Source organism: Bubalus kerabau, chromosome 3 (genome assembly GCF_029407905.1).
Source record: "Bubalus kerabau isolate K-KA32 ecotype Philippines breed swamp buffalo chromosome 3, PCC_UOA_SB_1v2, whole genome shotgun sequence".
Classification (NCBI taxonomy): domain Eukaryota; kingdom Metazoa; phylum Chordata; class Mammalia; order Artiodactyla; family Bovidae; genus Bubalus; species Bubalus kerabau.
In genome coordinates this window covers 31,814,340-32,058,132 of record NC_073626.1, presented here as the reverse complement: position 1 = coordinate 32,058,132, position 243,793 = coordinate 31,814,340, and the positions used below count along the sequence as shown (strand labels likewise).

The following is a 243,793-nucleotide window of genomic DNA, read 5'->3' as shown; positions in this document are numbered from 1 at the left end:
GCTGAAGACATAAGCTCCCACCCAGAGGTTCTGCTGAGCAAAGAGGATGCCTGTCCTTTGCCAGGAGGTGTGTACATGGATAAAAGTGTTATAGTTTTCTGAGTGCTTCCTATGTTCCTGGTACTTGTGGTTTACATAGGTGGTCTCTGAATCTCAACATTAGACCCATGAAATAGGTGCCCCTCTTTTTTTTGACACATGGAAAGCAAATGCTCAAAATGCCACACCTGCCCAGTGGTAGATGTAGGATTCAATTTTTCTATTCATCTGATTTCAAGTTCACCACTTGAGTAAGTTGTGCAAATAAGTCTAAGAAGACAGGGAAAGATAAAATCTCATTCGGCTGATAGCAACCTAAATATCCATCAACAGAGGAACAGACAAAGAAGATGTGGTACAAATATACAATGGAATATCACTCAGCGATAACAAAGAATGAAATAATACTGTTTGGGGCCACATGGATGGACACAGATATTATCATACTAAGTGAAATAAAGCAAACAGAGAAAGACAAATATCATATGATATCACTTATGTGTGGAATAAAAAAAAAAGATATATTTAGCTTATTTACAAAACAGAAAGAGCCTCACAGACATAGGAAACAAACTATGGCTACCAAAGGGGAAAGGGGCAAGGAGGGAAAATTAGGAGGTTGAGACGAACATATCCACGTTACTATATATGGAATATATAAAATGGATAACCAACAAGGACCTACTGTATAGCACAGGAAACTCTACTCAGTATTTTGTAATACACTATATAGGAAAAGAATCTAAAATATATGCATATATACATATGTATAACTGAATCACTGTACACCCCAAACGAATACAACATTGCAAATCAACTATACTTCAGTTAAAAATTAAAAAAAAGATTTTTATTGAAATAACATTGAGTTTATAGACTAATATCAAATTAATGGCCATCTTTATTATACTGAGTCTTCCTGTCCATGAATATTTCATATATTAAATAAATATATATATGTGTGTATGGGAGAAGGTGATGGCACCCCACTCCAGTACTCTTGTCTGGAAAATCCCATGGATGGAGGAGCCTGGTAGGCTGCAGTCCATGGGGTCGCGAAGAGTCAGACACGACTGAGCGACTTCACTTTCACTTTTCACTTTCATGCATTGGAGAAGGAAATGGCAACCCACTCCAGAGTTCTTCCCTGGAGAATCCCAGGGACGGGGGAGCCTGGTGGGCTGCCGTCCATGGGGTCGCACAGAGTCTGACACGACTGAAGTGACTTAGCAGCCGTGTGTATAGATAGCTCTTTATGTTCTTCAATAATTACTTTATATTTACATACAACTCTAATTCATTTTTATTTAAGTAATTTGCTATCATTTTATAGATAGCTTTTATTTCTATTATGAAATGGACTTTTTACCTGTTATATTATGCTATGTATATGAATGGTTATTGCTGGTATGTAGGAATGTTACTTATTTTTATATGCTCATCTCAGTATTAACTTTTTCAAACTTCTCTAGTCTCTGGAACTTGAGCTTTTCTGTGAAACTTTGTATCTGTCCTCAAATCAGCAAAGATATTTTCTCTTGTGACTTCAATGCTACAGAACATATGTAAGGGTCAAAGTTTCTAATATGACAGCCAGAGCAAGGTCCAAGGTGTCTTTGCTTATTACAAGGTGTCTGCTAAAATCTGTTCACTTGCCACAATGATTTGGATGAGATTGGCTTGCATTATTCCTTTCATCTTGTTTTTTGCCCACATAGCAGCTGTATCGGTAAGTAGAGTTCTGCTCTTCAGGGTATTTAGAAATATTAATTCTAGTATATGTTATCCTTTTTCTGCATATTTATTTCTTTTCAGATTAACCATCTTTCTAAAGGAAATGGTAAGAACTAATTGAAATACATAGAGAGTTTTCTGAACTTTCATTTGCTTAGCAAGACTGATAACAATTTTCTCCCCACTTTTAACAGTATATGATGGAGAATTTGACGAACAGAAGGATATTTCAGAAATCAACTTAGGTGGGTATAATTTCTGCTATTATTAATGTCTTTAAATAATTTAAAACCCTGCGATAGAATTGCTGAAAATCTCTTAACTTTCAGAGTATGATATTGAGTAACTTTAGGAGAGAACTATACATTGGTGCCTCATTAGAATTTGCAGCATTTCTGAAAAATGGAAACATGAGAAGAGAATAATGGTTAGACTGAATTTTCTAGAACTAGTGAGTATTCAGTGGCTCTAGAAATAAATAACAAGATTTTTGTTTATAAAAAAATTCATTTTTCCAGTTTGCAGTTTGACATGATCACCCAGTACCTCACTTCCTATTTCAGAAGTCCCATTTCGATCCCTCGAGTGCAAGAGTTTTGATACCAATGACCAAAAAGTTTCCTTCTAATTCACCTCTCACTTTTTAAGATTCTTGGACAAGGTTTCTTTTTTTTCATTGAAGTGTAGTTGATTTACACTATTATATTCCTTTCAGATGTACAACATCGTGATCAAATATTTTTATAGGTAATACTCCATTCATAGTTACTATAAGATATTGGATCTATTTCTTATGCTGTACACCATGTCTTTGTGACATTTATTTTATAAACAGTAGTCTGTACTTCTTTATCCCCTACCCCTCTCTTGCCCTTCCCAACCTCCTTTTCAATCTTCACTGGTAAACAGTTTGTTCTCGGTGTCTATGTTTGTGCTTTATTATTCACTAGTTTGTTTTATTTTTTAGATTTCACATGTAAGTGATAACACAGAATACTTGTCTTTCTCTGTCTGACTTATTTTACTAAGCAGAATACCCTCTAAGTTTTCATGTTCCAAAAAATGGCAACAGTGGATGTGACAATATATGATATTTATTAGCTATTTACATTTGTTCAATTAAAATGAATTTTTGTATCATTTTAAAAGGAGTTTAACCACATAAAGATGAAAAACTAAAGACAACAATGGAAAAGACTCATTTTATCAGAGATGCATTTTAGCACTTCTTGTTCAAATATTTCTCTTTTTAAATCCACATCTAGCTGCAGGCTTGGACCTCTTTGAAGGGGACATCCTCCTGCAGGTGAGTACCTTCTGTGACACCAGAACATTCCCACAGGACTGGATGTGACAGTACAGTGGGCCTCTGCTCTGTGTCCAGCCCTGAGATGACCGTTATGAAAATGAAAGAATCTCAGCCATAATTTGTATGCACAAAGACTTCCGCTGTGGTTGCTGGTTAAAAAAAAAAAAAGATGAAAACATTAGTGACCAGAAAAAAGAGTCTATAATTATTAAATTGCTTGTCCACCCAATTTTCCTAAGAAGTGAAAAATGAGAGAGAAGGAAATCCACCACCATACTGAAAGTGACTATTTCAGTTTTGAAGAAATGTAGGTCTTTCTCGTTGTTGTTCAATTGCTGAGTCACGTCCGACTTTGCAGTCCCATGGACTGCAGCATGCCAGGCTTCCCTGTCCTTCACCAGCTCCCAGAGTGTGCTCAAACTCATGTCCATTGAGTCGGTGATGCCATCCAACCATCTCATCCTCTGTCACCCCCTTCTCCTCTTGCCTTCAATCTTTCCCTGTATCAGCGTCTTTTCCAATGAGTAGGCTCTTCTTCAGGTGACCAAAGTATTGGAGCTTCAGCTTCAGCATCAGTCCTTCCAATGACTATTCAGGGTTGGTTTTCATTAGGATTGACTGGTTTGATCCACTTGCAGTCCAAGCGACTGTCAGGAATCTTCACCACCACAGTTAGGAAGCATCAATTCTTTGGCCCTCAGTCTTCTTCATGGTCCAACTCTCACATCCGTACGTGACTACTGGAAAAAACATAACTTTGACTATATGGATCTTTGTCAGCAAAGTAATATCTCTGCTTTTTAATATGCTGTCTAGGTTAGTCATAGCTTTTCTTTCAAGGAACAAGCATTCTTTATTTGGTCTTAAAAATTTCTCTGGAAATTTCTATATTGTCTATAATGAACATTTATTGTTTTTATAATTGGAAGACAACTTGACTATTTGAATAGTGTGACAGATTGTTTGTGATGTGAGAGTTTACAGAAGGGGAAAGGAAGCCAAAGAGACCAGCCATCCAGTCAGCTTTGCCTTTTGTTTCTGCAGAATTCCAGAAATGGCCTGAGAGACCCGAGCTCCAGGTGGAAGTTCCCCATTCCTTACATCCTGGCCGACAATCTGGGTAACATTAATTGTTTTTCATTAGAAGCCTTGAGTTGAACTCTTCTCTCTCCCCTCTCTTCCTGGTCATCAGCTTCAAAGTTGAGTAACTGCCAACATCTAAGGGAGTCTCTAAGCTCTGAGGATTCTTTATCTCATGGAAACCCATGCTGCTTAACCAGTCTAAGATACAGAATGTCAAATAGTACTTTTTGAAATGCAGAACACACTAACATGTTAATTAGACCAAGAGAGCAACACAAAGGACAAAAATGAAATACAGTTTGACATCATAGCAATGAAAAATGTGCACTTGAAATAAGAGTTGTTTAAGTGACTCTAAATATGGAGAAGGCAATGGCACCCCACTCCAGTACTCTTGCCTGGAAAATCCCATGGAGGGAGGAGCCTGGTGTGCTACAGTCCATGGGGTCACACAGAGTCGGACATGACTGAGTGACTTCACTTTCACTTTCATGCACTGGAGAAGGAAATGGCAACCCACTCCAGTGTTCTTGCCTGGAGAATCCCAGGGACGGGGGAGCCTGGTGGGCTGCCGTCTATGGGGTCACACAGAGTCGGACATGATTGAAGCAACTTAGCAGCAGCAGCAGCAAATATGGTACCAGGATACCAATTTCAGCATAATGATTTCTTCCCTTTCTGTTGCAAAACAAACATGTCACACTTTTGAGAAATAGAAAAGGCTATATTTCATATGTTCATCATTCTCGACCCTTGGTATTAAAATTTTCTACTCTTCTCTGTCTCAAGAGAAAGGACAATATAAGTTAGATTTTGCTCATTGTTGGAAATAATAGCTGGTGGAAGTAAAATAAATATTAGAAGCCATGTGTGGACACTGGCTGACCTCAAGCAGCTGACTGACAGCTCAACAGCCACGATGACGCGATGCCTGTCTGGGAGGCCCGTCCTCTGTGGATGGGAAGACTCCAGAGCAGAGGGGAAGCTAGGACAGTGTTGCTCAATCTTGATGAGCTGCTGGGCTGCTCCTGCTCTCAGGAGACGTAGATTGTGTTTCAAGATTTTCCATCACTTTTATCAGTGTTGCTTCCAGCGTCTTTTCTGGTGAAGAGTTACATAGAAACAAATGTTATTGTTCTCAGTTATGTTCTTCATTGGAGTATAATTGCTTTACAATGTTGTGTTAATTTCTGCTGTACAGCAAAGTGAATCTGCTGTGTGACTACGTATATCTCCTCCCTCTTGAACTTCCCTTCCTCCTCCCCTCCCAATCCCACCATTCCAGGTCATCACAGAGCACCGAGCTGAGCTCCCTGTGCTATATACCGTTGGTTTTCACTAGCTGTCTATTTTATACATGGTAGTGTATGTATGTCAGTCCTAATCTCCCAGTTTGTCCAACCCTTTCCTCACTGAGTCCACATGTCCACTCTCTACGTCTGCATCTCTATTTCTACCCTGCAAACAGATGAGATAGGATTTTTAAATCCACCACTCTCAGTGTTTCCACCATTTGGGTTGAAGATAACAAAAGCAACACAATCTTACAGACAGCATGACTTTAGTTATAATCAAACTTTTTTCTTATATTTTGTGGCAACCAAGCTGTCTGGGGTACATATCTTCAATTTAAAGATGTTACTCAGTGAGAATACATAAAAGTTCATGAAAACCTTCAAACAGGTTTAATGCATGCTCTTGCTGTTGTTGTGTGTGATGTTTCCATAATTTATTTACTGATTATTCCAACGACTTCCTTTAATGACCTTAATATGATTTTATGACATCTGAGTCAGGAGTTCCTTAAATAAAGACCATAAAAATGTGAGATAAATACATGGTAAAGTGCCAAGAATGATAAACTCTTTGGGAGAATCCCCAAAAATCAAGGATGCAAGAATACAATTTAATTTTATAGAACTTAGCTTAATTTTTAACTTAGAGACCTACAACCAATGAGTTGTTGGGGTTAAAATCCACACACACACAAAGTGAGAAACAGTTGCCTTTCCTCTGGTGTATCTTTCTCCTCCACCTCGTGCTTGTCTTCTGCAATACCAACGTAGGCACACGTGCAGGTTAAGCAAGAGGACTGACATTTGATCTTTGGTCATCAAGCCACAAAAGTTACTAACAGCCATCTATTATTCTTGCTGACTCTGGTACATAGGTTTTTGCTGCTTTGGTTCCAAACTTGGGTTACAGAAATCTTTTCTAAGGCTGTCTGCAGAACTCCCTGTCTAGCCTTGTCATTGCATGGGGATCCTATAGGGAAGCCACATAAATATTACACTTAACTTCTTATGCTTTTAGAACTCTCAAACCTCTCTCAGCTGTCTTTCTCCTGCAAGAGGGAGAATCTCTTTAGATTGGGGGAAGGAACCCCACTCTCACTGCTTCTCTCCAAGGTAATTTATCTGTTTTTCCAGAAGACAGAAGTGACGTCACTTCTGTCTTCTGCTTGGCCATATTGGTCTCTTGAGGCAATGCGCTCAGAATTTTTGCTTAAATGAGGGAAAACGAAAGGGAGAAAGTGGGGAAATTATTTTATGATTTTGTTCAGCCACACATACCATAAGTGTATTCCTATTTTGTAGATAAATATATATATATACACATTATGTATTTAACATTTAGCGTGTTTATATACACAAATGGTTTGTCAGTTTTAGTTTCCAAGGGCTACATTTACTATCAAAAAATTTATCATGGACTTCAGTGGATTTCATACAGCAGCATGAGTTTCTATGTTTCTAGGTTATATATATTATCCAAGATCTAACTAAGGCTCATTGATAGTTTTATTGATTTCTACAGCACTGAATGCCAAAGGAGCCATTCTCTATGCCTTTGAAATGTTCCGCCTCAAGTCCTGTGTGGATTTCAAGCCCTATGAAGGCGAGAGCTCATACATCATCTTTCAGGAATTTAGTGGGTGAGTATGAAATGTTACAGAGTGTGAAATCCATCCTCTGATTTATAAAAAGTGACACATCCCTTTCAAAGACTAAACAAAGAAATTGGAAAGAAACTAAAAGCAAAATCAAATATTTCACTGTGAATTTTTTAGAGTGGCATCACATTTTTATTATGCTCTATAAAGAATGCATTGTTTGGATACCAGGAACCAGGGAGACTCATCTCAGTTCTTTTCTGGGTTGAGGTCATGTTTTAAATTACCGCCTTTTAAAAAAAAATCAAGTTTATTAAAGCTGCATTCTTTTGATGGTATTTTTTTTGATTATTAGTACTCCATTGGCTAGACTTTTCTGAAAAGTTCTATCAATGTAAGTGATATTATATATTTGCTTTTCTCTGATTTACTTCACTATGTATGAAAGTCTCTAGGTCCATCTACACCTCTGCAAATGGCACAATTTCATTCTTTTTAGTGGCAGAGTAATATTTCATTACATTTCACACATTATATATGTACCTCAGGTGTAGAGAACAAACATAGGGATACCAAGGAGGGGAAAAGGGTATGGGATGAATGGGAAGATTGGGATTGACATATATACACTATTGATACTATGTATAAAATACATAACTAATGAGAACCTACTGTAGAGCACAGGAAACTTACTCAGTGCTCTGTGGTGACCTAAATGGGAAGGAAATCAAAAAAAGAGAGGGGATATATGTATACATATAGCCGATTCATGGACTTTCCTGGTGGTTCAGACGGTAAAGTATCTGCCTACAATGCAGGAGACCAGGGTTCAATCCCTGGGTAGGGAAGATCTCCTGGAGAAGGAATGGCAACCCACTCCAATATTCTTGCCTGGAAACTCCCATGGATGGTGGAACCTGGTAGGCTACAGTCCATGGGGTCGCAAAGAGTCGGACAGGACTGAGCTACTTCACTTTCACTATAGCCGATTCACTTTGCTGTACAGCAGAAACTAACAGAACATTGTAAAACAACTATAGTCCAAAAAAAAAACCTAAAAACAAAAAGACCTGCTGCTGCTACTGCTGCTAAGTCGCTTCAGTCGTGTCCGACTCTGTGCGACCCCACAGACGGCAGCCCACCAGGCTTCTCCGTCCCTGGGATTCTCCAGGCAAGAACACTGGAGTGGGTTGCCATTTCCTTCTCCAATGCTGAAAGTGAATAGTGAAAGTGAAATCGCTCAGTCGTGTCCGACTCTAGCGACCCCATGGACTGCAGCCTACCAGTCTCCTCCGTCCATGGGATTTTCCAGCAAGAGTACTGGAGTGGGTTGCCATTGCCTTCTCCGAAAAGACCTACCTGGAGGTTTCTCTTCATATTGCAGTTCCCATCACGGCCTCCAGGTGTTGCCTGGACTTGATGGTCTAGTTGTGAAGGTGGGGATTTTGTTTATCGTGGATGACTAACAAAGGTAAGGAAGGAAGTTAGCATTCGTTTTAGCTTCTAAAGAAAAGAGTCTTAGACCTCAGAAGGTGCGCTCTTGGCAGGAGGGGCCGTGGGGTAAAAGCAAGTGAAAAGCTCTAATAGGCTAGGGTGAGTGCAGACGCAGGATCTCTAACACAGTGGGAATCGAAGGGTCAGGGGGAGCAGCACAGAGTGTCAGAGAGATGCAGGAGGGAGAAGACTGGAGAGGCAGAGGAGAAGGAAGAACAAATAGAGAGTGGGAAGAGAGGTAAAATCCTGTATAACACAGGAAGCTCAGCTCCGTGCTCTGTGGTGACCAAGATGGGTGGAATTGGGGGAGGGTGAGAGGGAGGTCCAAGGGGGAGGGGATATATATACATATAGCTGATTTGTGGTGTTGTACAGCAGAAACTAACATTATAACAGAAACAACATTATGATGTAAATGAACATTAACATTATAAAGACATTATACTTCAATAAAAGATAAGCAAATAGTAAATTTTAAAGTTTTTTGAAAATAAAATTCTTTCGTAGGAAAAAAAAAAATCAATCTAGGGACTCTTATTGCCTGTGGTTGGGATGTCTCTTACATTTAAGTTAGAGGGAGAGGAAAAGGGAGGAAGTAGCTCCAAGGAATGACCGGCCCAAAGCACCCCAAACCCTTGGAGATCCTGATGCTCTGAAGCTGGAGGTTAACGGGGCTCTTCCAGAAAGATAGGGTCAAAATTTCAGAGTGGTAATGCTATGGTATTTTACAACTTATACCTTCCTTTGGGGGAGGGTTTTTAAAAATGATAAATAATATATGCTTCCTCTGGATTGTGGATATTTTACAGAGTAAATTCTGACTTGGTAATGAAATGCTCCTCTCTAAGAGGCAAGATGAACATGGTGATATTTGCACAGCTCAATACATTTACTAAAGATCGTTGAATTGTACCCCTAAAATTGGTGAATTTTACACCTTAATTACACCTTAATAAAGTTGTTAGAAAATAACGAAGATTCATTTTTGAGTAGAATTCAAGTCTATTAGCATTTGAACATATAGGATGTTCGCAATTTGGGGAAAGCAATAGCAGGTAATTTAATGTGATTGTCACCAAGGAACTCACACTTCATTGGTAGCATTTAAAATAATTGGTAAATCTCTCATTCTGTTGAGCCCTGGTCAGTGTATAGAGCCTTGTTCCTCAACTCAAAGGGGGCAAGGAGACAATTTGTGTACAGCTCCTGGTTTGCTAAAAGAGATGGAAAATGAGATTTCTGAGCAAAACCAAAAATAATTGGGAAAAAGAGGGAAAGAGCCTGAGTATGAGGGATTTACAGTATCTGACAGCAGTTCCTGAGTCCACTATTTTCTGAGGGAATTTATGGGTCCTTTTTGCCTGGAGCCTTTTAGACATAAGTTAGGCAGCCTGCTGTGTGTTGTCATAATGCTGCAGATTGGGAAAAATCCCAAGATATGAACTTGATGAACTTGCACTTTTAATAAGGGTCTTTTTCATAATCATAAAGCATATACCTTCTCATTACAGGAAATTTGAAAAGTCATTAAAATGTAAAGGAGAAAGTATACATCAACCACAGCCACCACTCAGAGACATCTTTGTGGTATAAACGCAATAGCATTATTTTTTGGAATGCCCCATGGGTTTGTGAAGGTGAAGAAAATAGCCAATTTTTCCTTCTTTTTACCTGATGCATTATTAGGTTTGATTTGCTTCTAAGTAGATACCACTTTTATAATGGTCTGTCACTTGTAAAGCCTACATAATAATCCTTCCAGGAAATGTTGCTTTTTTAACCAGTCACGTAGGTTGAACCATTAGCTTATGAAAAGGCTAATAATAACTTCTTCTTAAAATCAAACCTAACCTTCAAATTTGTATTCTGGAAACTTAGGAATTACAGCCACTTGAAAATTCTCTAGAAGAAAATTTCTCTCCTTTCTAAAGGTGCTGGTCTGAGGTTGGCGACCAACACGTGGGACAGAACCTCTCCATTGGCCAGGGATGTGACTATAAGGCCATCGTGGAACATGAGATTTTGCACGCTCTGGGGTTTTACCATGAGCAGTCAAGGCCAGACCGAGATGATTATGTGAATATCTGGTGGGATGAAATTCTTCCAGGTGTGTATGAATCCAAGGTGGTTGGATGGGATTTGCTATTACCTTTATCATTTGCTGGGATCAACCCTGGGATGACCAGGCCAAACCTATGTGTGAACAGGAGCTTCAGTTTCTCCAGGAGGAACGCAGACTACGACCTCTCCTCTGGGCTGAGTTGATCTGATCATAATTGATCCCAGATAAGGGTCTCAGGAAATGAGGAATGTTGTTCATCTCAATGTGGGGTTGAAAAGTTAATCAGATGCTTTGGTTTTGCTTCAGTGTTATTGTTGAAACTCTATCTAAAATTCTACTTCCTGTCTTAGTGTGTAAAATGAACTAGATCCTTGAGGATGTCAGGGTCCTTTTTTTCTGGATGTCAAATCTCCTGTAACTTTAGGAAAGTAGAAAGTGTATAATAACCTTGAGACACCTGAGGATTTTTGTGCTCTACCAAATCAACGATAGATGTTTAAAAACAGAACAACAACTACATCAGAAATAAAAAAGCTCTTTTAGTTGAAATTATACTCCCAATTTTGTTAACTGTGGCTAATAGTTTGGAGTTTTGATTAACCAAAACATATAAATCTTTTCTTTCTCCTTTCTAAGTGCCTCTTTTTTTTTTTTTTTTGCCCCCAGCCCATACTTTGTAAAGGATAACACAGTTTTATTTCACATATTATTATGCAGTTATTCTAACAATTCTGATGTTCTTTAGTTTTGTTGGATTTCCTTCAACCCTAACCTACCTTCTTTGTTTGAGACAACTCAGCTGAATGCTTTTGAGTACATGAAAATATTATTATCAAAGAGTTGCCCAATGGGTGGGGGGAAATTCCATGTTGTGTTTCTGAAAACACCTAGTTTTTAAATAGGAATTAGTCCAGGAGGTGGAAAAGCATTATTTTTGGCAGTGATAGCTTAGTGAAACCTCAATGGATTGGAAATGCCTTAGCAATGACCACACATGGTTTTCATGAAGCAAATCATGGCCTTGTAATTATCTGTTTCATTTAGATCTCAGTTTCACATATGAGTTCATGGATGGTAGTGCATCTCTAATAATTTTATGGACTTGGAAGAACTGGCCATACTTTAAAATAAAGTGTGAATCCCCAGAAGACTTCTGCCAGAACTAGCTCCTTGGGAAGCCGCATCACTGGTTCTCACAGGAGGAGGGGGTACTGATGGCTAATTCTATCAAAAGCACCTATGGGGTTTACAGTACGTCCCTCTCGACACCTCCTATTCTGATATTTTATGAATGTGGAGTGCTGGTGGGAGGAGGAGAAAGCATGTGGTTTGTAAAATCCTAATCCAAGGACTTCCCTGGCAGTCCAGGGGTTGGAACTTCACCTTCCAATACAGGGAGTGCGGGTCTGACCCCTGGTTAGGGAGCTGAGATCCCACACGCCTGTGGCCAAAAAACTGAAACATAAAAAAGAAGCAATATTGTAACAATGTCAATAAAAACTTAACAAAAATCCCTAATCCATTACCAGGTACGAAATAATAGATCAAAAACATATGCTTGTCTCACAGGCCTAATTGCTTTATATCTGGGTCTGTGTAGAGAGGACAGAGAGCGCAGGTCAAAAGTCAAAGAACCAAATCTCTGACTATGAAGCTCAGGGGGTTTTTAGACTTTGTGTTTGCTAGAGGCCTGAATTTCTCACTTTCTCCTCTGTATACTTAACTCTGCTGAAAAGGACACAAGGAAGCATAAAATATGTGCATTTTTAAGTCTTGAAGAACATGATGCTCAGAGCTTTTAAGATGGTTTTAGGCTATATGAGGGCTTCCCTGGTAGCTCAGTGGTAAAGAATCCACCTGCAATGCAGGAGTCGTGGATTTGATCCCTGGATGGGAAGATCCCCGGGAGGAGGGCATGGCAACCCACTCCAGTATTCTTGCCTGGAGAATCCCATGGACAGAGGAGCCTGGTAGGCTACAGTCCATAGGGTTGCAAAGAGTCGGACACAGCTGAAGTGAGTTAGCAGGCATGCAGGCTATATAAAGGATCTTCCCTGGTGGCTCAGTGGTAAAGGAACTGCCTACAATGCGGGAGACACTGGTTTCATCCCTGGCTTGGGAAGATCCCCTAGAGTAGGAAATGGCAACCCACTCCAGTATTCTTGCCTAGAAAATCCAATGGATAGAAGCACCTGGTGGGCTACAGTCCATGGGGTCGCAAAGTGAGACATGACTTAGTGAGTAAGCAACAACAACAAAGGCTATAGGAAACCCCCTTTCCTGAGGGATTGCCAGGAGAATTTGCAGATGTGCTCAGCTCTGGGTTGAGCATGGACGACTCACCATGTTTGCTCATCTCTGGTCTACGTTTTCATCAGGTGTAATTCCTTATGCCTAAATTGCCGACCATCACTGGAGGAATTTTCTCAAGCGAGACATTCAGTCCAATTAAGATCATAAGCAATGGCAGTATTATCACTCAGGGTAATTTATGACTTCGGCTGCATCTTGTCTTCAGTTGACAGCAGTCTCATTATTTAACCTAAGAAGAGACTTCCCTGGTGGCTCAGATGGTAAAGCCTCTGCCTACAATGTGGGAGACCTGGGTTCGATCCCTGGGTCGGGAAGATCCTCTGGAGAAGGAAATGGCAACCCACTCCAGTACTCGTGCCTGGAAAATCCCATGGACGGAGGAGCCTGGTAAGCTACAGTCAGTGGGGTTGCAAAGAGCTGGACACGACTGAGCCACTTCACCTTAACTTACCTTACCTTAGAGACTATTGGCAATACAATTCTCTCCCTAAATCCATCTCTGTTTCTGAAGTCAGAATTGTGTTTTCTGAATCTGTTTTTTTTCCATTAAGGAGAACACTTCTGAGGTTTAGCAGGGATCTGCAAACTACAGAACTACAGCCCATGGGCCATATCTGCTTTTGTAAATAAAGCTTTATGAAAACACAGCCACGCCCATTTGTTTATATATTACCTATGGTTGGTTTTCAGCTATCTCAGCAGAGTTTAGTAGTTGTGACAGATACCATACAGCTTGCAAAGCCAAAAGTATTTTCTACCTGACCTTTTACATAAAAGGCTTGCCCATGATCTCTGCTTTACAAGGTCACTTCCTCTTCAAGCCCTCGGTTATGAGTTCCCTGAAGGCAGGACCATGCCTGTCGTAATCACTTCCAGGGGCCACCACCCACCTAGCACAGCTCCCAGTAAATAGTAGGCATGACAAAACTGTGTTCAATTAAATTTTAAAATGTATTAAAAACATTTATTGGGTAAAGCATTCTGATAAGTCTCCTTGAATAATGAAGAAAAAAGTCATCTGTTCTAATCCAATGATTATATTGAAAGTTAAGGAAAGCAGCCGGTGAATTGAAAGTGCCTTGCCTAAGATGCTGCTGAGAGTCACCAGGAGATCCCAGACCCTAGTCCTCACACCACTTTGATGCTTTTTATCATGTTACCCTCTTAACTGCCATCGAAGGAATGGCTTTCTATCCATTGGATTTTCTAGGCAAGAATACTGGAGTGGGTTGCCATTTCCTACTCTAGAAGGAATGACTTTCTTCCTTCCCTATTTGGGTCATTTATTGCTTGCAGTCAGTCCTACCTTTGATCCCTCTTGGGTTAAGTCCCCACAAAATCCTTGTGAATTGGAAGGATGAAACATCAGTATTCTCGTTTTATAGTTAAACCAAGTTTTGATCATGGACTTTTCCAAAAGTATTTGGAGACCACCTGCCAGAGTTCTCCAATCCTGAGTGTACCTGCATTGATATCTTTGAAAAGTGATCACATTTTCTTCTAATTATTAAATACAGTTGGATGGGAAGCTAAAAAGGGAGAAGGAGATGAAAGTGGAAAGCTATGATTGGGAGAGTTGAGCATTCTCATTCAGTTTTCCTATCACTCCCTTCGAAGAAAGTAAAAAATCTGTAAACTTCCCATTCCTACAGCTACAACAGTAAATTACTCGTGGCTGCTGGATTGAAGGACATCTGAGTGGTATCTCATTTTGGCATTTCATTTTACAGTGCATATTCTCTTCCATGACCTAATCTCATCAAAAATATTTTCCTCTTCTGTTTTGAAAGGAAAGTCCATTTTCTTCCTATTTTATTTTTTTTCATCATGGGGAATTTTATGGAAAAGGAGAATGTGAGCCTTGATTTACAGGATGCGATGTTCTTGTTAGCTGCTAACCTTTCCCTTCGCCCCTCAGGTTTCTTTTTCCTAACTTGTTGGAGAGTTGTCCAGGTATAACTCTTGGTGGATGAGGTACTAGGCTGTTAGTGAGATGACTCAATCCTGAATATTTTTCTGAATTCAAAAATTCCTTTTTTCTGCCATAAGGAATATCTGCCTCCACTTTGATAGTTTATCTTCTCTTTCGTAAAGTCTTATGCATACACACACATATTTATTTGTATGTATAAAAATGAAACTTTGATTTAAATATATATTTAACAACATGCATTTTGTATTATATACTATTATATATGCGTATCAGTCAGTTCAGTCACTCAGTCATGTCCAAGTCTTTTCAACCCCATGGACCGTAGCACACCAGGCCTCCCTGTCCATCACCAACTCCTGAAGTTTACTCAAACTCATGTCCATTGAGTCGGTGATGCCATCCAACCATCTCATCCTCTGTTTTCCCCTTCTCCTCCTGCCTTCAATCTTTCCCAGCATCAGGGTCTTTTCAAATGAGTCAGTTCTTCGCATCAGGTGGCCAAAGTATTGGAGTTTCAGCTTCAGCATCAGTCCTTCCAATGAATATTTAGGACTGATCTCCTTTAGGATGGACTGGTTGGATCTCTTTGCAGTCCAAGGGACTTTCAAGAGTCTTCTCCAACACCACAGTTTAAAAGCATCAATTCTATGTGTATATTTGTTATTAATATAACATGTACTTTAATATTCATTATAATAATTTTATATACTATTATATAGCATGCTAATACATTATAATAGGGCTTCCCTGGTGGTTCACTGGTAAAGAATCCATCTGCCAATGTAGGAGATGTGGGTTTGATCCCTGGGTCGGGAAGATCCCCTGGAGAAGGAAATGGCTACCCACCTCAGTAGTCTTGCCTGGAAATCCCATGGACAGAGGAGCCTGGTGGACTACAGTCCATGGGGTTGCAAAGAGTCAGACGTGACTTATCGGCTAAACAACAGTACATTGCAATATTATTAGTAAATATTAATAAATACATAATAATTATATATATATATTATATAATTATAAAAGATGTTAAATGTGTATATATACTTAAAGAAATTTTATTCTGCCCCCTCCCCGTTTTGGTCTCTGTCTGAGTATCTAGTCGGAGGGTAGGACAGGGAAATGGCATGACTACTCAGGATCTGTGGGCTCCCTTCCTGACAGGTTACCAACACAACTTTAACACCTATGATGACAGCTTCATCACAGACCTCAACACACCCTACGATTACGAGTCTCTGATGCACTACCGGCCTCTGTCGTTTAACAAGAATGATAGTGTCCCTACCATCACGGCCAAGATCCCTGAGTTTAACTCCATCATTGGGCAGCGTATGGATTTCAGTGCCATTGATCTGGAGAGGCTGAACCGAATGTACAACTGCAGTGAGTACCTCTGAGTCTGAGGACTGGGTACCCCCATTGACCTTATAGGTTTCCCGTACATTTTCCTTTGTGTTAATTTTGCTGATTTCCTGTCCATTGGGAAATGGACAGACTACATAAACTTAGTTTCTCTCTCCTTAGAAAAAAATACACCACCTACCTCACAGAATGGTTACGAAAATCAATTATGTAGCTGCATTTTATGAAATGAGAGTATTGGACCAATGAAAGGAGCTGGAATTGTCCTACTTCTTTGGCTTCCTTCTGAAGGATGCATCATCATGTAAAGCTCAAGATAGTTACAGGCTTGAAAGTATTTTGCATCTTGCAAAATTCTTTGTCGGGCTTAGTGGCTCCTAGAGTCATCTAATCCTCAAGATGGGTTGTTGTCTAAAATGGCTTCACTAGTCTTCTGAGACACATTCTTTAATTCTGTTCAGTATGTACATAGAGAAGATCTACTAAAGACAAAGCTCAGCATAGTTGGCACCTCTTAATTGAAGGGAGTTGACGGTTGGCATCTACAGCAAAGCATGATGGTAAGCCTTTTTATCCTTTGACCCTGTGAGGTGTGCAGGGCCACATCTATGTTCGCAGGTTCCTTGATCTAATGGGCGACAGTAAGAGTTGTATTTGAGAAAAATCCAGGCAACAAAAGTTTCATGATCCTGCTAAACAGTGAGGCCTTAGTAGTCTAAGACTTTAGGCATTTGAAATGACATGCCTCAAGTTTTTAACCAGCTGACAAAAATATCATTTGCAGCCACAACTCATACCTTTTTGGACCACTGTGATTTTGAGAAGGCAAACATCTGTGGGATGATTCAGGGTACCAGAGATGATACTGACTGGGTCCATGAGGACAACGCTCAGCCTGGACAAGTGGATCACACCTTGGTGGGACAATGCACAGGTCAGTAAAGGCAGCGAGGAACTACACTGCGGTGGGCCACCGGATTCAAGGGGTGATGGCAGCCGCGGGTTTTGCTTCAGTAGGAATGTTTGTTATCAAACCTGACACTCTAAAAAAAACAAAAAAAACAAAAAAAACCTGACACTCTAAATGAGGACAAAAAACGTTACTCATATCTTTATTATTAACTCAATAAAAAACATCCAGGTTCTGGACATGCAAAAGAAAGATAAATTTAAGCAATAACAAAACTGATACAGACAGATGGTTGATAAGATACAACTTTGTACTTATAGATTGTCTATTTTATATACAGTAGTGTGTAGTGCAGGGTACTATACTCATTATTTTGTAGTAACTTATAAGGGAAAGTTTTATATATATATACACACACATATATATAATATACATATATATACATAAAACTGAATCACTAAATTTAGTTTATATATATATAACTGAATCATTGTGCTGCATACCTAAAACTATTATGACACTGTAAATCAACTATACTTCAATAAAAAATTTTTAATTAAAAAAAGGATGAAAGTTTATAAATAAGGGTAATGTCTCTAGAGCAGTGCCCTCCAATAGAACTACAGTGTGAACCACATATGTAATGTAAAATTTTCTAACAGTCACATAAAAAAGAAACAAAGGAGTCTCTTCAATAATATATTTTATTTAATCCAATATATCCAAAATCTTAGCATTTCAATGTGTAATCAACATAGAAGCTATTAATGAGGTACTTCACCCTTTTTTGTAGTGAGTATTTGAAATCTGGTATTGTTTTATCCTTATAGCACATTTCACTTTGGACTGACCACAGTTCAAATGATCGATCAGCATGCATGTTTGGTAGCCACCATAATGAATAGCATAACTTCAGATAGTTCCTACACATGATTTGTGCAGTGAAAAAAAAGCCACAAAGTCTGGGGAGACCGGGGTTTAAAATCTGGCTCCATCTGCCTAATTGTGACCACAAGAAGTTGTTTTTATTGCTGCTGTTAAGTCTTTTGGCTTTTGTAAGCCATCAAGCTTGGAGAAGGACGTGGCAACCCACTCCAGTATTCTTGCCTGGAGAATCCCATGGACAGAGGAGCCTGGCGGGCTACAGTCCATGGGGTCACAAAGAGCTGGACACAACTGAGCGACTAAATAACAATAACAAGCCATCAAGCTATTGATACATCATCATGAGCATGGAAGGAGATAAAGCATACAGAGCCTTAAAGGGCAGACCAGCCACTTCACTCCCTATTACCTTTTCCTCCCATCTTTCCCTTTTCTCTGGAGGTTCTATTTATTTTTAAATTTCTATCTTAACACCCTTTTATTATGTGCTTGGTATTGATATCATGTCAACCCTGTTTGCAAGCAGGTGGGGTAATAGGTTATAATTGCCCTTTAAATTCTGGGCTGTTATCAAGTCCCTTAGTCCATACCCGTGTGACTGTTGGTTAGAGTTCCTTCACGGAAGGGACCTAGCTTATCACCAAGATACCAGGCCACCAGGGGGATTGTCAGAGGTCGTAAACCGTGGCCCCTCTTCCTCCCGCCTTGATAGAGGGTGAAAGTCTCTGTCACATATCAGATTATTAAACATATAATCTCCAGTGTCCATGGGGTGGTTTATACCTGAGGTTCTCTCTCAATTCCCATTGTAGCCTCTAATCTAATCTCTCCTGTAGGCTTGCTACTAGGTTAACGTGCAAGTTCCAGCTAAACAGAAACGTGATCTCTGTGTGAGAAGAATCTGCTGACTGACTATTCTAGTACTTTATTAGGAAAGGAATGGACCACGACCCAGAAGAAGGATCTTGAAAAGCTTTATCGGGTTAACTTGATCAGCCACTATGCTTCTTCCACAGGAGGCACTTAATGGGACGGGGTTTCCTCTGCTAGAGAGCACTGCATTATTTGGGTAGATGCATAGACTCAAAGAGCTTGAAGGATAGAAGCCACTTCCCACTTGAACCCCAGAGAGATAAGTGCACACCCAGTCAGTGGCAGCATCAGGGCAAGAATTCAGGTCTCCTAACTCCCCGATCTGAGTTACTGAATTTGTACTTCACACTCCTGACTATATCTGGTGGAATTCCTGATCAAGGACCACCTAGAGACCTCCTTAGACCTGTCAGCTCTTATTTACCTTAACCCAAGCCCTTGGCAATTCACACCACCTAAGTCTCAGGCTTGTAAGATCAAGTATTGAGAAGAACATACATGAAAATATAATTTTCCCTGATGAAATAGTAAAGCCATTACTGTATTTTTCAGCTTTGTGGAAAGCTTATTTAAACATCATTGCTTGCAGTCAATGAGGAAGGCATGTGCCCCATGTATGAGGCAGGATGAAGCAGGGATTTGTAGTGTCACAGAACGCAGAACTGTACCAGATGTTCACTTCCTTTTTACTTGGTGAAATGTTTTGAGTGGAGCATTTGGTAAGAGGTTGAGTATTCAGTTCAGTTCCGTTCAGTTCAGTCGCTCAGTCATGTCCAGCTCTTCGTGACCTCATGGACTGCAGCACTCCAGGCTTTCCTGTCCATCACCAATTCCCGGAGCTTACTCAAACTCATGTCCATCAAGTCGCTGATGCCATCCAATCATCTCATCCTCTGTTGTCCCCTTCTCCTGCCTTCAATCTTTCCCACAGCAACAGGGTCTTTTCCAGTGAGTCAGTTCTTTGCATCAGGTGGCCACAGTATTGGAGTTTCAGCTTCAGCATCAGTCCTTTCAATGAATATTCAGGACTGATTTCCTTTAGGATGGACTGGTTGGATCTCCTTGCAGTCCAATGGACTCTCAAGAGTCTTCTCCAAGGCCACAGTTCAAAAGCATCAATTCTTTGGCACTCAGCTTTCTTTATAGTCCAACTCTCACGTTCATACATGACTACTGGAGTAAGTTTAAATGACTTCTTTATATGTGAGAATTGTTCATTGCCCTTGACTTTGAAGAAGTGAGCTGGTTTTCCAAGTGATGTATATGTTTAGCCACTTGCCTGTTTGAAGGGAGAGAATTTTGAGATACTTGAGTTGGGTGAACCCAACCTCTGGCACAAATATAGACCCTTTACCTCCTATTTTAAGTGTCCTTCCAAGGCTTTTTTTCCATTTAGGAGAAACCTTCAATTGGTCCCTAACATGCCTTGAATGCCTCTACTTTGGACATAGGAAAGGTGATTCTTTACTACTGATCTACACCCAGTTATTAGGCTACAAAAGGTTGAAACTGAATCCTTATCATTGTGAATATGTAAAATCCAACCCTTAAAACTTTGAATCCCACAGTTTCTGACATAACTAGGAGGCCAGCTCTTTTCCTTGGAATGAATCTTTAACAACAAAGTTAATGAAGAAGATGGAATTCATCTCATAGACACTAAATTCCATCAAACTTTGCTTAAACCCTGTATTTCCTTAAGTCAAAGGTGTACATTTCCCAACTTTGGGAACAAAGGTAATCAAAAAGAGACAGTGGAGTGCTATGGCTTCCATCAGCAATTCTGTCTATGGAGACAGAGTGCTTACTGACAAACCACCTTTCAATTTTCCCCGAAGAGTTCTAGCCTTCGTTGCCTGGATAAGGGCCGGTGCTTACTGTTGTCACCTTACCTGGGCTGAGGGAAGCCTGGGGTGTGGATGGGCAGAGATGGGACTTCGGGGTCCTCTCTCCGTAGGCGCCGGCTACTTCATGTACTTGAACACCAGCTTCGGGGCAGCGGAGGAGGCGGCCATGTTGGAGTCTCGGATTCTTTACCCAAAGAGGAAGCAGCAATGCCTGCAGTTTTTCTATAAAATGTCAGGCAGCCCTTCAGATAGACTGGTCGTCTGGATCAGGAGGGACGACAGTACTGGCAACGTGCGCAAGCTGGTCAAGCTGAAGACCTTTCAAGGTACTTGGAGGCGTCCTGCGGGGACTGATTGGGCTTCACACCCAGGACTGTGCTCTTTCCCCTCCTTCCCCTCCCCCGCCCTTTTCACCCTCCTGCCGGTCTCCATTCCTCCACATCCTCCCAACCTTCCTCTCCTCTGTCTCCTCCTCCTTTTCCTTGGCCTCCCTTCTTGTCTTCCAAATGCATAATGCCTGGCATGCTTTAACCACTCAATGGATGCTTTAATCATTCAAAAGCTGCGGTTTCAGGTGAGGCTGAAATATACGATTCTAAGAGGCCAATCAGGGAAAGAAGAAAGGAAACAATTGAAATATAAAAATCCAGTTTTCTCTGGAACTTTGGAGAAAGCCAGGACAGAGAAAACTGATGATTCAAGGGTGGAGACTGGAAGGTTAAAGGAAGCAGGAATTGATGCTGAGGGAAAGAATATGGTTAGATAGTGGACCACAACTGTTTCTGCATCTGTTTCAGCAAAGTGAAGGATACCATTATTTAATACACTGAAGTACCTTGAAACCTACTTATGAATTTGGTGGAAAGTAAGCCATTCATATACATTAACTTCATTAAAAATCATTTCTATATTCCTAAGTGATATTTTGTGTATTTCTATGAGAAGATCATGAAAATCACATTAATAAAATGCCAAGGTAGTTAGGGGGATGTGAGAGCAATCTGACCGAAAATCAGGATCCAGGGTTATAAAAGCTAAGTACTTACATTCTTTTTATTGTGGTGGTGGTTCATTCATAAACAGAGAGGGAAAAATGTGTTTTTCTATTTTTTTATTCAGCAAAGAATTTCTCAATTAAAAATGAGGAGTCCAGGTAAAGGAAGCATTCTCTGTACTTCCAGAAGAAGTGGCTACTCTTTTTTAAAAAAAAAAATTTTTTTTTGGCTGTGCCATGGGACTTGTGGGATCTTATTTCTCTGACAAGAGATCAAACTCATGCCTCCTTTATTAGAAGAGTGGAATCTTAACTGTTGGACTGCCAGGGAAGTCCCCAAAGCCAGTCAATGTTGGTTTTATTTATATATTTTTTAATATTTTGGCCATGCCTCCGAGTTTGTAGGATCTTAGTTCCTTAACCAGGGATTGAACCCATGCCCTCTGTAGTGGAAGCATGGAGTTTTAACCACTGGACCACCAGAAAAGTCCCCATAAGCTGCTGCTCTTGAAGGGAGGAGGCTTCCTTTGTAAAAGACTACTCAGAAGAACAGGGGCCCAAATCGTCTCTACTCAGGCCACTCTGTGAGTAGAAAATGCTACAAATAATGGTTTTGAGGGGTTCACTTTTCTGGCTGAAATTTACAGAGTATCTTTATTAAATGGAGGGATGACAGCTAGGTGCCCTTTGCTGCTAAGTCGCTTCAGTCGTGTCCAACTCTGTGCGACCCCAGAGACAGCAGCCCACCAGGCTCCCCCGTCCCTGGGATTCTCCAGGCAAGAACACTGGAGTGGGTCGCCATTGCCTTCTCCAATGCATGAAAGTGAAAAGTGAAAGTGAAGTCGCTCAGTCGTGTCAGACTCCTAGCGACCCCACGGACTGCAGCCCACCAGGCTCCTCTGTCCATGGGATTTACCAGGCAAGAGTACTGGAGTGGGTTGCCATTGCCTTCTAAGAGGCGAGAATTTGCTGTGTTACAAGGATTGTAAATACGGATATATGAAATTGCCATCTTTTGACTTTTGTCTTATCAAATGTCTGTTTGGAGCGTGCAGTGCTAATATTAAGGGATGTGGTGTGTTTGTACCAGGGGAAAACCCAGAACCTGCAGAATGAAATAATAATAGAAAACAAATTCATGATTAAGATTTTTATGATAAATCAGAGTGGGTCTTTTTTTTTTTTGCTTTTTTTCTTGTTTAGCTGTTTTCCCATATCAGATACGTGACTTTGGAAACGTTCCTTAACAAGTTTATAGCAGATCTCTCCTGTGTTCGTTTGTGAAGATTGCATGAGATCATTCATGTAAAGCGCTTGCCACAGCACCTGGCTCAAAAGACTGCTCCAAAAATGTTGGCCGCAGTTGTCACCAATTTTATTCTCTATCCTCAGGAGATTTTGACCACAATTGGAAAATTGCCCATGTGACCCTCAGAGAGGAAAAGAAGTTTCGCTACCTTTTCCAGGGCACAAAAGGTGACCCCCAGAACTCGAGTGGGGGAATTTACTTGGATGACATCACTCTGACGGAAACCCCATGCCCCACAGGGGTTTGGACAGTCCGGAATTTCTCCCAGGTCCTGCAGAACACGGTGAAAGGGGACAAACTCCACAGCCCTCGATTCTATAATTCAGAGGGCTATGGTCTGGGGTTGACCTTGTACCCTCAGGGCAGAACGAGCTCCGGGAGCTCTGGGTACTTGGGACTCACCTTTCACCTGTGCAGTGGAGAGAACGATGCTGTCCTTGAGTGGCCAGTGGAGAACAGACAGGTGATCATGACAATACTCGACCAAGAAGCCGATGTCAGGAAGAGAATGTCCTCCAGCATGGTGTTTACTACGTCCAAGACCCAGACATCTACAGGTAGGTGGTTGGAAGAACTGCCCCTCCACCTGGAAGGGCCAACAGATACGGTTCCCATCTGTGTAGGAGAAATTAACTTTCTTCTCACACTTCCTTCTTGGGCACATATTGGTATATCCACTGCTGCTGCTGCTGCTGCTAAGACTACCATGCCTAAAATAGATAGCTAGTGGGAAGCTGCTGTGTAGCCCAGGGAGCTCAGCCAGGGGTTCTGTGATGGCCTGGAGGGGTGGGTTTGGGGATTGGGAGAGAGGGGATATATGTATACTTACGGCTGATTCACAATGTACAGCGGAAACCAACACAACATTGTAAAGCAATTTACATTGTAAAGCAATTATCCTCCAATTTAAAATAAATTTTAAAAATACCATCATGTTGGAGCATTAAGTTAAATTTTTCTTTAATTGATGCATAGTTTATTTACAATGTTGTGTTAGTTTCTGGTGTACAGCAGAGTGATGCACTCATACGTATATATTCTTTTTCATATTCTTTTCTCTGATGGTTTATTACAGGCTGTTGAATTTAGTTCCATGTGCCATCCGGTAGGACTTTGCTGTTTATCTATTTTATATACAGTAGTTTGTAGCTGTGGATCCCAAACTCCCAATTTATCCCCCCTACTCCCTTTCCCCTTTAGTAACAACTTTGTTTTTCTATGTAAATTAAAATTTTCAATGTCATCTTCTCTTGTGTTCATAAATTCATCCATTGCGCATCTAGTCACGATTTGCAATGTGCCAAATTCTGTGCCAGTTTCTTAGAACACAAGCAAATCACACAGATTCTGCTTCACTGAGCTCAGTCCGAGAAGACGCATCCTGCTAGTCATTTATTAAATACTCAGAATTTGTGAGGCTCTGTGCTGAACTGATGCACTGACTCCTAAAATATTACTGATCGTCAGTGTGTCTAGGAAGCAAATTTGCATAACAAAGGAATGGGCAAGTTATTATTATTGTTTTTTTTTTTTTTCAAAAGAAGAGACGTAAGCCTTGAAAGGAAGATTCTATAGCTGTCTCTTCCCCTTCATTGAGGAAGTCACTCAGTAAGGGGCCATGACCCCTCAAAGCAGTGATTCTCTGCTCCTCCCTCTCCCAATTCTCAGTTTTAATTCTCCTGGAAAAAGTAAATAACCTGATTTTTTTCCAACACATTTTTTTCTGATTAACAAACCCCTTATGGATAAACAAGGTTCTGTTGTAAGTACAAAGAACTACATTCAGTATCCTATGATAAACCATAATAGAAAAGATTGTTTAAAAAATGTATATATGCATACATGTATAACTGAATCACTTTGCTGTCCAGTAGAAATTAACACACCATTATAAGTCAATTATACTTTAATTTAAAAAAATCCCACAAAACTCTCTATACTCATCAAAGACAATGGAAAGTGAAAGCTAAAGCGATAATGTGATTTTCTGTTATCTGTAACTTTGCAGCTATAAATGGCTCGGCCATCTGGGACAGGCCCTCGGTCGTGGGGTCTTTTGACAACAGTTGCGAATGTTTCAGAAGCATTGACTGGGGCTGGAGTGCTGCCATCTCCCACCAAATGCTGAAAAGGCGAAGCTTCCTTAAAAATGATGACCTTATCATTTTTGTGGACTTTGAAGGTATTTTGCTGGCTTTCCTGACTATGTAATCCTATGTTCTGGGCGTTCTACTGATTTTACATGGATTTTTAAGCATCTCATGAAAGGTGGGGATATTCTGGGGGGAAACTAGGTTAAAAAATAGATGTGCTCTAAGGGAACAACGCTTTACTCTTTTTTTCAAAGACTTCTATCTTGATTTTAACTGTCCTTGGGAGAAACTACAATTTTAGTGCCATCTTTTTGCATAATTTATCAAATGTGACAGTTTTCAGACTGACTTCAGTGTAATCTCAATCAGCCCATCCATGCTCACGTTATGCTTCTTTTTTTAAGTCAGAATAAATAAAACCATGATTGGACTACTTTTAAAAATAAACACAGCAAAATAAGAATGAGGTCTTGCCATGTGTGACAACATGGACGGACTTGGAGAGTATTATGCTTAGTGAAATCAGTCAGACAGAGAAAGCCAAATATTCTGTGTTTTCACCTATATGTGAAATCTGATAAACAAAACAAATGAACGAATATAATAAAACAAACTCACAGATATAAAGAACCAGAGTAGTAGAGGGAGGGACAAATTAGGGGGAGGGGATTAAGAGGTACAAACTACTAGAATGAAATAAATTACAAGGGTGTGACATGCAACCCAGGGACTATAGTCAATATTTATAATAACTTTATGGGGACTGTAATCTATAAAAACGTCAAATTACATGTTGAACAACTTAAAACTAATATAATATTTAAGTCAGCTATATACATCAATAAAAATAAAAAATAATAAATAGCTGACATTATAAAAATCTACTGGATTCAAAACCACTTTCCTGTGTCATTAAAGGTGTTGTCCAAGAGAGGTCGTCGCGGCCCAGGGAACTTTCTCCGGGAGTGGAAGTGCATTGTTGCCCTCATGTCTCTTTGTCTATTTCCTCAAGATATCACCCATCTTAATCAGACTGAAGTTCAAGTTCAAAACAGCAGGCTGACCCCCCAAGGCCTTGTTCTCCATGGCCAGGAGCAGCAGACCTCAGAAGAAGATTCGAGAAAGGCCCCCTTAGAGACAGCCCTCCCGAGCAGCCTGGACCAGGGGCAGAGCAGCCGACAGAAGCGGTCAGTGGACAACACGGGCCCCTTGGAGGACCACAACTGGCCACAGTACTTCAGAGACCCGTGTGACCCAAACCCTTGTCAAAATGAGGGCATCTGCGTGAACGTGAAGGGGATGGTGAGCTGCAGGTAGGCTCTGTGGTCGGGGCGGGGGTGGGGCACAGGTGAGGGGTGGCAGAGAGGAGCCCCAGGTCTTCTTACCCTGCTAGAAAGCACAGTCTCAGGTCAGGCATCCGTAGCATCAGATGGTCAACTGTGGCTGTCCTTGACTCCGTGAGGCTGTGCCCCAAATCAACGGGCAGAGCAAGGGTCCTGCCAGAGCAGAGGAGTCCTGAATCTCCTCCGGGGCATCGTCAATAACAGCTTGAATGTTGTTGGAATTTTGAACTCTACTGCAGGGCTTGAAAGTGACCCAGAGCTTTTAGCTTCCATGCTCCATCATGGTGAGACTCAGGACCAAGCTTAAATCTTCCCTGACTACAGATATTATTATGAGTTATCAATTATGATTATTTCTATTGTCCGTTAGTTCATTGTCCTATAATCATAGTTATGTTTTCAATGATAGTAATAAAAATATCTGATATTTGGGGGCTGCTTACTGTATGTCGTGTGCTTCCCCAAGCAGTATGTATGCATGATCTAAATTATTCCTCACAGCCACCCTGTGACATAAAGGCCCTTCCTTTATGGCATAAGAAATTTGAAACTTAGACACATAAGTAGGGCATAAGAAACTTAGAGACATAAGTAATTTGTCTGTGAATGTTGGAGCTGGGATCTGCATCCAGGTCTGACTGTCTGTTACATTTAATAGTTCTTTTTATAATGCTTGTTACTTGTATAAAATATTTCATAAAAGGATGTATGGGATGACAGAAGCATCACTTTCATTTGACAGAATAGTAGCAGATGTGGGGGCTGGTCTGATTGGTTCAAAATATCAACATTTCTTCTCACCTCTTTTTTTTTCTTTAAACTTTTACTTTTTTATTCATCGTGGATTTTTATATTCTTTTTCTTTTTTTTTTAATAGTAAAGGAAATTTTCTTTAATTACTGATTTTTTTTCTTGGCCACGCCTTGCGGCATGTGGGATCTTAATTCTCTGACCAGGGATCCAACCCAATGCAGAACCTATTCTGCAGTGAAAGTGCAGAATCCTAACCACTGGATTACCAGGGAAGTTCCCTTCTCAGCATTTTTTGATCTCCACTTTGTTTCTTCTTTGTTAAACTTTTATTTTGAGATAATTCCAGATGTGCAGATACGCTGACACAATACTACAGAATTCCCAGTGCCTAGAGTCCACATCTTCGGTAACCAAATTCCAATCAGCAAAGCCAAGAAATGAGCATTAACAAATGCAAATGCTATTAACAAGGCCATAGTTGCTGAGCCGGTCTCTAGGTCAGGAAGCCCTGGGGGCTTGTGTGGTTCCCACCGTCCCCTCCATCCTGTCTCCCCAGGTGCGTCTCGGGTCACGCCTTCTTCTACACGGGGGAGCGATGTCAGGCCCTGCAGGTGCACAGCAGCGTCCTGGGCCTGCTGATCGGAGGCGTGGCCAGCGTGGTCTTCTTGACCTTCACCGTCATCTCCATCCTTTACCAAAGGTCAAGGCAGTGATGCCCAAGGAAGTCAGCCAGAAGCAGAAATGCCCCCCGCCCTTGGACCCTCCCTTTCCTTCCTCTGCTAAGTGTAGTTTGGGGCTGTTTTCTTTCAGCCTTGCTTTGCCTCCAGCCTCCTGTGTGACCCTTCTGTTTTCTATACCCCTGCCCCCACATGGTTCTGTTACCCTGCTCTGTGCTCCCAATGTACCCAGGGTGTCCTGTGACAGCATTCATATCACTTGATTGTAAATTCTTTCTTTAATAGACTGTCTTTCTCATAGACAGTAAGCTCCATGTGGGCAGACCCTCCTTTACCAAGTTAGCCCAATGCTGGGAGCCTGCCTGGCCCAGCACAGGGGATCACTTAACAAAAACAAATGAATGGGCCAATAACTGAATGAATAACTAAGCTATAGAAACTCTCTGCTTTCTACTGCAGGTAAGACATGGACAATGAAATGCACACTTCTTTTTGTACCAGAATCCAATTCTCAAATACCCGTTTTTCCATTGGACACAAGAGTATTATTATTCTTTGAGGATCTTGTGTGTTAAAGAATTTTAAATAAAGATTTCTCCTAGCAACAGCATTTGCTTTCCTCCTCCGATTATAGGGGAAAATCTTTAATAAATTCAAATAGCTATTTTGTCAGTACCTTCAAAACGTCCAGAATTGTATGTGAATTTGTGTGTGTGTCCGTGTGGAGGTGGGGGGGATAATCTTTCAAAAGGTCTTCCTCAGTTCTTTATAAGTTTTAAAGTATATTTGATCTATATTCCTGTATAAAATTATCTTATTAACAAATTAAAAGTATCAGGTGAAGAAAGTATTTGTAGACATACTTTCTTTCCACAGTTCCTAAGGAGACAAAACTTCCCGGGGCGAGAAAGCTGCAAGAGACATCAAATAAGGAGAGCGAAGGTTCCCGTCTTCAGTCAACACAAGCCCCAGAAAGAGCTGGCTCCAGAAGTTTCCTAAAAGAAAATATCAGTACTTAATGGAGCCTGAGTAGTCCAGGGTATCCCTTGTGTGTGTGTGTGCTCAGCTGCTCAGTCGTGTCCGACTCTTTGTGACCCCATGGACTGTTGCCCACTAGGCTCCTCTGATCATGGGATTCTCCAGTCAAGAATACTGGAGTGGGTTGCCATGTCCTCCTCCAAGGGATCGTCCCGACCCAGGGATCAAACCTGAGTCTTCTGCATCTCCTACATCGGCAGGTGGATTCTTCACTAGTGCACCTTACTGCGCCACCTGGGAAGGCATTACATTATCAGCCTTCTAAGTATATACTTCATGGCCATTCTGGAAATAAACATAAGGGGTTAAGAAGAGTCCCTTTCATGCAAAGGTGTGAGAAGAGTCTGTAGCAGGTGCGACCTCCGCACCCAACACCGACTCTCCAGCCAGAGGTGTGTCAGCATCCGCAGGACGATTGGTTAAAACACAGATCACAGGCACTGCCCCCAGAATTTCTCATTCAGTAGCTCTGGGATGGAGTCTACGAATTTGCACATCTAGCAGATTCCCAGGTGATGCTGATGCGAGAACTGCTGCTTTAGTGGACAGAAAAGAGGCCTGAACTTGAGGCTCCCTGGCTACAGGCTTGAGTGGGCCATCTATTAATAACTGGCTCTGCAATTGCCATAAAATCACTCATACGCTTGGTCTTCCTTTACTAATCTTTCAAATGGAAGTAATAGCTGTCTACCTCCTCCCAGCTCACTTTATTTTATTTAAAAACTATTTATTTATTTGGTTGTACTGGGTCTTAGTTGTACCATATGGGATCCTTGTTGCAGCATCTTTAGCTGTGGCATGTGAGATCGACTTCCCTGACCAGGGATCAAACCCCAGCCTGCTGCATCGGGAGCATAGAATCTTAGCCACTGGACCACCAGTGATGTCTCTAAGCCCACTTTAACATCTACAGGGTTACAGAGTATTAAATGGGATGATAGACAAGAACGTAGAGTTAAAATATGTGCAGAGTACTGTCTAACTTTCAGATTGGAGAGATCTACTTCAGTAAAGCTGTCATCCTTTCATGCTCCATCAGAGACTGGAAAAAGAAGTGGTTCCATGTTTGCACAAAACACTAGCATGGGCTGCCCCAAGATGAAATTATAAAGTGGAATTAAGGTTGGAGATGTCTTAACTTCTCCCCCCTTTGTGTCACCCGGTTCTCCCTCTCTTGTTTCCTGTGTTCAAAACACTCCCCACCATGGGCATCTGCCTGCATCACAGGAAAGCAACAAGCGAGGTGGTGATGTGCTCATGTTCTAGGTCAGACACTGCATTCGGTATCATTCTTGAGCTGTGTGACTCTGGGAAAGTGATTAACCTCTCTGTGCTTAGTTCATTCATCTGTAAAATGAAGAAAAAAAGAATACTTCCTCCACCCTGTCAGGGGTTGTTGTCAGGCTTAAATTAGATTCTAGGACAGCACCAAATAAATAGCAAGAACTCAATAAATGTTGGTTAACATAGAGAGTTATCAGCTGATTTCCATGGAGGGTACATTTCCTGTCATTTGCTGTGTCCCTGTCCTGGAGGTTGGTCTGTGTTAAGCCTCATCTCTCCTTGTGATTTTGTTTGTTAAAGGGATGTCCCACACAAGGGAGAAGAGCTATCCTGAGGGCTATGAGTAATACCCCAGGCATATGACAGTCCTCTGCAGTCAGAAGTCATCTGCCTCTCATGCAAGGCCAGGTCAGCTTGTCCCCCTGCCCCAAGGGCCGGCCCTTTCGGCAGCTGTACTGTTTACTTCTGAATCTTCTTGGATCACACTTTGGCTGCAGAGTCAGCGGCCCCCTCTTCATTGTGTGTCCCAGAGACTGGACTAAAACCTTACCAGCTGGCGTGGCTGCTGGCTGATGTGTCACTAGCCCTGGGACAGCTGCAGATTCAACAGACTGAAAACGAAAGCCCAGCCCAGCAGTAGGTTTCTGTGGGTGAATGAAAAAAAAGAGGGGGGGCGGAATAAGACTGTCCTGGTTCATTCTCTAGAAGGCGTGTAGAGGGGAAAGTGGGAAGGTCCCTAGAAGCGTGGAAGGCAGTGGTTTTACTTCCTCAAGTTGCCTTCTACACTCCTGTCTGAAATGAGGGGACCAGGTGATTTCTGGGGCTGCTTTTACTTTGCTTTTAGATCCATAAATAAGATTCTGTCCATGAAGCAGGATAAAAGACAGAAGGAGGGAGTGATCCCGGCTAGTATCTCTCAGAAATGCACACCTGCCTGCAAACCCATCACACCCAGTGCGACTGCGTGCCTATACTCTGACATCCCTTTCTGCATCATTTCTTTTTCTCCTGGCGAGGATGATAATATGAACGTGTGAGGAGGAGGGCATCGACAGTCATTCTTCGTGCCTGGTTTCTGTCATTCTTTTCATACGTCCCAAGTTACTTGTCCTCTGCCCCCCGCCCTCTGGGCTCTCACCCCTCTGCCAAGAGTAAGCTGCACACCTTCGAGGTCCTGCCAAGGGGCTCAGAGGAGGCGCTTCCTCTAATAGCCAGCAGGTGGCGATCAAGCCTCAGGGAAAGCCGGCGGCCTGTTGTGGGAGAAGCCCCAGCGTGGAGGACAACTGTCACTCATCAGCCCAACCCGCCGTCCATCAGAATTGCCCTGACCAGGACGGCTGTGAACTGAGCGCCTCTGGGCATGGGAAACACTCACAGTTCCAGAAAAGCAGTAAAGGGATGTACGAATTTCCTCGATTAATCAAAATCAAACTCCTCTTGCATTTGGTGAGGTAGGGGGTCGGGGTGGGCTGTTTGGCAGGATGGAGGACCCGGGATGATACCCATCAAAAGTGGCTCCCAAAAAGGCAGGGTCCTAAGTCAACCTTGGAACATGGGAAGTGGGAGGTGGCAGCCATCTGCTCAGGACTTGCCCAATCAGTTCCTGTTTCTTTTCATGATGAGGAAAGAGCCTGGTGGGTTTTTTTTTTTTTTTTCTTGTTGTTTTTTGTTTGCTTTTTTCCTGGACTTCTGAATTTGCTGTGTAGTTTCTAATAGTCATCAGCATACTTCGTTTGGGACTTGGCTCTGCATGAAAAAATAAAAACCTTGGGATGAGAACGGGCTGGAGTAATCCCCAAAGTTGGCCCATTCGTGCAGGGGGAACACTCATGACCTTTCAGTTCGTCACCTCAAAGTTTTCAGGTGAAAAGGAAAGAATAGATGTCTAGATAATTATTTTAAAAATAGACAAGATGCTTGTATCTAGATCAAACCCACACCACATGGAAACTAGTATTTGGAGATAAATAATAAGAGTCTGGCACAGGGCTGGCTTCAGTAATTGTGCCCATCCTTCTTCTTTTTTTTCCCCTGTCTGCTCCATATTCACTTAATTGTAGAGTCATGAAAATTGTTTCCTCTCGAGAGCGTGTAAGAGGATAAACTTCAACATCTGTCCACCAGGACATAAGGAAAGATGGGGTGGTGAGGTTGGTAAATGGGAACAATCAGGGGCTTCATCCCCACCCCACTTCCTTCAGGACCCGGGATGGGAACAGAGAGACAGGGGGCTGTGTCAGGCCAGGGGGCAAGTCTGTTCTCTGCTCTTGGCCACTGCTTGACACTGGCGGAGATAAAGGATGATTTGCAATGAGCCCCCAGAGGGACAGGTGGCCTGTGAGTGATGCTGTTGCTCCTGGGAGAAGGACACCTGGGGTCCATCTGATGCTGGGGAGGCCGAATTCAAAGCAGGCCTCCCCTGGGAACCCACTCATCATGGCTTCATAGGCTTTCCTGCTTCCCCGGGCTTTCATCCCCTGGGACAGGCCCTCCAACCTGAGCTCAAAGGGCCCTGAGGTAGTCACGGCTGGAAGTCTATCTCTAGAGGTCCCCACCTGCAGGAGGGTTCTGAAGGCACCTGGGGCTGGTCTGGGCCTCTGATGGCTCTCCCTACACTGGTGGGTGACAGGGGTCCGGTATATGCCCACTGGGCTGTGTGGGCCTGGGGCAGGGTCATGCCTAGGACTCCAGGAAGACAGACTGGACCCCTGTGGGAAGCACAGAAGACCAATGTAAAGGCATGTCTTGGAGCAACATTGCCCAAAGATTGCCAACCTGCCTGTGTGCTTTGGGTCCTTGTGAGAAAAGTCATCTTGTCACCTGTAGGATGATTTCCTTGTAGGAAATCTTCAAAGTCAGTCATTTGTTGCGTGTTCCCTCATGTCCCCACAGGCATCTGATGAAGAGTACCCTACCCATCCTGATGACCCCTGTGTCTCTCCTGATGACCCTTGACACCCAGGCTTAGAACTCCCCTGGATTCTCACTAGGGTCACTAGAGTTTACTGTGCCCTCCTCAAAGTTCCCCTGTGGTCAGCCTCTCCCTGCCTTTCAAAGTGATACTGGAAATGATCTTCTGCTTTAAGCAAGTTATTTTTATTCTATTTATTTATTTCTGGCTGTGCTGGATCTTTGCTGCTTTGCACAGGCTCTCTCTATTTGTGGCGAGCAGGGGCCCTTCTTCATTGTCGTGCGCGGGTTTCTCATTGTGGTGGCTTCTCTCGCTGTGGAGCTCAGGCCCGAGGTCACACGGGCTTTAGTAGCTGCAGCTCACGAGCTCTAGAGCCAGGCTCAGTAGTTGTGGTGCATGGGCTTAGTTGCCCCGCAGCATGCAGAATCTTCCCAGACCAGGGCTCAAACCTGTGTCCCCTGCATTGGCAGGCGGATTCTTAACCTCTGGGCCACCAAGAAAGTCCTGAAAATGATCTTTTATTTGCATGATACTTGACATTTCCAAAACATATTCCTGTAAACTATGCTTTGGGGGCTTAAGAATAGACTTGAGAGGTAATTAAAATGATTCCCATTTTTCAGATGGGTAAGCCAAGGGCCAGAGAGCTTTAGTGAAGTGTCCAGAAGAATGAGGAAAGGTGTCTTCTGTTCCAGGAGCCATGTGCTTTCTGCTACATCCCGCCAATGAGACCTCAAGCTTTCCCTTCAACAAAGAAGGCGATGGAGATCTTCGGGCCCTTACTTCTTCCTGGGAAAGACATGAAGCTGCCATTTTTCAGGGCTGATACCCCATGCTTGTCAGCGATCTCCAAGGACAGGGTATAAGAGGGTGGCTTTCAAGCCAGCTTGGAGGGGCAGGAGTCGTATGGAAGAGTAGTGTTGGGGGTGGCCCAAAATTTCATTCGGGTTTTTCCATCCGCTGTTACGAATGAATGTAAATGAATACGAACACCTACGAACTTCATGGCCACCCCCAATATTTGGAGTCTTATGGATTTCTGGTCCCTCCAGCTCCCATATGTGTAGCATCTCTGCAGAGACCGGCCTGAATGATGTGGCAAGGCCTGTTTTAAATTCATTTTCCTACCCTGGTGTTCCTACAGAGAAAGGAAACAGAACAGCGGAAGCTGTCCCTGATTTATGCTCTAAGCTGTGCTCCCCGGTGCAGCAGCTTCTAGATACATGTGGGTCCTTAGCACTGGAAATCTGCTGGGCACCTGTGGTGTAAAGCACACACTAGGTTGTGAACACTTGATGTTAAAACAAGAAGGAATATAAAATAGCTAATTAAGAACTTTGCACAAATTACACCCTGAAATGCCAAGATTTGGGATCTGTTGGGTTAAATCAAATATATTACTGCAATTCAGCAATATATATATTACTGCAATTTTACCTCCTGACTTTTTGTAAAGTGGCTCCTACAAAATTTAAAATACACGTGGGACTTCCCTGGTGACCCAGTGGTTAAAACTCTGTGCTTCCAATGCAGGGGGCTCAGGTTTGATTCCTGGTTGGGGAACTAAGTTCCCACATGCTGTGAGGTTCAGCCAATTAAAAAAAAATACACTTGACTCACCTTATAGTCCAACCAGACCATTCTGCCCTCCCCGCGTTCCTCGATAGTTCAAAATGTGTTCCTTGTCACATAAAGGATTCTAGGAAGCATGCTTTTCTTCCTATTTATATGAATAAAGTATAAACGTCATAAAGTCAGGGTTGGGGAGGAAGTCTTCAAAATACAAAACTAAATGCCTTCCTTTCTGAATGATGTATACATTATTTTACAAAGAAAAACATCAGGACAGGGACTTTCCTATGGTCCAGTGGTTATGGCTCCAAGCATCCACTGCAGAGGGCACAGGTTCCATCCCTTGCTGGGGAACTAAGATCCTACCTGCCATGTAGCACAGCCAAAAATAAATAAATAAAAATATTCACACACACACACACACACACACAAACAAAGTAAAAAAAGACATCAGGGCAAACGACCAGAAAATTCCAAAGTCCTGTGACCCATGTAGTCATGTGATGGCAGCTTACCCCATGAGAGATCGATGGATCTTTTTTCAGAATATTTATCTGTTTACTTGCTTGTGCTGGGTCTTAGTTGCAGCATGCAAACTCTGTTGCAACACATGGGATCTAGTTCCCTGACCAGAGATGGAATCTGGGACCCCAGCATTGCGAATTCAGTCCCTCCGTGACTCTCTTCTCCAGTACTCTTGCCTGGAAAATTCCATGGATGGGGGAGCCTGGTAGGCTACATCCAGTTCATGGGGTTGCAGAGTCGGACATGACTGAGTGACTTCAGTTTCTTTCTTTCTATAGTTCCTTTTGGAGAAGGAAATGGCAACCTACTCCAGTGTTCTTGCCTGGAGAATCCCATAGACAGAGGGGCCTGGTGGGCTGCGGTCTATGGGGCTGCAAAGAGTCGGACACGACTAAGCAACTATCAGACAGACACACATACACGCACACGCGCGCACACACACACACACACACAGGTCTCTTAAGGTATGAAAATGTTTGCAGTCCCAAATATGACCTGCAGGTGACAGTACTTCACTGGTGGTGAGGGAATTGAAGGCGACGAGCCCAGCATTGCAGAAGCATTTTGGTTTGGTTTTTAAGGAGTGAGAGGTCAGATGAACAAAAGCTTAGAGGACAGGCCAGCACCTGTGTGTTCAGATCTCTGCCCTGTTGGCCTAAACGTCAGTGGTATATTAGCTCCTGGGCTCACTCAACCTGCCACACCAGACACACACAGTGTGGGGAAGGTTGTCAGCTGCAGAGCTGTGAGCCTCTTTTCATCTGGACAAATCAAGCTTTCCCACATGACACCCTTTCCCTGAATTTTCCACACACCTGGAAGCCATGCCTTTGGGAAAGGTGACTTTGGTTGTATTTGCGTATTCAGCAGACAGAATAGGGTGGACATATTTGCAGCACGCAAGCCGTATTACTGATACTATCCAGAGAGACCCTTCTCAGAGTGATTACTCCTAAGGATAAAGGAGAGTTTGCAGGTCACCATGTCTACAGCTCAGACCTCATACAGATTCTACAGAGCAGTGTGGGGTCCTTAACTTCTTTTTAAAAAATAATCTGAAGATAAAACTTGTGTCATCTTCTCCCCTGGACTGTGAGCAGGACCTGTGTCTCTGATGAGATATCACTCCCATGAGTAGATTACATTACAGGGAAAAGATGAAGGGACCTTGCCGGTGTAATTAAGGTCCCTAATCATCTGGCTTTGAGTTCATCTCAAGGGAGAATATCCCAGGTGGGCCTGACCTAATCAGATGAGTCCTTTAAAAGTGTGTCTGGAGATCAGAGACTGAAGAAGTACCAGAGATTCCAAGTGGCCACAGAAGCTCTTCTGTTGACTTTGAAGAAGCCAACTGCCCTGCTGGGAGAAGACCATAGTGCAGGGGATGGTAAGACACCTCCAGGAACTAAGATGACCTCAGTGCTGTAATTGAAGAGGAGAAATCTGCCAAGCAACTGCTGAGCTTGGAGGAGGATCCTAGCTTTCAGATGAGACTGCAGCCCTAGCTGACAGCTTGAGTTCAGTGTGGTAAAACTTTGAGCCAAAGGTGGCGTTAACCATGCCCAGCAACTGTGTGATAACTACCGGATATGGTTTTCAACCTCTTACTTTGTGGTAGTATGTCACACAGCCATATAAAACTAATATGGGAAATACAGGACCTGTTGCAGAAATATCTATTGCTAACAGAAGTCACAGGGCTCTGTTTTCAGCTGTCCATGAAAATGCCAACCAAGCCACATCCAAATGTCATAACAGACTTTTTTTTTTTTTGGATTCTCCGACAGTCAGGTACTGAAAACTTTACCTCCTGTTTAAAGCCTCTTAAGTTTCTGGGCTCCATATGCTGAGTGGGAATGTGAATTGTGTGAGGAAAGATGTTATCCCTCAGCTTGTGAGCTTCAGACACCCCCACCCACATCCCCACGCCTGGAGAAGAGAAGTGACCATTTGCTGGAGAAGAAGGAGTTAAATTCTGGTGGACGTGGAGAAGCCTGAAACAGCGGCAGTAGCCTATTGCAAAAGTGGAGACAATTTATATTAAAAAAAAGCTTCACACCATCTTTTTAGATATTTTATTATTATAATCAGGGGAAAGACATAGAACTATATGTTGTTGTTGAGTCGCTAAGTCATGTCCGACTCTGTGATCCCATGGACTGCGGAATGCCAGGCTTCCCTGTCCTTCACTATCTCCCAGAGTTTGCTCAGATTCATGTCCACTGAGTCAAGAACTCCATGAACAGAGCTGTATGCTGGAATGCTATTAAGACATGATTGAAAATCCCAAGTCATAACTTTAGAAACCTATAGCATCTCACTTCAAAGCTGCTGCTACTGTTGCTGCTAAGTCACTTAAGTCGTGTCCGACTCTGTGCGACCCCATAGACGGCAGCCCACCAGGCTCCCCTGTCCCTGGGATTCTCCAGGCAAGAACACTGAAGTGGGTTGCCATTTCCTTCTCCAATGCATGAAAGTGAGAAGTGAAAGTGAAGTCGCTCAGTCATGTCCGACTCTTCACGACCCCATAGACTGCAGCCTACGAGGCTCTTCAGTCCATGGGATTTTCCAGGCAAGAGTACTGGAGTGGGGTGCCATTGCCTTCTCTGCACTTCAAAGCTAATACCTCTGAAGTGATGAGTCACTCTTTTCATGGGTGTTCAAAAAATACAAAGCCCCTCCTTTATTTTGGACACTTGGGGAATCAGACTTCTGCTGGCCCGAGTCACTGACTTTCTCTAGGGGATGTAGAACCCCATTCGACAGCACCTTCGCCTGCCACAAATAAAATGTGTTCTTCCTACAGGCCACTTCTATGACCTTACTTGTTTCCTTTGTCTTCTAAAATGGTTGTGACTTGTGACTCAGAATAATGTCTTCTGCCACCTCTGTGCTTGCTGGTTGCTATAATCTTTCTCATCCCCACAAAACTTTTTTTTTTAGTCTTTCAACCTCTGTGAAGTTCCCTACACAAACCACAAAGGGCTATGTCTTCCCACGGTGTTTCTTAATTTCTGGCCTTAGCAACCTAGATCCTGAAATCCCCACGGACTTGTATTTACCTCTTTCTCCAAGTAAACAGTATGACTCGGACGGGAGGGTGGCAGATGTATGACTCATCCAGGAGAGGATGCCTTGCACTGGACTCAGAATGTTATTCTGGGCTGAGACTACCTCTGTAGTTTGTATCCACTGCTCAGTGGTGGATGCTCTGACCTCACACCCTCTGAAGTATCAGTACAGACTTCATTGCAAGACACTGACTTACCAGAAGGTCCCTTAATGCAAGAAGGTTTTGCCCGGTGGAACCAGCTTTATACACTGAGAGATTTCAGGGACGTGGGAAAGTAGTGGGCACTTGCCAGGTGAAGTAGGCACCACATCTCACTTTGTGCCAACACCAGAGTTCCCGTTCTTCCTTCCCTCAGAAATCTGCTGCCCAGAGCCCTGAAATCATTGCTGATTGAAAACCAGTGACCCCAGGGCCAAGCATGGCTCCTGCTGTAATTAACAGGTTCATAGATCACTCTTTTTTACAATGTTGAATTCTGTTGCTTATTTCAGGGTATTCTTGGCAAAGAGCAGTGACTGAACTATGCCTCTTTGAGTTGAGCAGAAAACCAGCATGTACTGTACTTCTCCAATGTTTTGTTTGTACAGCTTTTCTGGAATGTGGATCCAGCATTCTGACTTGAAAGGGGGGAGGTACAGGCACACCTTGAGTGTGTGTGTGTGCATGCGTGTGCACATGTGTGTGTGTGCACTGGGGGTGAGGGAACATGCCTCCATTAATGAATGTTGGCAAAGAACCAGATCCCCATCCTGGGGAGCCCCACAGGAGGTTCCTGTCATTACAAAGTTCAGGACAACAATTCCCAGAGGATCCCTAAGAAGTGGGTGGAAGGTCAGTGTTTCTTATAGTTCTGTGATTTCGAACAGGAGAACCACAGCCTTCTGAATGCAATGCTTTCCCTGGCTGATCACATCAATACTGCCTAACCCTGTCTCAGTTTTCATGGACAGAACCCCAGAAACCAAATCAGTAAAGCCATTCTTTTCCTGATGTCTAAATCGAATTCAGTTGATCACCCAGCCTAACCTCTGGCTCTGTCTTCTCAGTACCAACTTCTGCCCAAAGTTGATCATCCCCTGGAGAATTTTGAGCTTTATAATCATTTCCTTCAGGGATTTTAAATAATGAACTCTTCAGTTGGGATAATGATGTGACAATTTGCTGGCAAATGTGGGCATAGGTATATACGTCACTTGTGAGTATGTAGGAAAACGGGGGAAAAAAGAGTTCATTTCCTTGAAACGTGATTGTGATTTCTGTCTGTCTGATCTCTCCCTTCTCATAAAGAAAAGAGAGACAGAGGTAGAATTTAATTAAAAATAAAAGGAAGTGATTTTAAACAGTAAAACTATTAAAACTCTTTCAAATCTCAGCGAATAAATGGTAATTGAATCTCAGCCTCTCTGGTCCTTTCTTCCTGATGGTTGGACCTGTTAGATTCATTCTTATGAAGACCACACTGCCCATATTTTCAGAGAAGTCCCACATTTTTTATTCTACTTCATTATGGCCCCAGGATCAGACTGTGATTTGGAATATTTGGTTGCTGTAGCTACAGCACATGGTAAACTTTGCTATGGATGTGATTTTAATAAATATTTATATTATATTTTTATGAAATGCACACACACACACACACACACACACAGGTGAAACACACACAGCCGCATAGTTCACAAACAATCTGCACCATCTGTTCATCAAGGCAAAGTGTCATTAGGAGCACAGACTAGCCAGCTGGAGAGCTTTTCCCAGAAGATTTCTAAGTAGTTAGAATAAATACCAATTAGACAGTAGAAAACTCTGAATGTATATTGGCCTGGGAACTTAGGAACTGAAAGAATTAACACAGAGAGACCTATACAGCATATCCAGGGCCTCTCAATCCATAGTAACTACAAAAATAATAATATACAACGCTGTAAGATCATTCAAACTTTTCTAGCATGCACAGAAAAGTACCTGGTTAAAGCTGTTAAATATAATTCATGACAGTTGGGAGGGTCTGTTTTCAGTGCAATATATCACATTTGGAAATGAATGGATAGACAAATATATATATTTTTGCTTATAAAAAGTGGAACAAACCAAAACCTAAGGCTGTTCTACTAAACTATTAATAATAAAAATGTAATCAGCAGGTGGTCAGCTGGGATCTAATCATCTAATCACACTTCCTCTGTCCATTCATTCCTCTTAGCTCCAACCTTAACACACAGTAACACGTATGTATGTGTTTAGCATCAGGAGAGTCATGTCTTCTGTGAAATTCTTGTAAATATCATCATTCACTTAAAAGCATCTTGATGATATAATTTCCTCCCTATTTTTTCATTGCCTTTTTTTTCTTTTTTCCTTTTTTGATCTCTCTTAGCTAAGAAAACACCAGGAAAATATTGAACTTTCTCCATGGCTAATTTTCAGTTTTCATTTTGGAGTCATTTTTCAGTGTTGCAGTAAAAGTATTGGGTCATTAACACAGAAATCTTAACATGTCGTCCTTCCGTTATTCTCTATATTTTTTCCTTGTAGTTTCCTCCATCCCTCTTTTCTTTGTTTCTTCCTCTCTTCCATTCTTCCTTCCTAGAATTCACTGAAGAGTTTCCTAAGTCCTGGCCTTTTACTTATTATTTTAATCAAAGCTTATCTTTGGGCCCAGGGTGTGAAAAGGAAAAATGTCTCTGAAATTCTATTTTACAATATAGACAGAGAAGTTGGCTTGAGTTTCAATTAAATACTATACACATTTGGTATCCCACAAGAGACAGGGGTGGGGCAGCAACATAAATGCAACAATTTCCTTTGGTCTGTCTTTACAAAAGAAAGCCTCTTCCCTCATAAAAAAAAGTCTCTTCAGCAACTGCTCCCAGAGGCCTGCGGAAAAAACATGTTACCCATGGCTTGGAAAGGATCTCTTTTGCAGAGCACATCCACTGTTTCCCAAGAGGTCCCATGGGCTGGATTTTCCTGTCCTTAGTTGAGCAATGAATAAGCACTGGATGTGTTTTCCAGGGATGAACTGGTTGTTTCCGGGGTGGAAACATTGTATGTTCCTGAAAAACACAACAGCAGCTCAGCTGAAGGTCACCGCTTCATGATCACTGGGGTGTGAATCTCTGCTGCTCGCCCAGGGGGCACTCTACTCCAGGAGCCAGCTAAGCCATGCCTGGAAACGAACCCATGCCTGCCCTCCTCCCCAGACCCAGAAGTCCTGGAGAACAAACCAAGCTGTTCTCAAGCATGCGTGGCAGCCGATAAGACAAGCACTAACTACTTCACATCACACCAGCAGCCAGATTTCTACAGAGGACAGGGAGATCTTGACACGGGCAGCCCTCTGCATGCTGCCTCATGCAACGGCCTGGGGGACATTCATATGGAGGAACATCCCTGGTCCCCTTGGGTTGGTGTGACTTGGGGAAGCTCTCAGGAGGGGTCTGAGCCGGGGAAAGGGAGGAAAGTCAAAAAAAAGAGGAAATTGCAGGGGAAGAAGAGGCAGGACCAGGAAAGCAGCAGGAGTCAGGGGATAACAACAGGGGTAGCAGGGAGAACGGCCCAGGAGCAACGGCACAGACTGATGCCAGCGTGGGGCGGGGGGGAGGACAGAGCAGGCGAACGGTAGGGGCTGTGTGTTGGGCAGGGGAAGTGACACGGTGCCCACCCTACCATCAGATGGGCGGACTGCCACGGCTAACAGGGTTTCCATCATTGCCTGGGGGAGCCCTTGGGGCTGCTGACAACATAAACCAAAGTTATAGTGATTATGGAGCCCTCGAATAGGCCCCCTTGGATCAGCATGAATGACCCTGAAAGGCTGAGTGGCAGCGGCCCGGAGACTCGGGCCCTAGGACCTCGGGATCTGGGCCCCAGCTCTTGATCTGATGGGTTCAGAAACAGGGAACACACTTCACTGGCCTTACATAATGTGTAACTCAGATTCTGTGGAATCATTTCATAGAGTTTTCACCGTTCTCACTTTAATGCAAATGCTAAACACCATCCGGGGCTTCCCAGGTGGTACTGATGACAAAGAGCCTGCCTGCCAGCGCAGGAGACGCAAGAGATGCGGGTTTGATCCCTGGGTCAGGAAGATCCCCTGCGGGAGGAAATGGCAGCCCACCCCAGGATTCTTGCCTGGAGAATCCCATGGACAGAGGAGCCTGGTGAGCTACAGTCCATGCGGTCCCAAAGAGTTGGACACAGTGAAGCGACTTAGCACGCACAAACACGATCCAGGGGCAATGCCCGCCGAGGGGAAATGTTCTAACATACCCTGGATCTCGGATGATTTCACAACAGATCCAACAAAAAGCGAAGGTCCTCCAGTTTCATGAGTAAAACATCAAGCTGAAGCCCCAAATGCCAAGTTCTCCTGAGCTTTAATAAGTAATAGGCATTCCCCAAATTCACTCTTATCCAGAGAGCCATGGTCTGGAAGGCTTTCGACACATTTCATACATTTCTTCGTTTGTGAGATCTGTTCAGTTTGGAGGAGCTGGAAGGAATTCTAGTGCCTGTTTTCCCTGGCAGGAGGTGAGGAGTTGGGGTGACATGGGACAGGAGTTTCAGCTTGCCAGAACAGCTGAGGCCCACGGCCCAAAGTCATTCACATCCTTCATCTTATGTCTAAAGGGAGAAAATGTTCACTGCACATATCCCTAATAGAATAGCTAATTCGGGTGATCCCTCATACGTATGCAAGGTTTTAAAAATGCCCATGTGTAAAACAAGAACACTCCAAAAAAAGAAAAAAAAAAAAAAAGAAATGAAACTCACAGCGTGGGATGCTATGGTAGGATCCTCTAATTATTTTCTTCACTGTACCATAACCCAGAACTATGACCTACCTACTCTTATATAACATGAATAGGAGTTTGTGTTTGATCAGGATAGCAATTAACATACAGTTCCCATTTTTATGGTGGATATGGTTTTGATGTAGAGTTCTCTGCAGGCTGAAGGCAGTTGCCCTCTGTACCAACCTCCTGGTAGTTTGGGAAAATATAAGCAAGTATTTAACCTCTGCCCCAAGTAAGGCCACTGTGGGTCAATGTTATGAAGTGGAAAGTTGGACACGAGGGGTGAGATTTCCCCCCAGGGCAAATATGTTTAGGTCAACCCAGGAAACATCTAGAGGACGCTACGTACCTGTTTTACCAAACAAATTGTTAAATCTTCTTGATATTGGAGAACTCATAGAAAATACAGGTGTAGATGAACCTATGGATGTTGACTAGAGAAGAAAAAAAGAATTACAAAGTAAACATGTTAGTCCAAGGTCCTGTTTGAATCTGTAAGATGATTTGTTTGCTGCCCTCTCGTGGTCACTGCCTGCATCTTCTCATCTCACCTAAGGAGAGGGCCTGGATGAAACCTGAATTTCTATTTCAGACAAATTAAGCGGGAAAGCCTACTGGTGACCATTAAGAATCTCCCTGCAATGCAGGAGGCCTGGCTTCAATCCCTGGATCAGAAAGATCCCCTGGAGAAAGGAATGACAACCCCCTCCAGTGTTCTTGCCTGGAGAATTCCATGGACAGAGGGGCCTGGTGGGCTTAAGTTCTTGGGTGCCAAAGAGCTGGACATGACTGAGTGAATACCACTTTCAATTTAAGCAGGAAAGCCACCTTTCGAAACACCGGAATCTCGTCATAGGTATTAGGCAATTGACTTCCAAATACGTATTTTACTGTTTGATAAGGTTTATCATCTTCTGACATGTGAAAACAAGTAGTTATTTTCCAAGAAGAACTACACAAAATTCATCATTATTCTTCAAATTGTGTTCTCAAGGCTCATAAATGGCCTTGAGTTTCCCCAGAAGATTGCTTCTCATTGAAATTTGGTCTTAACTTCCAGTTGATACTCTCTGTGCTATTGGCCCCTATAACCTCTATTTTAAGATGTGGGGACAGCATCTAAATGCTAGTTCATTGCCATGGTTTTGATTAAAAGGCAGAATCAGGTACAAAGCAAAGATGGTGGAATAATCTGTAATTATTACACTACACTACAATTGGTAGTGGAGAGAGAGGGGTTTTTCAGAGTCTCTACAAAGAAACTATTTACCTTTGAGTGCTGTGAAGACCATTTTGACCGTGAATACTTATTCAGCAAGGCTTCCTGCACCTGCAGAGTTTAAGAGAAGCTGCTGTCAAATGCTGAGAAGGGTTTGGAGAGAAAGGAAGCCTTCTGTACTGTTGGTGGGAATGTACATTGGTAATAGCCACTGTGGGGACCAGTGTGGAGGTCCCTTAAAAAACTAAGAACAGAGCTACCATGTGACCCTGCAATCCCCCTCCTGGGCATATACCCAGAGAGCAATACGGTCCAAAAGGATGCATGCACACCAGTGTTCACCGTAGCACTGTTTACAACAGCCAAGACATGGAAGCAATGTAAATGTCCATCGATAGTGGAATGGATAAAGAAGATGTGGCACATATATACAATGGAATATTACTCAGCCATTAAAGATAATGAAATAATGCCATTTGAAGCAACGTGAATGGACCTAGAGATGGTCATACTGAGTGAAGTAAGTCAGAGAAGGAGAAATACTGTGTGCCATCTCTCACATGTGGAATCTACAAAGAAATGATCAAATGAACTTATTCACAAAACAGAAACAGACTCACAGATTTAAAGAAAGAACTTACGGTTGTTAGGAGGGGAGAGTGGGGGGAAGGGATAGTTAGGAAGTTTGGGATCAACATGTATACACTGCTGTGTTTAAAATGAAGAACCGGCAAGGTCCTACTCTATAGCACAGGGAACTCTGCTCAATGTTATGTAGCAGCCTGGATGGGAGGGGAGTTTGGGGGAGAATGGATACATGCATATGTAGGGCTGAGTCCCTTCACTGTTCACCTGAAACTATCACAACATTGTTAATCAGCTCTATTCCAATATAAAATGAAAAGGTTAAAAAAAAAGAGGCCATTGTCAACCTAATATGTCATGGTTCGTTAGACTTTTCTAGGAGCATGACTGTCATGGTTCTTACCTTCTGATCCCAGAGGCATCCAAAGAGTAAAATGAATAATCCCTGAAAAAAATTAGAAAGAAGTGCATTTTAATCATATTATTTACTAATCATATTCTTGTCTAGCAAAATAGGAAGTATTGTTCACATAGCATAGGATTTGTAAGCTCCTTCTTGCTACAGCTGCATTTACGGTCAAGTAGATGACAATGATGTAGCAATTTATGGTCAAGTAGATGACAATGATGTAGCAGGTTCACACCAAGGGACCTTCAATGTTATAATGTTATAAGGATATTTTCAATTTCCCTATTTCCACCCAATTATAAGCTGGAGGTCCTGCTGGTTATGTTATTAAACATGCCTCTTATGTCTACAGTAGCCCTCATAGTTGTAATGGGAACATAGGGCATGAGGTAGAATAATCAGTACCTCCTAGTCAAGACATCATTAGACGTGAGCCTTAGAGTTTGGAGTAGCAGAATTTGCGTGGTCTTGGCATGAGCATCTAGGGTGATGTCTCAGCATGACCTCCAGATGCCCTGCCTACTCACCAGCGCATGGGAGCCTAGGGTTACCATTCATCTATTGGTCAAATCACAATCAAGCATCCCCTCCTTGTGCTCCAAAGGCTTGTTAAAGCCCTCCCAACAATGTGACTTGTATTATAATTAGTTTTGCACTGCTGGAGAGCAAAGGGAATGTCTTTTACATTTTCGTATAATGAAAGTGAAGTTGCTCAGTCTTGTCCAACTCTTTGCGACCCCATGAACTGTAGCCTGCCAGGCTCCTCTGCCCATGGGATTGTCCCCGCAAGAATACTGGAGTGGGTTGCCATTTCCTTCTTCAGGGGATCTTCCTGACCCAGGGATCAAACCCAGGTCTGCTGCAATGCAGGCAGACTTACCATCTAAGCTACCAAGGAAGCCCATTCATATAATGAATGGAGCAGAATTCTTTCAGCCTTCAGCAAATGTTACCTGAGAACCTACTATGTGGTACCAAGCATTCACTTCATTTGTTGAGGTTACCCAACTTCTAGCCTGTTCCAAGGTCTTTGCTTGAACTAGGGATGTACTGATAAGTAAGAGAGGTGCCTCCACCTCACCAAGGCAGAGCGCATTTAATGCTTGTGAAAATTAACTGGAGAGGCTGTTTGGTTTAACGGTGGTATTTGCGTTTAGGATATAATAGATGGCATCAAGATAACATTGGATAAATAGCAGAATCCAGTGTAGGGGAGGGACTTTCCTCCCATGTGCATCATCAAGGCACTTAGCAGGAGGCACATATGCAACTAAACTATAATGCAGGTGATAAGAGGTGTGAGGTTCCATGGGAGCAGAGGAACGTGCCTTTTCTCTTGCACTGAGTTCTTGCCATTACTGTTCTTTAGGGCCAGGGCTGCCTCTGAACTCAAACCCTTCCTCATTCCTCCCCTTGTTTGTGTTTCTACCATTGCAGATCCTGGCTGAGAGCGCTGCCCTGCAGAGCATACCTGGAAGGCATTGAGGAGGGTGAACACAATGTGGAACACAGCGTTGCTCCCCTGGAACACGGTGGCCAGCCCAAAACCCCAGGTGAGCCCCAAGAGCGGCGTGAGGACCCCAATGCTCTTGGCGACCTGGAACAGGCTGCTCTTCTCCTGCTTGCTCGGCTTGTCCCCAATGGAAGGCCTCAGGATCTTGGTGATGACCACGACTGTGATGGTCATGTTCACCACCACGATGATCAGGGCCGGGATGACGAAGGCCAGCAGGGCTTTGGTGTCCTCCCAGTTGAGCCAGCAGGCGTTCTTCCTCGTGTAGACCTCCCGGGGCTGGGTGGCCCCCACTGTGATGATGGAGATGACCAGAGGGCAGCCGTACCCCAGAGAAAAGGCGATCATCTTCTGAATGGACTTGCTCGTGTCGTGCAGGATGAAAACCAGGCGGTAGAAGAGCATGAGGCCCAGGGTCAGCATCCAGAAGAAGACGCTGAGGTAGAAGAAGTGGACGAAGAAGGTGGCGGCCACACAGGCTGTCTCGTTGAGCGGGAAGTGATGGTCGTGGATGGCGGCGGCCACGATGAACCAGACATCGGCCACCAGCAGGGAAGCGGTGATATTGACAATGCAGATGTGGCGCATGGAGGAGGTCCGGTTCTTGGTCACCGATTTCCACACCACGGCCTCCACGACGAGGCAGGCTGCTAAGCTCAAGATGGAAAAGCACAGCCCGATGTAGGAAATGATATCCAGCAGGATTTTCAGGAGAGAATCGGGGTCTGGGGAGTCGGGGGACATGAGGATGGAGAAGGAGGTGAGGTGTTCACAGCTGCAGGACACGCTGTCCTCGGTCACCTCTTTCACATAGCACCCACTGCTGTCCCACCCCCCGGTGTGGTTGGCGAGGTCGAAGTTCCAGAAGACACACTGCGGTATCCTGCCCGAATGGTGGTTGTTTTTGAAAGTCATCAGAATTCTGAATGGCGTGGTTATGCTGCGGCTGACGGTGGTGGTCATCACCAAGCTGTTGGCAAAGTTCTGTCCCGGAACATCCCTGTCTAGGATGGTTTTGAGAGTTGGGAAAGCCACGGTGACGACAAATGAATCTGGCTGCAGGTGTTCCAGCTGGCATCCATTGATGGTCACGTTGCCCCAGAGGTCAGAGTCTAAGAAAACAAAGCTCTGCCTGTACGATTGGGGGTGGCCAGGTTTTATGACCATGCTTTTCATCTGCACGTTAGGTTGGGAGATGGTGCTGTCTTCTGCCCGTAAAACTCGGGAAAATCTTTCCACTGAATCCAACAGCTGTGAGCTATAATTGGTTTTTTGCTGCTGTGACGTCTTCCAGGTATTCAAGGCAGACTTGCCAAGGATGATATTGACCGTGGAGAGGACGTGCTGTAATTGACAAGGCATGGGATCAAACCAACTGAATGTTTTCAATCATAAAAGAGAGAGAGAGAGAAAGAAAAAGAACATCTCCTTGGAAACTGGTTAAGTGGGTACATGCAGGCGTGCATGCTAATTTGCTAAGTCATGTCAGACTCTTTTGCAACCCCATGGACTGAAGGCCACCAGGCTCCTCTGTCCATGGGATTTCCCAGACACGAGAACTGGAGTGGATTGCCATTTCCTCCTCCAGAGGATCTTTCTGACCTAGGAATGGAAACCAAGTCTCCAGTGTCTCCTGCACTGGCAGGTGGATTCTTTACCACTGAGCCACCTGGGAAGCTCTAAGTGGGTACAGGGAAAAAGAAAAGAGAAGGGGAAAGTGCAACATCACAGGCTGAGGGGACAATGATCCACCTTCTTACGGGAAAAATTAGCAGAGGATGGACCCCCCAACTTTAAGACTTTGTGAAATGTTTAGCAGTTGTGACGTGAGAACCACCCTTAAAACTCACTAAGGTCGACTCAGCAGGCTGGCAGAGATATTTATTAATTGCTTTGTGTTTTATTTTATTTTAAATCTCAAGCCAGTAAAGGCTTTTTGGGTGGGTGGTATTTCACCAGCAAGGGTGAGGGAGTCTTGGAAGACCCTCTCAAATGCTGAGTATCAAATAAGACACGTGAGTGTTGTTAAAGGCACCTTTCTTTTTTGCTCGACATTTTGATTCTCTCTCCCATACACTGGGAATTGTCATTTGTGGCTTATCTCCATAGAGAGAAGTAGCTTCTCTCTGCCCTTCTTCACCTGGTTCTATTCTCTGAAATGATGAGCCCTGGAGTTAGTTGAACGGTGGCCCCAAAATGACTTGTCTTAATTCCCAAACTCTGTGAATGTGACTTGATTTGGAGAAAGGGTCTTGGTAGATGTTATTAAGGATCTTGAGAGAAAAATCATCCTGGATTACTTGGCTAGGCCCTAAATCCAGTGACAAGGATCCTTAAAAGAGACAGAAGAGGAGGAGCTAAATGAAGAAAATGAGTCATGTGAGGACAAAGTTGGAGGTTGGAATGAGGCAGCCACAAGTCAAGAATGCCTGGAGCTACTAGAAGCTGGGAAGTGAACGTGAGAGTCATTCAGACTTGCCTGACTCTGTACAGCCCCACGGACTGTCGCCTGCCCGCTCCTCTCTCCATGGGATTCTCCAGACAAGAATACTGCAGTGGGTAGTCATTCCCTTCTCCAGGGATCTTCCTGACCCAGGGATTGCACCTGGGTCTCCTGCATTGGCAGGCTGATTTTTTTTACCATCTGAGCCACCAGGAAAGCTCACTAGAAGCTAGAAGAGGTGATCAAAGATTCTTCCCTAGAGCCTTCAGAGGAAACATGGTCCCCAGACACCTTGATTTCAGACTTCTAGCCTCAAGGAGTGTGAGAGAGGAAGTTTCTGTCATTGTAAGCCACCCAGTTTATGGCAATTTGTTAGAACAGCCCTCAGAGATCTGTATAAGCTCCTTGGACTCTTGTAACCCAGGCTGCTTGCCGGTTGCCTCTGGTTGGGTTTGTCCAGTGAGAAACATCAGCAGGAGGTGGGATGATGAGAGAAGAAAGAAGCTGAGATCTGTTTTTCCTGCATCCTCATTTCTACTGTCAGCATATCTTTGGTATAGTTACGTCCTTCCAGTACTACAGCTCCTGCTCAGTGATCCCTCCTCCAAGGTTATGGGTGCACTATTTCCCCCTTTTCCCTGTTAATCCTCAAGGTAGTAAAGGTTTCTAAATGTTTCTGGTCTCTGGTTGCCTCACACTTTTTAAAAAATTCCTAGTTTTACCTCTGTAAGTATCCCTTCGCTAAAGTATCTTCATTTGAACTCTGGTGGGTGAATTCTTTCCTCTTAGAACACTGGTTGCTGGAAAAAATTACATTGTTGGTGGGAATGTAGATTGATATAGACAGAATGGAAAATAGTATGGAGGTTCCTTCAAACACTAAGAATAGAACTATCATTTGATCCAGCAATTCCACTCCTGGGCATATACCCAGACAAAACCATCATTCAAAAAGATAAATACACCTCAATGTTAATTGCAACACTATTTACAATAGCCAAGACATGGAAGCAACCTAAATGTCCATCAACAGAGGAACGGATAAAGATGTAGTATATATATACAATAGAATATTACTCAGCCATAAAAAGGAAGGTAATTGTGTCATTTGAAGAGATGTGGATGGGACTCAGAGACTATCACACAAAGTGAAGTAAGTCAGAAAGAGAAAAACAAATATTGTACATTAATGCATATATGTGGAATACAGAAAAATGGTATAGATAATCTTATTTTCAAAGCAGAAACAGAGAACAAACATATGGATACCAAGGGGTAAAAGGGGAATGGGATGAATTGGGAGATTGAGATTGACATACGTACATTATTACATGTAAAATAGATGGCTAATTAGACCTATCGTACAGCCCAGGGAACCCTACTCAGTGCTCTGTGGTAACAGAAGTGGGGAAAGTGAAAGTGAAAGTCACTCAGTCGTGTCTGACTCTTTGTGACCCCATGGACTATATAGCCTATGGAATTCTCCAGGCCAGAATACTGGAGTGGGCAGCCTTTCCCTTCTCCAGGGCATCTTCCCAACCCAGGGATCGAACCCAGGTCTCCCAAATTGCAGGTGGATTCTTTCCCAGCTGAGCCACAAGGGAAGCCCCAACTGAAGTGCGAAGGAAATCCAAAAAGAGAGAGGATATATGTATATGTACAGCTGCTTTACTCTGCTGTACAGCAGAAATGAACACAACAGTGTAAAGCAACTATACTCCAGTTAAAAAAAATAAAGAACATCGATTGCTTCAAAGGTCACGTTTGGTGAGAGATTGTTGAGAATCCCACCTTGTACATATTCTGAAAACCTTTCATTCCTAGTTTCCTTAGAAAGCAGGTAAGAATTCATTCTCTTTTAATTAAGAAACTAATGAGATTCTTTAAAAAATCATCTTAAGATCCCAAGATATACACGCACATGCTAAAAGCCAGAGCTGGCAAGGTGCTGCTTAGGAAAAGAGAGAATTTGCAGTGGAGAGAAGTTATGTTTCTTGACCCCAAGTGCTGAGGGATGAAGAAATGAGAAGCCAGACTCCTGTAAGATGAACAAACTCACCATCATCATTTCTGAATTCACTTGGGTTGGAACTGTTGAGAACAGGTCCAGGATGTTAATAATAGCTCCCAGGGTCCCAGAAAATGAGTCGACTTCAAGTTTCACTTGCTTTGTGCTAATGGAAAGATTCCCTAGGTAGGACGGGAGCTTCTCATCCTGGGTGGGGCTCTTAACCAAAGCCTAAGAACAAAAAAGCCAACACAATCAGACAAGACAAAAAAAAAAATTGCAACTCATTTATTGTAACTCATGATATTTGAGGACCCTTGAATTTTCAGCAACATAAGCATGAGAGGTGAAAGTATTTATTTTGATGAAATGAAACATATGTCCTCGCCGCATGGCACTCACTTCTACTCTAGGTAAGAGAGGTCAGCTAGCCCCTTCTAGGACTATAGATGACTTGTAAAGATAAAGGAAGTCTCAGACCTGTAAAAGCATAAAGCCCAATATATTTTTTCCTATTGATGAACCTTATTTAAAAAAAATTAATTTATTTTTTTCGGCTGTGCTGGGTCTTCGTTGCAATGTATGGGCTTAGTTGCCTTGTGGCATGTGGGATCTTAGTTCCCCCGACCAGGGATTGAACCTGCGTCCCCTGCATTGGAAGGAGGATTCTTAACCACCGAACCACCAGGGAAGTCCATGAATCTTACTTTTTATTTTGGTTTCTTTATGAAAAGATTAGAACTATTAGCTTGATATAAAAATTCTTCAAAGGAGCACATTTAGAGGGGATGACTTCACCAACATGACTTTTATCATTGAGCTAACAGAAACCAAGGTGAAGGTGCACAGCTGGTCCCAGGGCATAACACACATTATGTTGCCTCTCTATTGGTATTCAAGCAAAATATTAAGCATGTCTAGGGTTGCATCTTCTTCGGAAATAAACAAGTGTAGCTTTGAGAGCAACACAAAGCAGCTCAAAGTCCATTTTCCTAAGTGCTGAGAAATAGGCTCAGCTAAACATAGCTCCCCACCAAGAGCTCAGAGTCAAGGGTTTAAGGATCACCTTGGCCAGCTGGAGCAGAGCATTTATTGGAGCAGAGATGCAGTCATTTCTTTCGATCTGCCACTGGGAGCCCACGCATCTATAAGTTATGATCCCTCCAATAGGACTCTCACGGCTTCTGGTAATGTTCGAGAACCGGCAAAGCTTCTGGATGACTTTCCCAGGCTCCCCAACACCTAGGATAGGATCCTGGCAAGTGATGCTCTCCCCTGCATTGGAAACGTGGATATAAAAGGCACAGTTGAAAAGAGGAGAAAAGATAGTTGAAACAGGACCAGGCTTAGGTGGCGTTTTGATATTTGAACTCATCTTCTTCACTTTCAGTGACCTTTCCCGAGTTTCCACACAGATCTGATTCTAATTTGCACTGGCTTTTCCTCTAAGCCTCATTCCCACCTCCGATCTCCAGGAATTTTCTCTTTGCTGCCTGTAAAATCTAAGCGATGAAAATAACAAGAGCTTAATGTGTCCTCATCCAGATAAAAGAGATGCAGGTGACCATGAGTGTTAGGGATGCATGGGATCTTCATGCATGGGATTCTCAACTCTGATGCTTAAGAATCACCAGAGGAGCCTTGGAAATACCAATGTCCAGGCTCACTCCAGTCCAAGTAGATCAGAACCTCTCAGGCTGAAATTCAAGCTTCAACAGTTTTTAAAGCATGCTTGTGATTCCTTGGTACAGCCAAGGATAAGAGGCACCATTTTAATCTAAAGCTATAATTAGCAGTAGGAATTCTAGGCACCCATGACCTGACTATTCTAGACAATATTTATAAGCATTTATTCCTTCTGGTTTCCCTTAAGGATGACTTCCCTTTTCCTCTACCTAAGACCAGACTTCATAGGAAAATGGCATTTGTTGCAGAATCTCCATCTCCAGGGAACTTGGGACTCTCTGATGAGCAGAAACACCTCCCCATCATCTTTTAGCATTTATTGAGTTCCCAGCCACAGTAGAAAAATCTTAAAATACCTAAGTAATTTTCTATTGGGAAAAGGCTGAGGAATCAGACTTTGCAAGAAGAACAAAGAGGAGAACAAAGGTAAGTGAATAAAACATGATGGCACCTGGGCTAAGACGGGAGGACAGAGAGAAGTGACCTTGGCTGCCCTCTGGAAAAGATGTGCTTGGTGGGGTCAAGGGGTAGTGACTCAGAGATACAGGGAGCTCTTCATTGCTTCCTACTTTGGTGTCTGGGCCTCAGATACCAACACCTATGAGAAGGACCAAAAATCCCTCAATAAACTCAAACAGGCTTGGTAACAGAGCCATAGATCCTTCAGACATCATGGGGTCTTTTATAGAGACGATTTATGGGGCCAGGAGATTGCTTATGATGCAGGCCCAGGAGTATCTTTTTACCTTAAAAAGTAGTATATGAGGTGGTATTGGCTCAGCGATAACAAAGGATGGGAAAGACAATTTCTGATGTTTTATTATTTTTAAGATATTTTGATGTGAAACATTTTTTAAAGTCTTTATTAAATTTGTTATGGTATTGATTTTGTCTTATATTTTGGTTTTTTGACCCCGAGGCATGTGGGATCCTAGCTTCTCAACCAGGGATGGAACCCACACCCCCTACATTGGAAGGTGAAGTCTTACCCATTGGACTGCCAGGGAAGTCCCTCTGATTCTTTTTCTGTAGCTCTGGGAAACAGTGCTGATGGGGGCATATAGTAGACTGGATATTTGAACTTTGCTGAAAGTCTGTAACTTTGCTGAAAGTTCAAAGTGGCCTCAGCCCCATACAAACACCATCCACTCTTAACTGGTGAGGGCAGGGCTTCAACTCTCAGAATCAATGGGTATATGGCTTTATCTGCCGAGCTTACTTAATTTCTTCCCACCTAATCACTACCAGAGTTAATCAGAGAGCCTCTTCTAGCCACCCACAACCGTCTCTAGAGCAGAACTTATCCCATTACATGTGATAACATTTTAAAATCACATGTATCTCTCTCCTAGATGTGAGGCCAAGAAACAGAGCTTATTTCTTTTCAATCCCCCATGCTTAGCTCAAGTCTTGCCACATGAAAGAGATTAACACACATTTATTGATGGATGAATGAGGGAGTGAATCAATAAATGAATCTCTGCCCATGACTGTAACATTTTAAAATAATTAAAAGTGCTCTCACCAGGAACCAGGTTAAGCTTCATAGACGGGCTCTGGACTGAATTATTAGCGGCATTGGTAAAGTGACAGAACACATCCACATTTTCTGGACAGGAAACCGAGTCTGCCATGAAATGGTGTTTGTAGCACACTTGCTTTTCATTAACTTCTTTTACTAAAATAAAATCAAAGAATGAAGTCACAACATAAGTATTCAAAGCACGGATTTTGTTAAAATCATCCAATGTGGATAAACTTGTTCAAACTGTTTTCAAGATTATGTGCCACATTCATCTTTTATGTGGTTCGCAAAATGCCACTAGCCTAGAAATAAGTAAGCCTGCACTGGCATGCGTGCTGGCCAAAACCCTACCTCCACCATTCATGGCTCCAAGTCTATGCACACCCAGTTTCGGACCATCAGGATGCTTTCTCAGCATCCTTCTATCTACTGAAACCCCATGATGCTCTGCACTTTTATCCTATCCTGCTTTCATCGCATTTGTTTAGAGGTCACCAAAGGAGAAGACCTGGAGAAGGAATCAGTTACCCCCTCCAGTATTCTGGCCTGAAAAATTTCACAGACTGTATAGTCCATGGGGTCACATAGAGTTGGACACGACTGAGTGACTTTCACACTTCACTAAAGGAGAAGAGGGTGTCAGAGGATGAGACGGCTGGCTGGACAGCATTTCTGATGCAATGAATATGAACTTGGGCAGATTCTAGGAGATGGTGAGGGACAGGGAGGCCTGGCATGCTGCAGCATATGGGGTCACAAAGAATTGGACACGACTGGGTGGCTGAACAACAACAACAACTCCTACCAGACCCTAAGATTTTAGCAGGTAGGTACCTGGTCATACTTATCTTTGCATCTCCTAGTACCTAGGTCAGTATTTGGCACACAAAAAACACTGAACACATGCATGTTTACCACAGAATGTTGAAATGCTTAAATATTTCAGTACCCAGATTGATTTCATATCCCCCTGCCACGCATCCTTCTCTACATTGTCTAGTCTTTATGGGATTCCCCACTTTTCTGAACTTCCATTGTTCTTTCGATCTGTTAATGCTCATTTTGGGGTATTTAATATTCTATATATTGCCTTTTAGGACATATGCTCTTCTAGATATTAATCTACATGCCCCACTTCTTTGATCTCCTTTTCATTGCCTCCTGTATTCATTGTGTTCTATATTAAGCAGGAGGTCCCCAAGAACCATTCTTGAAAGTATGAATGAGCTCCTAAATCCCTGGTGATGGTGTCAGTGAGTTAAGATTTGGGGTTGTGAAGTCATATTTGGTTGATCTTTATCTGAATGAATCCTGAGGGATCTGAGTGGAAGGTACATTCAACCAGACAGGACTTGAATTTTTTTTTTTTTTTGGTCAGGTACCATTGAGTGCTACCAATGGAGTCTCTTAAGTTAATTATTTCTCAGCTCGGAGTTCCTGGACCACATAGGTAGTATAAATTCAAGCCCCAAACCTAGGCAGGACAGTCATAATTCTCAGGTGAAATTTTTGCCTTTTATCAGCAATGAGGCCAAGCTCTTAACTCTTGCAGATGAATTTTGGTTTTTTCCTAGATTCTTCTTTTACTAAGCACGTCATCATCTGAGGGCCCTGACATTGTGCTGGTGGGTGGGGTGCCTTAGTTACTGCCTTGGGATCAAGGCCTTCTCTCTAATACACTTCAGAGCTTTCAAATTCAAATTCAAGATTCTGGGTTTCTGATTTTGGCAAATGCCTTCAGGGCATCCCATCATTAGCAAAAACATTTCCTCTAATTCTTCTTTTTTTTTAATTTTTATTTATTTTTATTTTTTAAATTATTATTATTATTTTTACTTTACAATATTGTATTGGTTTTGCCATACATCAACATGCATCTGCCACGGGTGTACACGTGTTCCCCATCCTGAACCCCCTCCCACCTCCCTCCCCATACCATCCCTCTGGGTCATCCCAGTGCACCAGCCCCAAGCTTCCTGTATCCTGCATCGAACCTGGACTGGCAATTCATTTCTTATATGATATTATACATGTTTTAATGCCATTCTCCCAAATCATCCCCCACTCCCTCTCCCACAGAGTCCAAAAGACTGTTCTATACATCTGTGTCTCTTTTGCTGTCTCGCATACAGGGTTGTCGTTACCATCTTTCTAAATTCCACATATATGCGTTAGTATACTGTATTGGTGTTTTTCTTTCTGGCTTACTTCACTCTGTGTAATAGGCTCCATTGTTTCTGTTACTCTTTGGGCTGCTCAACTGTGCATTTACAGGATTCTTGTGGTACTTTGATTGCATGCTAACTCCTGCACAGAGGGAGGGATGATCAGAATATCTAGTCTACTATATGGAACATGTAGAAGGCTCGTGACGGTAACTTAATATGGTCTTCAACAGCCATCACTAGAAACAATGGGCTCCACTCTCACAGACTCTCAAGATTTTGTCACAAACCACTTGCTCAGATGGTAAAGAATTGGCCTACAATGCAGGAGGCCCAGGTTCGATCCCTGGGTCGAGAAGATCTCCTGGAGAAGGGAATGGGTACCCACTCCAGTATTCTTATCTGGAGAATTATATGGTGGGCTACAGTCCATGGGGTCTCAAAGAGTCAGACATGACTGAGCAATTAACACTTTCACTTTTCAACGAGCCACTGGCCACATAGCAAAATAGAAGGCAGTAAAGCCTCATGGACTCCTCTGTTATATTCTGTCTGATGGAATCCTTACATCTCTTTACCCCTACTTTAAGAGTAAATATGTAGACTCCATGTATATGGAATCTTATGTCCTAACAATTCAGCAGTGGGCATCTTACCAGCAGGAAAGGACGAGGAACCCACTTGAAAAATAACCCTGTAGTCTGAATCTTCCTCAATGCAGCATCTGATGTGATGGGAGCTTTGGCATGGAATTGCAGCTTCCACAGGATCAACCATGATGTTGGACTCTAGAGGCAGCGGGTACACGATGACATCTTTGGCCATGACCCTGTACAAATTCTTGTATCGAAATATGCAGTGATAGGTTCCTGAGTGGAAGGAAGCCAAAAAGAGATGGAACAAAAGTCATCACTCCAGAAAGGCACTAGCTGAACCTCAAAAACATCATGCTGAGTGACAGAAGCCAGATGCAAAAGGCCACATATCGTATGATCCCAGTTCTATGAAACGTCTACAGTAGACAAATACACAGGAACAGAAAATAGAGTAGTGGTTGCCTAGGGCTGGGGGTTTGGTAGAAAATGAAGTGACTTGTAAAGCATATGGAATTTCTCTTGGTGGGGGTGGGGAGTGATGAAAATGTTCTCAAATCGACTACAGTAAAGTTTGCACAATTCCAGTACACTAAAAGCCACTGAACTGTATCCTTTGAATGAATCAATTCTATAGTGCATGAATTTTATTTAATAAAGCAATTGCAAAAAAAACAAAACAAAACAAAACAAAAAAAAAAACAGGAAGGCATTGGCTGAAAAAGTTAAGAAGAGGATTGGGTTTCCTTGTCAAGCTGGGACGAGTGCACAGTGACCCCTCCTGGGCCCTAGATGAGAAAACGCTTCATAGAGCCCCTTCTGGGCTCTCTATGCATTTGAACACATCCTCATGGAAATATTCACTTACTTTTGAATACAATGTAGTGGCTTATCCAGAGTCAAACAGCCCGTTGGAGTGGGATCGAGTTTCAAATCAGGTTCCCAAGACCTCCTCCAAGGCTCTTTCTTTAACCAGGAGGGAAAAAATGAGAATTTTGGTATGTGCTGGGCTGGGGAGTTCTTTGAAGAAAGTTGTCAGTGAGATGGAGCCAGAGCCCTGGGGTCTTGTGACACCCATCTCTAAGGGAGTAGATGCCTCTGGTTCTGGCACATCATGGCACCGCTAAGGAGTGCAGAGGGAAGGGGGAAGGAGGGAGAAGTGGATTGTGAACTCTTGGGAGAGCTTGACCTGTGGACTCTGGGATTAGATGTCAGACGCTTATCTAGAAAAGTCTGAAGATGAGAATGGCCAACTCAACTTTGCAGGACTGAAAAGAGAAGGCTGCAGCGGGAGTTGCCTGCACGCCCAGTGCTTGGTGAAGCAGAGTGGACTGCGGACAGGTCTTGGGTTGACCTTCATGAAAACCACCTTTCCCACTGGACTTCACACCAGAGCCCATCAGGGGATGAGCCGCTGCTGGGTCAGCTGCTGTGGGGACAGCCGGAAGTTTATCACAGCATCTACAGTTAAGTAGGACCTTTCAATGTTGCTGACATTCCTTCTCTTTGCCCTAACTTTTGGGGGAGTCAGAGCAGCTGCTGGGCAGAGAAAAAGCAAGTAGAAAAAGACCAGAGAGAAAATGCCTTCCGATTCCCATTGGGAGGGAGGGAAACTTTACATTGAATAGAAAAGTGTAGTCAATTTTGATGAGAACAGATGATTTTTAGAACCTGAGTGGGACTGTTTAATAGTTCAGTATTGTCTGATAGTCGGAAAGGGCTATTGGGCAGAGCAAGTATGAGCTCAGCATAGGAGAAATGGGAATATTCCCCATTCCTGATGGTATCCACCAAGTCCAACCAGATGAAAAGCAGTTATTTCTACAGTGTTGCCTAAACCTTCCTTACAGGAAAAAAATCAAGACAACCTGGAACTCACAGGATCTGGACTGATTAAGCCTATCATTCATGAAAAGCTTTAGAACAAAGTAGTTAATAATTGGCTTCTGGGGACTTGCCTCGTGGTCCAGTGTTTAAGACGCCACGCTTAGTTCAATCCCTGGTCTGGGGGCTAAGATCCCACAAGTGCAGCCTCCCCACCCCGCAAAAACACAGAACTCTTGGCCTTGAGCCAGTCACCTTTTCCCTTCGGCTCTGCCATTCAGCAGATGCATGCATAATCTCAGGCAGTTTCTTACCCTCTCTGGGCCCCAGTGTCCTCATCTGCGGAATGGAGATGATGACACTCTCCTCTAGGTTTATTGTTTTAAATTAATTCATGTACTTAAATACTTAGCACAATGTCTATCACACAGCAGAAGCTCAAGAAATGTCAATTATTATTGAAGGGATCCTATCAAATTTCTTTTTCTTCCAAAAATTTGCATTTTCTCTCAACTTAAACAGTATCTAGGGATAAGTATTGGAGAAGGTGATGGCACCCCACTCCAGTACTCTTGCCAGGAAAATCCCATGGACGGAGGAGCCCGGTAGGCTGCAGTCCATGGGGTCGCTCAGAGTAGGACACCACTGAGTGACTTCATTTTCACTTTTCACCTTCATGCATTGGAGAAGGAAATGGGAACCCACTCCAGTGTTCTTGCCTGGAGAATCCCAGGGACAGGGGAGCCTGGTGGGCTGCCATCTATGGGGTTGCACAGAGTCGGACACGACTGAAGCGACTTAGCAGCAGGGATAAGTAGAAAACAAAAACGTTTTTCTTTCCTCTTTTGGAACCAGGCATATAAAACCTTTAGGAAGAATTTTTATACCTCTGTTGGGTGAAACAAGAGTGTGGTAAAAATACTTGAAAAAAAAATCCTCTTAGGAGTTTGGAATTATATGCATACCACTAATGCATAAAATAGATGAATTACAATGACCTGGTGTATAGCACAGGGAACTATATGCAATATCTTATAATAACCTATAATGGGAAAGAATCTAAAAAAGAACATATATATGTATGTGTGTATATATATATATAACTGAATCATTTCATATAAAAAACTGAATCACATACATATATAAAAACTGAATTGCTTTATATTTAAAACTGAATCACATATATAAGTGATTATATGTGATTACATGGGGATTATATATATCACATATACATGACATCTTCATATATGTGTGTGTAAATATATATATATATATATATACAAATATATATATATATATAAATATACACGGAGAAGGCAATGGCACCCAACTCCAGTTGCCTGCAAAATCCCATGGATGGAGGAGCCTGGAAGGCTGCAGTCCATGGGGTCACTGAGGGTTGGACACGACTGAGCGACTTCACCTTCACTTTTCACTTTCATGCATTGGAGAAGGAAATGGCAACCCACTCCAGTGTTCTTGCCTGGAGAATCCCAGGGACAGGACAGCCTGGTAGGCTGCTGTCTATGGGGTCACACAGAGTCGGACACGACTGAAGTGACTTAGCAGCAGCAGCAGCATATAAATATACAAAACTGAATCACTTTGCCATACACTTGAAACTAAACACATCGTAAATTAACTATAGTTAAATTAAAACAAAAAATCTTCTTAACGGCAAAGCACAGGCTCTAGAATCAGAGACCAGTTTTAATTCTTTCTCTACAACTTAAGTTGTGGAAACTTAGGCACATTTATTATCCTCGCTGAACCTCATTTTCTGCATCTGTAAAATGGTAATAGTGACATCTTCCCCCAAAGGGCTGTTGCATTTAGTGATGACGTATGACATGTAGAGTGGCTGGAACAAGCATGGCTCGGGCCAGGCCCTCCATGGATGGTAATGATTCCAGTGTATTTCTAGGGGTCCCAGAACCAGGGTGCAGGGTATCTGGGCTTTCACTCACCATTCCACTCTCTGGTTGAGGTCTTCACTGTCAGCACCGACTCTGCTCTGTCAGGATACCTCCTCGTGGTATAAAACCTTTTGTATATTTTAGTTCCAGCAGAAGTGTTCCAGTACATCTCATCATAGTTATTCATATCGCTGATGCACTTTATAAAAAAGCTTTGTCCCTCAGAAACAGAAATTAGGTCCGGGGTTATGTTTAGCTTGGCTAAAAGAATGCAAATAAAACAGACAAAGAAAACCAACAACAAGTATAATATTTAGTCTTTCTGGTGACGTCCACATAGAGTGAAATTTCACATGGAGACAGAAAGCATGAGCGGTCCTGACTCTACTGGGGTCAACGCGGCATTGGTACCTTGCTGCTCCCGGGCTTTACTTGTTTCTAGGCTGTTCTTGGTGGTGCTCTGAACTGTACTCATTTCCATCACAAGCCTTTGGGATTCGCGCACTTCCCCTTTGTGGCTGGAATTATCTCCTAATGATCAGCAGGGCAAAAGGTTGCAAACTTAAGAGTGTTGACTTAACTCAACTCCCCTCCAACCTCTTCCAGGTACCTCAAGGGAAACTCAATGGCTCAGTTCCTATGACCGTATCATTTTCTACTCTTTCAAAATAACTTAAAATGCCATAGTGTATTTTAATTTCTCTCTTTTGTATCTCTTCTCCATAAAAATGTGAGCTCCTTAAGAGCAGGACCCTCTCATGCGTGTCCTCGTTCACATCGCCAGCATCAGCACTGGGTCCACTACCCAGTCGGTGCTCACCAAGCAGATGAGTGGTTTCTGGAATGACTTGTGAAGCAGAGGGATCACAGCAGTTACACTGCCCAAATAATTATATCTGGACTGAGAAGTAGAGACACCCAAATTGTTCAGAAGTGGGAACTGATGATTTATGTAAATTGTTTTTGTATGATGGGAGCAAAAACATGTCTGCCTGCCCAATTTTTGCAGAGGATGCAACAGAAAGTTTTAAGTGTCTGATATAGGGGTGAAGTTAGAATGCTTTAAGATATAAGCAGTAGAAACGATACTTTTAAGAGTCCTAGAATTAATTGAAACATTGAAAACAAGCAAACACTTGTTACAACTGTAAGATAACCAGGAAGTACCAGATTCCTAAAGCTTTCTGCTGCATTCTCTCTGAAAAAGAGAAAATGGGAGAGAAAATGGGGGAATGAAGGATGGTGGGGAGTGAGCCAAGCTATTGCAATTCAAGAGAGGGAGAATGGGATTATGAGAGAAAAAGTAGGAGATAAGGGGCATTATCATTGTGAAGTGAAAGTTGCTCCATTGTGTCCGACTCTTAGACCGTGGGATTCCTTCCTTATTCAGTGACTAATCTGAGTGTGAAACCTGCTTCAGCTTTTTGCCTTCTCAGTACAACGTAGGTGGTTCCTTCCCTGCAACCACTGCTTCCTACTCTTACCCTTCCTTGTAAGGAATTCCTGTGAATTTAAACAGCAGAGATGCAAATCCCACTGTGTGATTTACCCCAACCACCCTCTCACAACCAGGGAAGGTCCGGCTTCACTGCTCATGGATGTTCCCAGTTCACTGGCAGCCCCTGGTTTGAGGGGCAAGCCCAAAAATACTAGTGAAAGAGTCCTTACCCACAGAGATGAATGTCACTTCTATGTCCTTTCTGCCTCTGGCTCCGTGGGCACTGATGAACTCACATGTGTAGACCACTGTTGTTCCAGATGACCCGCTCGGACACTGAGTCCCATTGGCCATCAGGGTGTATCTGCTGCAGCCACTGTCTGTGTCTATTTCAGCGTTTCCTGCAACAACATAAGAGGTTCTCTTACTGTCACGGTTATCTGACTCTCTGATTTGGTAGCAAAGAAGCCAAATCGGGGGCTTCCCTGGTGGCTCAGTGGTAAAGAATCTGCCTGCCAATACAGGAGACATGGGTTTGATCCCTGATCTTGGAAGATCCCACATGCTGCAAAGCAACCAAGCCCGTGCACCACAACTATTGAGCCTGTGCTCTAGAGCCTGGGAGTCACAACTAGTGAGCCCACAGGCCACAAGTAAGGAGGCCCAAGGGCCCTAGAGCTTATGCTCTGCATCAAGAGAAACCACTGCAATGAGAAGCTTTTGCATCACAACTACAGAGTAATTGCTACTTGCCACAACTGGAGAAAAGCCCAAGCAGCAATGAAGACCACACACAGCCAAAAATAAATGAATAAAGTTATTAAAAAAAACAAGAAGCCAAATCAGCTAACATGACTCCTTATTTACATCCAGTTTTCTCTTTGAATGGAGAGGCTGCTGCTGCTATTGCTGCTAAGTTGCTTCCGTTGTGTCCGACTCTGTGCGACCCCATAGACGGCAGCCCACCAGGCTCCCCAGTCCCTGGGATTCTCCAAGCAAGGACACTGGAGTGGGTTGCCATTTCCTTCTCCAGTTCATGAAAGTGAAAAGTGAAAGTGAAGTTGCTCAGTTGTGTCCGACTCTTAGCGACCCCATGGACTGGTGGGCTCCCCATGGAGGAGCCCACCAGGCTCCTCCATCCATGGGATTTTCCAGGCAAGAGTACTGGAGTGGGGTGCCATTGCCTTCTGTTGAATGGAGAGGCAGGATTGTATAATGGTTAGTCCTGCCACTTTAGGATCCAGGTGGCCTGGCTGCAGTTTCCAAACTGTATTATTATCTTTTTAAATTTTTTTTTAATGTGGACCTTTTTTTAAAAAGTCTTTGTTGAACTGGTTACCAGAGAAGGCAATGGCACCCCACTCCAGTACTCTTGCCTGGAAAATCCCATAGATGGAGGAGCCCAGTAGGCTGCAGTCCATGGGGTCGCTAAGAGTCAGACACGACTGAGTGACTTCACTTTTACTTTTCACATTCCTGCATTGGAGAAGGAAATGGAAACCCACTCCAGTGTTCTTGCCTGGAGAATCCCAAGGACAGGAGAGCCTGGTAGGCTGCTGTCTATGGGGTCGCACAGAATCGGACACGACTGAAGTGACTTAGCAGCAGCAGCAGCAGAACTGGTTACAATATTGCTTCTGTTCTTTGTGTTTTGGTTTTTTGGGCACGAGGCATGTGGGGTTTTGGCTCCCTGATCAGGGCTCAAACTCTCACTCCCTGCATTGGAAGACAAAGTCTAAATCACTGGACCACCAGGGAAGTCCCCAACATTCTAGTACCTACCGGCAGGGTGTTGTTGGGAAAGTCACTAAGCCATGCTCTATCTCAGTTTCTCCAGATGTAAAATGGGGATATATAACAGCTATGACCTAGGATTGTAGTCAGGTAAAAGGAGTTATTATGTGAACACTTAGGATAGTGGCTGGCTGGGACCAGCCTCTAACCAAGACCATGATGACTGCTGAAGTGTGAAAAATTTAAAAAGAGAAGTCATGTTTTTGGATATGATTTCAATTGGAAGGGGAAAAGATGATAGATTATTTTGACTATTTTTATTATTAAAAGGAGGAAGAAACAGGACTCAGGCCTCTGATACTCGTCTCACTTGAGACCTGTTTTCGTAACTTATTCCTTCCTATTAGTCATATGTTTTAGTCGAAGCTTTACCTTCGTGTTTTCTTCGGTTACCAGCAGTTCACCCTTCAGAATAGCTGCTCCTTCCTGTCTTCCTCTCCGTTCCCAAGATGCTCTGCCCTCCACGCCATCTCACTTCCTGCCTGTGTCTCTATGATGCTCTCTTGGACACCTTTTTCTACTTAGGTTCCTTCATCCCTCCCCTCCATCCTTGCCTTCTGCCATGTACCCTGAAGACATTCCTCAAACACTGACAATCTTCCAAAAATTAAAGAAAAAGAAAAAACCCTTCTGATGAACTCTAACATAAATGCATCTTTTTCAGCCTTAGCTGGAGGATCAATGATATTTAAAATATTCTGATTGAAAAGGAACCAGCTTTTCTCCCCAGTCTCCAAAATGATAATTCAGAACACCAAACTGATTTCCCACCTTGGGTATATTATTAATACCTCCTGGTTCATAGGTACAAAGGTCCATTCATCTCCAAGGCTCATACCTCCACTCATTTTTGGAAAACCTGCTTCCCCCACTTCCTCCAGGACCTCTCACTCCATCCATCTCCCTTGGCTGCAGAACAATGGAAGGTACTCAATGCAGCCTGTAAGTTGGCACTCTGCTTTCCAGGGTAGAGGTGGTAGGCAGTTACAAGTTTGTTGCTCAAGATTAAATAATACCCAATGAAGAATTCCCAGGACATTGAGGATAAGTGAAGGCATGGTTTTCAAAGCTATCATCATTATCAGAAAGCAGTTATTGTGGCAGATTCAATGTATTCAACTCTGTTTTAAATGTTGACATTTATTATCTCTTTTCTCTTCTTCCAAAAGTCTCACAAAATGGGTGCCATTGTCTCTATTTAAAAGATGAAAATCTGGGAGCTCCTTAGCGATCTACTGGTTAGGATTTGGCACTTTCGCTGTCCCTGCCGAGTTCAATCTCTAAGATTCCACAAGCCCTGAAATACCCCAAAACCCCAGAAAGCCCAACCTGCTTGAAAAAGACCACCTTCATCTTCTTAAAGTTAGAAATTCTGACACTATGGATTACTTCCTTTCCATCTTATCCCTTGCTGGAAGTACTTTGAAAATCCAGTGCAACTGTTTCTGAGATGAGGCGATACATTCAGTTCCAACACACTGGGGTGAATTATTTAGCTAGATGGCTTTCTCCTGATCTAGAAAAATGGCTGCTAAGAGAACTTGTGGAATTTGGGAAAAGATGGCCCCAGCGAGGGGAGGGCAAAGGAGAAGGAAAGAGGACAGGTGTCGAGAGAGAGCAGAAGTTAAATTCATCAGAGAATCCCCTGTAAGGGTCCCCAGGCAGCCTGCTCCAGCCAGGGTGGCAGGAAATCCATTGTTCTGTTGTTGGTTGAGCCTGCCCGGGGCATTAAGAATGTCTGTAGCAGGGACGGCCACAGAGAGGTCCCTGAGCATCTGTACTGTAGACTTCCTGGTTCCTTTGCCAGAGGGCGAGGCTTTTCACCGCTCACAGTTAAAAGCCTCTAAGTCAGCACATGGGAACTGTGCAAGGTCTTTCTCCCATCTGGCAGTTCCTTTAGGATGTCTACACCTCCTCTTCCTTAAGAATCAAGGAAGTGGCTAAATGGACCATATGTCAACTTGTTCAACAGTTACCAGATGCCTTTACCATTCTGTGGAGTACTTTAAGGTGGAAACAAATGTGCTTTGCAAACTAGATGTGCTCAGAAAACGTTACATCTCAATTGATCCTTATTTTATTTATGATTTAATATTATCTGATAGGGAAGGCTTTATAAAAGTTCTACCACACTGATGATTTCATGGCTAAAGCTACAATTGCTTTAATGATTTTTTTTTAACTTGAAAGATGAGCACATAATACTGTCATTTCTTAAGAGAAGAATTGCCTATGTGAGGTTTATAGGCAGAGAACAGTCTTCTGTTTCACAGTACAATTTCTGCTGGATCAGCTCATGCCAAGGCTGACTCACCAGGCATGTGTGATATAGTTTGGCCAAGACAAAGACTGTGAAGCAAGGTGAATTATTTTCTTTTCCTATTGTGACATCCTCGGATAAGTCATTGAATTTGAACCTCAATTTCTGAAAATGAAAGGCAAAAAAAATGTCTGCTTCAAACTTGTGGTCAAATTCAAATGTCATTAAAGTGATAACAATATGTGCATACTTATAACTGGTTCATACTGTACAGCAGAAACCAACACAACATTGTAAAGCAATTATCCTCCAATTAAAACAAATAAAATTTTTTTTCAAGTGATAACATGTTTTTAAAAAAATGATCATAAATTATTACACAAAAAGAGCACTATTGCTATTTTAATTTCTTCTACTTATTATTATTCATCAGTACAAACTGAAAGGTGGGGAATTTCAAGCGTGATCTCAGATAACCAACAGGATCAGAAATTGACATTGGTTGAGAGACAAACAGGTTGATAGAGAAAGATATAGAACCAAAGACACAGAGTCAGATAATTAGTGGGAAGGACAGACACCAGGAGGAGAGACTCAGGAATTCGACTCTTCAAGTCAGACTTCAAAGCAAAACCCATGACCTCATCTTTGTCTCTTTGCTGACGAGGGAAAGGAAAGGGAAGTGGGGACAAGATTTTCTGCAGGGAAGATGCCATAAACCTATGTCACCCCATCACTCCCTCTTGAATCTTCTCTGCCAGAATCTTGTTTACATCCCAGGCATGACACTTATGGATTTCCCCAATGGCTCAGCAGGTAAAGCATCCACTTGCTATTCAAGGAGCCACAGGAGACTCGGGTTCAATCCCTGGACTGGGAAGATCCAGTAGAGGAGAAGATGGCAACCTACTCCAGTATTCCTGCTGGGCTACAGTGTGTGGGGTCACAAGGAGCTGGCCATGACTGAGCACAGAGCACATGCGACACTTATATGTACATATTTTGGGAATTTTGTTCTAGCATGGCTTAGCTGGAGCTGGCCTCAAACCTAGTACTTCTTCCACAGTCTGAGGTCTAGAAAAAACCCAGCTACCTGACATTTGCTCTTTTACCCACTGCATCTCTATTTTTACTTGGCCAAAATGCAAAAAACCTATTTGCGAAAGGGTTTAAAACAGGCTCACCTGGAACGCTTATACTCCCTTCCTGCTTCCATTCAATTTGACTCCAATTCACGTTCACCTCACTGCAGCACCGCAAAGACACAGGACTGTTGTCACACATCACCTCCGTGGCCTCACTCGCCAGTATCTGGATGGGTAGAACTTCCACTTTTCTTTTGGATGCATATTCAAAAATATCTAATGTCAGTTTGCAGATGTATTCACCTGTAGCGAATACACAAAAAGACATGGATTATTACTATTACATATATCTAGTTCCCTAGAAGAAGGATGGCCTCATCTCATGTGTCATGGTGGTACTTCATGAAACATCATTTTCAAAAGCATATGAAGACTTCTTGTAAGCAACCCTAAAGGAATATTCAGGAGGTATTGAAGGTTGAGGGAGATATTTCTAATGCCACAAGGTGAGGAGTAGAGAGATGTTCTAAGGAAAAGGCAGAAATCTGAGTCCTTGTTGGTAAGGGAAAAAAGTGTGGGGATGCTTCAGAGGTACAAAGGGAAGATGGGAAACCCATGGATCATTTTGGCATCCTATTTAACTCTGTGGCAAAGTCAGAGTCAACAAACACCCCATAGAATCCATGTGTCCGCAGTCCAGTTTCTCTTTGAGAGAAAATGAGATGCCTCTGTTGACATCTGGATTGCAGTGATGCTATTAAATTTTAGAATGTCAGGTATAAGAGTTATGCTTCTGTGGTTGCTGGGGAGGAACAGGCGGGAGGGATTACAACAGAGAAGCAGAAAACCTGGGGAGAGCAGTGATGAATATGTTCACTATCCTGATCACGGTGATAGTTGCACAGGTGTACCCACATGCCAAAACTTAACTATATGTGCAAAATTATACGTGTAAGTTATAATTTAAATTATAAATGTAAGCATACTAACTTTACATATGTACAGTTTATTCCATGTCAGTTCTACCTCAACAAAGCTCTTCTCACATTTTTTAAAAATGTTAAAAAAAAAATAAACCTGCTTTTTGTCTTAGGTTCCAGCTCATAAGCTTTGGTAAATGTAGAAAATTATATCTGTCTCCCCAGGCTAAATTTGCTTGGCTCATTCACCATGGGATTAATTTTCAGTTGTGAAAATTTGAGCTTCTTTTTGAAGAGGAAAAGGCTGTCTACACACACTAGCACAGTTTGATTCTTTCTTAGCCCTTCACTCCATGGCAACCCACCCATGGAACCCCGAGTGATGTTGCGGATGATAAGGCGCGACACGGAGGTCATGTTGTTGAGCACGGAGGTGTAGATGGAGGCTTCAGTGCTGTTCTGGATGTCGAAGCCCGTTTCCACCTGCGTCCAGGACACATTGGTGGAAAAAACTTCATTCTCACACATCAGGGTTACTGTATCTCCTTCAAAGATGATTTCTGGTGTGATGGAGAATTTCGTTTCATCTGGAAACCCAAACAAAAGCTATTAGGATCCCAAAGCAAACGAATGGAATGAATGCTACTCCCCAATGCCACCACCACAGGTTTTCCCAAGATGTCTCTGTGGCGATGAATGATGCATCGTGTTCCCCACACTCCTTCCCTGGACAGCTGGGACCTGAGGGCCCCCGGAGTGACTGAGCCAGCTATTAGGGACGCGGTTTCTAGCTTGGGATCTTTGCACACTTAAGAGTTGTCAATGATGCTAATGGGGATCCCAAATCTATTTTCAGTGTTTCAAATAGTCTGTCACAGATACGAAGAACAGATTTGTGGTTGCCAAAGGGAAGGAGAATAGGGGAGGGATGGATTGGGAGGTTGGGATTAGCAGATACAAGCTATTATATATAGGTTGGATACACGGCAAGGTTTTATCGTAGAGCACAGGGAACTATAAACCACAGTCAAGAAGAATATGAAAAAGAACATGCAAATATAAATACAGATAACTGAACCACTTTGCTGTATAGCAGAAATTAACACAGCATTGTAAATCAACTATACGTCAATAAAATTTATAAAATAAAAACGCAAAAAAAAATTCTAATAGTCTGGTAGAAAATTGTACATTTGCTTATGAAAAAGTCACACCAACTAACTTAAACATCAAGTTTATTTGCCCCTGATTTCAGAAATATCAACTGTTTGTTACTGATAATTGATACCTCAAGCTGACTGAAAGCTCTGTCTTGTGCCTTTGATAAATTAAAAGTGGGAAAACCAATTAATTTTTTACAATAAAGTGTGCTTGGGAAATAAGACATTTTTTAAAGACTTAACACCTATGGGCCTATAAAAGTGGCAGCTTTATAGACACACAGATCTGAATTTGAATTCCAGTTCTGAGCCAGGCATAGCTGTGTGGCACTGGGGAGCTTGCTGAGTATCTCTGAACCTTGGCTTCCTTGTCTGGAAAATAGGAGCAGTGAGAGCTATCTTGGGGGGTGACTTGGAGGGATAATAGCTATTCTTATTGGTTTCACAGTAAACTTCTCGAGAAAAGTGGCATTACGTCATTTCACAGACATAAATAAAAACACAGTACTCTCTATTTTGGGGCTTTTCTGGCTTATATAACATACAGGTTTTCCCTCTAAGCTGAGCTATGTTATTCATGAATTCCATGTATTGAGAAAATCTAAGGCGCTGAGGAATAAGGTTCTGGGAGGCATTTTTTGGATGGTTCTTTATGCTCAGGCCACACCCTGTTTCTTACTGGAAAGTGAAAGTGAAAGTCAGTCAGTCGTGTCCGACTGTTTGCGACCCCATGGACTATACAGTCCACGGAATTCTCCAGGGCAGAATACTGGAGTGGGTAGCCTTTCCCTTCTCCAGGGGATCTTCCCAACCCAGGGATCGAACCCAGGCCTCCTGCATTGCAGGCAGATTCTTAACCAGCTGAGCCACAAGGGAAGCCCGTTCATAGCGTAAACATGGGACTAATATACCATAGAATTAATTTGGGGTGCTATGTTCAAAATATCCAGGTATCTAAATATCTCTTGCCGCATTTTTCAGGCTCCTGAATAAAATAAGATTTCAGAGCATCACATTCAACTCTTCAGAAGCAAAGCCTCCTGTGTACATTTCACGTAGTGACCTGAGGCATGCAAAATGATGTTACTTACCATGTGGCCTTGAGCAAGTCATTTACCCTGAGGGTGATTTGCTCTCAATTTGTCCCACCCTCTCCTTCCTGAATGATAGGATGTCTAAAAATATTAGCAGTGAATGTAAAAAGGTAGAGTATGAATCCATTGTTAGGATGGTCTCATTCCTCCTGAGAAGAGGTGCCTTTCCTTCCCCTGTGCCTGCAACAGCCGGTTCGGCACTGTCCCCATGGTGGGCTGTGTTTTTCCAAAGAGTCCCCTTCAGTCGTGAACCATGGGCCTGAGTTACACATAACAGCTGCCAGTCATCGCTTGCTCATCACATCTCTGCTCAGTTGACTCCCCTTGCTTTCCACCAGACAACAGTAGATCCACCCACCTAATTACACAACAGAGCCCAACTCTATACCCCATTTGGAAAATGAGGGAGAGCAAGTAAAATGCCAGGACTCTTGCCACTGCTATATGTGATCCAAAGCAGTGGTTCTCAAATCTCCCCTGCAGCAGAATCATATGGAGGACTTGCCAAAATACAGGTTGGCCCAGGTTGGTCTGCGGTGACTTCCAGAATTCGCTTTTCTAACAAGTTCCCGGATGCTACTGGTGGGGCCACACTTTGAGAACTACTGCTCCAAAGTAACAATGGACCCCTGGTCAATATCAGTGCATCTCATAAATACCCACCGCCCCCGCCCCCCATCACAATGTTAGTTCTACTTCTGGGGAGGTTTTGGGTTTGTCAACCCTAATATTCATTGGAAGGACTGATGCTAAAGCTGAAGCTCCAATACTTTGGCCGAAGAGTCAGCTCATTGGAAAAGACCCTGATGCCGGGAAAGATTGAGGGCAGAAGGAGAAGCGGGAGACAGAGGATGTGATGGTTGGATGGTATCATTGACTCAATGGACATGAGTTTGAGCAAGCTCTGGGAGATAGTGAAGGATGGGAAAGCCTGGTGTGCTATAGTCCATGGGATCACAAAGAGTCAGACATGACTGAGTGACTGAACAGCAACAACCGTCGCAAAGTTAGTTCTCCTTTTTGAATGTTTTGAGTCTTTTAATTAAAAAAAAAAAAAAAAACTCCGTAAACCCAGATGGCTCTGTGGCCAGATGGCTCTGCGGCCTTGTAAAATCTCTCGCTGCTGGGACCCTCCATGCCTGCCACCACCCAAAGGAGGTGCCAAAGTGGCCGGTGGTGGGAAGAAGGCACAAAACCTGTATGCCAGGAACTGGAGAGTTTCTCTCCACAGAGGAAGTCGTCATGTGACTTCTCAGGCTTACGCATCATGATAAATACTGTTACCATATCTAAGTAGAATGTACACGTAGGAAGGATGCAGCAATCGTCTACTTACTGCTGTAAGTAACCTGATAGGAATTGCTCTCCATCTTGTAGGTCTGATTGAGGTTCTGTGTGACTTTCTCGTTCGCTTTATGCATTAACGCAGGTGATGCTGTTGTTGTTGTTGTGATTTCGTACGTCACAACCACACTTCCAGGCCTGGATGGAGACCACTCAGTTCAGTAAAAGCAGTAAGTGACCTGGAAGAGTCTAGATCCTTATGGTTTGTTTGCATAAGAAAGCAAAATGGCAGGAAGAGCCTGGGGACCTTTTTCTTTGAGGGTTCACTGAAATCCACTTATTTCTAAGCTCTAGTTAAAGGCAATGGCACCCCACTCCAGTACTCTTGCCTGGAAAATCCCATGGACGGAGGAGCCTGGAAGGCTGCAGTCCATGGGGTCACTGAGGGTCGGACACGACTGAGCGACTTCACTTTCACACTTCACCTTCATGCATTGGAGATGGAAATGGCAACCCACTCCAGTGTTCTTGCCTGGAGAATCCCAGGGACAGCAGAGCCTGGTGGGCTGCCGTCTGTGGGGTCGCACAGAGTCGGACACGACTGAAGCGACTTAGCAGCAGCAGCAGCAGTTAAAAGCCTGAGGCAGGGTTCAAACACTCAAATGTCTGCAGACAGGTAACATATATGGCCAGAATAGCCAGATAGGGTGGAGTGAATTGAATCCCACAAGTGGTCCAAGGGTATTAAGTACAAGGTAGAGACTGTTGTCACACAGCCATGCTGACCCAGGGTTACCAGCTATGCCGAATATCCAGTGAAGTCAAAATCCTCAATGCTTCTGGAAACATTCTTAATGTTTCAATTGGCAAGTGACTTTTTGAAACACTGGGTGAACATACTCAGGGCTGTCAGGGCACCTAACTCCACGGGGAGGCATTCCACGGTGTTGTACAACATTGTAGCCATGGCTGACTGGCTGATTTTCTAAAATAAAGGCGTATTTGGGACTTTCCTGGTGTCCAGTGGCTGAGACTCTGTGCTCCCAATGCGGCGGGGGGGGGGAGGCGGGGCCTGGATTTGCTCCCTGGTCAGGGAACTAGATTCCACATGCTGCAACTAAAGATTCCATGTGCGGCAACCAAGACCTGGCACAGCCAAATAAATAAATGTTAAAAAAAAATAAAATAAGGGCATCATGGCATGACATTATTTCATTTTTGTATTTCTGACCTTCTAGATGCCACATCTTTGTTTGCATAATTCATGCATGCATAGAATAACACAAATCTTTTTCTCACCTTCCCTCTAGATAGGTACATCTCTAAGGAGTGAACTGCTGTTCATTATTTCCTTCCCCTTTAAGCCCCGGAAATCTGGCTTTGTCTTCACCTCTTATCAAACTGTTCCCATTGGGCATCCCAGATGGTGCTCCTCTAACAGGCTTTTGCTTTTTCATTAACCTTTTGGTATCTGCCAATGGATGCGTGCATGCGTGCTAAGTCGCTTCAGTCGTGTCTGACTCTTTGCGACCCTATGAATGGTAGCCTGCCAGGCTACTTTGTCCATGGGATTCTCCAGGTGAGAGTACTGGAGTGAGTTGCGAAGCCCTCCCCCAGAGGATTTTCCCACCCAGGGATCAAACCCATGTCGCCTGCGGCTCCTGCCTTGCAGGCAGATTCTTTACCACTGAGCCCGCCATTGGATAAAATTACCCTATTATAGCATTCTTACCTGAACCCTGTCACCGTCACCAATTTGAAGCCTGGTAAAATACTGTAACCCTTCCAGAACTGGAAAATAAAGCAAGACAAGTACCATTAATCAAGGTCCACTGAAATACATGTCAAATGATTTGAAACAGAGTAAAAAGTGTGTATTTCTTATTGTGTGTGCAGCTCAGTCACTTCTGATGTGTCCAGGCAAGCATACTAGAGTGGGTTGCCACGCCCTCCTTCAGGAGATCTTCCCATCCCAGGGATTGAACACGTGTCTCCTGTGTCTAATGCATTGAAGGTGGATTTTTTACCCACTGAGCCACCAGGGAAGCCCATATTGCTTATCTCCTTGGGTAAAATGCTCTCTGTATATTTTGTTAGGTGTCCGAACAAGCACTAGCTTTGTCAGATCTTTGGAGAAGTAATTCCTATTTACCTGGGTCATTCTGGGTTCTCCAGGAAGCAAACACCAGAGTAAATGTGCAAAAATATTGACTTAGGGAGGCTCCCTGGTGGCTCAGTAGTAATCCACCTGCCGTTGCAGGAGACATGAATTCAATCCCTGGTCTGGGAAGATCCCACATGCCTCAGGGAAACCAAGCCCGAGACCCACAACTACTGAGCTCACATGCTGCAGGTACTGAAGCCCACTTGCCCTACTCTGCTCTGGAACAAGAGAAGCCATTGCAATTAGAAGCCCACGCATCACCAGGAAGAGCAGCCCCACTCACTGAAACTAGAGCAAGCTCACGCAGCAGTGAAGACCCAGCACAGCCATACACAAGTTAAATAAATAAATAAAAAAAAGACTTAGGGAAATGCCTAGAGGAAAGCAATGAGGAGGCATCAGGGAAGGCAGACAGAGCCATCAGACCCGAGTGCAACTGAGCAGGAGGGGAGGTGAGGTGAAATCATCTAGACTGAGCCTAGAAGCACAGTGCAGCCTTCAAAGGAGTCAGGCGTTTGTTACACAGATCTGCCCTGCTCATCCACTGGTGCTGGGCAGCAGTTGGGACCCACGGTCAATTTACATTTCCTGCAGGTGGAAATCTACCAGGTGTCTTCTTGTGACCAGTACAGCGCCTGATTCCTCACTAAACATATCACAGTTTTGGTTGAGCCAATGTGGTTTTTACTGATGTTTTTAACTCCACTTTGTTTCCCTGAATTCCAACTCTGCAGGAGATTCAATGTGAATCAAGTTACAGTTACAGGGTAGATTACAGCTGCAGAGTGCTGTGTTAGGGAGCTGGATGGGCGGGATCAAACAATTAATATGTTACTGTCTTTTTTCCTCAGAAGTATACAATGTCGTGTGATATGTGTAGTGTGACTTGTGTGCATGAGGAGGATTCTCACGCTGTGCAGAACTATTACATGCCTGATATGCAAATCGGATATCCAAGAACTCTCCTGTATCAGCGTTGCATCATGGCACCGATTACAAATATTAACCCTTACTTGACTAGGGTAAGCGGGAGGCTGCTCCTGATTTGAGCAGGCGGTTGGCTGCCTGGAGAGTTAAGGGGAGTCATTACATCAGTCTACCTACAGCAATTTGTACCACACCAGTTGAGAAGCTCTATTCCAAATGAGTTGATTCAACCAAAGTATTTAGGTTTAGATGAATTAATCCAATGTAAAGCACTTAGAACAGTGTTTGGCACACATTTTACATTGAGGGAATACTCTTTAATTTAACATGAGCAGATTTTCATATGCATACATACTTTTTCATATTCTTTTCTATTATAGTTGATCACAGGATACTGAATATAGTTCCCTATGCTATCCATTTATGTATAATCCATTTTATGGGATTAAAATGAAACTGAAACTAGAGACATCCCCCCAAAAAAACTATCTCATTTTTTATCCATTCTATGTATAATAGTTTACATCTGCTGACCCCAAACTCCCAGTCCTTTCCTCCACTCCCCTTTGATAGCAAGTCTGTGCTCTGGATCTGCGAGTCTGTTTTGGTATGTGGAATCTGAAGTATGACACAGATGAATCTATCTACATGAGTAAATTTAAATCTGCCTTAAGCGTGAATGCTTAAGGACCTCTAGTATCGAGTGGTGTGGAATCCTCTATGTCAGACTTAACTGTTCTGCACAAAAGATATTAGGGGTTTCATCAGTGTGGAGTGTAAAGATGAATAGAAATGCACCATCTGATACTTCTAGACCAAGGTTTTGGACCTTTGAACAGGTTTTAGTGAGTTAATGCCACCAAATTTTATCTGAATCAATTATATTCTGGGAAAAATTTCCACCTATATGTCAAGATGATGTAAAAGATGGTAGATCAAGATGATGTCAAGGTCAAGATGGTGTCAAAATGGTCAAGACGATGCCAAAAGTCAAGATGAAGCCAAAGAAGTCAAGCTGATGTCAAAGGGCAAGATAATGTCATGGGTCAAGATAATATCAGGTCAAGATGATATCAAATCAAGATGTCAAAACATCCTCTGAACACAGTATGATTTGAGCAGTTCTTAAATCATCATCCCAGAGGTATAGAAATAATTTCAACATAAGCTTCATGAATTCTGACAGATTCAAGCAAACAACCCACTGTAAATGCAATAGATTCAGCTCAGCTCAGAGTTTGTTGGTGAAGAAACTCCTGGGACCATAACCCACCGCTGTTTCCAGGTCAGTCTTGTAGGACTTATAGAGGGCAGAGGAAGAGTTCCTGAGGTCTTCTTGAAAGCCCACATTGAGTCTGACCGACATTCTCAGGATAATATCTGCTGAGAACACAGGGCCATATTTTTAAAATCCCATGTTAGCATTGAGTACACACAGGACAGAGAAACATTTTCTTGAGTTGATATCAAATGGGCACTCAACAAACAAACATTCAATGACCAGTTACTTACCTCCCTGGGGCTGGCAAAAAGGTCCCTTGGGAGGCAGTCCCTTGAGGCAACTGCAGTGATGCCCTGCAGAGGAACCATCATGTCCCTGACAAGTGAGATTGTGGAGGCAACTTTCCTGAGGCCACTCATAGCCTGTCTCACAGGAGCACCAGATTTCATTTCCAGCAGGCCTGCAGACTGTCGTCAACCAGAACAGTGAGGAGAAAAAAGGTGTAATTTATAGATTACAAGTTCTTATGCTTGTAGGAAATCCTAATGCCACTCCTTATTGCCCTTCTGGGAAGTTCAGTGGCTTTGCATGAGGTTCTCATAATTCCCATACATATTACCTTTTGTGAGGCATGGCCATCTAAAAGAAGGCAATGCTAACTATCCCAGCCACTGCCTACAATGATAAGATGGTAAACAGATTCTCAGACTTTGAGTATATGGCAGCCAACCTCTAAGATGGCCCCAGCCATCCCTGCCTCTGGGTACTCACACCCTGTTATAGATTCCTGCTGGCTCAGTGCTAAAGAATCCACCTGCCAATGCAGGAGACACAGGTTCAAGCCCTGAGTTGGGAAGATCCCCTAGAGAAGGAAAAGGTTACCCACTCTAGGATTCTTACCTGAGAAATCCCATGGGCAGAGGAGCCTGGGGGGCTATAGTCCATGGGGTTGCAGAAGAGTTGGACATGACTTAGTGACTAAACAGCAACAATAACTCATATTATACTAGGATTGCTCTGGATGACCAACAGAATACAGCAGAAGTGGTGCTATATCACTTCTGAGGTTGGGTTATAGAAGACAATGTGGATTCCCTCTTGGTTACATGTGCTCTCTCTCTCTCTCTCTCCCCCTCTGATCACTTGGTCTGGGGGAAGCCAGCTGCATTGATGAGGACATGTCACAGAGAGGCCTACATGATTAGGAACTGAGGTCTCCAGCCAATAGCTATGGAGGAGCTGAGGATCTACCAGCAACCATGCGTGTGGGCGTGGAAGCAGGTTTTCCAGCCCCAGTTGAGCCTTCAGATGACTGCAACTCAGGCTGATGGCTTGACTACAGCCTCACAAGAGACCCTGAGCCAGAGCCATCCAGCTAAACTCTTCCTGGATTTCTGGCCTTCAGAAACTGTGTAACATGATAAATGTTTGTTGCTTTTGTTTGTTTGTTTGCTTTGGCTGCACCGTGTGGCTTATGGGATCTTAGTTTCCCAACCAGGGATCAAATCCAGGCTCTTGGCAGTGAAAGCGCAGAGTCCTAACCACTGGACTGCCAGGGAATCCTGAGTTTGTTGTTTTAAGATGCTGTTTCGGGGAAGCAATGGATAACAAATATAGAATATAATTCTAAACTTGTGCCTTTTATATTCAAGCCAGATGTGAACAGCCCAAGCAGACCCTAATCCCATTGAAAACTGACATTGAAAAATGCTCTGAACACTTTGAAGTTATATCTAAAACTGGACTAACACCATATTCCTGGGAATTCTGCAGGTGGGCATCTGGGCAAAGGCCCATAGGATGACTTTCCAAAGCAAAGTCGTCAAAGAACTGTTGCTGAAATAGGAGGGACACCCAAGCCCCCCGGAATCCCTGGACACCGCTGCTGTCCTGCGCACCAGTAGTAGGAGAGGATGAAGCGGAAACAGGGAAGTCGAGGCTGCTAGTGAGTGTGGTGGGCACTGGTAATTCAAAGGAAACCAACAAGACCCTCTTGGTGAAAACTCTCTCTCTTACTGACCTGAAATCCCACTGCTAAAGCCTTTTTGGTTGTTTTGTTTTGTTGGTGCTGTTTTCATTTGCTTGTTTTTGAGATAGATGTGGGAGTGGGATTTGAATAACTTTGGACTCCCACGTGAAAATGAATGTGCCTTAAGAGGATGGCAAAAGTGACCATCCCCAGACCATCTACCACATTCCAGGTATTGTTTAGTATTTGATACACATTGTCCGGCCTTAAAAATACTCAGTTTTGTGTACCAGGATTTAAAATGCCTTTCAGATAAGCGATAACCTACTGAATAGCACAAGGAACTCTATTCAATACTCTGTCGTGATCTATATGGGAGAAGAATCTAAAAATGAATAGATACATGTGTATATATAACTGATTCACTTTGCTGTACGGTGGGAACTAACACAATATTGCAAATCAACCATGCTTCAATAAAAAATTAATTAAAAATACCTTTCTTGAAAGGATCATAACATAAGCTGTTGGAAGAGAGGAAGGGGGAGACATAGAAAAGGGGGGAGGAAATTTGGGGTGCTAAAATATGAATATTGGGTCAGTAAGTCTCCTCACCCACCCATCCATCGCCTCCTGTCTGAGGTTCACTCTTCCCAGGCTGCTCCCCTCCACACCCCGCATTCCCAAGCAGCCCAGAGTAGTTTCTTCTGATTATCTCAATCCTCCTCTTTCAAGCAATAGGCCTTTTACTTACCCGTTGACACCTCGATGCTCAAAATGTTGGTAGCTAGGTCAGTGTCATTCCCTTGAATTGGAAAACTGAGGTTCTTCAAATAAGCTTTAATAGGCTCCAGGAAGGAGGCATTTTCAAAACTGATCTCAACATCGACAGTGAACTCTTGAGCTGCAGGGCTGCTTATGGCAACTGGAAAGAAAGCAGACAAAGGCTGTGAGTACTTACCATGTGGGGAGGAGAGAGAACAGATGGACATTTTAGAACTAAAAGCCAATGAAACTTAGGAGTTTAGGATGAGCATATACACACTACTATGTATAAAGTAGGTAACCGACAAGGACTCTACCATATAGCACGGGGAACTCTACTCAATACTCTGTAATAACATATAGGGGGAAAGAGTCTGAAAAAGAATGGATATATGTATATGTATAATTGAATCACTCTGTTGTACACCTGAAATTAACACAACACTGAAGGTCAACTATACGCCAATATAAAATAAAACATTTTTAAAAAGCCAATGATGGAGACACATGGATACCTTTAAGAACTCATCACCCTTTAAGAATTTCTAATAAACATTTTTATTTTACGTTTGTTTACTGAGAAAGAGAAGTTTGTTTACTGATCACCACCAAGTCCTCCCTTCATGGGCTTCCTCTCTATGACTTTGCTATTTAGAGGAGAAATGAAATAGATCTAACTGGTATCAGCACCGTGGTCTCCAGGCATTTGAGAGCTTCACAGACCAAGATGAGAACTTGTCCGTCCTCTCCATTCTCATAACCCCCCTTTGATGTCCAAGGCTGTGTGAGAACAGACTCTAATGAGACAAGAATAGAAGCAGGGAGACCCAGCAGGGGAACTTGGCAACTGTCTAGACAATCAAAGCCAGGGTCCTGACTCACCAGAATGAGTCAGTGCATTTCTGACACCGCTCAGTGGTCATGCACGTGTTTTGAGAGCTCAAGGATGCATGGTTTGAAGACCTCTGGAAAAAGCCACTAGTTAATTCTCTTTATTCTTAGCCTGTGCACGCAGTGTGGACTCTTTGTTCTCACTCTGTATCTCCCGTGTCCAGAACATGGTAGACATTTGACAAAAGCAAAATTGGCAAATTGGAAAGTAAAATAAAAGAGACCTTCAGCAATTCATTGTTTTTCCAAATTGTCTCCAAACTGGTTGCCTGGACGGCATTCTAGATGCGTCTGCTTCCCACACCAGGCAAGCCAGACAATAGATCTACCGGAAGGTGCCTGCGTGGTTTCCACTATTACATCACATCTGGACCACTGGCTGTAAGCTTCTTAGGGGCAGAAACTGCTTCTTTCACTTTTCATGGCCTTACCCACTCCATCTGGCATGGAGCCCAGCACATAATAAATTCATGTCCAGTAGATTCTTGTTAAGCCTGTGACTTCTGAGTTGAGTCTCAGATTCACCTTTATGTCATAGACAGAATCTTTGGTTCACTCTTGGCTGAAATACATAACTGGAACAGAAGCCATGGGCTTGGTTGATAGCTAATGCAGAGCCTTTAGAGAATAGGAGAATCTTTTTATACAGATGCCTTGAGAAGACAAGTTGTGGCTTATTTTATTTTGCTGGTCAAGTAAGGAAAAGATTAATGAATACTTGTAAAATTTTTCCTTTTAAAATATAAGTAAAATCTGCAAAAATGTAAAATCTGGAAGTATGATATATCATATATATGACTATATATATTTAAAATGATATATATGATATATAAAATGATAATATATAAATATACATGATATGTTATATATAAATCTAAAACCTTAACATTAAAATTCTCTATCTGTTTTCTAAAAGGGCAAAGAATGTCTCTCATAATATTGTAAGATTTGTTTTAAATATTCCAAGGATTATTTATGTGCAAACCTAAAATGAAATACATTTACTATGGGAAACTCCAACTGATAAATGTTTATTGCAGAAAATGGTAGCATTTGTCCACTTAGAGGTGTAAACTCTTTTTTTCTAGGAGTTTGGTTTTACTTATCAGCCTTGTTGAGAATTATTTCATTTTGGCATTCATCAACTTGCTGTAATTAACTCAACCTTTTAAAAATGTCTGTGCACATTTTCTTAAAATTACGAACGCCTCTTAAGCTGTTTCCTCCATATAAACATGTATTTACAAGTAGAACACAGTGACTTTTAAAACCTAGAATGGAATCTCAGTCTGTCATGATACTACGGCATATCTTGAAGTTTTCTGTTTTCTTTCTGATTTGCAAATGATTCTATGAGGAAAAGCAAGCTTCCTGGAAGGACTGCTAGTCTTCTCCTGAGTGATCCTAACCTGTATGTTGTCTGCTAGGAACGTTTGCCATGGTGGCTGCATGATATTTACAAGGTCTGTCTAAGAGCACATTCTTTTTCCTGAAAGGTAATGCAGCCATGTTTGTTTTTTCCAGAGGATTCAGAAGCTCCAGGATCCTCTTTGCTGTGGTCAGTCTACTCCCCTCCCATGAACGAATGTAAACAGGATTTCCTGGACACTAGCTGCTTTTGTGATAAGTGAGGTCAGTAACAATCCCACATCACCCACTTCATCACCTGCATCTTTGCCTCCCAGGGTCTGCTCCCAGCATGATTTCAGTGCCTGTCTGAAGGCAGTTAGTGTTATCCATCCCTGAGCCCACCTTTCTCTACATGCTCAGAGAACAAGCATGTCCTTGAAAAGCACATGGTAATTCCTGGATGTCATCATTCCCCACTGAAACCAAGGTAGTTCTTCTGCTGAGACCCTACAAGGAGCTGAGCCAAAAGCCTGAAATACTACTAAGAGGGGAGTTTCCTGATGTTCAAGTGGTTAAGAATCCGCCTGGCAATGCAGGGGATGTGGGTTTGATTCCTGGTCTGGGAACTAAGATCCCATATGCCACAGAGTAGCCAAGCCTGTGCCACAGTTAGAGAGTCTGTGTGCTACCAAGAAAGATCCTACATGACTCAAGAAGATCCCATGTGCCACAACTAAGACTTGACACAGCCAAATAAATAAATATTTAAATACATAAATATGAAAATAAATAATAAAATAGCTCTCTGAAACTGTATTCCGATGAGGACTGTTTCTGTGACTTTAGTGAGTTATAGTCTATGGCATTTGTGTCCGTTTTCTTTTTTGCCTTGCTGAGCAGCATGTAGGATCTTAGTTCCCTGAGCAGGGATTGAACCCGTGCCCCCTGCAGTGGGAGCACGATGTTTTAACCACTGGACTGCCAGGGAAGTCCCTGTGCAAGTAATCACTAAAGCACCAGCCTCTGAGACCCTCTTCTCCTCATCCATATTTTATGTTCTTGACAACTTCTAAGGGAGTTTCAGAATAACCCTCAGCCTGAGCAGCAATTCTCCAGAGACTGATAAGGATAGGGAACATTCAATAGAGAAATGTCTTCTTGAAAATGGTCAGTTCTTCAAACAGGCTCAAGAACTCAGGCATAGTGCCTCAGAAAGCTGTGTACAGGCTGGTCCTTGAGAATCATCTATTCCAGTAGTCCCCACCCCTGGCTGATGATCACTGCAGGTAGGGAATTCTACACACAAATACTCTGGAGCCTCAACTTAGGTGAGTCAAGGTAGAATCTTTATCAGTTAAGTCCAGAAATCTGTAGCCTGGGCTGAAGAAGATGCCCTTCCTGATTTGGGTCATTTCTCCCCATCTAGAGTATCATGGTGCTATGGGAAAACAGAACACGGAAACACCACTGGGCCTCCGGTGCCTGTAATGCCCTAGGGAGAGCACCTGAATTTAAGGGACGAAGCCCACATGCTCAGGATCAGCATGACTGCAGATGGTGGGGTCAGGTGGCATGCTTTAGGGTCAAAAGACCACTCTCTGTCCTCTTTGCCTCCTCCAAACCTAAGGGCTTCTGAGCTTGGGACAGCGAAGCTGGTGGTCCTGCCAAGGCTACAAGGGACCCAGAAGGAACACGACCATGCCTCCACACTAAGTGTATATTTTAGATGCCCTTCTGTGCTCCTCGCCTGCCTCTGGGCCACCTGATTCCAGACAGTTCAGTGTGTTTTGTCTCGAGCTCCTTCACCCTGGTATTGTTTGTCTGAATTCTCACAGACTCACGGATGTCCCAGTGGAAGGTAGATCATCAATGTCACAGATGCAGGCCTCTCATCAGCCCTGGGAAGCACAAACCAGCCAGGATTTCCCCTCTCCTTTCCCATAAATCACTGCCCGCCACACAGCACTTATCTTAAAGAGACATTTCTGGAAAGCTGGCCACAAAGTGTGACACACAGTTCTGGGTCTTAATCACAGCTGTTTAAGCCAACGATGCGATTTTTGCCTGACCACTTCACTGGGAATTATGGCTCCTTCAGAAGTCAGAGACTAACTCAATGCATACATCAATCTCCCACCTGCAAGACAACGAGCCTGCTGACTTTGCCCAGGAAAAATGGGTTCGCTCTGGTTTTCTCTTGACCAACAGGGACCACGCCTTTTTATTACGGAAGATTTGGCTCTCTGGTTTCTCCCCCTTAGTCCTGTAGCAGGTAAATATTAAAAGCTACCTGTTCTGCTTGTTTCCTGACATGGTCTAGTAGGTAGCAGTCTGGCAGCATCGTCTGGCTCTACTATACCATTGTCAGTGGAGAATCAAAGATCCTGGTTCTCCCTTTAGCCTTTAGAAAGGTTTGTTCACGCAGGGGAAATCTGCCAGGGGCAGATGTGGATGGGTGCGGTGGGGAGGGTGGGCAGCACTATGGCTTAGAACATTAGGCTGTGAGGTCTAAAGAAAAGAGTTAATTCTAGTTGCTTGTTATACACCCGAATAATCAAAGTCAGCACCATATAAAGTGGTGATTGTGCCCCTTACTCAATAAAGCCCCTCTGAGAATCACAGCTGCATAACCTTCCTCTAAATATGCTAGCGAGATCTTAGTTTCCTCCTGCAATATATGCACAAGAAGAAGCCCCAGACCACCATCAGTCTCCTGGAATTCCCTCTGCCCGGAGCTCCCTCCTCCCTCCCTTCTTCCGTCCCATATCTGCTCCTTCTTCCAGGCCTCAACCTGGTCACTCTTTGAGCCCACGGGTGCTCACTGACCCGAGGACTCACAGAATCAAGGCATTGTGAAGTTTGAGTATTTTAAAGATCATCTTGGGTAACCACTCTTCAGATGCCCTCTATAAACACTCCTGTCAAATACTTATTGGATTGGCTTGAATACTTCGCATGACATCAAACTCGCCTCCGTGTAAATGGTCCAGCTCATCATTAGTCAGTTCTGTTAGTAACTTACATCTAGTTCAGACCTATTTCTCTGTAGCTGCTACTACTTCCTTGGCGGTAGCTTTGCCTTTTGCAGACTCCCATTGTGTGAGGACTCTGTTTTCCATATTACAAACTTTATACCCTATCCTCATAACCAGATTAAAAGTTGACAGCAGGCAGGCAGTGAGTTTTATGTTCTTGGTGCCCAAAAGGCATTCAATAAATACATACTAAATACATGTTGGAGAGAATTTTTTGCTAAAAAACAAAACAAGCCATGGCATGGAATCTCACAGGCAAGAGCCAGAAACACAAGTTGAAAACTATGACTTGTAACTATGAACTTGGACTTGGAGCCAGAGCTGAGATAAATGTCCTCTTACCTGGGAGGCTACTGAACTCTGTGAGCCAAGTTTTGGTTGTTTATAAACAGAGCACTATTTTCTCTGCTCAATTGTTGCTAAGGAGCTGAGGTATGAAGACCCCTAACAAACAGCCTGGCATATAGTAGCCACTTTGAAACAGCGTGTAGAAATAATAATACTGATCATAATGAGGATTATCATTTATGCCCATGTCTGCTGGCAGGTCAACAAAACCTCTGATTCTATTCTAACCAGGTCTCCCTTTTGAGCTAGGGAAGCAAACAAACAGGCAGAGCACACCAGCGCCTCTTTCTCCTTACTCTGCCACCCCCACTGCCGGCTCAGAGCCCGAAACGCCACAAGTTATCATACGGAAGATGAGTGCCAGGGGAAACTGCAAATCTCTTCCCCAGCCTGGAGAAGGCACTGCATTTCCTGAATCCAGATCAAAAACAGCCAGCACACCTGGACTGCAGATCTGCAGAAAGTTCAGGATTTCCAGGCTAGCAGCTGGCAACCCAACCTGGTAGGAACCTCGCTCTCCCTGAACAGGCACAAAGACAGAAGTGCCTCCAGTTCGGGGTCAGGACATCCTGGGGCTCCCTTTCTCCCAATGTCTTCTCCCACCAGCCGTTTCTTCTGAAGCCAAAGAAGAACCAATGTGGGCTCTTCAGTCCAGGACCCGAGACATGTTCCCAGTTAACCTCAAAAATCTGGCTTGGGGAACTTGATAGCTGATGTTGAGGACACATTTGTATTATTTCCAACCAACAAGAAACTTTTTTTTAGAAAATACTTTTAAGTCAGGCCATCCAGGCACTTTAGTTATTTGTTTGTTTTTGGCTGCATGTGTGATCTTAGTTCCCAACCGGGGATGGAACCCATGCTCCCACAGTGGAAGCATGAAGCCCTAACCACTAGTCCCCCAGGGAAGTCCCAAGAAACTTCTGCTTTCAATCCCCTGAAAAGATTGCTATAAAGACTAAGTTTCCAGCTGACTGGCATGTTTCCAAAATAAGATTTTCATTCCAGCTCTGGCTTCTGCTTATTGCCTCCACCTTCTCAGTTACCCAGGTCTGTGTATTCCCTGTTACCCCTATGCCAAGTCTGTTCCCAGGTCCTTTGGATTCATTTCTCAAAACGTCCCTTTCCTAGGTCATTCCAGAGACCTGGCCCATGATGGTCAGCACTGCTGAGCATCCTCGCTGGTCTCCCAGTGCTGACTTCACCTAATTCCTTCAGTCATAACCATCTGGCAAATTTTCACTTCCGATGGCTTCCACCAGTTCTTTCTCTGAGAGCCTCTCAGCTGGTATGGAATCCACGTCCTGGTGGAACTAAGGCAGAATTCTGAATACTCTGACCAGTGCTTTTTTTTCTCTGCTCCCCAAGAACCACTCTGCTCTAACAGGAAGTATTCTGCTATTCTTGTCTCTGGCCTCTGGGTTTTTGTTCAGGCTTCTTTTCCTTAGCAGAGTTTTGAAAGAATTTTCCTAAAATGCTAATATCATGGCACCCATCCCTTTGCCTTCAGGAGTTATATGAAATCTTCTCTGCACCAAGTATAGTTTGGGCTCTTTCAGACACAACATTTTTATTAAAAGTCAGTTAAATTTGTTTTAATTAAAGAAACATTAAAACAAACAAAACAAGTACCCTCTAGATAATGCTATTAATATTGAACAATATGTACTAAATATTATTTAATTCTCTCAACGCCTGTATAGTAATAATATATTTGGAGATTTGTATGTGGGTTTCCAAGGTAGCGCAGTTGGTAAAGAACCTGCCTGACAATGCAAGAGACACAAGAGATGCAATTTCATTCCCTGGGTTGGGAAGATCCCCTGGAGTAGGAAAAGTAACCTGCTCTAGTATTCCTGCCTGGGAAATTCCATGGACAGAGGAGCCTGGTGGGCTACAGTCCATGGGATTGCAAAGAGTTGGACACGATTGGGTGACAAAGCACACATACGCACATATTTGTATGTATGTATCTATATGTGGGTTTGGGTATGTGTGATAGATTTTTGACACATAATAGGTGATGGAGGAAGAAGAGTATTGATCCTCTCTTGAAAGGTGATTTCTATCTCAAAACTTAAAGCTCTAAATATTTGGTCCAGTGCCTCAAAAGAAAATTGCTTTTAAGAATTCTTTGTTTTGAAACCTCTGTTTGCCTCTGTTTGGTATTAAGCCTCCAGAACACAGACATTCCTGTGTGGCCTTTGTTGGATTTAACATTCCTGTTGCTTTCCTAGTTTTCCTGGGGTGCGATGCTCTTAATTGCAGCTTACATCCTGAGTATCCATGACCTAGTGCCTGGGACTTTCCATGATCAGTTCTTGCTTCAGTGATTTGTAAAAGTACCAAAGCCAAACCATCTGTTACAGGTGATGAGCTGAGTCATTAACACTTCCAAAATGACTCCAGAGGCCCAAGAGCACACAGGACCACATATTTAAAAAAACAGAAAACATGTTCTCCTGGTGATTTATCATTGCCGTGATCGTTTTTAATGAAAGAGTGTCTGGAAAAACTGTGGAATGTCAAATTCCTAGACGTGCAAGTGGTTTCCTCCCTGACAGCTGATCTCTCAGGCTGTCACCAAGGGTCACAAATAGTTGGAAGTGCAGAAAGATGTTACTTTTCCAGCTGTGGGGTCACCAACCATTCCTGAGGAAGCTGGCAGGGACTGGAGCTGGGACTTAACCCAAGTGGTTTGATTTTAGGAAGAGAAGTCTTTCAAAATATTTGACTGGGGACCTCGTTGGCCCTGTTGCTGTTCAAGGGGCTGTAGGGGATGGAGTAGAGATGATGATACTTGTTTTAAAGCACAGGAAGTACAGTCTGCGCTGTAGACCAGTGGTCCCCACCCTTTTTGGCACCAGGGATTGGTTTCTTGGAAAACAATTTTTCCATGGACTGGGGGGGGGGGGGTTGGTTTTGGAATGATTTATTGTGCACTTGACTTCCCTCATGGCTCAGATGGTAAAGAATCTGTCTGCAAAGCAGGAAACCTGGGTTCGCTCTGGGTTGGGAAGATCCTCTGGAGAAGGGAATGGCACCCTACTCCAATCTTCTTGCCTGGAGAATCCCATGGACAGAGGAGCCTGGATGTTTACAGTCCATAGGGTCGCAAAGAGTTGGACACGACTGAACAACTAACACTTTCGCTGTTTTCTTGATTTCTATTATTGCTACATCAGCTCCACCTCAGATCATCAGGCATTAGATCCTGCAGGCTGGAGACCCCTGCTGTGGATCACTTCAGGGAACGCAAGGAGAAGGGTGAGTGAGAATCCCATAGGGATATAAAAGCAGACTAAAACAGAAAAGAAAGGGAAGAAAGGGAAGGGAAGGAGAGAAGCACAACAGTATAAACTTTCAGTGAGCATTTTGATAGTTTATTAACAATGTGATCGAATTCTCATTTCAGGCACTGGGTAACAGTCGGATCTGGTTATGGCCTGTGAAGGGTCTACCAGATACCTCTATCCTGTACTCTGGGCAAGCTTGCTCTCCCTGTCAGCCTAATGTCTCTTTCCTACCACAAGACTGAAAAGACCAAGTCACGATTTCATCCCAGTGCTACAAGTTAAGAAGTTTCTAGATGTTTGGTCTAGCCCAAAGCCAGCAGACTCCTAGCGAAAAGGGACACAGCCTCTGAATTCACACAAGTGGCTATGACAGAGACACGCCTTCTCTTTATTTGTTCACTGGTCTGTTGAGACATTGGGCTACTGGCCAGGCTACAGAGAGGAAGAGGGTTCAAGGGGGCTCGTGTCCCCTGCGAGTGGCAAACAGGAAGCTAAAGAATTGCAGTGCTTTGGGATAGATGTTGGGCCATGAGGATGTGTCATGGATAATGGGAACCCAGGAAAACAGCCCCTCCCTGTCTGGGGAAATTGATGGAAGAGCTTCCAAGACATGAATCCATGTGAATTGATTTCCCAGACAAGCAAAGGGGGCATGGTGGGTGGGATGCTGACTGTGTGACTCTCTGTGACTCTCGCAGATACAGAGATATGTGAGAGGATGATCAGATTTATGCAGGGAAATGACAGCGTCTGGTTGATGCTATCGCAAGATTGTTGTGATGGAAGGAGGATCTGGTCCTTGGAAAATGCAGCCTCCAGACAGACCCACCTGCCCCAGGTCTCACATGGGGGAGGGGACACTGAGGCTCATCATGCAGGTGTTCACAGCTCTCACCTGCTGTGAGACCCTCCAAAAGGCAGAGCTGTGTTTCCCAGACCTCTTCCTTGGAATTTAGTGGGGAAATTGGAATGGGAAACAGAGAAGGACTTGGGTCTAGTGGTTAAATTGATCCATGAGACTAAGTGAGGAGTGAGAGGAGCCAAGATTAAAAGAAAAAGGAAAAAGAAAAGAGGCAAGGTTGCTGGGTTGAGAGGAGAGAAGCGGCTTTTTGGTGGTGGTACAGGGCTGCTGGGGGAAGGGCCATGGGGTAGTCTTTGGGATCTGAGGAGTGGTGATGGGACAGGACACTTGGATGGAGGGTGTTGATAAGATCCCTTTAATGTCATTTGACAGAGAATGGAGTGCCTTCGCAGTTACTTCTAGAAATTGAACCCTGAGGTGCTTGGAGATCGAATCATGTAGATACCAGTGTTTCAAAAAGTTACAACACATGCTGTTTGATGGGACTTACTAGAAAAGACGGTCAAGGAAATGTTTACATACCAGCTCGTTTTTGTCTTACTGGATCCTCCTCCATTAGTTCATGTTCATGGAGAAGCTGAAAGAACATTTTAGAAAATAGTCAGTGAGTGTTAGCAATGTCTTTTCATGATGGTTTTCTGCTCACAGGCCCAGGAATGTTCAAGCTGAGCGTAGGGCTGCTGGCTCTGGGTCAATACCTCATGCCCTGTGAATGGCGGTCCACCAGCAATGGGAGGGTAGGGAAGATGCAATGGATTGGCTTCTGGAATATGACCTTGGCATTGACTTTTTATAGACCAGTCACTAGATTCAGAAGCGGAAGAAATCAGCCTATCTGAGTCTCTCAGAGTTCCTGCAGCTTGAGGCCTGTCAAGAAGTATAAATTATGCTGTTCTCCATTGCACTGGGGCTTGAATCCTGAGTCATTCGGGCGGCACTTCAGATGAGTCTCACGACCTCTCCTCTGCACTCACTCAGCCTGTCCCCACCCCAGTATTTCTGTGGCCTTGGGACTATTTAGGCTATGCATGTTTAGAAATTATTTTCTCCTTCTCTAGCCTTTTACTCTTCGATGGTTTTATGGTTGCTTTCTGGGGCAAGGCCTTTGAGACCCAGCTCTAGAGCCAGACTTCTAGGGTACAGAGCTGTGCCCCTTACTCGCCTACAACTTTGAGGAAGTTACTTAGTCTCTTTGAGCCTCAGTTTTCTTTTCTGTATAATGGAATAATAGTGTCGACCTCATAGAATTGCTATGAGAATTAAGCCAACTGCAATGTGGACTATACTAAGCTCTTAAAAACATTAGTTACATCATATAGTATGATAGTTAAGAGTTAAGTACTCTGCAGACATTGATTCAAATCCTAGCTCTTCCATAAAATGGCTGTGTGACCGTGAGCAAGTTACTTAACCTTTCTGTGCCTCAGCATTCACCTGTAGTATACAGATACAAATAGCTTGCCTCATGAGGTTGTTGTGAGGAGCAAATGATTAATCAGTGTAGAACACTAGAATAGCTTTAGTGACACAGTAAGTGCTATTCTGGGGCACGGCATCACACTGTTCTGGGGGCACCATTCACACAGAACACCCCCTGCCCCCCGACTGCATAAACCACTTGCTTCATCTCCATAAAGCTCATCTACTGTCAACACGTGGCTTCTTTAAGAACTGACATTGATTGGCTTTGCTGCTGGGCTCACTGCCAGCTCCGAAGCTTATAACCTCACCTTGACCTGATATATCAATAACCTCAGATATGCAGATGACACCACCCTTATGGCAGAAAGTGAAGAGGAACTCAAAAGCCTCTTGATGAAAGTGAAAGAGGAGAGTGAAAAAGTTGGCTTAAAGCTCAACATTCAGAAAACGAAGATCATGGCATCCGGTCCCATCACTTCATGGGAAATAGATGGGGAAACAGTGGAAACAGTGTCAGACTTTATTTTTCTGGGCTCCAAAATCACTACAGATGGTGACTGCAGCCATGAAATGAAAAGACGCTTACTCCTTGGAAGGAAAGTTATGACCAACCTAGATAGCATATTCAAAAGCAGAGACATTACTTTGCCAACAAAGGTCCATCTAGTCAAGGCTATGGTTTTTCCAGTGGTCATGTATGGATGTGAGAGTTGGGCTGTAAAGAAAGCTGAATGCCAAAGAATTGATGCTTTTGAACTGTGGTGTTGGAGAAGACTCTTGAGAGTCCCTTGGACTGCAAGGAGATCCAACCAGTCCATTCTGAAGGAGATCAGCCCTGGGATTTCTTTGGAGGGACTGATGCTAAAGCTGAAACTCCAGTACTTTGACCACCTCATGCGAAGAGTTGACTCACTGGAAAAGACTCTGATGCTGGGAGGGATTGGGGGCAGGAGGAGAAGGGGACAACAGAGGATGAGATGGCTGGATGGCATCACTGACTTGATGGACATGAGTCTGAGTGAACTCTGGGAGTTGGTGATGGACAGGGAGGCCTGGCGTGCTGTGATTCTTGGGGTCGCAAAGAGTCGGACATGACTGAGTGACTGATCTGATCTGATCTGACCTGATATGTGGCTCCTAGCTCATCCCTGCCTTCAAGTGAGTTTTCCTACGATGAGTTTCCCATCCCAAACTTCTTTTAAGTCTCAGTAGAGGAGCCAGATAACCCCCTCCCTCCAGGGTGTGTAGTTTACCTTGAACTCCCTCCCCCCGCCCCCGCCGCCCCCTTACCAGAGAGCACCACCTGAGACAGAGCTTGTTTTGCCCTCTGTGGTCTCTGCCATTTTTTCATAGTTATCTCCCACCTTAACGATATCAAGAAGAATAGTTCCTAAGACGTCTTCAACACCTGGTGCCAGGCACTGCTAAGTGCTTGGTGTGTGCTTGTTTATTTTATCCTCATGACAATCTAAGGTGTAGATACTGTCATCATCTGCATTTCACAGATGAGAAAACACAGGCGCGGAGAGGTCAAATAACTTGCCTAAGGTCACACGGCCTTGAAATGGCAGAATCGGGACTCAAACCCAGCTAACCTTCCTCCTAAGTCTGCACTTATCCACACAGGCACAGCATCATCTTGCCAGGCGATATCCTGGGAAAGCATGGGGAAACTGGGTTCCTCTCGGTGACCCCGTCTCTCTTAACCAGTACTTTGTCTCTTTCTCTATTGCCTCTTCCACCCCTGCCTTCTTTTCAGCGACTAGTATTAATGTCCACAGGAAATGTGAAGGGACCTGAGAGTCCGCAAATGTTCTTGAAGAAGTGAACAGAGGAATGATGACTGATGTTTGGAATGTGCAAGCTCAGGTGCTGCCTCCTTTTCCGTGAGGTTATCTCAGCTCTACCGAGATGTGAACGGACCAAGAAATAACAAAGTCGATATATAGGGCTGGTTCCTGCCCAACTTCCCCGGGAGTCTGCTCTGGCGCTGAGCCTGGGCAGAAAGAAAGGTTCTTTGGCTGTCTTCCTGCCTCCATCCTCCCTGGGATTCGGGGGAGGTAGGGGGAGCCACCAGGAAGCTTTCTCTGTTCACTCTTTGTGGGCTTGCTGCAGGGGGACTCAGCCCAGGAGAAGGTGACTACCAGAGGTCACCTTTGGGAAGCAGGCCAAGGTTTCATTTCCTCCATTTTCCAGGGGTCGCTAGAGAATTAATGACTTGCCACTGGCAACTGTGGGTTAAAATCAAGGTACATTTCAGTCCTCTCTTGTAGCGCACTTCTAATCTTCATGAGCATGAGACTCCTCTCCCTTCCCTCCCCCAATCAGATTTAGCAGGTCTCAAATAGGGTAAAGAAAACTGCTTTTTTAACCGGCACATCCCTGGACAGGAGGCCAGTTATTGAGAACCTCTGCTCTTTAACTATGTCTTGAATCTTCATGGTGATTATCTGAAACTTTCATGGAACACCTCTATTAAGTGTGGCTTCCATATAGCTGTTGCCTACTGGCTCCGTTATTCAGTGAGGAATAACTCTTTATTTCTCACAACTTTTTATGAGAATAACTGACTTTTGATTTTAAACCCTGTAATCATTGAGTTGCTTGCTTTTTGGAAGGAAAGCTGTGACAAACCTAGACAGTGTATTAAAAAGCAAAGATATCACTTTGCTGACAAAGGTCCGTACAGTCAAAGCTATGGTCTTTCCAGTAGTCATGTATAGATGTGAGAGTTGAACAATAAAGAAGGCTGAGTGCCAAAAAATTGATGCTTTTGAATTGTGGTACTGGAGAAGATTCTTGAGAGTCCCTTGGACAGCAATGAGATCAAACCAGTCAATCCTAAAGGAAATCAATCCTGAATATTCATTGGAAGGACTGATGCTGAAGCTGAAACTCCAATACTTTGGCCACCTGCTGGCCAAAGAGCCAACTCACTGGAAAAGACCCTGAGGCTGGGAAAGTTTGAAGGCAAAAGGAGAAGAGGGCAGCAGAGGATGAGATGGTTGGATAGCATCATCGATTCAATGGACAAACTCCAGGAGACAGTGGGGGACAGGGAGGCCTGACGTGCTGCAGTCCATGGGGTTGCAAAAAGTCAAACACGACTTAGTGACTGAACAACAATCATTGGGAAAAGACGGAGGGAAAACATCTAAAAGCACTGAAGCCTCTGAGCTGTTCACTGGTGATGCTGGTGGGGGCAAAGACCCTCGGCCACCCAGATTTGACTAAGCACCGAGAGTTAGACTGCCAGGTCATGGGGCCTGGATTTCAAGAAGGCAGGTGTTGGAGTCACACCAAGAACTGATCCCTCTGCCTTTTATTCTCTCTAACTGGAAAAGTCATTCATTCATTCATTCCAAGCCTCGGTCTCTCACATTTTGAAAAACAAGGAACGTGAAAAACGTGATGCATCTCTGGCAGTGCTGACAGCCCATGTGCCCATCTGGCCTGGGCTCACTGGGGGACAGTCTTGCCTGCCTGAGTCTCATGTCACCCCAGTTCGGGGAAATATGAGGCTGCACACAGATCCTGCCAGGGTCTCTTAATGCTGAGTACGATTTCAGACAAAAACCAGAGCCTCTGCCTGTCCATGGAAAGGTACCCAGATGGGTATCAGAGGACAATGACCAGCTCTGCCCAGAAGGGATTTCCTGTTTGCCAAGCTTCAGTCAGAAGATACAAGGTCACCGATTCCAGGAAATGCCCCACTTGTTGAACTTTACAAGTAATGGGAGTGTGGGGAGTGGCCTGAAGAGGGAGCAGACAGTCAGAAATGAGAGATGGCATTTTTAGAAGTGCAAAAACAAACAAACAAACAAACAAACCAGGGAGCCAGATGACAAATATATAGTCACAGATCTCACCCAGTTTTGCATCTTTGCCTCAATTGTCTCAGCAGGGATCCCGTTAAAATATCTTCTTCCTGGGCATGCGAACCCAGGTTTATTTGTACCAGAATAGTAAAAATAACCACCAAATCTTATGCATTTGCTGTGTGCCAATCATGATGCTAAGCCATGTATATCTGAGAACAGGTAATCCTAAAGAAGCTGAAGAATGAGACACTATTTATTTCTCATATTATGTGAGAAAACAGGTTCAGGGAGATGAAAAAAAGGAGATGAAATTTCCGAAGTTAGTGAGAGTTATAGCCGGGCTTTGGACTCAGGGTTGATCCCAGCGTTGAGAATCTGCAGCCTTGCTGCTCCCAGTGTGATCACTGGGACGGGAACAAGAGTAACTAGTCAGAAGGCAACACCCAGAGCCCAACCCTCAGACTTCCTGAGCTGAAATTTGCACTTTAAGAAGGTTCCCAGCTGGATTCATGCACACATTGAAGTTTGAGAAGCTACATCATCAATCACACTTCAAAAGGCTGTCACACTGTATTTGCACCCCCATGTTCAGAGCAGCATTGTTCACAGCAGCCAGGAGGTGAGAGGAACCCAAATGTGCATTAATGGATAAACAGATTAACAAAACGTAGGATATACATACAATGGATACTTATTCAGACTTAAGAAAGGAAGGAAATTCTGATGCATACTATTAATACAACAGATACATTTTTAGCACTTTACCCTAAGTGAATAAGCCAAAAAGACAAATACTGTATGATTCCACTTGCATGACGTACTCAAGAGTCATCAAAATCATGGAGTCAGAAAGTAGAACAGTGAGTTCTAGGAGCTGGGATCATGTCGGGGGGCTGAGGGGGGTTTGTTTAATGGATACAGAGTTTCAGTTTTGCAAGATGGTTTTGCAGATGGATTGTGTGACAGTGTGAATGTATTTAACACTACTGAAATGCACACTTAAAAATGGTGACAATGGTCATTTTTTTTAACAGGGCATCACTGTATGTTACACCGTGTGTACTGTTACAATGTAGAAGTGGGAGCTGAGTGGCAGCCTAGGGCCCTATAAGCTGATAAGGCAGTTTCAAGGGCATCTCTTCAATGGAGGTCTTCAGCCTCCAAACCGGATGAAAATATTATATCTTGAAGGCATATCTAAAGGGGGAAAGTGGGGCCCTTTAGGATGGTGGTGGGAATATCCAGGAAGATATCCTGGTCCACCAGGCTGATGGAGGAGCTTTGTTATGGATGCTCGGGAAGGTAGAGCTGGCACAGTGGAAGGGTATCGCTGTAGCCAGGAATGCTGGGAATCTCCGGAACAGAGGCAAGGCTGACCCCATTGATCAGGTCAGTCTCTGGCTTTCTCCCCATATGCATGGGGTAAGTAGACTTCTGTACTGACCATGCACATCCTCGGGAAAAGTAATGTTTCCATCTTCTATTTATAAGAGCAAGCTGCTGCATAGAATCACAAGGGTTGTATCCGGCATATTGCAATTTGGAAGAAGAGACACAAAGTATACTTCCCAAATTATGAGAGAAATAAATAAAAAGACAAGACCTAGGTCAAACTAAGAAAGACACAAAAATGAAAAAGAGGAAAGAAATGCATAAACCCATAAAAAATCCTGAAAGTAAGAGCAAGAATTTTAAATGACGTCAAATGTGAATAAATTACACTCCCCAATCACAGTCAGATTAAAAGAAAGAAAGAAAGTGAAGTCGCTCAGTTGTGTCCGACTCTTTGCGACCCCAAGGACTGTAGCCTACCAAGTTCCTCCGTCCATGGGATTTTCCAAGCAAGAGTACTGGAGTGGGGTGCCATTGCCTTCTCCACAGGTTAAAAGAAAAGAATCTCAAACATGCATTGTTTATAAAAGAACCAGTAAAGCAAAGAAATATACTAAAAGCTACACAAAAAATAAAGAATAAAGATCAAGCAAACACAAACACAAAAACAGAACCAACAACTGGAATGAATAGAGGACAGAGAATTAAAATTGAAAATCTCCAACCAGGAAAAGAGGAGACATTTTCTGATGCTAATATCTATCAATGAAAAACTCTTAACAGTTGTGACAGATGGAATGAAGTAGCACTGAAATATCTTTTTGAAAAGCCAGTAGAAAAAAATACAAGAAGAGAAATGATAATAGCAAACACTGATAAGGCCTTTTTACATGTGTCAGGCACTAGTCTAAAGCATTTTGTAAATATTAACTAATTTAATTCTCATAGCAAGCAGTAAATCAATACTATTATTTTCATTATTTTACAGATGAAAAAGCTGACACAGAGAGAATCACATCTGTCCCATAAGATTTCATAACCAGTAATATGCCCCGCTTTGGTGCATGGAGTAGCCTAAGGAAAGAAGATCCCAGTGATTCCCACAAGGAACAAGGGGGTGAGCTAAACTCCCATTAACTTCCCAAGGACCAAACAACCTGGCTAATTTGTTTTACAAAAGCTTGGGTGATCACCCATGGCCCTTTCAAGTATATAGATCTGTGATTATAACACGACACAAATTAACACCTCTTGAAATGTGTTTTAGTCTGATGCTCCTGGTTAAAAAAAAAAAAAAAAATTCCTTTGAGGACGCATGTCCTGCTCAGCCCTCAAAATCTGCTTTATCGATGGGCTGTCAGTTTCATAGGGTGGAGCTCCAAGCCTAGAAGCGGTAAATTCATTAAGGAGGGAAGCCCTTGACATCACCACTGATTCCAGAGTATGACGTGTTGTACCCAGGGTGTTATTATCAGATGAATACCATTTATGGCCCACCACTCCCTCCCCCCATTTGCAACATGTTCTCAAAGGCCCTGAACATTTGTGTAAAGCAGTTTCTGCCTATGATTTTCCCAGGAAACCAGAAAAAAATGTGACAGGGAAATATAGCAGACATGGATTTACTCACCGAATGATAAACAATAGACTCTAAATTCAAACTCAGTGTAGCTTGGGAAGAATAAATGGCAATAATCACAAAGCACAAAGTGGTTCTCCTTGGGGACTTCATGTCTTCAAGTTTGAGTTGCCTTGCCTGAAATGGAAATAAGATGATTTAGAGATAGAGTTGTTGATCAAACTTAGAAAAGGACTAGGAAATGCTGACTCCAAGGTCACACGGCAAATGGGCATTTTCAGTGGAGGGGAGAAAGGAAAGAGCTTAAAGGCAACAACTGTAGAGAACAGTGTCCACTCCAGACCCTGGGGTGATGAAAGGATAATGTCAGGAGAGATGGTGGCTGGGGAAGACCGGGGATGGTACCTGCGAATGGATCAAAGATAGCAGATCTTTAGGTAGGTTTCCTAGAGACAGAGAGAAGGAGAGAGAAGAGGAAAGAGAAAGGAGAAAGAGGAAAGACTACTCAGTATGAAATACTTTTAACCTTATGGTTCAGTACATATGAACAAAAGGATTCAGAGAACAGTCCTTTCCTTGGCTACATGCAACACACTCTTACGTTTTCAGTGCTGTTCTATTCTCTTACCCTATGTCTTCTTTTAAGCCTGGCAGCAATCTATTAAACTGACTTTTGTGTGTGCGTTTCATTGCTAAGTCCTGTCTGACTCTTCTGCAACTCCATGGACTAAAGCCTGCCACGCTTCTCTGTCCACGGGATTTCTCAGGCAAGAATACTAGAATGGGTTGCCATTCCCTTCTCCAGGGGACATTCTTGACCCAGGGATCGAACTCACATCTCCTGTATTGCCCATGGATTCTTTACTACTGACTCACCAGGGAGGCCCCTAAATTGACTTTAAGACCCATGTCAATGGGCTATGCCTATTGGTCACAAAAATACAAGATATATTTTAGAGATTTTTAGAGTATATAACATAGAATATTAATAGAGAATATATCATATATTGATTCTTGATTGCTATCGCTTTACAACGCTGGTGATGATAACAAGGTTTTTTTGATGACCAGATTAATCACGGTTGCATTTGAAAAGTAGAGAATCACATGGAATAATCCCAGATCCTATGGGTTTAGGGACCAGGACAAACTACTTTTCTCTTCTTAGTGACTTTCTAAAATTCATATTTTTGTGAAAAGAATACTTGACAAAGAGGCAGGAGATAGGAACCAAACTAATTGCATCAGGGGCTTCCCTGGTGGCTCAGTGGTAAAGAATCCGCCTGCCAACTGCAGGAGACGCAGGTTTGATCCCTGGTCCAGGAAGATCCCACGTGGCACAGAGCAACTAAGCCTGTGGGCCACAGCTGTTGAGCCGGTGCTCTGGAGCCTGGGAGCCACGACTACTGAGCCCATGTGCCGCAACTACCGAAGCCCGTGGTCTGCAACAAGGGAAGCAACACAATGAGAAGCCTGTGAGCTGCAACTAAAGAGTAGCCCCACTCACTACAGCTGGAGAAAACCCGTACAGCAGTGAAGACCCAACAGAGCCATAAATAAATAAACAAAATTATAGAAGAAAAAATCTAATTGTATCCTTGAATAAGTCATTTATCTTCCCTGAATCCAGTTTGTCCATCTATGAAATGGGGATACTTAGACCTCCTCTAACTCTCTCACGGACTTTTCTGAGGCTCAAATGTAATTAAAAGTCATGCAGAGCTTCAGTGATGCCAGCTGCAGTGGAACCACCCTGACAGCGGAATCCAGAGGGCAGCCATCAGGAAGGGCAGGCATTGGTCCAGGCATTGCCATGAGCATCAGAGGACTTGGCCAGGATGGCACATGGAGAGACAGCCAAGACTTACACGCCAGCAAGGATCATGTTTCAATCACCAGTTGTTGGCTGCCTCCTTTTCCTCTTCCCCAAGGGGAAAGAAGGAAGCATAAGGCCCTGGAAAACTGACCCAATTTGCAGATCTGGCAATGAAATACATTTTTTTAATTCTGCAACTCAATGGCTTCTGGAAAACGCTTCGCAATTTAGGTTACAGGAATAGATATTTAAGGCCAGATGCATCTACCATAGGGAAAGCATAGCAACTCATTCCTTATTGAAAAGCAGTAGGCTTTGGTGGGTATGAAGCAGGCTGATTTAGCCTGGGGGTAATAACTGTCTAGGGGATGAATCAGGTATTTCAGAGGCAATTTAATCTTTTTAGGCATCCACTTTCTGCCTGTATTAACTGGTTCCGTTTTGAAGCAGTTAATCAAGGAAAGAAAATTTAGTAGCTGAATAGTTAATGCTGCTGCTGCTGCTAAGTCGCTTCAGTCATGTCCGACTCTGTGCGACCCCATAGATGGCGGCCCACCAGGCTCCCCCGTCCCTGGGATTCTCCAGGCAAGAACACTGGAGTGGGTTGCCATTTCCTTCTCCAATGCATGAAAGGGAAAAGTGAAAGTGAAGTCACTCTGTCGTGTCCAACTCTTCACGACCCCATGGTCTGCAGCCTACCAGGCTCCTCCACCCATGGGATTTTCCAGGCAAGAGTACTGGAGTGGGGTGCCATGAATAGTTAATGAGTCTCCCTTAATACTTGAGAGCCAGGAAGGGACTGAGGTATTAAAGGGATTGGAGATGACTGCACATCTTTTCATCACTTTGTAATATTGGCCTTTGACAGCTAGCAAGGATTACCTTGATCATGATAATGACCAAAGGTCACACCTCCCCCCCTCCCAAATGGTCATGTCTGGTCCCTTTGTATAATAGCCACTGGCCAATGCTTTCTGACGTTCCCAACTTCCCCCACCATCCTTGGACATAGTTCCTTGATTAAATTGACATCTTTTTCTCTGTTGACCTATTTTGTAGCCACAGAATCACAATTCAACAGAAATACAATTATAGAAAGGACCACACTGTGGGGAAGGGGGTATTCTCCGGATGCAGAAAAAAAGATAATCAGTTCAGTTCAGTTCAGTCTTTCAGTCATGTCTGACTCTTTGCGACCCCATGAATCGCAGCATGCCAGGCCTCCCTGTCCGTCACCAACTCCCAGAGTTCACTCAAACTCACGTCCATCAAGTCAGTGATGCCATCCAGCCATCTCATCCTTTGTCGTCCCCTTCTCCTCCTGCCCCCAATCCCTCCCAGCATCAGAGTCTTTTCCAATGAGTCAACTCTTCACATGAGGTGGCCACAGTATTGGAGTTTCAGCTTTAGCATCAGTCCTTCCAAAGAACACCCAGGACTGATCTCCTTTAGAATGGACTGGTTGGATCTCTTTGCAGTCCAAGGGACTGTCAAGAGTCTTCTCCACACCACAGTTCAAAAGCATCAATTCTTTGGCACTCAGCTTTCTTCACAGTCCAACTCTCATATCCATACATGACCACTGGAAAAAACCATAGCCTTGACTAGACGGACCTTTGTTGGCAAAGTAATGTCTCTGCTTTTGAATATGCTGTCTAGGTTGGTCATAACTTTCCTTCCAATGAGTAAGCATCTTTTAATTTCACGGCTGCAATCACCATCTGCAGTGATTTTGGAGCCCCCAAAAATAAGTCATCAGTTATATAATAAGGGTAAAGGGAAGGTCTTCCACTTAAAGGAAGAAGGCCATTGTTTTGAGAGAGAGGTAATATTAAAAATATTTGACAACCAATATGGCATGAGCCTGACCCATATGAACAAGGATACCAGCTGAAGCTCAGTCCCGCTTTCAGGGTTCCTGCTATGTTTGGGAGGAGTTCTGAAAGTGAACTTTTCTCACCTACATCAATAATGTCTCAGTAACCCTCCAGCTGTTTTTATCAGTGAGGAAGCTAGTGGAGGCTGTTTAACTTGGCTAACGGGAAAAAATTTCCGATCTATCCAACGAAAAGCCCAGAGTAAAATTCCACCGTCAAGGTGATATATCTTGAGTAGGGCTCCCCCTTTTTTTGTAAATCCCCAAGACGTTCATATTTATTCCAAATTCCTAAAATAAATGTGCTCAGTTATGTCAGACTCTTTAAGACACCATGGACTGAAGCCCACCAGGCTCCTCTCTCCATAGGATTTTCCAGGCAAGAGTACTGGAGTGGGTTGGCATTTCCTTCTCCAGCATAAATGGCAGACAACAACTAAAAGACTCAGCGATGAGCAGAGACAGAAAAAGAGAATTATCTTATGTCATTCCCAATTTCTTTATCCTTTGAAATTATAAATTCTGGACACAGTCTACTAAAACTCACCAACCTATATGAGCCTGCTGTGTCTTAGAAAAAGCTGAGAGATATGACCTCATGCTCAGCAGTAACCTTGTGATGGATGAGCCACTTCCTGGTTCCTCAGACTCTATTTTCCTGTCTGTGAAGTTAGAAGATTGGGGAGGGAAACCAAGCACCCTGACATCATATGCCGGGAAGAAGTGGCGTGATTCTCAGCATTACTGCTCTTGGAGGACAAAGGTCTAGATTACTTGAAGCAGTCTTAAACCACATTCTCTCTCAGAGGGATTATGCACCAGGAACATTCATTGTGAAACTGACCTGAAACACATCAGGGAACTGCTCTCCTAAATCTTCTAAACAACCAGGGCTTCAAATGAACTGGTCTCTATCCCTTCATCAGCCCTGAGCAGCCCAATTTTGATTGAAGGGGTGGGAGGAGGTCAAGGAGGTTGTACACCTTGCAAGTTAAGAAGACTGTTCATGAAATGGCCAGATCTATGAGGTCTGATCAAGTTGTGATTCCAAGCTTGGTATATAGAGGGAAATAGTGAGGCTTGTTCTGGAAATGATTTCCTAAGCTCTACACAGCTCTGCCCTACTGTGCTCTCAGGTGTCCTCAGCCCCTCTTCCCTGGGGACCCCAGCCTTAATACTTTCCTTGGTTCCTCCTGGGGAGAAAGAAGGCAGGAGGTAAAAGAAAGCCCACATTTGATTACCCTCTGCCCAGGTGCCTCCTCCTTCCTCCAGTTCAGGTCTCTGCTCCTGGCTTGGGTCCAAGCACAACTCCTACCCTTAACATCACCCTGGGTAGTACCACCCTAGAAGGAAGCTCCCTGGAGTATTTGAGCATTATCTGCTTAAATGGTTCTTATCCTTGCCTTCGCATCAGAATAAGCTCCTGGGGAACTTCTTTGTTTCCTCTCTTCATTTGTTTGTTGTTTTAACATCATGTCAGATCAACTGAATTAGCATTTCTGGTGGGGGCAGGAGTGAGGGGGTGTGTCTGTATCCGCCCCAGCTGTTTCTGATGCAGAGGGAGGTTTGAGGTCTGCAGGTCAAAGCTTTCAGCTTCCCATTGCCCTAGCCACACTCCTGGCACTTTCTATCACAACCCTATGGTCCTCTCTCCACTAAAGAAATTACGTAGAAACAGAATCTTAGGGGGGATGCATTTAGGAGGCAATCAATCAATGGTGGATGAATGAATGGACTCATGGGAGTATAGACTCAGAGGTGATCTACCCAATAGTTGATGCAATTCAGCAGCCAAGGCTGTTATTTGAGGTTGTGTCATATATTTCATGTAGTATCAAATGTGGTGCGCAGTTACAACACAACAGAGAACGTTCCATAGGCCTAAAATCGTGCTAAGTTATGCTTAACTTGCATGCACGAAATGAACTAAGTTATGGTCCTTGTCTTGAAAAAGCTCTCAATCATATCAGGAAGGCATGAAACAGAGACTGAAAGAAAAATGTGAGCTTAAAAGATGCTATTTACTAAATGTCTACTAGGGACCAAACACTGCCCTAAATGTAATTATAAGTATGTTCATTCACTTAATTTGCCTCACAATAAGACTAGGAGGTAGGTGTTTTCTCCTAATTCATGCATGAGAAAATGAAGGCTTTCAGAGAGGTTATTAGACTTATTCAGGTTGCCCAGCTAGTAAATACCAGTAAGAACTGCCCCCATTTTGGCCTGTCTCCGGGGCTTCACTGGTGGCTTAATCAGTAAAGAAACCACGTGCAATGCAGGAGACCTGGCTTCAATCCCCGGATCAGGAAGATCCCCTGGGAAAGGGAATGGCAACCCACTCTAGTATTCTTGCCTGGAGAATTCCATGGACAGATGAGCGTGGTGGGGAAAGTGAGCTGCAGTGTGAAGTAATAAGATGACTAGAAAAAGTTGGCCTGGGGGAGTTGGGTGGATTTTGGAGTGACCAGGGTCACTGATCAGACCCTGAAGGATTGGCAATGCTTAAACATGTGATGGGGAAAGAAAAGAGAATTTCAGGCAAAGGAGAAGACCATAGGTGGAGAGCCTTATCCCTGTTTAAAGGGAACAAAACATCCCAAAGGGTGATGTTTAGCTGTCCGTTGAGCCCTTAGTGGAGGTTGCCAAGGGTAGCTTGTCCAACCACTGTGATGAAGGCTTGGCCACCATCCCTGAGAGCACATTGTTCTCCTGAACAGTCACCATCAACAAGGGAAGGCAGAGCTATTTTCTACTCTGCCTCGGAAAAAAAAAATGAATGCAATGGCTTTAGGGCCCCAGTGATTCCCTGTTTCCTGTAATAGACTATAGTGGAAAGAATACCAGCTTTGATGCAAAACAGGCCTGTGTTCTGATTGCCACTTCACCACTTATTAACTGTGGGTGAGACACTTAACCCCACCGAGGCTCAGTTTCCTGATGTGAGTAATGGGGATCGCAGTACTGACCTTGCAGCATTGTTGTGGAGACTAGAGACTTCTGCCCATGAAGCTCGAAAAAGCCTGGTCATGGTTGCATTTGTTAAGGTCTGATTAGTGCCCTCTAAAATTAATATGTTGAATTCCAGCCCCCAGCAGCTCAGAATGTGACCTTATTTGGAGACCAGGTCTTTAACGAGGTCATTAAATTAAAACGAGGTCATATGGGTGGGGCCCTGATCCAATATGACCAGTGACCTTATAAGAACAGATACTATACTCTGTCTTAGCCCAAAGGCTGAGAAGCGATGAACAGTGATCTTATAAGAGGAAGAGACCTACACAGAGGGAGAACCACGTGAAGACACAGGAGGAAGACAGCATCTCCAAGCCTCTGAAAAAACCAACTCTGCTGACACCTTGATTTCTGACCTCCAAGCTCCAGAATTGCGAGAAAATAAATTTCTGTTATTTTAGTCACCCAGTCTGCAGGTCTTTATTATGGCCCTCTGAGAAAACTAATACAGAATTCAATAAAAATGATACTTCTTTTTATTTTTTATCACCCAAAAAGTGTGAGTCTGACCCTCTGGTCTGCTACCCAATATTTATTATTTATACTGTGAATGTTTTTATGAAAATCAAAAAATGGGTTATCTGACTATAGCACAGAACATACACAGTTAAAACTGAAAGACAGATTAGAATTAATCTTTATGCAGAGGTAGCGAACAGACTTGTGGGCACAGTGGGGGAAGGAAGGGGTGGGATGAATTGAGACAGTAGCATTGACATATATACACGACCATGTGTAGAACAGATAGCTAGTGGGACGTGCTGTGTAACACAGGGAGCTCAGCCTGGTGCTCGTGATGACCTAGAGGGGTGGGATGGGGTGTTGGTAGGGGGAGCTCAAGAAGGAGGGGATCTACGTTTACATACAGCTGATTCACATTGCTGCATGGCAGAAACCAGCACAACATTGTAAAGTAATTATCCTCCAATTAAAAAGAAATCTAAAGAAAATGATCTGCTAAGGAAAAAAGAAAAAGAATTTGCCTTTCGTTCAAACACTACCCCCAGCCCTCTATACACACACACACACACACACACACACGTCCAATTTTTTTAGATGACAAAACTAAGACCTGGCAATGGCTGTGTGTCTCAAAGGCAGCTGGGAGCTGAATTAGTCAGGACTGAAGAGATTAATTAAGGAGTTCAAAAATTCTAGATAATGATATTGACCTATAGTAGACAAGTCATTTGTCCTATAATGGTGGAGAATAATTGTCAGCAAAGCTGACGATGGTGATGGTGATGGCGGTGATGGTGGTGGTTAGAGATCACTGATATTAGGTCTGTTTCAGGCATAGAGCTATTTCAGTATTCATAGTGCTGTTACACCTGTCTCAGGCCTAATGCTATAAGAGGCATAGAAGCTCTCTTCAAGAAATATGTCATTTAACCCTCTCAATTAATCCTATAATATCACTAAATTATCCTTAATTATTCCATATTCATATATGGAAATGGAAGGTTAGAAGGATGAGTAACTCACCAAGGTCAATCAGCTGATACGTAGTAGTGACAAAATTATAAACTTAGCCATCTATTCCTTTGGGAAAATGGTACCATTTGGGTTAGGGATCTTTTTGGGGGTTATCAACAAGAATAAATGAAAAGCTTTCTCTATGTGAACCCTAGTCCAGCCAACTGAGTTCCAGCCTCACCTTGCTACTGATTCATTCATGATCTGGGGCAAGTCACTTCACCTCTCTGCATCTCAATTTTCTTTTTGGCAAAGCCAAGGAGTTGATGGCCCTTGGCAATTTCAAAATTGAGGTGAAAGACATGGACTCTGATGGTCCCATTGCTGTTCAAAGAGTCTAAAATTTCTCACAGTTATTTCAAATCCATTGTAACCTCACTTAGGTTTCCAAGCCTAATCATAACTCTCTCTTGCATTTGTCTACTCCACCTCTGATTGACTATGCTAGCTAAGCCTTCACTGCCCCACACAGGCACCACTGCGATGGCTTCCCTTCTTTTCCTCTCTCCCCTACCATCTTCATAGATACAAGATTGACCTTCTGCAAGCGCTCGTCACACCTGTTACCTCTGTTCAGCTCTCCACTGCTTCCAGAACAAAAGCAATGGTGTTTGCTGATGCTGGAGGCCCTCCATGACCTGGATCTTATTTTTCAGATCTGGCATATTTAATAAGCATCTATCACATTTACACAACTAAAGCTGGTAACTTTTTCATCATTTAAAATAGTGCAAGACAGATCTTGAGCTAGGAGTAGTTTTGCTTTTAAAATTAAGACTATGGTCTGGGACTTCCCTGGCAGTCCAGTGGTTAAGACTCTGAGCTCCTGAAGCAGGGGGAAGGGGTTCGATAGCTGGCTGAGGAACTAAGATTTCACATGCCACACAGCATGTCCTAAAGATAAATAAATAAATAAAAATAAAACAACAACAAAAAAACTATGAAAAAAAGGGAGGGGGACAGAAAATGCAAGCAGATAATTAAATAAACATTAAAAGAAAAACACCGTGGTCAAACCTTCGCAGTTGATGTTTTATTCACTGACTCCACCAGCCCCACAGGCAATAATGAATAGAGAAGCAGGGACTTTGCCTTCAGATATGAACCTGAATTGAAAGTTTCTTTTTTAGCCTTTCTGAAACTTGGTTTACTCGTTTGCAAAATGGATTGTTGAGAATTAAATAATAAATAAAATAAATAAATAAAATAGTGCAAGAGATTTTCCATTGTCCATTCAAAGGTAAAAACATGAAAATTAATCTTTGAGATGTAAGAGTAATTATTTGCTCAAACTATTTTTCACTCTTTGGCAAAACCAAAGTAATCCTGTGATTTACTTGGTTTCTTAATCTCCGTTTTTTTCCTGCCCCTTTGCCTCAACATTATTGCTGCATATTCAGTTCTACCCACCCTTCAGTGCTCAGGAAAATGACTACATCCTGGTTGGAGATTCTCTGCTTTGTTCAGCTATAAATGGGAGGTCAGGTATATAGAACACAAGAAATCTCATTAAAAAGTAGAAGAGAAAGAGTGGCAATTCTTCCCATAGGTAAACTTCTTGGTTTTAGATCATGCACAGAAGGTGATGCTATATACATGGCTTTCTTTTTAATAAAAGAAGAATTGCATTGTATGCTAGGACACTAACAAGGTAAGCCATGCATCTTGGCCTGCGTCTGACTAACTGAACAGGTTATTGTATTCTTTGAAAGAATCCAAAGATATATCTTATGTTTTGTTCTATATATACACATATATATATATGCCTGAGTCATGTACTTCTGATCAAAATAGAGACCAGATGAGAGACTAAAAATAAATATGCATATATATTATTCTACTATTAGAGAATAATTCAAAGCAGAGTTCTTCTTAATGCAGATGATGGATGGTAGTAGCAAATTTCAGGACTTTCATTGAAAATTTGACTGACATTATTATTCTTTATGGGCTTTCCAGGCGGTGCTAGTGATAAAAAACATGCCTGCCAATGCATGATACACAAGACACTTGGGTTTAATCCCTGGGTTGGAAAGATACCCTGGAGGAGGGCATGGCAATCCATTCCAGTATTCTTGCCTATAGAATCCCAGGGACATAGGAGCCTGGTAGACTACAGTCCATGGGGTTGCAAAGAGCCAGACATGACTGAAGCAACTTAGCACGCACACATGGGCTTCCCAGGTGACTCAGTTGGTAAAGAATCCACCTGTAGATGTAGGAGATTCAGGAGATGCGAGTGTGATCCCTGGGTCAGGAAGATCCCCTGGAGAAGAAAATGGCTACCCACTCCAATGTTCTGGCCTGGAAAATCCCACAGAGGAGCATGGTGAGTTACAGTCCATGGGGTCACAAAGAGTCAGACACGATTAGTGACTGACCAAAGAGCATATTATTCTTTGCTCAAGACTGCAATAAAGACAGGATGGCATCAATAATCTCCCTCCTGGAGTGCAGAAGTACAGATTAAAAACCCTCAAGGGCTCCTCTAACAGCCCGCCTTCACAAATCTGTGTTTTCAACAGCAAAAGGTGATGACTTGCCTTTACTGACCTTATCTAATGAGATGAATCTCCCTTGCACATGCAGAACTATAAACTAAATATTTATTTAACACAAACACAAAACACAATACCAATAAAAGAACTGCCTTGAAAAATTTTTTTGTTTGTTTCATTTTCCTTTGCCTTAAAATAAGGTTCAGGAGAAGCATTGTGTCAGGGTAACTCAGTCCTATCAGATTAGAGAGGAACATTTGTTTGTACACAATGGGGTCAAGTTTTCCAAAACACACGCACATGTGTGCGGCGTTGATAACCTTTCATCCTTCTTGTTGTAAATCACTGGAGGATTTTACAGCAGGAGATTGCCATCTCCATGAAACCAGTAAGTTCCTAACTCTGTTCTTGTCTCAACCATCTTGGTACTTTCATTTACCACGTGGAGGGGTTTTCCTAAGCCCTGGCAAGACAATGCCTGAGGTGTTTTTCAGCTGCCATGGAGGGTGGCCCTGGGGTTGGCTGTGAGACTCCAAGGGCTTGGGCATGGGTCCAAGCCTTACAGTTTTGTGGTCTTACTCTTTATGAGGTAAGATCTGAAATAATACTGAGTCTTCCAATAGCAACAATAATGGGCCAATCAGAGCAGTCTCTGATCACTGCAAGAACAGAGGTCCTGGGCCCAAGGGCCCAGGCAAGCGACTGAGTGATGGAGGCAGAGACTGGAGGCGACACTCCAGACCCTCCAGGGGCCCCAGGGTAGCACTTATTTCTTTACCATGTGGTTTAAATTATTCCAACATTTTAGTAATTGGCAGGATCCTCTTAGATCTTTGTAGTCCCTCGCTTCCTACCTCCCAGTTCCTCCATCTCCCTGACATCAGGCATGGGGTCCTTGGCCAATGACTTCACTTCTCTTAAATTTCTATTTTCCTCCCTAGGCATTTTGTTAGAATTTAAGAATAGTGGATGACAGGGAACTATATTCAATAATTTGTAATAACTTATAATGGAAAAGAATATATATGTATAACAATCATTTTGCTGTACAACAAAAACTAACAGAACATGGTAAGTCAACTATACTTCAATAAAAATAATTATTTGCCTATTTTGAAGAAAAGATGTGTGTGCTACTTAAAATGAAAAAAAAATACAGATTAAAACTTACAGATTAAATATTATGTATTAATTAAATATTACAGATTAAAACTCCCTCCCCCCAAATATAGCACACTGGGAAGTCATGGCCATTCCAAGATTTTCTTAATCTGGATAGTCTGACTTTTGTCCTCATCTCATCATGAAAGGGCTTCCCTGGTAGCTCAGACAGTAAAGTGTCTGCCTACAGTGCAGGAGACCCAGGTTTGATCCCTGGGTCAGGAAGATCCCCTGGAGAAGGAAATGGCAACGCACTCCAGTATTCATGCCTGGAAAATCCCATGGAACGAGGAGCCTGGTGGGCTACAATCCATGGGGTCGCAGAGTTGGACACGACTGAGCGACTTCACTTCACTTCACTTTATCATGAAAAGCATTTTCTAAAGTGTGATATTCTTCACTAATCCTCGTCCTTCCTGATTTCTTGTTGGTTTCTGACAACACTTAGCTGCTCCTCCTTCATGCCTTCCCCTTTTTCTCCTTCACTTCACTTTGGGGTCTCTCTTCACTTCAGTCTTTTCTCCTTTCCCTCCTCCTATGATTCCGTCCTCCTCATCCTACACTGTCTGAGTGTAGGCTTGCAAACCTCCCCTGGGTCCTTGGCTGATTTCTCTTGACACTCTTAGGGAGCTTGTCCATGTATACAGCTTTAACTATCCACTTATATGAGAATCCCCCAAACTTTATTTCCACCTTAGTCACTTCTCTAACATCTTCCCAAATGCACTATTTCCACCTGGGTCTAAATTCAGCTCATCCGGAACTAATGCGTCTCTTCTCTCCTAACCCATCTCTTCCCAGATTGACAAACTGCTGGCTTCTTTCTCCAGGTTCCCAGGCTCACAACCCCACAGGTATTCTGGGTCACAAGCCTTGAGGGCAGGAATGAGAGGAGCAATTCAGCCATTCGCTCAGTCTTGTGAATACCTCCAGCGCCCGCATTTTCTTTCCCTCGGCCGCCATATTGGTGTGGATGGTATCATCTCCTCAGAACCATTATCACCAGAATGACTGCAGCAACCTTCCTCTTTCCCTCCCTGTCCAATATCCAATACCATCTGCCAATTCATTTGCCTAGAACACTATTTGTCATATATTGCTACTATGCCGTAGTCAGATACCCTAAACATTCTCAAATGCTCAGAGGAAATCTGGGCTAATTCACCTGGCAAGCATGGTTACCACAACTGAATGTAAACCCAGATTCAACACAATTTTCTTCTGTAACACTTGGAGACAGAACTGGCTGGCTGACCTACTCGCAAGCATTTATTGTACCTTCTTTTGCAAAATGTGTCATAAATATTAACACTAAGTATTGGTTGAAGTGATTGCTACCTCTTAACTTCTTCTCACACTATTCTTGGCAACCTGAAATGCCCCATTTCTCCCTTCTGAGATTTACTCATTATTTCAGGTCTTTTGTACTCCCTTAGTAGCAACAAGAATTGCTATCATTTATCAAGCTTTAGCTATATTCCAGGCTTCCCTCAGTCAGAAAAGAATCTGCCTGCAATGCAGGAGACCTGGGTTCAATTCCAGGATCAGGAAGATCCCTTGGAGAAGGAAATGGCAATCCACTCCAGTATTCTTTCCTGGAGGATCCCATGGACAGAGGAGCCTGGCGGGCTACAGTCCACGGGGTCGCAAGAGTCGGACACGACTTAGCGACTAAACCACCACCACCAGCTATATGCCGGTCATTAGACTGATCGGTGTACCTGATGTGCTAGGCTCATTTTAATCCTTAAACCCTATATTGTTAGAACTATCAGTTATCCCCATTTTACCAACTAAGAAACTGAAACGGGTAAATTAAATCATACACCCAAAGTCACACAATAATAACCAATTCTGTTGTTAAATCTGAACTCTTACCCTTTGTGTGGAATAGACTGCATCTCCCTCCCTGGCTACTTCTCTGGCCGTGCTGCTGCTGCTGCCAAGTCGCTTCAGTCGTGTCCGACTCTGTGCGACCCCATGGACTGCAGCCTACCAGGCTTCTCCATCCATGGGATTCTCCAGGCAAGAACACTGGAGTGGGTTGCCATTTCCTTCTCCAATACTTCTCTGGCCGTAGCATGCATATTTTTCTGTAGCTCTATTGTGGTTTTTGGAGCACAGCATAGTTATTAGGCATATGGACTGGTCAGACTGCCTACTTGCCAGCTTTCTGTGCCTCGGGCAACTTAGTTAAAATTGTGTGTCCTTTTGTCTATAAATTAGGTATTATAATAGAAACTGAGACATGGGATTATTGAAATAACTACATGACTTAACCACCTTTGTAAAGTACTGAACACAGTGCCTAGCACAAACTAAGTACTCAGTAAACATTACCTGTTATTATTAAAATCCCCAGGGCCAGTGCTTTGCCTCCTGTTATGAGTGGAGAGCGCAATGGCACCCCACTCCAGTACTCCTGCCTGGAAAATCCCATGGATGGAGGAGCCTGGTGGGCTGCAGTCCATGGGGTCACTAAGAGTCGGACACGACTGAGCGACTTCATTTTCACTTTTCACTTTCCACTTTCATGCATTGGAGAAGGAAATGGCAACCCACTCCAGTGTTCTTGCCTGGAGAATCCCAAGGACGGGGGAGCCTGGTGGGCTGCCGTCTGTGGGGTCACACAGAGTCGGACACGACTGAAGTGACTTAGCAGCAGCAGGAGTATTAACTGATTAAAGGAAAGGATTCTTTGTCTTTGTAATTCCACAGCTCTTTGCACATCTATCAGTATAGATGCTTCTACTAAGCTGTGACTTTAAAGGTTTCACTTTTGTGATTATCTTTTAGGAAACGGGCAAGACTCCAATTATTTTAACCATCATCACCACAATCAGGCAATGTGAGTTGAAATGCTGAGTTGTGTGAATTCATAGCGTCCCCATAGTGAACACAGATACTTAACTCAACAAGCCTTCCTAAAGCACCTACTCTGGGTTGAAACTCCTGGGGAAACTGAGCCTGAGAGGGATCCCACTTAGAGACAAAGATTACAGCGATGAGCGATACTAATTTGGACTCTATGAGGAATGTTGGCAGGGAAGTTTTCTAGGGGCACATTTTCTGATTTTTTTTTAAAAAAAAAGCTCTGAAAAACAACAACAACAAAAACCCAACTCTGATTTATTTTCTACCCATCTATATAGATCAGTCCAGAAAGTGGCAGATCAGGCAAAAGATAACTAGTATTTCTTTTTCTGGGAATTGAGACACATGTTAAAGTGACATTGAATAAAAGGATGACCCCCTCCCACCATAGTCATTTGGCAGCAGAAGAACACATCCTGTTTACCTAGAACATTTCATCAGATTCTGTAAACTCTGCAAGTAACAGGGAGCCAGTGACTCTGCATGGAAGCCAGTGGGGTTGTTTCAGTTGAAACTCGAAAGGTAGGACCATGTCTGGGGAGCTGGAGTTGCCTCCTCATTCTCACCTGCAGGTGTGTGTGGGGGGGCGGTGGGGGGGGCGTTCCACTCATAAACAGCCACAGCCAGGATCCTAAAACAGGATGCTCACCCCTGCTGGCGCTTCTGACCCCAACTTCTGGGCGACCTGAAGCAGTATTACTTCTGCTTCACTATTTAGACTTTGTCTCTTACGGTTTGGACTCAGTGGTTCTCAACCTTCGCTGCATAAAAGAATCACTTTGGAGATTTACAAACAAAACCAACCAAGCAAAACAGCATGAGATTTCCCTAGAGATTCTCACTCAGTTGTTCCAGGGAAGTGTCTGGGCACCGTTTTCTTTTGCTAAGTTGCTGAGGATGATGCCAATAAATGGCAGGTGTTAGAATGTGCTCAGATCTGGACCAGGCAATAGCTGAATCTACCTACAGACTTCCAGCACAACTGGGAACCCGTGTTGCTCCAAAACTGATAGAATCCAGCCAATCACATTCATTCTCTACTCTATATAATTTTCACCCTCATGATGTTATCAACCTCTTGGTTGGAAAGGCAGAGATCTGGGCTTCTTCTCATTCCAGTGCCCCTGGAATTCTGAGCTCCTCAGTTTCATATTTCATAAAATGGGAGCAAGCTACCTGCTTTACCTGTGATGAGTGAGTTGAAAGAGAAGGAGGTCTCTGTCAGGGGCTAGCACTGTGTGGTAGGGTGAAATGATTCATCAAAATACCCAGAGAAAGAATCAGCGTGGGCAAATTTAACAAGATGGTCAAGAAAGCACCAGAGAATGTCCAAAATCAGAGCCAACTGGCCCTCTAGTTTGGAGTAGAGAAATCTTGGGAAGGGCAAGAAAATGCCTAATAGCAGTTGAAAAGTACTTTGTGATTATTCTTAGACTTGGCATTCCTCATGTAATTTCATTGCAAATCCTATCCCCATGACCCGTACTCATTTGTTCATAGTATGTTATTTCTTATTCACTTGTCTCATAATAATGAATAGAAGGAAAAAACTTAAAGGCCACCTTTTTACAGAAAGCTAAAAGAAACAGAAAGTGAACCCACATTTTAAATACATCTATTATTCATTAAGAAAGGAAATCTCTCCCATTGTCCCCCCATTTCCCTAGAGCCAACTACTTAATCTAGCTGGCTAGCTGTCATTTATATATGTACAAATCCATCCATCTATTCAGTTACTCTTCTTTTATTTTCCAGAACAGAATACCTTTGATGGACTTCAAGAGAGAAGCCCAAACTACTAGTTGAAAATTCTAGAATTTAATCCATGGGAGGTTGTTACAAATACTATGCATTGTCCAAGCCAAAACCAACACATAAATAACAATGGTAAAAAAAAAAAAAAAACTATTTAAAGCTTTTCTAAATATTAAAACAACTGCTCACATTCCCCATGTATTATTTTTTTCTTTACAGTGAGGAGAAGGTATTGTTAAAGACCAATACATGGATCTGACAATGAGAATTTCTTGTACTCCTAGGTGCCCTGGCTTGCCCTAAGAACTGGGAAGACAGAAAAATCAGTCACTTACCACCATCTAATCACCATCTAACTGGTAAGATAGATGGCAAACAATTGAGTGGATAACATTGGGGAGGGAAGGAAGCTAATACATATGGGGCATGTGGGGTTTGAAAAATTGTGAGACATATTCTGTTATAGTAAGAATATAACCATGCATTACGTGCATCATTCAAAAATGAAAGTCCAGAAACATTAGCTCTTTATGAAGGGAAAAACTGAGCCGCTGTGAAGTGGTATGACCCCACTTTCTGCAAAGTATTAGAAAACACAGTTGAAGCAAACCATACACCACAGGGCAACTCTTCCTTTCTAGAACACTTGGGGCAAGCCTGCCTGCTCTTGATCCCAGTGCTTTATCTGACCTCCTTCCCAGAGCTGACTTGCAAACCCTGTTCCATTCAGTAGCTGGGGGAGGAAGTGGGTAGCTTACATTTACGTTTCCAGACTGCCTAGGACCCAAGAATACCTGCACACCTCCTGCTACATGCAGGGTAGCCTCCCCGGCTGCCTGGCGTGGAAATCCACAGCAAGCAATTCACGAACCTTCTGGTCTCTATGGTATTTTCTGGCTCAGGGATGGGAAAACTCATTAAAAAGATAGAAAATGGAAAGCTCTTTATATTATAGAGGAAATCCTAAAAGCACCCCAGCTCACTGCTGGACACTCCATCTTCCTAAACACAGTCTCATCAACTTGACCAACAGCCGCACGCCCGATGCCCTGGCCAGCCATGCTTTGTGCTTGCAACATGCAAGTCACAGCTACAGAAAAGAGGATTGTAACTGAAAAGTGCCGTAATAGGAGCCTCAGAGTGACCTAGGTGCCCCTGAGTTCTTACTACCAAGAGAGACAAACGCTAGTAGGAGAAATGCCTGTTACCTGCCCAGCACCGTCGTTCCCAGGCCGGCTCTGGCTCCGATCAGACGTCTAACAAAGTTCCAGCTCTCTGCTATGAGGCCACTCGCCCCGCAGCCTCATGCTCGACGAAGGGTGAGCCAAGCTGGGCTCATGAGGAGGGCTCAGGCAGGACTGGGAGCTCCGAGCCAAGCTCAGCCTCCTCTCGGACCAGCACCTCCCTGCCGTGGTCCTCCCAGCCTCACACAGCCATCCCCAACGGCTCGCCGCTGTTTGAAAACAAGAAGTGATTTCCTGGTCCTCTTCCCCAGATGGTGTGTGCTATTTCCCTCACGCCCATGGGAAGTCCTTCAGATCCTTCTTATCTGGAAACCTATTCACTGAGTAGCCAGACTTGTTTGGCCAAAGCCCCTAATCCTCGCTTTCCTTTCTTCAGAGAAAAAACTTCAGAAAACGAAACCAAAGAGAGTCCGCAAATGGGGTTGAGATTATGGCCAGTGTAGGATGCCTGGTTTAAACCTTTGAAAGATGCCCACTAAATGAGATTGTGCTTTCAGAGTGAAAAGAAAATTAAAATTATCAATGAGTGTCATTTCTAGCAGCACCAAGAAATCAGAGATTTTAGAAGTCCTGAACATGGAAAAACCTAGTGAAATCATTTGGTCCTAACCCTGGGTTTTTGGGAGGGTTGCCCTTCAAATTCACCACATTCAGAGGTATGTAGTTCTTCCAGATTTTCCAGGGAAAGTCTGAAATATTTGTGAATATTTGTGCATCAAATTACAAATTCTGTAACATTTAACCTATTGTCTCAGTTAACACTAATGTTTAAAGATAAGGAGATACATGGAAAAAGGCAGGCTGCGGTTGATTTGTTGGGTTTAAAGATGAATTAGATGAAGCAATTATACTGCAGTAAAAAAAAAAAAAAAGATGAATTAGAATTAGAGTTCTTGAGATGAAAGTGACCTATCTATCCTCATTTTACAAGCAAGGAAACCAAGATCCAGGGAGAAAGAGTGACTTTCCCAAGGTCAGAACACAGATGGGAAGTGACAAATGGTCACCTCGTTGCTCTTAAACATCTCTCTGTGTGGAATACTCTTCACCTTCCTACTCTGAAGCCCTTCCCACAGAAAGCCTGATGAATGGGCCCTCGCCTAGGGCCCAGGAATCTGCATTGTAAGTGCCCCAGTAAAAAGGGCATCCCCAGACTGCACTGAGAGATACCCTCCTAATGTCAGGACAGTGCAAGGGACCCAGAGTCAGACTGCAGGGATTCAAACCATAGGGCCACTGATTCCTATTTATGCGGCCTTGGAGATGTTATGAGACCTCACTGAGACTCAGTTTTATTATGTGTGAAAGTGGAATAATAATACTGCTGAGGCTGTGAAGGCTCTGATAAAAGCCTGGCATGGAGGATGAACTCCAGAACTGGAGACCTGGGCTCCAATCCTCCAAGCTCTTGGATCGTCCCTCTCCCACATCGTCTCCCTTCCTCCTGGCCAGCCTTCCCTTCCAGCCAGAGCTCCCATCCTGTAGGCATGTCAGTAACTACTTGTCATATTCAGGCTGGGGACAAGGGTGAAGTGTTTGGCGAAATGAGGATGAACCTTCAAAATATTGGGTTGGCAAACATTTTGTTCGAGTTTTTCTGCAACCTCTTATGGAAGAACCCAAATGAATTTTTGGCCAAGTCAACATTATTATTCCACTTCTTGGTACTGATTCTCAATTGTATTCTCCAGCCCATTCCACACCAGCATGGGAGATGGTGGTGGTTGCCCCAACAGCTGACCCTCACCTCTTCTCTGCTGCCAGCCTGGGCCTGGTTATGCGCTCAGGGGTGCACTGTGATAGGTTTAAAGTGCAGTGACATCATTCTCCTTGCTGGACCCTGGGATATGCTTAGACATATGGCCAGATATGGATGTATGTCACCTCTGGATTTACTATCAACGGCAAAATGTGTGTGCATGCTCATGTCCGACTCTTTTGTGACCCCATGGACTGTAGCCCTCCAGGCTCCTCTACCCACGGAATTTCCCAGGCAAGAATATTAGAGTAGGTTTCCATTTTCTCCTCCAGGGGATCTTCCCAACTCAGGGATCATTGACAGGCAGATTCTTTACCCTTGAGCCACCTGGCACAATAAATGGCCTTATTATTTAATCCAGTACTAATTGCCCTACCTGTAGTAAAGTGGTGAATCATTATGAAAAATAAATCTTTTCTTTCTATAGAAAACACTCATGACACAGTAAGTCAAATATACTTCAATTAAAAAATAATTCTATAAAAAATAAATAAAATGCCACCCTTGGCCAGTAAATAAATAAAATATAAGACACATAGACACAGAATCAAAAAGCTTAAATCATATTTTAGAATATAGTCGATCCTTGGACAATGTGTGTGGGTCTACTTGCACGCCGATTTTTTTTTTCCCTTAAATGCATATAACTGTGTGACATGATCCACAGTTGCTTGGTTGACTCCTTGTATCTGGAACCAGGATACAGAGTAACAGTTGTAAAGCTAGGTGCAGATTTTCAGCTGTGCAGAAGTGATTATCCTTAAACCTATGTTGTTCAAGGGTCTACTGTATTCTAAATTTCTTGTGCTAAATATTTGCAGTATTGACTTATCCTATACAAAATTGACAAAGATATTCCAGATTCATTTTTACACTAAAAACCTATAATATTAAATACAGGTAGTAGAAAACACCTGGGTCCTGAAAACCCAGAGTAACCTGGGGTGAATCGTGTGGACACCAGATCTGCCCACTCATAGCTCCTCAGAAACTTACTTGGTTATTTCATCTTTCTGGGCCTCGGTTTTCTCATCTGCAAAATCAGAGTAATAATAAGAACTACCTCGGGGTTGTAGGGAAGATTGCATGAGTTCCACACCTGTAAAAATGCTTATGAAAGTGCCTGGCACTTAGTAAGCGTGTGTTAAGTGTTGGCTATTGTTATTGTTATTATAGCATCACCATTTTCATGGACATGAATTTGAGCAAGCTCTGGAAGTTAGTGGAGGACAGAGGAGCCTCCAGTCCATGGGGTCACAAGTAGTCGAACATGACTTAGTGACTGAACAACAATAAAAATGTTATTTCTGCAGGAAAGAGATTTTTGTTGTAATAACATGGAGGGATTTGGTACTGCCTTTGCCTTTTGCTTTCTGCTGGCTTTGCCTCTGGTTCCACACAGACTGGCACTTTGAAAATGCCTCCAAAATATATCTTCTTGTCTCTGTCATGAGATTTGGTTCCTTTGGGGGTAGCTTGAAAAGTTGGCTTAAAGCTCAACGTTCAGAAAACGAAGATCATGGCATCCGGTCCCATCACTTCATGGGAAATAGACGGGGAAACAGTGGAAACAGTGTCAGACTTTATTTTGGGGGCTCCAAAATCACTGCAGATGTTGACTGTAGCCATGAAATTAAAAGACGCTTACTCCTTGGAAGGAAAGTTATGACCAACCTAGATAGCATATTCAAAAGCAGAGACATTACTTTGCCAACAAAGGTCCGTCTAGTCAAGGCTATGGTTTTTCCTGTGGTCATGTATGGATGTGAGAGTTGGACTGTGAAGAAGGCTGAGTGCCAAAGAATTGATGCCTTTGAACTGTGGTGTTGGAGAAGACTCTTGAGAGTCCCTTGGACTGCAAGGAGATCCAACCAGTCCATTCTGAAGGAGATCAGCCCTGGGATTTCTTTGGAAGGAATGATGCTAAAGCTGAAACTTTAGTACTTTGGCTACCTCATGCGAAGAGTTGACTCATTGGAAAAGACTCTGATGCTGGGAGGGATTGGGGGCAGGAGGAGAAGAGGACCACAAAGGATAAGATGGCTGGATGGCATCACTGACTCGATGGACATGAGTCTGAGTGAACTCCAGGAGTTGGTGATGGACAGGGAGGCCTGGCGTGCTGGGATTCATGGGGTCGCAAAGAGTTGGACACAACTGAGCGACTGAACTGACTGAACTGAACTGAGTGGATTAGTATAAGTGTAGATGAATGACACCAGCTGTGCTGGAAGGAATGAAGAAAACATAGGAGGAAAACCAGTTGTATAGCACAGCGAGCTCAGCCCAGTGCTCTGTGATGACCTAGATGGATGGAATTGGAGGTGGCGGTGAAAGGGAGGTTCAGGAAAAAGCGGATGTATGTATACATATAGCTGATCCACTTAGTTGTTCAGCAGAAACTAACACAACATTGTAAAGCAATTATACTCCAAAAAAAGAGGGGCGGTCACTAAAAGAATGTTGCAGGCTCAGAGCTTTGGAAAGTAATTGCAAGGGAGGATTGAATGTCTGATAGCGGAGTTTACCCAGTCCGGGAGAGGAAAGCTTGAAGACCTTCAGAAAAGAGGGTCATTCGTAGAGATGTGGATGAACCTTGAGTCTGTCATACAGAATGAAGTAAATCAGAAAGAGACAAATACTTTATATTAACACATGTATGTGGAATCTAAAAAAAAAAATGATAACGATAAAGCTTATTTGCAGGGCAGGAATAGAGACACAGAGTAATGGACATGTGGACACAGGGTGGGAAAGGGAGAGTGTGATGAACTGGGAGATTGGGAATGACATGTATACACTGCTGCCTAGTCGCTTCAATCGGGTTGGACTCTGTGCAACCATATGGGCTTCAGCCCGCCAGGCTGCTCTGTCCATGGGGATTCTCCAGGCAACAATACTGGAGTGGGTTGCCATGCCCTCCTCCAGGGATCGAACCCAGGTCTCCTGCATTGCAGGCAGATCCTTTACTGTCTGAGCCACCAGGGAAGCCCAAGGATACTGGAGGGGGTAGCCTGTCCATTCTCTAGGGGATCTTCCCGAGCCAGGAATAGAACCTGGGTCTCCTGCATTGCAGGAGGATTCTTTACCTACTGAGCTATCAGAGAAGCTCCATGTATACAAGTGTAAAACAGACAGCTAGTGGGAAGCTGCTGTACAACACAGGGAGCTCAACTCAGTGCTCTGTGACGACCTACAGGGGTGATGGGGAGGGGGGGAGGTGGGAGGGAGGTCCAAGAGGGAGGGGATATATGTATATATATAACTGATCCTCTTCGTTGTACAGCAAACACTAACACAACAAGTAAAGCAACTGTCCTTCAATAAAGTAAGAGTAACAATGTGGGGGACCTTGACTTGGATACGTCTTGCCTTAAAAAACACCCTGCTGTCAGAGTCAGATCCTGGGTTCACACTTTGGAAATGCTGTCTTTTTCCTGTTTGCCTCGGGTTGTGGGGCGCCGTGGACTCCGACATCAGACTGGGTGTCGTCAAGGTGGCTGCCCGTTTGCCTCCCTGAGGAGCAATTCCTCTCTCACCCACCGTCCTGTTTGTTGCTAGGAACACTCCGTGCTTGTGGCACTCTCTTCACAATGAAAACAAAGACCAATAAAAAATGGAACCACCATATGGTCTCGGCTGCAACCCAGAGGCCAGTGCTGATGGGAAGACTTTGCCCTGTCGCAGCTAAAGCTGCTGTTCGCTGGGAAAGAGCCCTTGTCTGAGTTCTAAGATGTTGGAGTTGGTGGCAAGTTGAAACTAGACTTCTGCCTGACTGCGATGGTGCAGCTTGAGTAACTAATTCAACTGGTCACGTTATCGACATTTGTGTTAATATGAGGTATCATTTATGACTGAGGGGTTAGCCTCATTGGAGACAGAGCTATTTGCTCAGGCAGAAATGTAAGCACCGAGTAAATGTGTCTTTCCTGGAACATTCCAGGCTGTGTCATGCTTTTGCCCTTCCCCCTTCTTCATCTGGCTAACTTTTAATCTTCAATTAAGTAGCAGATGTTATTTCTTCCAAAGACTTTCCCACCCTTCCCAGGCTGAGTCAAGTATTTTTTCTCCCTGACCTCAAATGAGGAGGTATGTGTCTTTCTGCAGGTACCACACTACACTCAAACGATCATTTTAATGCATTGACTGTAAGTGCCTTGAGGGCTGGGCCTTGTCTTGTGTATTCTATGCCCAGATCCTTGTTCAGTGTTGGCACGTCCTAGGTGATCCAGAAAAGCAAACAAAAGGACTACCCCATGATCCAGCAATCCGACTCCTGGATATACATCCAAAGAAAACCATAATTTGAAAAGATACATGCACCCCACTGTTCTTAGCAGCACTATTTACAAGTAGCCAAGACAGGGAAGCAACCTAAATGTCCATCAACAGATGAATGGATAAAGAAGATATAGTACATATAGACAGTAGAATACAACTCAGCCATAAAAAACAATGAAATAATGCCACCTGCAGCAACTTGGATGGACCTATAGATTATCATAGTAAGTGAAGTAAGCCAGACAATAGCAAATACATGATATCACTCATGTGTGGAATCTAATTTTAAGAATGATATAAATTAACTTATTTACAGAACAGAAACAAACTCTCTTATTTCGAAAACCAAAAATTTCGTTGCCAAAGGGGAAATGTGGGGGGAGGGATAAATTAGGAGTCATTAATATACACACACTGCTATATATAAAATAGATAACCAGCAAGCACTTCCTGTATAGCACAGGGACCTCTACTCAATAGTCTATTATAACCTATTTGAGAAAAGAGTCTGAAAAAGAATCACTATGTATATGTGTGTGCCTGCTCAGTCTCTCAGTTGTGTCTGACTCTTTGTAACCCTTTGGACTGTAGCCCACCAGGCTCCTCAGTCCATGGGATTCTCCAGGCAAGAATACTGGAGTGGGTTGCCATGTCCTTCTTCTAGGGGATCTTCCTGATCCAGGGATTGAACCTGTATCTCCTGTGTCTCCTGCATCGCAGGTGAATTCTTTACCTGCTGAGCCATCAGGGAAGCCCCGAATATGTGTATCAGTTCAGTTCAGTGGCTCAGTTGTGTCCGACTCTTTGCAACGCCATGAATTGCAGCACGCCAGGCCTCCCTGTCCGTCACCAACTCCCGGAGTTCACCGAAACTCATGTCCATCGAGTCAGTGATGCCATCCAGCCATCTCATCCTCTGTGGTCCCCTTCTCCTCCTGCCCTCAATCCCTCCCAGCAGCAGAGTCTTTTCCAATGAGTCAACTCTTCGAATGAGGTGGCCAAAGTATTGGAGTTTTAGCTCCAGCATCAGTCCTTTCAATGAACACCCAGAACTGTGATCTCCTTTAGAATGGACTGGTTGGATCTCCTTGCAGCCCAAGGGACTGTCAAGAGTCTTCTCCAACACCACAGTTCAAAAGCATCAATTCTTCGGCGCTCAGCTTTCCTCACAGTCCAACTCTCACACCTGTACATGACCACAGGAAAAACCATAGCCTTGACTAGATGGACCTTTGTTGGCAAGTAATGTCTCTGCTTTTTAATATGCTGTCAAGGCTGGTCATAACTTTCCTTCCAAGGAGTAAGCGTCTTTTAATTTCACGGCTGCAGTCACCATCTGCAGTGATTTTGGAGCCCCCAAAAATAAAGTCTGACACTGTTTCCACTGATTCCCCATCTATTTCCCATGAAGTGATGGGACCAGATGCCATGATCTTAGTTTTCTGAATGTTGAGTTTTAAGCCAACGTTTTCACTCTCCTCTTTCACTTTCATCAAGAGGCTTTTTAGTTCCTCTTCACTTTCTGCCATAAGGGTGGTGTCATCTGCATAGCTGAGGTTATTGATATTTCTCCCGGAAATCTTGATTCCAGCTTGTGCTTCTTCCAGCCCAGCGTTTCTCGTGATGTATTCTGCATATAAGTTAAATAAGCATGGTGACAGTGTATAGCCTAGATGTACTCCTTTTCCTATTTGGAACCAGTCTGTTGTTCCATATCCAGTTCAACTGTTGCTTCCTGACCTGCATATAGGTTTCTCAGGAGGCAGGTCAGGTGGTCTGGTATTCCCATCTCTTTCAGAATTTTCCACAGTTTATTGTGACCCACACAGTCAAAGGCTTTGGCATAGTCAATAAAGCAGAAATAGATGTTTTTCTGGAACTCTATTGCTTTTTTGATGATCCAGCAGATGTTGGCAATTTGATCTCTGGTTCCTCTGCCTTTTCTAAAACCAGCTTGAACATTTGGAAGTTCACAGTTCATGTATTGCTGAAGCCTGGCTTGGAGAATTTTGAGCATTACTTTACTAGCATGTGAGATGAGTGCAATTGTGAGGTAGTTTGAGCATTCTTTGGCATTGCCTTTCTTTGGGATTGGAATGAAAACTGACCTTTTCCAGTCCTGTGGCCACTGCTGAGTTTTCCAAATTTGCTGGCATATTGAGTGCAGCACTTTCAAAGCATCATCTTTCAGGATTTGAAATAGCTCAGCTGGAGTTCCATCACCTCTGCTAGCTTTGTTCGTAGTGATGCTTTCTAAGGCCCACTTGACTTCACATTCCAGGATGTCTGGTTCTAGGTCAGTGATCATGCCATCATGATTATCTGGGTCATGAAGATCTTTTTTGTACAGTTCTTCTGTGTATTCTTGCCACCTCTTCTTAATATCTTCTGCTTCTGTTATGTCCATACCATTTCTGTCCTTTATCAAGCCCATCTTTGCATGAAATGTCCCCTTGGTATCTCTAATTTTCTTGAAGAGATCTCTAGTCTTTCCCATTCTGTTGTTTTCCTCTATTTCTTTGCATTGATCGCTGAGGAAGGCTTTCTTATCTCTCCTTGCTATTCTTTGGAACTCTGCATTCAGATGCTTATATCTTTCCTTTTCTCCTTTGCTTTTTGCTTCTCTTCTTTTCACAGCTATTTGTAAGGCCTCCTCAGACAGCCATTTTGCTTTTTTGCATTTCTTTTCCATGAGAGTGGTCTTGATCCCTGTCTCCTGTACAATGTCACGAACCTCCGTCCATAATTCCTCAGGCACTCTATCAGATCTAGGCCCTTAAATCTATTTCTCACTTCCACTGTATAATCATAAGGGATTTGATTTAGGTCCTACCTGAATGGTCTATTGGTTTTCCCTACTTTCTTCAATTTAAGTCTGAATTTGGCAATAAGGAGTTCATGATCTCAGCCACAGTCAGCTCCTGGTCTTGTTTTTGCTGACTATATAGAGCTTCTCCATCTTTGTCTGCAAAGAATATAATCAATTTGATTTCAGTGCTGACCATCTTCTGATGTCCATGTGTAGAGTCTTCTCTTGTGTTGTTGGAATAGGGTGTTTGCTATGACCAGTGCTTTCTCTTGGCAAAACTCTCTTAGTCTTAACCCTGCTTCATTCCATATTCCAAGGCCAAATTTGCCTGTTACTCCAGGTGTTTCTTGACTTCCTACTTTTGCATTCCAGTCCTCTATAATGAAAAGGACATCTTTTTTGGGTGTTAATTCTAAAAGGTCTTGTAGGTCTTCATAGAACCATTCAACTTCAGCTTCTTCAGCTTTACTGGTTGGGGCGTAGGCTTGGATTACCATGATATTGAATGGTTTGCCTTGGAAATGAACAGACTATACCTCACTTAATTCCTCTTCTTCTTTCCACGTTGGTCCAGCTGTGCTGGCCTCCCTGTGAGCCACCTTGTTCCATCCCAGAGTCTTGGCACTGGCTGTCCCCTCTGCCTGGATGCTCTTAGCTCAGATATCCTCCTGTCTCACTCCTCACCTCATTCCTACCTTGCTCCAAACACTGTTTCCTTAGTGAGGGCTTCCCTGACCACCATATGTCACATTTTAGCCTTCCCAACCCCCTTCCCTGATGAATTTTTTCCATATCATATATCACTTCTAAAACACTGTGTGTGTGTGCCAAGTCACATGAGTCATGTCCCACTCTTCTCGACCCCATGGACTGTATCCCACCAGGCTCCTCCATGGGGATTCTCCAGGCAAGAATACTGGAGTAGGTTTCTATGCCCTCCTCCAGGGGATCTTCCCAACCCAGGGATCAAACCAAGGTCTCTTATTTCTTCTGCATTGGCAGGTGGGTTCTTTACCACTAGCGTCACCTGGGAAGCCCTCCAATACACTATAATGTACTTATTTATTAATATTTTACTGGTTGTCTCCACCTTCCAATCCTCCACTACTGTGGGAACTCCCTGAGGGCAGAGATGTCTATCTGTTCATTAAAGAAGTGTATTTGAAAGTTTAACATGCAAGCAAAGTTAAGAAAGCCACAATATTAGTATATACCCAGCAGAAGGGTATACAAAAGTCCACAAAGCCTCCACTTGCAAAATATACTTCCACATTTTGACAGAGGAGCCTTTTTTTTTTTCCTTTTAATTCACAACCAGATGTTGGTAACCCTTTTGACCCAATGTGGCCCAGGGTCCTCTCTCTTTTGGTATTTACTATAGTGAGGCCAGGAAAATTCCCTTCTGGCACTGACTTGTCCTTACACAAGGAAGGAACCGACAAATAATTGGGCAGTTTTATAGTATACAAATGGGCTCATTCTTATCTTTTGTGTGTATATCTTGGCAGAGTCTCTGCTAATTGGACTTGTTCATATTTGTGCTCAGCTGTGGCTTTTAGGTTTTATTTGCACTTGCTGTTACTGGACCCATTCCACTAATGGACAGATTCATTACGCATTCTTGGTGTGCATATCTTTCAGAGACTTATTTTGCTGTAGGAGCTTTCCTGTAGAAGCTTTGCTGTAAAGCTTTCCATCTTTTGGACCAATTGGATACAGTTGACAGCCATATTCTACCCACCTTATGTCTCCAGTGATGGCATCAACTTTGGCTAGAAATCCAAAGTACCCTCCAAGCGAAGCCCTGTTTTGGATCACTGCCAAGACTACCTTTCCTGCCTTTTCTTGAAAGAGGGAGAGACAGCATAGAGTGGAAATGGAGGCAGATTCAGGACACAGCTCCATAGAGGTGCCATCAACAGCCTTCTCTTGAACTTTGTTGACCTTCTCTCTCGACCTTTTCTTATGGAGGGTTTACCAGCGATGGCCTGGAACCATGTCTATCCCTCAGATTCCACCTTTAGCTCTTAGAGGTGACATACCGCATAGCAAAATGTGCTCACTGATGCCCATGACATGACATATATCACCCACATGCTCCAGTCGTGATGTGGATGATGTCAGACTTACGGACTGACCACACGTGTCATTGACTCCTTCTCCCCCTGCCATGTGAGTATCATGGAGAAAAGCTGAGTACTGGGGGACATGGGTATGCCCTTCTGTCTTGGTCTGGGAAGGAAGCGATTTTGAAGGAAGTTGCATTTGGTCTCAAGTGTGCAAATTCCTTTGCTCATGAACACTGGGCGGTCACTCCTCTTATAACTTCTGCTCTTCTATTGTGTGTCCGGGGTGCAGAAACCTGTGTCAGCAGGTTTCATGTACCTGCAGCAGCAGTGAGGGCACCTGCTAACATTTAGCAGACCATAGTTTGGGGCTGCAAGTCTCCGTTCCCCATAAGGTGCCTCCCATGCAGACACCAGGGCTCTTTCCTGTTTTCAGGGCCTCGGCACTTCCTCTGACACCAAAACAGAGGTTCCCCCGTTTTTGCCTTTGACTGGAGAAATAACTACCTCCAAATTTATCAAGTTGATGAGTGAACAGCCATGATGCCAAAACCACCAGACAAATATGGACTGAAGAGTCATCCATGATAGGAGAGAAATCAGAATCAAAGGATTTTAGAGCCAAGGCGGCCTAGTGATCATTCTTCCCAGGGACCATGCTAGAGGGAATTAAGAGGCTTCACCAAGGTCATAGAACCCATTAGTGTCAGAGACAGATTTAGAATTGAGATCTTCCATCTTCCCAGGTGGGACTCTTAACATTGTGCCCTGGAGCCTGCCCCGATCCTCTCCAGATACTCAGATACATTTTCTTCTTACCTAAATCATGACAATTCTCCAGGTACAGGTAAGGGATTGATCCCTAAGCCTAATGCCCAAAATAGAGTGATGATTTCTGAGTAGACAGAGACAGTGTTAACCTTGTGTTAATCTTTTAGTCTTTTCTTTATGATGCTTGGTCCACAATTTAACTAGTACCAGAAATAAAGCTCTAAATAAATCACCCCAATTTTTTCAGTGCCTATATTTTTTCAAGAAAGAATGTTAAATGGTTCTTCCTATCATATTAGGATACAGCTGAATCGGAAGTGTAGTGAAGGGCACCATGGTGGTCTGAAAAAAGATGGTGCCAGGTGACATTAGCAGTATAGACTATCACCTCTGCGGGAGGATTTGAAAAGCAACAGAAAAATCTATGTCTTCTGCCCCTAATTCCTGAACTTATACTTTCAGAGACAAATTGCTTTAAGCAAAGGAACAACCTCTGCTCTGACTCAAATGCCTTTGAAAGGTGGACATGTCCATTTCCAATGAGCTGCATATAAGCTTGAATTAGTTTAAGTCATCAATGAGGCTTTAATATGGAAATGACCTGGTGGCTCAGCTGGTAAAGAATCCTCCTGCAATGCGGGAGACCTGGGTTTGATCCCTGGGCTGGGAAGATCCCCTGGAGAAGGGAAAGACTACCCACTCCAGTATTCTGGCCTGGAGAATTCCATGGACTATATAGTCCATGAGGTCACCAAGAGTTGGACTCAACTGAGCGACTTTCATTCACAGAGATAGCAAGAGGGCAATGGGATAAGGGAGGAGGGATAAACTAGGAGACTGGGATTGACATATGCATACTGCTATATATTAAATAGATAACTAATAGGAACCTACTGCACAGCACAGGGAACTTTGAACTTTACTCAATACTCCGTAATAATCTACATGGAAAAAGAGTCTTAAAAGAGTGGATATACATACAACTGATTCCCTTTGCAGTATGCCCGAAACAAGCCGAACACTGTAAATTAACTATACCTTAATAAAAAAAATTTTTTAAAGAGAGTAGTGGGGTTAGAGAGAAGTGGAGAACCATGTAATCAGAGAGCAGTTCTTAACTGTGCCTGAGGGCTGACAAACAGCTTATTCAATAAAATCATCCCTCTGTCTGGTGTAAGAGGATGACTCAGCCCTGCTCTTCCCAAAGACCTGCCTCTTTCTTCTCTTGGCTCTGAGGCCCATTTCCTCTTTCATCCTCAGCACTGATCAGTCCCAGAAGCACACAAACATGCTCTAGAATCTCTCTTGAAAAGCCTTGCTGTGACATCTCTTTCCTCACTGACTGCAATATTTTTAGGCTCCTTTCACAGCAACTCTTGACCAAAGAGTTGAAAACATCAGCGTTTCTCTCCACTTCATGTCTCTTCTCTGACCTCTACGTCAGTCAAATCCATCTTCCCTCCCTAGTGCTTCGCTAGTGGTTCCCATGACAGTCACCATCACTTCCACGTCTCCACGGCCAGTGGTGCATTTGCTGTTTTTATTGTCCTTGATCCAGCATGTCACAGAGCTGGCTGTTCCCTCCTCCTTGAAACCCCATTTTGTTCAGGCTTCTGCAGCATCCAGTCTTCAGATCTTCCTCCTACCCAAGGGTCTTTTCTCCTTCTCCATCTCCTTGGTGGCCTTTCTTCCTCTATTTACCCTCTAAATTTAGCCTGGTCCCTGGTCCCAGCATTCTTTTCCACCTATGTTTTCTTACAGGGTAGCCTCACCTGGCTCTACACTTGAAAAAACATTCATAAGTGAGGGAAAAATAAAGATATATCTAGGTGGTCCAGTGTTTAAGACTTGCCCTTCCAATGCAGGGGGTGCGGGTTCAATCCCTGGTCAGGGAGCTTAGGTCCCACATGCCTCATGGCAAAAAACCAAAATATAAAACATAAGCATTATTGTAACAAGTTCACTAAATACTTTTTAAATGGTTCATGTCAAAAAAAAAAAAAAATCTTAAGAAAAAGGTATCTCTAGACATAGACTAAAAAAGCTTGTGTCTCCCTGGCCCTGGCTGAAAGGACTATTAAGATAAGATTCAAAATCAGAATATGTGCCCCGGACCCTTTTGGCTATCTGGTGAAGTCTACGATTCCTTCTCAGAATAATGCTTTTAAATGCATAAAACAAATACATAGTATTACAAGGCAAAATAATAATACTGAAATATAGTTATCAAAATATTAAAATAATGTGACTCAGTAATATATTTGCTTCTTTCTTAATCTATTCAATTAAAAGTTTTAATGAGACAGGTTTAATAACTATCACACACTTTTTGAAGAGATGGGAATAAACTAGAGTTTTGAGGGTCTGCAACATAGTAACGATATCTCTTGGTGACAAAGTCATATGTACTGTTAATATGGCTGTAGGTTGTCACTTAGGTTCCTAATTAAAGGAAATCCTATATAGTAATTAGGGGTTAATAAAAAATAAAGATTTTTTTCTCTTTCAATTTTGTGGACACCACCCCTGAATTTCATTCAAGTGGTATCCATGAAACAATGTATTTAAGAAAGAAAATTGAATTCTTGAGAACTGATCCTTTAAAATCTGTGTTTTAACTATTAGATTTTAAAAAAATTGTTAGTTAAAAATGATTAATTTGAAGGTGGGCTTATAAAAGCAAATATGTACCAAAATAATAAGTAACTGTGACAAGGAAAATAGTATATATTCAATGAATACTTTTCTGATCACTAAATGAATCAAGAGGAGATGTTATTTTATTGGTTCATCCCTTTCCAAGGACTAGGATTATACACTGTCAGGAGAATCCAGAATTTTCAAGGGCGTAGACACGGAGTGGTTTTGACTGCTAACACACTGCACCCACCAAGCTCCCCCACTCATTTATAAGGCTACAGGAGTCCCCCTATGTGGACCAGGGTAGGCGGGGAGCAGGGGACAGTTGGTGGTGGGCAGGAGATAGTCCACCATCTTAGCCAAAGAGAGAAAATAACTTTTAAGGTAGAGTTAGAAATCCTCAGCACATAGGAGACACTCAATAAATTTCCCAAGACCTACAGTACAAGGGTAACATCACTAGGTCAGCATCACCTTCTGGTCAACCAGCGAGGGCCATCCCTGTGGTAAGCTGGCTGCCCCCCAGGGATACCTCTTGCCTTCCATCTGAGTCCCTGCTCCAAGGTTGCTTCACATTTGACAGTCAGGTCTCTCCACCTCCACTTCCCTCAGTTCTTTGGAGCCATAATATATTCTTTTTAAAATGCTCTTTCAAGAATACATATTATGTCAGGCACAATGACAACATTTGTTTCTGAAAGAAATCGGAAAAGGTTGGGCTGATGCTTGTGTCTGTGACCAACAATGGCTCTCAAATCCAGCCCCAAGAAGGGGCCTAAAATAACCTCCAGGAGGAGAAGCATAAAATGGGGGGAAGAGTGATGAAGATGGAAAATGAAGCACAAATGGTAATCCATCAACATTTCTGAAGTTCAGCTCCTTAGGGAGCAGGAAGAATGTGCTTTTAAAAGCCCAGAGATGTGGAGTGCAGATGGCTCATGACTGAGCCTTGGGGAAACAAGCTAGTCTATCATTAGCGCAATTAGTCCATCATTAGACCGAGAACACCACTTGTTATTTTACCGGAAGTGAATTGCTTCTGAAGAAAATGGAAGGGCACATACCAGATATTACGCATATTACTCAATAAACTAGCTCCTGTTCAAAGCAACTTACTTGTTTTAATATTGGGAAAAGCATTAGTTTTTCAAGTGCCCTATCCAGAGGTTGAGGGAATTCTCTGACTCCTGAAGTCTAAGTCATGCATAAGCCATCTCTTTGGAAACTCCTCTGTTCCATTTCATGCCATGATGGCAAGCTCTGAGAGTCTGTCTGAACTACCAGTGTGTTTGGTGATCGGGTTGGCAAACCCAAAGTTTAGTTGTCCTGGGTTCTAGCCTGTACTTTTTGAGTGTTTCAGGCACAGATGGAGTTAGGAGATGGTGTTCATGGTGGCTGCTATGGCCCTTGGCAATGATCCAGCATGGAGCAAGGGGTTGCTGCACTGCATGGAGGTTGTCCAGCCCCCTCCAACTCCACGACCTAGGTCAGAACAATGAGTCCAAGTTTCCAAGTTCAAGACCTTTCCTAACTACATCACCCTCTATAATTCAAAGCCAGCCTCTTGGGACCACTGAACTATTTTTAGAGTTGATGCATAGTACACAAAACACAGCTACCTTTGAACAATTATATGATTACTCCAGGACCCACCCCTTCCATTTGCCTTGTCTAACGTGGAACTTTAACTGGGGGAAAACCACATATATTTTTAGTGTTTTCTTGAATTCCTCAAGTGTTGTTCCCTTTTCCATCTTATTTATGGCCAGAAGGATCTGGTCTTTGTGTTTTATCCAGTGGGAGTTTCACATACATAACTTCTCCTGGGGTTCTTTATTTGAACCTGCTAGACCCTCACTAAGGGCTTCCTTGGTAGCTCAGCTGTTCTGCCTGCAATGCAGGAGACCCCGATTTGATTCCTGAGTCAGGAAGATCCCCTGGAGATGGGATAGACTACCCACTCCAGTATTCTTGCCTGAAGAATCACCATGGACAGAGAAGCCTGGCAGGCTACATACAGTCCATGGGATTGCAAAGAGTTGGACATGACTGAGTGACTAAGGGAACTCTTATCAGTGACCTCCGGCCCTTGGGTGGGTGACCTCCATCAGTAATTCTCCCATATTGTCCCTTCCTAAGTGCCAAAATCACCTTATATATCAAATGCCTGTCTAGGGATATTTATATGTACTAAGAGCAATATTTAAGTATCCTTTTATGTTTGACATCATAAAATCTCCCAAGAATTATGTAATGACAAAGAAAATACATGTGTGTATTCCCTAAACCCATGAATACACACATACACACATGTACAGACACGCATATGTACACCTTTATCACACACACATACACACACTCCTCTGCATTGTAAATTCTGATCGAATAAGGCAGCAACCAGCACTCATAATTCTGGACCATGGAAGCCTCTAGTATATTTGACATCTGGACCAGATCTTTTATTAACTTTCCCCTCTTTTATATGAGAACATTATTTTCAGTAATAATCCTTATTTTCTTGGTTAATTCTTTAGATTTAGAACAACTAAAAAAGAAAAAAAATTTCACTGAAATATTAATTCTCAGTTAAACATTTCAGTGTGAGCTAATACCTGTATTTGTCAAACAAAATGAGTACACTGTGCAAGTAGTACTCTCCTTCACTGTTTTAAATTTTAAACACAAATAAAAATTCTGTGAAGTCCCACAGAATGACAGAATTGAAGTAACTGTTGTCCAGTTTATTTGTGTATACAATTACCATGCTAATTTGGCTTATTTTTAGGCTGCTGTTCAAATGTAGGGGCAGATCGTGCATGGCAGTATACAGGGCAGTGTACTGTACAAATGCAGGGGGATAGAAACACTTGCGGGGGGGGGGCTTCTCTGGTGGCTCAGATGATAAAGAATCTGCCTGCAATGCAGGAGATGCAAAGGTGCTCTGGAGAAGGAAATGGCAACCCACTCCAGTATTCTTGTCTGGGAAATCCCATAGACAGGGGAGCCTGGTGGTCTACCATCCACGGGGTCACAAGGAGTCGGACATGACTGAGTGACTAACACACACGCAGAAACATTTGGGGCAACCTCAGACAGTTCCAAACCATCAGGAACTTATTCTTGGAACCAGCATGTATAGCGAAATCCCTGTGTGCCAGGAGCCAGTATATGACAGAGTTTTCTGAATTAACTTCTAGGCAGAACACAATCTTCATCAAAAGATAAGTAATACAAATGTGGTAACTAGGAGCTTAGATTCTATTACTGAAACTTGCCTGTGATAACAGTAATTATATAGAACTTAGACCAACAAAAGATTTGTTTAGGAAGAGCATTTTGTCAGACATTGTTTGGAATTGCCACTGAACAGTGATCATTTTTGCTTTTTAAAGGCATTTAGTTTGTTTCATTATTGATCTTAAATTCTCCCCAGACATGTACCACTTATTGCCTGAAACCCAGAGGAACCTCTGACCAACAACCACCTTTGTGCCCTGGATTCCAGAGCGTCTTGTAAACTTGTCTCGCCCAACTACAGGAGACTGGTGTTAGAGGGTCACCTATCCTGTCTTTATTAGCCTCTTCTGTTTTAGCCTGGAGTGGTGCTATTAGAAATACAGACCCAAAGGGCTGGAGGAAGGACTTGGCACCAGCAAACAGAAGTGGAGGAGACCCTCTGGCAAAGGAAGACTACTTGAGTCCCCAGACTCTAAGGCAATGCCCATCTTCTCCCAGGGAAGCTCATCTTCCAGGAGTCCCCCACCTGCTTCTCACCTCGGCTCCATCTGGAAACATCTCCCTGACCCTGAGGAAGGAAGAATGGCACAGTCTCTTTCTCAGTACTCTTCTAAGCATCCCCAGGCCACCTGGAGGAAAAAAAGTGTGCGTGTAGCGCTGACTGAAGTCAGAAGGGTAACCAGTTTCGCTCCACTTAACTCTGAAGGAAGGAAGCAGGAAGCTCTGCATGGGGATGGGGCGGAGTCTCCTCTGGGACGGGCTGTCCTGTTCTTCTCCCTGACCCTCTGCCTGATCAAGGATCCAGTGCAGAAAACAGAGCCTCTGCCGCAGGTCCCACGCCTCTCTCAGGAGCAGAGACAGGAAACAATCCTTACAGCTACTGCTAAGTGTTTACACCATGCCAGACAGTGGGTCAGCGCCCAGCCAAGCCTCATGTTTCTGGGAGGGATGAATGATTTTCATCCCCATTTTACTGCCAGTCTAGAATGCTTGGTCTCAGAGCTTCTGACTCTGTGAGAATGAAAGAACAAGAGCAGCCCATGCCCAAAAGCCTTTCTGTCCTGTCTGGGGGTAGTTAGCTGGGGGTGAGCCCCTCCTGTGCCGTTAGCATCTGTAGACTCTGGAGCGTGAACCTTGAGACCTCTGCGGTTGTGCTGCTGGATGTATAGCATTGGGACCCATGGGGTACTGTGAGTCATGTCTGTCTGCTCACAGAGCAAGACTTAGAAGTGGGCAAAGTGGGCTTCTGGATAACTTACTAGTATAATATGTGTATAATCAGATGCCAGGCCTCTTCTTCCAAGCCATGCATCATTCATTCCTTCACCAGATGTTGTTAAAAACCTGCACACCAGACACTAACGGAGACCCTAGAGATAAGCGGTAATGAACACAACTGTCCCTGAGGAGCTTCATTCCAGCTGAAAGAGCATGCTGACTGGACTCCTGGTCCATCCCCACCCTTCTCTGCCTGGCTTTGTGCGCCGAGGGATCCACCCCACACCCTGTAGCACCTTGTCATCTGGGAGAGCAGGAGATCCCAGCAGGAGATGGTAGGATGGGAGGAAAGCGGAGCCGGGGATCTGCTGCCCTCCCTCCTCGCTGGGCTACAGTTTGGCAGTGGCTGCATTGCTCCATCCTCAGCCACAGATTCTGGGGAACCCCCTCTTTCACATCCACAGATCTTGCCGGGCTTCTCTGACACCCCACCCCAACCTCTGACCCTTTCCTGCCCTACAGGAGGTGATCAAGGGCTTCCTGGTGCTGCAAGTCCCATATTGACTAAAAGCCTACACCTTTCCAATGAATGAACCTTTGAGAGTGTGGTTTCTTTCCTGGTGTGGCCTTGACAGACACAGTAATATTGACAATAAACAAATAAGTTATCTATCAGATGGGCAAACATGCTATGTAGAAACATAAAAGTAATAAAGAGTATGTGCGTGGCATCACACTACTTTTTCTAACATGTTTCCCAAAATCCCCTTTCCAACCCTTGTGCCATCGCTCCCCAGCCTCACTGGTTCAAATCTCTTATTATTGGGTTTTCCACTGGATCCTCAATTTTTTTCTTATCTGTATTAATCAAAGCAGGTCAGTCTATCATACCTGCACCATTCAAATGTGTATCCCAACTTCCCAAGTGAAATGCACTCCTCCAGTTACCATCCTAGTTCCAAGGTGATCCTCCATTATCAACAACCAGACATGTTTTCTATGTCATGTAGTTTGTGAGTCAATGTGATTTGTAATTAAATTTTGTGTGTTTGGGAAGCCCAGCCACTTTGTTCCCTGCAGAACTAATTCCAATGCTTGTTCTTGAAACTTCTTACTAGAAAGACTATACTCAGCATGTCTTCAAAGCATCTTCCTCTCTTGCCTTGCATTCTGCTGGCCTTAGACCCTACCATCTGTTGACTGGTGCTTGTATATTTTTGTAATTTCTGTTCTATCAGGCATCTAGGTGGCCAGTGACAATGAGCCACTTTGGCGGCTGCCATCAAAAAGGGAAGTGGTGGGATGAGGCCACGGGAGGTGGGTTGCTCTCTGATGGAGTTCAGGACACCGTCCCCCCAAATATGGCATCTTGGGGTTTGGAGTTTCAGAGTTTGGGAAAATGGCAGAAGCAGGAGAGTCTCTCTCATCTTCCCTTGCCCATCCACTCTGAAGCAGATCATAAGACCTTCATGTGAGAGGTGCCCAGTCTCTGCCCCAGGGATGCTGAGAAGAATCTGAGCAAAGAGGACTTGCTAAGCTTTCGCCAGTTCCCTACACTTCCTCACACTCTGTCCTTCCTTAGCCTTCCTCCACTCGCCACTCTTCACCAGCTGTACCACAGAAGAAGCATTCAGGTTTAACTGTCTCTTTAGGTCTTCATTTCTTCATAAAGGAGTCATCGTCATGGGAAATGTATTAAATAAATGTGTATACTTTCCTCCTGTTCACCTGCCTTTGTCAGTCCAAGTTTCAGATGGAGCCAGTGACTCTAAGAGGTCGAGGAAAGCTTTCTCCTCTACTTCACCTCAAAGCCAGTGGTGAGACCTTGGGGCCCACTGCTCTTCACAACGTATGAGGGAACATCCTGGTGGGTACCAGTCAGCACCTGCACTGCATGATCCTCATGGGGAGAATGCTTAATAAGCTCATGAGGTTCAATGATGGGGACTCTCAAGCCTTCTCACCAGAATCTCAGGGTGGAGTCCAGAATCATTAAAAAAAAAACTCTCTAGGTGAGTCTTGTGCAAATTACACTCTGAGAAGTACCGTCCTAGAGACCAGCTGCCATGTTCCACCACAAAGGTCTTCACAGGGGCCCTTATCTTCCCCCCTGTGATTCACCTTTTTTTTCAGACATCATCAAAGCAAAAGAGACTCACTGTTTCCTCCTTTAACTAGTGATTCTTTCCTATGGATAGGAATCATGAGTAAACAGGGTCAGCTATATGGCCAAGCTCAAGGCATCTGGATTGAACAAAAGCAGGGCTGAATTAAATTAAAAGATGCTTACTCTTGGAAGAAAACTTATGACCAATCTAGACAGCATATTAAAAAGCAGACATTACTTTGCCAACAAAGGTCCATCCAGTCAAAGCTATGGTTTTTCCAATAGTCATGTATGGATGTGAGAGTTGGACTATAAAGCTGAGTACCAAAGAATTGATGCTTTTGAACTGTGGTGTTGGAGAAGACTCTTGAGAGTCTCTTGGACAGCAAGAAGATCCAACCAGTCCATCCTAAAGGAAATCGGTCCTGAATATTCATTGGGAGGACTGATGCTGAAGCTGAAACTCCAATACTTTGGCCACCTGATATGAAGAATTAACTGATTTGAAAAGACCCTGATGCTGGGAAAGATTGAAGGCAGGAGGAGAAGGGGATGACAGAGAATGAGATGGTTGGATGGCATCACCAACTCAGTGGACATGAGTTTGAGTAAACTCAGGGAGTTGGTGAAGGACAGGGAGGCCTGGCATGCTGCAGTCCATGGGGTCGCAAAGAGTTGGACACAACTGAACAACTGAACTGAACTAACTGAACTTGAGGGCTGAGCTGGGACTGGAACCCAGATGGGTTCAAAAGTGTTGGGGCGGAACATCAGGAAGTGTGAAGGTACCCCACTGCCTGTGAGCTCACAGAGGCACAAAGTAACTAGGCAACCAAATTGGTGTACCTGGGGATTTCTACTAAAATCCCTATGTGCAAATTAAACAAATGAGGGGAAACAGCGAGTCAATAATTTATTGTTTCTCGGACTCAATGAAAGTAGTTTTCTGTTTATTTCCTTTTCATACAATCATAGTCCACTTCAGTTATTTTTAGTAACTTCCCTTTGAACTCATTGTTTTAAAACTCCTAAGTAACTTGCATCAGAGGTTGAATATATTGTGAGGATAAGAAATGGGTGCTGTGCTTACTAGCTCTGTCATGTCTGACTCTTTGTGACCCCATGGACTGTAGCCTGCCATGCTCCTCTATCCATGGGGATTCTCCATGCAAGAATACTGGAGTGGGTTGCCATGCCCCCCTTCAGAGGATCTTCCTAACCCAGGGGTCAAACCCAGGTCTCACACATTGCAGGTGGATTCTTTACCATCTGAGCCACCAAAGAAGCCCAAGAATACTGGAGTGGGTAGCATGTCCCTTCTCCAGGGGATCTTCTGGACCCAGGAATCAAACCAGGGTCTCCTGCATTGCAGGCAGATTCTTTACCAGCTGAGCTACAAGGGAAGCCCCCAAGGAATGGGGGAACTCCATTAATTCATTTTCCTGGTAAACAAAGGTCAAAATTTGGAAAATTGCATTGTTGGAAAATCTTAAAGTATACAGTTAGTCCATTTGTTCTTTATGAAATAGAGATAGTTAATGGAGCTGAATCTTCTTTGGATGAATGAAGATTTCCAGATGCTTCCAGATATTGAGAAAAGTGTTTGCATTTCAATACTCCAGAGAGAGGAACTTAAGACACCAGATTGGTAATAAAACCCTTTTTTATGATTTGTAATTATTTCTGTTCCTGGGAGCCTCATTTTGATTCATTACTCACTGGTATTAAAGATTTTTAATTTGGCCACTAGCTATTTTGCACACGAATATTTTTCTTCAAATCTTTGGTGTGAGAAATTAATTTGTGACCATGACATTTAAAAAAGGTAGTTTGGGTAGGGTTTGGTTTTTAAAAGTAAAGTGTTAGTCACTCAGTCATGTCCGACTCTTTGTGATTCCACAGACCATAGCCCGCCAGGCTCCTCTGTCCATGGAATTCTCCAGACAAGAATACTGGAGTAGGTTGCCATTCCCTTCTCTGGGGGATCTTCCTGACCCAGGGATCAAATCTGAGTCTCCTGCATTAGCAGCAGATTCTTTACCATCTGAGTCACCAGGGAAGCCCTCACTTTTCTTGTTCTCATTGCCTTTGGATTTCCCAGCCTCTTCCTGCCTTAGCTGGTTGACCACATACGAAGACACCCATCTCTCATTTCCACATTCACAGCCCTTTCCATGGAGACTCAGATTCAAGCTGTTCTAAAAATGGAGAGAAACTTGCTCAAAAGTCGCACGTCTAAAGCCTCCGAGCGGGCATGCCCTCCACCTGAGTGTTTGCTCTGCGCAGCAAGTGACTTCCTGCTTTGCAAACAAACTTCCTGCTTGGCAAACAAACGTTTCAAATTTTGGATTTTTAAAATTCCAAAGAACCCTCCAAGTCACCATATTTTGACCACTTACAGAGCATAAACGAGGGCTTCTTAGGTGGCTCAGTAGTAAAGAACCTGCCTGCAATGCAGGAGACATAGGTTTGATCCCTGGAGAGGGAAGATCCGCTGAAGAATGGAACAGCAACCCACTCCAATATTCTTCGCCTAGAGAATCCAATGGACAGAGGAGCCTGGTGGCCTATGGTCCATGGAGTCACAAAGAGTCAGGCACAACTGAGCACAGCACAGCAGCATAGGGCAAAATGACCCAGAATATCAGGAATACTTGGCTTTGATTTTCTTACACTATGGAAATATTTAAAAGTTAAAGAAGCATTAGAGCAAAGAAGACAAGAGATTTCAATCATTCCTCCTCCCAGGAATTTTCAAATCAGCAGATTAAGAATCGCCTAAGTACTGTTGCCTACGTTCCTGGCTTCACACCCCGAGATTCCCCTCTGTAAAGTGCTGAAGATTGGCAGCTTTAACACTCCCTAGGTACTTGCTTGAAATGCAAACTCTTTTTTGTGCAGAGTCCTAACCACTGGACTGCCAGGGAATTTCCTAAAAATGGAAATTTTTGAGCCCACTCCAGACCTGCAGAATCTAAAACTCAGGGAGTAGACCCAGATATCAGTGCTTAAACAAATATTCAGGGGGTGATTCTGAGGCACAAGAAAGCTTCATAATCACTGAGATATAAAATGATTATTCTACCATGGTGCTTCTCAGTTTGCGAAAATACTGGTATCTGGTCTCCAGGTCCAGGCCAGTAGAATCAGAAGCTGTGCCTAAATTTAGAGAAATACTGGCAGATAGACAGCTGCTGGGTTAGTTGACAGAAAGTCTCTCCTCTCTCTAAAGTGACATACAATTTGTTGTTGCTGTTTAATTGTTTCAGTTGTGTTCGACTCTTTTGTGATCCCACGAACAGTAGCCCATCAGGCCCCTCTGTCCATGAGATCTCCCAGGTAAGAATACTGGAGAGCACTGTCATTTCCTTCTCCGGGGATCTTCCTGACCCAGGGTTGACCCACATCTCCTGCATTGGCAGGCAGATTCTTTACCATTGAGCCACCGGGGAAGTTTGACATACAAGTGTCTTCAGCTAAAACACTGAATCATTAGGGCTTCTGCCTACCCTCCCAGCTTCACTTTTCTCCATCACATTCTTCTCTTCTTACTCTCCCCTCTCTGACCCTCCTCTGTGCCCTGCCAGCAGTGTGTTCTCCAGCCTCTGCCTAGAACTGCCTTCTTCCCCTATTTTCACTGGTCTAATGCCCATTGTCTTTCAAGGCCCAAGTCAAGGTCATTCCAGGCAAGAAGCTGCTTTAACTCCTTCTAGTTGTGTGTACACCTCTGCCTCTCACTTGCCTCCATCAAGGCATGTCCTGAACTGCATTAAAAAGATCTGTGAGCTCTTCATCTAGCCTTTGATTTTCCTGGTCCCCACCCTCATGTCCAAGGAAGGGCCTTGTTTGTCTACTGCTATGTCCGGAGCACATAATACACTGGAGTCTGGTGCTCAATTCCTGTTTGTTAATAATGACTCCCCAGGTTGCACATTATTAGAATTGCTATAAAATGTTGAGAACATGGGCTGTGGCATTTGACAACCTTGGTTTACGTCCTTGTTCTATCACTTACTGGCTGAGTAAATTTGGACAAATTACTTAATCTCTTTTCCTCAGTGATTGGTGTTGATGAAACTTTTGTTGTTATTTTTTTACTGAAATATAGTTGATTTATAACTTTATGTTAATTTCTGTTGTACAGCAAAGCGATTCAGTTATACATATATTTACATATATACATATACATTCTTTTTTAAAATATGCTTTTCCATTATAGTTTATCATAGGATATTTAATATAGTCTTCTGTGCTATGCAGTGGGAGCTTGTTTATTTGTTGTTATTTTTAGTTGCTCTCTCTTGCTGAGAATCCACTCTGTCACAGGGTCTGTGCTGAGTGCCTTTAAAAAAAAGCTGTGTGCATGATGTTTAATTTTCACAATAAGCTAGGAGCTGGTTAGCTATTCCCGCTCGAGAAAGGGAAGCTTGGAAAGGTTAATCAACTTGCCAAGTCTCATTTAAAAATGACATAGATTGGTGATCAAAGAAATTGAAGAAGCTGGGGTAGATCCAAATCCTAAACCCAGCTCTTGCTTCTATAATATATCGTGCTGAGATAAGCTGCCAAGACATAAACACACAAATTGTTAAAACTGACGGTGTGAGGGATGCTACAAAACAGTACAGGATTCTCTTCCAAACCTGGAGCCCACGAAAGGGCTACAAATTCAGCAGGAAGGATATTGCATCAAAGATGAGCCCAGATGGCAAAATCATTAAGCTCCCCAGTGGGGTGCACAGAAGGTAGGGGTGCCCAGTGTAACATGCATGCATATGTGCCCTCAGACGCGTCTGACTCTTTCTGGCCCCGTGGACTGTAGCCCGCCAGGCTTCTCTGTCCGTGGGATTCTCCAGGCAAGAATACTGGAGTAGGTTGCCATGCCCTCCTCCAGGGGATCTTCCTGACCCAAGGATGGAACAAGCATCTCTTGCATCTCCTGAATTGGCAGGCAGATTCTTTACCACTGCACCACCTGCCCAGTGTAGACACTTTTCTAAACACAGGTTGCCAGGTGTTTCCTATATATTGTTATTGATGCATAATAAAATGTCCATCAGACTTTAGAGGAACCATCTAAAGTGCTGGTTAAAAAAATGTGGATTCCCCAGCTCAGCTCTCCTTCCTGCTTCCTGCCCCACTTTCCTCCTTGATTTCATAGATCTAGGTAGAGCCTGGCAATCTGCATATTGACCAGTGCTCCAGCCATCTCTCAATCATACTTGGACAAACCATGCTACCTATGGCTCATATTTTACATACCATTTCCTGCTCTTTTGTACTAATATTTTACATGCATTATTACAAAAACCTAATGCAGAGATTTAAAGGAATGACGTTTTTCAACATAAATAGCAGTTCCTATGTTTTCTCTTCATAGCCCCAGGGAGGAGGTAGAATACTATCACCAGCCAGTTGGGTGAGCCTCTGGCCCCACCTTCTGGGACCCACCCCTGCCATTTGAGCTCCTGGGAGACAGGACCTTGAGTGGATTTGGTACTGACTCAGTGATTAGGCTGATTCTCCTGGGCTGCCCCTGGTTCTCCTTCAAACAATTCAGCAAATCCATCTCCGTGGCTTCAAAAGACCTGCAGGTGCAGCTGGGGAAATTTTACGTAATGCCAGCTGCATAGTGAAGTGGCAAAACCTTGGCAAAATATTAGCCCTGTTCCACCATGGCAACCCCACTTCATGTGCATGAAAATTCAGCATCATTCATGACACATTCAGACATTCTCCCTGAGGGAAAATTTAATTCGACATGAAATCCAAGTTGTCATTCCTTTCTGCTTTTAAACAGAGACTGAACACTCAAATAGGAAGTGCTCAGGACTCTAACTCCCATCTTGAAGAAAAGTGAAATATTGTTAGCAGTGTAAATGTGAGTTAACTTTAAAAAGTATATTCAGATATAATTTTTGCATTTTAAAAATTTAAATATATATCTACATAAAAATTTACTAATACCATTTATCCCCAAACAGTAAAGCCATTTATTGTTTACTGTTATTTAAGCTTAGGGACAAGTTCACTAAAGTGTCTGTTAAATGACACTTTGACATTCTCAACTCTTTATAATTTAGTGAAAAACCCCATGTGCCAGGAACTGTGCTGGGGGTGAGGAATACAAAGATGAATGAGGAAGCATCTCTATGTTCCAGGAAATAAGTGTATGGGAACAATTACTGAGAATACAAATACGAAAGGCCATATAAGGAAGGGTTGCAAGGATGCCTGGAAGACAAGTCAGCTCATGGATGGAGAGACATGTAAAAAGGAAGTAATCTGGTGGCATTTCAGACAGACTTTGGATGATCAGTGGGGGCTTCCCAGGTGGCGCTAGTGGTACAGAATCTGCCTGCTAAGGCAGGAAACACAAGAGACGCAGGTTTGACTCCTGGGTCGGGAAGACCACCTGGAGTAGGAAATGGGAACCCACTCCAGTATTCTTGCCTAGAGAATTCCATGGACTGAGAAGCCTGGCAGGCTACAGTCCATGGTGTCACAAAGAGTCGAAAGTGACTGAGTGCCTGAGCACTTGGATGATCAATAGTTTACTTAACAGAGAAGGGAGAAAAGAGAACTCTGGACAGAGAGGTGAATTTCAGCAGGGAGGTGATAGAGATGGAGAAGGGAAGGTGATCCAGATCGTGGCCATTGGGAAGTGGCAGGAACAGTAGGTGAAAGGAACCTGCAAAGAAAACTGAGTAGTTAGAAAACTAGGAGACTCTGGAACCCCAGAAGGAAGGAGGAGAGCACAGAAGGTGGTAGTCCACAAGGGCACATGCTGTAGACAAGGAAGTGAGGTGGGCTTGGGGTCATGGAGGTCACAGAGAGTCTTGGAAGTCAGGGAGATGAGGAGACAGAACAGAGTCATTTGCTGGATGAGTAGTTACTTATGACACAGGACGTGAACATCAACAATTCTTTCTTGCATTTCACGGTGAGGAGGAAAGGAAGATGAAGAGTAGCTGCGTGGTCAGTAAAGGTTCTGCCACGAGATGGTCCTACGCAGGTTTAAATGACAGTGGGAAGAGCCAATCAGAGGAGAGTGTGGTGAAGTAGTGACGCCACTGAGAGGGTGAGTGTGTGTGTGTGTTCTCAGTCGTGTCCGACTCTTTGTGACCCCATGGACTATAGCTCACCAGGCTCCTCTGTCCATGGGGTTCTTCATGCAAGAGTACTAGAGTGGGTTGCCATTTCCTTCTCCAGGGGATCTTCTCAATTCAGGGATCAAACCCTTATCTCCTGTGTTCCCTGCCTTGGCAGGCAGGTTCTTTACCACTGTGCCATCTGAGAAGACTCTGGATGTAGCAAAGGCCTGTCTCTTCCTTGGAGGCAGGAAAAGAATGAGAAGAGATGGGTGTGGAAGAAGGAACTTTTGTGGAGCTGGGGTCGAGAGTCAATTTCCCCTGAGATGGCAGAGCTGTCTCTTGAGAGTGAATTGTGTGTCCCCCTGTGTGTGTGTGTGTGTGTGTGTGTGTACTTGGCTTTGTTGATGCTTGGAGAGCTGAGGACACTGGAGTCATGAGAAAAATGTGTCTGGGTATCATAATAGCATCTCTGGCTGCACAAGGGCTCAGGTTCCTCTTCTGATCTTCCTGGACTTGGATCACACAGTTCCCTGACTGCTTTGTACTCTCACCTCAAGGCATGAGTGTATGTGTCGGCATACAGGTATAAATACATCAGATGGGCTTGAACTTTCTCACAGACAGAACTTCTGCTTTCCCTTGGTTCCTAGTGGAGTTCAGGCAGGTGGCCTATGCTCAATAAAGAACTTGGTTCATGAAAGATCCTTCCACTCATTTTACCCACTCCAAAGGGGAATAACAACTATCATCCTAGGAAGGGCCTACTCTGGGAACAGGGAATGGGGACAGGGAGCTAAAATTGGGTGAGCATTTTTACTATGAAAGTATGTTTTGGTAAATAAAGTAGAAATTTTTTCTGGTCTGAACAATGACTGGGTGTATGTAGTAATACTGAAAGAGAACTTTTAAAAAGAAGCAAGTTTTATTATGGGTGGAAGGGGGAGGTTGGGGGAAGAGGTAATTAGGGAGTTTGGGATGGACAGTACACAGTGCTATATGTAAAATGGATAACCAGCAAGGACCTAGTGTACAGCATAGGGAACTCTCCTCAGTGTTATGTGGCAGCCTGAATGGGAGAGGGGTTTGTGGGAGAATAGATACATGTATATGATGGCTGAGTCCCTTTGCTGTCCACCTGAAACTATCACAACACTGTTGATCGGCTATACTCCAATATAAAAGAAAAAGTTTAAAAAAAAAGAAGTTTTATGCTTTATTATCTATCTCCTCTCCACTAACACACACACATATATATACACATACATATGCATACACACATATACACACATATATACAAACACACACACATATATACAAACATATACACGTATACACACATGTACATATACACTTACATACACATATACACACATATATACACACAAATACATATACATATATACACACATATACATACACATATATACAAGCCTGTCTGCATATGCACCTGTGGGTGTCCCCACACAACCCAAGTCTGCAATCTTTCTGCTTCTTCAAAGGCTGATAGATGGATTTGTCTGCGATGGGGCAGGCGGACAGAAGAAAGGGTTAAGTAAGGCTCTCGAGCAATGCTTCCACTTGTCCTTTGAGGAGTAACAAAGAGAGGAAGCACAGCCTTGGTGGAAGGAAATTCCCAGGCCCTACTTCGGACATTCGCGACCTGCCCTGTGAACCCCTGAGGAGTGTCTGATAATAAACACTTGCAAACAAAACAATCCATAAAGGTGTTTTTACTAACATTTGCACATTTTTCACCAAAGGACTAGAACACCTTTTCCTGCATCTGTGGGCCCAGCGGAGGCCTGGCCATCCACCTGCTGACAGAGCCCAGCCGTCTCATCCAGGCTCAGGGCTTGTGTTTCTCTGTGCAGGTCCCCTGGGGTGTCTGATCATGCCAGACCCCATCCTCACAGGCGGCTGCTGGGGTGCAGACAGTCGACCCCACAGGTCAGGTATGGACCCCTGCTTGCAGATCTGAGACCCACTCTTTCTCTTCCCTGTTAATCCCTGACACAGCCCTGAGCTTGGCAGCCTTGACCTTCCCCAGGGTGGAGAGAGATTGACAAAGGCCTGAAAACTCTCCTAGCACAGTGTGTTCATTTAGTAACAAATGAGGACTCTTCCTCTGCAAGGACAAAAAGCCAAACCAAAACAAAGGCAAAAAACACAAACCCTCCAAACAACAAACACCCCCGGAGACTTGATGGCAAATATTCTTACAAGAGGGCTACCCAGGTGGCACGGTGGTAAAGAATCTGCTTGCCAATGCGGGAGATGTGTATTCCATCCCTGGGTAGGGAAGATCCCCTGGAGGAGGAAATGGGAACTCGCCTGGAGAATTCCATGCACAGAGGAGCCTGGTGGGCTACAGTCCATGGGGTGGCAAAAGAGTTGGACATAGCAACTAAACACAAAAAATTGTATGTCACTTTAGAGAGAGGAAAGACTTTCCACCGACTAACCCAGCACTAACCGACATTCTTACAATAGTTTCTTAGAGTCAGCTTAAAGTATATTAGGGCCAAAATACAAAACTTTAAGCAGAAGTCTAGTTTGGGTCAGTGTATTTGTAATACTGCATGTTATTTCTCCTCAAACTAATAGGATGTGAGGTTTGTTGCATCCATTTCGCAGATAAATCAAGAATCAGAAACTAGGATAATATGAAAGACCTAGGGTGGGTCAGGTGTCAGATTCCTTTTCGTGTGTGTGTGTGTGTGTGTGTGTGTGTGTGTATTGGGGCTGTGTGTATAGGCATCTATGCTTTAAAAAAAATATGTATATATAAAATATGCTTTAAAACCACTTTATTAATTGTAATCTAACCCAGAGTTAGCCCCATTTCTGGCCTAGACCAGAGTCCACTTCACAACAAGGGTGAGGATTGAGGAGATCCACAGCCACAAATAGAAAGCTGAACCTTTGTTTCTGAAACGCCATCAGTTGTCTCTGAGATATTTTTAGATGAAATAATTGTACACACCTACTCATTTGAATGTGCCCAGAGCTGCCGGGGTGACCTGCACAGTGACCCCAGCCCTGAGGACCATGTAGACTTAAGGACTTACAGGTTCCGGATTTCACGGTGGGCGGGGTCACCCGGAGCCCTGCCCTCGGGCCCTGCACAGCCCTTTGTAATGTAACAATGCGCGGAAGCGCAGGCTTGTTAGAGGAAATTCCCAGGGCCTTAGCTTGGACATTAGACAGTTGCTTTGCTATGCTGTGCTGCTGATGTGCATCTAAAAATAAACATGCTGCTCTGCATGGATTTCTCTGATTTTTGTCCTGCATAGTTGATTATATTTCAAAAGGATTTTTTTTATTATTGTTTTCAAGAAACCTAGGTAAACCTGGAAAATAAAATATACTGTAGTTTTGTTTTGATTTGACAAAACACCTCACCTGTTGATGTCCGCTTCTGTTGAAAGAACAACAGTTTCTTTTCCCTGAGATTTCAAAACAAAGACTGCGAAAACGAAAAGCATGCGAAGATGCTGCCCAAGCGACTGCGGAAAGATGTGGGGTTAAAAATGACAAGACCAGAAAGTTCTTCTGTGTCCTGGAAGGATGAAGTATGAGCAAAACATCCTAGGGAGCAGTGGATGCTGAGTACAGGCCCTCTCTGCCTAAGCTAAAGTCTCCTTTTTATAAAAGCCTCCAGGTCCTTAGCTGGCAGAAAGGCTGTTATCATACGGCTCACTTAGCAGAAAAGGAAAGGTGGGTGGAAAACAACGGTTGGTGAGCTTAGAGCAGGCAGCCAGCTACAGCCAGCTCTCCTCATCCCCCCAAAGGGAAACACTTCACTCACAATCCCTGCAATTTAGAAGATGGCATTACTTTATTTTGCACTTCTTAAAATTGGATTTCTGGCATAGAAAACGGACTTGTGGACCCAGCAGGGGGAAAGAGAGAGTGGGATGAATGGAAAGAGTAGCACTACCTTGTGTAAAATAGATAGCTAGTGGGAAGTTGCTGTGTAGCGCATGGAGCTCAGCCGGTGCTCCGTGATGACTTAGAGCGGTGGGAGGGAGGTTCAAACGGGAGGGGATACATTAATATTCATACTTCCAGCGGGTTCACCTTGTTGTATGGCAGAAACCAACCCAATGTTGTAAGGCAATTATCCTCCAATTAAAAATGAAAAATTTTTGAAAAATTAGATTTCTGGATGACAAAGAATACATAGTCATATTGTGGTGCTTTTGTTTTATAGATAGAGCAGAAATCGAGGACAAAGATTAGAGTCTTGCTATTACTTGCCTGACCCCAGTGCAGTTGAAAATATCCCAAAATGTGGCAATTTTCCATCAAATAGGAACCTGTTTGAAACACAAGGAGTAACCCACAATCTAGTTGAAGAGTAACCCAAGAAGAGCGGTTTGGAGTGAACTTTTCCCATCTCATTGTTCTCGTTTCTTTTTTTCTTTTTCCTGGAAGTCCAACCTTTTGATTGTTGCTGCAAAGACCCTATTTAAAAAAGCATCACAGATGATGGGTAGGGCTAGCTAGTCAAAAGGCAGCCTCAGGCACTCTGTAGCCTGATAATTTTTTTTTTTTTTTTGGTATACCTTTATTTGGTGGCTTGGACTTGAACCCTGACATCACAAGGCTCTTAGTAGATTTGAGCGGGAAAGACCTTGAGGTCATCACCCACACTCCACCCAGTGCAGGCATCCCTTTGGGAACATCCCGGCCATGCTTCCAGGGTCCTGGAATACTGCCCAGAACAGGGCGTTCACCCTGCCACAAGGCAGCTCACCCAGCTTAAACAATTCTGATGGTGGGTAAGTCGTTCTGTACATTGAGCTAAGACTTTTTACCTTATAATTTCCACTCATGTTGACCTCTTTTCCCACACACAACCATCTTTAAATATTTGAAGGCAGCATTCATGGGCTACGGGGCTTCCCCGGTGACTAAGCTGGTAAAGAATCTACCTGCAATGCAGAAGACCTGGGTTTGATCCCTGGGTCAAGATGATCCCTTGGTGAAGGGAATGGCAACCCACTCCAGTGTTCTTGCCTGGAGAATTCCATGGACAGAGGAGCCTGGCGGGCTACAGTCAGTGGGGTCACAAAGAGATGGACACAACTAAGTGGCTAACACTTTAACTTTCGTGGACTACAAGAGTTACTTCTTACTTCAAATATCCCCTGGTTCCTTCAACTATTCTGCACATGACTTTTTTTTTTTTTATCATTTTCACCATCTTGGTTAGCTTCCTCTTTTGAGATCTGATGTATTTTTTGAGGCAACATATTCGGTACTTTATAAATAACTAATCTTATTTACAACCTTGCTTGGTAAATATTATCTGAAGTTTCAGAAAGAAATCTAAGACTCGATATATAACCACTTATTAAAGGAAGTGGCAGATGGAGGATTCAGAGTGGTTCTACCTCTTTCTAAGCCCACTCTATGACTTTGATGAAAAAAAAATTGTTCTCCGGTATAGGCAAGCTTGATCTCAGTCACATCCCGAGACCCACGACAGACCCACGACAGACCCACGACACCTCACACGGGTGAACCTCTTTTTTCTGTTGCTATAAGGTGTGCTTACTGATAGAAATTAATGCTAACTTGAGAGGCTACGAAACGACCGGCAGAAAATGCTTTGCCTGCTAGGTGGCAAGGTGGTTGTGCAGGAAATGTTGGGCAAAGAGATGCTCAAGGAATAGGAATCAAGAAGGAACTCAGGATGTCTGGAAGGCATTTCATTTGGAAGCTTCACACAATGATGGAGCAGGAAGGGAAGACTCAGACAGGGGAAGGGTGGTCCCTTGAAAAAGCCTAAAGAGTCTGCTGCAGCCTAAGCCTAGTTGTTGTGTCTGGAGAACAAATAGAAAGTATTTGTTTCCTCCCAGCTGTGTATGCACTGCATGCAGGTACAAAGCTTGGGGACAAAGGATACTGTGGCTGGCTCCCAACCTCTGATTCTAAGTGAAATGAACACAAATTAGAAAAAACCCAATGTAATCAGGAAGGGAGTCCTTGCAGCCGTGCCGCACACAGTCGGGGTCCGGGATGTCTTCTTTGTTCTGTGTCTTATAGGTTCCTGGATTCTTTGCGCACTACTTGGTGGAGCTACTTCCTTCCCTTCTCCTGGCTGCTTTCCAAAAGCAGAGATTGCCTGAGGATGAGCCCTGCTTCCCTCCTCAGCTGCCCTACTTCAAACCAGCTCTCCACTCAACAGCGAATGCCAAGTGGACTCCTCAAAGCTGCACGGCGCTGCTCCCTGGAAGCCACTGCCTCATTGTATTCCATGGAAGGTGACAAGGAAAATGTAATGGCTAAGCCACGGGCATATAAAATGACTCCCTTAAGATCTCCTCTTTGCCAGTCTGACCCAGGGAACAACCGAGCCCTGCCTTTCAAGTCCTCTGGTGACATGACGGACCGGAGTACATAGGGTCCCTGGATAGTCTCTCCTCTGTTCTCTCATGAAGACAGGGGCTTCTTTTCCTTATCGCTCTCTGTCTTGTTCACCAGTTAAGAAAATCCAGGTCTACAAGATGGATGTGGCCCCACCCAAGTTCACTTGGCAAGGGAGTTGCAGGTACTGGACTAAATCAGATGCTGAAACACAGCCCAACTTTCTTCCTACTAAATCACTCTGCCTTCGAACTCCTGCTGTCTTTACTTGGATGTGCCAGCTTTGGTTAGAGATAAGGCTTTCAGTTTTCCTTCAGGCTTTTTAAGAAGCAGCAGGATCAAGCAGAATAAAAAACCACACCCTCTCTATGGGCAACTGCATGGAGGCAGGACTCACATCTCTGTCTTCGGCCATCATATTCCTTGAGAGTAACACTGGAGCTGGTGTAGGAAAGGTGTTCGATACATATTTGCTGAAAAATGAGTGAGTCTCTGTCTCGGAGTGGTGGAGAATAGGGGCCATTGATAGAGAAACACCTCCCGGGAGAAGCTATTCATAGTAAAAAAAAAAAAAGATTCAAAAAGGTATGGCACATGGGAGGTACTCAAAATATGTGGTGAAGAAAAGAAACCAGCAAATTTCATAAAGTAGAGTGTGGGAAAATGTTATAGAGATTGGCAATCTCCTTGGAAAACTCCAATCTCAAGATCTCAGTCTGAAGATGTGGGGTTCTTGGGACAATGTATCCATTCATGGGTCCATCCATTCATTCATTCATGAATTCAAAAACACTGAGTACAAGCTATGTACCTGGCATTGGTTCAACGACTATGCATTCAGAAATCAATGACCAGGAACTCCTCAAGGATGAAAATAAACCTAGCAACCATCATTTAATGTACTAAAGGCTATGGCAGCAGCATTCTGCTAAGTGCCATAAAATTGCAGACTTGAGGCACACTTAGTGTAAGGTGGACTGGATGAGGCGGGTGGAGAAACAATCAGCTTGCAGTGGGCAGTTGGGTGGCAAAGATGAATGAAGTTATTGGGGACAGAGAGAACAGCACAGCTGGACACTGGCAGGCAGCAGAGATCTCATGTATTTGGAAGGTACTGGATACAACTGGAAAGTCAGGAGTGAGACGTGAGGCTGGCAGGATGATAACGATCAGAGTTTAAGCTGGGGCTTCACAAACTTTAGTGCATGTGAACTACACAGGGACCTGGTTAAAATGCAGATTCTGTCAATCCGGGAAGGGATGGAAAACTGAGGCAGCCGGTCCCTGGACAACCTTATAGGAAGCAAGGCTATAAGCAGTGGGTGCAATGGAAGTATTTCACTGAAAAGTGATATTATCAAAATTGCATTTTCCCAAGAACCCTATAGCAGAGTATGGAGAACAGAATGGAGGGAGTCTGTGGCTGCGGTGAAATACAGAAGTGGCAAGAAATTTTCAGCATCTGAAAGAAATAAAGTTCAGGGAAGAAAAGAGCAGTAAAGGAAAGAACTGTCAACATTCAGATAAACAGGTGTAAGTTGACTGATATTTTATGGACTTACTATAAAATATTTCTCCTAGAGAAAGAGTTGCTTATGAAGACAAAAATGAAACAATAAAAACATAAGAGGCAAAAAAAAATCATAGAAACATGCTGTGTGTAGTGTTATTTGAATAAACCTTGACCAACCGCCCCCAACCCAACGACCCCTGCTTTGGGTCTCAGTAGACACATCATCTCAAGCCCCAGTAAGGACTGAAAAAGCAACCAGCTAAAGGGAGCAAGGCTTCCCTGGTGGCTCAGTGGTAAAGAATCTGCCTGCCAATGCAGGAGACAAGAGTTCAATCCCTGGGTCGGGAAGATCCTCTAGAGAGGGAAATGGCAACCCACTCCAGTATTCTTTCCTGGGAAATCCCATGGACAGAGGAGCCCGGCAGGCTACTGTCCATGGGGTGGCAAAGAGTTGGACACAACTTAGTGACTAAACAACAAGGGAAGCAAAATCCTGTAGATGATAATCACAAGAGAGCAAACAAAATTAGCTTTCTCAGCCATCACTTGAGAGGCACTTGCATCTAGCTTCAGGAAGCTTCAGGAAGAACAATTGATTCACAGCAAGTTCTGGAAAATAACACGGCAGTCCACCAGATCCTGAACACAGTGCTTGTTCATTTCTTATAACTCAACAGCACCCAAAATTAGAAACACCTATTTATATTTGTGTCAGAAAATCCCCTAGGACATCTTTAACTGAAAGGAACAAAACTCAGAAAGGACTAAAAAAAAAAAAAAAAAAACTAAGGAGGGGCCTATATTGCTGAAAAGGAAAGGCAGGTGGTAAACTTTTTACTTTATACTGAAGCCTCCAAATGCAACTTCTCATGAGATTTCCCTCCAAAGGGAAGAAGACTCAACTTCATGTTCTAGGTACTCTGCTGGGCAGCATTCTTTATCCAAAGATGCACAAATTCAAAATCCCCAAAGGTCTTTTCCCCTCTCACTCTTTTCCTTCCACATTCCTATAAATGAATAAGCCTCAACCAGATACACAGGTTGAAAACACACAGCCTACAAGAAAAGCCATGTGGACACGCAATTCAGAACAACCTGGTTCACAGTCAACAAGACAAAAGAAAATCCTTACAGGAACCCACCTTTCTCTTCTGTGCTTTGCAGGCTTCTGAAATTTAATCCTGTATTGGAAAGCCCCCAGAGAATCACTTTGGGAAGGTGGAACTGAAGTGCCTCCAGTTCAATATCAGCCGTGGGAGGGTGGGGTTTTCCCAAGACCAGACTCCAGCTCCTCGGACTCACAGGGACCTCAGAGAGCAGAGGTGAACTGCGTCTAGTCTGTGCTGCAGGAAGAAGCCGACAGACTCAGTGTGGCTGGAGGTGGGGGTGGAGGCTGGGGGGAGGGAAGTTATACAGGAGCCTGTGTTAAATCTCTTCACGATTTCCTGTATTAGGTGCTGGTTGCTTCTCTCCAGGCTCCCTAGAGGAAATAAGACATTTAAACGTGTCCTTTGGCCACTGGCAAGAAGAGAATAAACATGCTAAAAATCGTGCAAATGAGAATTTGCAGGACTGGTGGGCCAGCTAGCTTAACCTTGCACCAAGTGCTTTCTTCCTGAAGTTTCTCCAAGTGTTTAACTCTGCAAAAGTCAAGAACGTCCTCATCCTCTTGTAGGGAGCTGAAGAATTTTCTGGCCGCGCTCCAGATGCCGTGATGTGGAGCCATTGGTCAGAGGCAGGCGGAAACAGGCCTGGGAAGGGTTGGCTTGCCAGTGAGGGACAGACCCCCTTAGCTCTGACCCTGGAAACACTGATGACAGTCTGTGTCTAATTCTGGAACACTTCCTCAAACTCTCTGGCCATGTTCCCCTAGGGTTTAAAGAATTCTCTGAGGGCTAATATCTACAGATTGCTAGCAACAGGACTCCTCTCTACATAGCTGGTGGGGTTCAGTGCAAAATGAAAATGTGAGGCCACTCCTTCAAAAATTAAAGATTTTGAAATGGAGAAACTTCCCTGGTGGTTCAGTGGTTAAAACTCTGATTTCACTGCAGGGGATACGGGTTCAATCTGGTTAGGGAACTAAGATGTTATGTGGCAGGTCCAAAATAATAAAAAAAAATCGAGGGAAAAAAAGAATTTTGAGAAGATAACAGCAGAACTTTAAACCAAGTACGAGACCCTTCTGAGGAGGGGAGTCGTTTGTGGCTTGAGTAGGTAGTATCTCCATGAAGCCCATCGACCTTAGAGTCACCAATCACAAGTTCGTGTGCTTGAAAGACACTAAGGCCAACCAAACTGAAACACTGGACTTGAGAGCAGATAAAGGTTTTATTGTAGGGCTGTGCAAGGAGAACAAGGGGCGTACACCCCGCCAAATCCCACATTCCCCAAAGGGTTTCAGCAAAGCATTTCTAAAGGCCAGATGAGGAGTGAGGTTGAAGGATGTGTGATGACTGGAGAACAGTTCTCTGGCTGGTGATGAGGTAACAGGACAGGGTCACAGGGGTTAACATTATCCTTAGGAGCCGGAAGGTCCCAGGGCTAGTGCTCATGATCAACATGTAGTTCATTTCCTCTATTTGGTGGTGTTTTTTAACATCTGAAAAACTCAGGAAATATGCATGAAATACAATTATCTGGGCACTGTGGAGAGGAAATAAAGCAGAGGATGTAGGGGAGGGGTTCTCCTTGGAAAGATCCCATAATGTCCAGCTGGAAGGTTGGAACCATGGGCATGTTGGGTCTAATAAGCTCTGTCATCAAAAGGCTGGACTCTGGCTATTTCATCCTGAGGAGTGACAGCCAGACTTTGAAGGGCAGGGCACTCAGAAGCTGGTGCAAAGCAGCAGAGGCTGGGTTGCGGGTGTGAGCAGGCACAGACCGCAAACACATCCCTGAGTTAAAATCCCACCAGTGGTTTCCTGGGTGTTCTTTGGTCCACCACTTTGCCCTCATCCATTCTCTTCCCTGAAGTCAGTGCGTGCATGTTAAGTCGCTTCAGGGGAAGCGCTCCCGAAGTCAGAGCAACCTCTCAACTGCTGTTTCGTGAAATGATGTGAAGCTTAAAATCTTTCAGCAGGCTAAGGAGAAAGGTCAAATGCTTGAACAAGGCTCACAGTGCCTTCAGGACCAGCACTGGCTGTCCTCTCCCACTTGACCTTGGAGCCCCAAATCCTCTTCTCTCTCCTCACACCCTTCTCCTTCCCTCTCTCTCCACCCCTCTCGTCTCCTAGAAATCTCCTTATGAAGGATGCCCTCTACACACCCCTAAACCTTCGAATCTCAAATCCTCTAGAAAGTCCTTTTCAGATTGCTGGGCCCCTTCGGTGTTTGTCCTTAGGTGACCATGCTTCTCTCTCTCCCAAGAGAGCTTAAGGCACTGAAGTTCTGTCACTTGTCCCATCTCCCACTTGTAATCTTGATATACTCATGAAGGTGTCTGTTTCAGCATCTACCCTAGGCCTAGGACCCGGAAAGACATGATTTGTGTAAGATGAGATTTAGCAGGAGGAGCATTATTCATTACAGATCTCCACTTTTTGAAAAGGGGAAAACATATGACTCAGAGGAAAACATAAGATCGTTGTTATGGTTTTACCGTTTAAATTCGGGCAGACAGAGTGGAGCAGTTTCACGGGCACTATGGCAGGGCTGTTGCTGAACAGTTACTGAAATGCCACAGTTTGCCATGGGCTGTCCATCCCCATTCCCACAGGGACTGTGTTAGGAGTAGGAAATGATCCCTATTCAGAAAATGAAGTTTTGGACATGCCAAGAAGAGAGGGGACTGAAGTTAGTAAGAAAGGGTGAAGGGAAATGGGAAGAGGTTGGAGGTGAGAAGTCACGAGGTGATGCCAAATGGGAGAGAGGAAAGGAAAGAGGGAAGAAGCAGGAGGATGGTGGAAGGAAGGAAGGGAAGACAGGTAAAGATGGAGAGGCAGGAAGAAACAGGAGAGTCCAATGAAGGCTGCAAAACAATGGGGACGGAGGGATGGGGAATGGGGGGTGGGGGAGGGGTGACTGTCCAGGTTGTCGTCTCCTCTAGAAGTATCTAGAACTCCTTGTTCCCTGCATGACTCCCCGGTGCCTTTCCTGTGCTCGCAAATAAGTCAAACCCATGATTTCTAAAACCCAAAGGGCAGAAGAGAGTCCGGAATGTGCCACTGAGTAGCTGTTAGGACACAGAAATTAGCTTCTGTTTTTTGCTTGGGTCTGGGAACTTTTTGAAAGTCATAGAATTATTTTTCTTTTCACGATTGTGAATACTTTGTGACAATGTTCCTGCTAGAATTTCTGAGCCTGTATTCGTGTATTCTGGTTACTTCTCATGGTTTCTCTGAACCAAAAGGTCACTTCATGTAAATATAAGGGCCGTGTTTAAGAAGCCTCGGCTGAGGCTGTTGGATTGGAGAACAAAGCTGTAGTAGCAGAGATGTATAACATAATACTTATAAAGATAAGGTAAAGGTGTATTATTCTGAATATCTAGTTTTGTGCAGTTAACTGTAATTTAGTATATGTAGAGACCTATAAGGGGCTTCCCAGGTGGCTCAGTGGTAAAGAACCCATCTGTCAATGCAGGAGACACATGAGTCGCGGGTTTGATCCCTGGGTTGGGAAGATTCCCTGGAGGGGGAAGTGGCAACCCATTCCAGTATTCTTGCCTGAAAAATCCCATGGACAGAGGAGTCCGCCATGCTACAGTCCATGCGGTTACAAAATATTCAGACGTGACTTAGTGACTAAACAAAAGCAACAGAGATCTATAATAAAGCAAAGATATTCCTTAAACCAACAGGTTGAATTTTCTTCACTGATTCTCAATTTTGTTTCTAATTAATGGGTGTTACTTTCACTGAAAGTGGAATAGTTGAGAAACATAGTAAAAGATGTGAAAAGGTTAAAAGATGACTGAGGGTCCTGTCAACAGAACGCGAAGTATTGTTGCAGACCCTATGTGAGGTCTCAAATCTATAGGGGGTCTGTACCTTTGATTATTTTGGCTGTTTTATAATTCTGAAAGGTGCAGAAACTGATAGTAACACAGATGATTTTTTTTTATTTTATTTTATTTTTAAACTTTACATAATTGTATTAGTTTTGCCAAATATCAAAATGAATCCGCCACAGGTATACATGTTGCCCCTAGAAATACAAATGTTCTATAGGATACGAGTCCATTTTGCATCTATGACCCAATTCAGTTTAGTGTTCCTGATTTGCCTGCACTAATAGGCTTACTCTTGAGATCTGTTTTTGAAAGAGCTTTAAGGTCTTACTATCCCTTCATTAATAGATGAGCTAAATAAAACCTTTGTCATGTGCTTTATATTTGTATGAGACTGACGAGTTCACCTTTTGAAAATGATCTTTTAACAAAAGTCAGGTGATAATCAGGGAAGTAAGTCATGTTAGGAATTTACAGGGGCAGAACTCTGTTTTCTTCAATATTTTGCTTAATTTTGTATGTTCCCTGAGTATGTAAAATAAAAACAGAGGAAGAATGAAGCAAGAAGTTGAGTATGAATGAAGCATGAATGAAGTTGACTATGATAGTAAATGACAAAACTGCTTCAGTGGAACCATTAGGAGGGTACAGAGCTCCAGGAAGGGCAGAATTTTGGAAAGCTCAAAGTGAGATATTGCAAAACATAACTGGATGCGGGTTTTCTGGGCAAGGGAAAAGCACTGATGCCTGGACCTAATGAAACTAGTTACTTGGAGGCAAGATGACCTTGAAAAGCAAAGGCCATATATTTCAGGTATTTGACAATTTTTAACACACTATTTTCAGAGACTGCAATCATACATACAACCATTCAGAAATATCTTGCTATCAGTATATTTGTGTGGTTTGTTTTTTCTTTAATTTTGATACCTGTTGTGTTTTTAGTTTAGGTTTTTTAATATTAAAGACATAACATGATTTATCTTTAAGGAATGTTCTAGGCAATCAATCTAGTCTGCTCCCTGAAGCTCTTGGTGCCAGATAAGCAGGTCTACATAAAGGCTTTTATGTTTTATTTTGTTTTTCACTTTTGAGTTAATTTGTCATTGATTCCATTTTTTGAAGGAAAAGAATAACACACCTAAGAGCTCAATGTGGAAGTTTGGATGTTTTCCTGGGAAGAATGGTTCCTGATTTGGGAGACACAAACAATCATGGCAAGTAACAGAACAGGTGTGATCTGCTGGATACTCAGAGATCACTTCCTGGAAACACAGGGCTCCTTCTGCACGAGCTCAAAAAAGTCTCCTGAATAGAAAGTCAGTCCAACCAGCTTTGGCTTCTACCTACACTGGAGGTGAGATTAGTCATGTTCCATTAGCCTTTTTTAAGTCATTGTCAAATACTAATATCACATTTGTCATTGAAGATGGAACGCTGAGAGGGGACTACTTAGGAGTTCTATGACTTTCATTGTGTCACTGAGGGGTAAAGAGGAAGTGTGTGTTCCATAATATCAACACTGTCAAGGAGAGAACACATATAAGAAAGATCAGTAGGGTTGTTCTTGGAAAGTGAATGTTTGCCTTAAATAAGACCACAGTCATATGCTCCCATGGAAAATAAAGGTGTTAGGAAAAATTAAGACAGAAAGATAAAGAGATAGGGAGGGACAGAAGAAGGAAGGAGGGAGGGAAGATAAAGAGAGGGGAGAGAAAGACAGAAAGAGCTGGAGGGAGGGAGGGAGAGAGAGAGAGAAAGGAAGAAAGAAAGAAAAGAGAAAGGGGAGGAAAGAAGAGAGAAAGAAAAAATAAAAGAAAGAGGTGGGGGATAGGGGAAGGAAGGGAAGAAGGAAGACATAAATCCAGGTGTTTTGGAAAACTAGGAATTCTCATATACTTCTGAGCATTTTGAGGGGAATTAGAAATTCATACCAGTAAGTGTTAAATCACTTGTGAGGGCAATCTGGTGTGTCTAGGAGAGTTCAAAATTCCACTGACTACTGTATATCTGAGAGAAATGCTTGCCTGTATATACAAGGAGAAAATACGGGTGTTCAGTTTCATTACTATTATTAATAGTTAAAATCTGAAGAAACATATATGTCTATCAGTAGGGAAATGAATAAAAATATTTTAATATTATTACAGGAATAGTAAACCAGATCTCTAAATGTCAACATGGATGGATAATTTTTTTAACTGAAAAAAAAAAGGCCAGGTGAAAAAAAGCCAGTTTCAAAAATTATACACAATGATATATACTGAAAAAATGCACAATACAATCCAGGCAAAGGAAAATATGGAACAGGACTAAGCAGACAATATAAAATTTTACATTTTGTTCTATGTCTTTGGTGTAAAAAAGAAAAATGGCAAAATATTAATACTTTAAATTTGTCTGACATGTCATAGAGATGCTGGTTTTTCTCTATAGTTTATCTTTTTAAAAAGAAAAGATCAAAGTCACTAAAATATTATTTTAAAAAATAGAGATATGTTGAGTCATAGATTAGACACATTCTTTTCATATCCTTCACCTGCAACTGTGATAGAAAAAAAAAATCAGGAAAAGAACTCTGGGAAAATGATCATTGTCTTCAGTCCTTGATGGAATGGCATTACTATCTGTGGCTGGATCTCAGATTCACTCACTCTTTCCATGTGAAATGAAACCTTGCGTCCTCAGGGGCCCGTCAGGTACACAGCGACCCGCATGTTTACTGACAGCTCAGCATCATCTACTCCACCTACTCTTTGGTACACTTCACCAGAGAACCAGCAAAACCCCCATGAACACATCTAAAAACTTCCCAAAGACTAAAAATATACGTACCTTAGGAAGTTTAAGAAGAAATAATTTATTTGAATGATGTAAGGAGAACCTTGTTTTTAAAAACTAAACTTAAGTATTCTGCCTCTGAGCATAAATCCTGTTTTGTTTGGTTGGTTTGATTGATGGAATTTTAGCAGCAAACTAGTGTGGGTTGAAGAATTTTTCTTATTGTAGTGATAGAGGAAGAAACTGCGGCTTTGTAAAGTGTGTCCTAAATTTCTCTGAACTCTGACTTTCCTAGTGGATAACGGATGAGAGGTAGGTGAGTCTCAGACTCACATCCAGCCTTGCGAGTCAACATCTCAGATGTAAAAGTAAATAAACAAAGACCATATCTCTTTACAGATGTGAGAGGGAAGCCACTCAGTCCAGGAGAAGGTACTGTGATGCTGTTACAGCCCCTGGTGATGCAGGGCTTCCTCGGTCTCTGCATCCTAGATTGTCACCCTGAGACATCTCTGCACTCCACCAGCGTACACAATGTGGCTCTGGGTTTAAAGCCTTCTCCCTTCTCAGAAGATGGGTGTCCTATTCTGGTCACCACACCTGCCCCGCCCCGTACGTTCAGGCACAAGTCCTTCCCCTTCCCTCCCCACTCCATCCTCCTTGTACTTAGCCATCACGCCCTTGCTCTTCCGCTGTTCCTTGATCACTGGCATCTGGCTCATGCTTTCACTCCTTCCTCTGCAATGTTCTCTAGGATTTCTGCAACCCTACACTCAAGACCCTGATCTCTATCCTCCTTGAGCTTTTCCCTGCCAATGGAGCATCAGGTGGGGTCATCCTTCAGTCTCATATAAGTCCATTCATACAGCAAGAAATCTAGCTCTTCCAGAAGCCTTTCTCTGATAAATGATCCCAGAGGTAAGCTCTCCCATGAATAAAATTCTAGAATACATATTGTTTGTACTCTAATGGTTTATAACTCTTTTTGGTCTTGTATATTATCTATTTATGATTTCATAATCCAGATATTCAAATAATAATAAAAATAATGACACCCAAAACCCACTGAGAGTTTACTATATGCTAAGTCCTTGACATATTAGCCTATTTGATTCTTTCAACACACAATCTTCTGGGATGATTTCAGCCTTTCCTATACGATAACCAAAGGAATGGCAGGAGTTTCCGTCCAATGTATTGTGGGAAATCCTTCACCAGGCTTCCCACCCTCTGTTCCTCTGGGATCCTCAAAGAAGGAGGTGGGGGAAGGAATTGAGTTCCTGTGAGCTGTCTTCACTGGAGGCTACACTGGAAGCAGCATAAAATGGCTTGTTGCCAGGATATAGCACTTGGTTCCTGCCTTTGAACCCTAAAGACTTCATTTCCCCAAAGCCTCATTAGCTTTGAGGCTACTGGGGAACAGATTTCTTTGCTGACAGTCTGCAAAAAGGAAGAGGGTAATTACATCAAAATCGAGAAAACAACTTGCACTGATCATTGGAATTACTGTCGTAAACTCCGTCTGTACCACCCCACAGGGAATTTTCCTGGATGGTGTTCTCCTAAAGTCTTTATCTCATATGCCTGGGCTCTCCTTCCTTTCCAGAGCCTCTGACATCTGCCTCCTCCCATGCTCTCACTGCCACGTCAATTTCTAATTCTTCTCACCCGCATGATGCAAAGCAACTCATCTCTCTTCTTGTTTTGCACTCTCACATCCAAACGCCCAGCAAGTTTCAGCTTCAACCTCCAAAATGACCCAAATGAAGTACCTTCTGAAATAAGCTTCCCTGTTTATGCTACTCCCTTAGAAGGATGCTGTACTTTTCTCAATTTAAACAGTAACATTTTCTTTTTTTTCCTCACGAGTGTATATGGTAGCATCCTGGCATATTGCTGGCTTATCTTTTATTCTATATTGTAAGCATCTTGGCTGTATCTTTTTTTTTTCCTATTAGTAAATTTATTGATGGATTGACCATTTAAAAAGTCGGAATATTTTGACAGTCTTTGTGTTTTTTTTTTTTTTTTTTTTTGGAGGCTGATTACTTTACTATATTGTATTGGTTTTGCCATACATTGACATGAATCCGTTGGCTGCATCTTTTAAACAGCTTTGTATCTTCCTGTATGTCACATACTTGTTTGAATAAATAAATGAATAAGAGAAAGAAAAAGCATGAGGACATATGGCTTTTAGGATGGATAAAGAGAAGGGACAATGGTTTCTATCAAAGACTAGGAAAACTTAGAAAACCTCATTTTCACGGTTGCAGATAATCCAAAGCTGTGAGATAGAAAGTACACAAAAAAATTCACTAGGTCTTAAGAGTTCTGTACGATTTCCACAATACACTGCCTCTTACTAGGGCCAAGATTACAAGGAAAAAATGTATTCTGTAAAGACAGAATACTGAGGTCTCAGTACCCTCATGTCCTTTGAGTTCTGGAATGAGAAAGGGAGGAAAACTAAGTAGCCCTCAGGGATTCCCTGCACTGAACCCTCACACCAGGGCGTGGGCAGCCCTGAATTGAAAGCACTTCCTCTGGTTTATCATTGTTGAAATGGCCCCAAAGCTAGTGATTCAGTGCATTCCCAGGGGATAACTTCCATCTGTCTGCCTCAATAAGCTGTCATTTCTTCTCACAGAAATGGCAATGTTCTCAGCTCTTAATTCTTCACATCAGCTGGAATTTATAGAAACATGTTCCTGATTCCTCACTGAGAATCACAAAGAATCTTCTTCATTTAACAAGCTTTGTCCCTAATCATCCCCAGCTACCTTAGGGAGAAAAATCTGCCAACACCACCCAAGATGTGACAATTCCAACCCAGGGTCTCTCCAAGTCAGGTTTTGTTCCTAAGGATAAAGAACCAAGAAGCTCACAGTCTGAGCAATTAAGTAATTTCATAACTATTTAAGTTTAGAAACACTTTAACCTCAGAATGTTAACCTCACTGCAAGTTTGAATATAAATTTAATGTCATTTGGAAAAAAATTATTCAGCTCAGTTCAGTCACTCAGTCGTGTCCAACTCTTTGCGACTTCATGAACTGCAGCACACCAGGCCTCCCTGTCCATCACCAACTCCCGGATACCACCCACACCCATGTCCATTGAGTCAGTGATGCCATCCAACCATCTCATCCTCTGTCGTCCCTTTCTTCTCCTGCCCTCAATCTTTCCCAGCATCGGGGTCTTTTCAAATGAGTCAGCTCTTTGTATCAGGTGGCCAAAGTATTGGAATTTCAGCTTCAACATCAGTCCTTCCACTGAGTATTCAGGACTAATTTCCCTTAGGACGGACTGGTTGGATCTCCTTGCAGTCCAAGGGACTCTCAAGAGTCTTCTCCAACACGACAGTTCAAAAACATCAATTCTTCAGCCCTCAGCTTTCTTTATAGTCCAACTCTTACATCCAAAAATATATATATATTATTTCAATTGTTCCCCTCATATTTCCATATCTGATGGAAATAGGGTAGAAATGAGGATAAGGTAGTTTAGAAGTCACCAAAAATGTTCTACTCCAAAAATAAATAGTTATTTATTTGGGAAGGCAGAATGTACATTTAACAAAGACAAAATTTCTAAAATTAACAACAATAAAAATTTTTACCATTTACTGAATACTTGGGCTTCCCAGGTGGTTCTAGTGGTAAAGAATCTGTCTACCAGTGCAGGAGACATTAGAGACATTGGTTCTATCCCTGGATTGGGAAGATCCCCCGGAAGAGGACATGGAACCTACTCCAGTATTCTTGCCTGGAGAAGCCCATGGACAGAGGGGCGGGTGAGCTACAGTCCATAGGGTCACAAAGAGTCAGACATGGCTTTTTAAGCAACTTAGCACATACGCACTGAGTACTTATAATGTACCAGATACCATACTAGTTTGAAAGACATTTCATTCAATTCTAATAATAATTCTGAAAGGTGGATATGAGGCCTTTCATCTTTGCTAGAAAATTAAAGCTCAGAGAGATTGTGTAACTTACTCATGGACACTTAGCTCTACTTTATAAATACAGAGTTACTTTTTGATTCTCATAGTAAATACTGCATAAATAAATTAAGAAAAGAAATAAATGAACCAGTGGCTTCCTGAAACCAACCATGCAAGCTATGTAATTGTCCTTATGCAAAGAAAAATAAGCACAAAAAATAAGTACAATTTTAGTAATAAAATTATGCAGAAATTTAAATATTTTGGATAAAAAAGATTTAAATATTGAACACTGAAGTTTGAAAGAAACTGGTCTAAACAGAGGAGGGAGATGAACATTTTGGGGAGATAATTCCAGTCATCATGATAATATTAAAAATATATACTAAGCAGTGGTTTTTAAATGAGTGATAAACCAGCAAAGTATCAAAGATGGCTCAAAGTTATTATTATCCACTTCTGGGTGTTCTCTTGACCACTCAATAAAGTTTGGATGCTTCATAAAATAAAGATATATGCAGCTTTCCAATTATGTATTTATTTCATAAAAACTATTTTTCTTGTCTTAACTGCAACAAAATCGCAAGTTATGTTGTTATCAAGATTTTGTTACATTAATAATAATTCCACTCAGACAATCTTTCTTGGGTCATTATCATTTCTAGATAGCTTTATTTTTCTAATTTATTTATTTATTTTAATTGGAAGATAATCACTTTACAATATTGTTATGGATTTTGCCATACATCAACATGAATCAGCCAGCCACAGGTGTACAAGTGTCCCCCTATCCTGAATCCCCCTCCCATATCCTCCCCAGCGTATCCCTCTGGGTTGTCCCAGAGCACTGGCTTTGGGTGCCCTGCTTCATGCATCAAACTTGCACTTGTCGTCTATCTCACATATGGTAATATACGTGTTTCAGTGCTATTCTCTCAAATCATCCCATTCTCGCCTTCTCCCACAGAGTCCAAAAGTCTGTTCTTTACGTCTGGTTCTCTTTTGCTGTCTTGCATATAGGGTCGTTGTTACCATCTCTCTAAATTCCATATATTTATATTTATATGCGTTAATATACAGTATTTGTCTTTCTCTTTCTGACTTACTTCCCTCTGTATAATAGGCTGCAGATTCATCCACCTCATTAGGACTGACTTAAATGCATTCCTTTTTATAGCTGAATAATATTCCATCGTGTATATGCCCCACAACTTCCTTATCCATTCATCTGCCGATGGACATCTAGGTTGCTTCCAAGTCCCAGCTATTGTAAATAGTGCTGCAATGAACATTGGGGTACATGTGTCTCTTTCAATTATGGTTTCCTCAGGGTGTATGCCCAGGAGTGGGATTGCTGGGTCATATAGCAGTTCTATTTCCAGTTTTTTAAGGAATTTCCACACTGCTCTCCATAGTGGCTGTACCAGTTTGCATTCCCATCTAGGTAGTTTTATATATTGATTTAAATTTGGAAAATTTATGGGGAAGGGACAACTAGAATTCCCAATAAATGTCTTACATATTTAGATTGAGAAATAACCAAGAATTTATATGTTTTGTTCAAATAATAAAATCACATATGATAAATTAACATTATCATAGAAATTCTGTGAGATGTTTTATCATATAAATTGCTGTCACATATTGTGATTTTAACCATTTCTTAAAGCAAAATTTAGACATGTATGATGTTTTAAAATTTCCTCTTTTTTTTTGAAGTTTTTAATGCAGCATTAGTAACAAGAAAGTTGAAAATAGCACTGTGTTGTTGCATTTGCCCAAATCTCTAATAGAGAACACACCGATCCATAAAAAACTGAAAATCATCCTTACCAATTGTGTTTGGGGATTATTTGTACATGAATCTTCTTTACATTCATGTACACATTTTTGTTTCCTTGTTTTAATACTTTATTGGAATATCACTTTACTGTGCAGATTATATGCAGTTTCGTTTGATTCATAAAAATATATTTTCCTTAAAAAAAATCCTTAACCCTTTTAAAATGAAATGGTTGAACTCTAATCTTTTCTTTCTACAAGGTTTTGCTTAAATGTTCATACCAAATAAAGTTCATTCCAACTAACAAAATAGCATGGGAAACTCACATTCAAAATGAATTTTAATTTTCTGCTGAAGACCATAGTTGGTGTATATTTGAACCTCTGTTGTTGTTTGACTTAAATCTGCTATACATTGACATCTTGTCTAAATTAAATTTTACTGCTTTACTAGTGTTCAGTTAACATTGCCATGACATGTTTAATGATGGTTGCAAGCTTGAATTTTACATTGGTTTATTCAATGTTTCAGATAGAGTAATCTTTACATTTGTCCATAGGATGCCATTACTATCTTCAAGTTGAAATCTTGTCTCTTGGTAACAAATTTAAAGTATGTTGAGTTCATTTCTGGTTTATGTGTTTTTCCTTCATCTGAGCAAAATTCTTAGCAAACTTTAAATCAATGCCTAAAATGAAAAGTTTTGTTTTTGCCAGCTTTTCATATAAGCCAAAACTCTTAGCTTTACAAAGAATGCAAAAGCCTACAAAACGTTTGTAAATGTTCACCTCTTTATTTCTTCATCTAGCAGTTTTTAATAATTTGTATAATAAATGTAGGCATACAAGTAGACTTTTATTGCTAATACAATTCAGTTGACTTGATATATGCATACTTAAAACTTTTATGTATTAAGTATTCTTATCTTGAGAAGGCAATGGCACCCCACTCCAGTACTCTTGCCTGGCAAATCCCATGGACGGAGGAGCCTGGTGGGCTGCAGTCCATGGGGTCGCAAAGAGTCAGACATGACTGAGCGACTTCACTTTCACTTTTCACTTTCATGCACTGGAGAAGGAAATGGCAACCCACTCCAGTGTTCTTGCCTGGAGAATCCCAGGGATGGAGGAGCCTGGTGGGCTGCCATCTATGGGGTCGCACAGAGTCAGACATGATGGAAGTGACTTAGCAGTGGCAGTATTCTTATCTTAGGACTCTTGATTTAAAATCCCTTTAAAATTTTTCCATTCTAGATACTGATCACGTGTTTCATTATTTTTTAATCTGTGATTTTATCTGTGTTTGGCCACTTTAGCATCAAATTTCGAAATCATTCCTGCTTAACCTAGAAATTTGCCAATGTTTTCTGTAAATACTATTCTGTTATTGCCACAAAAGCATCATTATGCTTGGATAAACATTGAACATAATATTATTCCTTTAATAATATCACCCAGTGCCCAATGGGCTATTTTAGTGATTAAATACTGTGAATTGTTTTCCATTTATTCAGCCTTTATTTTCCAGTTCTAATAAATGCTATTTTTTCTGTGTATATCATTTTGGTTCCTTTACTGAGAGTCTAGGAAAGTCTCATGAATGGAGGAGCCTGGTAGGCTGTAGTCCATGGGGTCATGAGGAGTCGGACATGACTGAGTGACTTCACTTTCACTTTTCACTCTCATGCATTGGAGAAGGAAATGGCAACCCACTCCATTGTTCTTGCCTGGAGAATCCCAGGGACGGGGGAGCCTGGTGGGCTATCATCTATGGGGTCGTACAGAGTTGGACATGACTGAAGCAACTTAGCAGCAGCAGTAGCAGCAGGGGTTTACAGTCACAAATAATTTCATTGGCCAAAGCTGATCTTGAAGGTGGATTATGAAACTTGGACCAATAGTGTCAAAATACTCTGAATTTAAAATAAAAATCAGTTGCCTAGTTAGAAGGCATAGGCTCTGTTTTTATTAAAATGCCCAGAACTTTCATACAAAGATGCCCATGAATTTAAAAAGGAAAATAATTTAAAGGACATCTCTAATTGGGTGCTTTTAGGACCCAGTCTACTATTTATATCTGTAAATAAATATGTTGGAAGACAAGGCTATTTTATCATACCATTCAAATTATTAAGAAGGACTAAGGCAAAAGTTACAAGCTTTTCAGGGGTAGTTTATTCATTCACAAAGACAAAATGCTCTCCTTTAAAACTATTCTGCCTGCCATATTGGAATTTCAGCCTATTTCGAATGTGTTAATGAAGCCATTTTCTCCACATTTAGCCTTCTGAAGTCGTTCCTTCAGTCCCTCGGGCTGGACACTCATTCCCCTCCTTTACCCCATGATTAATGTCATCTGTCAGTCCCACGGTCTTATCTTAGCAATGTCTCTTCTATTGGTCCTCCATTTTTGGGCTCTACTAATACTTCCTTCGGAGAAGGCGATGGCATCCCACTCCAGTACTCTTGCCTGGAAAATCCCATGGACGGAGGAGCCTGGTGGGCTGCAGTCCATGAGGTCGCGAAGAGTTGGACACGACTGAGCAACTTCACTTTCACTTTTCACTTTTCACTTTCATGCACTGGAGAAGGAAATGGCAACCCACTCCAGTGTTCTTGCCTGGAGAATCCCAGGGACGGGGGAGCCTGATGGGCTGCCGTCTATGGGGTTGCACAGAGTCGGACATGACTGAATCGACTTAGCAGCAGCAGCAGCAGCAGCAGCAACACTTCCTCAGTTTGGGCCATCATTACAGCATGTCCAGACTTTTAAATAGGCTTCTAAGTTGGATGCCCTTCTCCCATGAGAGAGCATGGCTCTCTCATGCTCAAGTCAAGCCGCTTGCTGTACACATTCATTCTCCCGGATTTTCCTTTGCAGATATCTTATCCATCCTTCAAAATCAATATCAGTTTTTTTCCTCTTTCATGAAGCTTTAGCTGGTCCTCCCAACCAAAGGATACCTCCCTCTCAGAATATCCTGGTCTCCTCTGGGAAGAACGTTCTTCTTGTTTTGCTGTTGGTTGATTCCTTGTCTCTTTCCCCTTATAAACTATGAGCTTCTTGTAGTCAAAGTCTTGATCTCTCTATTCTTATCTCCTCCATATTCCTAATATGATCCCCTATATACAGACAACATCACTAAAAATTTGCTGAATACACTTAAACAGGGATTGATGGAAGCCTGCTCTTCTAAATGAGCCAATTTTAACATCTTTTCAGGCTGAATTTTTCATTAAATATTTTTTCTTTGTCTTGAACATTGAGAAATGTATGGCTCTAATAGAACGTCCTTTGAGGAGTTAAGTATAATTTTTATTAACAGCTTCCCATTGTGTGAGTAATGATTCAGATTTCAGATGTGTAGACAAACTCTTTTTAGTCTATTGTGTTAGGGTCGCTGAAAGGGCTAGGAAGCATCAGAAAGCAGAAATAAATGACATGGAGTTGCCTTTCCTTTGGCATTACAAAAAGAGAGGGGAGGGGAGAAACAAATTACATATTACTGATTTACTCTAACAGGATTCCTTGGTTCTTTAGATCTGTATAGATATTGCAAGAGCATGCATCTTTTCAAATTAGAGTTTTCTCTGGACATATGCCCAAGAGTGTAGTTGCGGGATCATATGGCAACTCTATTTGTACTTTTTAAAGGAGCTTTCATACTATTTCCGTAGTGGCAGACCAGTTTACATTCCCACCAACAGTGTACAAGGGTTCCATTTTCTCCACACCTTTTCCAGCATTTGTTATTTGTAGACATTTTTTTATTTTTCTGGTAGACTTTTTTTAAATTAATTTTTTTGGAGTTGATTTACAATGTTGTGTTAGTTTCTGCTGTACAACAAAGTGAATCAGTTATACATATATCCACTCTTTTAGATTCTATTCTATTCTAAATTCTATTAGATTCTATTCTCATATAGGTCATTATAGAACATTAAGTTGAGATCAAAACATAGGTTCTTGTTTGTTATCTATTTTATGTACACTACTGAGTATATTTCAGTTTCAATCTCCCAATTCATCTTGCCCTCCCCCTTTCCCCCTGATAACCATAAACTTGTTTTCTACATCTGTTGTTTGTAGACTTTTAAATAATGGCCACTTTGACCCATGTCAGTTGGCTCCTCACTGTAGTTTCGATACAAGGATAACCAATCTAGTTGCTGATTCAGAAAAAGATCTCAGTTTTTATGGGAATAAAAACACCTGTACGAAAAGGAATAAATAACTGCTTCTCAGAGGTGGGAGACTGTGGAACACACTTGTTTTCAAAACTTCTGGTTTGAAAAATCTCAGCCGGAACCATAACATCAAACAAGAGAAACTCTCCAAGCACGTTTGTTCCTGTTTGTTTCAACCAGAATCTGCCAAGATATCTTGGCTACCTGGTCTGCTTGCTTCCATGCTGAGGGACATTCTGTCCTCTGGAAGGAGAAAGGAAGGAACAAAACTTGAGCCTGGGAAAAGTGGAAGTAATTGCTTTCCCTGAAGCTAATCGTTTTGCAAAGCCGTAAATATGACATGTTATTAATGGAGGGTAATTAATTCATTCTTCATAGATATCATTCTTGTTTCACTAATGTAGCTATTTTCTCCAGTGCTCTTATTTGACCCAAAAGTACAGACAACTCCTGATAAGATGTGGGTTGCCTGACGAAACTGACAAGTCCCTCCCTCAAGAAAGCAAACATTTTGAGATTTACTAGGGCAATTCACATTGAAGACAAATGATACCTTTATTTCAACACTTTGCTCCTATCTTTCTGAAACTTTAAGGCAAATATTTACCCAAGCCATCAGGAAATATGGCTTCAATCAACACTAAATTAATTTTTCACATACATGTCAGTCTCAGAAAGGTTAAAATATAAAAGAATAGATTCACAGGTCTACTGGGAACTTTGTAAAAATTTGGAAAGAAAAGCTATTTTTTCTTTACACAAACATTCCTAGTTTGAGGGGAAAGGAATTTTAAACAGCATGGTATATAATTTTAAATATAAAGTGAAAAATCTTAAATGCCTACAGTCAATTATTAGCTTGTGTGATTTATACATGACTTCATCACACAGTCCTGATATAATACAAAATATTTGCAGAAACAACAGTATAGCATGCCTGAAAAGGGCAATGAAGCAAAGTGAGAACATTACAACCTTGAATGCTTCTTCAGTCCTTGACCACTGTGGGGACTTCCAGTGATCCCCAGACGTGGCCTTGAAAGCCTGGGGCTTAAACTATGCCAGGCTTGGTACTTTTGTTTCCAGGGTTCTTCTCTGAATTAGTGGGTGCTGTGAGGAGAAAGACGAGGCAGAAATACTTAAGAGGCAGAAAGGATTTTCTAGTAGACTGGTTGATAGAGGGCACGGTGAGAAGTTGAAGGAACCAAGACAATGCCAAGGGTGGCGAAAGACCGAGAAGATCAGTGATGGGGACATTTTCTGAGACAGGGAATATAAGAGGAGGATCCTGTTTGGTGTTGAAGATCGGAAAAAGTCATGACTTGCTTGTACTCACTACCAAAGTCTTCCACCCTAGGTGGAGGCATTAGCATAGTTTCTGGAAATAAGAAGAGTCTGGCAATCTCCCAGTTAGATTAGAGAAGGCCCCCTATGCCTCACATTCCATCTGCATCTCTGCTTGTGCCCTTAGCCTAGCCAGATAGGTGTTCATAGAACATTTAACAATTAAACTGATTCAGCTATGTGCCATTGGCATAGTTGGTGTGAATAGGTACATTTTAATGGAGGTTTGAAGAGGTTAAGTATTTGGCCAAAGTCAGCCACAGAGTAAGTGATAGAGCCAGTATTTGAATCAAGCTGTCACTCCTCTGCAAATGGGGAACTACAGGGCTAAGTCACTCTCTTACACAATGCTCTTGCAGTCTGCACACAGCTGTCACATAGCTATCACTTCTCAATCCCTTTGAAATATAGCAAAAAAGCAAGTTAGAGCTAAGCATGAAAACTGGAGAGGAGACAGCCTTCTGATGAGACTTGGTTAAGCAACTCAAATGCTTAAGAAGAGAATGAATTTCTCCCTGGATACTCAGGAGCACAAAGTAGGCATACTTTAAACCTGACCTTGGTTCCAAATGTAATTCCAACTGTCTCTTTTTGGAACTCAGGGTTGCAACTTCCAAGAAGAATACAGTCTGCTGATGACATTTTTATTCTTTTCCCATTAAGTAGGGAAATATAAGTCATTTCAATGGAAAATTCATTTGAATAAGCTTTTTCTCTTTCATAATGTTAGTGCAAAAAAAAAAGGTCTAATTATCCAAATGGAAGAGTGTGATGAAATACATTTTCTCCTGGCCTCCTTGCCTCCGTTCATTGGCCTCCTCTCATTGACCCACCTGGAAGGCTTTTCCCCTCCTTCCCCATCTTGTGCTACACTTTCAAAGCTCCACATCCTTCAAGCTTGATGTCCAGGTCTTTCAACCCATTACTTCTACTTTTACAAACCCAATATGAGGAAATGATCAAAGATCCATACCCATTGGCATTCTATATATTACTATTTTATTATATATTACAAAAAGCCAAAACATCTTGCTTTATTTTCTTAATTCTAAGAGCCATACCTTAACACATTTATCCTTTCTAATGCATATTACAAATGATGTATACTTAAGGTAATCTTTTTTAGTCTACAAAATGTTAAACTCACGTTTCACTTAAAAATCTTTGACAACTTAGTACAAAGGGAAATAGTAAAGCTCTGGTGAAGTTAGGGAGTTGTGGTTGTTGTTCAGTCACTAAGACATGTTTGACTCTTTGTGACCCCAAGAATTGCAGCACATCAGGCTTCCCTGTCCTCCACTGTCTGCTGGAGGGAGTACAATTAGGAAGTATAGTCCACAAAACCACCCTCACGTCTGATGCCAACTGCAGAGTTGAGGTTGGTTGTCAAGGTCACCCTCTGACTTGATTATCCAGCAGAAGGGTTCATGGAACTCAATGTAAGTTATTATACTCATAGTTATGGTCTATTACAAAGAATGACTACAGGTTAAAATCAGCCAAGGACAGATGTGATAGGGTAGAGTCCCAGGAAAATTCTAGAGGCGGAGCTTCCATTTGGCCTCTCTCCGTAGAGTCATGGACAGTGTGAAGTCCCCTCAAAACAGTGTGTGACATTATACCTAGAGTATTGCCACCCAAAGAAGGCCTCCTGGTCCTTGGCTGTCCCAGTGTCTACCGGGTTCAATCTTGTAGACTTGAGTGACTCCCTGTATCACCGTGTTGTGTATCCTGCTTAATCTCCAGCTCCTCTGCAGATGGAACAGGTGCTGTGTAGCCAAAGGACCCCATCATAAATTACACTGTTAGACTGTCCGGTTTGGCACAAGACCCCAAGGTAAACAAAGACTCTCTTATCAGGCAGGACATTTCAATGGCCAAAAGAATACTTCCCCGCAGCCAAGGTCAGAGACCAGACCTCTCTTTGGGTGAGATTAATTCTTTACTACAAAGGCCCCCAAGTTGGGGGTGGTGGTGCTGGTTAAATTAAATCTAGTACAACATGATGGAGGAGTGTGAAGCTCACTAAAAATGTTTTGAAACTTACTTAGGACTTGCGGAAATTTGTAGAGCATTGTCCTTGTATAGAAGACTGGGTAGTGCTAGAGGTAAAGAACACGCCTGCCAATACAGGAGACATAAGAAAGGCAGGTTCAAACCTTGGGTTGGGAAGATCCCTGGAGGAGGGCATGGCAACCTGATTCAGTATTCTTGCCCATGGACAGAATCCCCACAGACAGAGGAGTCTTTGCGGATAGGGTCGCAAAGAGTCAGACATAACCGAAATGACTTAGCGCACATATGTACACACACAGTCCTTGAACATCTTTTAAACTCTGTGGATATGTGTGTGTGTGAGAGAGAGAGAAAGATCTTTCAGCTAACCAGTGATATATTTACATCCTTATGCTTTAATGATTTTTTCCAATTGTCCATAAATTTAGTTTCCATGAAATGTATTTTTTATTCCCCAATCTAAGTTCTGATTTTCTTATAGAATAATAGAAGTTTCTCCATTTTTCTGATCACCTTTAGCCCCAAACCAGGTCTTGGGGCCATGTTTACAAAGTCGACGAATAGAAAGTCACTTCACAAAGTCAGTTGTAGAGAGAAGAGAATTTCTCAGTAAGAAGTTTCTCTGCCTATTCAATCTATTCTTCATTCCTTCTTTCATTGAACAAAGCTCATAGAATATGTGCAAGGCTGGGGCTATAGAGATGCATGAGCCGTGTGTTCGTACACTCAAAGCACTAGGAATCTGGTCACAGAAGGAGCCATATAAAGACTAAACTACCATGTGTGACAAGGGTATCCTCTGCCTCCTGAAAACTCAAAGTGCCCCAGCATGTTCCAGTCTAGAAACTTATAAAATAAATGGGAGTTTAATCTAGCTGGAGCCGTAGAAGTAGGGCAACCACAAGGAATTCATCTCTTTCCATAGATCCTGTACCTTTCAGGCCATAAACAGATCTCAGAATGCAGTATTAAGATAGAGACACAGGCATCTGCCACCTTATGGACCCAGAGTCACAATTATCTTTCTTTTCTTCTATTTACTTTGTAGCTTGACCACTTGCTTCCCATCCAACTCTCATACTCAAAAGGCACATTGCATTGCTATTCAAGTCATTAGAATAGCAGGATCGATACCTAAAGGAGGCACCTCCAGTGACATCAAGGTTCCCAGGCCTAATCTTCATTGATTCTGTTAGGTAGTTAGAATAGGAAAAAGGAGCCCAGAATGGCAGAGGCTAAAAGATAAGGAAGGGAAAAGCCCATGAAAATAGAACAAAGGAAGGTCTGAGGACCAGAGAGAGGACCTCAGGTAAAACAAAGAGCACTCCTGGCTAGCCCAATTTACATAGGGCAGGCCCAGGGGGAGGAGAAAAAACATATAAAAAGAGAAGCCAAAATTGGGCCACCCACATGGAAGGGCCCCTACCCTGTAATACTTTCTACCCCCACAGCAGCCAAGGTACCAGGACATGACTCCTGGATTCATTACTCACGAGTCAAGCTGTGGAAGAGAACAGAAAAGGGTATTCAATACACCAGTGAGCCCCTGGGAAATCTCAGATACCTATTCAGAACTACAAATGAGTGTCATTCTAATGAACAACCCCAAAATTAAATTTCTGGGGATAAGATTTCTCAGGACAGCTCTAAAGAACCAGCACAGCTTGGCAGGGGTTGTTCTCCAAAACAGACAGGAGATAGATCTCTTGATCCCTGAACAAGGAGTGACTTGAGCCATCTTGAATGAGACGTGTTGTTTCTGTGTAAATACCTCTAGCAAAGTTAAAGAAAGTCTCACAGTCCTCAAGAAAAACATTCAGACCCTATAGGATCTCAAAGAATGAACTGGAGAGTTCTTGGGGTGGCTATAATCTCTCTTTGGGGGATTCTCCTGGCAATGGGAAATTTGGAGTTGGCTAATGCCCCTACCAGTCCTTGTTATCACCATATTGATGCTGCTTATGATTGCCCTGTATTATCAATTGTCTAACCCATTTTGTCGCTGCCCAGGTCAACAAGCTACAACATGCAGTGCCAATTCAACAAGGATATACAAAACTAAGACTGACCACAGAAAATATCGCTCACCCTTAGGTGGACACCGCTATAAGGACTCTGAGGCTTGAGACTAGCAAGAGGGGGAGGCCCAATGCCCCTTGCCGTCCCAGTTCAGCAGGAAGTAGCCAGAAAGACTTCGATGCCCCTATTCCCAAAGAACTGAGCCTCCCATCTCTTGAGGGGAGAATGTTAGGTAGTTAGAATAGGAAAAAGGAGTCCAGAATGGCGGTGGCTAAATGATAAGGAAGGGAAAAGCCCTCAAAAATAGAACAAAGAAAGGTCTGAGGGCCCCGAGAGAGGACCTCGGGTAAAACAAACAGCACTCCTGGCTAGCCCAATTTACACAGGGCAGGCCCAGGGGGAGGAAAAAAAAAACATATAAAAAGAAAAACCAAAATTGGGCGAGGGGCCTCTCTTCTCTTTGCATCTTTTGGGTTGGCATGCCCTCATGCCTCAAGGATGTATTTTCTTTTACTTTCTAAATAAAATTGAGCTGTAACATGGAGCTATAACACTGGTCCATCCAAAGGCTGTAACACCGGTCCATCCATCGCTCCAAATTTTTCTTGCAATGAGACAGAACAGAGGAAGTTACACACTCCCCCGACAGTTTCACGGTCATTCACCTGGAACTATTTCTGGTTTTGCCATTTGTTGCAGAGGAAAACAAATAGATAAAATGAAACAAAATAAAATATAAAACACAAGTTTATTTTCCTTCAAAATAATGATTGATTGAAAGGATAAGTCACAGCATTTTAAAATAAATACAGGTATACATACATGTACACCAAGCGGAAAATATCATAGCATCTGAAAAAAAGACTGTAAAAATACAGAAATAGACCTGGGATATCCTACTTGGGGAAATAAGATATCACTTCCCACTTTCCCTTATACACAAAATCTGCCTCAATGATTTTTGGTCTGAGGACCTAAAAGAATTGTCTTCGGCCTTGTCTTTAATGACAGTCACAGCTGCTATGTGTCATATCTACATTAGTTGTTTTTGATGTTGCCTTAGGTATTGTCTCAATTATTTTCATAACATCATTGTTATTGCTAAGTTAAAAAACAATCTCCACCTTTCTGCTCCATTCAAAGCCCAAGGGTGTGGGGGAAATCTGTCTACCTACCAGCTGGGCAGTGCACACACACACACACACACACAGGTCTGCAGACCAAACAATCAGCAAGAAGGAAATACGTTTCATTTTGCCTAGTCCAGAAGGGCTTGGCGAACAATGGAGAGAACTGAGATGGGAAAATACCAAAATGCAGCTTGAAGTGTTGATGTGTGTGCTTAAAGGAAAAAAAAAAAAAATAAACAGGGAGATGTGAGTGGCTCTGGATCCTGGTGGGTTGAGGTGAATAAACAGTCACATTCAATGGATGAGCTTTACTTTCCTCATCTCCTCCAGCCATATTTTTTTCCCTGCATTCAGAGCTACTTTCTTCTTACTCCAGATTTACACATGGATAATACAGAAGACAAAATTCTTTTGGCCAGTGACTTCTTTGGTGGTCCAGTGATTGAGAATCCACCTGCCAAGGCAGGGGACACAGGATCAGTCCCTGGTCCAGGAAGATCTCACATGCTGTGGGGCAACTAAGCCTATGAGCCACAGCCACTGAAGTCCGTGTGCCTAGAGCCCGGGCTCCACAGCAAGAGAAGCCACCGCAACAAGCAGATTGCTGGCCGAAACTAAAGAAAGCCCTTGCGCAGAAACCAAGACCCAACGCAGCCATAAATAAACAAATAAAATTTGAAAACAAACAAACAACTGTTTGGGCCAGAGTGAGGCCCATTATTCAAATTGCATGAAGAATGAGACGTCTGTGTACAAACAATGGCTTAAGGCTAGTTTATGAATTAGTAGGTTAGTACCAAGAAAATGCTCAGATGGTAAAGAATCTGCGTGCAATGCAGGAGACTTGGCTTCCATTCCTGGGTCAAAAAGATCCCCTGCAGAAGAAAATTGCAAACCACACCAGTATTCTCACCTGGAGAATTCCATGGACAGAGGAGTCTGGCGGTCTACAGTCCATGAGGTCCCAAAGAGTCAGGCACAACTGAGCAATTAACACACACACACTGAGAAAATATAGGTCAGTCTTCTGGTGGTTTCTTCTCTGTGTTTTTGACATCTGCGTAATCAATTAAATATTTGTTTAGCTTTTATCTGATCACCTGGTTTTCCTGTAGGAAATTTTAACATAGCATAAAAGTTCTCTAAAAAAAAAAAGGCAAAGCTGATCTTTCTTCTTATCAGCCAAATGTAATACACACCACACACACTCATGAATGCACACTCACACCCATATGTATACACAACCAATTTCTGGTAACCGAAACCAGGAATTACAGCATGGGTTTATTTTTAATTTTACGATTGTTTAATCTTTTTTTTAGCATTTCTTGGCTCATTTAGGAAAATGTAAACCCTTAAGGGTATATGTTGTGTGTTCAACTTCCTTTCCATCCTTCTCAGCACATCATTGCTGGGGCATAATAGGAATTCAGAATATGTTAAATAAATTTATAAATGTATGAGTAACTCAGAACATAACTCAATTATTAAATGCTTAAAAACAATGTATTTTATTAAGCAGAGTTGATTTACAATGTTGTGAAAAGCTTTTAAATTAGCAAATAAAAAGATGAATTCGCTGGCAGGAAGATGGGAGAGAAAAGGTGTGTGTGTACACAGAATTATCATTCCAGCCCCCTTCAGGGCCACCAGTACAATCTTCTGAATATTTGCTGTCATGACAATATCAGCAGCTTTGAGAAAGGTACGAATTTTTTGAGAAAATAACATTCATCCAGACCCTTTTTTGTGGATATAAGCAGCCATGTAGAACAAGGCAATTTTTAATCCATTCACTCTGTATTTCATGCCTGGTCAGTCTCATAGAAATTTTCCAAATTTCTTCTGTGAATTCTTGAAATAAACATAAGCTGACAAGAGAGAATACATACATATATCAAGTGGATCCCTTTGGGGTGGAAGACTAAAGCTTGAAAGATGTATTCCAAAAGCAATGGTAATATCTTATAGGTGAGGGGCCAGAGGGGTGCAAGGGCCCAGGGTACTGGGGAGTCAAAAATAAAATATAGAAAGGAATTTTTATATTCTATCTTATGAACATTTATATTTGTATTAAATAAGAGCTAACAGCAATTGCCGTTAGCAACTAAGAGTTGTGTTTGACTCTTTTGTGACCCCATTGACTGTAGCCCTCCAGGTTCCTCTGTCTATGCGATTTCCCAGGCAAGAATACTGGAGTGGGTTGCCATTTTCTTCTCCAGGAGATTTTCCTGATGTAAGGATCAAACTTGTGCCTCCTGCTTGGCAGGCAGATTCTTTACCACTGAATCACCTGCCACATGGGAGGCTGGAGTTAGATTCCAGGCCCATGCAGCCGTAGCGTCCCCTTTGGGCTTTCTGGGTAGCTCAACTGGTAAAGAATCCACCTGTTATTCAGGAGACCCTGGTTCAATTCCTAGATTGGGAAGTTCCCCAGCTACCCATTCCAGTGTTCTTGGGCTTCCTTGGTGGCTCAATCTGGGTTCGATCCCTGGGTTGGGAAGATCCCTTGGAGGAGGGTATGGGAACCCACTCCAGTATTCTTGCCTGGGGAATCCCCATGGACAGAGGAGCCTGGCAGGTTACAGTCCATGAGGTCACAAAGAGTTGGACACGACTGAGAAACTAAGCATAACTGGGAAGCCCTGAAAGTAATTATAGCTAATATTTATGGAGTATATACTATGTTCCAGGAATTTTGCTTCATGTGTTATTTCATTGAATTCCCATAACAACCCTGTAGGCAGATACTATCACTGCTTCAATTTTACCATTGAGCACACCGAGGCCTTAAAGGAATGAAAATCACTTGCCAGAGGACACAGAGCTAAGTGCAAGAGCTGCAGTACTGGGACTTCCCTGGTGGTCCAGTGGTTAAGATTCTGTGCTTCCAATGCAGGGGGCCCAGGTTCAGTTCCTGGTCAGGGAACTAGATCCCACATGCCTCAACTAAGACCTCGTGTGACCAAATAAGTTTGTTTTTGTTTTTGTTTTTGTTTTTAAAAAGAAGCATAGTGTAAACTCAGAGACCAGATTCCATACTTCTAGTCATCATACTCAACTTCCTCAAATAAATAAAAGTTAAGATTTCATTTTTGGAATCGAAGACTCAATCTTACTGTCTTATAGCCACACCTCCTTTATTTCTTATGCTTTGTACTGGAAACGTACACTTCGGTTCCGTTAGACACGCCAAATGTCTATGACTGTATTACATAACCACTCCCAGCACCTGCAACAACAGGATGAGGAAAATGTATACGCATTGGCGGGGAGTGGGAAGCAGAAAGGAAGAGAGGCCAGAAAAAGACATCTGAGCCCGGTGGCCAGTCTTCTTTAAGTGAAAAACAAAAGGCCAAGGGAGATGCACTGGCAAGGGATTGTAATTGAGGAACCTGAGTATCCTGTTCATTTGGAGATGCCCTAAGCAGAAGTTGTGGTAATGCTTTTTATATGCTTAAAGTCTATTTTTTTTAATTAACAAGGGAAATATAATTCAACATTTCTTTTGTTTAGTGAGCCTTCAGGAGTCTTCCTTGTAAAAGCCTTCTTTGGCCTGGGCTATTTTTCTTCCTAATTGTCAGGATCCTTAAACTTTTCTACAGGATAATGAACAAGAAAAGAGAAATATACATCCAGGGTCCCTTTCTCCTTCGTAACTGGCCATAGCCTTTCTTCTCAGCTTTAAACAGGTATTTTCAAAGCTACCTCGATTGAATACTCCAATATGAATGCTCTACTTGACTAAATCTCTGGCACACTGACCTTCATACCCTTGAAAATTGGGTTTATTTTCCGAATGAAAAGGAAGAAGACAAAAGAAAATGTATTGACCTCCTTCCTATAGCATTCAGGAATTAAATAAGCTGCTTTCATTTACTTACAATAGGTGATTGTCATCTTTCCCATTTTAAACAAATAATTGGAGAAAAGCTATTGATACTGACCGCCTATCCAATGTGGTGAGTACCAGGACTGAGATATGAACCCTTGTCTCTGGTCCCTAAAGATTTTAGCTATCTCCTATGTGTACTGCTTTGGGGGCAGTGACGATTTCATATAGAATTCACGCTGCTTTATTAGCATCAGCATTATAAATGTTAGTAATAGCCAATATTTGTTGAAGGTTTACCAAACACCAGACAGCATGCTGAGAGTTTTCATGTTTCTCTCGTGAACTCCTAACAACAACTTTGCAAAGAGTGGTTATCCTTTGCTTGCAGATGAAGTAAGTGGTGTTTGGTAATGGAACCAAGTTAACACAGTAAGTGTTGGAGCCAGGCCTCAACCCCCTTTTTCTTTCTTAACAGTTATGGATTGTTGTGCGGAATATGGCCATCCAGCACTAACACCTGTTCACACCAGTACCAATACTGAATTGATTCCTGAGGCTCATGGAAGTGTCGACAAGAAAATGAAACAGAAAACTCCCACGCTAACCTCCTGAACAGGGCAAGGTTTATTCAGATCCTAATCTCCTGCCCTCAGCCTGGAACATTCCCTCTCGGAGTTCTCTAAGTCAGTGGTTCCCAAATTTGAGTGCGCCTCAGAGTCCCCGAATTTGTTGTTCAGTCGCTAAGTCGTGTCCAACTCTTTGTGACCTCATGGACAGTAGCTCACCAGACTTCCTTGTCCTTCACTATCTTCCAGAGCTTGCTCAAACTCATGTCCATTGAGTCAGTGATGCCATCCAATCATCTCATCCTCTGCCACCTCCTTCTCCTTCTGCCCTCAATCTTTCCCAGCATCAGGTTCTTTTCCCCAGGAGGCCTTCTTACAACAGAGGTCCCTGGGATCCACTCCAGAGTTTCTGATTTAGGAGGTCTGGAGTGGGGCCTACAAATTGTCATTTCTGACAATCTCCAGACATGCTGATGTTGCTGGTTGGGACTATAGTTTGGGCATCATTGCTCTAAATGAAACTGGGCAGGTAAACAGCATGTTTGCAGAATTTAATACGTAAACTGTTGTTAACATAAATTCTGGAAGTGATTTCATGAATACAGCTTCTTATTTTTAAATAAAGCTTGATGAGGAAGGGCTGTATAACATTCCCATCATCAGGTGATGTAGAGGACAGGCAGGGCTGGCTGCCCCCACCCAGGCTACTTCAGGAAAACAAAGTCACGTTATCACCAGCAGCAGGCAAAGCTTTCATGCCGCAAAGAGTTGTCCTTGGCAATGCCTGGCTGTGTGTTGTCATGGAATCCACAGCCACCTCGCCATGCCCTGTTGCGGGACATGGCTGAGATCTAAGAACCAGGAAACCTTATCCACGAAAGCAATGTGTCCCTTGGCAACACATCATACTGGGGCGCTCCTCTGCTCTGGTTTCAAGTATCAGGTCAGAATTCCAGAGGGGTGTTGCCTCCCATCTGGTTGGCATAAATGTAGCTGTTGGCAATGCTTTATCTGTGATTCCTAGCCAGCAAGATAAAGTCATGCCAAACCCACATGGTATTCTTTGGTGATAAATTTCTTTTCTCCCAAGGTGTTACCTATGCAGAGGCACAGAGTCAGAGAAAGTCAGGACTGGATGGGATCTCTGAGCTTATCTCATGAATGCAGAACTGTGGTTTTACCGATGGGAAATTGACCTGCAGAGAAATGATGGCAGCAAACTAGCGTGCACGTGTGCATGCTCAATCGTGGCCGACTCTTCGCAACCCCACGGACTGTAGCCCGCCAGGCTCCTCGTCCATGGGATTCTCCAGGCAATAATACTGGAGTGCCTTGCTATTTCCTACTCCAGGAGCTCTTCCCCACCCAGGGACTCAACTCGAGTCTCCTGTATCTCCTGCATTGGCAGGTGAGTTCTTTACCACTGCACCACCTGAGGTTGAGCCAAAGGACTCCATCCGAAAGAGAATTCTCTACATTAGCCCCATGGAGCCCATTAAGGGAAAGTACCTGGGCACATTCTTTTAGGATCAAGCCAGGTGAAATGGGGACCAATTACAAAAGAATTTGTGGTCATCAGTGGGGCTCTTCCCCCATCATTTGTCCTCTTCTCAAGTTCTAACCCTTCCCTGACCTTGCCTGGATTATCTGGAGAATCTGGAGTCAAGTCTGGAAAAATTACTTCATGGTACAGCCTAAAAGTCTGGTATTTATCCCAAAGCAATAAATCTTTATTCTCAGAATATTAGGAATGGTTGCTGCTTGCATGGAGTGAAGCTGGGAGGCTTTCTGAATATGGAAATGACAACCCACTCCAGTATTCTTGCCTGGAGAATCCCATGGACAGAGGAGCCTGGTGGGCCCCATGGAGTCGCAAAGAGTGGGGTGCTCTGGACCCCTCCTTAGGCATGCAACTTACCTAAACTCTCTGAGTCCCAGCTTCATCTGTAGAAGGGGGAAAATAATATGCAACTTACTGTGTTGTTCTTAGGATCAAAGGGTATGATCTATGCTGACTCTAGCACAGAAACTGGAATCCCAAGGGCCTTGGTCCCTTCTGTTCCCTCTCTTATCCTTTCTTTCAAAACCCGTTATCTGCTAGTGTAATTGGGAAGAATAAATGTGACTCCACATTGGATCTGCTGCTTTTACTTTAAATTTTGTCTTCTATTACTTTTTCTTCTTTCCCCAGAGGAGGTGCAACATTCCTGGAGGTACTGCAATACCCGATGGATACATGGAGTAGACAGAGAAAGCTATTGCTTTTGCTACAAGCTAGCAACAGTTAGAACTGGACATGGAACAACAGACTGGTTCCAAATAGGAAAAGGAGTGCGTCAAGGCTGTATATTGTCACCCTGCCTATTTAACTTCTATGCAGAGTACATCATGAGAAACGCCGGACTGGAAGAAACACAGCTGGAATCAAGATTGCCGGGAGAAATATCAATAACCTCAGATATGCAGATGACACCACCCTTATGGCAGAAAGTGAAGAGGAACTCAAAAGCCTCTTGATGAAAGTGAAAGTGGAGAGTGAAAAAGTTGGCTTAAAGCTCAACATTCAGAAAACGAAGATCATGGCATCCGGTCCCATCACTTCATGGGAAATAGATGGGGAAACAGTGGAAACAGTGTCAGACTTTATTTTGGGGGGCTCCAAAATCACTGCAGATGGTGACTGCAGCCATGAAATTAAAAGATGCTTACTCCTTGGAAGGAAAGTTATGACCAACCTAGATAGCATATTCAAAAGCAGAGACATTACTTTGCCAACAAAGGGTCCATCTAGTCAAGGCTATGGTTTTTCCTGTGGTCATGTATGAATGTGAGAGTTGGACTGTGAAGAAGGCTGAGTGCCGAAGAATTGATGCTTTTGAACTGTGGTGTTGGAGAAGACTCTTGAGAGTCCCTTGGACTGCAAGGAGATCCAACCAGTCCATTCTGAAGGAGATCAGCCCTGGGAGTTCTTTGGAGGGAATGATGCTAAAGCTGAAACTCCAGTACTTTGGCTACCTCATGCGAAGAGTTGACTCATTGGAAAAGACTCTGATGCTGGGAGGGATTGAGGGCAGGAGGAGAAGGGGACGCCAGAGGATGAGATGGCTGGATGGCATCACTGACTCGATGGACGTGAGTCTGAGTGAACTCCGGGAGTTGGTGATGGACAGGGAGGCCTGGTGTGCTGCGATTCATGGGGTTGCAAAGAGTCAGACACGACTGAGCGACTGAACTGAACTGAATCACTAATGGGTTGTTGCCTAAGATTTAAAGTATACATAATGGCCTGTCTGGGGGAACCCTGCCTCCCCTGCCTGAGCATTAAGCTAAAATGCCTTTGTTTAGCTAACAAGAAACTTCTTGACCAGTGAAAGAAAGTGTTAGTCTTAGTTGTTCAGTCCTGTTCAACTCTTTGAGACCCCATGGACTGTAGCCTGCCAGCTTCTCTGTCATGGGATTTCCTAGGCAAGAATACTGGAGTGGGTTGCCATTTCCTTCTCCAGGGGATCTTCCAACCCAAGGATTGAACGCAGGTCTCCTGCACTGCAGGCAGATTCTTTACTATCTGAGCCACCAGGGAAGCCCTTAGCCCACTTACAAATAGTTGCAGAAAAAAAGAAATAAACACATCTCCTGAAGTCTGATTGGAACCAGGAAATATAAACTACGTACCACCTCTTTTACGGTTTCCCTAGTAGCTCAGAAAGTAATGCATCTAACTGCAATGCAGGAGACCTGGGTTCGATCCCTGGGTTGAAAGATCCCCTGGAGAAGGAAATGGCAACCCACTCCAGTATTCTTGCCCGGAGAATCCCATGGACAGAGGAACTTGATGGGCTACAATCCATGGGGTCACAAAGAGTTGGACACGACTGATCGACTAGAGCGCGCGCACACACACACACACACACCACCTTTTTCACTTGACATCTTCATGTTCTTGTCTTGGCTCCTTAAAAGAAAATAGCATCCAAATCTGGGCAAGATGGTGTTTTGGAACACCAGTCCACCATCTTCATCTTTTGGCTTTCCAAATAAAGTCTCCATTGCTTACCCCAGCACTTCATTTCTGGATTCATTGGCCTATCATGGGGCAGGCATGGTGCTCGGACACAAAGGCAAGCCCTGGCAGCCAGTGCAGGGCTGAAGAGCACATTGTAAGAGCACATTGATCTTTCCTGATAAATCTTTGAGGACTTAGCAAATCTTTGCTCTGAATGAAGTCACTATTTTATGTTTGTTTTGTTTTGTTTACTCTGCTCCTATGACCTTGGGTACAAAATGGAATCTGAAGAGTTGGGGTAATTTGTCCATGGAAGTTCACCTGTGACAAGACTGCAGAAAATCTGCCAACCCGTTTTCTCCCAAAGTAAACAATGAATGTGAAAGTCTAGGAATATTCGCAATCAATTTGGCACCACGCATTTGAATTAACTCTGCATTTTCCTAAGTTAGGGCTTCCCCAGTGGCTCAGTGGCGAAGAATCTGCCTGCTAATACAGGAGACACAGGATATGTGGGTTCGATCCCTGGGTCGGGATGATCTCCTGGAGTAGGAAATGGCAGCCCACTCCAGTATTCTTGCCTGGAAAATTGCATGGAGAGAGGAGCCTGGTGGGCTGCAGTCCGTGGTGTTGCAAAGAGTCGACTGAGCATAAGGACCTCTCCTTTTCCTAAGTTATCCAATGTATATCCTTTGAAACAACTCACATTTAAATAAAACACTGGTTTTCTAGCAAGTGAAAATCACCTGCCAGCCATGGCTAATTTCTCCTTTTGCTTAAAAGCAACTTCTAACTCTTCGCCAGCACCCTTGGGCATAAATCCAGGAAACAGAGGTTTTGTTTCCCAGTCCCAAACGGAGCTATTATGCTCTTAGTTCCCTAATCTCTTTTACTAGACAAAACACAGCAGCAACACTGAAAATTGTTCCTAATTAGAGTAGTTGGATTAAAATGCCTTTCATCTCCCCAGATTCCAGGCTGGCTCTCAGGTGCATTTAAGCATTGAGCAATTTGTCCAGAGCTTATTTCTTGGTCAGAGCCCGCCCCCTGAAGTTTAATGAAGGTAAGTACAGCACAGCTCTGCCGCCTTCTTAACAAAAGGCAAATTATTTTTCCCCATAAGAACCATTTAAAAAGAAATAGATTTGGGGCTTTTGAAAATCTATATCTGGCTGGGATCTAGAAAGGTTCGACAAAATGACCATCCTTCAGCCCCTTCATTTGTTTGGAAGCATCAGAAAAACAGGGGGGAAAATTCATCTTTCTAAAATAACTAGTTGCAGATCTGTAAAGAGCTTATCCAACATGAGGCATGACAACATCTAAACACAATTCCATTCTCTGTATTCAATGTGAAACTTTCCACTAGTGAAGTTTCTTACTCGAAATGCTCATTATATTCATGTATTAATAATCTTCATATTCAAACTGGAATAGGCAAGTCAGGCTCTTTATCTTTCTTGACTCTGGGCAGTAGTTAACCCAGTTGCTTCCTCAAAATCCTCCTGAAATGCTTTTCTTTGCTTCTGGCTCTCATCCTCTTGGTTTCCCTCCTACCTCACAGGCTACCCTTCTCCTTCCTCTTTACTGAATCCTCTTTCCTCCCTACTTCTAAATGATGGGGCACCTTTGGAGCTCAATGCCTGGACCTCGTCACTTCTTTCCCCATACCTGTTAGTTGATCTCCTCTGGTCCCATAGCTTTAACCATCATCTCTTGGCTGAGGACTCTAAAAGTGCATGTCTAGCCCAGACCCTCCCCTGAACCATACGCTGATATACCAAGTGACCTACTGGACAAATTGAAGCTCTCATAGGCATCTCCAAGACCTGAAGCAGCTGACCAAGGCTACATAAGTTTGTGGCCAAGCAAGTCAAACAAGGTGACTTCTAACTTCAGAAGTCACCACGCTATCTCTAATCACACACACACACACACACACACACACATACACACTTGCATTTAACCAAAGTCACATGATATGGTTTCAAGAGTCAAATAACTCTATAAGTTCCTGATTCTCAGAGATCAACTCTTTTTTAAGTTAATTGTTTCTTCGTTGCCGTGCTTGGGCTTTCTCCAGCTGTGGCAAGTGTAGGCTTTTTCTAGTTGTGGGGCACAGGCTTCTCACTGTGGTGGCTTCTCTTGTTGCGGAGCACAGGCTCAAGAATGTATGGGCTTCAGCAGTTCAGTAGTTGTGGCACATGGGTCTAGTTGCCTCACAGCATGTGGAATCTTCCCGGACCAAGGATTGAACCCATGTCCCCTGAATTGGCAGACGGATTCTTAACCACTGAATTACCAGGGAAGTCCCTGAGATCAACTCTTTTAACTCATTTACTTGATTCTTTTGATATTTATTTCTGTGTTTCTAAATATCGTGCTTGCATTGTTATTCCTTGGTTTCTCAGTTTTATTGATTTCCAGAAACAAAGAATTAAAATTTAGATCTCTTTCCCCATCCTCCCTAATATACCTCCTATTCTCCACCTTCCCAGGATATTGTTATCATTTGGGTTATATCAAAATCATTGCATGTTACTGGCACTCTGCATGCTCTATTTATAGCTGAGGCAGGTAGTATGTTTAATTGTTTTTCCTTTTTATGCACAATATTTTATCTTAGATGTGACTTTTTTTAGTTGCTTTGATTTCTGTGTTCCTATGAAAAATCCATCCCCAGCCCATCTCACAATATGTAAGTCTCTTCTAAATAACCACTCAGGTGTATCAGGTACCCTACCATTTTCACCCTGTTGAGCCATTTCCCCTGAAGATCCAGCCTGGACCTGTCCCCCTAACTGTTGTCTGGCTAGCGACTCTCTTTACCCCAACCCTGGAGGTTCCTTCTCTCTCTCTTCTACTGAATCTTGTATTCTAAGTCTTCCTCTTTCTGGGTTTATTGCCTCTTTCTGAATTTATTTGGTCTATTTTCATTTATCATGCTGGGCATTCATTCAGCCATTTCAGTAGAGAAACTCATGTCCCTAAGTGACAAAAAGGCTGTTTTCTATTAGCTTCTCTAATGATACCCTTCCTTTTGTTCCTCTACACTTTGTTTCTGAAAATCCAGTTATTCAAATGGTGAAACTCTGGGTCTAGTCCTCTAATTTTTTTCTCTTTCATTTTGCATCTTTTTCTATTATTTCTATTTTCTAAGTCATTGCCTCAACTTTATCTTCCATCACCTCAATTGAAACATATCAGTAGTTATATTATTCTCTCTTTCATTCCAAAGATTCTTTTTGTGGCCCCGATATTCCTTCTTATGGCATCCTACTCATAAATGCAATGTTTTGTTGGAGGGTAGTATTGATCCCTGCCTTTCCTCTCTTCCTAGTTGTGTTTTTTTCTCCCAAGTTGCCTTTCTTAGTTTTCTCCTTCATCTTCTAGTCAAGTCCATAAACTTAGTTCTAAGTGACACCACACTGACTCTTTCTATAGTCTTTTTGTTTGTTTGTTTCTGCGTTTAATATTGGGGGCTTTCCTAGACAGCCTAGTGGGCTGTCAACTAGTGGGCACACATCTCTTAGCCAGGATAGATTCTACCACAAAGGCATATGGGTAGAGCATCCCTTGACATTACTTCCCCCTTGACCTCCAAGGAGCCTTTCTGTGCACATGTGGTCGGGGAGGTCTCCTGACTTTGGGAATGAGAAATATGTGGTCTGTCTAGGGCCCAGCCTCCTCCCTTAATTGTCCTACTGTTTTCGCCTTGGAGTTTCAGTCCATAGGAAATGAATGTCGAATTGTTTTATGGAGCGGAGGGGGCATCTACCTCCTATCTCAATATCTCCATATAGTTTATTGCTAGGATGGAGGAAGAGGTGATTACTTGACTACTTGGGGTGAGGAAGGCATCTGAGAGTCTGTTTCCTAAGTTGACTTTGAACTACATGTATGGTTTAGGCCCAGACTCATTTCACTTCTTAAGGAAATTGATGCTGCCAAGTCTTGAGTCTCTTGAGAAATTTTGCAGGATAAATCAGGTTGCCCCTTGGCTTTCTCCAAGACCAAGTGAAGTCACTCAGTCGTGTCTGACTCTTTGCGACCCCATGGGTGTAGCCTACCATGCTCCTCCATCCATGGGATTTTCCAGGCAAGAGTACTGGAGTGGGTTGCCATTTCCTTCTCCAGAGGATCTTCCCGACCCAAGGATCAAACCCATGTCTCCTGCATTGTAGGCAGACGCTTTACCGTCTGAACCACAAGGGAAGTCCTACTGCTGGCTTAATATTTAGCTTTCTTAGGCCAGCTAAGTCAGTTTGCACTCATCCCACCTGCTTTCCAAAGTTCTATTGTTATTCCTTCCTCTCTTACTCTTAATTCTTGGGAGTTCATGTCTATGATCACAGATAATCCCTTTCTCCTGCTGTTCACACCTTTAAAAATTCCCTTCCCTTGAGTGTAGACAGAACCTGTAACTCACTTCTAGCTGATTGAGTATGACAACAGTTATAGGATGTCACTCCCCTGATAACTTATATTGTACAGGACTCTGTCTTAAAAGCATCCTGGAATAAGAGACTCTCCTTTCAGGCTCAATGATGTAAGGTGGCCTTGTAGGAAAATCCCCATGGGAGGTCACAAGATAACCTCTGGCCAATAGTTAGCAAAAAGTCAATGTTCTCATTCACACAGTTGCTGGGAAATAAATTCTGCCAATAACCTGAATGAGTTGGAAATGAATTCTTCCCCAGTTGAGCATCCAGATGAAAATGAAGACCAGTTAGCTCCTTCACAACAATCTGTGAGACCCTGAGCAGAGGACCCAGTTAAACTGTGCCTGGTTTCCCAAGTCAGGGAGACTGAGATCATAAATGCAAGTTTATTTAAACCCCTAAGTTTGTGGGAGTTTTTTATACATAGAAACTATTCCAATGTCTTTCTCTTTTTTAAATTCAATTTTTTTTTTAGTTTCTTTATTTTTTGGCTGTACCACACAGCATGTGGGATCTTAGTTCCCTAACCAGGAATTGAACTTGTGCCCTCTGCATTGGAAGGTAGATTCTTAACCACTGGACCACCAGGGAAGTTCCTTAAGTTCTTTTATCATTGTTTCAGTTGTATCCTGGAAGGAAGCTGAAGTGGATGTGTGTGTAATCAGTGAGTTAGACAACAATGGCATATGGTATGTGACCTGACACACTTTTCAGTTCAGTTCAGTTCAGTCGCTCAGTCATGTCCGACTCTTTGTGACCCCATGAATCGCAGCACACCAGGCCTCCCTGTCCATCACCAATTCCCAGAGTTCACTCAAACTCACGTCCATTGAGTCAGTGATGCCATCCAACCATCTCATCCTCTGTCATCCCCTTTTCCTCCTGCCCCCAATCCCTCCCAGCATCAGGGTCTTTTCCAAGGAGTCAACTCTTCACATGAGGTGGCCAAAGTACTGGAGTTTCAGCTTCAGCATCATTCCTTCCAAAGAACACCCAGAACTGATCTCCTCTAGAATGGACTGGTTGGATCTCCTTGGAGTCCAAGGGACTCTCAAGAGTCTTCTCCAACACCACAGTTCAAAAGCATCAATTCTTCGGTGCTCAGCTTTCTTCACAGTCCAACTCTCACATCCATACATGACCACTGGAAAAACCATAGCCTTGACTAGATGGACCTTTGTTGGCAAAGTAATGTCTCTGCTTTTCAATATGCTATCTAGGTTGTAAAAGACCCTAATTTTGGTTAAAACAGGCAAGTAAACATTTCTAGCTACTTTCTATGGACTGAATAGTGTTCCTGCAAAATCCCTATGTTGAAGCCCTAACCTCCAATGTGGTTATTTGGAGATAGGGTTAGTAGGGAAGTAATTAAGGTGGAACCAGCTGATAAGGGTGGGGCCCTAATCTGATAAGATTGGTGTCCTTTTAAGAAGAGGAGGAGACACCAGAGAGCTCTATTTGCGTGTGCATGAAGAAGAGGCCATGTGAGGACACAGACAAGACAGAAGAGCAGTCTCACTGGAAGACAAGTCTGATGGCACGTTCAACTTGGACTTCCCAGCCCCAGGACCGTGAGAAAATACATTTCAGTTGTCTAAACCACAAGTCTGGGATGTTCTATTACAGCAGTCTGAGCTGACTAATATATTCCTACAGATAGCCATAAATATGGACATGATTTGCTTTCATAATCACAAGCTGCTGGGTCTTAGGACATCAGGGCTATGTGTAAAATAGTGGCTAGAAGAGACCTGAGCTCCCTTGCAGACCAAGCAGTCTAGGATTCTAATTACAATTAAATAAACAATGTCAATCTGGCTAGACTGACTTACATAACCCCTCTCTTACTGTAATTCAACTTCTATAACTTCTATCCTGGCACAGCCATTTGCCATCCATGTTGCCCTGCTCACATGATCTCACCTCTCTGTGCCTTAGTTTCAGCTGCTATAAAACAGGGATAATAATATCCCCCCCTCTCAAACTTATTGTGAAGATTACATGAGATAATAAATGCAAAACAGATACATGTATATGTATGGCTGAGTCCCTTTGCTGTTCACCTGAAACTGTCACAACATTATTTTTAATTGGCTCCATCCCAACACAAAATTAAAAAGCTATTTAAAATAAATAAATAAAAAATAAATACAGAGTGGAGCCTGACACATCGTGAGCACATATACATTTTGCGTCTTCTTTTTTAATTTCTTACCATCACCATCAGCATCATTATCATCACTGCAGCTACTGAAAGGAGTGGATACTTGCTTTAAGAAATACCACTGCAGATTTTTTAGGAAACTCTGGAAGCAAGGATGAATCAAAGGGCTTAGTTCTTCTGGGCCCTGTGGTCAGGGCTGAAATTCAGGTGAGCCCAAAGTGATAGCAACTCTCCCTTGCTTTGCCTCTGACATAGAGAGAATTCTGGGAGGAAGAAATGAAGAACTTCACCTCACAAGGCTTGATTAGGATTGCAGGTAATTTTCAAGGCTGTTACGGGGCTGTAGAAATGGATTAGGAACCAAAGTCCTAGAAGTGCCCAATACCCTTTTAGCGTCATTGCAATGCTTGGGCAGTCACTTGACCTGTCCAAGCCTAAATTTCCTCATCCCTTCATTCTGTCTGCCCAGACACCTCACGTCACTGGACAGGGACCAGATGAAAGTTCTTTGTAAACTGACAAATACTGCATTATATATATATATATATATATATATATAATGCAGTATTTGTATCACATTGTTATAGTTTCTAAGTCAGGGCTACAAAGCTGTCTGAAATGGACACTTTCCATTTTGCTTCTGATTAACCTTCAAACTTCAGTGACTGAATCTAAAAAACAAGAACAAGCATAAAATTTGACTAGAAATTAGGGAAGCAAATGCCTTTTCTCTAGGAAATTTCACCAGTGATTTTTTTTAATAAGAAAGTAAACATGGTCCATCAATGTATTTAAAGTGATTTCATGACATTTCCTCATTCCAAATCAGATAACTGGAAATGTCACATGCATAATGCTAATTTATGAAAAAGGAAACCACAGTTTGTGGCAGTGAGAAGCTAGTACAACTGACAAAATTTCTGACACAAAATTAATCTTCTATATTTATGAAGCAATTCCTTTAAATCAAACCGTACAGAAGTCAATCTCTCCATTTAATTGAAGATAAAAGATGGTGGTCATGAAGCTGCTGAAAGCTCTTTATTTTATTCCCAGATTTTTAAATCAAAAAATTCCATTGAATATCATTTCTTCACTGACATTGAGCTCTGAATGTCGATTTACTAAAAAAAAAATTATCCTTGATTTTAGGATTCCCCGCTTTGTTCAGCTGATGAAAACTGAGTTAGCATGATGTCGTGTGAGGATTCGCTAGTATACGAAAATACGTAGCAGCCTAAAAGAGGAAAAAGAGGATAAGAATTATTGCTGTTATGTTGGAACAAGCTAAGATCAAAATTAGAGTAAGCCTATGCAATTCTTTACAATTCTGGACAGTCTCATGAAGAACTTAGGGTAGACAGCATTTTATTAATGCCATCGAAGCTTACATCTCTCGTATTTCTCTCATTTGAGAAGAGAAACCCCACATTTTCAGATCCTGGGGGATGAGATAAAGGTTTGAGACCACTGAATGTTACTGCTGGAAGGAACCTTAGTGGTCTCTTGGTTTTTCATTTTACTGATGAGGAATCAATATCCAAAAAGGTAAAGAGATTTGTTAAAAGCCCTCAGGCTGATTTTGGTGCGACTTTTGTCATGTATAGCTATGCATTCCTTTATTTTAACCCTAAGACCTTTAATTACACAAATAACATATTATCCCCCACCACTGCCCACAAAAGCCCTCAGACTGGTTGGTGGCAGTGATAATAGGACCCAAAGCTTTTGGATGAGCACATTGAGCATTTGGGGTGGGAAATGCTTTTTCAAGTTAAGACACTTGAACTTTATCCGAAATTCAAAGAATTTTGATCAGAATCTAAAGTGAATTACCCATGACAGATGCATATTCTTTCTTCCTACCCTTTGGAAACGTTGGTCTGTTTTTACTCACCTTTCTGTTGGAATGGGTTGAAAGTCTTTTCGAATCTGAGTGTGACAGATGAATCTGATAACTTCTGCTGCACCAAAGGAAACCAAGTTACTTAGGTATTCAGAGTATTCTTTCACGTGCTTCCTTATTTATTCAGATTCCCTCAAAAGATTACAAATGCTCATCTTTTCTTCAGCCAAATGTTCTTAGAAGATGAAAATCTCATTTTTGTCACCTACTCAGATGACAAAAATCTTATTTTTGTCACCTAATTTGAAAGTGAAACTGCTGCTGCTGCTGCTAAGTTGCTTCAGCCATGTCTGACTCTGTGCGACCCCATAGACAGCAGCCCACCAGGCTCCTCCATCCATGGGATTTTCCAGGCAAGAGATACTGGAGTGGGTTGCCATTGCCTTCTCCAGAAAGTGAAACTGGAGGAATACAAATGGAGAAGACGCAAAGCCCTCACTGACCACGGCTGCCTTCTGAAAAGTGAACATTTTGTATTAGAAACAGGGAGAAAAAAACCCTGTTGGGAATCTTTACTTTTGGGTTTGCTTTATTCTACTTTTGAGTGTTTTTCTTTCTTTGATTATCCAATGAGGAAAATTCTGACTCCCTGCTTTGTAGGGTGGGGGGTGTCCTGTCTTACTTTACTAAAGGATTGTCTTTAATGCAGTCACACAGGCTGTAACTCCTTCCTTTTTTTTTTTTTTAATTTACTTTTGATTTGAGGATAATTGGAGGATATATGATAAAATACTGTGTTGGTTTTTGCCATACATCAACCTGAAATCAGCCATGGGTATACATAACATACACATGTCTCCTCCCTCTTGAGCCGCCCTCCCACTCCATCCCACCCCTCTAGCTTGTCACAGAGCACTGGGTTTGGGCTCCCTGTGTTACACAGCAAATTTCCTCTGGCTTTCTATTTTACATACGGCAATGTGTATGTTTCAAGGCTACTGTCTCAATTCACCCCACCCTCTCCTTCCCCCACTGTGTCTACAAGTCTGTTCTCTGCATTCTATGTCTCCATTGCTGCCCTGAAAATAGGTTCATCAGCACCATCTTCCTAGATTCCATATATATGTGTTAATATTTGATATTTGTTTTTCTCTTTCTGACTTACTTCACTCTGTGTAGTAGGCTGTAGGTTCACCCACCTCATTAGAACTGACTCAGACATATTCCTTTTCTGGCTGAAAAATATTCCACTGTGACATTGTGATGGTGATTGCAGCCATGAAATTAAAAGACGCTTACTCCTTGGAAGGAAAGTTATGACCAACATAGACAGCATATTAAAAAACAGAGACATTACTTTGCCAACAAAGGTCCATCTATCTAGTCAAGGCTATGGTTTTTCCAGTGATCATGTATGGATGTGAGAGTTGGACTATAAAGAAAACTGAGTGCCAAAGAATTGATGCTTTTGAACTGTGGTGTTGGAGAAGACTCTTGAGAGTCCCTTGGACTGCAAGGAGATCCAACCAGTCCATCCTAAAGGAAATCAGTCCTGAATATTCATTGGAAGGACTGATGTTGAAGCTGAAACTCCAATACTTAAGCCACCTGATGCCAAGAACTAACTCATTCGAAAAGACCCTGATGCTGGGAAAGATTGAGGGCAGGAGGAGAAGGGGACGACAGAGGATGAGATGGTTGGATGGCATCACTGACTCAATGGACGTGAGTTTAAGTAAATTCCAGAAGTTGGTGATGGACACGGAGGCCTGGTGTGCTGCAGTCCTTGGGGTTGCAAAGAGTCGGACACAACTGAGCAACTGAACTGACTGAATAATCCATTGTACCTATGTACCACATGTTTTTTATCCACTCATCTGTTGATTGACATCTAGATTGCTTCCATGTCCTAGGTATTGTAAATAGTGCTGCGATGAACTTTGGGGTACATTTGTCTTTTTCAATTATGGTTTTCTCAGCTCACTAGTGGAATTGTTCAGTCATATGGTAGTTTAGAAAAGTGAAAGTGTTAGTCACTTAGTCGTATCTGACTCTTTGTGACCCCATGGAGTATAGCATGCCAGGTTCCTCTGTCCATGGCATTCTCCAGGCAAGAATACTGGAGTGGGTTGCCATTCCCTTCTCCAGGGGATCTTTCTGACCCAAGGATGGAACCTGGATGTCCCATATTGGCAGGCAAATTTTTTAGTTTGAGCCACTGTGGAAGCCATGGTAGTTTTATTCTTAGTTTTTAAAGGAATCTCCATACTGTTCTCCACAGTATTAATTTACATTCTGACCGACAATGCAAGAGAATTCCCTTTTCTCTACACCTTCTGCAGCATTTATTGTTTGTAGATTTTTCAATGATGGCCATTCTGTCTGGTGTGAGATGGTACCTCATTGTAGTCTTGATTTGTATTTCTCTAATAATGAGCCTTCTTTTCTTAATAGCAGAGAATGATTCATTAATTTCACATTTTCTGGCTCAAGGCATGTTAGTTCTTCAAGACATACAATTATCAAGACATACAATTAAAATCACAGAGCATTAGACTTCTGCTTTGAGTAACTAGTCCAACCCTGAATTTTTACAGTTTGAGAATATGAGACCAAAATGTACTAAGTGACTTTCCTATGATCACACAATCAGTTGGCTACAGAGTCAGAAATACAGAGCAGGTCTCTCAATTCCTGAGTCATGGATCCTAATTCACAGCACTCTCCAATGAAATGCAGACCTAGGAAAGTTACTTTAATGCCAGAAACTAATTGCCTCAGTTCAGTCACTTAGTCGTGTCCGACTCTTTGTGACCCCATGAATCGCAGCACGCCAGGCCTCCCTGTCCATCACCAACTCCCGGAGTTCACTCAAACTCACGTCCATCGAGTCGGGGATGCTATCCAGCCATCTCATCCTCTGTCGTCCCCTTCTCCTCCTGCCCCCAATCCCTCTCAGCATCAGAGTCTTTTCCAATGAGTCAACTCTTCACATGAGGTGGCCAAAGTACTGGAGTTTCAGCTTCAGCATCATTCCTTCCAAAGAACACCCAGAACTGATCTCCTTCAGAATGGACTGGTTGGATCTCCTTGCAGTCCAAGGGACTCTCAAGAGTCTTCTCCAACACCACAGTTCAAAAGCATCAATTCTTCAGTGCTCAGCTTTCTTCACAGTCCAACTCTCACATCCATACATGACTACTGGAAGAACCATAGCCTTGACTAGACGGACCTTTGTTGGCAAAGTAATGTCTCTGCTTTTGAATATACTATCTAGGTTGGTCATAACTTTCCTTCCAAGGAGTAAGCATCTTTTAATTTCATGGCTGCAATAACCATCTGCAATGATTTTGGAGCCCCAAAAATAAAGTTTGACACTGTCTCCACTGTTTCCCCATCTATTTGCCATGAAGTGATGGGATTGCCTCACTGTTTCTTTATTTCAAAAATTTATATTATCCCATATTAAAAAAAAAAAACCCTCTAAATATCTATGTATTTTTTTCATGCACTTAGGTCAGTTGATTTTTATCAGACACAGAAATTTCTGCTTTAGAATCCTTTCTGAAAGACCCTCCATGTCTTACTGAAAGATAAAAGTATGAGGTAATGTCAAAAATACAAAATAGGGAGGCAAGTACTTTTGTTTCTAACTGTACGGTTCCTTACATGGATTGCACTTTTGTGGCAAAGAATGAAAACAGAAATCCTGTCTCCATACAACTTGGCAGTTTGTGGACTAAAGAGCTAAAATTGCAAGGGACAAAGTTTGTTATACCAGCATAAGACAGAAAATTCAAAGAGAATTTTTTATATTAGAAGTTAATGAAGACTTCCCATTCTGCTTTTCTGGAGAAGGAAAAGGGGTCTACAGGAGATTAGGCAGAAAGTTAGGCAGAGAAAAGGACCCTACTGATTCTAGATGTTGGAAAACAAGTCAGACTACAGCAAGTGATACTCTTCAAATGAATTTTCTCACAAGAACACCGCAGACCCCCATGCCTGAGCATCTTTGAAGCTTTCCACACATTTGAATGCATTCATTCACTCACTTACTGAAAAACTTTCTGGTGAATATTAACTGTTTGCTGGACATCGTGCCAGATACCAGGAATATAATGGCAACAGAAACTAAGTGGGTTTACACAAAACTGGGCCTGCTGTGGGACTGTGTAAAAAGTACAGAACTTCACGAATTGCCTCCATGGTAGCAGGAGATAATTACCTTTGATGCCTGGTCCCAACAGCTTAAAGGAGACAACTTGTTGAGCAGCACCTGTCGCAGCTATAGGGCAAAAAAGATATATTGAGGAGCTACCCATATGCAGTCATACATAGACATATCAAATACAAAACTAGTAAAATTGTTAATTAGTAATAGTATTCCCCAGGGGTATTTAATAGACTATAAGCATAGGGATCTGATGAAAGGGTTTTTCTTTTATGTCTTTTCTTATAAAAAAATCTAGAATGAAACAAAAAATAACAGTACCAAAAGCTATAATAATTCAGATTCTAGACATTAGTAATTGGCAATAATTGCTAACTTGAAGTTTATCTTTGAAGTGAAGAGTCTCCTCACCGACTAAATGGTGAAAACCACGGAATTATTTATTTTTATTTAATTATTTCCTTCCAATCCAGAAGAAAGTAAATTACTTCTTTGTAAACAGGGATTTGGGGGCATGTACAACAACAATTATAATAATTATAAAATACCCTTATCTTCTTATTAAAGCAAAGGCTACATTTATTAACTTACTATCTTTACTTCTCTCGGCAGAATTGCTAAAAGCTTGGAAAAATAATGAGAGTAGTATAAGTTTTTTTCTACTATCTTTTACTTGCATTAGTCATCCTTCATTAAGAATTCTATTTCATGTTAGAGGCTACAAAATATTTACTATATAAAATTCTAGAAACATAGAAATAAATAGGCTTTTCCAGCATATGGAAAGTTTTTTTGCAGGCTAATTATGCCAAGTCAAAATTTGAAAGTAAAATCAAGTTTCCCCCTTTTTTCTACAGTGGTCACATTATATGCTGTGGTTGATTCACTATAGCTCCATTATCAGCAAAGAGTGTTCAGTTTCTTTGTATCCTGACTGAACCTGCCTTTTGTAAAATTATAGAACTTTTTTATGAAAGTACCCATGGTCTAACCTCTTATATATATGAATAAGAACCTTAGAACTGAAGGGGAGGGATTAGATTCCTGGGTTAAAGGAGGAAGAGAGAAATGAATACACATACCTTACTATCCAAGAGAATTCCAAAACACAAGATGAAAAGACCCTTTAAATGAAGGAATAAAGCACATGTATTATCTCTTCCATTTCCAGAAAAGAAAGTTTTTATATTATTACTATTCTATTCTGTTCTCCAACATTGAAATTATTTCCTTGTCTGTCCCCCTATTGGCTGTGGGATCCCTGAAAACAAGGATACTATGAAACCTCCACAGTGCCTGTATTAACACAAAGTACTCAAACATTTTTGTTGTTGTTGCTAATTAAATTATTGAGTAAATAAAGTTTGAAACACACATGGACCTTCATGTTCCCCTTTGTGTCATCCTAAACCCCAAATAAAGAACTTCCATTTGCTTCTGTGTCTTAGGCTTTCTTTAGACATTAAACAAATGCCAACTCAGCATCTTATGATGTCAGCCAGCTCTGAAGTCCAAGGCCAAGTGGAGGAAATTGACTATATCAGCACGTTTTACATGAAGTCCAGCCCCTGGGGAATCCTCGGCAGTGTCTTTCTTGGACCCTGAACTCCTCCTCCTGGTTGGAGCACCCTCAGCTGGTGCCTGTTCAGACAGCATGTCACCAAGGGCCCTGGACGAAAGCTCCCTAACCCTGTCACCATGAGGTGTGTGCTCTCCATGACAGCCCTTGTGCCACCACCTAAACATACCCTGGTTTGCTGAAGTAGGTGGGGAACCAACTGCTTTCTGGAGACCTTTACTGACCACTTACTCTGTGCCAGGCACAGTGCTAAATGCTGAGTGATCTCACTGAACCCTCGTATTTACTCTAAGATACAGGTAATAATTGGGTTTCCCAGGTGGCAGAGTGGTAAACAATCCACCTGCCCATTCAGGAGATGTAGGAGACCTGGGTTCCATCCCTGGGTGGGGAAGACCCCCTGTAGTAGGAAATGGCAACCCACTCCGGTATTCTCGCCTGGAGAATCCCATGGACAGAGGAGACTGGCAGGCTACAGTCCACAGGGTCTCAAGAGCTGGACACAACTGAGCACCAGCACCAGAGCACACAGATGATAATATTATCCCTGTTTACCAGGGGCTTTCCTGGTAGCTCAGACGATAAAGTGTCTGCCTACAATGTGGGAGACCTGGGTTCGATCCCTGGGTCGGGAAGATCCCCTGGAGAAGGAAATGAAAACACACTCCAGTATTCATGCCTGGAAAATCCCATGGACCAAGGAGCCTGGTGGGCTAGAGTCCATGGGGTTGCAAAGAGTCAGACACAACTGAGCGATTTCACTTCACTTCACTTACCAGATAAAAGAATTGAGGATAGAAAAATTAAATAACTTGTTAGCAGTCACATAGTTGGATAACATGACATATGTGAGCCTACAGCTATTTAACTCCAGAGTACAAACATTTAACCGCCACTATCCTGAGACATTGTTCAGCGTTAAGAGACCCAGCCAATGTTCCTTGAACCAGGATTGAGGGCTCTCTTCCAGATTCTCCGAATCTAAGGAATACTTTGCCCGCCTACTTGCTGAACACTCCTTGATCATGGCGTGTAAAACCCGTGCTGGGCAGCAGAGGTCCACAAACCTTTTCTCTAAAGAGTCAGAGAGTAAATATTTCTGGTTTTGCAGGTCATCCAGATTCTTACAACTGCTCAGTTCTGTCCATGTAAGGGAAACAGCCACAGATCCTATGCAAATGAACTGGTGTGGCTGTGGTCCAATAAAACTTTATTTACAAAAACAGTGCTGCCTGCAGTTGGCCAGGCACTGCTCTGTGGCACGCTAGGGACTTCCTTTACACCATTCAGACTCCAAAAGTAGTCTTGATTTATTTCCCTTTCCCTATGTGCCTTCACAGAGATCAGCACAAGACAAAGAGGACTGGGTCAACAGCAAGGGAGATGAGTGTTAGCTACATGAATTCAAACATTTAAAACACTGGAATGGATTACTGAAGAAGCCTAATATTTACTATTGGGGAAAAAAATGGATCTTCTTCTGTTCACTGTTGCAGGCGGTTTCGTTTGTAATAGTCCTGCTGGAGGCAGGGAGATGAGATCATCTCCAGAGTGGTCTTCCCATCCTCAATTCTCTACACTCCAGTTACCTGATTATACAATAGGTTATTTTCGTTGTTCTTACCTGGAATGCATTGAGAAATGCGAAAATAATGTGCCAAGACAGATTCTGGCTATCCACCATTGTTGCTATGCCGAAACCCCAGGTGAGCCCCAGAAGAGGGGTCAGGACGAGGAGGCTCCTCCCTATGCGCTTGGCAGTGGCCTTGTCCTGGGCCAGCCTTTCTCCAACAGCTGGCCTCCAGAGCTTCGTGAGAACTAATAGCACCACCACCAAATTTACAGCCACAATAGTCAGGGCAGGAACCGCAAAGGCCAAGAGAGGCTTGCTCCCATCGGACCAGTTAAGCCAACATGCATCCTGCCTTTGGTAGCCATTGCTGGGCTGCGTGACCAGAAAGGTGACGATGGATATAATGAGAGGGCACCCGTAGCCCAAGCAGAACCCGACGGCCACCATCAAAGGTGTGGCCATGTGATGGAACACGAAGATCACCCGATATGCCAGCAGGAACCCGAGCAGAAGCATCCAGAAGAACAAGGAGAGGTAGAAAAGGTGTGCAAAGAACACGGCAGCTGTGCAGACGCCAGAGTTTGTGTCCACCGTGGCAGCAACAATAAACCAGACGTCTGCAATCAGGAGGCACAGAGCTATGTTCACTATGCAGATGTGACGGCTGTGTGAGGTTTGGTTTTTGTTGACCTGCTTCCAAAACAGACCTTGGATGGTCAGGCATAAGATGAGACTTCCGATGGAGACCCCCAGTCCCACAAAGGTGATCCATTTCACAATGGGGACGATGGCAGGGGGGACAATGGGGGACATCAGCACGGAGAAGGAGGTCAGGTGGGTACAGAAGCATGTCACCAAGTTTGCAGTTTCATTCTCTAGGTGGCAGCCAGTATCTGTCCACTGTAAATGGCTGAAATCCCAAAACACACATTGAGGTTGACTCAGATTCAATTTCATCTTAGAAAAAGTCAGGGAAATTTCTTTGATGGAAGAGTTTGGGATAATAATGGATATCAAGGGCCCATTAACCCGAGCATTTTTATTTTCAGCAATGGGTAGAATGTTCCCCAGGGTCAAGGAGGTCATGCTGATGATAGAATGTAGAAGGTCCTTCTTGAATTGACCTGGCCCAATAGACACATGGCCTGTGATGGGACTGGGAGTATTTTGGGGGGGAAATTCAGTTTCATAATTGTAACCTTGATTGCTGAGATTTGCAGATACTGGAATCCCTTTCCAGTTAATGAAGTCTCGAGAAAAATTCAGAGGCAGAGCTGTCGAAGGTACCAGAGTGCTGATGTTTTCCAGTGATTCTAGTAACTGGGAACTGGCATCTTTTTTTTTCTTCAGTAACACCGTCCAGTTGGTTAGCGAAGCTGATTTAAGGATGTGATCAGCTATATTGATGACATTCTAAAATACAAAGATGAAAGTCAATTTGGATTTTTAGTAAACTGGTCAGGGGACTGTGGATGGATAGTAATTAATCTTAAGCTCAAGAAAATTGCCCAGAGAATTGGCTCAATCGAGGATCACATATTAAAACTTAGCAGTGAAATATAGCATGGTGCTCCACACAGGGAAAGCTTTGGGCTAAGGAAAAAAGATCCACAGAATCACATCAGTTCCAGGCTGAACACCTCCCAGGAATTCATACGCCAAACAGGGTTTAGGCATGAAGGAGGAGAATGCTGCATTGGGGGCTGAAAAATGTGCATTTTCTTCCTTCTGAGATAGCAAACAGGACTGCACGACTCCTCAGGCTGAGGGTCCAAGAGTGAGACGTTCTTTGTAACTCCTTTCCCATATTATGTTTATTTTGCTAACATCAGAAGTTCTAAATTCATGTCACGAATGTTCAAGCTTTAATTCATGTATATTTATGACATTAACAGAGGAAACTAAAAGACAAAAATTCTTAAACCCTGGACATGCAACAAGGAAGCCTTGAATTGAGTTGTGGGTTTTAAGGGTCATTCTTAGTTTAAGACATTTCTTTTCCAAACATCCCTGAAAGGCAATGTTTTCTCCCCCAGGACCCTCACTCACTCTTAACATCTCTGGTCCCCAGGCATCTGCTGTGGGCATCTGTCACTCTAGCTGAGTCTCACCCTGAGCCCTCTGTGACTCCTGGCTCAAATCCCATAGTGGGTTTCTTTTACTGCTTTCAGCAATCTCTGCTTTCTTTTGGTTTGTGTTTGCAGCTCTATTTTCCCCTTCATTTCATTTTTAGCTTTTTTTGTGTACCATTTTGTTTTATTTGGTCTCATTAACAGTACATAGTCAGACTTTTTGAAAAAAACAAATCTGAGCATCTTTATTTCAGGGAGTTGAACTTATTCACATTTAATGTCACTTCTGACATATAATGTTTACCTTATATAGTTAAGGACCATTGTGTGATTATATAACAGTGTACATAATATAAAACCCAATTTTGTAAAGTATTATATGCTTTAACATATAAAATGCACACATCCAAAATTTTTGGAAAGATGTTTATTTAACAAATAGTTATTGAGTACCTGCTATGCATCCCTTGTCAATCTTCTAGGCACTGAAATAACACCTACAGTGTAAGCAGTGGCCATTCTAGAGTGACAAGAGTACATATCACTTATTTTTCTTTTTGTTTATTTGCATATCTTATAGTGAGCATGTCTTATTTGAGGAATTTTTAATTTTAAAATATCCAAACTAAATCATGAATTCCCCACTCAAAAAATGGAGTTCTTAAAATATACTAAATATAATATACTAGAGTCAGGGTTTATAGCCACAGGAAGGAAAAACTGCAGACTCAATATTAAGTATCAAAAAGTTGGCACCTGTGTCATTCAATGTCTCGTAGGGCAGAGACTTATACCTTTTCCTTAGCCAGGTGCCACCCAGGCGGCCTGCCTGGAGGCAGCTCCCTCTTACTTTGTACACACATAATTGAATCCTGGGGTTTCTTATACATTGCAGAGGAAGCAGCGAAGCTCACACAAAGACTGTTACATGGCTCTTTGGTCCTTTTCAACAACATCTCATCAACTGGGGCTTCTGCCATTCCTCCTACCCGATTGAGCATTTAAAGTGAGCCGTTCGAGCTCATGCAGACTTTACCTCCATTGTTGAATTGGACACCGTGAAGCTTTTTTTCAGAGATGAGATACTGCCCAGAATTGACACCACGGAAGCCAGGTTCCCAGCTGTGGTTGATGGGTTTTGCTGAATGACCATCGAAAGCTTCTGCACCAGAGACGACACAGCTGCCTCCGTGTCAGTATCGTTGTTGGCCAGCTCACTTGAATTCTAGGAACAGAAACGGTTACCTTCTAGGAAACAATGTAATGCTTTTGCTTCATCAGACTTAAATCAGTTTCATGGCCACATATAACTAACATTTGTATGGTGCATGATAACCTAGGATAACCATATAACAATGACAATAACACTACGGTGGCTGTCATTCAGTGCTATTTCCCATACACTGTTCTAAATGCTTTACTGGGGATTCACTGATTTGATTTAATCCTTCAGTTCAGTTCAGTTCAGTTCAGTTGCTCATTCGTGTCTGACTCTTTGCGACCCCATGAACTGCAGCATGCCAGGCCTCCCTGTCCATCACCAACTCCCAGAGTTCACCCAAACTCATGTCCATCGAGTCGGCGATGCCATCCAGCCATCTCATCCTCTGTCGTCCCCTTCTCCTCCTGCCCCCAATCCCTCCCAGCATTAGTCTTTTCCAATGAGTTAACTCTTCGCATGAGGTGGCCCAGGTATTGGAGTTTCAGCTTTCCTTACACTACCCTTTAAAGGAGGTACCATGATTATTTTCATTTTGATTAAGGAAATTAAAATTTGAAGAGTTTCATTAAAAAGTATTTTTATATAAATTATTACCCTAATTATACAGAACCTGAAGTGAGATTCAGTGACTTTCCAAACAGTACCCGGCTAGGAAGTGGAAAAGGCATGGTCTGCTTGGCACCAAATGTTATATCCGTTTACTATGCTGCGAAATCCCTGTAGAGCAGGGGTCCCCAACCTCCAGAATCTAATGCCTGGTGATCTGAGGTGGAGCTGATGTAATAATAATAGAAATAAAGTGCACAATAAGGTAATGTGCTTAAATCACCCAGAAACCATTCCTCTACCTCCCAGTTCATGAGAAAATTGCCTTCCAAATTGGTCCCTAGTGCCAAAAAGGTTAGGGACCATTGCTATAGAGGATTTAAAGGGATGTACGTGGAGATTTGACTACACTTGGTCACTGGATTTGGGGTTTTACTTTTTCCTTGAGGCTCCCACCTGCTTCCACAACACTGAGCTAATTTGGAAGGCACCTAGAAGGGATATTCTCCTTACTCAAAGCCTGTCAACCCAGGAACCCAGATCCCTGTTTTCCTTTTTACTCTTCTCAGTTGACAGAGCTGTACTCTGCCTCAGCACCTGGGATCTGCTTGTCCTTATACCCTGGGGTGGCCTAGTCCCAGCTATGGTTTATGTCCAGAGCTGAGGCAAAGACAGCAAGAATAAGGATAAGCCCCAGAAGTCATCTGCTCCAATCTCCCTCCCAAGTTTACAGATAAGAAAGGTCCAGAAACGGAGGGTAAAGCTTCCACAGTCCCTTGGTGAATACCATGGTGGGTTCTCTGCTTCTGAAGTGGGGTCTCTAGCTGGGACTGAAGCCCTGTTCACTATAAAGGTCTATTTGCAGGACCATATCTGTGAACTGGTCTTGGAGTCCCTTTTAACTGAGTTTTAACTCCTCACCATTTGCTTCCATTTTTCTATTTATCAAGTCTTAAGTACTTGAATCTTCCCAAGAGAGCATCATATGAAGGTCATAGCCCTAATCCAGTGACCACATTTCTAGTTCAACACTGTTGCCACCTGAGGGACCGTTAGCCCCCTAGTCTCTCCTTTTCCAGTCTATAGAAGGAAATTGGTAAGGTGCATGGCCCTGGAGAGCAATTGCAGTTCTCTCATGCTCTATGGTTCATCTCTGGCTGACCCACTCCCTACCCCCATTTCTAACACATGTACATCTTCACTTATACTAAGGTTATGGCTTCTGACTTAACACCTTCACTTAGATCTTTAATTCCCAGGCTTTCTGGATTTAGTTGCTGTTCTGCCGTCTATAGTAGCCCTCCACCACATTGATTCACACTTCTGCAGCACCCTCCCCTGAAAACCATCCAGTCTGACATTTCTGACATTCTCAGCTGCCACTTAGGCTCACTACTCCTGCTTACACTTCCTGGGTTTCCCAGGGTCTGACGTCACCGACATCTGACCAATGAGACAAACTGATACATATTACCTACCCCCAGGAGGGTTCACTGGAGACACCCACTGTGAAACTCAAAAGCAGGGCAAGTCTGCAAAGTGGAAATGCCTTTTTTTTGTTTTACCTTCTTCAGTTCTTCCAGCTCAGAGAGCACACACATCTCCTCGAGGATATGCCACCCAGAGGGTTGGCACCTGACCGTGATGCTTCCGATGTAGCCGAGGCTACAGGGAAGAGTGTACTCGTCATTCTCAGACCCAAATCCAAAGGCAATGCTGTTACACTGGGCTGGAAAACAATAGAAACAGAGAAATAGAGAAAAGAATAGAAACACAGTAGAAGAATGTCTTGACACTCTCTATAAACTATGTATTAATAGCAGTGCTTTAGAAGTCATACTTTCAGAGCCAAACCTAGGCAAAATTCAGGAGTAGAAGAAGTTTATTTTTGATGTCCAGCTTTACCCCCATCAGTCCCTTTTCCTCTTTCCTGATGTTCTGCCCTCCCCAAGGCTGGCCCCCTTTCCCTCCAGGTATGTAGTCTAGGCCAACAATCTGGCTTTTAGTGACCTATCAAATAGTAAGTATTCACTGAAAACAAGCCAAGGTGTGATCGCGCCCAGAAAATATTTACCCTCTTTAAGGGCATGCTAGAATACAGATAAGCTTCAAGATACTATGAGACAAAGTAGGCATGATAAGGTTAAAAGATAGGCAGTTGCCATTTGGGGGTGACATGTCCTACTCTGTTCCCCTTTAAAAGCTTCTTCATGACCAACCACTTAGTTCCCCTTGCACCAGGCCCTTCATAATAGGTTCTTACCATGATCGTGACTGGGAGAAGGAAGAACCACAAGGGCTGTGATTTTTGTTTCTTTTCCCCACTGCTCTGTCGTAAGTGTCTAAGCTCTTTGTACACTTAGTAAATATTTGTTGGATAGATGTTCAAAGTGGCAAAAATCTTGGTAAGAGAGATTGAAATTGAATGTAAAGAATTTTTCAAACATTTGAAGAAATGAAGTGGAGTGTGTGTGCCTGTGTATTTCTGTGTGTGTTTGTGTATGTGAAAGACCTAAAAAAAAAAATACATTCTTTCCTGGGTCCCTTGGATTATAATTTAGGAATGTCATCAGCCCCAGGGCTCTTTCAACATGGACACCAGTAAACTATTGCTGAGTCATTTCCAACAGAGCCTGCAGTGAATCAGTCTTGCATGACATTTACATTAAGAATAAGAGGTCAGATCACCCATGAGCAAGAGTCTGAAATAGTCTGAAATAGTCAGCTGAAATTGAGTTTCATCCTGGCGGGAGTTGGGCGGGGGAGGGAACAGCTGCTTGATAAAGTCAGTCTTAGAACAATTCTATTTTGGGAACATCTCCAATACATAATCTACTAATTAGTCTCCCCCAGCCTACTTCCCTGGAGCTTCCCAGGTGGCTCAGTGATAAAGAATCCACCTGCTGATGCAGGAGACGAAGGAGATGCAGGTTCAATCCTTGGTCTGGGAAGATCTTCTGGAGGAGGAAATGGCAGCCCATTCCATTATTCTTGCCTGGAAAATCCCATGGACAGAAGGACCTGGCGGGCTACAGTCCACTGGGGAACAAAGAGTCCCACATGACTGAGTGTCTGAGCCTATATACAGGTAACCTAATTCTACAGAATCCAACATTACCTTCTCCAAACACTCTGAAAGAATTTTCTTCAAGTGCATACAGCTGGCGCAGATATGTCTTAGCTTTCTCAACCATCTGCTCAATGCCCGACAGGAGCTCAGATGTGCTGCTGGAACCAACAACTTCATACCCAACAACGATGCTTCCATCTCTTCAGTGATGATGTGGAAAGAAAAATGAGATTTATTTGTTCAGTCACTCAGAGCTTACTCTGTGGGGGTGACATTAGGTCTGTAGGAATAGATCAAACAGATTTGATTTTTGCCTAAGTGGAGCTTACATGCTGGTAGAGAAGGCAAGGAAAATAGAAACAAATAACTACTATATACAAATATATATAATTCTAAATTTTGTTAAGTGTTATGATAGACAAGCTCAGGGATAGAGTTACAGATATAGAAAACAAACATGGTTACCAGGGTTTAACATGAGGGCAGGGATAAATTGGAAGCCTGGAATTGACATATACACACCACTATATATAAAATCTTTCCCAGATTTTAGGAAAAGATTGAAGGCTGGAGGAGAAGGGGACAACAGAGGATGAGATGGTTGGATGGCATCACCGACTTGATGGACATGAGTTTGAGCAAGCTTGGGGAGTTGGTGATGGACAGGGAAGCCTGGTGTGCTGCAGTCCATGGGGTTGCAAAAAGTCAGACATGACTATGTGACTGAACTGAACTGATATATAAAATAGGTAACTAATAAGCACCTACTGTATAGCACAGGGAAGTCTACTCCATACACTGTAATCACCTATACGGGAAAATAATCTAAAAAAGGGTGGATAAATGTATATGTAGAACTAATTCACTTGGTTGTATACTTGAAACTAAGACAACATTGTAAATCAACTATATCCTATAAAAATTTCAAAGTAAAGTTTCTTCATATAGATCTTTTTAAAAGCATATTGGAACTTCCCTGGTGGTCCAGTGGTTAAGAGCCCACCCTGCAATGCAGGGGGTGCAGTTTCCATCCCTGGTCAGACAACTAAGATCCCACATGCGGTGGAGCAACGGAGCCCACGTGCCACAGCTTGAGAATCCGTGTGCTGCAGCGAAAGATCCCACGTGTTATAACTAAGACATGACACAGCCAGGAAAAGTCCCTAGAATAAGCACGGAGAGCTCTAAGATCTGGGTTCTAGATCTTAGGACCCTGGGTCCTAGGAGAACAGCATCTCTGGAACTGAGATGGGGAAGATGGCAGGAGAAGAATGTGAAAGGTTATGATGGGGGGAGATGGAGGACCCCCATTTTGGACATGTTACATTTGACATGTCTACTAGAAAATCAACTGGAGATGTTAATAGGCATTGGATATTTGAGTTTGGAATTTAAGGGAGAGGCTGAAGTCACATAACATGTTTAGAACCCACCTGCATACAGACGGTATTTGAAGTTATGAGAACCAGTGAGATAATATATATTAATTTAATCCTGCGATTCAATGAGGGTTAGGCTTTAGGATTATTCTCATTGTATAGATAAGGGAACAAAGTCCTAAAGAGAAGTTGGGCCAGGTCATTAATTATTAATTGATGGGGACTTCCCTGATGGTCCAATGGCTAAGACTCCAGCCTCCCAGTGTAGGGGGCCTGGCGTTTGATCCCTGGTTGGGGAACTAGATCCCATATGCTGCAAAAAAGAGTTTCCATGCCACAGCTAAAAGGATCCTGTGGGCCACACTAGACCTGGTGTAGCCAAATAAAGTAATATTTCTTAAAAGTTATTAGTTGATGGATAAGAACCGCTGGCTCTAGTTTCATTCTTTTACAAGTGGTTGACCAGAGTTCCCAGCACCACTTGTTAAAGAGATTGTCTTTAATCCATTGTATATTCTTGCCTCCTTTGTCGAAGATAAGGCTAACAAACACATGAAAAGATGCTCAACATCACTCATTATCAGAGAAATGCAAATCAAAACCACTATGAGGTACCATTTCACGCCAGTCAGAATGGCTGCAATCCAAAAGTCTACAAGTAATAAATGCTGGAGAGGGTGTGGAGAAAAGGGAACCCTCTTACACTGTTGGTGGGAATGCAAACTAGTGCAGCCACTATGGAGAACAGTGTGGAGATTCCTTAAAAAACTGGAAATAGACATGCCTTATGATCCAGCAATCCCACTGCTGGGCATACACACTGAGAAAACCAGAAGGGAAAGAGACACGAGTACCCCAATGTTCATCGCAGCACTGTTTATAATAGCCAGGACATGGAAGCAACCTAGATGTCCATCAGCAGATGAATGGATAAGAAAGCTGTGGTACATATACACAATGGAGTATTATTCAGCCATTAAAAAGAATACATTTGAATCAGTTCTAATGAGGTGGATGAAACTGGAGCCTATTATACAGAGTGAAGTAAGCCAGAAAGAAAAACACCAATACAGTATACTAACGCATATATATGGAATTTAGAAAGATGGTAACAATAACCCTGTGTACGAGACAGCAAAAGAGACACTGATGTATAGAACAGTCTTAAGGACTCTGTGGGAGAGGGAGAGGGTGGGAAGATTTGGGAGAATGGCATTGAAACATGTAAATATCATGTATGAAATGAGTTGCCAGTCCAGGTTCGATGCACGATACTGGATGCTTGGGGCTGGTGCACTGGGACGACCCAGAGGGATGGAATGGGGAGGGAGGAGGGAGGAGGGTTCAGGATGGGGAACACATGTATACCTGTGGCGGATTCATTTTGATATTTGGCAAATCTAATACAGTTATGTAAAGTTTAAAAATAAAATAAAATTAAAATAAAAAAAAAAAAAAAAAAAAAAAAAAAAAAAAAAAAAAGAACCGCTGGCTCTCTGAAGCTCAATTTTTTTTTCTTTTCTTTTTTTTAGATTCAAACAAAGATTATTCCAAACGTCAAATTCTTAATCACTTCATTGAACTAACATTGAGCTACACTGAACTCACAATAAATAAACCCAAATACCTTTTTAGGTTGTAATGGTCACAATGTTGCTTCATTGATATGGCTCTTCTATAGTGTTTGAAAAGTATTTTTCTGCCTATTATTTCATTTTATGTAATTGAGCTTCAGTCAGATTCCATAGCTATTAATAGTTCTGTTTGACAGATAAATAGAGACAGTGAGAGATTAAGATTTATTTTAGGTCATATATGTAAAGAGCAAGGCCAAAATAGTTGCATTTTATAGACAAGTCCACTTTTACTGTGATTTTGTCTATGAATTATTGAGGACAATTTGTAAGATAGATAGATAATTTGGTGGCACATAAATTAGAAATATAAATAGAAAACCAGGACCAAGGAAAAGAAAAGTGTGAGTATTGAATACAAAACTGTTGACTGATTTTCAATTTTGTCTATGAATTTAATAACGACAGTCAGAAGCAGAAGTTACATGAATTATATAGACCTTGATATAAGAAAAAGGAAGCAGAGTTTTTCCTAGCACTAAATTTTAAAGAATATTATACATGTGATCCTTTTTGTAAGTACATGAGAAGACTTATAGGATAATGTTCAAAACAGTATATTTGTAACAAATGTTACTGAAAATTTCCTATAACTATTCTTTACCTGTGAAAAAAAAAATATAAGAAGCTAAATTCTCTGACCTCTAAGTCACTACTTCCTCTAACAGACTATAAATAGCTGGTAATCAACACACACATGGGTAACTAACCAAACAGCTTTTGAATTAAAGTATCAACAAAAGGATAATTTACTAAATACCTCTCTATTTGCTGTAGACAATGACTACTGGGCTTTGAAGCATGGTACATACATGATATCTTACCCAAGGAGCCCCTTCTGGCTCCCAGTTATACAACGTTACACCCTCTCTGCTGAGGAGCAAACCCATTCCTTCACAACCCACGACCCTCATCCCCACTCCTCGCCCCTTCCTATTCATGCCTTCCTGCTTCTTTCCAAGCTCTACTCTGCCATCTGGGTTTCTGATTCTAGTTTCTGATCCATAGTTTTGAGAATGACATTTAATATTTATGCTTGCAAAAACATTTAAGTGAGAATATAAGCCTTCTTCTTCAGACTTTCGCAAGCATCACAGACTTTTATCCAGCTTTAGTAAGAATCCTACGTCAAAGACCAGTTCTGACCTATTTTCTGTTGTGGTCACTTGGAAACAGCATGAGACAGCCTACTTGGCTCTGGGGAGGCCCTTCTAAGACCACTGTGGTACTTACCGAAACTGGGTGACTTGAACGGATTCAAAACCTTGGATTCCTTTGTATGCTTCCTTTAGCTTTACAAAGAGAGCAAAGGGGAATGTGTTGATCTTTGTCCCCACACAAGAAAGACATTTGAGCAAAAAAATGGATGCAGACAATAAATAAACCAACTGAAGCCCTGAGCAAAGGAAAGAGACTTGGCAGGAGGTAATTGTGTGTTACAGAAATATTATTAAAATGACAGCAGAGAATGGGCACCCACACGCCTGTGCACACACACAGTTTAATCTTGAGGTGGCTAATAAAGAACGTAGAAGCAATTGCTTAGATTAGAGGATGAATTTGGTGCCAGATAGTATAATAAATTCACCCAAACCTATATTTTCCTTCCCCTAAATAAGCCATTTATTTCGACAGATGCCTAAACTGAATCTACTTGTGAAGTATTTGTGCATGTCTTCAGTTAGGACCACACCTGAACCACCAGCCTAGAGAGAGGTAGTTTTATGTGACTTCAGTATGAAGTCCAGAATTCTGGAGAGTAACTCTCTTTAGCCTCTAACAAGAGAGGCTTCTCTAAGAAAAAAAAAATCCCAAATGTTAACAATTTGGGATCATGAAACTTTCTTTAGACAAATAAAAATCAGAAAATAAAATCAGAAAATAAAAACTCAGATCATGAAAACTTTCTTTAGACAAATAAAAATCAGAAAATAATAAGGCTTGGTTTAATATTACCCTAATGAATGAGCAAAACCAAGCACTAAAGGAATGAGAAGAGGTCAGCTGCTTAACACTCCTTGAAAGAATATGTTTAAAATATATTCTTTGTGGGCAGAGTGATTAATTGCTGGGTAAGAACTAATTGAAAAATGAATAAAGAGTATGTGTTAAATAAACATGTTGAATTAGAAACATCTGAAGTTATGTTTAACCAATAAGTTCTTATGTAATAAGAGGAAAATGCTTACCTGCATTTCAATTCCAGTGGTATATTTGGCATACATAGCAGAAGATGAATCCAAAAGGTCTTCTGTAAATTTCTCATTAATTTTGAAAGTACCCCAAACCTCTATGGAAAATAAGAAATTTACAGAGATAAAAATTACTTACTGGATATAGCATAAAATTACAAAAGTCTAATTCAGCCTATCTATTTGACAGTGGTACTTCAATTCTTTTATTTTTATTTTTTTGGTCAATTTCTTTTTATGATGAATGTTCCCCTAAAGTAACTAACACAGGAAGAAAAATAATTCTCTTTTGTGGTTTTGGAACATAATGGGAAATTGCAGTAATCAAGACTACCTTTCGTTGTTGTTCAGTGGCTGAGTCATGGCTGACTCTTTGATATTCCAAGGACTGCAGAACTTCAGACTTTCTTGGCCTTCACTAGCTCCTGGAACTTGCTCAGATTCGTGTTCAGTGAGTCAGTGATGCTATCTATCCATCTCATCCTCTGCTGTTCCTTCTCCTTTTGCCTTCAATCTTTCTCAGCTTCAGGGACTTTTCCAATGAGACAGCTCTTTGCATCAGGTGGCCAAAGTATTACAGCTTCAGCTTCAGCATCAGTCCAATGAAAGTTCAAGGTTGATTCCTTAGGATTGATTAGTTTGAACTCCTTGCAGTCCAAAGGACTCTCAAGAGTTTCCTCCAGCAACACAATTTGAAATCTTCAATTCTTTGGCGCTCAGCCTTCTTTACGGTCCAAATCACACATCTGTACGTGACAACTAGAAAAAACCCTAGCTTTGACTCTATGGGCCTTTGTCAGCAAAGAGATGTCTTTAGTTTTTAACACACTGTCTAGGTTTGTCATAGCTTTCCTTCCAAGGAGCAGGCATCTTTTAATATCATGGCTGCAGTCACCATCCACAGTGATTTTGGAGCCCAAGAAAATAAAGTCTCTCATTGTTTCCACTTTTTCCCTTTCTATTTGCCATAAAGTGATGGGACCAGATGCCATGAACTTAGTTTTTTGAATGCTGAGCTTCAAGCTAGCTTTTCCACTCTCCTCTTTCACCTTTATCAAGAGACTCTTTAGTTCCTCTTCACTTTCTGCCATAAGAGGGATATCATCTACATATCTGAGGTTGTTGATATTTCTCCTGGCAATCTTGATTCCAGCTGGTGATTCATCCAGCCCTGAATTTCATGTGATAAACTCTGAATAAAAGTTAAATAAGCATGGTGACAATATACAGACTTGACATGCTCCTTTCCCAATTTTGAACCAGCCCATTGTTCCATGTCCTGTTTTAACTGTTGATTCTTGACCTGCATACAGGTTTCTCAGGAGACAGGTAAGGTGGTCTAGTGTTCTCATCCCTTGAAGAATTTTCCACAGTGTACTGTGATCCACACAGTCAAAGGGGTTAGTGTAGTCAATGAAGTAGATGCCTTTCTGAAATTCCCTTGCTTTTTCTATGATCTAACAGATGTTGGCAATTTGATCTCTGGTTCCTTTGCCTTTTTATTTTTTTATTTTTTATTTTTTTTTTTTAATTTTATTTTATTTTTAAACTTTACATAACTGTATTAGATTTGCCAATTATCAAAATGAATCTGCCACAGGTACACATGTGTTCCCCATCCCGAACCCTCCTCCCTCCCCCCTCCCCATTCCATCCCTCTGGGTCGTCCCAGTGCACCAGCCCCAAGCATCCAGCATCGTGCATCAAACCTGGACTGGCAACTCATTTCATACATGATATTTTACATGTTTCAATGCCATTCTCCCAAATCTTCCCACCCTCTCCCTCTCCCACAGAGTCCATAAGACTGTTCTATACATCGGTGTCTCTTTTGCTGTCTCGTACACAGGGTTATTGTTACCATCTTTCTAAATTCCATATATATGCGTTAGTATACTGTATTGGTGCTTTTCTTTCTGGCTTACTTCACTCTGTATAATAGGCTCCAGTTTCATCCACCTCATTAGAACTGATTCAAATGTATTCTTTTTAATGGCTGAATAATACTCCATTGTGTATATGTACCACAGCATTCTTATCCATTCATCTGCTGATGGACATCTAGGTTGCTTCCATGTCCTGGCTATTATAAACAGTGCTGCGATGAACATTGGGGTACACGTGTCTCTTTCCCTTCTGGTTTTCTCAGTGTGTATGCCCAGAAGTGGGATTGCTGGATCATAAGGCATGTCTATTTCCAGTTTTTTAAGGAATCTCCACACTGTTCTCCATAGTGGCTGTACTAGTTTGCATTCCCACCAACAGTGTAAGAGGGTTCCCTTTTCTCCACACCCTCTCCAGCATTTATTGCTTGTAGACTTTTGGATCGCAGCCATTCTGACTGGTGTGAAATGGTACCTCATAGTGGTTTTGATTTGCATTTCTCTGATAATGAGTGATGTTGAGCATCTTTTCATGTGTTTGTTAGCCATCTGTATGTCTTCTTTGGAGAAATGTCTATTTAGTTCTTTGGCCCATTTTTTGATTGGGTCATTTATTTTTCTGGAGTTGAGCTGTAGGAGTTGCTTGTATATTCTCGAGATTAGTTGTTTGTCAGTTGCTTCATTTGCTATTATCTTCTCCCATTCTGAAGGCTGTCTTTTCACCTTGCTAATAGTTTCCTTTGATGTGCAGAAGCTTTTAAGGTTAATTAGGTCCCATTTGTTTATTTTTGCTTTTATTTCCAATATTCTGGGAGGTGGGTCATAGAGGATCCTGCTGTGATGTATGTCAGAGAGTGTTTTGCCTATGTTCTCCTCTAGGAGTTTTATAGTTTCTGGTCTTACGTTGAGATCTTTAATCCATTTTGAGTTTATTTTTGTGTATGGTGTTAGAAAGTGTTCTAGTTTCATTCTTTTACAAGTGGTTGACCAGAGTTCCCAGCACCACTTGTTAAAGAGATTGTCTTTAATCCATTGTATATTCTTGCCTCCTTTGTCGAAGATAAGGTGTCCATATGTGCGTGGATTTATCTCTGGGCTTTCTATTTTGTTCCATTGATCTATATTTCTGTCTTTGTGCCAGTACCATACTGTCTTGATAACTGTGGCTTTGTAGTAGAGCCTGAAGTCAGGTAGGTTGATTCCTCCAGTTCCATTCTTCTTTCTCAAGATCGCTTTGGCTATTCGAGGTTTTTTGTTTTTCCATACAAATTGTGAAATTATTTGTTCTAGCTCTGTGAAGAATGCTGTTGGTAGCTTGATAGGGATTGCATTGAATCTATAGATTGCTTTGGGTAGTATACTCATTTTCACTACATTGATTCTTCCAATCCATGAACATGGTATATTTCTCCATCTGTTAGTGTCCTCTTTGATTTCTTTCACCAGTGTTTTATAGTTTTCTATATATAGGTCTTTAGATTCTTTAGGTAGATATACTCCTAAGTATTTTATTCTTTCCATTGCAATGGTGAATGGAATTGTTTCCTTAATTTCTCTTTCTGTTTTCTCATTATTAGTGTATAGGAATGCAAGGGATTTCTGGGTGTTGATTTTATATCCTGCAACTTTACTATAGTCATTGATTAGTTCTAGTAATTTTCTGGTGGAGTCTTTAGGGTTTTCTATGTAGAGGATCATGTCATCTGCAAACAGTGAGAGCTTTACTTCTTCTTTTCCAATTTGGATTCCTTTTATTTCTTTTTCTGTTCTGATTGCTGTGGCCAAAACTTCCAAAACTATGTTGAATAGTAATGGTGAAAGTGGGCACCCTTGTCTTGTTCCTGACTTTAGAGGAAATGCTTTCAATTTTTCACCATTGAGGATAATGTTTGCTGTGGGTTTGTCATATATAGCTTTGATTATGTTGAGGTATGTTCCTTCTATTCCTGCTTTCTGGAGAGTTTTTATCATAAATGGATGTAGAATTTTGTCAAAGGCTTTCTCTGCATCTATTGAGATAATCATATGGTTTTTATTTTTCAATTTGTTAATGTGGTGTATTACATTGATTGATTTGCGGATATTGAAGAATCCTTGCATCCCTGGGATAAAGCCCACTTGGTCATGGTGTATGATCTTTTTAATGTGTTGTTGGATTCTGATTGCTAGAATTTTGTTAAGGATTTTTGCATCTATGTTCATCAGTGATATTGGCCTGTAGTTTTCTTTTTTTGTGGGATCTTTGTCAGGTTTTGGTATTAGGGTGATGGTGGCCTCATAGAATGAGTTTGGAAGTTTACCATCCTCTGCAATTTTCTGGAAGAGTTTGAGCAGGATAGGTGTTAGCTCTTCTCTAAATTTTTGGTAGAATTCAGCTGTGAAGCCGTCTGGACCTGGGCTTTTGTTTGCTGGAAGATTTTTGATTACAGTTTCAATTTCCGTGCTTGTGATGGGTCTGTTAAGATTCTCTATTTCTTCCTGATCGAGTTTTGGAAAGTTGTACTTTTCTAAGAATTTGTCCATTTCTTCCTCGTTGTCCATTTTATTGGCATATAATTGTTGATAGTAGTCTCTTATGATCCTTTGTATTTCTGTGTTGTCTGTTGTGATCTCTCCATTTTCATTTCTAATTTTATTGATTTGATTTTTCTCCCTTTGTTTCTTGATGAGTCTAGCTAATGGTTTGTCAATTTTATTTATCCTTTCAAAGAACCAGCTTTTGGTTTTGTTGATTTTTGCTATGGTCTCTTTTGTTTCTTTTGCATTTATTTCTGCTCTAATTTTTAAGATTTCTTTCCTTCTACTAACCCTGGGGTTCTTCATTTCTTCCTTTTCTAGTTGCTTTAGGTGTAGAGTTAGGTTATTTATTTGACTTTTTTCTTGTTTCTTGAGGTGTGCCTGTATTGCTATGAACTTTCCCCTTAGGACTGCTTTCACCGTGTCCCACAGGTTTTGGGTTGTTGTGTTTTCATTTTCATTCGTTTCTATGCAAGTTTTGATTTCTTTTTTGATTTCTTCTGTGATTTGTTGGTTATTCAGCAGCGTGTTGTTCAGCCTCCATATGTTGGATTTTTTAATAGTTTTTCTCCTGTAATTGAGATCTAATCTTACTGCATTGTGGTCAGAAAAGATGCTTGGAATGATTTCTATTTTTTTGAATTTACCAAGGCTAGCTTTATGGCCCAGGATGTGATCTATCCTGGAGAAGGTTCCATGTGCGCTTGAGAAGAAGGTGAAATTCATTGTTTTGGGATGAAATGTCCTATAGATATCAATTAGGTCTAACTGGTCTATTGTATCGTTTAAAGTTTGTGTTTCCTTGTTAATTTTCTGTTTAGTTGATCTATCCATAGGTGTGAGTGGAGTATTAAAGTCTCCCACTATTATTGTGTTATTGTTAATTTCTTCTTTCATACTTGTTAGCATTTGTCTTACATACTGCGGTGCTCCCGTGTTGGGTGCATATATATTTATAATTGTTATATCTTCTTCTTGGATTGATCCTTTGATCATTATGTAGTGACCATCTTTGTCTCTTTTCACAGTCTTTGTTTTAAAGTCTATTTTATCTGATATGAGTATGTATGTCTCCTGCCTCCTTCTTCTCTTCCCTGTATAACTCCGTGAACATCTCTGAGCGGTCCAGTTGTGGAGTGCACATAAGAAAGTGACTACTGGCTAGCCCACTCTCTCCACTATTGATTCCACCTCATCTCATTTGGGTCACCTCTAACTCCCTCCTCCCTCTTCTCTTCTCCATGTAACGCTGTGAACCTCTCTGAGTGACCCTCACAGTAGAGAAACTTTTCATCTTTAACGTAGATGTTTTATCAGTGGTGCTGTATAGAAGGAGAAGTTTTGAAACTACTGTAAAATTAAGACCGATAACTGGAAGTAGGAGGCTTAAGTCCAAACCCTGACTCCAGGGAACTCCTGACTCCAAGGAACATTAATTGACAGGAGCTCATCAAACGCCTCCATACTGACACTGAAACCAAGCACCACACAAGGGCCAACAAGTTCCAGGGCAAGACATACCAAGCAAATTCTCCAGCAACAAAGGAACACAGCCCTGAGCTTCAAGATACAGGCTGCCCAAAGTCACCCCAAAACCATAGACATCTCATAACTCATTATTGGACATTTCATTACACTCCAGAGAGAAGAAATACAGCTCCATCCACCAGAACATCAACACAAGCTTCCCTAACCAGGAAACCTTGACAAGCCACCTGTACAAACCCACACACAGCGAGGAAACGCCACAATAAAGAGAACTCCACAAACTGCCAGAATACAGAAAGGACACCCCAAACTCAGCAATTTAAACAAGATGAAGAGACAGAGGAATACCCAGCAGATAAAGGAACAGGATAAATGCCCACCAAACCAAACAAAAGAGGAAGAGATAGGGAATCTACCTGATAAAGAATTCCAAATAATGATAGTGAAATTGATCCAAAATCTTGAAATTAAAATGGAATCACAGATAAATAGCCTGGAGGCAAGGATTGAGAAGATGCAAGAAAGGTTTAACAAGGACTTAGAAGAAATAAAAAAGAGTCAATATATAATGAATAATGCAATAAGTGAAATTAAAAACACTCTGGAGGCAACAAATAGTAGAATAACAGAGGCAGAAGATAGGATTAGTGAATTAGAAGATAGAATGGTAGAAATAAATGAATCAGAGAGGATAAAAGAAAAACAAATTAAAAGAAATGAGGACAATCTCAGAGACCTCCAGGACAATATTAAACGCTACAACATTCGAATCATAGGGATCCCAGAAGAAGAAGACAAAAAGAAAGACCATGAGAAAATACTTGAGGAGATAATAGTTGAAAACTTCCCTAAAATGGGGAAGGAAATAATCACCCAAGTCCAAGAAACCCAGAGAGTCCCAAACAGGATAAACCCAAGGCGAAACACCCCAAGACACATAGTAATCAAATTAACAAAGATCAAACACAAAGAACAAATATTAAAAGCAGCAAGGGAAAAACAACAAATAACACACAAGGGAATTCCCATAAGGATAACAGCTGATCTTTCAATAGAAACTCTTCAAGCCAGGAGGGAATGGCAAGACATACTTAAAATGATGAAAGAAAATAACCTACAGCCCAGATTATTGTACCCAGCAAGGATCTCATTCAAGTATGAAGGAGAAATCAAAAGCTTTTCAGACAAGCAAAAGCTGAGAGAATTCTGCACCACCAAACCAGCTCTCCAACAAATACTAAAGGATATTCTCTAGACAGGAAACACAAAAATTGTGTATAAATTCGAACCCAAAACAATAAAGTAAATGGCAACGGGGTCATACTTATCAGTAATTACCTTAAACGTAAATGGGTTGAATGCCCCAACCAAAAGACAAAGACTGGCTGAATGGATACAAAAACAAGACCCCTGCATATGTTGTCTACAAGAGACCCACCTCAAAACAGGGGACACATACAGACTGAAAGTGAAGGGCTGGAAAAAGATTTTCCATGCGAATAGGGACCAAAAGAAAGCAGGAGTAGCAATACTCATATCCTTTGCCTTTTTAAAATCCAGCTTGTACTTCCAGCTGGAAGTTCTCCATTCACACACTTCTGAAACTTAGATTGAAGGATTTTGAGCATTACTTTGCTAGCAAGTGAACTGAGCGCAATTGTATAGTAGAGTAGTTTGAACATTCTTTGGCATTGCCTTTCTTTGGGGTTGGAATGAAAACTGACCTTTTCCAGTCCTCCAACCACTGCTAAACTTTCCAGATTTGCTGGCATGTAGAGTGTAGCACTTTAACAACATCATCTTTTAGGATTTGACATAGCTCATCTGGAATTCTATCACCTCCACTAACTTTGTTCGTAGTGATGGTACTTCAGTCCCACTTGACTTCACACTCCAGGATGTCTGGCTCTAGGTGAGTGATCACACCACCATGGTTATCTGGGTCATTAAGACCTTTTTGGTATAGTTCTTCTCTGTATTCTTGCCACCTCTGCTTCTGTTAGGTCCATAGTGTTTCTATCCTTTATTGTATCCATCTTTGCATGAAATGTTCCCTTCGTATCTCTAATTTTCTTGAAGAGATCCCAAGTCTTTCCCATTCTATTGTTTCCCTCTATTTCTTTGCATTGTTCACTTAAGAAGGCTTTCTTATCTCTCCTTGCTCTTCCTTGGAACTCTGCTTCAGATGGGTATATTTTTCCCTTCCTCCTTTACTGGAGTGGGGTGCTATTTCCTCCTCCAGTGGCATGGGTCATGACTTCATTGAGTTACATAAGCCCCTTTGCAATGGTAAAGCTGATGAAGAGGATGACCTTATAAGCAGGTAAGCAAGTAAGCACTCATATGTGGTTACAAACAACAGTCACTAGCAATGAAGTATATCTCAATTTAGGCACTAAGCTTAAACACTGTCCCTATTAAAAAAAAAACTTTTTAAAAAATCACTATTTGCTAATTCCAACTTAACCCTTGCTTACCTATCACTGGTGCCTTTCTGCTCTGGGACAGGCTATTCCCTACCTCTGGATGGACAAATCCTGTGTCTTTCATTCAGAACTTGGTTAAATGCACCTCTTTTGCAAGGCCTTCCCTAGGTCCCACATGAAAAGAGTCTTTCCCTCCTTTAAATTCCTACAGTACTTTATCCATACCTCCCTTCCAGCCTTTTCATCTACACATCTATCTGTGAACACACCTCATGTATATACATTCCTACTCTATTTGGGAAAGACCCTTGTGAATGTAATCCCTTTCTGATTCATGCTTGTATTCCTCCAAAGATGGATCAGAAATGGACCACTTTTCAAAGAGTAGGATTCCATCAAAATCTATTGAAAATATGACATTGTCTTTGTACATGTGTTAACAATCTGGCCTCCCCAAGCAGCTTGCTAATTCATCAACAGCAAGAGAAATGCCTTATAGTGACCTCCCAGAATTTGCTCCAGATCTGGGTATAAAGATGGTGCTTAATAATTACATGTTATTTGGGGAGGAAAGGATTGGTCATTTGGGATTAGCAGATGCAAAGTATGATATATAGAATAGATAATCAATAGGTCCTACTGTATAGCAAAGGGAACTATATCCAATATCCTTTGATAAATCATAATGGAAAAGAATATCGAAAGAATACATGTATATATACATATACATACATATACATATGTATATGGACTTCCCAGGTGGTGCTAGTGGTAAAGAACACGCCTGCCATGCAGGAGACAGAAGAAACAGGGGTTCACTCTTTGGGTTGGGAAGACCCCCTGGAGGAGGGCATAGCAACCCACTCCAGTATTCTTGCCTGGAGAATCCCATGGACAGAGGAGCCTGGCGGGCTACAGTCCATTGGGCTGCAAAGAGTAAAACACAACTGAAGCAACTTGGCATGCACAGATGCATACGTGTGTGTGTGTGTGTGTGTGTGTGTGTGTGTGTGTGTGTATCTGAATCTCTTTGCTGTATAGTAGAAATTAAACACAACATTGTAAATCAACTGTATTTCAATACAGTTTTAAAAATAAAAAAGTAAATAAATAAGCATCACCTTAACCTGAATTGCTGTGGTCCTGAAAAAGGGACCAAGGGATACCCAGGGAAGGTGGGCTATTTCAGGTCCTCCTTTACTCTTTGCTCCACTTTACCAAACTCTGGGGCTTCAGGATAACTGGACTAGTCACTGGGGACATTTCCTAAAGTTATTCGGTCTGTTGGGGGCCCACATCATCCGGCTCACCTTATCACACACTGAACATCAACCTAAGCTGGCAGTAGCTCCCTCAGCATCCACTGGTTTCCTAAGCTAGACTTTCAACTTCCATTTAGTTTTGGCAGTTCATCCAGTACATGTATTTGTTGGCAATTTAGAGCATTTCTTTCACTATAATTACTAGATAACCCTCCCTGTTTCACCCCTCTGAATTTTTATTTTCTGGAAATTGATGTTGGCCCAAGAAGTGGAAAGAAAACATGATTTACTCAGGCTGTTCCCTGATTTGGAATTCCAAGGAATCTCCCTAAATTTCAGAAGAATCATAGAATTGTTGAGGTGAACTAGATGTACTTCCAGGATAAACTGGCACCCAAACACCAACTTGCATATCCGAATTTTCTGCACTTCCAAATTTCTCAGTGTGTCCAGCCAAGCCTAACATGGCATGTCATCTCTGCCTTTCCATCTCCCTGTAAACACTAGCTCTCCTCTGGAAGGCAAAGAGAAACATCGGGGTGCAGAGCTAAGAGTCCTTTTTCTCTCTGTCACGTGTGGAGGCAGGAGGCCCTGGCTGCCCTCTGGGTGTCCGTAGATGCTTACTTGTTCTCTCACAGAAATAGACGCTCTGGGTGAGGTTGCTGGAATGACAGTCACAGGTCTGGAGTGATCCTGCCTTGAGAAGGGAGCAATTCTGGGGCTCGAGGCACTGGGGAGGAAACCAGGAGTAGCTGTCTTCACAGGCACAGCGCAGGACCCTGTTCTGGTAGCCACAGTCTGCAGGAAAAACAGAGCTTGGTCTTACCGGGCCTTTTTCATAAACTGGCTATAGCTGAGTTCTCATCCTTGGCTTTGACACAGAATCTGAATCAAAAGCTAGAGATATCTCTCTCCAAAAGCTAGAAGAATGAAACCAAAATGGAAACAAGCATGTTTAAAGTTAAGGAAACATCCTGCTCAATAGATACTGAGGTTGGATCAGAAATCCAGCAAACAACAATCAAATATCTTGGAAAGTGAAAGTGAAAGTGTTAGTCTCTCAGTCGTGTCTGACTCTTCTCAACCCCGTAGACTGTAGCCCACAGGTTCCTCTGTCCATGGAATTCTCCAGGCAAGAATACTGGAGTGAGTAGCTGTTCCCTTCCCCAGGGGAATCTTCTCAACCCAGGGATCAAACCCAGGTCTCCCATATTTCAGACAGATTCTTTACCATTTGAGCCACTAGCATCCAAAAGAAGGATGTATGTTCCATTGATACCCTTTGAATGGAGAAAGAAGCAGAAGAAGGTCTGTCAACCTGAGAGTTATTTGAAGGATTCTAGAAGGTATTTGTCCACTGTCTTATTGGAGGCTCTCATCAGCCTAGCATCACTCCCCCAAAGTCCCTGTTAGCCATATGGCAAAGACAGAGGAACCTTTCTGTTGAGAGTCATAAGGAAAAATTCTATTAACCAATTCTGTATGTTTCTATTTGACCTAAAACTCCCACCAAAAATCTTTCCTTTTTAACAGATCAAAAAAACAAAAACAAAAACAAAAACAAAACCCTGGGACAAAGTCACCAGACACTGTTGTGAAATCACACACAACTGCGCCCAGTAAGTGGTTCTCTAACTTGATCGTGCACCAGAATCTTCTGGGAGGGGTCTCATTCCAAAGTTTAGGAGGCAAAGTCTGGGATTTGCATTTTTTTTTACATTCTCTGTTGCTGCTACCACCAGTCTGGGTACCACACCCTGAGAACTTTTGTTTTATATAAATTTCTTAATTTCTCCTAACCCCACTGTGGTGGTTGTTAGTGGGGCTTCCCAGGTGGCTCAGTGGTAAGGAATCCTGATGCCAAGCAGGAGATGCGAGTTCCATCCCTGGGTCGGGAAGATCCCCTGAAGAAGGAAATGGCAACCCACTCCAGTATTCTTGCCTGGAGAATTCCATGGACAGAGAAGCCTGGCAGGCTACATCCATGGGTCACAAAGAGTTGGACACAACTTAGCAACTAAATAATAGCAACAACATTCTTTTCAGTCATAGCTATTGTGGGGGTGACGGATTCCACAGGATAGCCTAAGCTCTACCCGACTCAGGCATCATATTCCCCATTTCTACTCCCAGTCAACAGAGATGGACTCACACGTGGTGGCCTTTGCTCTGATTATCTTCCCTGGCTCAGGTAAGAAAAATGAGGAAAGCGCACAAAACTTCAGAAATTCCTTCAGCTGTCTTTTCTCCTTGGAATTTCGATAGTGCACCTGAAGCAGCAGCTCATATTCCTGGATTGAGCCTAGGAAAAAGAGAGACAGTCAGAGGCATCCTTTCTCGGGCTGGGAGGGAGATACTGCAGAGCAAGTGAGGGCAGAAGAGAGGTCAGGTTCAGCATGGGGCTCGTGGACGCTGCTTGGTATTCACTTCCGCTCATCCAGTCATGGACTAAAAATAAACCTCCAGAGTAAAGCATGCAGAGCGCCCACACAGGCCCAAGACACATCTCTTCTCTGACTTCTGCCAGATTAGCTGCTCCGTGCTCTCCAATCCAGCTCAGCTCCGACGTCCTGATTCTCCCTACTTCTCAGGTCACATCCAGAGTCAAGCTTCAGGGTCAAGACTGAAGGGAAAAGAGGTGAGGAAATCTTAGTCACTCTCCCCTCCTGCTCCCTCAGTTCTGGTCTTCTGAAAGCACTCTGATACTAAACCCCCAGTTCAGACTTCTCTGGTGGTCCAGTGGTTAAGACTTCGCTTTCCAATGCAGGAGGCGTGGTTTCAATCTCTGGTCAAGGAGCTGAGATCCCACATGCCTTCAGGCCAGAAAACCAAAAAAAAAAAAGCAATAATATGTATACCTATGGCTGATTCATGTTGATGTTTCACAGAAACCAACACAATTCTGTAAAGTAGTTATCTTTCAATTAATAAAAATAAATTTGAAATTAAATAAAAGAAGTAATATTGCAAATTCAATAAAGACTTTAAAAATGACCCACACCAGAAAAATCTTTAAAAAATAAATAAATAAATAAAACCCCCAGTCCCCTCTTTCCTCTCCAAAGAGCCTTTCCCTCTCATGCACAAATGTTCCACTAGTTAGCTGAGTTTGATACTGAGATGAAATGCCAAAGTAAAAACCAAAGCAAACCTTACTTGAACCTTAACACACTCTCACCTCCACCTTATCGTTTCTGAGCAGCACTTCTCATTTCCTTAAGGAGAGGCCATTAGGTGCTTTGTGCTGGGAGAGAAGAGGAACCCCACCCAGAATTTACTTGGACACAGTCACATGAAATTTGGTATCAAATTCCATGGGGTCTTAATATCCTCCCAAGGTCCTTTGTGGACCCCAGACTGAGAATGTCAAGGACTTCAGAGGCAAAGAGGCAAAAGGTGAATATCTTTTTCCCCCGAGTCTCATTTCATTGCCATTGATGAAGAAACCTCTAAGAATCCTGTAGATTTCTCAGGACACCACCCTGCTTTCTACGGGCACAGATGAGATGGGGAGGGCTCCTATGAAACTGTCCTGGGGAGTTGGAAGATTTATAGGGAAGAAAAGCAGCTGAATCAATCCCTAGGCGAGGAGGGCATGACAACCCACTCCAGTATTCTTGCCTGGAGAATCCCATGGACAGAGGTGCCTGGTGGGCTATGGTCCACAGGATGGCAAAGAGTGGGACATGACTGAAGTGACTGAACACACACAGAGGACAATCCCTAGGCTTCTTGGAAGGAAATCCAGAGGTTGCAGCCTGTCCTGGGACATTAACAGGAGACTCCTGTCTGTCACGGTTGCCACCTACTCACCTCTCCCCTGCCTCCTTCAGGCCAGAAAGTCTATCCCAGCCTTGGGAATTACCCCCAGTGATGAGGGCTAAGGAGATATCCACTCCCATGGCTCAGACAGGTAAGAGGTGGGGAACTGGGGAAAGGCTGACCCTGGCCACACTGTCAGGGGTTAATGCTTCTTGTTCCGTAACCAGACGGACTGGGGTTGAATCAAGCCTTCACCCGCCCCCGCCCCTCCCTGGACTCTGTCAGTTTCACACTCTGTAAAATAAAGATGGTGATTGAACCTAACTGATAGGATCTGTGTGGGAATTTAATTCATCTAACACACCTAAAATAGTGCCTGGCATTTGCAGCAGTTCAATGTGTATGTGTGCATTTACCATTTTATGGCATTCCAAGTTGAAATTCTGATTTCATTTTCCCAAAGAATTACGGCCTTGCTACAATGTGGGAAGGTCTATGGCCCTGTGAGTATATTGTCGAATGGCAAATTTACTGTCATCGTTCAGTCGCTAAATAGTGTCCGACTCTTGCGACCCCATGGACTGTAGCCCGCCAGGCTCTTCTGTCCATGGGATTCTCCAGGCAAGAAATACTGGAGTGGGTTGCCATTTCCTTCTCCAAGGGATCTTCCCAACCCAGGAATCAAACCCGGGCCTCCTGCACTGCAAGCAGATTCTTTACTGACTGAGCTACGAGGGAGGCCCAGACGGATTGGGGTGGAAGATTCACTGCACTGTAACAAAGCTTTAGTGGTCTGACCCAGGAATCTAACAACCATCTGTGTGTATTGTTTCCATGGGGAAATATACACAATGCTTGAGACATCACACTTACAAATCAAATTTCAGACCACGACTCATTTCTAGATTGAAGTCTGTGCCTTTAATTACATTATTGGGATCAAGATGAGGAAGGAAAGGAAGAATATGGGCAGTTACTGGCTGGGCACGGGGTAGGATACTATGCCTCTATTATATTATTTCATCCTCACAAGGAATTACTGTTATTATCATTCTGCAGATTTGAGGTATATAATGACATGCCCAAGAGCATACAACCCATCAGAAGCACTCCTAGGACTTAAACCCTGCTCTCCTGGCTCCAGTGACTCAGAGGGTAAAGAATCTGCCTGCAGTGCAGGAAGCCTGGGTTTGATCCCTGGGTCAGGAAGAACCCCTGGAGAAGGGAATGGCTACCCACTCCAGTATTCTTGCCTGCAGAATTCCATGGATGGAGGAGCCTGGCAGGCTACAGTCCTTGGGTCTAAAAGAGTCAGACATGAATGGGTGACTAACACCATTACTTTCACTCCTGGTTCCAGTGTATGCTTCCAGTATATGTAAGAGTCTTACCTAGAGGCTTTTCCTTATTCACAATGAGTTCTTGTTTTGTTTTGATGCCTTCATCCCTCTGTTAAAAAGAAAAAAAAAAAAAAAAGAATTACAACAAGGGTTTGTCATGTTGTATTTCATAAAGCTGTTTCATACAACATGCTGTATTTCATGTTGTTGGATTTCCCAGATAAATTAAAATTATGTATCTAAAACCTAGAGAGATGGTGAGTGGGTGCAAGACAAGACATGGCTGAGACACCTTTTGAGCACAGGTCTGAAGGATGTGGGAAAGTGAGGATCTCTGAGAAAGAACTTTCCAAGAGGAGGGAACAGCACGTGCAAAAGCCACGGGATAAGAATATGCCTGGCACGTGAAGGCCAGAGTAGCTATGTGCTGTGGGGGAGGGGGCAGAAGTGAGGTCAGAGAGTATCTCTGGGGAGGCAGGTCCTGTGGATCTTTCTGGGCTGTGGCAAGGGCTGTACAGGATAGGGAACTATACTCGATGTCTTATAATCACCTATAATGGAAAAGAGTCTGAAAAAGAATACATATGTGTAAATATTGGGCTTTCCTGGTGTCTCAGTGGTAAAGAATCTGCCTGCAATGCAAGAGCCATGGGTTTGATCCCTGGATTGGGAAGAACTCCTGCAGAAGGAAATGGCAACCCACTCCAGTATTCTTGCCTGGGAAATTCCATGGACAGAGGAGCCTGGTGGGCTACAGTCTATCGGGTCACAATATTCTTGCCTGGGAAATCCCATGAACAGAGGAACCTGGTGGGCTACAGTCTATTGGGTCACAAAAGAGTTGGAGATGACTTAGCAACTAAACAACTCAATCACTTTGCTGTATACCTGAATCTAACACAATTATAAATTAACTATGTTAGCTAAACTAAAATATGTAAATTATTACTTCAATTTAAAAAAATGGGAACTTCCCTGGTAGTCCAGCAGTTACAAAGCCATCTTCTAATGTGGGGAACACAGGTTCCATCCCTGCTTGAAGATTTAAGATCCCGCCTGCAGCATGGCAGCTAAGCCTGTGAGCTGCAATTAAAACCTGACATGGCCAAATAAGTAAATTTTTAAAATAGACGACTTCTTATTTTTAAAATGACTATTGGAAAAAAAAGAAAGTGAGAATAGGGAAGAGTCCAAGGATTGCTAATGTCGATTAATGTGGATTTATATGTTTTTTCTCCATCAAAGAGGCCATAGGAGAGGATGTGTTGAGTTAGATGTGATCTCCAGGATGGCTTAGTCCAAGATGCTGGTTTTGCTGTCAAGTCATCTAAGCTCCAGGAGATAAAATGACTCGTCTAAGGCCACACAACTAAGGCAGGTGATGTTGAGACAAGAACCCAGCACTTCTGATTCCAAGTCTATGAAATTATGTCATTTCAGTTGCCTAGAGAGTGGTGGGAACTCAAAGTGGCAAAAAGACAGAAAGGAAAACAGGACATACACCAACTCACCTCTAGGAAGCAATCTCGGCCCTTGGTGATCGTGAGGAAGGAGAACAGCCAGAGAGGAAGAAATCTCATCTTCCGTTGGTCCCTCCTGGTCCTGGACAGGACACAAACAGCTGGAGTCACAGTCTGTGACTAGACGTGTGTGCCATGCAAGGATGAGACATGAAGACAAGTCATTCAAACCAAAATTTTAAAATGCATTGGTGGGGGTGGGGGTGGGGAGCAAATCTTGACTTGCTTCACTTTGCAACTGAGCGCATTTAACATCCAGCCTTTTATATTTCACTGAGGTTTTCTTTTCATCTCAGTAAAGACAAACACTCAAATAACCAAGGACCCTAGAAACACTAATATTAAGATAGAATCAGAGTATTTTAGCATTAAAATAGTCATGAATCAATCAGATTTCCTTCTTCATAGTTCATGTAGTTAGCAACAAATTGTCCTCCAGTTCATGGTTATCTCAGAATAATTTAGACACAACGCAGCCCACAGTCATGGCGATAAAATGCCCTTTACAGCTCCATGGGAAAAGATGAAGAGCTATGATTCCCCAGCATTGGAATCAGTGCCTGGAGTCAGCAGCACAGAAGATCAGCCCAGCACTTACCTTCCTCTCTGGGTGCCCTTTGAACTTCATGCACGCTTTGCCATCCCAACAGCACTGCCCTGTGCTTTGCTCTGTGATCTACATGAAAATAGAACAGTTGGGGAGGGATGGAAGAGGAGGTTGGAGTTAGCAGACGTAAGCTTTTATATAGATAGTAGATAAACAACAAAGTCCTACTGTACAGCACACGGCTGTGCTGTGTGTGCTTGGTCACTTAGTCCTGTCCAACTCTGCGACCCCATGGACTGTAGCCGCCAGGCTCCTCTGTCCATGGGGATTCTCCAGGAAAGAATACTGGAGTGGGTTGCCATGCCCTCCTCCAGGGGAATCTTCCCAACCCAGGGATCAAGCCCAGGTCCCCTGCATTGCAGGCAGATTCTTTAACCATCCGAGCCACCAGGGAAGTCCAAGAGTACTGGAGTGAGTAGCCTATCCCTTCTCCAGGGGATCTTTCCCACCCATGAATTAAACCGGGGTCTCCTGCGTTGCATAGCACAGAGAGCTATATTCACTGTCCTGTGACAAAGCATAATGGAAAAGAAGATAAAAGAGAATGTATATATAAGTATAATCCCTAAATCACTTTCTTATTCAGCAGAAATTAATACAACTTTATAAATCAGCTATACTTCAGTTAAAAAAAAATACAATTAAGGGACTTCCTTGGCTTTCCAGGGACCAAGACTTCACACTCCCAACAGAGGGGGCCCAGGGCTTGATCCCTGGTCAAGGAACTAAGATCCTGCATGCCATGACTAAAGATCCTGCATGCCACATTGAAAATCAAAGATTTGAATTCTGCAACTAAGACCCAATGCAGCCAAATAAATAAATAAATGTTTCTTAAAATATTGATTAAATAAAGAAAAAAGACATTAAAGACAGTGCAACTACTGCCACTGAGATGGCCTATATGTTAGTAGAGAGTCTTTCTAGGGCTTTCTAGGGCTTTCTAGGGCAGCATGAAAAATAAGCCATGGGACACACACCCCTTTGTATTTACCTGCTCCCCTTAGTGAATGGTGCTCACATGCCCCCATGCCCTGCCTGCCAAGACTCCCCCTAAATAGACTGCTTTAACTTTCTTTGGGCAGCAATCCGGACTCCGGATCATTCTTCTCCATCTTGCTTCCCCAAACCTACCTGCTCTGAGTCCTGGTCCCTCTGACTCATGCTTTTTGCTTTCTGAAAGTGATAGGTTTTTGTCTCTGGGGTGGTTGTTTTTTCAGATATACACTATGCTTATATACCATCATGCGTAAAATAGATAGCTAGTAGGAAGCTGATGTATAGCACAGGGAGCTCAACCTGGTGCTCTGTGATGACCCAGAGGGGTAGGATGGAGGGGATGAGAGGGAGGCTCAAGAGGAAGGGAATATATGTGTGTGTGTATGTGTGTGTGTATATATATATAACTGATTCATGTTGTTGTATATCACAAACTAATACAACAATGTAAAGCAATTATTCCAATAATAAATTTTTAATTTAATTTGTAAAAAATAAATAAAATTAAATTTTAATTTAAAATGAAATTAAAAAAATTTTTAAATGACTCCATAAAAATAGACATATTTTATAACATGAGTATATGTACATGGGGGCTTCCCAGGGGGCACTAGTGGTAAAGAACCCGCCTGCCAATGCAGGAGACGTAAGAGACGTGGGTTCGATCTCTGGGTCAGGAATATCCCCTGGAGGATGGCATGGCAACCCATGCCAGTATTCTTGCCTGGAGAATCCCATGGACTGAGGAGCCTGGCAGGCTATGATCCGTAGGCTTGCACAGAGTTGGACACGACTGAAGCGACCTAGCGGCAGCAGCCGCAGCATGCACGCATATTTATATTGGGGCTTCACCAGTGGCTTAGATGGTAAAGAATCTACTTGCAATTCGGGAGACCCAGGTTTGATCCCTAGGTCGGGAAGATCCCCTGGAGAAAGGAACGTCTACCCACTCCAGTATTCTTGCCTGGGGAATTCCATGGACAGAGGAGCCTGGCGGGCTACTCTCTATGGGGATTGCAAGCAGTTGGACATACTGAGCAACTAAAAAAAAGAAAGAAAGAAAAATATGGATATAAACATAGATACACACATACATAATAAAACGTGTCTATCTATATCTGTATTATGTGTATATGCACACTCATACATAATGAAATTTCATATAGATGTAAAATAGCTGAACAGTTTTGTGAAACAGAACTTCTTTTCCTATGTCCTTTGGATATTTTCTATTTGTTTTTATTTATACACATGTTGTTATTGCTTATTTGTTGGTGAACTGCCACATCCTGCTAAACTGAAACACTGATCCTAAGTTCCAATTTAACACATCCTGCTAAGCCAATTTTCCAGTACCTTCCTGAAGTGAAGTCACATTGCAGAGGGAGCTGGTGCTCTTTCTAGCCCCTTTCCGACTTTTTCTCCACTTCCAGAGATGATTTTTAACATGATCTCCTCTTGTTCTCTTGTGCCAGGGCCTGCTTCCATGTGGGAGGCTTGGCACTCACATGGCTCTTTCTCTCCATTTCTCTCTCTCTCTCTCTGAAAAACCTCTTTCTCACATATGGCACACAGGCCTGAGGCTGCAAACCCAACGTGAGGAGGCCTGGGTTATTAGTTCCAAGTGTTGTGAGGAAACTCTCTTATCCTCTTGGCCTGTTTATTCTCTCTTCTTCCCCCACTGGAGGGTGGAACATGGGCTTTCTGTCTCCTTGGACTTGCTAGAAATGGTAAACTGGAACTTTAATCAGGGTTTCGGACCAGGGATTCCCAGTCACTGGTCCAGAGGCCAATCATGAATAGCCAGACTATGAAAAGGAGAGGGAGGCATTGAGAAGGAGAAAAGGAAACACTTCAGGGCCAATTTGAAAATACAGGCACCCCCATTCCACCATAAACCTACTAAATCTTATACAGACCAGGCTCTGCCATGTGTGTTATTAAAGCTTCCCAAGTGAGGCTGACCCCTAGACAGCTCTGAGAGCTGTTATTCTAAACTGCTTCTAGGAGAAGAAAGAAAGATTCTGCTCCAAGGCTATTTGGAAAGACTGAAGCTGAAGTTGATGCAAAGAGCAGACTCATTGGAAAAGATCTTGATGCTGGGAAAGATTGAGGGCAGGAGGGGAAGAGGGTGACAGAAGATGAGATGGTTGGATGGCATTACCAACTCACTGGACAAGAGTTTGAGCAAACTCTGGAAGATACTGAAGGATGGGGAAGCCTGGCCTGCTGCAGTCCATGGGATCTCAAAGAGTCAGATACAACTGAGCGACTGAACAACCACAATTGAGGCTAATACTGTTATCTGAATTCTCCTTTTGGAGTTTGAGACCAAAGTTTCAACTTACCAAAATGGTTTCTTTGCTTCCTTGGTACACTCAGCTTCCTCTGGGGTAGGGTTGGAAGACTTACAGATAAATAGGGAATAATTTTTTAGTATTAGGTATGGACCACACAATATTTAGGACACTATTCATTGTCCAGGATGACTGTTGTTTTTCCGAAATTCAAATTTAACTAAGGGACTTCCCTGGTGGTCCAGTGGTTAAGACGCCACACTCCCAAAGCAAGGGCCCAGGTGTGATCCCTAGTCAGGGAACTAGATCCCACATCCCGCAACTCCAGATTTTGTGTGCTGCAACTAAGACTTGGAACAGCCAAAAATAAATAAAAATTTAAAAAAATTTAACTGGGCATCCTATATTTGACAACTAATCGTAGATATGGGTATCTCAAGGTGCATGGGTCAAAACACGCTCTGTGGTTAGCCTGCCTAGGATTCAGATCCCGACTTTGACATTTATTAACTGGATGCCTTTGACACTTTCTTGGTCTTTCTATGCCTCAGTTTGCTCATCTATAAGATGGGGAAAGTTGTATAAAATTCAGAGATTCTTTAGAGAATTGAATGAGTAATTGCATATAGAAAATGTAGAGCAATGCCCAGCAGATGGTGAGCCTCAATGATTGACAGGTGCTAATATAAGCACAATTAGCATTTCAATCTCACCACCAGTTTCCATAGTAACTTGTTGGATTATTTCAGAATTTGACTTCAATCTGAGTCAAATTAACTAATCAAATAAAAGGTACTCCTGGGTTGATGCCCAGCACGGTATCAATGGAGGGATCCAAGCTTCAAGGAAGTAAAAATACTTGTTTACAATAACTGAGTTAACTGATTCTAAAGGTGTTTAATTGTGTGTGTGTGTGTGTTGAGGAGTTGTTGTTTAGTCGCTAAGTCGTGTGTGACTCTTTTGCGATCCCATGGACAATAGCCCACTAAGCTCCTCTGTCTGTGGGATTTTCCCAGGCAAGAATACTGGAGTGGGTTGCCATTTCCTTCTCCATGTGTTGAGGAGGCGTAATCTTAAATCCTACTTAAATTTGCCCTCACTAGCGGCAAGCCTCATGGTATTTTCAGCACTTCCTTCTCAGTTGGAAGTGTCTTGATTATTTAAAAAAAAAGAAAAGTTCTCGGAATCCACGTGTTCTTGCCACAGATGAGGAGCTGTTGTCGTCGTCAGAGTGTGTGTGTTTGTTTACATCACTGTTTACATCACTGTTTACAACATTGTTTACATCACTGACCCCCTCGCTGGGGGTCAGTGATACCTGACCTACAGCTGTGTTGGCCCTGGCATCCATGCGAAGGCTTGGCCATGGTGGGACCCCCTTCACTTCCTTGAATTCATTCAACTGAATTCATTCCTGATAATCCTTTTCCTTCAGTTTTTGGAGAACAATCATTAGCATTTGCTATTATGCTTCTGGAGACATTGTCTTCTCAGTCTTCCAGTTATACATTTATGGATCAGATTTCATTTATTTATGTCAACAGCTGTCTCCTTATCAACAGTGGTGCTGAACTGGGACTGCTCTCACCTACGGTTTCCAGAATTTTTAGCAATAATCTAGTCTTAGGCAGAATTGAACTTGGGTGGCTTTCCTGGCATCAGTATTTATGGGATTGTGTTTCTCCCTCGATAAATAAAAGAATTCCCAGTAGAATCGTCATCCTCCTCTCTGCCTTGGACTCATGTGCATGCACACATATGCGCCCGTGCACGCACAATCGTGCACACACACACACACACACACACACACACACAGGAAGAGCAGGTCTCTAACTGGGATATGAAAAAAATTATGATTCAAATAGAACTGGTTAACAGGTGAGAACTTGCCAAACCTTGTTTTTATTTTATTCTTTTTTTATGAGTTTTCGGTCATGTTTTCATTGGGATCTGCCTTTGTATAGGAATCCTTGAGCCATTTGCCTTTGAGAATTTCTTCGTGTTTTTCAATAGGCAGATACAGTAGAGAAGCCAGATGGAAATATAGGCGGGAAACAAAAAACATAACCAATGTGTCACACTTGGAAAAATATTTGGTGGTTTGGTCACTTTTTTTAAGCTAGACTAACTTCTTCTGGAAGGACTATAAAGATATTTAAAATTTCAGTGAGTGTCTGTGTTGTCTTCCCAGTACAATTTAAACACATATTTTATATATTAGCATGTTTTTAGTATGTTAATAGTTAATAAACTTGGTGGGAAAAGACCTAGATGAATTAGACCCTAACCTCAACTTTGTCCTTTTTCTGCTAGAATTTGTGCAAGCTAAAAAGAACTCTTGCTGGACTCAGTTTCCTCTTCCCTAAAGTAAGCAAGAAAATAAGATGCACTCAGAACTGTTCTCATTCAGATTCCATTATTATATGCGCATTTCACAGTTTCTATGTACTTACCATTTATGTAGTTATTCTTTACATTAGTGCCTATCAGTAACTGAATCTGAGCTTGGAGAGATTAATTTTTTTTTACTGGACTCTAGGTAGGCTGCAGTCCATGGGGTCGCTAAGAGTCGGGCACGACTGAGCGACTTCACTTTCATGCATTGGAGAAGGAAATGGCAACCCACTCCAGTATTCTTGCCTGGAGAATCCCAGGGACAGAGGAGCCTAGTGGGCTGCTGTCTATGGGGTCACACAGAGTCGGACACGACTGAAGTGACTTAGCAGTAGCAGTAGCAGCAGTCCTATTTTCTCTAGTTATTATCATTCCTGAACATCTTTTAAGGTGAGCTGAGAATCTACTTAGAATTAAGATCTTAGGATGAGAATAGCAGTGGGGTGTTTTAAGAACTCCCAAGGCTGGAAGAGATAAAAGAACCTACTTAGCTAAGCTGGCCTTTCCCTTGGGACACTTCACCAATCTGCAAAGCTTTAATTTGTCCAATCGCTCCCCCCAGTTTCCTAGGCAGGGAGTTTGCTCATCGTAGCTCCACCCCCTTGGGGAAACTCCAAGAACCATGATCAGATCTACTTTTGAAAACAGCTGCTGCATTGCTTGAGTTTCTCTCCTCCAACGTCCCTATTTAAATTCCCGATGGCTCACTCAATGGATCTCCTTTCAGAGTCCAGCTTAAGACCCTATTTCTTCCCTGATCCTTGTTCCTTCAAAAATTAAGAAACATTTTTTTTACAAGTCCCTGTGTATTTTGCCATGAATTGGAACTTCAACTAGAGAGCATTTCTCCTGTTGCTGATGCTGCCATCATAGCTCAACTGTCTGCTCCCTCCTCACATGGATTCTGGTGTTTTGTTTTTTTTAAGTCATTTATCTCCGCTTTACATCTTAAAAGAGTTGCGAGAGTGCTCAGTCTTGTCAGACTCTATGCGACCTTATGGACTGTAGCCTGCCAGGCTCCTCTGTCCATGGAATTTTCCAGGCAAGACTACTGCAGTGGGTTGCCATTTCCTCCTCCAGGGCATGTTCCAAACACTGGGATCGAACCCGAGTCTCCTACATTGCCTGCATTGGCAAAGAGATACAGAATGACTTGTTGTTCTTAACTCATCACCCAATACTTCTAGTTTATTTCTCATAGACAAGTCTAGTTCTATTCTGCTGTAAAAAGCCTGACTGCCAGCCTCAAGGGTTGGGTCTATTCCAACCCCCTGTAACTGAAGATTTTCTCCTGTCACTCACGGTTCAGTAGCGCACAAGTTACCACCAAGCCCTTAAAACATGATTAATGGCACTCCAGAGGAGGTGCCAAGCTCTTTCTTGCAGCCAAGACTTAAGCTTAGCAATGGGGACCCAGCCTTCCTGGAATCCCCCGGTCATTATTTGCCATCTTCTCCCGCTTGATTTTGCCTACTGACAATCAGTAAAGCCCAGAAAACTTGAGCTTCCTCTTGGACTGTTTACTTGAAAAAAAGTACCTGAATAACACTCAAGGGAGGGGATAGTTACATAAGAAGAAGTAAGGATAATTCTTTCTAATTTACAAAAAGCTTTCGTATGTATTGCTTTGATTATTTTGGCAATTAAGTGGGAATTATTTTGGCTTCACACTTGTATAAAATGAGAGGAGTAAATCTAAATTCTAAATAAAAAGACTGTATCTTTGATTTCCTTAAATTTCTCTCCCTAAAGAACCTCATACTTCTCTTAGACTCTGGGCCCGGTTCATTTTATTGCTTGGGCCATGGTTATTCTAAAATTTGAGCGTAATTGCTTTATAATGTTGTGTTAGTTTCTGCTGTACAACGAAGTGACTCAGCCATATGTACACATATATCCCCTCCCTCTTGAAACCCATGCCCGTTCCTCCCCCATCCACTCATTTAGGTCAAAACAGAACACCAAGCTGAGCTCACTGTGAAACGGAGCAGGACCCTATGGTCCTCGCCCTGCATGTCCTCTGCCTGCCTTTTGTCTGTGGAAAACTTTAGTCAAAGAATAATCATAAAAGAGAGAAATGCTGAAACAAAGAAAAAGAGTCAAAGGAGACTAAATAATAATAATACAGTCATTAAGCATAGTCAAAGACCTTTAGTTCTTTCTCAAGGTCTATAGATAATATTCAGAGCCATATCCTGTGAGCTGTCTCATAGATATTAAAACACTGGGTGGGAGAAGTTAACTACATGATGACTGGACTGTACCCAGGACACGAGCTGCCACAGTTTCAGTAACTGGCTGCAAAGAAATAGAAACAAATGGACCTGGAACTAAAGATTAACCATACCCCAAACAACTGAGATGATGTTGGTCAGACCACTGATGGCCAATTTGAAGATGGCTGTTAGAGACGACTGTGCTGTTTTCGCATGTAGCTCAGTTAAGCTCTCTTTGTGCAAGAAAAAGAAGAATGTATGTTTCAAAGCTATGTTCCTAACAAATGTGAATGTCATTTTGTATCCAAGGAAACCTAACTCTTCAAGAGTGAAAACACAATTCATCAGGCCTACTGGGAAGAACCTACAGAGCAGACTTTGCGGGGTCTTCAAGGGTGAAAGGTCAGATTAAAGATCTTACAAACTGCTCTTGTGTGATCTGTTTTTAAATGAGTAAAACAATATCTGACTTCTCATTCAGTGCTCACATTGATAAATCTTGTTTCAAATCTACCAAAAAACACTCATTCTGTAAGTTTCCCTAACCGTATTAACAGTATTTTCATCACAATTTCCTAGTAAGTAAAATCCTATTTTACAATTATATTTCCTCAAATGATTTTTCTAGAAATAAAACCAGTTGCCTGGCATTCTGCCTATCCTACAAATACCATGCCAGTTCAAAACTAAAACACCTTCACATTATGTACAGATGAAAAGCAAACACATTATCATGGTAAATTTGTTATTTAGACTCCTATAATCTGTCTTAAACGTCCCTTCTATTAACCTTTTCCTTGTTCATCCTTCATTCCAGATTATTTTGAGTTTTGATAGACATGGCCAAATGAGCATTCTAATTTGTACCCAGTTACAGTCCCTGGTATAGTGTAGAAATGCCTGTTTCATCACACTGGCCCCAACATGGTTATAATGCTTGCCAAACTAATTGGCAAATTTTACTCTAATTGTTTTAATTTCTAGGCTTTTGATTATTAATAAAATAAAACATTTTTTCAGATGTTTATTGGCCATTTATATGTATTTTTCTGGTTTGACTATTTAAGTCTTTGTATCAAGTGTTTCTATTGAAATGTTCACTTTTATCTTAACAGCTGCTTTTAGGAGCTCATCATAGCATGGATTATCAGCTCTTTGTCACTCATGTTATAAACATTTGCCCATCATTTGTCTGTGGTCTCGTAACTTTTTATGTTGTCCTGTTCAGCACAAAAGTTTAAAACGTTCATGGAATCACATCTGTCAATCTCTTCCATTATGGATTTTAAACCTGGGGTCATGTTAAAAAATTTTTTCTATGCAAATATGGTAAAAAAAAAATATCCTCTTATATTTACTTCTCACACTTCTTTAGGCAAGTTCGTTTGTTTGTTATACACGTTTACATCTTCAACCTTCCTGAAGTTATTTTAGGTTTTGGTATAAAATAGGGCTTTGGGGCTTCCCAGGTGGCTCAGTGGTAAAGAATCCGCCTGCCAAGTGGAAGACAAGGGTACAATTCCTGGGTCAGGAAGATCCCCTGGAGGAGGAAATGGTGACCCACTCTAGGATTCTTGCCTGGGGAATCCCATGGACAGAGGAGCCTGGTGGGCTACAATCCATGGGGTCACAAAAGAGTTGGACATGACTTCGCGACTAAACAACAAGGGCTTTGCTTTCCTTTTCCTCCAAATGAATAGTTAGCTATCCCAACTACATTTCTCGACTGAACCATTCTTTATTAAGACCACCTGGAAAAATATTTATCCCTTTTAAAGGTGCATACTGTCATCATAAAACTCTAACCTGAATATTTTTAAAATTCTATGCTGTCTTTGTCTTTTCTTTTGCTAGTTACTTGCTTAATTGGCATCTTGGTCAACAGCATAGAAGAGTGTTACGTTATATGCCTAAGAACTGTACCGTTAAGTGTCTTATTAGGAAGAATTAACCTGATATTCTTAAGCAATTAAGCACAGGAATGTCATCAAGCAAAACTGGGCTAAAGTACAAACAAAAAGTCTGAAAGGTTTTCATGGAAAATATAATCTGCTTAATCCAAAGTCTCTTTACCCAAAACGCTGCAGGTGTGAACCAGTCCTAACACCACATTTTTATAGTAAATGTCTGCTTATCCCTAAATAATAGAGGAACCCTTATGACCAGATTTTTAAAAAATTTTATCTTATGAGGAAGAGGCAAATGATAAAGAAATTATCTTCAAGACTTTATTTAAAGTCTTTATTTCAAAAGACCTTCTTTAAAGCAAAACAACAATTTCTGCTGTCTGTGGGCCTCTGAAGATTAAAAACTGACATTGTACTGAGAACCCAGAGACTATGAGGACCAGATCATCCTCATCAACAAAATTTAACTGTATGTTGCACTTTTTTCATGTCTGTTCACCTTTTGGGATTTTATTCATTTAACTGACCATGCACAGATTTACAATAACTCTAGAAAATGCTAGGGCAATTTCACACTTGTTAATTCTTATGGATATTTGTCCTGATATGCCAGAGCCCAAGTTTTCATCTGCCATTGAACTGGAGCTTCTATGAGATTCTCTGTGGCTTGCTGGGGAGTGGGGTGCTGTAAGAGGCCCCCCTCCCCACATTTCCTCTGGTTTTCTGTACTGCAGTGGTGGAATTCAGCAAGACTAGAACCAGCTGGGCATGGGAGAGAGGGTGATGCTTTACATCTTTTGCACCATCCTTCTAGGTTCCTAGATTATTTTCACAGCTATTAAGACCATGTAGCCAGTCCAGAACTTTGAAGGCCTTGACATCCTATGAGCACATCTCTGCTCAAACACAATCTATGTAACTATGGGTATTCCCTGCCAAAAATCTTTAGAAAGAGAACAATACTTTGAAAGAGAACAATATTTTGAAAATTGCAAAGACATATGTTTAGATTGGGTAGAATGTGGTTTCATAAGGTGTTCTTGTTTGGTCACTAAGTCATATTCGATTCTTTTGTGATCCCATGGACTTTTATGACTCCGTGGACTATAGGTTCCTTTGTCCATGGGATATGCCAGGCAAAAATAATGGAATGGGTTGTCATTTTCTTCTCCAGGGGATCTTCCCAACTCACGGATCCAACCCACATCTCCTGCACTGGCAAGTGGATTCTTTACCACTGAGTCAGGGAAGCTCACATGAGTGACCTTATGCAAAACTGTGAATTCAGTGACATTGTTGTGGAGAAGCCGTTCCTCTACTTTCTGAGTTGTTCACCCTGGGGACACACCCCAGCCACTCACATCCTTCCATACCCGGTACCCTATTGCTTCTTCCAGTTCATGCTTGCACCAAACCAAAGTGCTCGGAAAGCCTTCCTCAGTAATCAGTACAAAGAAATAGAGGAAAACATTATAATGGGATAGACTTGAGGTCTCTTCAAGAAAATTAGAGATACCAAGGGAACATTTCATGCAAAGATGGGCTCAATGAAGGACAGAAATGGTATGGACCTAACAGAAGCAGAAGATATTAAGAAGAGGTGGCAAGAATACACAGAAGAACTATATACAAAACAGATCTTCACAACCCAGATTATCAGGATGGTATGATCACTCACCTAGAGCCAGACATCCTGGAATGCGAAGTTATTTGGACCTTAGGAAGCATCGCTACAAACAAAGCTAGTGGAGGTGATGGAATTCCAGTTGAACTATTTCAAATCCTAAAAGATGATGCTGTGAAAGTGCTGCACTCAATATGTCAGCAAATTTGGAAAACTCAGCAGTGGCCACAGGACTGGAAATGGTCAGTTTTCATTCTAATCCCTAAGAAAGGCATTGCCAAAGAATGCTCAAACTACCGCACAATTGCACTCACCTCATACGCTAGTAAAGTAATGCTTAAAATTCTCCAAGCCAGGCTTCAGCAATACGTGAACCGTGAACTTCCAGATGTTCAAGCTCATTTTAGAAAAGGCAGAGGAACCAGAGATCAAATTGCCAACATCTGTTGGATTATCAAAAAAGCAAGCGAGTTCCAGAAAAAACATCTATTTCTGCTTTATTGACTATGCCAAAGCCTTTGACTGTGTGGATCACCACAAACTGTGAAAATTCTTCAAGAGATGGGAACACCTGACCTGCCTCTTGAGAAATCTGTATGCGGGTCAGGAAGCAACAGTTAGAACTGGACATGGAACAACAGACTGGTTCCAAACAGGGAAAGGAGTATGTCAAGTCTGTATTTTGTCACCCTGCTTATTTAACTTCTATGCAGAGTACATCATGAGAAACATTGGGCTGGAAGAAGCACAAGCTGGAATCAAGATTGCCAGGAGAAATATCAATAACCTCAGACATGCAGATGACACCATACTTATAGCAGAAAGCAAAGAAGAACTAAAGAGCCTTTTGATGAAAGTGAAAGAGGAGAGTGAAAAAGTTGGCTTAAAGCTCAACATTCAGAAAACTAAGATCATGGCATCTGGTCCCATCACTTCATGGGAAATAGATGGGTAAACAGTGGAAACAGTGTCAGACTTTATTTTTGAGGGGGGCTCCAAAATCACTGCAGATGGTTACTGAAGCCATGAAATTAAAAGATGCTTACTCCTTGGAAGAAAAGTTATGATCAAGCTAGACAGCATATTAAAAAACAGAGACATTACTTTGCCAACGAAGGTCCATCTAGTCAAGGCTATGGTTTTTCCAGTAGTCATGTATGGATGTGAGAGTTGGACTGTGAAGAAAGCTGAGCACTGAAGAATTGATGCTTTTGAACTGTGATGTTGGAGAAGACTCTTGAGAGTCCCTTGGACTGCAAGGAGATCCAACCAGTCCATCCTAAAGGAGAATGTTCATTGGAAGGACTGATGTTGAAGCTGAAACTCCAATACTTTGGCCACCTGATGCGAAGGGCTGACTCATTTGAAAAGACCCTGATGTTGGGAGAGATTGAAGGTGGGAGGAGAAGGGGACAACAGAGGATGAGATGGTTGTATGGCTTCACCAACTCAATGGACATGAGTTTGGGTGAACTCCAGGAGTTGGGGATGGACAGGGAGGCCTTGCGTGCTGCAGTCCATGGGGTCACAAAGAGTAGGACACAACTGAGCGACTGAACTGACTGAACTGAAAGTGCTCAAAAATGTCACTGACACCCTAGTTTGAATGAATGTGTTCATTTACTTTTCCTAAGAGTATATTTCTGTCTCTTTAATTGCAGAACGAATGACATCAGAGGGCACATGGATACCAAAGTATCAAGCCCCCTCGCCCTCAGCACAACAAGACATAAACCTTTCATGAGAACCCTGTCCCCGTTTTTAAAAAAGAGTAAAGGAATACACTGTCTTTGTAGAGAAGCAAGATATATGTACCTATGAGGCACATCAGCAAAAATTTACATCAACTTGTGGTCATGCATTAAATAGGAGTCTGTGCAAGTCAAGCCTCTTAGACTCAACATGTTCATGCTCCAATTTTAACACTTAATGCTCATGGTACTATTTTACACATTAAATAACTAGAACAAGAAAAGCTGAATAATTTGCTCAAGATTATGCCACTTGGTAATGGCAACCCACTCCAGTTTTCTTGCCTGGAGGATCCCATGGGAAAAAGAGCCTGGCAGGCTACAATCCATGGGGTTGCAAGAGTCAGACACAACTTAGTGATTAAACACCGATGGTTGAACAAAGTACTCTATGTGGTCGTACAACATACGATCCTTTTAAATTTGGGTTATGGTTGAATAATTAGTGTTGTTTTTTTAAAAACATAACAAAAGTTTGTGTTAGTACTCTGATAAATTACAAAATGTATTTTAATCTTTTTTTGTTACTTCCCTTGACTCTATAATCTCCAGCCTACCATGTGTTATTACCAGGTTTGATTTAATGGATTTGTCCATGGAAATGCCAAAGTTATCATTTCCCCGCACCTCTGCAGCCTGACCTTCCTTCCATACCTCCTTTGGTAACTTCCCATGATTTAGTCTCTGGCATGGATGAATTACATAGACTAGCAGGCTTTCATACATGGATTCTTCATGAAAAAGAAAAAAAAGGAAGAGAAAAATGACTACATTTCAAGGCCTGTCAGAAAATATAATGGGTCACTTTGTACTTATTTGAGGGAGAGAGACGAGGAAGTAATTAAAAACATCAGTTTGTGGATTTTTCAGGGCTCAAAGAAGAAGTTAAATTGGGAAATACTTCCTGGAAGTATACCAATTAGGTCAAATCTTAAACTAATTCATCCTAAAGTGAAAATAAACTTGATCTTCTTAGATGGCAGAGTGGTAAAGAATCCACTGCCAATTCAGGAAATGCAGGTTCAGTTCCTGGGTCAGGAGGGTCCAAGGGAGAAGGAAATGGCAACCCACTTCAGTATTCTTGCCTGGGAAATCCCATGGACAGAGGAGACTGGCTGGCTACAGTCCATGGGGTGGCAAAGAGTCAGGCACGACTTAGCAACTAAACAACAACAAACTTAATATATTGCTAATTTGTGGAAGCCATGAGATTGAAGTTTGTACAATTACCCTTGGTGAAGTTTTCTTTATTTCAGTCAATCCACCTCCCAGACACCACGCCCCAAGAAGAAGGGGTACTGTCTTGAAATCGATAGAGAGAAGGTTATGCTTTGAATCAACAACCTTGAGCCTGAGACTCACATAACATCTCAATTTATACAGTTACCAAGAAACTGAACTCAATTGTATCTGTTCCTTGTTTTCTCCACTCTCCATTCCTTTAGTTACCCTTCTTCAGGAAATGGGATATTGAAATATGAGTTTCAATTATTGAAAACTAATCTCATATTAACAGGTGGTAAGGATGATGCTAAGACACATTCTAAGGAATCAAATCACAGCGTTGGGGCTTACCTGTGATTCCACTCTTCACATCACAGCCCCAGGAAGCCCTTCCTCCGGGGTAATCGTGGCTCGATCACTTCTTGTTCTGTTTGGAAAGACAATCGTAATAGCTGAGCCACAGCAGCTCGCTGGCATGTGTACAGGCCACTGATTTACCGGTAACTCCTGTAGCACATTGCTACCCTGTAGGCAGACAAGCCCAGAACACACCCCCTTCAAGAAGGAAGAAAAATACCTTTCTGTTGACTCTTCCTCCCACTTAGAGTCCCTATCAGGCCTGGTAAGAGGAAGGAAATCAGAGCCCATGACCTAACAATTCTCCCAGCAGACAGAAATCACGGAGGGGAAATGGGAGGAAAATGCTCCAGGGCAATGCAGGACACTTCTGTCCTCGATTTGTGTGTTTCACAGTGTCACTCTGTCCAGCTTCCACAACCAGCCTCCGGACACCCAGGGTCATACCTCATAAAGCGGAAGGAATGCAGCCCTCCGTGTATAAATTTCAGGTGGGAAGAGGTGGGTCATACCAGTGGGGTATGGAGAGAGACAGATATTATTTCTCCTTTTCTGATTTTCTTGCGCAACACTGAATAATTGGCCTGCTACTTTCCCAGATGAAGCCACCTCAGACTTCTCTTTGGAATACTACAGAATGAAGGTGGGCAAAGGAGAGCCCTGGCATGTACGCACAGGGCAAATGCTTTCAGTATGTTGTTTGTCCTTAGAAAACCTCATGCTAAACCTTGTTAACTTCATTTATAAGTTTCTTTCTCCCATCCAAGTTGAAAACTAACACTCCACAATTACCAATAATTTGAGGTAGCTGACTCTAAGTCACTCTGTAACTTACAAATGATTTGAGGCAGCTTACAATACTAACACTTAAAATAAAATTACATTAGAATAGACATAAAGAAATTTAAACTGTAATAGTTCTATACACAAACTATATATTATATATACGTATATGGAATATTAAAAAGAGAAACTATAAAAGTAGAGCATCAACTAAGAGAAAGAATGTAAATAAAAACCTATTAGGTGGTTGCTGTGTTTTCTAAATTGAAAGCTTAACTCTATGAACAGAGCTTCCTAGCAAGGAAAAGAGGAAGCTAGTCTGGTAGACTGCTCTTATTATCAGAAGAGAGGAAATATATACTTTCTCAGGAAGAACAAAAAGGTCTTTG

At 42.6% G+C, this 243,793-nt stretch overlaps 3 protein-coding genes, 1 long non-coding RNA gene and 1 other non-coding gene across 16 annotated transcripts; 2 read left to right on the top strand and 3 right to left on the bottom strand.

Moving 5' to 3' along the window:
• The first annotated feature begins 1,699 nt into the window (after positions 1–1,699).
• Positions 1,700–27,939, top strand: MEP1A (meprin A subunit alpha). The gene is made up of 14 exons (XM_055571255.1): positions 1,700–1,768; positions 1,855–1,879; positions 1,968–2,018; positions 3,039–3,079; positions 4,127–4,202; positions 6,983–7,100; positions 10,484–10,659; positions 16,019–16,240; positions 17,004–17,153; positions 20,845–21,060; positions 23,121–23,594; positions 25,046–25,219; positions 26,143–26,443; positions 27,783–27,939. The coding sequence occupies exons 1-14, from the start codon at positions 1,700–1,702 to the stop codon at positions 27,937–27,939; spliced, it is 2,250 nt and encodes a 749-aa protein (XP_055427230.1).
• On the bottom strand, positions 2,883–10,820 carry LOC129645826 (uncharacterized). The gene is made up of 3 exons (XR_008711516.1): positions 10,702–10,820; positions 5,052–5,266; positions 2,883–3,231 (listed from the first exon to the last, which is right to left on the bottom strand). It is a non-coding gene; the product is annotated as an uncharacterized LOC129645826 (long non-coding RNA).
• Positions 17,735–152,191, bottom strand: ADGRF5 (adhesion G protein-coupled receptor F5). 12 transcript variants are annotated; one of them, XR_008711515.1, is made up of 24 exons: positions 132,825–132,963; positions 97,061–97,186; positions 89,378–89,432; positions 79,063–79,233; positions 76,630–76,806; positions 76,391–76,500; positions 73,759–73,817; positions 72,079–72,224; positions 68,854–69,075; positions 67,668–67,871; positions 62,660–62,830; positions 61,403–61,522; positions 61,043–61,252; positions 57,315–57,527; positions 54,494–54,646; positions 52,349–52,557; positions 51,334–51,513; positions 46,790–48,175; positions 45,313–45,354; positions 44,376–44,435; positions 43,455–43,539; positions 23,440–23,623; positions 20,780–20,956; positions 17,735–20,166 (listed from the first exon to the last, which is right to left on the bottom strand). XR_008711515.1 is itself a non-coding variant. In XM_055571249.1 (22 exons), the coding sequence occupies exons 1-22, from the start codon at positions 132,903–132,905 to the stop codon at positions 34,822–34,824; spliced, it is 4,215 nt and encodes a 1,404-aa protein (XP_055427224.1). In that variant the 5' UTR covers positions 132,906–132,963; the 3' UTR covers positions 34,476–34,821. The 12 variants fall into 12 exon arrangements, 10 of the variants coding, with proteins under 10 accessions (XP_055427224.1, XP_055427223.1, XP_055427219.1 ...); XR_008711514.1 differs by lacking the exons at positions 17,735–20,166; positions 20,780–20,956; positions 23,440–23,623 and adding exons at positions 31,989–33,925; positions 34,757–34,856; XM_055571249.1 differs by lacking the exons at positions 17,735–20,166; positions 20,780–20,956; positions 23,440–23,623 and adding an exon at positions 34,476–34,856.
• Positions 152,192–177,609: 25,418 nt separating this feature from the next.
• TRNAG-UCC (transfer RNA glycine (anticodon UCC)) lies at positions 177,610–177,682 on the top strand. The gene has a single exon. It is a non-coding gene; the product is annotated as a tRNA-Gly (tRNA).
• A 13,229-nt stretch (positions 177,683–190,911) lies between these two features.
• Positions 190,912–227,873, bottom strand: ADGRF1 (adhesion G protein-coupled receptor F1). Its single transcript, XM_055574669.1, has 15 exons — positions 227,844–227,873; positions 227,237–227,365; positions 225,777–225,834; positions 222,776–222,925; positions 221,248–221,421; positions 211,045–211,145; positions 210,089–210,147; positions 205,891–206,042; positions 204,338–204,501; positions 202,041–202,229; positions 198,984–200,345; positions 196,863–196,904; positions 195,835–195,894; positions 191,661–191,727; positions 190,912–191,000 (listed from the first exon to the last, which is right to left on the bottom strand). The coding sequence occupies exons 1-15, from the start codon at positions 227,871–227,873 to the stop codon at positions 190,912–190,914; spliced, it is 2,826 nt and encodes a 941-aa protein (XP_055430644.1).
• Positions 227,874–243,793: the final 15,920 nt, after the last annotated feature.

What these genes read in the sequence shown, in the direction of transcription:
- MEP1A (XM_055571255.1), top strand. Translation starts at nt 1,700, where the DNA reads ATGATTTGGATGAGATTGGCTTGCATTATTCCTTTCATCTTGTTTTTT. An exon ending in GAACCGAATGTACAACTGCA is followed by an intron (nt 16,241 to 17,003) that starts GTGAGTACCTCT and finishes TATCATTTGCAG; the next exon opens with CCACAACTCATACCTTTTTG. An exon ending in AAGGGGATGGTGAGCTGCAG is followed by an intron (nt 26,444 to 27,782) that starts GTAGGCTCTGTG and finishes CTGTCTCCCCAG; the next exon opens with GTGCGTCTCGGGTCACGCCT.
- ADGRF5 (XM_055571244.1), bottom strand. Translation starts at nt 132,905, where the DNA reads ATGCTTAGAAGAGTACTGAGAAAGAGACTGTGCCATTCTTCCTTCCTC. An exon ending in AGTCTATTGTTTATCATTCG is followed by an intron (nt 89,433 to 97,060) that starts GTGAGTAAATCC and finishes ATGTTCTTTCAG; the next exon opens with CTTCTCCATGAACATGAACT. An exon ending in AGACTGACCTGGAAACAGCG is followed by an intron (nt 73,818 to 76,390) that starts GTGGGTTATGGT and finishes TTTATTTTCCAG; the next exon opens with TTCTGGAAGGGTTACAGTAT.
- ADGRF1 (XM_055574669.1), bottom strand. Translation starts at nt 227,873, where the DNA reads ATGAAGTTCAAAGGGCACCCAGAGAGGAAG. An exon ending in CAGAGCAAAGGCCACCACGT is followed by an intron (nt 221,422 to 222,775) that starts GTGAGTCCATCT and finishes TTTTTCCTGCAG; the next exon opens with ACTGTGGCTACCAGAACAGG. An exon ending in CATTTCTCAATGCATTCCAG is followed by an intron (nt 196,905 to 198,983) that starts GTAAGAACAACG and finishes CTTCATTTAAAG; the next exon opens with GGTCTTTTCATCTTGTGTTT.